The sequence below is a fragment of the Simochromis diagramma genome, unplaced genomic scaffold (assembly GCF_900408965.1).
Source record: "Simochromis diagramma unplaced genomic scaffold, fSimDia1.1 OVJJ01000463.1, whole genome shotgun sequence".
Taxonomy (NCBI): Eukaryota; Metazoa; Chordata; class Actinopteri; order Cichliformes; family Cichlidae; genus Simochromis; species Simochromis diagramma.
The window spans coordinates 1171896-1411988 of NW_024386941.1; the positions used below are offsets into that span (position 1 = coordinate 1171896).

The window sequence follows — 240093 nt, forward strand, 5'->3', positions numbered from 1 at the left end:
TTCTGCACTCAGCCATTTCTATCTAATGCCAGTATCTATTGCGCTGTTTGCTATACTGGTACAGACTGTAAAACCTGATCACATATAAAATGATTTGCTAATCCTGTCTAGTCCTCTAACTGGCAGCTGTGTAAGAACTCTGTTGATCAAAGGTATCAGCGTGGGACCCATCCAATCCGTGTTGCTAAAAGTGATCTTACTTCTTGTTGTACAAGTGACTAATTTTCACTGGCATCCAATCCTCTCTCGTCCTACGCTGGTGGATCCAGAAATCAGTTTGCCACAGACTTGCATTAAATTTCACATTTGTATTAATAATTAAATTAATAATTGCGAGTGAGCAGCAGGTGTCAAGTATTGCAGAAACAAGTTTGGACAAAACCAATCAACATTTTTTCAGTTTGAGATTTAAATGTAAATTTTGGTTAAATATTTGTTAAACAAATCTCGACTGTGTTATTTAAGCTTCTGGTTATCAAATTATGAGCGCAAGGTTTGATTACATAGGTCTGCAAAAAAATTGTTTTTTTCAGCTGTGTGGGATATTTGATTGGTAAATTTGATGCTTTTTAGGGTGCTGAATCCAAATTGATCTCCATTTTCCTCCATCACATACAGTTGTTGTTGTTTTTTTGCAAAACATGAGGAGTTTATATTTAAAAAAGCACAACAGTGATGAAAAAAACATTTTATTACAATTATTTATGCATAATGTTTCTGAGATTCCTTACCTTTCGCTATGAACAAAATAAAGCTGTTGGGACATGATCATCTGAGCTCCTCACACCGCCAAACCCACCGTACCCTCCCCCTCCTAATGACCCCCATCAATTCATCGCATTTTCTTTTTGTATTTCTCTTGAGTCTCACTCTTAGACATATTAAATTTATGTAAGAAATCGTTATTGGATATGGTTCTTTGACTCAAGTATAGTTTACCAGATTTCAGTTTAAAAATGGAAATTGCAAGAAAACCTGATGAGATGGAGTTTTTAAAATATTTTCCCGGTTTCAGTGAGTAAAAATCCCTAAGAAACAGTCAAAAGATCCTATGCAGTTTTTTGGTTGCAGACCTGTGTTATTAGCCTTTGCACATCAAAATAAACTATGGTAACTATACTTTATTTAATTTGCCTTACTGACAATTTAAACCTTACCATTCTTCCATTACAGGTAGATACTTAAAACAAAACTTTAGTTGAGGCTGTAGTGATGGCGAGGTGATGATTTCCTCATTGAGGATTCTTCTTCTTCTTGGGTCGTAACAGTTTACTGGGCAGTAAAGGTGCCATGTGTTTTTGCAGTCTGGGCCTTTACTCATTCATCTCTTCATGACTTACATCATCTTTCCAGAGAGCCTTGTGTGTGTAGGCCCTCATTTAAACTTAGGTCAGAGTTTAGGCTGCTGGATAAGAGATGAATTGGATGTCGGAGACGAGCTGCTGCTCGCTCCGAAGTCCTGCTGGGCAGCCATCTGCACGCGGGAGAAGGCAGACGAACCATTCTGATCAGACTCTGCAAGACTGGGAGTTTGGTAAAGTAGGACTGCCCATTTGAAACTGTTACGACAGCAAAAGTGGATTAACGTGTCATTCTCCTCATGTAGTCTTACTGTACCAATGAATTTCAGACAATTGAAAGTTAAGTCAGCCTTTTAGCTCTGGAGTGTTGAGGGGTCCACTTTGTTCTGTCTGTGTTTTCTTGTTGAATTGTTGTTTGTTTTTAGTTGATGTGCAGCAGTTTTGGTAAAGACTCGGTGATATTGTGCACTTTAAGATCTAAAACAATATTTCTTGTGATTTTCTTATTGTGGAAACCAAATATTATTCTGCCGGGGAGAGGAATTGCTCTCCTTTAAGTTGCTGATCTGCTTTATTCTCCATTAGTTAGCATCCTCCTTTATGTTATGATTAAATATTCATGATTGAGTACTCTAATCATTGAATTGGCCATTACTTAATCCACTGTACACACTTGTTTACTTTTGTTCAGGCTGCAACAATCAATATTTTAAAGTTAACAATGGCTCAAATGACTGTGTCATGTGAAAGGTGTTGTTTGTTGGCTCAAATACAAGCAATTATTGCCCGAGTGCCCTTAGATGTGGGTAAGCTAAGAGCGCATCAGTCTGACTGATGAGCTCCACTATGATGTGATGTCTGCAGTCCAACCCTGCAAGGTTTTGTGGTTCGGATTACATTAGATAGCTTAAAAGCGATGCTTTGCCTTGTAAAACAAAGCGTTTTTGTGGGCTGGATATGACAGATGAAATGCAAACCCTCATTTTCCTGCAAATCTGCAGTGTGACAATCAAACACTAAAACCTCACTGCTCGGCGCACACTGTTAAATGTACTGCAGCATTTTATTTTTACAATATGTCAGTATAACACTGTAACATACAGCATGTTAAAACATAGCTTTTTTTTATTGTACTCCAAAAGGTCTAGTCAGTTTTGCGGTGTAAAATACAGCAAGAGCTGGATAATAAGTTACTCGTAATTTGACAATAAACATTTTGCAGTGTAACATCAAGCATACTAAAAAAAACCATGACATTTAAAATTTTGCTCTAAAATTTCATAACTTCTTCATAAAAAGCCAGATTGTGGCGTTAGTAGCAAAGAAATGTTTTATCAGTCTGGTGGTCAGGATCCCCATAATGACCCCAGACATAAAGATAAAAAAATGAAATATACGAACGCATCTTAATCATCTATTAAAACTAAAAGCACTCAAGAATCAATAGTGAATATGAGTTTTTCCTGAAAAATAAACCCTTTCACTATAATTTATCTCACGGCAAATGATAAATCTATATTCCCAACATCCTGAGTACAATAGAAAGATACATGCATCAAGGGAAAACGTGCAATAAATTCCTCTAATGTGAGAAAAAAGGAGACTCAGTGAGACTTGCAGAACCATGACACTGTACAGTTACCAGCTCGCTTTTACTACATTACAAAATGAGCAATGTGAAATGAAAGTCTGAGGTATACCTACTTCACACACTTATAATATAAAAATCCTGCTGTTCACAGTCCTCCGAAAGGGGACTGTGCTCTATATGTTATATAACTCACAGAAATAGGTCAGTGTAATAGTAATGGAGTTGCTTCCATAGTGTTGTTCCCCCTCTCCCGTTGTGTTGAGTTTCAACATGACATAATGTGATACAATTTTAAAAAGTGTTTCCGTTAAAATTTAATATGGTTGACTTTAATAACAGATTCTGTTGTCAGACACGTGGCAGTGAATTATTGTACTGACAGTTTACTCCGGCTGAACCTTTCCTGTTTTCAGACAGTCTGTTGCTCCATAAGCTGACTTATGTAAAGGAGATTTAGCTGGCACTGAGTGTGTTGCATAAATAGTCCCTTTGTATTCCAAATGTCCATCCAGAAAACTGCCTCCACTTTCACAGAGCAAAGTACATCCACTTCACCCCTAACCTCAGCAACAAGTGACTCAGTCTGAATTTACATGATTTCATTTTCCTTGAGCCCAATGTCCATGTTCCAGGACTCTGCAAGGGGTATTTTTACCAGACAGAAGCTCAAAACGAGACAAAGGAGGCACTGGAAGTCTTAAGATTAAGATTAAAGAAGTGGGCTGTAATAAACATCGGACACAGAGGTAAAGACAGCATTGATTGCATGCAATCAAGAGCTGCCAAAAAGCAGTTTGTGTGTTTCATTTGGGGGCTCAAATGCAAAGGCTGTGGTAAAATAATAAAGGAGAGTTTGGAAAAAATAGAAAATAGTAAACTTGCTCATCTATTTCTGCTCTCCATTGTGATTCCTGCAGCAACAGGCTGTGCTGGCTAGTTAAACGTAGAAATGCACATTCAAGACAGTTTTTAATTGTGGTTAAGAATGAGGTGACTGAAACCATGACAACTGTACAAGAAACTCACTTAAAGCTATAACAATACAAGCATTATTTGCTGTCTTATAAATATTGACACTTACTGATATGTTTCTCCAGTTGCACTGACTTCTTACATCTTGGCATCCTATATAAGGTCACCTGCCTCTGTTTAGGATGTAACTAGGTGTGATCATAGAGTGTATATAAAGAATAAACCTACCCAACATGACATTTGTCCAACACTGTGTGGATTATTCTGGAGCCACCTGCAGCATATTTGGACAAGAAGATGGAGAGTGAATACTGGGTAGCTCGGTTAGGAATCTGCACCCAGACTATAAGCTTAGCTGCCACACAGAGATAGATACCCCCTAATTAGTGCTAAGTACAAATAGCACTGTTGGTTAGCACTGTTGCCTCACACCAAGAAGGTCCTGAGTTCAGTTCTTTCTGTGTGGAGCATGTTCTCCCTGTGTTTGCGTGGGTTCTCCCTGTGTTTGCGTGGGTTCTCCCTGTGTTTGCGTGGGTTCTCTCTGGGTACTCCAGCTTCCTCCCACAGTCCAAAGACATGCAGTTAGTGGGGATAGTTTAATTGAAAACTCTAAATGGCCAGTAGGTGTGAATGTGGGAGTGAATTTGAGGACAAATGGCTGTCTGTGTCTATGTGTTAGCCCTGTGACAGACTGGCGGCCCTGTCCAGGGTGAACCTGTCTCTCACCCCAAGACAGCTGGGATAGGCTTCAGCAGAAGTGAATGGATGAATGGGCAAATAAAAGGGAATTTCCCTCACCAAAACTGCAGCACAACCTTCTTGGATGGTCTGCTAGTACAATGAACCATGCAATGATTTCAGGCGTGCACTACCTACACCAAAACTAACTAACCCAAAATTTTTTGGGTGGCATTTTCTCTAAGCCTTGGGGAACATAGCACCTAAGTTGGCGTAGCATTTGACTTTGACCTTTCTTGTTTTTTTCAAGGTCAAGATCTTATTGTGTGATATGTCACATAAAAAGGCACAGATGTCCCATGATGACGCAAAGATGCCATAACAGGCTGACGTTCTCTGAGGGCTCGTGTTTAGCCACTGCGTTCTACAGTTTTTTCCTTAAGGTGGAAAGTTTAACACTGCTGAATAACTTTGATTTTTTTTTGCTGTTTAAATATATCCTATAGATAGATTTTTATTTCTTGTTCTAACATCAATGATTTTTCCAATGAAATCTGCTTCATTGCATTTTGGATTGAAACCCTGGGATCTCATCCGTCTGACTGGAGGAATAAAGAAAGCTTCATTTCATCCTCTTTATTTCCGAGCACTTAGCCTGATCAGATTATCATTCAGTTATTAAATGACCCGCAACAGTAATAACTTAAAAGCAGAGCAGAGGAATGCAAAGACTGAAGGTTAGTTCAAGTTCACCAATCCGCTAAGTCTGTCTTGAATCTCACTTAGTCCTGACATTTATTTTTTTCTGACTGCTGTCTTCCATTGTCTCTTGTTCAAATGAGGAAAGAGGAAGGGATGGAGAAAAGCAGGGATGGAAAGCCCGAGGCAAAGAAGACTGAAGGGAGGAAACAAGTAAAAGGGGTTAAAGGAGTGAGGCTACACCGAAACAGATAGAAAAGGCAAGGAAAGGCTGCAGTAGGAGTGTTTATGTATTTTTAAAGGCGGAGAAAAGCAAAAGCCTTTTATGGAGAGTAGTAGGCAGAACCCTGAAGTCGTGTCAGCGTTTGCCTCAGCTGCCTCAATCATCTTTAATTATCACTGACTCATTCATCAGCTTCTTGATTACCAGCTGACTAATAATAATCAAACAATGTCTCAAAGTAGAAATAATACATGTCTCAGATATTAATTCATATTTAAAACTGCCTTTCACCACAGCCCTGATCATATCGAGGTATTTGGCATCCCAATTTTAACGTCAAACTTCTCACCGTTGCTTTTCTGATACACTCTCAAGCCGTGTTATCAGTCTCCTCCCTGTGCGCTGTGCTCTCTGGCACACATACAGACTTTTCCCTAAGATAATGTTCATGTATTGTCATATAGAGGCTCAGATTCTTAGAAAGAATATCCAAACAGCAAATATTTTGCTGCTATATATAAACCTTATAAGTCATTGAGGACTTATGTTTGTCATTCCCTATTTTAATGCATTTTATTGGGACCGATGTGATGGGTTTTGACAGAATATTCACCAACGATTTACATTTTTACAAGATTACAAGAACATACAGCTCTCTTTGTTAAAATTTGATTTGGCGTGTGACTCAGTTATGCAGTAGTGACCACTGGGTCGGTAAAGAGATGTTACCTGTAACGGACAGACAGGTAAATGATCATGCGTGATACCTGCAGATCATAAAATAAAGCAAAAACAACCACGAGAGAACGAAGGAGCTTACATTGTGTGTTTTTGTTGCTCCGCTGTGACTGTAATGTGTAGCAGCCTCAGGCAGTCAGAGCAGCCTGATGTGGTTTCAGCGCTCTCTGGCTCACTTCCATACATCACGGAAAGTCTAATGTCTCCCGACAGGGTTCGCGTGATGGTTTGGGGGTCTCAAAGACAGGTGGATAGTCGAACCCGCTGGGCAGAGCCAAACGTGTCGAGAGGCTGCTACACTGTGATTAAAAATGACTCTGTAAGATACCTGCAGGCGGCTCTTCTGGTTTCCAGAGGAATACTTTGGCCAAAAAAACAGGAGTGTCTTTGTTTTTCACAGATTTGATCACAGTCTTGTAATTAATAAATGTCACATGTGGGTACACTAATGAAGTATGGCTTTATTGCTTATATTTTCATACATGATATTGGTAAGTCTAACCCTCCTAAAGTCTTTTCCTGCACCATCTAAGAGAAGGAATTTCCTGTTTGGCTTCCTTACAGATATTCCCACCCCCTGCGTGGCATGTATTTTAATACAAAGGTGGCGTATTAGTGACGTAATAGTGGGAATTAGGAGCCACCAACGTTAAACTGTTATGGTCTTGGTCACGACCAAAGCACCATTTTGGACCTTTGAAGAACTGTCTTGTTTTCAGAGTGCAGTCTGAGTGCAGAGGGCTGCTGGCTTCTCATAAACTGTGGAAAGACTAATGTGTCCTTGTGGGTTTGTGTGATTTGCAGGGCCGGGAGGCGAGGGAACGTTATTACAGTAAAAATAGAACAACAACGGCAGTAATAAGCTCTGTTTCTATGCATGTCTTCAAACTTGTGCCAAAAATAGAGTCAAATTTGGACTATGGCTGTATTATGTTGCAACACTAGATGTGTTAAATTTTTCTGATTGGAACAACCAAATGTGTAACACGTGTATTATGTCTGTGTTAAAACAACAGCACAATCCTGTAAATGTAGCCAACACTTGACAACACTCTGTATATCCAGTCAGGTCATTTTGCACGGTAGACACACATCAGATTAAAAAAAACTTCTTTTAATCCTGCTCCTTTAAAAAATAATGCAAATAAAATAATGCAATAGCCTTTATCAGTTAATTATACAATACGCTGCATTACATATACTTAATGTAATACACGCATGTTAAGCCATGCTTTTCTGTCTGTGCTGTAAGAGCTTTGTTGGCATGACTGCATGTTTCACACATCCTATTAGAGGAGAGCTTACACTGTCTAACCCTGCTCAAGATTTCACTATTTTTACTTCCAAGCATTGCTGCCGAATCTATTCTTGATCCCTCATAATGCAAAAAGATAAATTGTATAATTCTACCCAAAAAATTGCTAAAATCCAGTAAAAAAAATCACCTTTTGGCAATTAATTTCTCTAATCATGCCATTTTAATGGGGTAATGCAATAAAAATGAGCATAACTGTTAGCCGGGCGGTGGCTCTTTGACTACTTCTCTTGCACTTGCAGGCTCACAAATTTAGCCTTAATTACATATTTCTTTCATTGCATGTCTTGGTCTTTCTCTGAAATGAGCTAAATATAAATCTGAAAACATGCATTGCCTGAATAGCATTTAATGTTTAATAATTAGTTTGAGGTGAAAACCTTTAAGGTGACTATTTCCCAGCAACATATAATTTCTTATTCATTTCATAATAAAGTAATGAAGACATGTCGCCTTTAATAATCTATCCATTTGTTTATTCATTTTTATTTATTTCTTTGGTTTATTGTCATTTATAAAGTGTAAATCTGTATTATGGAACATAAACTGCGTAAAGGCCCATCACTCTAAAAATGCCGTCTCTCTCTCACACGCGTCGACGCCGTCTCTCGCTGCTGCCTTCTAAAGATGCTCACACAAATTTAGACTCCATTGCTGATTCCTCTTTGTCATCTTCCTCATGCATACTTGCAAACACACTGTTCACACTTTTTGTTATGTTTAGAAGATTACCCAAAGATTCTGCCTATATCCTCATTATGCTAATCTGTCCTCGTCAGCCCACGCAGCAGCTCTGGATGCTTCTGTGCTTCAGCCGCAGCTCAACACAATTTCTTAGTCTTATTCAAATCAGAGTTCACCCTGCACAGCTGCTCTGGAGGATTTGGTGAATTCAGGTCAAAGTAAAACAAAAATCTGCATGCTGGAAAGAGTGGGCTGAAAACATGCCCTGACACTTGCAGAGCTAATGGAATAAAGCATTAGCTCACTGTGTTGGAACATAATAACAAATATATATCATGCTGCACTTTCCTAAACGTTCCTCGTAATAGTCTCCTTAATTATACTGCAGGCCTATATAGTAGCAAAACGACTTTGGCACCATGGATAGCTTGAAATGCTGGGATATGATTCCTGCTGGCTGAGTTGTGGAGCTTTTTGATGAAAACAGCTGCCTGCTACAGCTGGAAATGAGCACTAAGACGTTCTGCAGAGCTGACGGGAAGTGCAGCATCAGGTGATAATTCTCTGCAAACCTTTTAGATGCCACATGCAATCCTTTATTATACTGCAAACGGAGATTAGAGCAATGTAGAGCATTAACAGCCGTCCAGATGTGTCTTACCTTCAACGCAACAAGTTCCATTTGCTTGCCTGAAAATGTTCCAAAGAGAAATAAATCCAAGAAGAAAAGAAGTAGAGCAGTAAAATAGTGCTTTATGTAGTGAAAGAAGAGGCAGAGAGCATTTGGGCAAATTGCATTTTTATGTTGTTCACAAATGAAAAAAATAAACACCAGGGAGAGAAGGGAGCAGGACTTCTTTGCGTTCTGGTTCTGCCGCCACCCACAGCAACATCGGCTAGACACATCAAGCACTGCGTAGGTTTCCCTTTTGTGCCGTAGAAAAATGTATTTATTAAAGCATCGACTCCAGAACAAAAACAAAAGAAAACGAACAACAGCTGCAGGATTGCAGAACATATTAGGTACCATAAAATTGATAAAGCAATCACTGTACATACTACAGTGTTCTTTTTTTTAAGTCACAGCTTTTGTAATGCAGTTATGGTTGATGTAAATATTTTTTACACATATTATACATTCAATAAAACTGAAATATGTTTGAGAAAGAAATGTACATCTGAATTATAGCACTTATGATGGTGCTGTAGGAAAAATAATATGGATTAAAGACGGTGACGAGCAATTTAAATTGATAAGCACTCTTTTTAACACAAAACTATAAATATATATTAATATCATTAGTGCAACAAGTTGAGTTACTTATGTTAGACATATGTTAGGTGTGTGTGTGTGAGGTCACTTGAAACACTTGATGAAGGCAGGAGAATGTGTTGTTCGGCTTACAGCTGCTGTAAGATTAGTTGCTTTTAGATGAAAGAGCAGACGGACTATCAGCTCATTTTCACTCCTAAATATTCTCCTTATGGTTCAGTGACTTTATGTGAGACAAATCTGCTGTATGTGGTTAAGATACTTTCATAATGCGAGATTTGAAGCTTTCCGTGTAAGTACAAAGCATTTTAGGTTCCAAAATTATTCAAGTTAATTTAAAATGAAGTCAGATCAGAAATCATATCTTTAATTATTAAACTTTTTATTACACTCTAAATTTCATATAAAATAGGTTGTATCAAAAACCTGCAAAGGGACTGCGCTGTTGTCTTCTTTATATCACTTAAAGGGTTTCCTTTCAAAAAGGTAAATGCTGATTTTTTAAAATCTGTTACCTGTGAATCTGCTGGTGGTTGATATATTTTCATTTCTTATCAAAAGAAGAAAAAATTCTATAGTGAAACACTTTAAATAATTCAGCAGTCCACATCCCAAGGAAGGAAAAGTGAGAAGATAAAATTTGAGAGCACTGACAGATGAATCATTTCATGTTTCTGCTCCATCTTTAAAATAACCTGCAAGGCCCAAATACAGCATTTCATTCGGGGCGAAGCACATACACTGCCTCAAAGCCGCAATTTAGATTTAAGGTGATATTATTAAAGATCCAATAATGCCCGCAATTTTACCTACTGAATTACATTTTTCAGATCTGTTTTTTAATTTGCTTCATCCCCTCGAATTAAATATAGCCCTATGGAATGAAACCCTTTGAGCCAACCTCCCTCCTCACTGTGGATCCAGTTAAACGGTGTTGCTCAGAATGTGAATTGCAAAGGATTAAGTGATTGTGTATCTTTTAGATTCAAAACATCTGCTGCTTAGTTTGGCAAAGGCTCGCATGCCCTCAGACTGGGATGGAAAGCAGGCAGCTGGAGGGAGTGGTGATTATTATTTGGTTGTTTGCTGTAATTTATTTTTAAGGTAGACAGTCATTGCTTCTCTGTAGGAACAGTGGTGCGGTCATCTCCATCTTCACCATGAAAAAGTAGAAGATTATAGGTTTAGTCCAAAAACCTTCTTTTCCCTAACCTGTGCTAATAAAAACAAAAATGCTGTATATTCACCCCCTTTAGGAACCATGGAAACTCTTTGGGATCGATTGCCTTACTTATTTATAACAGCTACTAAAAGTTAACAGTTTCAGTGGGGTGTGGATATGTCACAGCTTAATGCCTATGGTTGTATGTAAACATGGTCAGGTCAGGGAGAAAGAGCACAGAGAGGCATCCAGTACCGAATCCAACACTATAAATAATTTGCTGTAATACTCTAAATATTTGCATGTCCCTTTATGCCTTCCTGAATTGTGAAACTAAAGGATGCATCTGTGGGTTTTTTTTTTTATTAATGCTGTGAAGATGCACTGCCAGCACCGGGGCAGTGTAGTGTGATTCTGCTTGTTGCTTACTTTGGTTTAGTTCAGATATCTACATCTGCAGATGGACAACTTAGACATTTGGCACAGACCTACTTACAAAATGTGATCATATGAACCTCCATCTAATCCTCAGAGATAAGGCAAAAACAAAAAACAAGAGCTGCAACCCAAGGCTCGTAAAAGCTGAGCATTGTTGCAGAAATATTGCAGTAAGCGAGCATATGCGATTTATCTTCATCCCTACTTCCACCAAACCTCACTGGAACAAGTTGGACATTCCTGTGAAAACTCCTTTGGGGTTCAGTGGGATCTATTCTTAGAGTTCAGATGAATGAGGGAGCGTGTAAAGCAGTGAAAGGAACACATGAAGAAGGAGGAAAATCAATATGCAGCTTCTAAGAGGAAAGGTGAGCTAATAGCAATCGTAGGTGCTTTGTTAAAACTGACAAAGATGGATGGCAAGCTAGCACTGGCTACGATTAGATAAAGAGTTACAATTAAGAATCAGAGGAATTTCCTGGGAAAGATGCTTCATTTCATAGTTTATTAAATTACTTTTAAGGTCTGTGGTGGTATTTAAACTCTGGATTTTCAACTTATTTATAATTGCTTGACTGGTTGACAGAAAATCGCAGCTGCATGAACAACACCTGAGCAGCCTCATTTCAATGAAGTCGGTGATCTATGTGTTAGCACCAGGCTTAGTTTATTAACCTAGCTTCATCGCAAGGTCCTCTATAGAAAAGCAGGGCAGTGGTGACTGAAACACTGAAAAATGACATGACATATAAAAGCAACTACACTTCCAGTTTGGATTAGTTTAAAAATGTCTTTCATAATAATGTTGTTTATGTATTATGTGGCTAAAATAATCGTCAGAAGACATTTCTCAAGCTTTCAAATGAAATGCTTAACTGACAGCATGAAGTTTCAACAGAAACGAGTTTTTAACTGTATATTTTAATGCAGGTTGTAGCAGTGATGTGAGGGGATTTATTGCTTTCTTTGTCTTTATTCTTCTACAGAGCTGTGACTTTGAAAATGTACTGTCTCTGCAGAGGAAGAACCAAGCTTTAATCACTCCCTGCACAATGCAGCTTGGAAAAATGAAACTACTATATATATTTATAAACCATGTGTTCCTAGCTATACACAGGTAGAGAGTTTGCATTCATCTTCTTACACAAAATTATCCTTTAACCTCTCTCAAGCCACTAATCCACTTACCTTCTGTCTCCTCAAAGCACTCTGTGGTTCTGACACAACCTACAGCACCTTTGGGAGCTGATCTAAGGCACAGTGTAATTCATCTTAAAACTGGAGTACATCCCAGTGGTCAATTTTCAAGCCATTGTACAGATGAGGAGAAAGGACGAGAACACATTCAAAGTAACTGTCAGAAAGATGTTGTTTTGTTTCTAAAAGCATCTGAGTGAATATGTTTTGTCACAAAAATGTTTATTGGAGGAAGAAGTGCCCTGGAGCCAGAAATAATCCTTTCTGCTAAGTAAGAGAAGCCAAACAGTGGAGGCTATTTCGTGTTAACTATGAAGCCAAATGCCACCTTTTTATTGATATATTGTGAATATATTATAAATGACAACAGCATGGAAAGATATTGGGCGTGGTAACTATTTGAATCAACATTTAGCTCATTGAGCCATAATCAAACAAGTTTTGCTTTGAAGTAAAAGCAAAAACCTTACCTGATTAAAATTTGGCCTCTTCCACTAGTATGAGATTATTATCCTGAGAGCTGGCACCATTTGCATTGCTGCATTCAAAAGTCCCAACAGCAAGGCAAAGCATCCCTGTATATACTGTCTTGGGTTCATATGTTGGATTTTCATGCTGCTGTTCAGCACAAAAAATAGACTTGTGTGAGTATTTGTTCTTAATGGCTCAACAAGGTTTCGCTGCAAAATGCCAAAGGGTTGTTCAGTGACAGTGGTAATTCAATTCAAACCCCAATCACAGAGGCCTAGAGACCAGTTAACATGGGGAAAATGTATATCTGCTAATGGGTTGGCAAAGCGATGAAGGGCCCAAGACTGACAGGCACACTAGAAATCAGTGAAACCTGGTATTCTCCCCCAAGATCCTTGAAGTCTGCAGACCAAATGCGCTTGGTTGTCCCAAGGTCCAGATTAATACACAGAAGAGACCGGGCCATGACTGCTCCTAAATTATGGAACACATTGCCCCTGCATATGAGGACCTTCCCAACACTGGATACTTTTAAAACCCGTCTAAAGACCCACTTTTATTCTCTGGCCTTTAAATCAAAATGTGTCTGTTACTATTGTTCTTTCCATGATTCTATTTTCTCTTAATCTACATTCTATGTTATTTGGTAAGTCTTCTGATTTGACTATTTTATTGCAGAGTACTTTGGTCAACAGTTGTTGTTTTTAAAAGTGCTATATAAATAAATAAACTTGAAATAAACTTAAACTTGAAACAGTTAATTAGTCTTTTTAAAAAAAAAGAAATTAAACTCATAGTGAATTCAGAATTAAAGATGCTGCTTGCCTCTCCAAGTGTAACCAAGTGTTGGTTAGCGCACTTCATTTCTAAGAGACAATAATGTGTTTGTGGTTTTTGGTTTAGCCAACATGAAATCTCTGCAGGCAGACCATCTGTACATATACCGACCTGCTGACAGACCAAACACACCTGGATCAGGCCAACCCCACCTCCCCACACCCACACTCCTAACACTGAACCTGCCACCCTGATATCTGAAGAAGCAGGTCGGTTCTTGCATGTCTGATTACAGGATGCCTGCTGGGAAATGTATTTTTTTCCTACATACTATTTATCTTGTAATAATAATACATTATCATTATAACCCAAATAAAACCCAAATGAAAAGAGCATTTTGAAGAAGTGCGTATTGCTCTGGACAGAGAGCTATGTTAGTTGGCTATACTTTGAAAATTAATATGCAAAAGAGTATTTAAGTTATATTTGTCAATACTTTATATTATAAATCAAATGTTTAAGCACATTTACATACAAAAAGCATTTGCATGTGGTGTATCAATGTAAAATAAATAAAGAACACTATCATTAAAACTATTAATTTTTGAAACAATGGCTTCCACTTTGGGGGCACAAAGTGATATATTATTTTCCTGGGCCCTAAATCCCTGGATCCACCCCTGCTGGTAATCACTGTAAAATAAATTGCTCATGCCCCGTTCATTTAGGCTTTAAATCTGATCATTGACACCCCGTCACCTGCTGGTTGCTAGGGAAATTCATGTATTCCAAGACTGACTTGTAAGTGGTTGGTAATGTGAAAGATGCTAGTTGGAAACAGGTTGCAAATACAGATACGATACTGCACCAGAACCTCCTAGCAGTTGCTTTGGTTGCTGGCAGGTTGCTGCGGTCACCAGAGGTTCGCATGGAAGTTGTCTGCAAACAACAGCAAACTACTCATCAAGTGGTAGTGAAACATTGTAATGTGTGATGAAAACCAGAAATAGAGATTTTTCAAAGTAAAGGTTTCAGCCTTTGAAAACGGTTGGTTCCAGCAATAAGGCTTTTACTTTGAAAGCAAACCATCACCATACTGCAGGTATTTGCAGGCAAGTCAGCTTCTTTCATACAAACTACAAGCAAACGTGGCACTCAGTCTGCCCGCAACCAAAAGAATCCCATTACGGTTTTTCCTGCACGCTGTTTGTGACCAGTTATACCTGGTGACAGGGAGGTGGTGTCTAGGTCTCTGTGACTGATGCTTTTGTCAGTAAGTTCAGTTTGAACTGATTTGTCGGAGAGCCTGGCACGCATATTTGTGGTATTTGGTCATAATAGTCAGAAATAATGTTATAATATAGTGATCAATTTGGTTGAGTTGCATCATTTAGAATTAATTAAGTCAAATGTATTTTTTATATGTCACATCCTGCGCAGGAAATGCCGTTAAGAAGATGCTGTTAGCTGTACAGACAGTTAAGTCGTGTACTTCTAAAGGAGTTTTGACTTGTTTGTATCTACAGCTTCATTTTAGAGCCACATCAGGTCAGGTCGAGTTCTATAGTAGTGCAACAGTGTGATTGGACCCTAAAGTTAATAGTTTAAACCCTGAATATCGGTTGTAATTTTTTATATGACCGGTAAATCACTGTACTTGAGGTATAGTTTCTGAAATGTGCCCTATTATTTTGAGCCTGTGACTGAACTTTTTTGCCAACCCCACTGTTTTTCAGCGTTTCCACGTTTGAGGTTAAAGTCTACCAATAAAGTAGTTGCTGCTCCAACAGCACTTCTAGCTTCATAAACAACAAAAAAAGTAAAGTTTCACATAGCATTTATAGTGCAAAGTGTAGCGATGAACATCTCAGTGGTTAGATCTTAATACTGAATGTATTATGTAAGAATTGACTGTAAAAAGTCACTTTTACCCATTTTTTCCATATTGTATTTTTAGCTGCCCGGAAAGCCCGTATATGTTCTTGTTTGTGGCGACCTAGCCCATCAGGAACAAAATGGCATGACCTTCTCCCTGGAAGCCGGAGGAACTTCTTTAGTGGCGTATGGAGAAAGGTGTGTGGGAGGAGAGTGACAAGAGGTTGGTCAGACCATGCTGTGAATTGTTTGTGACTCCATTTCCCAGGAGGCTTTGCAACAACAGCTCAAAAAGCCACTAGCCACTTAGCCGATGGCATGGAGAGGGCTGAGACGATTTGGCCAGAGGTCACAGGAGCTGACATGGTGGATGCGGGGGTGCAGGTGTTTGTTGATCGGATGACTCTGGTGCACAGGAGGATTGTGGGTAGATGGATATGTCAGAGAGTTGAAGCTCACCCCTTCTTGATTGTGATGCCTGTCGTAGGGAGGATGGTGATGTGTGGAAGTGGATCGGACCCTGATTTTCTTTCGTTCTTGACCCTCTCTAACACTTTGACACAACTACATCGAGCCCTCCGAGTGTTTGAATGGAAGCACATCACCAGCTTTAACTGTTGAAACTTACCTCAACTGCATTATCCAAAGTACCTTTCTCGGCACTGACTTTACAAATAAACGTGCGAGGGCTTACTCCTTAAGACTAAAGATGTTAATTTGCTTCAATGGTTTATTTTACCCATAACCATGTACAAATAAACAAAACCTTTACAGCTTTGTATGGTCACACATTTAGCATTCATTGGTCCATAAGCACTCCTCACGGCGACATGAAAACACTTAGTAGACACCGGCTGACTTCTAGCGTCGGTGTCTGAACGTTGCACTGACGTCACAAATGTACCATCCATTCTAACAGTTTCATTGCAAATAAAAATAGTCACATGCAATGACTGAAAAAAATTACATTACCTCATGTCACATAGAAAGTAAGCGAAAAGTTCCATCATTTAGAAATAAGTACTCTTCAGAGATTTGTCTCTCTTTTTTTCTTTTTTTTCCCTTTTTTTTTAAGTCCTAGACATTCTTTCAACAGCGTTGTTGGTCTCATTTGGGTTGTAAACATTAGTTACAGTGCTGAGCTCCTTTCAGCTCAAGCTCTCAAGAGAATTGGTCAATCAATACTATCAATCAACTGATGGAGAGGAATTGGTCAGTAGTCAATCAAACAAGGACTTTATCAGAGGAGGACATGATCGTCTTTGGGCTCAGTTAGGGGCAACAGGACACCAGTGAGAGACTGGAGAACAGACTAAACAGTAGATCTATATAAGACACCCTGAGAATCACAACTACATCTCTTTCATCTGTCATCCCTTCTTCCTATCCTCTCTCTTCCTCTATCTCTTCTTCTACGGAGCGATCATAGTCAGGTGGGCGTGGCCTCATCAGTTGAGAAAGATGGCTGGTTGGTAGGTTGTTTTGTTGTGGCGGAAGCCGGTTGCCATGCAACTGGCTCCTCTGTGGTTGGCATGGAGACAGGTTAAGGTGGATTCTGACCTGGTAAGGTAGTATGCAGCACGTACAGTAGTATGAACAGTAGAAATGTAATATGCAGTTCTGGGGAAAACAAACTAAATTTCATTAAATGACGCTGAAGAAATTAAACGGAACAAGTCCACCTCAGGCTGATTAACGGGTCAGTTCATCCAAGCTATCCAAGAAATAGTTTCTTACTTAGAGGTACAGTTCTTCTCAAAATCAAATTGACATTTTGGGCCGTAGAGTTATTTATCCATCTCGATTTATTTGGTGTAAGCTGCCCAATTTTGGAGATACCAGCTTTTCGGTGTAATAAAACTATGCGGGACCCGGGCTGTGGTGATCAAGGAACCAAAAAATATGATTGGATGACACCACAGCAGTAACTACTGAAGCCTGTTTAAGTTGCTGATTTATTTATTTTTGCGAGGCTGGGTTATCATCTCAACATTTCAAGTTATGTACCTCAAAATTTCAATGTTATAAATCCAAATTTGTACTTGTCGAGTGCTATTTTCTTAGAGTTTGAAAAGATTACTAAAAAACAAACAAAAAATTATCTTTATTATCTTTGATGTAATTTTTATTTCGCTTCTATGGAACTATATCTGCCACTTAAAGAAACATGTAGCTAACCATCATCACAGCTCAGCTGTCTTGTCACAGGTAGATGCACGTTTCCTTCCACAGTTAGCAGGTGTAGTTTGGCAGAGAGAAAATACTTTCTACATAAAATTATTCACAAGGAGTTTCTTGTATAACAGAGAAGGACATTGCTGTTATTTGGTAAATGTAGCCTATCTCCTTCATTATTATTTAAGAGAAATCTGACTTCTGTACAGCTAAAATCTCCCAAACTGTTCAAGTCACATTCAAATTTTTTCAGATGGTTAGACAGCACCTGTCTTTTTGACTCACGTGGTGTTTTGACTTATCAGTCCCAGAAACTACAGCAAAGCTGTTTGCAGCGAGGGCTGTGGTTTCCTCAGAAATATATGCACACAAATGTGAATTAAATTTACATATGCATTTTTAATGCTGTGAGCACCACCACGGACTTAACTCCATTCACCTCCAGCGTTTTGGAGCATAAATTATTGACAGATATTGCACTTGTTGGGCAAACATTAAATATGGGTGAACTGATCCTTTAAAAGTCAAACAACCCGAGGGACACTTGCCTTGATTTAAGGAGCGCTTAGTAATAATCTCAAAGGTGAAAACACCTCGAATGAACGAAAGCAAGCGTATTTATCCCCAGATCTGTCAGCATGTAACAGTAGATTGTGACAGTAGTATGTTATCAATGGAGAACATCACATGGGGCTGACGTGGTGTGCAGCAAAGGATGGCGCAGGGGGAAGGCGGTAGTGGTGGACAGTGATTGGTTGATTTGGTTGGTCAGGTGACTGAAGGGGTTATGGACAGTCGAGTTGAGTCAGATCACATGATGAGGGTTTGCAGCTATAACGTCAGGAGGTTCCATCAGGAAGTATGGAAGCCTGACAAGTTTTAGCTTTTGGTGGACACTGGACACAACACCCACCCCGAACCCCCCCCTCACAGACCCAACAATCGCACACACACACACACATCCACGCAGACGCACGCAGATTCGCACGTGTGAGCAGACAGACACGCAAGATACAAGCACATGTGCACCATATTTTGCATAGACACACAAATAAACACAGGTTCGTTAACTTACACACATTCACGACACACGCTGCTCACACACACACCCTCGCGCGCGCACCTCGATTCGCCCAAACACACATTCGGTCCCCACCCTCAGACTTGCGATGTGTTACTGTGATGATGCAGAGTGTGGTGGAAGGTGAAGAATAAGACAACGGAAGACAGGTGATGCTAAAATGAACATTTATAATGACTGCTGTTGCTGTCGCAAAATAAGAATCCTTAAAAAAAGACCTCATATATATTAGCACTAGATTGCCCACTTCACTGGTAATCCACAAGTCAAGAAACACAACTCACTAGGTTTTTTTCTCTTTACAAACACAATGCTACAATTACATTAAATATTCAGTAATCTTTAAGTCAGTTAATGAATGTTGTTAAAAGCAACCACTAAATACTAAAAATAAAAACAAAACAATTATAATATTAATTCACCTTTTTCCAGTCGTTCCCTTTTTCTCGTTGTGTTGTTATTTATTAATAGTATAATAATAGTCTGAGAAATAAATAGCTCATGTGGTGTTCTCAGGGCAATGGGGCAGGCAGCATAAATCAAGAGTGGAGCTCAGAGCAATGCAATGAAATGGTGGAGTCTAATCTCACACAGTCACTTTAATAGTTTCAACATGTCTTTGATGTGGAGGCGAAATATGGAGATATGATACAAGTTTGGTTCTGCAGGCAGCGGAGTGGTTGAGCGGCACCTGCAGAGGTTAATCATCTCTAAACTATCCTTCTATGTTATGTAAACTAGGACTGTATTGCACAAAAGTTAGCAGCTCATCTTCCTCATTTTGTAGCCCGGGAGAAGCTTAATTTCTTCTTCTTTTGTTTTTCAATTTTCCGCCTCCGCCTCCCTGTTTTTGTTTTTCTTTCTCCGACTTGGAGGAGCTGAGTCGAGCCGTCTTCCACGATGATATGTCTCTAACATGACCAAGCGTTTTCAATCACTATGGCTTGATGATTAAAAAGATACTAGTGCCACTACAACTCACTGTTAAGAAACATCAACAAATGTACAAAAGCAAGCCTACGTTGAGAATGGCTCGGACTATTTCTCAAGATTAGTATTATTATTTGATGAGCACACTTATCTAAAAAGTTGGCTAGCCGACATGAACGCTAAACAGCGAATACAGTAGGTAAATCAACACTAATAACAACAGCACAGGTTAACACAGTAGAACTAGCATAGCCGATTATACAGGCAGACCTAAGTATCGGATACAGAGGATGAAAAGTGTTACGATCGTCTACCGCGTCCACTAGTTTCTCTTTATGCTGCCCGCCCCTTTCTGCTCAACACTTCTCTCTTTACACCTCGGCAAAAAATCTGACAAAAATATTTACAATGAGAGAGAAAAAAAATGAAATTGTGGAGAAACAATTGTTTAGTGTTTTATCCTTTTTTTGTTTGTCTGCATTTTTTAAAATATTTTTTTCTTCCTTTCATATGTTTTTTTTTTTGTTCTTTTTTGACTTATAGCTCAGAGAACTGTCCCCAATGGTGAGCAACAAACAAACAAACAAAAAAATCCAATCATATCAGCTAGCATTGCACAGTCTCAGAGAGGTTTTGGGGATGGAATGGAGAGTTATCGTCCAAACAGTTGGATGAACACAGAAGGGGGGTAGGAGGAGGAGGAAGAAGGTCAATAAAGTTCATGAGGGGGTGAAAGTTCAAAAAGTTCAAGAAGACAGAGGATGGCTGCGCAGCTGACGGTGCGTAAACACTCCCCACACCACTGCACTGGGGGCGGTGCATGTGTCGGCGTGCGTGGTTTGGATGTTAAACAACAACAAAAAAAATCATCATTAGAAAATGGAGGTTTTTTTTTAATCTTTCCCATCGAGAAAAATCAAATGGAGCGAGAGCGAGAGGGGTTATAGAGAGAGAGAGAGAGAAAGGTGGGGTGGGGGTATAGAAAGAAGGGAGAGGTGAGGAGAGTGAAAGGTGCCCCCAACACTATGGCACACAATCAATGAAGTCCCACAGGCTGAAGAAATGACAGAATTAGGAAAGCAGCTGGCATGAGCGGTAGGGCTTTTTTTTTAAGGTAGGTTGAGAGGCAGGACAGTAGGTAGGTAGCCAACCTGCAGAAGGGTTAATCCTTGTCGGGTTTAGCTCTGTGGGGGTGGTGAGGAGGAGGAGGAGGAGGAGGAGGTGGTGGTGGTGGGGGGCAAGGTGCTGTTCAGTTGAGGCGTCATGAGCGACATCATGTTATGAGGGCGGAGCATGCTGGCTTCATGGGTGCTTCCAGGATGGATGTCCGACACACAAGAACAACTCAAAGAAACGCTTGGAATGGTAGTAGTAGTAGTTGTTGTTGTTGTCTTTTTTTTTTGTTTTGTTTTGCTTTTTTTTCCTCTCTGTTCTATTTTGGCACTCGAGAGAAGAGACTCGTGGGAGGCGGAGGAGGAAAGTGTGTGTATGTTTGGGCGAGGAGGAGGAGTGGGCAGTGAAAGTGCAAAAAAAGAGGGCATGGAGGATATTGTGTTTGTGTGTGTGTGTGTGTGTGTGTGTGTGTGTGTGTGTGTGTGTGTAGGGGGGGGGGGGGGTGGAGTAGGGTAAACAGGCTACATACAGAAAATGGCATTTTGTTAAAACTGGTTTGGGTTAGAGCATACAGTACAAATCAAAACCAGGAAAAAAATAAACAGAGAAACGAGAGAAGGAACAGAAAAACAGTGATATGACAAATGCAGTCTACAGTTGCTGGTGCTTCGATGGGGCCCGAGTTGGGGGGAGGAAGAAGGGTGGAAAAGGGGGTGGGGAGCGGGGTCCCAAAAGATGTCTTAGATGTTGTTTTGAAAAGGTGGTGGGTGTGGGTGAGAGTGGGTTTGTGGAGGTAGGCGTGGCGGTGGAGGGTAGGCGGGGGGCAGAGAACAAGAGCTGGGGACTATGTCGGAGAGCCACACACCCACTGAGAAGCAATGAGGTCACCTGGCGAGCAGGTTAGAATTGAGTTTGCATTCCTCTACACGTTACAGTAAAAACAAAAGCCAACAAAAATAAGACATGAATAAAACATGGCTAGCCGGCTACGCCGCAACACAGACACCACGGAGCGGGCCTAAAGCAGACAAACTCAGAGGGCGGGAGAGAGAGAGGAGCATGCACATCTAAATACAATGCTGAATGAACACCTACAGTAAGGCTACCATCTACAGTAGTCTCGCACACTGACCCCCACCTCAGCTCGGCGTGCCGTGCACTGTAACAGCAGAAGGTTTAGTGCAAACGTGTCACTGAGGAGCAATAATGGAAATCCCGATCGTTTCCCCATCTCAGTTAGTTTTGTGAACAGCGGGCCACTTCCCATGACAACATCTGTCAGTATACGAAGCATGACCGCACTGCAAATCCGGAGAGAGACTTTGGCAAAAAAACAAAAAAATTTGACACCGAAGCCAATAGCATCTAATTAAACTGAACTGGGAAACTTAGGACAGAGAGAGACAGAGAGAGAGGGGAGGAGGGGGATCAGGATTCAAAACCCACACTGGCAATGATCAGTGCTGTTTTTTCTCTCTCTCCCCGAGATCAGAGCCTTGGATTGCATGTTAAGGGAGTGAAAACACAATCTGTCCCAAATTCTGCAGCGAGTCACCCGAGGGAGGCAGGCGGTGCAGCACACAGCATAGTGTGTCTGTGCGTTATTTTGGATTTAAAAGTAAGGGAGGGGATCTTTCACCTCTTTCTCACACACTGTCTCTCTTTACGAGTCACTCGCGACCACGAGGGGCGGGACCAGAGATGCTCCATGTCATATTTGAGGTCAATAAGGTGCAATTCAATGACAAGACAAGCCAGAGCTCAGAGCGTGGGGGCTCAAAGGACAGACAACATATTAATACTGAGAGCCTGACAGAGTGCGTCGAGGGGTTAGTAAGGTTAGATTACAGAGACACACTAAAACACATGTAAGCCTCTACTGCACGCCAGTGGTCAGAAGAGTGATATGCAAACTTATGGAGAGGTGAGTACATTCATGGACAATCTCAGTCTATTATTTGAAAATAAATCCAGATTTTTTTTTTCTTCAAAAAATTGTTCGAAAGTTAAGTAGGAACTGAGAAGCGTTTAGTCCAAGCTCGCTCAACAAGTAGCAAAATAGTCTTAGGTTTGTTCGAGAGTTTTGTTCGTATCCCTCTGAGGAAGGTTAGACAGCTTAGCGACAAAATACTCACTCGGTCGTGACATCGAAATCAAACATCGTCTTCACCTGCAGCAGGTGGACCGGGACTTGACGCGACTGCATCGAAAAACAACGAACACCTGAACGCGTGTAAAACAATACCAAAATGCTCTACCCTTATCGGCATGCAAAGATTTGTCTCCGAAAAATGAACAACACACACTTCCTAAATGGTTTTTCTTTTTTTTGTTTCTTTGATTTTTTTTTTTTTTTGTCCACGCTTCACTTTGATATCATGCAATATAGACGTGCAAAAAAGATAACATCTATTTCCACAAAATACATCTTCATCGTAACTATAAAAGGCTGTGTTTAAGAATGCTATCTAGTCACATTTTTTTTTTAGCATTATTATGCTAACCTATCACTATATTGATACTCTAGCCCCAGAGTCATAGTGCTGTTGCATCCTGGGAAGAGTAGTTCCCAGAGGACAGGCTAACACTTGGCTAACATGGCGGTCCCTCGTCTTGTGGCAGGAGTGAAGAGGGATTGAACAAACTGCTATACTGAAGCGCTTTGTCTGTTAGTGTACCTAGTTCTCAAAAACTGACCCCCTATGTATTGATTTATAAATATGGTTCATTTGGCACTTTTCACATTTTCTTAATATAAAAGTATGTCTCCTCTTACCTAATGTGATTTAAATCAACACATTTACAGTTCTGTTTTGGCACAGGTTTTACTTGTTCAGGTTAAAATTATGCTCTTATTAACTTATTGTCAGCTTATAACAGAGCGTGTATTACACTGCTTGCAACTAGCCTCTCCAGCTAAAGGACAGATTTCGATATGTTTTTACCTTGTATTTTTTTTTCTTGTTATTATTATTAAATAGCAGCATCTTCCACAAATTGAAAAAAAAATTACTCGTGTAAACCTATCCAACATCTACGGGTAAATCCAAAAGCTCCTACGGCACACAGAGGATAAGGGACGGGACGACACAACATGTATTGCTTCTAGTACTTGTCACATTTTATCTCAATCCCCTAACGTTATGATAACTAAAGAGATTAGCTGCTGTGTAAAAGACAGTCATCCTAAGGTTTAATTAATAAGATAAAAAAGAATTAAAGTATTAAATCAAATGGCACCTATATAAGAAATTTCAGTGCAGTTTTGCCACTGTAAACATACTGTGCTGCATGCACGCTTTCCAAAGCAGGGGGAGGAAACACGGCCACATGACTTTCAATTAATTAGCATTCAAAATCTTTAAATTACCTGAGTAATTATTGTTTCCGCTAAACAACTACATGTGACAAATTGCTTGTTTTGTCTGACCAACAAACCTAAAATTATTTTCCAAAATTGCTCAATAGATATTAAGTCCATAAATGAGTCTACCTGCAGAAAAAAGGCAAATCTTACTCTAAATGAAATGGAAATCAGCCTACTGAATGCATTCAGCACAGTATATTTCCATAGCAGAGCAAAAGCACACTGGCTTCCTGTGATCTTTTATGAGGTTTTGCAATAAAATCCAGTCAAACCCTATCAAAGAGAAATTATTCCCTCGAAATATGTGTGTGTTTGTGCAATTTTTTCCAAGCTAGTAATGTATCTCGTCACTGTTATGAAGTACAAACTACAAATAAGAGTGTTTATGCACTGTGCCCTGCCAGCTATGACTTCCTCTTCGGGCGTGGTTACTTTCTGATGGTGTCGCATTTGGTGGCCCGAGCCCCAGCTGCCCGAGGAGGCAAAGAGAGAAGAGGCTCAATCTGTGGCGTTTGTCGGGGCAAGCAGCAGACATGCATTGATCGTAACACCAGACATAGTCACCCATGGAGCGATGTGGTAGGAGGAGAGGGGGTGTCAGGATGGGAGTGCACTGGAAAACTGAGGACGGGTGGGAGGGTGAGGAGAGTGTGGATGGTGTTAGATGGGAGTAAAGAAGCCTCCTTACCAAGCTGTGGAGATAAACCCTCACTGGCGCTCCAACAGAGAGTGACACATTCAAAAGCACAGTGGAGGATTTTGGGTCGGATTGGTTTCAAAAGAATCAAAAGGTCTGTTTGTTTAGTCTTAGAGGTGTTCCCTCCCCTCACCAGGCTTTTAGGTCAATAAATCAAATGCACCCCCTCCTCATTTTTGGCCTTTTACATTCCGTCATACTTCAGCTACTGTTAGAATTAAATCTCTGTCCAGGGACTTGCCTGTTGGATGTGCAGTACGTGAGAAAGACACAGCTGCGATAGGATATTGAATTTAGAATTTGTTCCAGTCTCTTTAATCTACTACTGGACACCTAACACTCCCCAACATCCTGCCCCCTAATTACGAAACACTTTTCCAAGATAACAGGTAAGTAGGATCTAATTGACCTCAATTGATTGATCCTCTTCATCGACCTAGTCTCTTTCACCTCCGTCAATATTCAGATATGATGTGCATTTCCGGTGAAGTTCTTCATATGCATTCTACATATATTTCATATATGCGTGTTTTTTTTCCCTGCCATACAAAAAACCATCCAGTCAACGATGCCATCTATAGCACACATCCCTGACCTCATAGGTCGAGAGAAACTCTCCCTCGCTTCACAGTGCATTAAGACAAAAAAAATTCAGTGTACTCCGATTGTTAAAAAAAACAGACAAAAATAACACGACACAAACAAAAAAAAAACTCAACAACAGAAGAAACAACAGCATCTTCAGCAGCCTCCTGGGTCTACAGTGGGCAGTAAATCCGTTTCCGAGGGAGACCTACAGCTTGCCAGAGGCAGAAATGAGCTCAGCTCCCAGGACATATGTTAAAAATCTCTCATCTGCCCTTCATCTCATTGGCAGTTGGACGGATGCGTGATAAGAGCAAAGGTCAGTGAGCCTATTTATCTCCATTACTGATATGCACGCTGCCGTAAAAAAGCAAATCTACTAGCGAGGCTTGCAGATTCAGCAGTGGACCCCAGATAAACGACGTTCCTTTGTCACGTTTCAGTGTTACCTCCGACTAAATGTTTGCATTTCTCAGTAGTATCTTGTTAGTCTTAATTGCTCTCACTCTATCTAGTCTGTGGTTTGGGTTAATCCGAAGGGTTCGGGCGTCCACAGGCCGAGCAGCAGTTTATCCGAGAATTAGTTTCAGTTCAACTGGATTATTCATTTTAGTTACAACTTTACAATGCAGGCAAACTGCAACAGGGCATATAAACAGCAGTGATCTTTTGCAGCATGAGCTAGGAGCTAAGCATGATAACCAGGTAGGTTAATTCAGCTGCACTGCAGCCTGTGGTACGAGAGGTTTAGAGCTTTTCTTGCTAATCTAGAAGTCTTACTGCAGTCTGCATCATAGATATGGTGATTTCCCTTTTCTAGCACCAAATATGGCATCATAATGTTCTGTTTCAGTGTGAAAACGTGTGCGTGTCTGTGTGTGTTCCCTGTTCTTTTCTTTGACTGGATATATAAGGTGATCCTTCACTGTAATGATCCTAATGCCTGGGGTGGCTTTCTTACTGGACTTAAATAAGACATATATTACACTATGTGACATTACTATTCATCTTCAATCCACTTAAATTAAAACAAAAGAATCAAATCAAAAATAGTCTCATTTACATTCATGTCAACCTGAATTCACAGATTAAAAAAAAAACACAACTGAGCCTTATATGGGTGAACTCATTAATAAATAATGACGAAGGTAATGATTCCTATATCGACAATATAGTTAATAGAATTATCACAGCAGACTGCAAAAAATGCCATAGATCCTGTGTGTTTGCCGCAGCCTGCGCTGTATCGCGCTTGTCGTTTATGGGTTTTTCACTATGTGAGGTCATCGGCGTGCGCTTCGCCTTTCTATCTGAGACGTTAGAGCCACACGTGGGGGTGGGCGTCACATGCTGTAACACCCCTGCAGCGCTGCACTGCTTGTGGGATACATCACAGGTATGGGAAGGTGTGCAAAAGAAAAAAAAGTGCCCGGTTGATTCTCTTTCCCCGCACCTCTGCCCAATTTCACCTCACCCTTCATCTCCCAGACGAGGGCACGAGGAGGGAGGTACGATCATATGCGGGTGAAGTAATAGAAGGTGTCGGCGGTGGGGGAGGAGTCAAGGGCATTTCTTCTCTCGCACACCAGGCTGAGGTTTGCAGTCTTGTTTGTTATAAAACCCTTGTAAAAGGGAGAGGGGCGGGTCAGGGGAGCAAAAAGTGAGAGGGGCATTCAAGGGAGGTGGGGCGAGGGGTTTGGGGTAAATCTCCTAGAAGAAAAAACAAAAACCCTACTGGAGGGTGATGGGTGTGGCCTGCAGGGGGAGGGAGGGCTAAGGGTTGTTTCCGTATTGGGTTCGGGGGCGGTGGAGGGCTGAACCCTGTAAACCCCAACCCTCCGCCTTGCCGCACCCATGCCCTTCCCTCCATCCCCCCACTTCCTGTAGCCTCTCAGGCAGTCGGCCTGTCTACATGGCATTCAGCTCTGTCCACACAATACACAAACAAACAGACAGCTTAATTTACTAAACCAAACAAAACAATAAAACAATAAACAAAACAATAAAAAATCCCAAAAGGTCAAGACGTTAAGTAATAAAACCTTATTTACATTTTGCACATTTTTTTCTTGGTTTTTCAGCGTAATAACTCGCTCCTCTCCCTCCTCGTCTTCTCAGCACATTTTTGCTTTGCGTCAAAAAAATTTTTTTTAATAGAGAATACTGAAAACACGCAGAAGAAAACGGTGCGAACGATTCCTTCCGACATTCTTGCTCTCCTCTCCTTTTTCCATTCTCACTTTTTTTTATACTCCTCCCCCAAGCCCCCACTCTTTTTTTTTTTCCTCTTTTCCTCCTCGTTTCTCATCGGCTGTCAGGTTTAGCCCACCTTCTGTGGGTTGGTGGCGCGTACCCCCTGCTCGTAGGTGATTCGCTGGCTGATCAGGTACTGTGCAGCCTGTGTGGCGGCCTGGGAACCTGTGATGGTCACCTTCCTGTTCCGAGTTCCAGGAATGAACTCGCCCTTCTTGGAGATCTGGATCCTGGCGCCGGTCAGCTCCTGGTACTCCACTAGCGTCTTCCCTCCTTTCCCCAGAATGGCTCCCACTAGGTTTTCTGGCACAGCGATCTCAACCACTTCCTTTGCTCCTTCTGCTAGCTTCTCTGTGGCCAGTAGAGATGATGCCACAAGTGGTGAAGCAGCGCTTAAGTAACCATTGGTGGCCCCTGTAGCAGCAGCTAGGGATCCCAGAGAGAAGCCTCCAAGACTGGCTGCAGGGTGAGCAGCGCTGGTGGATGCATCGCTGGCATAGGATGCTAACAAATTAGCTGCAGCAGCTGCTGCTGGGTTTGCATTAGCCGCTACTGCGGCTAGAACCCCTGAAGCAGCAGCAGGGTTGAGCCCCAGGCCCAGAGAGTTGGTGTTGTAACCATAGCTGGCCAGAGTGTTGAGGGCAGAAGTGATGGCGAGCAAGTCGTTGCCAGATAGGCTGGACATAGTGGTTGGGAAGGCTCCAACCCCAGCCAGGCCTGCCTGGCCGAGCAGAGAAGAAGCTGTAGCCGCGGCAGCGGCTGCGGCAGCTGGCATGACCTCGGTTGAGTTGGCGTACGGTGAGCCGGTGGGGTTGGAGTTGGCGACTGGCCCTGTGATGTTGGAGTAGGAGATGTTGAGGCACGAGGAGCTCTGCGGGTCCTCCTGGATCTTCTGGACAATAATCTCCACTGCTTTCCGGTTCTGTTCGGGCTCGCCGCTGATGGTGACCACACGCTCCTGCAGGTTGATACCTTCTGGCTTCTGGGATAGCTGGACCCACGCCCCAGACTGTTCCATCACTGCCTTGACTGTAGCTCCGCCTTTACCAATGATCAATCCTGCTGTACTGTTGGGGACGATCAGCTTGGCCTGGTGGGAGGTTGGGCAAAAAAAGAGATAGGTTATTACTTAGTTATCGAAGTTTTAAAGTACATTTACCCAGCAGAAATATAAGTGATAGATTTGTTTCTTTATTAATCAGGCAATTAATTCCACTACAATCCCAAAGAGAAGTATAAAGTCAGTCTTTCTACACAAATGTGTTTATCAGTGTTACAGAGAGATGTTCCTGATGTTTTACACTGTTCATGTTCAGCAGAGAGGGAAACGAGGCGATGTCTCACCTGTGAAGTTACGATTACACATGCATGATAACATCCCATCTTGAATTCAGTGGAATTATAAAATGAAGACGACATTATACAACGGACGATGAAGGCTCCTGTTTGCGAGATGCAAAACAGTGGGAGCTGTCTTTAGAGGTGTCCTTATAAAGGACGGGAGACAAAGAGATCCAAAGAAGAGATGAACTGAGACTGAACGATGTCTGAATACAGAGAGGAAGAAGGAGAGTTTCTGATGCGCTGTGTTTGTGCGTGAATGTGTGTCAACAGTGTAAAGATGTCCTGAAAGGAGAAAGAGCTGACACAGCCACTGAATAAAATGGACTGTGCAGGAGCAGATAATGAGTAAAGAGTGTTTTTTTTTCTTTATTACTTTGGTACACAATAGCAAAAGAAGAGAGAGACGCAATGCGAGTTGGTGAGAGAGAACAGGAGATGAAGAGTGGGAGGGAAGGATGGATGAGAGAGAGGGAGAGAGAGAGAGGGATTGCAAAGAGGCTACTTGTGTGGAAAAAAAATAACATTGACTCCCAGGGGTCAGCGTTGCCATGGAAACACAGCTCCAGCATTCAAAGGGTAGTGAAAGGGAGTGAGACACACATATGTACACACTCTCCTCACACCCAAACACGGCGCAGCATATTTAACTTATATGCATACAGAAATGAACAGAACAGTAATGCTCGCCAGTCGATGAATGAACTTAACGCACTTCATTTAGCCTTTCACAGTTAAAAGAGAATTGATTCACAGTGCATTTCTTAACAGCTGGAGACCATTTCAGCCAGGACCACTATAGCCAAAAGATGATTGATTATTTTCATCTGCAGTACTTCATATCTGGCATTACGGCTTTGCTCTGGGACCTCCCTGTGTGTCCACAATCATAAAAAGAGAGCCAGAGGAGGAAAAAGCAGCAGCAAACCCCTTACTCACAGGCTGGAGCAGGAGTTAGTGATGACAGACACCACACTGAAGTGGGTTTCAAAGCAGCATGCAGGGTGCAATAACTGTAGGCTAACTAAAGTAATTTAATAGCCGCCTTGCATGTGAGAGTTGCAAACTGGAAGCAAGATATCAGCTGAAGCCACCAGCTGATGTGGGCCATCATTGAGATCTGTTGATCTGCTGGAATTGCAACTTCCCTCTTCTTCATGTTTTGCTGAATGAACAGATTAAAATAGTCGTAGGTGTTAATGTGAAATTTACGGGAGGCGCAGTAGTGGCAATTGCTCCACCCCTTCCACAAAAAACATTTAACTATGTGGCTGAAAGTTAGAACTGGTGGCAATTCTAACACCTATTCTTTATCTTTGTAAACATGTAGCTAATTGTATCTGATTTGGAATGAAACTTGTTCAAGCGCTCTGCTGGGAGGAGCCAGAGACGCTGAACATGTGGACAGTGCAGACTGAGCCACTAATGAAGCCGTTAATGCCTTATAGAGTTGAACAGCTGTAATAGGAGTCTAGCTTGCTGGGAGAATTCTGTTTTTAAATGTTATTTTGAGACAAAAGCAACACATTCTTTTTTTTAAGTTTCTATCCGCTGATTCGCTGCATAGTTTTTTTTTTCTAGCTTTTTTATGCCGCTCTCTTGATATTACAGGTATGACCTTTTAAGTTGGACATAGAGATTTAGTCTTGTAAACCTAAAATAACTCTCTTATGGTGTTACAGAGAAGCTTGCCAAGTAGTCAGACTAAAAGTGAACACATTTCACTGAATTTGCCCTCTGTGATTTCTCTGGGTTTGCTCTAAGGTTAAATTCTGTTTATGGCAAGGACATTATGCACTTAGCTATAAAGTTTGCCATTTCCACTTTTCAGGGACAGGTGATTGAAGTGATTCATGTTCATTTTGTAAAACAAGCTTACTTGTTCTGCTTTATATACACTGTTGGTTGTTCATATCGCTGGTAAGTGCAAAATGACATTAACGCTCAAAAAGATAAAATTATCTATTTGTTTTTGCCCTCAGTTTACTGGTGGATAATCTACAATAACCCTTTTGTATGAAAATGTTTACACAAGGGCTGTCTGCCACAAACAGATCTGATGTCTGCAGGGAGCTAAAGTCTGAATGAACTGCGTATATGAAGGGTTCACTGCTGCTCCACTGACGCAGGCAGTGAGTGACGCATCCCACTCTGCCGCAGCGCTGACCTCCGTGCACAATAAAAGCGTCACTTTGCTGACTGAGAACAGACCAGAGGAAAGTGTGAGACTCGTGTCAGCATTCAACAGCAATAATGGAAAAAGCCCTCTGCTGCAACTTGTTGCAATATGTGATCCTTTTCTTTTTTTGTGCACACAAGACAACAGAAATAGAAACAAACAACCTGCAGCAGATGTTGTGGACTTCTGCTGCACATCAGCCACCTAGCAAATAAATGAATGCCCTGCCTGGACTGCTATCTGTGGTCTGTCTGAGTGAGAAAAATGCTTATTAAGTGCAGAAAGAGAGATGTTAGGTCGGAGAAATGGGAGGACAGCGAGCGGAAAACATCACTGAGTTGGCATTGATGAAGACAGGGGAGTAAAATAGGAGAAAGAGATGGTGGAAGGGGATTATTGATTCAACAATCTGAGATAAAACATGAGCAGAGCCACAATTTTTTTGTTTTCTGGCTTTCCATGTAGAGCACGATGGGAAAAAAAGAGCAGGAAGACAAGGTAAAGAAGAATGTAAAGGCCATTTCATTATTTTCCCTGTCTGACACTTCTCCTTTAACCCCCAGCCCCCCTTTGCTGCAGTTTTAAGCCGTGCAACATTGTGTGGAGGCAGCCTCGATTACAGAGGCTTGCTGCCACGCCGAATCCCGTGTGCTCTGCACTGCAGCTTTCTGTCAGGCGGGAGATGAATTTACATAGAAATAGAAAATTAGTGAGAAGCATGAAGGAGGGAGCGGATAACAAGAGCAAATTCAAACCTGCAGACGGCGTCACATTTTTGCTTCTCACTGCTTCAACTTGAATATTAGCAAATTATCTTTTGCCTGGCCGTGTTTGTTTGTGAGACGTTTCTTTGGGATTAACAGGTTTTTTTTTTCTTTTGTCGGTTCGTCATTCCTCTCAGACAGAATGGAAATTTGTAGCTAGTTTCTATTGATTAGCAAGCTGTTACGGCGAGGCACAACACAGCGATGCTCCTTCAACATGTCTCTTAGCGTCCTGCTGCTAACGGAGGCTTCGCTACAATCTGCCGTCCTGTGTAGATTCAGGAGAAGAGCAAAGTGCTAACAAAGTGTGAACACTGCTGAGGCAGAGCGATTTTAAGGATTCCTTCCTAACACAATATAGTTTTAATACTATAAAGCACTGAAAGAGAATGGGGGTGAAATCATTCATGAAATATTTTCCTTTATTGATTTGAATAATATTACAGTGAAGTCACAATAAATGTGCTGTGCTAACATAGCGTTTTATGTGCTTTATGTTGTTGTTGCATCATCCACCCACTCACACCCACATCACTGGTGACTGAGCTGCAATATAAGGTGCTGGCCTGCCATTTGGAGCGTCAGCGTCTTCCCTGTGGACACTTCAACATGTGGCGCGTCTGGGGACAGAACTGCCACATTTAGTAGAAAACCTGCTCTACCACCTGAGCCACAGCAGCCCGTGATATATAATAATCAACCTGATCTGTAGTACAGCGCACCCAACTGTTCTGCATTTAATAACTCACGCACCTCATTCATTTGGAGAGAAGTTAAGTGCTTTGGTTATGTCACAACAGATAATCTACAAACTCTCAGAGGTCACACAAATGTGTGCAATTTTCAGTATTTGTTATTTTTTAATGACTGAAAGTGTTTTGAAATTATAATGTGTCATAATTCAGTCCAGATGTGCGTGTGATGGGAAATGATGAAAGTTTGAAAATCATTAGAAAGACTAAACATGCAGGGATACTGTGCACAACTCATGAAGACCTCACAAATCTTGACCATGAATTTGAATCTTTTTTTGTTTTGTTTTTGTTTACCAATAACTGATTGTAATTGACTATCAAGGCCTTTCTAAATGTCTCTTAAATGAGCCCTTGGGCAATCTTTTCACATGCGTTTAGACTTTATGTTTAACATTATTTACTTGGCTGCCGTTTGGTCAAACTGTTTATGGTAACCATGATTTAAAATGTTCCTTTAGTCTAATCCAGGGATGTCAAACTCATTTTAGTTCATTAACCACATCCAGCCCAATTTGATATAAAAGGGAGCTCGACAAAGTTTAAGGAATCACCCATTTACGAAACTGATGATTCACAGCCTGCAGAATCTTGAGAAAAACAAGCACAATTTTAACAATATGCCTAAGTTTTTCCACACTGACTCAGTTCACTGTCATTACACAGAAATGCTACTGTTGTAAATCAAAGAAGCACCCTGGCGCTGCGCCTTGGCTACGCCATCCTCCTTCGGTGTGGTATGGCAGGCCGTGGGTAATGTCTTTTTCAGTAAGACGGCTGTTAGAGATGATTCTGCAGCCTCTGGTTAGGGTGAGATTAACAAACGCACTCGTGATCTGATCCTTTCTTAACACGATGCAGGAAAAATCTTCATGGTGTAAAATACTGTCAAAACTCTGCAAACACTCATTCTAATCTGAACAGATGATTATGCTAATATCCACTGCTAATAAGTTAAGTAACAGTCAAATTTTGGATGTAAACATTTGTACAGATATCCTCTAAGCTGCCAAAGATTTGTGAAAAAATTGAAAAAATAAAATAAGATACCACTATTTGGCACTGCCTTAGATTTCATACAGCGGTCTAACCGTACATCCAAAATGTTCCGGGACGTGTCTGTTCAGGGGCAACGTTCTCCGGATGGTTGCTTTGCAGTGAGCAGATGAACCGGGTGGGGGTGAAAGTAAAGATGAGGGATAAAATAATGAAGCGACAACCAGCAGGAGAACTGCAGAGAGGAAGGAGCTGAAAAGATTTTACTCATGAGCCCTTTCATCCTCTGCACTCTGCACTGTAACATTCACACACACACATCCACAGAGTGTCGGTGTAGAAGTGGGAGGATAAACAGTGGTGTACAGTGATGTCTGCATCCCTCCTGGTGCTACCGATCACATCTACCATCTTTATAGCCGACTGATTCTCTGCTAATGAGGTTCTAGATTTGTCTCCACTCCTCCTCCGCTTGCTTCACTTTCTTTTCTCGCATTTATTTCTTTCCATATTGTTGATGCTTTTTCCTTTTTAAGGTTTCATAAACGTTAAAACTTCTGTCAGTCCCTTAAAGCTGTGTAGCTGTGTACTCTTTGCGTCTTTCCTTATGCTGTGCTGTACTGTTGTAATTTTCCACTGTTCATTTCTTTCAATTTTCTGTGTTCAGTAAAGCAAAGCTCTTCTTGCAAGGTCAAACACAACTCACTCCCACTCCCACACACACACAAACACACACAGTTTTAATATGAAATCATCAACTTCATCCTGCTTTTATTTAGCTGACGCTGTTGCTTTGACTCGCTCCAATGACCGACTCAGCCAGGCAGCTCCTACCTACCCACAATCCCATGCTCCCAGCACCTTTCTGCAGAGCTGCCACAAAGAAGATTATGTGACAGTTGGCAGCACGCAGGCAATCTCTCCTACAGTGACAACTCTTTCATTATTTCCCCCGTTAGCTGCTCAGGTTTAAAGCTTTTTGTTAAGGTTTCAGTTTTTTCTATGTTTTCTGATCTCAGGCGTCTCCTGTTTTCATTTGATTTTTTTCCCCTTCTCTTTGAAGAGTTTTATATCTGCTGGGAGAAACTTTCTTCCACAGAGCAGAGGAAGGTCTGGCTTCTATCCAGCTGCTGACAAGAACGCCCTACGGCTGCAGCTGCTGGGCTGAGGTCAAAGGTCAAAACCAATCTCCTGTTCGTGAATACACTCATGCAAATAGTTTGAAGGAGCAGGGATGCGAAGTGTTGACTTCAGCAGGGATGCCAGCTTAACAGATAAGTCCAAATCGATATTGGGATGATTGGATTCAGGAACAACTTGGAGCGTGTTCAGGGTCTGACTGTTGGGACTCTCAAATAAAAAGTTCAATTACCACAGTTCAAAACAACAACACGAGAGATGTTTGGGTATTTTTCTGGATGATTAGTTTGTCACACTGGGTCAAATCCTAACTCGACAAGTCATAGACATTAATTGCTCTCATTAATCTCCTTCCACCAGTTCATGCTTTTAAGCAATAAACTCCAATAAACCTTATACATTACTCACTGGATGTTCAATGGATATCTGTTACAGGAAATAAGTCTCCAACCTAATGTACAAATAACCAAATAACTGTACAATTAAAAATAAATTATAAAGTAGAAGACATAGAAGAAAACACTAAACTGAATCCTTCAGTATTTTGTATCTGCTGATGGTGCTGCAGAAAACATCAGCGGTGAATGACACTGAATGAAGAGCTCACAAACATTTGCCATTTAATATATGGACAAATAATTACTAAGATCTGTCATAAAACATATTATATTACTGTGATTATATCCAGAAGGAACCTTTGTAGGTACTAGGTGCTTTAATAAATCTGTTAAAATGCAGAAGATTAATGAAACGTTGACAGACTATAATTAAACGCCCTACAAAGATGTTCTTGCTTGCTGCGATATGGTCCACTTGTCTCCACGTCCTTGTGTTTAAGCAGGCAGGCTGAAGGAGACAAACGCTTTGCTCTGCTTCATCAATCAAAACGTGTCACTTCACTTTGCGTATCAACAAATGTGTGTACGTATTTGTTTTTTGTCTCGCATAGACAAGTCAAAGTGATAAGCTAACAGGGGTGCCGGGATCACCGAAGCGTAACGATCCGAGAGAGCGATGCTTCATTTCACGAGCAACCTTAACGACTAGCGCAGACACATGTACTGCAGTAGCTTGTTAGGGCTTGACCTTGATGTGCAGACATATTAACACGCAGCTTTTACGGCCAGCTGCCTTTCTCGAGTCATTCCCTCCTGTGTGTGTTCAAATTTCATGAAACACCAAATCTGCAAAATGGTTTCTCTGGAATCTCCTGAGATGTAAGAGGCTCCTGTTCCCATTCTGATTAGCCGAAAACAAAGTCTGTGCAAGTTTATTTAGAAAAATCAGGGTTGCATTGTTTATTTGAGACTTTTACTTGAGCACCAACACAACTCAGGGAACAAAAAAATCAACTGAGGATTAAGAAACATCTAATAGCACGCCTGCTTTTCACATGTACATTTATCCAAATCCCTGCAAGAATTCACTTGCATTTATCCTTTCTGTTGCATTTATGAATGCAACACAACCTCTACCTGATTTTAGCACCCTGTTCCTTATTAAAATGTAGGATTGTCATGATGTAATGATGACATTGTGTTACAAACGTTGTGTTGCAATCCATCCAGGTCACAAGGCCATTTGTCAGTGTCATCAGTGGATGCTAACATGAACACACACACACACACGGCTGCTCACACACATCATCATGCACCGATTCACAGTTTAATCCATATCCATGTGAGAAAAACAAGGACAGGCAAGCACACACAAACAAAACAAAACACGCATGTTCTCGGCGATCTCCCATGAGCGCACGCGCACAAACACGCAATGTGAGCGGACGGCGAACAACTGTTGAGGCTGCTGCAGTTTGAACTTTGAAGTCTTAAGCAGGGGACTTTAGTTTAATCTGCCTCCTACTGATCCACAGGCTTAGTCACCTCTCTCTCCCCGTGTCATCCCTCTTTTTCCACCGCTCTCACCGGCTTTCTTCTTTCATTCTCTGGCTCGCCCAGGAGCACAGAAACCCCCTTAGAGGTTAAAAATACCAGAATGACAGAAGAGCTGGGCTACAATGACCAACAGCAAGAGAACATGATGTTAACTTGGACGCATATACAGAACAGACTCCTATACATACCCACGCACATGAATTTATAGCTCGTATACCACATCATCTAACTTTCAAAGACCTCAGGTCTTGTTCTTGCTCCATGATGAGGGTTTCTCTCCCGAGAAACTGCCATCACAAGTGCAAGCGCAGAGGGAATATGTGCGCAACGTAAAATTACATTACATTTTCTTGCTTTTAGAAAAATAAAGCTGCTTCAAGGACATTAAGCGTTTTTGGGGGTTAGTTTTAAGCATCATTTTTTCTTTATTCGCCTAAACCCACTGCATGTTAGGTCACCAAATTGAAAATATTTCCATTTGCTTACATTTAAATGCAACACGTTAAAAAACGTAGATACAAAATGTACCGATGTGGTCTTTTTAATTTGTTTTTAAGCTATTCGGGTGGGTGTCATGACAAGGGAGCTTTTGACTTATTTCAGGGGATTTAAAGGGAGTGTCTGAGCAGCAGGAGGATTATTCCTGGCTGTCATCCTGTCCTTCAAAACAGGTATAATGCAGAATTACTGATGTGCAATTTTAGTCATAAAACAGATGCTGCAAAATCCAAAGCATCCACACTGTGTGCTGTTATTCTTCTGCATTAATAAAATAAAACCGTCTACTTAAGTTTTTCATATATTTCAAAATGTTTTATTTAATTCTAGCACATGAGTTTGCAATATGCTCTCCACCTGTGTTATTTTTTCTAAGAGTATGATATTTCTAAAGTTCATGTTGGAGAATTAAAGCCTCTTGTTTACATTTTGGATGCGTCTTGATCACAGATGAACAATAAAAACACCAACCTGATCAATAATAAAGATTTGGCAGCAATCATCTATCGCTGAACAGAAAGTGAGCTAAACCTAACTGAACAGAATCTGAATAAGATGGTGTTATGCATTCAGGAATCATTAGACATGAGGAATGGTAAGTTTGCAAATATTCATTAAATCCCCCTCAGAAGCATTACAAGACCATACCCAGAGATAGGTTTTTTCTTCCTCCACACCAGCTTCAGTCTGCTGTTATATGAACCGCTTCTTGGCTGGGGGAAGATTAACTTAGAAGCATATACACTCAGAGACGCCGTTAGCTTGCTTCACTGGAGATGAAGACGAAGGATTAGCTGCAACTACTTACAGATAATGTAGAAAATGAAAAACATTGTTTTAAATGGGGAGAAACCACAAGTCTGTTTGTGTGCGGACCAATCAGATGACAAAACATGAGACGGGGAGATCAAACTCATTACGAAGCCTCCTTCTCTTCTTTTCTCCATGTGTGAGATATTTCCTTTGCAAGCACATCACACCTATTAAAAAGCTTCATCTTTCTTTTTTTAATCAATTCACACACATATGTCTGAGGAATGAATGAGATCACACCCTAACTTGATAATTCTCTGCGTGTGTGTGGTCTACACCCTGAAGTACAATGTGAATTTCGGGCTGAGATAATAAAACGCAGACAATCATCTGTCTTTGGAGCAGATAAGCGAGACAGAAAAATAGAGAGTGCGCCTGTAATCGCGCTGACTCGGCAGCGAGGCAGACGTTGCAGATTACAGGACTGACGGGAGAAAAAAAAATGGATAAAATGTTATGTAAGAAAGCAAATCGCAGAGTGTAAAATCCTGCGTAAAACATCTGCACCTTGAATTTTGACTGAATTTAGCCCTAAACTAAAGCAATGACAGATATTTTTTATATATTAACAGCCTACATGAATACATCGACTGCCTCTTATCTGGGACACCTACATCGATCCCGATCTTACTGCAGTGGAGGGTTTTGGGAGCCTGGATTTAAACATCTCTGAAATGAAACCTAGGAACCAACTCACCTCGCCAAGTGGTTTGTTCCTGACATCTGAAATAACCGATGAAAAAGTCTGTTTAACACGAGCAACTTTTAACCATAAATCTTGAATTTGCTTCTCTTTGTTTTCTCTTTTTGTCTTTGTTTAAGCACAAAGTCATAGTTTGGTTAAAAATAGAACCTTTTACAATGTTAAACACATCTAAATGTAATGGAAGCAGCACATATTTATATGCACTTATTCACACAGCCACTACAGGCTGCTTAACTTTGAAATGCACCTATAAACAGGAACAGCAGCTTGCACAAATTATTTTCAGGGGTGGGGCAGTTACTGATTACCATGAGGAAAAGGCTGATGAGGTAAATCACGTCCTCCAAGGTACAAAATACTGGGTTGGGTTCCACCAACTGGTCGAGTTGAGCTAAACAATTCCTGCAGAAGTACACAAAAAGGAAACCATTTGGTTTGTTACCAGAGGAATTAACAATAGATTCAGGCAAAACCTTAAGGGCTAAAAATGAATCTTATAAAAAGTTAATTGACAAAATAAGAATGTGATCTTGTGGAGCAGGAGTCTGTTTACGCCACTTTATGATCACAATGCTTTTGTCATTCATGGTAGCCAACAGAGTGGTCAGCTTTTTGTGATGAAATGATCGGCCGATCCTATAATGCCAAAATCCCGGATGCATTCATTCACTGATCAGCAGCAACAACACAGAACTTTTCCTAACTGTTGGTGTGTTTGACTCATCGTTTGGCTGAAGCTGACTTATTCCTTTCTTGCCAACTAAGCTGCGAGTCTTACACTCCACCTCTATCATCTGACTCAAAGTGAGCCAGGGGCCTTCCATGTTTTCCTCGCATTCACGGCACACTTCCTGTGCAGGCCTGCAATAACAGGAAGTAGGAAACAGGTGTTTGCAAAGGAGGTGAGAGATCACAGGAAATGACCAAACAAAGTGGCTGCTTGGAAATACTGGAGCTGATGCGAGTAGAGGCATGTGCGTGTGTGTCTGTTCACTCTTTAGCGCTGCTGTTATTACAGCATAACAATGTTAAAAGGCTACTGCTGTTTTCAGTCTGAATAAAGGCCAGCTTGGTCTGAAAATAGCCCCAGAAAAATACCACAACAAAACCACAGACCATTTGCAGATGATCTCACAGGGGACACAGCTCCGACATGGCTGCTTATATCTAAACAGCATAATGCAACAGTAACAGGGGAGAGGGCATGCTTTACTGGCCATATGAAGTAGGTGGTGCTTTACTACATCGCCCACAAACGCAGTCTGGGGAGTCTCCAGGGTGCTTTGCCTTTAAACAATCACTGATGTTTACATTCGTCTGCATAGGAAGGCTTTTGTGTGAAGAGTGAATCAATAATGCACATAAAAAGAGGAGGTAACTGCTGGTAATCTAAAACGTCATCTCCCACAAGTTATAATTTTAGCAAAACGACAGAATGTGAGAGACTGTTAGAACCACATAGTGAGAGGAGCAAATAGCACAAAAACACCCGAGCTGTGTTGCCACCTTCACAAATCTACCTGCCTAAAAGTGACCAACATGTGTAAGTGGGGATGGCAACAGTGATTCTTTTAAATGGGTCATAAATAAAGTATTTATCATGGCTTGCTTCAACTCTTAACTGGATATGTGATTAAGAAAATGGATGGATGGGTGGGTGGATGGGTAAATTCTAATCCCTTGCAGACTCCACAGACCTGTAGTTGTTATGATATTACTTTCTACTCTGCTTGGAGGGCACATTACATAAATGCTCAGTGGATCTCAGCGTTTATATAATGCTTGGATCGTATTTTCCTTCTGGGCAATATCCCTCCACAGATTATCACACACTGTCCTTATGATCTTTTACAGATGAACTGCCCTTGTAGCAGCGAGAGGACACATGCATATGGCCTTTCATTTAGATCACTGTGATCTAAGCCCATCCATCTTACAGCTGTAAGTCTAACACTAAAGTTACAGTTGCATAAAACAGAAGATTATGCATTTCGATACAAAAGAATGATTAAATTAATCAAGTGGATAAATTAAGCTACCTAACCAGTACTGTGTCTCAGTTCAGATACTTCAATTAATACTCTTCCATGTGGTAGACTATATACAATATACCTACTTGGTAGTGTGGTGGGTGAATTTTGACAGAGTAATGATGTTTTAAATCTAAGACAGTAAACTGTGTTTACTAGTAATGGCCACTGCAGCATTCGATTGTAGCTGTGATGCTAGCTAGCAACTTTAGTTTCACAACATGACAACTTGTCAAGCGTCTGAGCAATTCATCTTCATTCAAAATATAAACATGAACACCAAACAGTCCTTCAACACTCTTACAGTAGATTTAATCCCTGATGTAATTCTGCCATCGTCACCAACGCGTGTCTAGCATCAGTGACAGAATGCTAGCTAAAACCATGGCTTCCTCCTACTAGCTTAAAAACTGATTGATGCTAACCCCCCTTCTGCACAGAAACCACACAGGGTGAGAAGTGTATAATTCCCAAACAGTTAAGTGTTTGGGAATTATATGCACACACATCTGGATGCACTTCATGTAGCTATACTTTTCACAGTTAGTGCACTTTATGCAATGAAAATAGCAAGTGGAAGTGTGGAAGTGTGATTGGAGATACAGCACATTAAGGCAGAGGAGCTAATCTCCTAACTGTGTTGTACTGGGAGGAAATAGTTGCTTATAACTTAAACTTTTGCTTTTAAAATAGGAGAAACTTCCTTTATTTTGCTTAATGGATCAACGTAATCTATGTAATCTATGAAACTCCAACTTTATCTAATGAGATACATTTTCTAATGTAGGTTAAAGTTAAAGAAAAAAAAACTTGTTTAATATTTGTGCATCAACATATATGAGTGATTGTTGAGAGCACTCACAATCTATGATTATTTAAAGATGGATCAACACTGTCCATCGTAACATTAGCACGTGCCACAGTGTGAAGAGGGGCATGGTGGTGTTTTACAAGAGTGCATTTGGAGGTGTAAACAAAGGCAAGCAATGAATAATAAAGGTAATGAAATCCTTCAATAAATTCTCTTCATCTGTACATCACTTCAGACCTCATTAAAAGAATTCACCCAGCTCATAAATCACTTCCTCCCCGGTCTGTCGTCCCGTTATGCGGCCTTGAAGTGCGGCGTGCTGTCTGTCGGTGTTCTTGTTGCTGTTTTTCTTTCTATCAGCAGCTGCTTATTCCACTGAAGCTCTCTGCCACTCTGCAGCTGTCGGCTAACAAGAGTTCAGATCTGCTTCCAGCTTTCAGTCACCCACTCGGCCAGTCAGGCTAGCACTTTTGGCTCTGTTTGTCTTCTCCCTTTCTCGATCTATCTTTATGTCATCTCCTTTCACACTTTTTGTTTTCCCTCTTTGACCCAGTCTTTTGTTCCGACATTTTTCCTCCTTTCCTCCCACAGACACCCTTCGGATATCTCAAATTCTCACGCTGCTCCCCTCTTTTTTCTGTGCCAGCTAGTCCTATGGGGTCAAACACTAAATGCCAACAGCAAATGCTACAACAGCCGTGGCCTCGACAAGAAGAAGGAGGAGAGGACATTTTATCCAAAACCAGAATAGTCGACACAATCGGCGGCCGCACTACACGGGGCGCCAAGTCATCCTTCAGAGGCACATGTGTATGAGTGTGTTTGTAAATGAGATCCATTCAGCAGGTCAAAGTGAGTTTGTCTACAATGGGTCGGACAAGCGTTTGCACAATGACAGCCACGCTTTTAAAATGCTGTGAGGATCTACCAAGAGTTCTCATCTTACTAAGGACAACATTGCATTTGTGTGTATTTATGTATGGCTGTGTATTGTAGTGTGTTTGGTTACTCATCGCTGACAAACTATCTTCCATGTTACATTTATGAGTATTTTTCTTTGATTTTTTCAGTTTTAAAGACAGAAACTAAGATACACTGTTCAACTTTTGTTTGATTTTTACACCACATGTAATCCTCCCAATTATCTGGACTTAAGTGATACTACACTAGCTTGTGATCGTACCTGGAAGTCACGAGGTAGAACAAGAAACCTTTTGCTTGTTAGACAAATGTTTTTACGCTTACATTATAGAAACACATAATGTTTTAGATGACCTTGTGTATCCTCTTCATTTTTATTATAGTGTTATAGGATAGCAACAAAAACATACCAGATATCCCTGAGGGGTTAATGTGAAAAATGTGCAAAATTACAATAGCGTAGGAGTTAGCGTGTTTGCCTAACACACAAAAGATCTCCAGTTTGCAGACAGGAGGAAACACAAACCCCAACATTGTGCCGTGGGATCACAAGCTAGTGTAATCCCACTGCTGCTGCCAATCCTGGGTAAATGGGAGATTTGTGTCAGGAAGGGAGTCTGGTGAAAAAGGACTGTGCCAAAACAAAAGTTTTATTAACCTCACAGAAATATCGTAATTAGTTGAACAAGAAAATTCTAATTACCAGAACTAAATCGTAGCACAAACAAAAGCAAAAGTTGAGAAAACTGAAACAGCCAATCAACCAAGTTGCTTACATGTTATGAGTTTTCTCAACTTTTTCTTTATTTACAGTGAGTATCCGGCATGGCCGAAGAGGCTATTTTAGTGAGGGTGTTCTCCTTCTATGTGTGAGAACATGTCTTTTATCTGTGCATTGTCAAATGCTGCCCAAGTCCATTTGATTGCCTCTCTAACATGGTATAAATAGCCTAAAGAGCAACAGGGGATTCACCCTCTATTATAAGTATCTAAATATCAACAGCTATTAGCCTGCCTGTCTCCCTTTGGCTGCTCGTATCATCCAAAATAGCATTACCCAGCTGTCGGTCAGCCTCCGGCTCAGGCTCATGATGCACAAGCGGCAAATTGGACATATACACTAACTGTATACGGAGGGAAAGAAGGACACTTGAGTTAAATAAATAATTCAGATTGGAAACTGGAAGCAGCTAACCTTGGTCAGTCCAATAGTAACAAAACCGCCTACAATCTGTGCAAAAACTGAAGTGGAGAAATTATAATTTGCCATTTCTCGCCCAATAACTTCCCTGGAGCCTGCAATGGTTGCCTGGCCACAGAAACCTGAGTTTGGTGTGGAAAAACTTAACAGGCCGTAAGACCATCTGTCAGTTTCCTGAACTGCTGCACCGACTACAAGCCAAGTCTTATCGGCCAGCTTCAGTGGCTCACTCACTTATGCTCTCCTAACTGAATGGGATGGAAGGAGATAGGTACCATGACCCATGGGTGTCGCATACTTTTCGACATATAATATGCCTTTCCAGTACTACATATATTAAAATGATGAAATTAACTTTTCAGACACAGGGAAACAAAACACCAGATGTGCTAATGCGCTTCAGCATCGTTATCTGCATGCAGCAGCTTTTAAAACGCAGCAGCCTTTTTGAACAATTTGCCCGTTTGAGTTCAACTCTGCTGGGTATGTGTGGGCTCGAGAATTCTCTGTATGAGTGTGTGTGCACCCAGAATTGATTAATTATGCATAAAACTCTCTTTATAACGGCACCTCAGAATTGTGCACTCTGCGAAAACACCGTCTGTGAGGGCTTTGTTGTGTGTCTGTGTGTATAAAAGTCTGATAACTGTAATTATTCAAAACTATAAAGGCGTAGCGCTCCTTCCCCTCCCCAGCCCCCAAATTCTGCTCATGACAGAGGATGAGAAATCGCAAACAACGAGGGAAAATGTACGCAACTCTAATGCAACACCCGGACTGAGAGCAGAAGAAGAAGAAAAATAGAAAGTTCTGGCATAAAAATAGTTTTTCACTCTGCAGCACACATAATACATTTAGATTAGTTTTTTAAATGTGTGGTTGCTTTAACAGCCTTTTAAATATAGTTTACACTTTTTAGTGTCTTGTGCATTGTGTGTGTGTGTGTGTGTGTGTGTGTGTGTGTGTGTGTGTGTGTGTGTGTGTGTGTGTGTGTGTGTGTGTGTGTGTGAGTGCCAACAGGCATGGCTGAATGCACTGTCTGGCAAGCCTGAAGAGTCAATAGATGGAAACAATGCCAGACTTGACTAATCAATGAGACCAATCATGAAGACAGAATGATGATAATCACTTAAACAGATTGGGATCATAATCAATGTGGCCACCCTAATTGTCCTCCATTACACAGCTGGTATTGGCACTCACATTTAGTTGTGCGATCAGCAGTGGACTGAGTCTGTGCGAAGCACTGAACTCAGAGTTTCTGGGCAAACAACAACTTAGTGAAATGGTGACACTTGTGCTGCTTCTGACTTTTGAGTGCTGCTCCAGACAATATAGTGTGGGGCGATAACAGCGGTGTATGTGCTAAAACCACAGTCCTGCTTTTAATGCACTAACCTAATAATCAGCCGCAATGTGTTTGATGAACACTGATGCACTGTGATCAAAAGTTATATTAGAAATGTCTTCTCATATCTGGATCTCGGTGGATGGACAGTTTCTTCCTAATGTCACAAATTAAGTTAAAGCCTTTGATGCATTCCTGTACCACCGAATGCAATATTTCTACCACTACCAAAGTCCAGGGGTTTAAAATCTGTATGGACAGAAGCACTGAGCTACCTACGCATTACACCTAGAGGAGCTGCTTGGTCATGGAAACCCACGAAGCTCCTGGCGCACAGTTTTTGTGCTGATGTTAATGCCAGAGGAGATTTGGAGCTCTGCAGTTGCAGATTCAGCAGAGCGCTGGTGACGTTTCTGCACTTGGTCAATCCACTCTGTAACCTTAAGTGGTTTACCACTTTGTGGCCGAGTTGCTGTGGCTCATATATGCTTCCACTTTGCAGTAACACCACATGCAATTAATCACAGAATATTTAGGTGGGAAGGAATTTCACACTGATTTCACACTGATTGCTGCAAGGTGGCTTCCTTTTAAATTGCCTGTTGTAAATTCAGTGAGCTCATTAGGATGACCCATTCTTTCACACATGTTCCTAAATGTAGAATGCATAGCTAGATGCTTGGTTGTATATACCTGTGTCAAACTGGGAACATCTAGATTTAAAGATTGCACCCACTACTTTTTTTTCTTTTGCCAATTAATATTATGAAAATATAACAACACACACAGTTAGAGATAAGAACCCGAAATAACTCAGTAAGATTAGCTATAAGTCATGCCCACACTGTGTGTGTGTGTGTGTGTGTGTGTGTGTGTGTGTGTGTGTGTGTGTGTGTGTGTGTGTGTGTGAGAGAGAGAGAGAGTGATCTGGACACTCGCTCACACTTCCTCCCTTAGTGGGAAGTCATTTCCTGTTGGGATGATTATTTAGGGATTTGGCATAGTCAGCATGTGTGTGTGTGTGTGTGCGTGTGTGTGTGCGTGGTGGGCAGGCCTGCAGTTGATGTCACGTGTTCGTGTTCATGTCCCATAAACTGCAGCCTGTTTTATGTTCGCATATTACAACGAATCTCATCTAATTCACTCTCTTTTTGATCTTTCCACCTTTTTATAAATATTTCCTTCCAATATTACTTTCTCTACTCCCTCGCTCTCTCTCGTCCTCCCTTGTGCGTGTACATATCTGTATTGCCATCATTGTTTTCCCTCATGTTGTGCCTCATTCAACTTTACTCAGGCAGAAAATCATAGCCCATACACAGAAACACGCACACACACAGTTCGCCATTCCAGAGAAAACCAAGGAAACCACTTCGTCTCCTCCCTACCTTACACACCCAGCCGCCTCTCACACAAACACAGCTAATAAACAGTTATTTAAAAGAAAACAAGAATTCATGAACATTAGTATTTTATTGGCTTTCCTTGCATCCTGTAATGAGACTGACCTGTTTGACTCGGTCCGGGTTGACGGTGGTCTGCGGCTGCAGGATGCTCACCGGCTCTGTCTTCTGGGTGCTCTGAGGCATCTCCCTCACCTTCTCAGCGATGAAGTCATGGACACCATTCAGTGCCTCCACAGTCCCCTGGATCAGACACACACGCTCTGTTGTGCCTACACAAACACACACAAACACACACACGGATGGGTCAGTGTGTGAGCTTAAACTGGTGGCTAGTGGTATCGTGACCATCATTTCAAGCAAAGAAAAATAATAATCATCACTTGTCACGATATGAAACCATTCAGATGAGTACTTTTAATCTCTTGAGTACTTTTATGAATCAGCGTGCTGTGCAAGCCTGTAAAGCAGGGTGGCAGCAGCACACCACAGCTGAGCGCTACTGCAAGAAACATGCAGAAGAAGACGGCAATCCTTATAATTTAGTCAGCAGTTATTTCTATCAATGTGATTCCTATATTTACAAGATCTTTTTGAAATTATGACTGACTGTATCCAAGCTTTTTTCTCAGCATTTCAGAGAGGTTTCTGCAGCTTGGTGGGAAAGCACAGAGAGCAGGTAGAGGTTTGATGTAACGCAGCTCTCTCAGTTTAACTTGAACGTTCAGAATTTTCTGTTTTCATCTTCTTTATGCTGCTGAATGGAAATAAAACCAGCCATGGCACATGCTTCTATTCAAAAAATAACAACTGTGAGATAAGAAAAGATCGCAGGAAACTGTAATGATCCCCACTGGGAAATAACACAGCAGCAGCGGGAAATAGCAACAAAGAGAGAGAGGGGGTGAAAACACCAACTATCAAGAAATAGAACAAAAGATCGAAGTGGAGAAAAATGAACTTTGTATAGGTGCTGTTAAAAAACACAACAGAAAACCTAATTACAAACTTGTAATTACACAAATAACAAATGAAAGTATTGATTTAATACATCGTGCGTTTGTATATTTGCCAGGAAGAGAGAAAGCTGTTCGGAGTCAAAGCTAATTAGCCGCAGTGTCCACGAAAGCTAGTAAAACATGATATTCTTCACCTCACAGAAAACATCAGGGTTCATATTTCCTCTCTCCTTCTTCTGAACATATCGGCATCGCTCAGTTTATGTCTGTTTCCAGGATTTTGTCCAATCAGGAAATTAATCCCCAGGGCACAAGAAAAAAATCAAACATGCTGTAATAATTTCCAAGCTTCTGCTTCAGTGTGTACACCACATGTGTGTGTGTGTGCATTAAAACTGTGCATCGGCTCCAAATAAGCTGGACAAAGTACATCACGCAGAGCTGTGGATGCACGGGGGATTCGCCCTCCACTACTTCAGCAGGAGAAGAAAATCAAAATGCAGCTTTTAGCTTCAGTTTAATGATGCTTGCATCTGCTAAAGATTAGCTGCAGAAATTGTAATAATATACAAAAAAACCCACTTATATATGGCTTTTGACAGAATCGCAAAGCACAAGTTCAGGATTAATGTCATGGACATTATTAGCGTAATGCAATTTTAAAGTGTAAATTAAATTGAAAAGCCTGTACTGAATTACCTCTTCACTGTATTGTTTCTTGATGTAATAAAAGAGGAGTCAATGCGTAAGATTATGATGATTAATAAGACCGGACAAAAAACACAAATTCTATATGACTTTTTCTTCTTTTTTGTAATGAAATCTGATAAAATAATGCAAGCAAAAACTTTTATTAAACTGGAACTCAAGCTCCACGGGGCACAAGATGACCTCATAGCAATGTGCTGGAGGAGCAGAACAATGAAAATCAGATAGGTTTCTGCCTAATGAAAATGCATACAATTGCTATAATACACGCTGTGTGCAGAGAGAAGGGCAGACAGACACAGAGGAGAATCTAGGCCAATGCAAAGCCTCTCAGACCGGCTGCACTTTAACAACGCACTGAAACTAAATCTCTTTCTTTCTATCATTTACTATCACTCTCTCCTCTTTTTTCTACTTTTTTTTGTCCTCACACACACTTTCTCCCTCACTCTCTTCCTCCATCCCTCACTATATCTCCCTTTCTTTATCCCTATTTCTTCACCCTCTCTCATCTCTCTCTTTCCCCCTCCCCCCTTGAGTCCAGTACTTAGTAGGATCTGCTCTTATCTCGGCCCAGCAGCGTGTCATTTAGCTCTTCCTGTCCCTTGCCTCTCCCTGCATTGTTGGACCGTCTCGGTTTGGCCCAGCTTGGCCCTGTGTGGCAGCACTGGAGAGGAGGGATTGTGGGTTTTAAACTGCTATATTTGTGCAAGGGTGTTGGGAACTGATGACATATTGCGGAAGCCGAACAAGAGCTTCTTTAGCCAAGAGAGACTGTTTCAGTGCTTTTAGGATTTTGTTTGTAAAATTCTGCACAAGGAAACATTTCTAAAGGGTGAATATGTTAATTAGTGGACAGCCCTCAGATGAAGAGCTGCACATGCAGGATGAAGAGGTTGTGACAACTGACACTAAAAATAAAACACACAGCACATCACGCATTTGCAGAATTTGGCTACCTGGCCTTGCCGAACCTTTGCAATGCCTGTTAGCTTTACAGCGGTATTACTTCCCATTCCTATTTTTACAGTTTGGTGACAGCAGTGACAAACAGCCTCTGATGACAGCAGCTGAACGCTTCAGTTTGAGCGTGACGACAGGCCAACAAATCAAGCTAAACATTGGCAGTTCTCAGTTGTAGCCTGGCGCTACCGTTGTGTTGGTGAACATTTCTTTCTGCTTTTTAGTGAGTATCAGTGAGCGGAGCGGCATGACCATCGGAGTGTGTGTCTGTGTGTGTACGTGTGTGACGATACTGAGGAAACTGGGCCTCGTCTCTCCCTGACAGCTGGTGCCCTCTGGGTAATCTGGACCCGTCCAATCAGAAGCAAGGATTAGCAGGCCATTGTCTTGGCATGAGTGTGCGAGTGTGGGTTTGTCTTTATGTGTAGATTGTAAATATGGGTACATGCATGTGTGTGTGTGTGAGACTGTAGCAGAAAAGGCCATTCTGTCACTGGAGATCATATTGAAGCTGCCGTACAGCTGTGCTGCACCAACAAAGACCTGCTTAGTCCCATTACAAAAATATTCACACAGAGATCAGTGAATATGCATTTAATACAAAACACATTGTGCTTTTCATTGCAGGCCAAGCGGATCCCAAAGCACTGCTATAATTTCTTGCACACCTTTTTTTCCCAGACTGGAATCAAGAAATAGTCCCTGAGTCAATTTTGTGTTAGCAAAATAAACTTTTTGGTTTTTGTGAGTAATTTCACATAATCAAGTGTGGCACTCTAATGTATAACAGCACTCTAATCACCATCTTTGCCTAAACATTTTCTTTCCTCACTTTCTAGCATATTGGATTTTAAGAAAAGGATATATGGATTTTTGACTTTTGAGGCAGTGAATCGAGCTGTGAAGCAAACAGGAAGTAGGCTCATATCTCAGCAACTGTTTCATGCATTGACATTAAACTTGGTGCATAATTTGAAGCAATGGGGTTCATTATCACTGTGACACATTACCACTCATGTAAAGTTATTAAATGTATGCATCCAACAGATGTGGAAAAATTAGAGCATCCATTTGGAGTTGTGTTATTTGAACAGTTTTTAGTTTTCTTTCTCTTTGGTCTTCAGCTCCTGAGATAAATTTATGTCTTTGTCTTCTGGTTGTTCCACGTTCTTCTCCCAGCCAGTTAATAAATTAGACTGTCAGCAGGTAGTTTGTCTGATGAAAGACTGAGGAGAAACCAAAAGCCGTTCCCACACACTGCTACAGCCCTGAACCACTCTAGACATCACCAGGCAGACGTGCATGAAGAAAGCGTACGTCCGACTCGATCAGATCAGAAATTAACCTGCCAGCTCCCTGCTACAAAGTCTGTATGCTATCCGATTAAGCGTGTGTGAGAATCAGCAGGTAATTGTCTGGTGAATTCACAGTGAGGGAACAGGCATCCTGCGTCCTGGCTCCAGCATGCGCTGCTCGGGCAGCTCCCTCGCCTAAACCAAATTGAGTATCTCCAATAGTGACAGTGTGTGAGAAGTGAACTGGCTCTCGCCTGCTGTGTGCTACACAGCATATGAACAAAGAACAAACATAAGAACAGAAAAGATGATAGAAAGATGATATCCTGACCTTATTTCTCCCAACATTATCCAAAGTTCATGTGCAGACTTTGTGTAATCTAAACTTATGGAGCTTTAAACTTTAAACTGTGCACACAGATTTTACCATCTTATCTGGAAGTTGTTATCTCACAAAGCAGGAAGACTGAAAAAAAAAAAATATATATATTTAAAAAAATTTAATTTAGCTGCTAAATGAAGAGACACACGAAAAGGCTGCTGATTATGTTCATGTTTTAAGGGGCCGTTTGCGTTTTAATTATCATGCTCATTCTCGTGTCTCAATGTCTTATTTCCCTGCAGGAAAAGCGCAGACAGTGAGCAACATACAAATGCCAAAACAGCACCAACATAATAGAATTTATGCATCCCTCAGAGAGCGAGCTCTGTTGGCAGTCAGTTCTACGCCGGTGCAAAAACATCACTATGTGTTTGTGTGTGTGTCTTTGTATATGACTTGAGCATTTCCCCTTGTAAAACGAACTTCATCATTTGACATTTTAACGGCTGGAAGCTTTTTCCAGACTTGACATGCTGCAGCTGCTGAAGTAATATCTGTTCAATGTTGTTAAACCTTCTGTGTTTACATAATGTTTTAAGGGCATTTCGTAGACACAGAACACAGGGCAGGAAGAAAGACAATAAAGTCCTTATTTATAGCATTGCTATTCACGAGTGTGGACATAGTGAAGTTGTGCTTTCTTACTATGGTTTAAAAACTGCAGGTGCTTTCATGCGGTGTTGTCAGGCCTTGCTGGTAACGTTTTTCACATTGCTGCACGGATAATTGAAACAAGAGCAGTAAAAAGAAACACCAGTTACACTTACAGCAACAACAGCTAGGCAGCACCACTGAAATGCATTTCATAATGAGATAATGTCCCCAAGTTTTGGAAAACGTGAGTGCAAAGATGACAAAAATCAAACATTTATGATTTATGAACAGAGCACAAATAAATAGACCGGAGCAAACCACAAAGGAGCAAGCGTTACAGCCTACGAAACACATCAGAGACACAAAGAACTAAGCTCCAAAGTTTCAGGTCAGGAGGTTGGTCAGTTCCTATCATGAAACACATGCAACAGTGCCAGCAACAGCTGAATGATGCCGTTCGAAATAGCAATGAAATCTATCCACTCGTGCTGCTGTGGGGCATTTCTATTAACTAACTGGCAATTGTTTTTCTGGATGCAATTTACTGCACAGGTTGCAGCTACTAGTCTGGTGTCGCACAGCACAAACCGGCAGCCATAAAACACAAAACCCCGACAAGGGTCATCCCCCGGAGCATTAACTTCTGGAAGAGGGTGACGGTGATTGGAAATGAAAAGTAAGAGGCTGTGAAATTCATAACAGACGTGAACTTCAGCTCGCAATTTCCACAGTGACCAAGTGACCCAACAGCATTTCGTTCAACACCAGAACACTCATCATCATCATCATCATCATCATCATGATCCAGGCTGTGGACTCTGGCAGTTGTTTTTATTAAAGTCTAACTAACATGACTCACTCCTTCCTCCACTGCTCTCTTCCTCCTCCTCCACCTCCTCCTCCTCCTCTCCCTGATGACCAGAGCGGCACCGTAGGAAGCAGACTGAAAGCACAGAGAGCTGCTTCTCCTCTGATTTCTGACTCACAGCAACATATGTATGCTCAGTATGGTGATGCATACTAAACTGTAAGATGACTGACACAAGAATGTCCCTCTGTGCTAAAAAAAAGAGAACAATAACAGCCACATTAACACGACAGAGATCAAAGAAACTATCCTGCAGTGGGAGGGGACACGCATGTCCTCTGCTACTGGAATACTGAAAACGGAAGAAGGAAGACGCTTAACGTTTGCTTTGTTTACAGTGAGAACACTTTGAACGAGGGTAATGAATATGAGATGAGGATAACCGTGCAGTAAGTATTGTGGGCTTGCACTGAGTACACTGATGTATTTGCAGTGCGTCCACTTAACAAAGATGTCTCTCTGTCTGTTAATTGAAACAGAGCGGTCAACCTACAACCGGCAGCCATGATTCATTCTGTCCAGTCTTGTCCAGCTGGGGGTGGAGACTCGGCCACTTTGGCGCTACTGTAGCTGAAGGCACTTTGCACGGTGACTGAAATGTCACACTTGCTCCTGTGGCTTTAAAAGTCAAAGATGTTGAAAATGTGCTACCTCGGTAACATTAAAGCGAGAAAGATGACAGTATCCTCTCTCCGATCCTATTAACTTGCATTCTCAGAAATGAGCTAATTTGATCTTAACGATGTAGTAAAGGCTGGGGTAGTTTTGCTATTTTTATTGTTTTGTAAAATGCCTCCTGCAAACTTCCAAATGTACAAAAACAGTAAAAATCTGGAGGCCAGGCAATTCATTTGCTCATTTTGGTGAATTTTCATATACAAATGTGTGGCTTTGTCTGCAACATTTTAATGTGGAGATGGTTTTATATAAACCAAAGTGCTAAAGTCAGGCACCCACTGGCAATTTAAACTATAATGGAACATAATGCAAGTCTTTCAAGCAATCTGCATTACGTTTGAATATTTGTTCCTCTAGTAGATCGATTTTTGTCATTTAACATTCCTCCTGCGTCGGCACGAAAACCGATATCCTTTCCTCTTTGTTTGGTAAAGTAAGCTCTTTAAATGTGCAGCTGTTCACTTCATCAATAAATATGTTCAGTTTCTAACAGTGGCCTTCAATTTATTTTTCAGTTAATTTATGACTCTTGACTGTATCAGTTCATTTCATTTTCAGCAAATAACAAAAGTAGGCATTAAGTTAGCCAATTTGTAAACAAGTACAAGTCTTATGAGCGGGACCTATGCCCTGCATTTCCCTCAAAATCTAGGCCTATACAATTTAATTCTGTTCTGAATCTCTAATGAATAAAACAACAAATTAATAAATGATAAATGATCAGCAAAGCCTTAGTAAATCCGTATGAACTCAGTCAGTCCTCAGTGGATAAAATGTCCTGATCTAGTGAATCAAATGTTAAATTAAGGCAGAGATTGGAGGAAGGTTTGACAAGATGAAGCTGCAAACTGTGTCTCCCAGGAATACTTTCTGTTAATAAATGTACAGATCATAATGTGAAAATTCTCCTTAAAAAGTGAGACAGCTGCCATGACCTGAAAAAACGTATTTCTTCTTGGTTTATTAATGTTGTTTTTCAGCTCTAGCAACCACTAAAGGCGTAAACAGTCTGGTTTCCACCACAGCTCGGCTGAAAACCGGCAGCAAGTGCGGTGAACGTGCGAAACAACTTGTCAAATATATTCTGGTAATTTCCTGCAAAGTGACCCATTTGAAAAAAAAACATCCCCCGAGAGCTCTCTAGATCCCTGAAGTTCCCTGTTTGGAGAAAGTTTTCAAACTTAAAAAAAAAATTTAAAAAAAATATTTGGGAAACATCAGAAAGGAATAACAGAGACAAGATGTGACAGAAACGCCAGAGGTCCTGTGTTCACAGGTACACGATGTTCATCGCCTGCTGTGCCAAGATGTACAGCTTCTTTACTTCCAGCACCCCTCTGATGGAAAAAACATCAGTGGCAGAGAGAACGACAAATGATAGAAAGAGATACAGAGGTTCACACGACTTCTGTCACATCTGAAAAACATCAAGCGAAGAGGAGGGAGACGCAAAGGCAGAGAAATGGACAGAAACGCAGAGAGGGGGAGGCAGATCAGCACAGAGTCACGATGCCGATGTCAAAATGGAGTGACAACAGAGAAAGAGGGGGACAAACAGAGACGAGGAGGGAGAGAGACAGCCTGGGATGCAGAGAGGGAAACCTTTGTGAGACCTGTCATAACAAAGTAATGTCAGAAAAACAGAGACTAGGAGAGACCAAAGAAGCAGAGATTCTGCAAGATGTGCAGAGAAATGTTGGCTTTTGCTTTGAGCGTGACCTACATACGATTTATAATTTACCTGAACATCACTCGTTAAGTTTGTATTATCAGTTGATTAATAAAAAAACAAATATCTCTTGTGGTTACTTATTTGCCTTTTCTCTCCTTTTGTCTTTTCTTATTTTGTTGCTGATTTCTTTCATTCCTCTACAAAGACAAATTCACGCCACAAGCTAAAACTGAGAGGGAGACAGTTAGAGAGACACAGACAGGTGCAAAATGACCGAAAGCAGGTATAAAGAGACAAAAACTGAGGCGAAGACGGAAAAACTAGATCCGAGAAGACGGCCGCAGTCTGAGCGGGAGAGAGAAAGTGAGTCTCCATCTCTTAATATAAATAACCTCTAAGGCTTCATTGGAGCCGATTGGAAGCACAGTGAGACGTGGCGCTGGTTTAATGTAAGCTCATTAAACGGATCTCCTTAGGCTGCGGATAAGCTCAGGTTAACTGGCTACCTTTGATCAGATCTGCTGGATTAGCCGTCTGTTAGGGGTGCAGTTTAACACCTTGTTGTTTTAGGGGTTTAAAGAGTATATAAAGTAGCTTAGGAAACTACGGTAGCCAATATAGAACAGCAGACAGGGAGAAGTTTGATGGGAAAAAGAATAAAGTTAAAGACATGAAGGTCACAGACGACAAATTTAAAATTGAAGTTTGGTGCAGGAGGTGGTATCTGACCTCTAACTGGCCTCCTGGATTCAATCTTTCATCGAAGCTACTCTGACATTACAAGTGAATATCTGACCAAGTCTCATTCAAATGCGGTTATTACATTTCTTTAGCACACCTTATTATGTGCCTGCTATTATTAAATCAATATCAGTCCATTATTAAAATCCAAAGATTCAAAGCAGCAGGAGTTTGGTGAGATACGTTTGAACTCTGTGAGCTTTGTTAACGTTTCAGTGCTCAGTGCTCATGTTTAGTCGTGCATATTGTCACATGTGTCTTAAAAGTATAGCTATAAACTTTTAAACTTTGCAAACATACAGCTGAAGAGGCAGGCACTGGATTTTTCAGTAATTTACAACATTTTTCAGTTTTGATTAGTACAAATTCGGCATTTCTTCTAGCAATACAATTAAACTCCTTATCTTTATGATTTATTCAACATTTAACCCATTGATTTGTTTTTTAATAGTCAATCTTTCCAGCATTATAAAGCAATAGAGTAACAGAGTAGCCTTCTTAATGTTGCCCAACAAGCCTGTTAACTGACTCTAATAGTTTTTCTTAAAATTAATGAACTGATAATTTATGTATGTATGTCTAATTTCCTCCTGTCCCACAGTAAGACCAGCACTTTGAAGGGATAAAAGGGCTGAAGCTGACCAGTAGGCCTCTGTCACAAGAGATGGATGGATTCATTGACTGAAACCTTAATAAGCCAATAGAAACGACTGCACTGACTTCCATATTGAGTTACAAAAGGTGTATGGGCCAAACAGCTGTTCCAGCTGTGGGGGCAAAAGCAGAGGCGTGGGACCATGCAGAGGAATAGAGGAATGGAGCGAGATAGAAGACTAGAAACTGTTGCAAAGTGTTGCATAACTCCTCGAAGTTTTGTTCGAGTTGGTCTTCACTGTTTGACTGATCCTGCTCTGTTACCTAGGCAACTAACAGTATCACCCCTCTGACCGTGCACACACAGTAACGCACACTGTTGTGCACATACACCAAACACACACTCTTTCATGCAGCTGGGCAGCTGCTGGTGATGTCATGAGTTGTTTTTCCAAAAAGAGTGTGTGTGTGTGTGTGTGTGTGTGTGTGTGTGTGAGAGAGAGAGAGAGAGAGAGAGAGAGCATGACTGCATGTGCTGATGTAATCAGGGGCAGTAAGGAAACTTGGACCTGTTCTCTGCTGCAGCCAACCAAGTCTTCATTAAAATGAAGAGAGGACAGAAAGACAAGAAGAAGAGAGAGAAGAAAAGGGAAGGAAGGAAGAAATTATGTAAAGAAGGAAAAAAGGAAAGAAGAGCTGACATATGGAATAAGAAAAGACAAGGAGAAGAAACCAAAGAGAAGGAAAAAGGTTCAAGGGGGAGTCGCAGAAAGAAAGCAAAAGAAATCAAAGATGAAAGGAAACCAGAAAGTTCTAGAGAAACATTAAAGAAAAGACAAAAATGAAAAGTGCGTCCCAGCACTGTAGCTTACGTGGATGAAAATGTGATGGTTGCTTTGTAACAAGCTGGCACAGAATCATCTGGTCTCCCCGAGTGCCCACGGGCCTGTAACACACACTCTCCCACCAGCCCCCGCGTTATTTACACCAGACAAAATCATGGTCAATTAGGAAAAACATATTAAATCCCGGAGTTACCGTGGACAACTAGCCTGGGGGCAAAGCTTCACTGGTCTTTATTGAGTTTTACTGGCTTTAAAACAGCAAAACAGGAAAAACTAAAGTTTTCATCAGGCTGAGGTGTGAATAGTCTCGACATAAAATGTTCTCTTTCCAGATTACGGCGTCCACTCGACCTGAATGCTAGTTTTTAATAATAAAATCCTTTTGTTCTCAGGCGTGCTCGCTGTGAATACTACCAATCAGCACTAACAAGCACCCAGCAGAACAAAGCACGACTAGAGGTACCACCTTAAGTACAATATCCAAAAACACACACAATAAGAGCAATCCAACAAGAATCTGCAGAGGTATTGTACAAAATGATTTAGAACCGAGAAAGACAGGATCATAAAAAACTATAAAAGCATCAGATGCTGCAGAGGAAAGAATGCAAGCAAATTAATCCATAAAAGGCCAACTTACACAATGATCTCAGTTTTATAAGTAGTTACTCAAATTATTGCACCTAATAATTATTCGGCATTACTATTTTTTTCATAATAAACTCTGGCTTGTGCAGCTCTCTTCTTTGTTGGAGGACCTACTCAGAGAGTTGTGCCGATCCTTTCATCCACGTTCTTTGTTTTTAAAGCAGCCCAAGGTACTGTAAAAACATGGTTTCCTGTCATCCTCTCTCCCCTTCTCTCCCTCACTGTTTCTGCTCACTCATTCTCCCCCATCTCCTTCCTCCCCCATCACCTCCGCCCTTCCCCCATCTTTTATCTGTCTAGAGGTCCGGCAGTGACAGAGCACTCGGCGAGAAGACTAAGGCAACTCTTTCTAAAGAGTAACAAAAGAAGCTGGAAGAAAAGGCAGGAATTCCTCTGCTCTGATGTAAGGCTTTTCACTTGGAGAGACCTGCTGCTCTCCGTCCAATCTCCACCTCCGTGTCCTTCACGCCTCCAGTCCACAAAGTCCCTTTCCCGGTTATCTGCTGACTTCACGAACACTTCTTCCATCCATATTTTCAAGCAGCACGGCTCAGAGCTCTTTGAAAACATGGCTTTTAAAGTATTTCTAAAAATCCGTGATAAATGGGCAGCGGTACATTACTAACAGTAAGATAAATGAGGTTGCCACTGCTTGTTAAAAAATCCTTTAATAATAGAAAACCTTCAAAAGTTGTGATAACAGGAGCAGCCAGATGTTCGCTGCAGCAGGAATTTGAACTTTTGTGACCTTTATTTTTGCAGGAAACACTGTCACATTACTCCAGCCTTTCTGTGCATATGCAGGCACCATTTACAACATAACTATAGGTTTAACTTAATTACAGGTAAAAACATGTTTTGTAGATTTTCAAATGGTTAATACTTACATTAACTAAATAAGTCTGTACATTTCTCAAGTTTCTTTTACTTATATTCACTTCTCTTTCATTTCTTTACTGTATTCTTATCACTCTCTTTTAAACCACAAAGTTTACACTGTTCTTGAATGAACCTTCATTAGCTCAAATCAAGACTTTTATTTTGAAGGCATCCTCCTCTCAGATCTGTCTGATATACTTCTGGCCTGTGAACCTTCCTCTTTATTTATTCTCAAGTTGATCAAATTCTAGCTCCTAAATTCTAAAACATCTGAATCATTGATGCTGTGCAGGATTCTTTTTTCCCCCAACTCATTAAATCAAAGCGGGAACGTTCAGTTTGTTCTCACAAAAACAGAAACAGCTTTTGCTCACAGTTTGTTTTCAGCATCCACCCTTTCTACCTCTCCTCCCATTTCCAGTCATCCTGCCCTCCTTTCCTCTCTCCCTCTCTTCTCTTGTCTTCCTTTCTTTGGCAGCGGTATCGGTGTTGCCCAAGTGACCCAGGCCAGGCCAAGCAAACAGCTGAAAACATGCCATGACTGCCTCCCTTCCCAAATTTTTCTCTCTTTTCTTTTTCCTCCTTTCGACCCGCTTTGCTTTTCTTTAGCGTTCGGCTATTCGCCCTTTTCTTTTTCCTCTCCTCCTTTTCATTGCTGCCTCTTTCTATCCCCACTTTTGCTCCTCTCTCTCTGTCTCTCCATCACTTTGTTGTACCTGCTGTCACATTCATCTAAGAGCTGCCAGCGTGCTCTGAGCAACAAGTAGAAAACAGAGAGGAAAACACTGTTCGAATTAAACTGTGGTCTTCCAGGGAGGAGAGGTCTCTCTTCATGTACCAGTGTATGGGTTGGGCATAGCAAACATACAAAGTACAAACAGCAAATGTGTCCTTTTATTAAAATTTCTTTCACCTGTCTGAGAGAGAAGAGAAGAGACAGTGTCTCTTTTAGTTGTCACCAAATATTACAAGGAAAAATAAATAAGATCACCTTGAGATTTACGCTCGTTTCTTGTTTTGTTGCAAAAAGTGTTTTGCAACTACTTTCACTGGACAAAAATCAATCTCTGTGTCACTGTGTTTCCTTCACACATCCTTCACCCTATTACAAAAACATGTACTGTATCTGAAATAACGGGGAAACCTGCTTCACTACATGATAACACAGAAAAGCAGGGTTTCATTAATGACAGAAATTAGAAGACAGAGAGTATGAACTCAATTGGATCAGCAGGAGGTGCAATCGTGCAGTTAACACTACATGGACCAGTTGATGAAAATGTGATTACACCCAGGTGAACAGGTCTGAAAAGTGAAGCCTGTGTGCAAGTGCATTGGCACAGAAATGTAATGGCCAGCAGAGGGCGACTCCTCTGGCTGCAGAAAGAGCTGCAGCTGACTCTTGGTTTCCATGATGTCTTACCTTGGGACTTCATTTTTCAGGTTAAGGTCACCATCAGAGTCGAAAAGTAGCACACGAGCACTGTTTCTCGGCCAGATCAGCTCCTTGCTTGTCACATCTGGATACATTAATCTAAGATTTTGATGGTCAAAACTTCCAGGCAAGACTTCACTAACTAACGTGTGATTTCATGAAATGAACACCACCATTATTACACCTTTGTCACTTAATAATTTAACGTGACATTTTCGCAGCAGGGACATGTCAGCATGAAAGTCCAGCGGCTGTTCACTGACATAAAGACGATCCTGAAGAAAGATTAAAAAAGGGAATGCATTACATGATAAACTTTACGGAGGATACAGGGATACTTGATCTGAGGACACAAAAATAATGTGGACTGATGTTGTAAAGTAGGGAGAAAAGGTAGTCAGGCACGCCCACTAAGGTTCATGTGACTCAGGAAAATTCCTTTGCTGTTTGGTGGAGATGTAAGAAAATAAAACTGCATCACGTAGCTGTTTTCTGGCTGTATGGTCAGCGATTTGCCTCCATGTAGAAATTCTATTAATGTCTTTCGATGAGCAGGTGAAACTAAATATCAAACAGGATACAGATCACACAGGAAGTGATGGCATTGGCATCGACGCAAGCAGCGGGACAGCTGTAGAAATGTGTTCCACTGGGTCTTCCCCATAGACCAAACAGACTCACGTATTCTTGTCCCTTGTCATTAAATAGTGACATTGCAGGAACCCTTCCGCACACTTACACACTTGTGGAAAGAACGCAGATACACACACACACTATATACAGTTAGCTCAGCTATCCAGCTCTCTAGAAAGTCACACCTCTCACTATGTAACCACAGACAACTATATATACACACCTAATCACTCGCATACTCATCTGTCTTTCACACACACACAGCTCGTTTGTGTCCTCGGAGGGCCTGCGCGGTAACTGGACCTCGTGTGAATTCTTGGTCCACCCAAATGAGTTCAACACTGTTCTGATTTTACTCACACCTCACACACACATGCACACACACACACACACACACACACACACAGATGCAGACGCATAAGCAGAAATGCAGACATCTTTCTCAAACACACACACACTAAGTGACCGTTGTTATAATGAAGTGTCATAACGAGAGAGCGAGAGGAGATTTTCCTTTCTCTCATTCTGAGCCTTTCGCTCTGAATCAGTACGTTTTCTTTCTCTTGTCCTCTTCTTCTTTCATTCTTTGAGTCTGCTTTCGTCCTCTGTGTTGACCACATCAGGAGCTTAAACCTTTTGTTTTTGTTTTACCACATTTGCACCGCAGATCCATTTTTGACATGTGAAAACACGTCACTCGCTGTGTTGATGATCTTATCTGATCTGCTGTAACTAAATGACTTACCAAATCAAGTTGCTGAGAATGGAACAGTAGACATAAATGCAAAGTTCACGAGTTCCTAAAGATTTTTGATTTTTGATGACAATTCTCAGTAAAAAGAATATATGAATTTTTAAAAATCAACCTGCAATCAAGCTGATGCCTTGCTCGTCAGCATGGATTTGTGTCGGCGTGAGTGGAGACGAAATCATTGCTCACCAGTTAACACACTGACCCTATGCGCAGCTTGATGTTCATGTTTTCCCCTTTTTCTGGCATCACATTCATGATCTCTCTCTGCCTCTCTTTCCTCTCAAGCACACACAGAGTTACACAGATGCACACTTCGCCTCTCTTTCTCCAACTTGTTGAGTGTTATCTCCACTGTTGGTATCTGGTGTCGCACAACTGCCTTGATAGAGCCACACCTGTCTCCCTTCCCAAAACACACACCCACACCCTCCTTCCACTCTTTTACCCATGCTGCCTTGTGTCCCAAGACCTCAAAGTTAACTAAACAGTCGACTGTAGCCTCTGCTCAAGTGTGCACGTGCTGGTGTGGCTGTTTGTTGTGTGTATGTGCACAGTGCATGTGTGTTTTCTTAATGTTTGGAGCCAGGCGGCATGCTCATTTTTTACTGTCATTATTTTGAGTGTGCGTGTGCATCTATCTGTGATGTGGACAGTGTCAGCTGGCCTAAGCCTCCTTGTCCCCACCCTTTTATAGCCTCAAATCCCCCCAAATCCATCTCTACTCCCCATGTGACTACAACTGCCCCGTTACCCCGTCAGCTGCCCCAACTCTGCTGTCAACCTCTTTTTCTCCCTCTCTTTCTCACACACCCACCCACACACACACACACACACAAAACACTATCTCTCTCTCTGAGACCTCTCGCACACTAGAAGGATGATTTACAGATTCAACTATAGATCCTAAAAGCATTCCTCAGAGGCAAAATGAAACATGCTGGCAACGTTCTTAGTGCATACTGTACTAATTTCAAAAGTACTTTGAGCATTACCTTTGAAAAAAACCTGGAAGATCTTAAAGTCACAGCTTAAAAACAGAAGTAGACTGGTGACCCCATATCACCCCTTATCTCCTCTACACTGCACTATATTTACTGTCTCTTTTACTTGAGTGTCCCAATCCTTGGAGGGTAAACTTAAGCATAATGTGGTCAGAAAAGCTCTTATTGGAAGAAAAAAAACAGAAGTCTCTGACGTGTAATAATCTCACGATGCACTAACATAATATTTTATGAAATATCTAAAAATATTTTTCTCATCATGCCTTCATTCAGTCATTTGTTATCTTTAAAGACACAGCAGTAACTCAAAGTGAAACACAACCACTTTTTGATGTATATTTTTTTACAGCTCTTGCTATATGAATCCAGCATATATACACTGTATTCCTCTCTCCTTTTCCCCCACATTCCTAATACTTCCTCTCATTTCCTTCCACTCTCTCTCAGTTGAACACACCCTTTGTCTTCTGACTCATGCTCCTTGGAAACACACACACATGCACACACATATGCACAGATAAAGTAGATGTCACTCAGAGTATCTTTGGAGCCGAGCTGAGACAAGCATTATGAGAATACTTGTCTCACTTTATCAGCATTTTCACAACTTTGCAGAGAATCAGGTGTTTGAATTCGAGCCTTCATACAATCCGCTCTCTCTTTAGCACCAAAGACCGATGTCTTGACATCACATTTGCCACGCAGTCAGCTAATGTAGCTCTGTAATGTTAGTGCCCTGCTCTGCTTATTAAGTTTTACCAAACGTTATAGTAATACTGAAAGAAAACGTTTTACTCTGGTGGCTAGACCTAAGACACAAAATGATGAGTGGCACAATTTCCATACTTTATAAACACTGTAATGCAGTTTTAGTCTTTAAGATATACCAAAAAGGTTTTAAGTATCTAAAAGGATCAATAAGTGAAAGACAGTGGATTTAACAAAAGAACATTGTTTTGTAGCAACAGCGCAAATTTGTAACAGTCTGATATGTTTAACCTTACATGACACGATGGCCACAAAAACATATTCGTCAAAAGATGGAATTTGGTTTGTGGACTCACATTTTTAGACTCACACAGATCCCTGATAATTAGTGCCATATAACTTAATGTAGAATTTCAATGACCAAAACAGAACCGGAGCCTTTTTGACCTCTGTTTAGTACAATTAACCTCATAGCAAACCATTATTCTTCAGGTAACAGCATTAAAAATTCTTTAAAAAAGCACAAACATGGTTGAGAAGTTCATATAAGTGACTCAAGTTAGCTGAGATTGTGGTAGTACAGTCCTAGAGCTACTCCCTGCCCGACTTCTCTAAATGCAAACTTTGGTATTTAAAAAAACTCAGTTGCCTTATAAACAAAATGAATCTTTGTACAGTTACTGTGAAGGAGTACAAACAAAATTAACAAGACCAAAGCTGTTTTTTAACAAGGTTGTAAAATTTTTTATTTTTTGTGTAAAGGCCCATGAGTTTTACTAAAGGTTGCCTCAAGTGGCCATTTGAGGAACTGCAGTTTTTGGCACTCAGGTATTGGCTTCATTTCTCAGCCCTGGAGGCTGCTGCTCGAGCCCATCATGAAAAGAGCAGAGGAAAGTTTTTTTGTTCAGAAGTGAAAAACACAAATCAAACGAGCTTCATTACGTAATCATCTTTGTGAAACATAAACAAGCATTAGCAAACACGAAATGAACAAATAGGTACAGTGAAGTAAACCTATTCTGTCAACCCACACATGCATGTTTCTGATTGACTGCAGCACCACATGATGAATCCTACAGGGAAACGACGAGAGCCGTTTAATAGCTCATGGCACGTGGACCAGGGTTTGACCCCACACACACACACACACACACACACACTGAACATTTACTCAACAAAGCTCGTCAACCATGGAGACCAGCATGCCTGGTCTTTTACATCATCATCGTCATACACAATCTGGTCCCCATTTGTTACAGCTGGGACTTCAGTGTGTGAGAGCATGTGTGCATGCTTCTAAGTATGTCTTTGTGCGTCTGACATCATGTATGCCCGTGCATGAGTGTTTGTGAATGTGCGAGCTGGGACTTGGCTCTACACTGTGGACACGTAGCCTGAGAAAGTGAAAACTGTGCAAAAGTCTCACACACTAAAACATCCTCAACTATGCTTGAACTCTCTGCTCCAGCTCGTCCCTGCATGCACTGCTACTCAAACTGCCCGAGATTTTGCACTCAAATGCACGCTCCCCTTCCAACATGACATAAATCCACATTGGAAAAACAAATAAAACTCTCTGGCTCGGGAGGAGGGCTCGTACTGTAACTCTAACCCAGCTTTTACGCTTTGAGAAATTTGATCAACGTCTGAGCAGAAGTCAGGTTGCTTCCTTTGAGTGAGCAGAAGAAACGGAGCCAAAGTGTGGACCATCAGTGAGAGCGCTGGCCAAGAAAAATTGTTTCTTGACTTCTATCCCATGTCATTTCATATCACCAAGAATAGTGTTGATTGGCAAAAACACAATGGACTCCAGCCACTGAAAGCTCCTGCTAATTTAAGCTCCTTTCAATTTCAGTTTCTTCTGGTTTAATGAGGAGAAATAGAGAATAATAAGCGCTGTCACCTTTTCACGATGTCTGTCCAAAACACTTATTGAGAACAGTTGGGAATAAGATTTTATTATGTCAGTAAGAGGAATTTTGCCTCATGTAGGCTGATGCAGATATGTAACACACGTAATGTGTGATTACATGAACACTGGTTCAAATCTCCACTGGTCTGTACTGGTGCTTATTCATGTAGATGGCTTAAGAGAGATCTTCTGTAAAAATGTCACCATTCTCTTAATTAAACTACACATTACCCATGATCCATAAGCCAAATCTATTATGTGAATACATACCAAACTTAGCGCCACATGCTGTAAAGACAGATGTGTCATGAGTGGTTAGTATGACAAATGACATCTGGAGTCCTGACGCGTGTCAAGCTAATGTATTATTAGCATCTTAGTTGATTGTTGGAAGAAAAAGATGGAATAAGACTGGAACTGGTATCGGCAGACACACAGTATCAGTATCAGACATGGAAAAAGTGCTACAGAGCCATCCCTGTTGGACAGAGTTACAGTTAACCATAAACTTTTATGGGAATTAATGAGGTGAATAATTCTGAAACCTTGTTTCAGCTAAAAGTTTCAACTTAAAAGAAGAGGAGAGAAACGAGGGCGTACTTGATGAAGATAGGATGGACACGAGCAATTAGAAGTAAATGAACAAGTTTCTGATAGTAGCAGAAGTAAAAAAAAAACATCCCTCTGCTTCCTCTCTCTTCTTCTCCTTCACCGCGTTGTTCGTAAGTAGGCGGAAGAAAGTGGCAATTAGCAATCAGCTAAAACACTAATTAGCTCCCTCTCTCCAGCTTTCTATAGGCCACCCTCTCTGCAGAGTATCGATGTGGCTGCGAGTGGCTGCGCACCCGTGAGCGTGCGCGCGAGTGTAACGAAATGTTGTTTGAGCTTCAGTGTGCGTGTGAGCGTGGAGGGTGAGGTCTGACTGGAAGTGTGACCTCATCTTTATTAATGACAACCATATGGAACACGGTTGTATGATTTACAACAACAGACGGCTAGAGGCTGGAGGCAGATGAAAGTAGGAGTTTTATAGAACGCAGCTCAAGTTTATTGATGAGAGGACACACGTGAAAGATTTGATAATTGCTGGGAAACACCGAGGCTGCGAATAAATACAATGATTGAAGGTAACAATTGTGCAGAAAAGAGGTCAAATTATTCTCTTTTGTTGCGCTCTTGTCATCAGTTGTGTTAAAATAATAAGCAACTGCTTGCCAAAGTACAGTTTGTTGTGCAATTGTTTTATCTTTTTTTCATTAACTGTCGAAAGAAACAAAGGTTGCATTCGAAGCAGCTTATTAGTTGACATTCATGTCAAAAAAGATGGCGAATTAAAAGGCAGAAGCAAAAAAACAAAACAGAAAATATGTGAGAGACCATCAGATGGTGGACGGGGTAATCATCAACCTGTCGTCACTGCTGGGTCAAAGTTCATCAACCCCATCAACCAGTCACGTGCACACCACTGAACCCTGGTTGGTACACGCTGGTTACTGGAGAGGCCTCATGTACCCGCACCATAATCAGGCTCAGGGGTTCGTAATTAAAGTGAGAGTCCAGCCAGCGTGTCAGAGAGACGATATGACAGCTGACGACTTTGTGAGACCTCAGAATGGGAGAGAGGGGTGTGGGGCTGTCGTGCGGGGCGAAGAGGGTGACGGTGGTGATGGGGGGTGTATGTGTGTCGTGTGAAAGCGAGGGGGTGGGGCTCGGGCGTTGGGAAAGGGGAAGAAATTGGGGGAGCTTTCACTGGGGGATTAAAAATAATGGAAGTGGGGAGGGATGGGGGACTCGAGGCAGCTGTGGAGCCAGCTCTTTTGTGAGGGAGAGATGTGTGTGTGTGTGTGTGTGTGTGTGTGTGTGTGTGTGCATGTGTGTGTGTGAGGGGTTAAGGGGTCCCAGAGGGCTACCTTTGTCCCTCTGCCAGAGATTGTAGGTCTGTAAAGAAAAAAAAAAGCGATTTCACAACTGGTTCACTCTCTTACTCTCTCTGTCATCAATGAGGCTCTTTGTTTGCCACGCTCACCTTCCTCCTCCTTAAAGAAAATGCCACTCCCACACAAAACAACACTCTATAGTGAAGGAACCTGCTCCTTTAAGTGCACACACACACACACATCTATGCACAGACACACACACATCTGTGTTGGTGAGAGTGCATGCGAGAGGTACTCAGAGACATTAGCAGATTTAGACCTTTTAGATCTGACCCCTTTGTGCAACTAGAGGGATGTTGCTATGGCTACCACCAACGCTAAGTGTCATTGTTGTGAAGAGCCAATCAGGAGAGAGAGAATTTGTCGCTGCGTGTTTTGTGAATGTGTTTGATCTGCACGGCCTTTGAAATATTTCACTTACCGAATCAAAATGACATTTTTGGCGACTTTTTTTGTTTTCACCGTACGATCTCCGGATTGTCTCGTAGTTCTCTTAAATAAAAACATCTCACGAGGCCCCGTGAGGAGCTCGTCCAGAAAAGCTTTAGTCAATGTTCCGCCGCATACACAATTTATGATGTTATTAAAAGCTGACACACAAATTACACCCTGAACTTCCTAACGGCGAGCGCTGCTTATTTCAGCGACTCTCAAGGACAGAAGGCGAGAGGATCTGGAAGGCGACCAAGACGGGAAGAAAGACATCTCTCTGTCTCTCTCACTCTTACACCTGCTGGAGGAGCAGAGAGGGAGCGCGTGAAGGAGGGGTGCAGGAGGAGGAGGGGGTACTCCTCCTCTAGGAGAGCTGTCACTTTGATTCTCATCACCAAGGCAACGGGTGTGCAGACCCACAATCCTCTGCTTTGTCCAATGGGGGTGGGGGTGGGAGTGTGCGTGTGTGTGTGTGTGTGTGTGGTAGCTGGTGTGCTGCACCTCTGCAAACCTGCATCAAACAGACACACACCGAGGCCTGGTGCTATGCGCACAAACAGCGAAACACCATGGTGACACAGAGACAAATCTAGCTATGTCTGCTATTTATGGGGACAGAGAGAGTGAAAGAGGAGGCAATATTCTGCAGCCAAACGAGCTGAAATTGCAACGCGTTTGTGTGCATGCTGTCTCCCCACATGATAAAGATGTTTTATGAAGAGGCCCAAGTCATGTTGCTGAGCCAAGCTCCTCACACAGAAGGGTTTTTTCATAAGAACTGACAGACATGAGAAGCTGGGTGACAGGAAAGAGAAACACAGAGACATCCATCAGTTGAAGTCTGCTGACTTAAACTCAGCCGGAGGCTTTGTTTTTCAAAGTCTGGGTCACAAACCCACCAGAGGGTCATGGAATATTCTGAAGGGTTGTTATGGGTCACGTTAAAACCACTTAAACAACATCTGCCTGTCTTCCTTTCGGTTAAAAGAAAACAATTTCCCTCATGTAGCTTGAAAAGATAAGCGCAGCTGCTATTTTATTACAAGTCGTCATGGTATAATGCAGTAAAATAGTAACGACACTGTACTGTTAATCACAGTTAAAAACATATTTATGGAGTTATGCTGCAAATATGATGAGAAAAAGTCACAGTTTCTTACTGGAAAAATATACAACTAGTTTCCATCGTACTGTCATTTTAGTGTTCCTACAGTAATGTCCGTAAACAGTTTACTACTGTTAATTATAACAGCATGGGCTCACCCTGAATACAAGTTCCTCTTTTTTTTTTTTTTTAACTATGACAAGACATCAACTTCTTTCATATTTTCCCTGCTCATTGCACCACAGAGTTCTGGGAATGCTGCTGTATTCATCATTTTACCCTGAAGACGAATGCTCTGCACTGGTTACACAAGCTCCAGAAACCACATCACAGATTCACAAGAATCAACGTCTAAATTTGAACTGTTTATCCAGTGTGGGGTCGCACAAAGGCTGGAGTATATCTCGACTGAGCATGTGCAAGCAGCTTTCATTAAATAAATAACTTAAAATTCAATATTTACATTCCTATGTTTATATGTCCATGCTAAAAAGAAAACGAACAAAATACTGCATTAATCTGTAAAAACGTATAGCACAACAAAACTCAAGCTGACACTTCGTCTGTAACGTAGATGCATTCGCTTTCTGAAACACTGAAATGCAGAGAAGTGCCCAAAGACATGAAGAGAAATATGTAAATGCGCTACTCAAGCATACGCAGTTTTGTCCACACAGCGCAGAGTACAGATGTACACACTCTCTCCTCTGAGACAGATGGGGACACCCTCCCTCCTCCTCCTCACACTGTCGTCCACCCCCCCTGCGAGCTTGACCGGGGTCAAAGAGCCTATTGTCATACAGAGCGCCTTGCCTCCAACTATTGTCTGCGACAGTTGGAAACCCTCAGAGCTCATACAAACCTCTGCACACTGAACTGTTCCTCCTCCTTCTGCCCTCTCCTTTCTCTTTTTTAATTTCACTCTCTCTTTTGCCTCCACACCCCCTCTCACAGCCCCTTTCTCTTTGTGCGCTGACTGGGCTCTACAGTGTGTTGCACACACTGACACAGCTGGACCAGTGCAGACACACACGGGAAGGAAAGGAAAAATAAAAAAAACTACATAAGAAGTAGTGCTTCACATTCTTTCCCAAACAGATGCACATTTCTTACTGACGCCGCGTTCATTTAGTCTGATCATTAGATCGGATCACATCAATCATTGTTGTGAAATAAGAATTAGCCATTAAAGATAAGCTAGAAAAAGCTGCTCATGTTAAACCAAGTATGAAGATATTTATAAACAGGCTGAACTTAAATTTTTCACAAATATTTATTGTTTTCATTTAAACTATAGTCTGTCTATAATCAAATAAAATAGCAGTGATAATCTACAACAACAAGGAAATCCCTGTAAGAAACTTTTTATGACCTAAATATTTAGCTGTAATCAGATTATAGTTATTCTGATTATTAAACAACTGTAAGTAACTGCTATTTTACTGGTAAAAGTCCCTGCTAAACCAGATTAAGATTGACCTGCTGAAACAATATGTATGGAAAAATCTCTTTGAACTAGCTGTCAGGAGCCACTTTCTCCACATCTTAAACATACCTGGATGCGGATCAAGTGCATCACTGTAAATTGAATTTAACAGCTTCGACCAGAAGTCCTGCTGTCTACGGCCTCAGTGGAGCCTCAGAGCGGCGGTGGCTCCCTCACCCGGAGAGATGCACCTCAGCTGGGCACGACAGAAGCAGGAAGAGCCTTGAACAATGACGCTGCAGTTTGAGCGGCTGCAGGGCGCCATGATGCCGTGAGTAGCAGGTGGAATCGCTTTAACTCGTGCACATGCGCACAATGCTCAAGTCTCACTTCAGCCCTGCACAGGATATCTTCACATCCCCTCCCATTCCTCATCCTCCTCCTCCTCCTCTCCATTTCATAAGCAAAAAAAAGTCATTTCACACTCCAAATTGCTCCACATCAGATCGTCGTCATATCACTTCAAGATGTCTCCAGAACGCAATCCCTGATGTTTCAGGCATTAGCATTCATGCCAAGCATTCTGAACAACACAAATCTAACAAACATTGTAATAATAATATCAGAAAAACTGATATTGTTTTGCTTGCAAAACGGGTGATTTGGGAATTCTTCATTTATTGTAAGTGAGGCCGTGAACAGCTGCCAAATATGAAAACAAACAAACAAACCCTTTAGTCCAGTGAAGTGTGAGCTTTTTTTTTTGGCACATGAGGACAAAATAAAATTAGTTCCCCATTTTATTCAGGATTGTCTAGAAGAAAATAAATGATTGTTACTGTTTGGTTGCGAGCATGTGCCCTGAAGGTAGCCCAGAGCCCGTCTCTGTGTATCTAATATTAAAGTATGAGGCTTATAAATGTGAATCCAAGCGAATCCCATTCATCACAATGGCTCTCAAATGGGTGGGGGGTGGGCTATGATTTATGGAGCGAGATGAAGAAATAGAGCCAATAAATTTGCTGGGTTTAATACAGTTAGAAGGAAAATACAATAAAAACATTTTAGAGTATAATTTGGAAGAAAAATTAACTATTTAGTAGCAGGACAAGTGCAACTTTTTTTCTAATAGTGCTCTGTTTGCCTGAAGAAGCTTTTGTAGCACGTGCCAGCACGCCAAATATCTTTAGCTTTTCAGATGCTTAAATCTGATTTCCTGCAGGTGGAAACTTGTCAATAACCATCTCAGCCCAACCTCCGCTTCTCATGAATTTCATCTCTTTATTCCAAATAAAATGGAGCTACAAAACTGTTACATCTAACTATGGATTAAACGTTTAAAAGTTATCATGGCTGAGAAGGTAACTTTGCAAACCCTTTAAGTAGGGCTGTTCGATATAACGATATATATCGGATGACGATATAAAAACGTCTATGTTTCATTTTCGTGGTGTCGCAAAATAAACTGTTTACGACAATATTTTTTCATCGTTCTGATGGTCACTGTAGTGGCTATATTAATGTCTTAAAGTTCTCTCTTTCTCTTATATTTAATATAACCACACTACAGACAGACAAGCACCTGTTTTTATGCGTTGTCGTTAGCAACACAACACAACAACGACGGTAACAGCATCGCGTGTCCGCTTGTTTATGTTCCACATAAACCTTTCACAATAAAGCTCAAGATTCTGTTGAGACTTTTCAAAATAAACTGAATCACGTGAAAGAGCAGATTATTTACGGATGAGAAGTAAAAAAAGAGCCGCCAGGTGCTAAAAAATAAACCTTAGACTCAAACGTTAGAACAGGCTTTTCCCGGCAGCACGCCGTGTAATAAACACTCACAAAGAAAACAGCGGCCTGTTACAACTTATGTCTAAAAATGTATCGTTTCATGCATCGGTTAAAACACTCGACTCCAGCTACATGACGCGCAGCTGGAAACACTTCACGCAAGTCGAGCTGCCCGAGATTCACAGAATTTACAGAAAATGTTGCATTTTTGTGATTTATATCGTTATCGGGACGATAAAATTCTTATATCGGGATATGAGATTTTGTTCATATCGCACCTTTAAGAGAATTTTGGTTAGCTGATACTCAAGGCATGTCTCTGCACTGACCGTGTAAAGATAAATGAAATGAGATTCAGGCAAGTAAACACACACACACACACACAGATCTGCAGTGGTGATCAATGGTGATTATCCCAAAGGCGGGTGTGTGCTTGTGAGTGTGTGTCCACTGTGCAGTGAAGTGAGGCATTGAAAGTGTTTGAGGGGGTTTACGACAGTCATATTTCACTGACAGAATGCATTATCCCATCGCTTCCCAAGGACGCACGCTCTCTCACTCCACACGCACCGGTTGAAGTGCAGTCCCCACACTTACAGACAGTGTTGAGAGCTGAGAATCTTGCACATACACATGCAAACACATGCACTCCCACTGCAGCATTGATCTGCGGGTAAAGCCGGCCATATTCCTGCTGTTCTATTTACAGTTGGCCTCGCTGGGACCCTCAACACTCCCTTATTAAAAGTCTAAACACAAAGACAGCAAATGGAGAGACGGAGAAAGCGCCGAGGTGAGGAAAAACCAATATCGATCAGCAGCTTCTTCATTTCTAATGATCAGTCACACTGATTTGAATCCTGCGAGCTATCACAGGCGGAGACCGAAATACAGAAAAGATAGGAAAGGAAAGGGAAAACAAATGGTCGGGAAGGAAAACAAATCTGAGAACAAAACAGGTCCACTGCAGGTGAGTTTACTCCGACACCCTGCCTCAGCCCTGTATGTGGCTGATGTGGTGCGCAGATTGATTAGCCATGCCTGTCTGCAGGCAGCAGTGTACTGACTGATGTGACTGCAGAGCTGCAGAGGTGCAGAGTCATTGGGTGAAGGAGGAGGGCTGTCAGTATGATTCAGGGTAACCGTACTCCATGTGACAATCACTCTACATGCTACAGTACGCCTGTCCTGTCTCATCTGTGTGTTACTGGGTCACATGTAAACATTTCAGGTCTCCTATCCATGACATTAGATTTACTCCCCGAAAGTCAAAGTCACGGGAAACGGGAAGAGAAACCTTCACCTTGAAAAATTATTATTAATGCTTCCTTCCTTTCTGGTTAATCAACAAGCCGCGTTGGACATAGCATACGAAACAAGCGACATATGGAGGCGAAAATGTGGCCGCTGGCTTGATGTGGCTGACAGAGTGAGGTATTAGCGCCGCTCAGGTTTGACGGGTCTCATTCTGCATGACTTCATGTTCATTCTGCCAGAGTTCAGGGTTCAGCTCCCAGTAGAGCCTCCGAACACAGAAACACACTCAGAAAGGCACTTTGGAGGAGAGCAACAAGCTCCCACCACTTTTAATTTGACCTTTTCAACTGCGCAGCGTCTCAACTCCAAAGTATAGTAGAGAAATGGAATTCATCGAAATTCATTCATATTTCTAAAATGTAGCAGATAATCAAAAAATATACATAAATAGTTACTTAAAGGTTTTAGTGACATGCAGCAAGGTCAAAATTGACTCTACAAATCATTTCTCATTCATAAAAGTAAAAAATTAAATTAAGTTGCATGACGTGCAAAAAAGGAACAGACTGTAACTGTAAAAGATCATAAGACTAACATTATAGTAAGCTGATGGTTCAGTCACTGCATTTAAAGCAGATTATTATCTTGTTTTTTTACCTTCAAACATGCCTAAATAAGAAGTTAGTACCTACACTAAACTTAAATATCTCTGCCACTTATGGAAGTCAAACTTTCTGCGAGTTCTCCGATATGATCACGTGTCCGTCTGCCTGCACGGCACTGACTGGTACAGAAGCGTTACTCAGCCTGTGTGCCAGCTGACTGACGTCACGCACAAACAAACATGAAAAAAAAAAAAAAACGGTGCCGTCAGCTTTTTTTCTTCATTCAATTCTTTATCACTATCCTCAGCTACAACTGAGCAGGATTCTTAATTATTTTTATTGCTTTGTCATGTTCTGCACCAACAAATTACTGTAAATATGTATTTATTCATATCTATTTATTGACATTTACAGATTAATACAATATGCAATACAATTCTGCAGGACTCATATTTTTTGAGTACTTGCTACTTTTCTACTTTGCACTTTTTTGAAAAGAAGTGGAAACTTTCAGCATGTGGCATCGGGGAGCTCTTCAAACTAAACCATAATTAAATTAAACAGAATACTGAACCAATACAAGCAGCCTGTAGCAATAACTCATTTAGCTAATGGTGAGATTATCTCCAATAACTGGTGTGATTATGATGTAAAAGTGCCAGTTCTTTTCTCCCAAATGGGTAGTTTTTGTCTGCAGTCGCTAGGTCTAGGATGTAAGTCCAGAAAGTAAAAAGCTGCTGTTATTTCTGAATGACGACAGAACACAGACAGGTTTAAATTTAGGGCTGATTGGCTGCGAAGCTCGAGCTCAGACAGCCTGCAGACGCTTTAACTGGCGTCAATTTTCCTCAGTAATTTGACAAATTCTGATGGAACCAAAGTAGGAATCTAATTTGGTGGAAATCATCTCGTTATAACTGATAAGCAGAAGACATTTCTAATGAATAAGTCGCTTAATTAAGAAGGGAAATAGCCGACAAACAGGAAAATCAGTCATGTGCGTGTGTGTTTGTGTGTGTGATTTGTAATATTGCAGTTTTCCATCTCTCAGTCTGAGAGCTTAGAGCTGCATAAGAGGCTTTGAGTGCTGAAATCAGTAATGTTGATAAAGGCTGGATGCACCGTGTGTGTCAGTGTGTGTCTGTGTTAGGTGTTGTGTTAGCTCGTGTGGCCTTTTGCGACAGATGTGCGCCGGTTTTGTGTGAGTGTGCATGTTTGAGAGGGATATTAAATACTGAAAATCACAATCTTACTGTGGGATTAAAGACGGCACTCTAAAATGGTGGCACGCTGAGGCAGAGGACAGACAGAGGAGACAGACAGTGGCAGAGACAGACTGCAGGGGGCAAAGGACCGAGAGAAAATGAGCAAGAAGGGCCACCGAGTTCGATGGATTGACAGTGACTGAAGACAAGTTTGAGATAAATCCAATTATTTGTTATGCTTTCCATTCTCACTCTGACAGAATATTCTGGAGTGTCAACATACTTGTGGCCGTAGCGTATAATCAGCTGGGGATCAGGGTCTATTCATTTTTACATGTGACATAATGTCGCTGCAGTGTTGTCTCAGCGCCTAATGACAAACTAATCGGCTCGGTCGTCTCCTCTGCAGTTGTGTGAACGTGAGTCAAATCTAAACATGTGGTCCCCGTCCTTCGGGGCGTCTCATTAACAATCAGATTCGGTTTAGATCAGGCTCATTGAAGTGGGTTATACGTGGTAATGAAGTCACCACAGCAGGAATGTGTTCTGCTGTGGGAGGGGTACCACGCAAACAGATACGCAGTCAACAAACACACACAAACAGAAAAAAGGTCCACTTCCCTCTCGACGTGGAAGTGTGTTTACACTCTCGAAGTCGCATTTCTCTGGTATAAATCAAAACTTTTGAAGCGTTTCTGTATCTGTTCTGATTAAATAGGTTCATGTTTCACAGTAAGACGTGAAATCTGAAAAGACAAATGAGCTCAGAACGGACACGTTTACTGGATGCTTTGGTGGTTTGTCATACACTGAGGTCAGCGACTTTGGCAGTCGAATCGTAAAACAAATGTGGTTCCAGTTCCCTTTAGCTCGGAAAGAACTGCATTAATAAGACTCAGTCCTCTGTAGAAAAATCAAATCAAATTTGTTTAAAGTTAGTTTCATGTGCATGCAAAAAATATATTATCAATATTACTGAATCTTTTAAAACAAGCCTTGACGAACGGTTTGGCTCGCTTGAAAAAGGTTATTTATTGGTTAACTGTTCCAGATCATGTTCTCATTTTTTAACCTTCCAGCTCAGGCCAGTTCTGCAAGACACACAAACGTTGCAAAATATGATGCTCCAAAAATCATTAAAAAAAAAACCCTGGTTAATGTTCACATCGTGACTTCATCCTGCTGTAACACTGCGAGATGCTCAGACTGAAGGCTGTAAAACTGAACTACAGCACTAACACCGCAAAAGGACACAGAGATGCTTTGGATGCATCAATACTAACTCATTTCAACCTTTAAGTTTGTCTTCATAGCTTTGTCTCTGCGTCTGACCAGTCAATAGCTCAGTGCAGAGCAGAGAAGAAGGAACGAAGCGGGTCGATTCTAATTATAAAACAGGTGTTGTGAATGAATATTTTATGTAAAGCGGCCGCAGCTTTGTTTGTTCTCTGGACAAACCGATCCACCAACGGATGCTGCTGATGAACAAGTTTTATCTAAGGACCGACAGCACTTAGCAGTAGCAATGAAAGTTCCTCCTGCATCCACAACGCTGATATGTAACTAAACGATTATTAATGGGCTCGGTAACCCATCGTACAGTCTGCCAACATAACCACTGGTGTAGAAGACAGGGACCAAGATTCCCATTCCTATCTGCCAGTAACTGTTAACTAACACAGGAAAAAGTTCCTGCTCTACGACTGCTCCAGCTCTGGTATCAAAAGTCTTGTCTCTTTCCTACAGAATCTGCAGCATATGAATCCACTTTTTTCTAAATGTTGAAAGCTGCTGCATATCATCTCTGTGAAATAAATTTCATCCTAGTTTCATGAAAGTCATTTTGAGTCCTCGTATAGGTTTAAAGGTCTAGTAGAAGGACAAAGTCTTACTAAAACATATGTAAATGGAAAGAGCTGTTTTAAATCGCTCTCTTGCCGATTGCACTTGTGCAGATGCACAGTTAAATATTAAACAGTGTTGTGTCCTTCCGTTTTCAGTTAACTCAGGAAATAGAAAGAGAGAGAGGGTAACAAATAAAAAGAGCGAGCAAGACTGAGAGGAGCTATATTTGGAAGCGGCACTGCCTTGTACTGTATGGGTATGTAATAAATCTGTTGTGCCATCATAGTGAATGGTGTGTCGCATAGAGCTGTGTGTGTGTGTGTGTGTGTGCGGGCGTGTGTGCGAGGATGAATGGTGGCCTGTCTCGTCCTCCGGTACTGCTACTCCTCGCTAATTGGTCGTCGGCTTAAGTGCTGCTGCTGCATTATTCTCCAGATGGGATGAAGGGAGGGACGGAGGGAAGGAAGGGAAGAGGAAGGAGGGAGAGGAAGCAAAGAAAGCGAGATAGAGGGGAAGGGAGAAATGACTGATGGGTGAGATAAAGCTGGATCGAAGGATGCATGAATCAAAAGGGGGAATGGAGGGAGAGAAGGAGCTGGAGGACAGAGGGTGTAGGAATGTAGGCTGAGGAAAGGAGAGCAGAGTAAGATAAGGTCATGTGTTTGAGAACAGTTTTCTAATCTGAATGTTCTTAAGAAAATATATTTGAAGGAAGCTACATGTGCTTCAGTGCTTCCCCTAATTTGACCCACCTTTAAGTTCTCATTGAACGCTCGCTTGTTTACTTCCTGTTAGGTTGATTTTTATTGTCACTGCTGTTCGTGAGGTTTTCTATTTTTAGCCCAGTGCTGTTTTTTTCTTTTGAGTCTCAGTGCTGCATCTTCTCTTGTCACATTAGCTTTGGTGCCACAAATTCTGAATTTACCCCAAGGGGCAAATACGGCGTTTATTTAAAAAAATGTACCCATTTACTGTGAAAATCTAATTTAGTTTTAAAGTTTTTATCTTAACTGCATCTTTCAGCAGTTCTAATCTGCACGGCCCTGCTTCAGATGTCTCCCAGTGCTCTCTGTAGTGCACAGGCTGCCAAACACTGTTATGGCTTTGCGATAAAAAAAAAAAAGAGCCTGAGGTAATTTATTTTAGTTCAAATTGATGATTTCATTTGGGAAAGAAACTCACATTTGTTTGTGTCTGCAGTTTTCTCGTTTCTGGATCAAATCTTGTTCTGCAGCTTTTACTCCTATAGGGACCCGGGCAGAATTCTTAACATTACTTTAACTGTGCTGTTATTATTTTCTTTTACTGTCGCTGCACATGGATACACCAAGGAATAGCTTTTATTTTGAAAATATTACAAATGTTAAAATTTGGGTGGCACAAGAAAGTTTAAACTTGTCTGTGTGGCTCTTTCATTGTTTTTCCAGGACAATGAGATGAAGTTCCCCAGTGACCCCTAACAGGTTTTCCATGTGGGACGTACTATATGAGTGTGCATATGTGGGGGGGGAGGAGAGCTGCTAATGTCTTCTGAAGAGTGAGAAGAGAGGAATGAGATGCTTTGGCCAAGACACAGCAGTAACTCTCAACTCTGTTCATTAGACAGGCTGCGTTATTCCCAACACACACACACACACACACAGACGGGCCCTTGCAGCAGGTGGGCCTTTTGATTTGTCACCCAGGAAGAACCGTGTCTCATTTGCATACAGATGCCCCCTTCAGAGCAGAGGAAGGGTGTGTGCGCGTGCACACATCCACACATGTCCTCCTCTCCTCCCCTTCTGACCAAAGCTCATACAACCCTCTCTTTCTTTCTTTTTCTGTCTTTCACTTGTCTCCCTTCCTCCCCTCTTTCTATCCCGTTCTTGTTGGCTCTCTCCCAGGAGATTAGAAGGCATGTCTGTGTGTATATCTGGGAGTGTGTGCATGGCTATAAATATTTTTCTCGATTTTTCATGCACATCCTGTGTACAAGGGTGCAAATATTCTTAGGATTTATCTACTCATTTTTTTTTACAGCATGCCAAACGCATGCATTGTGTATTAGTGCATGTGAATTCACGCGTGTGCATCTGCGTGTGTGCATAAATCTCGGAGACTCCTGCACCTTGCATCTGTTCGAGCTGGCAGAGCTTTCAGGAGTCTCGTGTGCCGATGTCAAACAACGGTGGCTTGTTTGCAGACCCCTGAAACACTGAACTGATACACACATTCAAACACTCCTAAACGCACACATCAAGATAACAAGAATGAGAGCTGAATTTCAAACCAAATAAATACTTGGAGACCACAGTGGAGCTTAAAGCGTGGGGGGAAAAAAACGAGCGTTAATGCAGCTGGGCTGGACAGAGCACAGGATGATGTGAAATTAAGCTTTACAAGGACAACTATTCACGGCGTAGATGACTGTTATTTCCATAATGCATCACACTGAAAGCCACAGTCAAAAACCTTTTCATTTATTTCAAAGTAAAAAAACAAGGCTCCACAGCTTCATTTAAGCTTTTATTTGTTTTCTTCTGTTGTTAATCAGCGTTTTCAAGAATGAAAAACCAATGAAAGCTTAGAACATGAAATTTTTGTTTGGGAATTTATATTTTTATTTTAAGCTTTATTGATTTGAAAACGTTCTTTTCTCTAAATTAAAGAGAGTCCTGGTCAAAACCGCTGCGCAGAACACACACCACTAAAAAAAGTAAAGAAAGTTGTGCATCTGGTGCCTTCTTTGTACAAATGTTTACTTCATATTCTTTCTTAAATGGTTATTTTCTTTGCAGCAGACAGTTTAAATACCACTTCCCATTGAAACCAACAGGAATATTACAGTGGAGCTCTGAAAAGCACTCAAATGCAACATATTGTGCGCCCGACAAGTCTGAAGAGAAACTTCATGCTGTGATTGGCTTTCGGTTAGAGATTACATCAGAAACTCCACGGGTGCAACCACAACACTGGGAGGTTGCTGGGAGTGTTTAGTGTCACTGCTAATGCCTTGCTTGACTGTACGGTCATTTTATCATTAGTTGTAATTTTACTTCTTCCAGGATCCCAGACTGTTAATATTATTTTAGGCAGAAAAATATACATTGTCGTAATAAATTTGGGTCATAAAAATATATTTCATCCGTTCTTATACCTGCGAACCTGCCACTGGGTACTCAAAGCTCAAACGGACACATATGAAAGCACTTCAATTTTGACCCAGCACTGTTTTTCCACGTGCTCTGAGGTTATGCAAAGCGGAGGCAGCAAAGGAGTGAAACCACAGAAAGACACATGCATGTTATATTTCACTGAATATTCATCATCATCAGCTAAATGTACGTTGAAAATGCGCAACTTGTAAACCTCTAACTGTCACTTAATGTCATTTAATGTTTTTCACCAATGCAATCTTGCAAAGAAAGCACAAGTAATGTTTTATGATTGGGTTTCTTGTTTGGGGTTATAGAACGTTTGTGGCCTTGGCTGAGTAATTTAGAGCATTAGATGGGACGCCCTGGATTTTTCTGTGTTTAACTGAGCCAACATTTTCCCCGAAAACGCAGCCAAAGTTCTAGTAGCATAACTCTTAATCATCTCGTACATTCTTCTTATTACTTCTGTGTAATACAATAATTTTGTGTCCCAGTTCAAGTATTTAGTATGGAGAACATGAATGCTGCAATCCACTTTATGATTTCACCAGCTCAAAACAACAACAACACCTCACAGCGGGCAGACACACAAACATATAGACACGCACACGTGCGCACACAGATCGCAGCGTCCTCCCCCTCCTCCTCACTGCTCGGGCCACATGTCACGTCAGGGCAGCATTAAGAGTTTAGACAAATACAATTTCACCCCTGATCCTGTAATCCTGATCTCTGGTGGGTTGTGTGCGCGTTTGCGTGCGTTTGTGCGTGTGCATGTATGTGTGTTGTTGATGGGGGATGCAAAGTAAACCCAGTCAAGGCCCCACTGTCCCTGAGGACTTAAAAACACAGACAAGATCTGTTAACACATGAGGGAGAATGACATTTTTTATGAATTATCTATTTCACAACATTGAGACTGTCAGTTTCAATGGCTCAGATGCCACAAAGCGAAAAGACTCAGCTTTAAATATCGTGTATGTGTTTAAACATGATGAAAACATTAAAGATATAAAGATAATAAAATGGTTTCTTAATGGTTTACAACACTTTCTACTGATGCATCTAAATAGATACAAATTTCTTTGGTCACATACACAGCATAGTGAAACGCGTGTGTCTGCGCTGCAGGCGTAGCCACGCCATTCCAGGGCTTGGTTTTAGAACAGCCCTTACTGGATAACGGGAGGGAATCAAACCTGCAACTCCCCCTCCAAAGGTGTGTAGCCTTACCACTACACTATCCAGCTATTCTGTCAGATGCACTTCATTTCTAAATGGATGAGTAAATAGATCCATCCATTCATCCATGTTTCATTTTCTGGTTTACATGCCTCCATTTCTGTATCATTAATCAATCGCTTCTCAAGCATAACAGCACACACTTGTAATGCTTAACCAACCAGTAGAATTCAAGAAAAAATAGCTACGAAACATACTAAACATAAACATTTGAATACATTTTAACCATGATCTTTTCTTTTTATTGCTGGCTTGAATTCATTAATCATATCTATATCTATATATATGTATCTTTATCTTTATCTATCTACCTTTAAAAAAATATATATATATATATATATATATGTACTAGGGTTGCAACGATACACAAAATTCACGGTTCGGTTCGGTTCAATACTTTGGTGTCACGGTTCGATATTTTTTCCATACAAAAAAATGTTCATGCCTTTTTAATTTGTCATTTATTAAAATTATAAATATATATTTTAACTCAAATGTACAGTTTTTAAATTTAATGTTCCTGAAACAACAAAATAATAACAAATAAATAAATCTATCTGATCGAGGAATCACTCATCTTTGGAAAAGAGAGTTTATTACAGAGAAATGGTTCTTACCAAAATAAAAGCTATACTATACGCTTCTTCTGGAGTATATTCTCAGCAGCATATTAAACATATCAGGTCCCCATAAGGAGAATCATGTGCTAACGGCTGTCTAAATGACTCGGCTAAAGTTTGTAGCATGCCTGCTTGTTGTTTTTGTCTGCTTCCACTTGTCTTTGCACTAGGATGATGTCGGAGTAAATGTGCAGTCATATTCGTTGTGTTCCCACTAGTGCTGTCAGCGTTAATCTGAAATGACGTTAACACCACAACACGGCAAATCTCCGTTAACGAGCTACCGCGGATCGCCCCGTGCGTGGGGCTGGACGGCGTCAACACCTTAACGAGCAAACTGCGCTAACGCAGTAGTTCCCACCCATGTAATTGAGCATTGCGTGGCACATCCAACATACTGTTTTACTTTTGTCCATGACGCGCTTACCTTCAGGGTCATACTTCACATGAAGACCAAAATAGTTCCAAAGGCCAGATCTGAATGAGGGTGGGGGAGGTTCAATTTGCCATGTTGCAACAAGCTTAGCTTCTGTCTTGCTAGCTTGTGCTGCACTCAGTGGATCTGCGCTCGACAGTGCAGCCTAGGCGGAGTAGTCGAACGCAGATCCACTGAGCTCTCAACACAGACAGCACCGTCAGAAGGAAAGTTGATAAAATAAGTTAAAAATTTTGTATTGTTCGATACATATGCGTACCGAACCGAAAGCACTGTATCAAACGGTTCAATATCCATACGAGTATCGTTGCACCCCTAATATATATATATATATATATATTTATTCATTGACCAGCATATTAACAAAGGGTTTTTTTTCTCTGAGTTATATCTCAGTGAACTGCACTGAAAATAAATACGATACTTTAAACAGAAAAATAAAATGTAAGCTGTAAACGAATGCTTGTCTGCCGGTTTAAAAATAAACTTAAGGTAAGTCCCCTCAAAAGTTCATTTCAGACAATCCTGCAAACAGTGGTATATTTTGTGTCATTATTTCAGATGATTTACTTTGAAGTTTTCCCATCATGTAAATTCTTATTGATGACATTTTCCTTTATTTTCCTCCATCATTCATCCGTATATAGCAGAGGTCGTGGTGTCTTACCGGGGTAGAAGTCTTTGGATTTGGACAGTTTGATGGTGGCGCCAGTTTCTTTCTGGAGCTGGACGATGGTCTGACCTCCCTTCCCGATGATTGAACCCGCCGCATAGCTGGGAATCAAAACCTTCAGGAAGTACTCGCCTTCCTCTGCAGCAGGAAACAGGAAACAGGAAAGAAAAGTCAGAGACAGCTACTGCAGCTCATGTTGTTTTAATACAAAGCTGTAAAAGAAGAACATTACAAAAAGCTACAGTATGCATTTAGCCTTTTTAAACCTTTGCCCTCATGCGTGCCTTTTGATTGTATATTTTTCTTGCAGGCCAAATCGTTACTTCAGACATCGTTATGTGCCCAGGATTTCACAATCAGTGCATCACTTGTGTAAACTGTGAAGTGGAAGGAAAGTGTTTGTCAGTAATCACAGTCTGACAGAACAGATGCGAGCTGGTGCCGCATCGCTACGCCAAAGCAGAATTCTTTGTCTTTCATCTTTCCTCCTCAGCTCCTTCCTAAGCGACCATCCAAGGCTCCCAAAGCTGCATAAATCCACCCAATCACATCAAATGATGACTGTTATCCATGACAACTAATTATTTCTATAATCTGATGAGTCCGTGCCAGTGTTATCTCTCCCCATTCTCTGTTTGTCCGATTGCACGAGCCTCTAAACACTCTCCCCAGATTGGTCTGATCTAATTTCAGCGTTGGGCCCGAGGAATCTGGTCCTCGTCACCCTCTTGGCACGAGGAGAGGGCAGAGCCGTGGAATACGCTGCACGTCGGTTTTGTTATTCAAGCTAAACAGATTCAAACGATGGGCAGCCCTGTGGATGCATAGCACCACATGGCTGCCATGACAGTCACACAAATGCGCTGATTAACATGTGCAAATAAGCTCACGTAAACAAACACAAAGCGGGCCAGCGCAGATCCAGATATTTTATTATTTATAAATTTTCCCCTGCTTACACTGAGCTGCACCTGCTTCAAGGGATACAGTGTAAACCGTGGATATGAAAAGAAGATGTCGTCTCTTTCATCTTTATTTTCTTCACTGATTAATGGAAATAATCATTCATAAACTGTTAGAGTTCTACACATAGTTATTCCTAGTTTTAATATCTTTGCCTTGGCTCCTCCCCCTGTGTTTTTATATTTGACATGTAATTTATTTAAAAACATCGGCATGTTGATCTAACCTTCTGTAAGCCGAATGGCTGCCTCTAACACTTAACATCTGGCTAAATGTGCCAATAATGATGATAAATGATTGTTTCTTGAGAGGCACTGTTTCCTTTTAACAGATCAAATCTGCAGAGCAACTCTGAGAAACAGCATCCACTAATAATTTCTGGCTCTTTAATAAATATTTGATAAGCACCATCATTAGTCAAGAGTGCAACTGGATTTTAACATCTAGGTGAGCATACACGAACACGTTCGGCTCTGTGCAATTTATTGAAAGAAAGCGAGGCACGAAACCAAAATGTACTTCACCCAAAGCCTCCACAGTGGCGGTCTGTTGTCACAGAAATGTTATATTTGCATGTGAATCGAAAACAACCTCAGCTCCAGGTGTGTTGAATTGACTTAATAAGGTCTGACATTTTCAAGTTAATGTTTTGGGTTTGTGAAAAATCACAAAGTAAAGGAGAAAGGGAATAAACCAAAAGGTCAAAGCACACCTTAATCGATTTGTGTTCATTCAGAGCAGGGATACGTTCACTGACACGTTGACCTGAACCTTCAACCTTTTCCATGCAGCCTGCAGCTTCTTTGACAATGAAATGAGAGAGAAAAAGCAAGAGCAAGCCATTGCTCCTCTGCGAAACACGGGCCCTTGCTTTTCAGTAGTATCTACATGCTGTAGGTCAACTAAAGAGTAGCACTACCTCACACTTGATTCTTTATTGCTTTGTGTAGAGACATGAGATTTGTGTTAAATAGCAGAAAATATTAGCCCTCAAAAGAATTAAGATCCAGCAAAATTCTTAAATCACAATTTGTCTTTTTAAATATATTTTTCAACATTTTGGGCAGCAAAAACAGATTTATATATATAAAAAATAATACTGTCATATAAATTATCTTTAATAGCTACTTAATGAAGATACGTCATATTAAAGAGCTGCAGATCACAGCATATTCTCATACTTGTTTCCTTATTCTTTCCTGTTAGGACATTAATGTCATTTTTGTACAGTAACACTGAACATGCTTCCAAAAACATATATAAACAAATATAATTAAACGCATCTTTCTGAGTCATGTCTCAGAGTGTGAGAACTTGCTCAGGGACATCAGTTGGCTTAGAGGTTAGGAAACATACCACATGGGTATGAATAGCATCAGCAGGGAGTCCCTGGCTTCTTTTTTAACTGGATACAAACCAAATGTCATTCCCCAGCTTTCTTTTTGGTCTCTCCGTACTATCTGCACTGTGCCTATTTAATAAAAGCTGAATGCAACACAGTTATTCTGTGAAGAGAACCTCTTTGTTCCCTTTGGTTTTGTACATTTTTACACAGTAATGTTTCCGAGTTCTAAAATATAAAAGTGCTAATCTAAACTGTTCAGAGAGTTTTTGGAAGCTTTTAGAAAACAAATAAATTTATATTCGCATGTTTGTTATTGGAGTACCATCAATCATCTCAAAGCTCGTCCCAGCTGCCTCCAGTAGGAATAAAGGTATTTTTGGTTTCATGTGACATGTCAAACCAACTCAATAAAACAATGACTCTTGGGAATAACTGTCAGTAATTATAAACTGATTGTATCACCAAAATAAATAAAATTGCCGATGATTTAAGCCAAGAGTTCTAGATTTAGGAGCAATACACTCACCAGATTATATAATCCTATTTTTTCAGTCTTTAATATCGACTTTATGAGACTGCGAATCCATAGCAACTGTTCTATCATCTCTCTCTTTAAATTACCTCATTCAGTGTGTCTGTGCTCCCTCCCTAGCAGCATTCTTCATATTTGGTAATCCAGGACAGATATCCTCCAGAGACAGATTAAAATAGGATTACTGTTAGGGGCGCACTTTCTCACAAGGGCACGGCACCTTGTAACTGCACTTTACTTTGTCTTTCACCCACAAGTGGTGACGCCGAAGTACAAACACGGACGTGCATATAAAACATTACAATGCCTGCTCTGACTATGAGGCATAAAGATGAGAGCTATCTGGACGGAAGATTTATTCCATGCAGTCACGCTGACTCAAATGAAGTGCCTTTTAATAGTTCTAATTCCTACGAAATCCCTGTAACACAAAACAGCAGTGGAAAGGAGGCGTTTGCGACACCTAACTATAAATAAATGTAATTAGTAAAGTGCCCTGCAGACCCCCACAGGTGTTTGAAGTTTATATGGCTGATCAGGTCCCTGCTCAGTTTGATTAAGTGCGGTCGTTGAGGAGAAACACACTGCAAGTTTGCTGAGGTTTCAAGAGTCCGCACAGCAAAAACAGCAAAGAAGTTTCCGTTCTCTAAACAGGTGCAATAAAAATCACATCAAGAAAGCGATAGGAATACTAATCGCACCAGATGGATTCTGGTTTTGACTCAAACTTTCCTTTAAGATTTCAGGTGAGGTTATATAATCTCAAACTAATGATTTTAACACCCATGTTTCATCCACACGTGTTTTCACTTACTTTGGACAATTACATTAGACTTCTCCTCTCAACTGTGCTGGATGCACAAGCTGGACACACTTACGTCAAACAGCAGGGATGGAAATATTCACAACTCTGAGCGGCTGGGCCCGGCTCAGTGACATTTAAAAAGACAGACAAATTGGTCTAATTATAACAAACGACTGACTTTTTCAGGCACTCTGTGTTAGTAAGTCTCAAGTCAGAAATAATTCAGAAAAGAATTATGATTTATATGTTGGCTTTGGCATAATAGTAATTACTATAACTCGATACTACATAAATGTGGAATAAATGCAGCTCTGATCCATTTGCAGACTACTCTGTAATTTTATTCTTCACTGTAAAGACAGCAAATTTGTCTATGTGTTAACACTGATGCAGTCAAAAAACATACACTGTGAATGAGGTGAAGCTGAGATCAGGAGTGAGAAAATTCCCTGTCAAGTTAATTAATAAAAGTGTGCTTACTCTAACAACGAAGAATGGCTTCTTACTATAAGAAAATACAGTACAGCGCTGTATAGAATACAAGCTGACAGCATACTGTTATTTTAGTGTTTAGTAATCTCTGAGTGATATATTATTCTAGACTGTATCTGCATATCGTCTCCATGAACGCAGTTTCTCATTTTTCTTGAGTTATGATGAAACATCAGCTTTGCTGCCGTCCTTCTTCCACACACGGTTATGGAAACACAGCATTCAACATACTTTAAGATGCTTTCCTGAATTTTTATGTAAATCTGTCACATCATACACTCGTTAATTTTAATTACCAGAAATTTCTAAGAGCCTGATTTACAATTAATCCTTTGCTGTTTTTGTTAAACAGTGAGAAACGATTACTTGACACCCTAAAGTTGCCCTAAAGTTTTGCAGCTACTATTTTTTCCAGAGTGGGTGTTCTTTCTTTGATACTAAAAATGTTATCTCTTTGTTTGGTTTTGGTTTTTTCAATCATTTGTCCTGTGCTTCAACCCATGTGAGTTTGCAAAATGATTGTAGTGTTACTGGGTGGGCTCTGTTCTCATCTCTGACTGTTCAGCCAAGTCAAAGCATGAGCACACAGACAGGAAACCTGAAACTCCCCTGCCCTTCCTCAGCTCTGCTGGTGATGAAATACAAACTGCAGACAGCTCACACATGGATCCAGAGGAGAGCAAAACCAACCTTACCTCAGTTTACCCACTTTTGGGTTTGGTTACTAACAACCAAATAAATAAGATGAATGAGGTTTCACCTCTTCTTTTGAAATCCTGTGCCATCTGAATTCCATGTTGTGCATTAGCAAGGCAACATTTTTGGTGTTTATTAAAGGATCTTCTACTCAGAACCACTGGTTACTAAAGTCCAACACGAAGACACCTGCTAGTAATGGTCTACCTATCTCTCACTAATCATCCTCACTTCTATATCAGTCTCTTTAGCTTGTACTGTCCTACTTTACATTTATCTGTATATAATCTGCTTGTACCATCTCTCCTTTACGTTCTTGCATCTCCTAAGCTCTTAAAGTTTTAGAAATATTTATTAGAAGCAGAGCTACCTCACACAAAATTACCTGATCAGTTATAAATCTAAATAGGTCAGGTTTAACACGGCAAACAAACCAAAAAAAGTGGGTCTGGCTATAGTTTAGTACTGTTTGGTTGAAAGGTCAGACCCGAACCAGCTAATGAAACAGCAATAATTAATCTCCGTAACACTAACTTCTTCTGCAACCTTCTGATTTCTGCACATTAACTGAACAGAGTCATACTGTAGTTGTACATTTAAGGAGTTTTAGAAAAACATGCTTGCGGTAATTTATGTTCAGCATCTTCTGCCAGTGAAAGTGGCTTTATTACTGCAGCACTCATTGCACTGTCTGCAGCACATGTGGAACAGAAGCATTTTCGCTGATCAGAGTCAAATGTTGCATTCATGGTGGCATATGTAGATTATATGTTCATATATCCATAAAAAAATATTTATTTTTTAAATATTAATACATTAAAATAATCTACATATCAGCCCAAATGTTTCCTTTTAAACTTACATTCCCTATTTTTATTCAGACTACGTGCTTCACCACAGGATTCTTACAACAGAAAGATGTTTCATAACACAAATTTCAAACATGAGCTTGTTGCATAACTTTGTCTTGTCTGTCTTAATATTTTCCTTTTAGTAACAACCGTATCTTGAGAATCTCATGCAAGCTGCGTATCAGTAATTAGCTGCAAATAGCAACAACAATGATGTAACATTTATTCTCGCCATCTTCAGCTCGAGAAAATGTCACATGGTCGCGTCCTAAAACTGTCTTTCGGTTCCTCCTCTTCGCTTTTTTGTTTATCCCTCCTCCCCTCCAGTGATCTTTTCTTTTCCTTCTTCCCCTCATCATTTCCTTCCTCCTGTATCTTCTCAGCTTGCCTCTTTCACAATCTCAGTCCTCCCCTCTCCTCTCCGTGCTGCAGTGACCCACTTTGAGTACGAAGCCTTGAACTGACCTGCTTTAGATAGAGCCTGGCTAATTATAACCAGCTCGTATTAATAAGGCAGGGGAATTGGTAAATACACACACACACACACACGCACACACAACGCCTTACACACACAAACAACAAAGGATCACAAAGCAGACAGAAGCACACACTCAGAATCACCTCCTCCGCAAACAGATCGTTTCCGACGTCCCATAAACAAGCCTACACACCTTGGCAACGTGACTCATCACGTATAAGAGGACGTAATAAGAGTGACTCACGTTCATCATTTGTATCTGTTGCAGGTAACACTTGTACCTGTTACCATGGCAAGAGTTAGAAAAAAATTATTTATATATGCATAGAACAAGATCGCCAACAAAAAAATTAAAAATGAGACTGTCATCATCATTTATTATCACACAGATATGTTTTATATCTACTAAATGGCAGCTTTCCACACTAGCAATCTGTTTTTAAAAAATATAAACCCAATGCACATGTTTACAAAACCTGCCCACTAAGTTGATGACATATTGTTGAACTCAGCTGTATCATTAAAAGAACTGCAGAGCTGGTGTTGATTGGTAAACAGGGTTGTATAACACGGATTGGATCGCACTTCTGTAAAAATCTTTTATCAGGTTTGACAACTGCTGTTACTCAATTTTCAAAAATATGAACTTCTAGACATGAAAAAAGAAGCTTGAAATCTGTGCAGAGCTACCTGCCTCCTCCTCCCACGCTGCACCACAGTTTACAGGAAAAGTTTTAGGAACATTCCTCAAGTTTTACCTGCTTTTTTAAAGCACATAAACATCGACAAAAACTTGAGAAGCTGTGCATCTTTCGCTGTCTTTCTTTCAGCCTTTCAAAGCCGTAGCTCTTAATGCACGGCATAAAGAGATCCTTCCACATCCGAGACACATTAGTCTCTAAACTCTGCTCTGTACTTAAGGATGTGATGTTTTGACTCAGTACGCACTTACGAAGCTCTTTCATACGAGACTTCACAAAATCGTTTTGACAGTTTAAATATAATTCCCTGGTAAAAACTAAAAGCAAACCACAAATGCACGATAACCCTGATTCAAAACAAATCACACTATTTATTTAGTTATCTCATGGTACTGGTGTTTTCCCACCATTGCGTGACCCTGCCCACAGAGATCAGTTTGGTTATAGTCTTAGTACAGTACAACAGTACAACACTGGCTTCAGTGTCACTCTGCATCCCAAAGATACAGGTGAAAATCCTGTGTACTCATCTACTCAACCATAACAAGCAGCTGGAGGCACTCCTGGCCATATCTGACCTACCGGTGTCAACCTCAAACTCCAGCAGAGGTCACGCAATGCTCACCCACGCGTTACAACCTCTCAAAGCTCAGCGAATTAAAAAGCGGTGGTAAAACACTACTAGTGGGTGTTTTGTTTATTCGCTGGAAAAAAAGGTAACAGAAATGCTAAAAGAAAAATGTTTGGTTTTCTAGAAATGACTAAAAGCTCACTGGGTTTGCTGATAATGCTAAAGGAGCGTTACATGGCAGAGTCAGGCCAAAAAACACGCCAATCAAACCAGAGTCACCTGCTGAGGTTAATGGCGACTCGCGGCAGCGTCGGGATGCTTTAAAAACCCGATGTCTCGGCATGATGTCAGACTCATTGTTCTCTGCTACTATTTTGTGCAATTTTTGAAATAAAGAATCATCAGAGATACAGAGTCCCGGCCCCCTTCATGTGCAGCGCCTCTTTCATGCTGACAACATAATGAGCATGTAAACTTTCAGTCCAAATAAGAACAAGATAAACACCGTAATTACAGCAGTGGTGATTGTTACTGATTAGTTCTTACTGTTTTATCTATCAGAAAGTACGGCGGGGGGTGTTCTGTGGCGTTCCTAAAAGGCTGCACTTCAGGATACCGTAACGACCTTAATGTCATCGAGGGAGAGCTGCAAGCGATTAAACAAGACGTTTATAAGGTTAAACTTTATTTGAACAAAGCTTGAGTTTGGCAGTCAAACAGCAGTGTTATGCGGCAGCTGCCCAGGTGTGCAGAGGTCTGAATTTGGGGAAGGTGAACATTTCACTCAGTGCTCCTGTTTCTCATTTGTCAACAACAATCATGAGCAAGACAGTGAATAGGAGCGCGAGTCAAGAACTTGTTCTGGTTGAGAATCAGCTCCAGGTCGCAAAACTCCATCAAAACCGTATGTCTCAGTACTCGTCTATTCAATTCATCAACTTACTCTGTTACACATTGTGCAACAATGACTTCAAAGTCATGGCAGTGACGCTTCGGCACCAGAACCACATGCAAGTATTTTTATTACACTTTTTCTTTACCTGCAGTTCAGTTAATAATACAGCTTTAAATCTGAAAATAAATTCTATCAATCTTTCTTTTTTTTTTTCATAACAAAAATGTTCAGTGGTCACAAAGGGAATTAGTAACAAATTGGGACTTTGAGCAGAATCCTTTTCGGTATAGGTATCAATAAAATCCCTCGTAATGTATGCCTTAATTTCCATTTCTACAATTTAGTGAGTCATTATTTAATGCTTACTCTTACAGGATATCTTGTATGCTTTTCTTATGATAAAAGTATGTTGGTGGTTCACATAAAACATGACCAAATGCTCAGTTTCACACAGTTCATTTCACTCTTGGATTTGCATGACGTAAATAAGACACAATCCCTGATATTTCAATTGAATTTAATTCAATTTCATTTATATAGCACCAAATCACAACATCAGTCACCTCAAGGAGCTTCATAGTGTAAGATCAAGACCATAAAATAATGCACAGAGAATCCCAACATTAGACGCCGCTCTGTGAGCAAGCACTTGGCGACAGTGGGAAGGAAAAACTGCCTTTTGACAAGAAGAAATCTCCAGGTGAACCAGGGAGGGGCAATCATCTGCCATGATGTGGGGTTGTGGGTGAGAAATAGTCATCTCAGGCTACGTCTACACTAATCTAGATAAATTTGAAAACAGCATTTTCGTCTAAAAACGCTCCGTGTCCACACTATCTTTTTCAATCATTTTCTTCACCACTGAAAACGCTACGTTCCTGTGCTGCGCATGCGTGAAACGTAAGATGATTTGACTTGCATCATTTCCGTTTGCCGTTTATTTACTTTCCGGCTCCTTGAAATGTCGCGGCAAAATGTCGAGTTTTATCTGGAGCTATCTGGAGCATTTACACACTAATATTAATCTTTAATAGGGCTGTCAAAATTGAGAGCAAAGAAAACAACTGCTGTACAATGCCCGTCGGCCATATTAGTTGAATTGGTCACATGACTGCATCATATGACTAAAATTCGTCATCGTTTTCAAAGCCTCCGTTTTCGCATTCCACACTGCGACGTTAAAAGATCCATCTTCCTTGACCAAAAACTAGCGACACAGCTATGTTAGCATAACTTTAGCACAGTGAAGCTGGAGGATGAACGTCAACTTTTTTTCCACTCGATAAAAGTGAACGTGAGGGATTCTGGTGGTCAGGGACAAATGCAATCGCATAGCAGGATGCGGGCCAACTTCAGTCAGGAGAACAACTGAGATTATTCATCCACAATACGAGGTTAGTCATTAATATACTGCAACAACATGGGAATAGAGCAGCTGCCAGAGAATTCAACATTAATGAATCAATGTTACGGAAGCGCAGTTTTTGGCTTTCCCCATATTTCAAAAGTGCTTCATCTCTTTGCTATGACTGTCGGCATAATTTGCAGATGATGATCGGTTGTAGCCGCTGCGATGCTTTCGACCAAAACAGGCGCAGCTTGATGACATCATCAACATGCGCTATCGCCGTAGAGCGGTATAGTCAAAATCTCTATCGTTGGCCAAATTTATATCGTTTCTATCGCCCACCCCTAGTCTCCACCATTTTTATGGTGTTCTAAGTGGGCTGTCATTAAGTCACATGACATTTTAGTTAGAGTTGACTTATTAACTGATACAAGTAGCCACAGTTTGACTGAACAGAGCAGTTTGTATAAATGAGCACATGCTCAGTTGGTGCTCAGTTGCACTCAGTTTGCTTACTTACAATCCAGCATTTCTATAATGGGCTGATATGGCAAATACTGGCCGCGGAAGATTAAATATCTACCAGTCATGCTTCCTTTACAGAGATATACAATCAAAACAGGAGAGCGTCATTTCAGCTTTAGACAGAGTAAGCCATTTAAAACAATTTCTTTTTTCCCCCACAGATACCTCTAACCCCACAGCCGCAGAGATCCACTTAGTTTATGTAAGGCTACGAAGACCTTAAAGTTATTTTTACAAAAGTGTAAACTTGCATGTGCGTATTTTTCCTCCGATGCCCTGATTCACACTGATAACTCATTCCCGTTCAGCTGTTGTGTTATGCAAACTGTACATAACACAACAGCTGAATAGGAAGGAGTTAAAAACACGCCTTAAAATGGCAGCTAATAATCCGTTTAATCTTTTGTATTATTAGTTTAGTATTTCTGCTTTACTATGTAGTACTTAGTTTTTTTTCCCCAGATGATGTAAACTTGCAAGCTTCCAGTGCTCATGAACCCACAGGATTCCCTCAACACAAACCACAAACCACAAACACACACAATTTTAAAAAGGAAATTAAATCATTTGGGCTAGAAAATGGAGGGATTAAAACTTTAAACCACTGGCTACTAAAGAACAAAGTAGGTAATGGTGAGTGTGTGTCTGTGTGTTTGTGTAGATGTGCAGCTGAGTAACTACAGGGTTCCCTACTGGTTGCTGTGATGAGGGTCTTTGTTTTCACTCTGCAGTTTAGTTACAACACACACAGGAAGTACACACACTTTCTTTTACGAGCCAAAAGGATTTTTTGATGAAAGACTTGCATCTTTTTTCTGTGGGACTGTGTGATATAATAAAAATGTGGATAACCCACGACACCCCTAAAGTTTGTCATCATTAAAGGAACCAGCAGGCCTGACACTAAGGTTACATGTGGCCGAACTACACGGCTGTACTCCAGTGTCCATTTCTATAATAGTACCATGTTTTTTGTTTTTTAAAAAGATATGTTTAGGCACGAGCGGCCACAGAAAAACTAGGGCTGATTAAATTGTGGAAAATCTCTGCATATGCTCTGCAGGTCAAGAAAGGCCAATCTCAACATGTATAAATAATAAATCCTTCATCACCATGGCATATCTGGATGAGTAAACAGTCCAATCTGTTGCTAAGGCCCCTGCAGACCCGCCAGGCCTAGAATAGGCTCCCCATGCTGGGGGATTGGGGGCTCAAATCCCAGGATCTGGTGTCCACAGGCCTGCACAGGCAGGGTAGGAAGGTTGAAGATCACAAAGCCTTTCTCGTATTCTGTTACTTTTCCTCAAACGCTTCACTCAAACAAGCACACTTAAAGTCACCACTTAACTGAAGTTTTAGTTTGTAAATTACATGTCCAGTCATTTCATTATTTTGTAAGTGTTAGGTAGCTCTTTTCTTCTGGCACTTGTGCTCTACTCCCCTGATACTTGGTCATATTCTGCTATGAATATTATGCAAAAACCTGATTTTTTGGAAGTATGTAGAGAGCTCCTGACCGAAGGCTTTGGAAATTCAGAAAATGCACACTAGTGCCTGTTATGATTCAGAATTAAGAGGTTTGTTGTTACAGAAATGACATGATTGGAGTATACTCTATCTGAAGAATCACAGTTATGAATGTTACACTGCTGAATGACATTTGTCAGTAAATCCCTCAAACAAAATGTCTCTTAATCGAGGTTTTCTGATATAACCAACACGAAAACAATAGAAAGATTTCAAGTATATAGATATATCTGTTATAGTCTTCAATTGTAGGATCGATGTTCATTTATTTAAAAGAAAAATATTTTCTCTCCATCTTTTTCAACACGTTTTGATGTTTTTGCTTTGCTGTAATTCAGTTTCAGAAACCTGAATCTCTATTCATCAGTATTAGTAGATTTTAAAAAGTAAATTGAAAATGTTAATTCCTTAACCAATTCTTGGATTTAAACATTAAAAAGATCAAATGTAAATTAGATTATTTAAGTGTGTCATATTTCATACATTAGTTTTTGTGAGTTTTTGACATTTCTGCGTCATCAGTTTGATTTTTCCTCCCTAAAAATAAATAAATAAATCACACAACATTTGTAATGGAATAAACTGAATGTTGCAAATTTGATACAAATTAAAAGTCAAATTTATTTTGTTTTTAATTTCATCTGGAGGTTCACTAAACACTCACTTTAAAAAAAAATGCATTTTCTGGCACTTATTTCAATGGTTAAAATATGTCTATAATTTAGGAGCCACAACTTTTTGATATACCTTTATGTGAAGGGTTTAATCAGAATTAAGTCAAGCATAAAAATAGGGGTTAATCTGGATTCCAGCAACTAATTTTCCAGTACAACAATGGCCTCAATCCCCCTTTAGATATTTTTTCCACTCTGACGAGATTAAATATCTAGGGGAACTTCTGAAAATCCAACGATAATGACAGATATCAGTACCAAATACCCCAATCTGTCTTTAGAAAATAATATGGGTCAAATGTAAATATGAAACCCACATGAGGGGGAAACATCTTAAGTGTAGCAGTGTGAACACAGCCTTGGATGAGGGAAAGGGGGGCTCTGGTATGGAGGTTCACAGCTCTGGGGACTTGGAAAATATTCATCTCCTCTAAGCAGGGACAGTTAAGGGGGGCAGGCTTTGTCTAACACAACCCCTCCAGTCCTCTTCTCTTTTGTTGGAAAGAAGCATTCACACACACACACACACAGACACACACACAGACGTAAAGCACTCCAGCAGTGAGGCTCTGACCAGCTGTCTTCATTCTGAGAGATAGCCATCGTCGCTCATAAACACAGAGAACTCACAGAGGAAGGCGAGCAGGAGGAAATGTCTCTGTTTCACCTTTTCTTTAATTTCACTCCAGCATCTGCGTCCTTCATTTTAGCTGACACCTCCGCAGCACAGAAGGAGCGTTCATTTTTTTAATTGCTTGCTTTAGAACATATTAATGTCTCATAAAGTTTTTACATCTAAAGTTTGAAGTCAATATCCAAAAAAAATCGCACACGAACATCCCTAAAGGCATCGAGACGATTCAAACGCCAGCAGCATGCAGATACTCTCATTTGTTTTTGTGCCAGCAACCGCGTAGAAGTTTGCAGAGAAGCAACATCTCAATTTAAAAATGATGCCGGAGGGGCTCGGGTTACATGCAAACAATTTCGCAACAAAAATGAGAATAAATTACAAAATTATAAAACTTAAAAGACGCCTGCGTTAGAGCAACACCTGCAGGAGGCAAATAATTATAGAAAGAGAATGGGTTCCTCCACCGATTTATCACGTGCCAGAAAGAGCTTATCTGAGATAAGACAAACATCGTGCGGCAGAATTTCAGTTTGAATAGCGATTTGGGGAGAACCAATCAAATGCCTGCATACTGCCTCCATATGTGCTGTGATCAGGGCGTCTGCGTAGAAATCGAAGCAGACACGGCGGCGGCGCTAACAAAGATAGCCGAAGCCGCCTGCTTTCTCTCTCTTCAGAGTGTGTGTGAAAAGTGGTGTGTATTGTTCATAGACCGAGGCTATTTCAGAGCAGGGGGGCCCTTCCAGTTGTCCTCCTTACATCGGCCCTTTCATCGCTCCCTCATCCATATTTATCGCCGCTCAGCTCTCCTCACCTATCAGCGACCAGCTAGCTGTGACCGATGTCTCGCTAAACCAATCACATGCTTCCCTTTGTGGGAACATTAGCACCTCTCAGTGCCTTCACCCCACCCTGTACAATGGCTTCTTTGCTTTTTTTTTTTTTTTTTTGACGCAGTGGCTTAAAAAAAAGAAGAAGAAGAAGAAGAAGAAGAGGAGAGAATAGAGGAGAAGGAGAACTGCAGCTACCGGTGGCAGATTCAAGTCGATGGCGGCTCCAAATCGATTGACAGCCTCGGAAACAGTTGCCGAGTGAGCGTCGTCAATAGCAGCCAGCAATTGATGATGGGGGGAGTGGGTGGGGGATGAAATGATGGGGGGACGAGGGTGAAGGAGGACAGGAGGAGGAGGAGGAGGAGAGTGGAGTCATGATGGTCTGAATAGAGCATGATTAGTATGGATGAAGAGGAGAGGAAGATGGAACGAATGAACCCAGGAGAGAGGAAAGGGAGCGGGCGAGGAACGCTTACGAGTGAACAAAACAGGCGTGTCGCAGAGGAGAACGCTGTGTTCTGATTCTCGCGCTAAAGGACGAGCGGGAGCGCTATCAGTCGTTATATTTACCAAAAATATCAGCTTGAGTTTAACGGCAGGAAAAAATACAACCGTGCATATTTTGTAAGATAGCATCAACAGTTGTAACGTGTTGATATTTAATTTAAGATATGAGCTTATTTTCTTCAATCTGGCTCAGAGTGAAGCAGTTTTAGCTGAATTTAAGAGTGAAACTCGGTCCGGGTGGTGTCGGGGTTTCTTCCTCCTCGACCAGACGGACGATCAATGTGAGGAAGACTGTCCTCCTTTGTATGGATGGCCCAAAAAAGGATGCACAGCTCAGCTCCAGGAGCAACAGAAAACACTCAGATCAATACCATCAAAGGCCTTGTCTCACATAGTCAAGGCTCGAGTCACAGTCTGACTCTGGGTCTGCTACTGTAAGTGTGCGCATGCAGCGCCACATATCATTTACACACCACCTCATCTTTTTCGTTAAACTTCATCTTTGCTTTTTGTACCCGAAGTCGAACATATAACACACAGACACACACACACACACGGAAAGCTTTGAGTGTACTGCTAGTCTAGTCCCCTAATGTCACTTGGCAAGGGCATTTCAAGCCCCTCCTTCTTCTTCCCAGCACTTGCTTGCCAGTCCATCCATTTACTAAATGAATGTATTATATCTTAAAGGCAGCAGAGAAGACAAGGAGGGAAAAAAAGAGGGGAAAGAAGAAAAAAAAACATTAAAGGCTTATAATTAAAGACCTGAGAATCTCTGTACACCAAGGTCAGCAAACTTATCCAAGCTGATAAACCTGCACACCTCCCACACAGTCACATGTTGGTTTCCTGATCACCTACATGAAAATCAAAAAAACAAAACAAAAAAACCCACTCCAGTTTATTTGGTTTGTGCTTACGTAAGGCTTCTTAATGGCTTATACAAGCAGGTTTTTCCCCTGAAAGCTGCATTTGTTTTCAGTGGACTGAATCACAGTAATTTCTTTTAGACTGAAAGGCTGTTTCTGGGTATTTGTATGTACTGGTTCTTTGCATTAGCCCAAACAAATCAATCCGGTGCTTTAACCTATGGTGCTGGATGCTACATCTTACTTGGATTAAAATGAATGAAAAACATGGAACTTCCAGGATGCTTTGATAAAATATTATAATGCAAAAAACATTCTCTACATGAAGCACTGGAAAATATTTCATGTTATAAAAAGCTTTTTAGTGAGTTATGGATCTATTTTCAAGTGGCTACAGTTCACTGCACATAACACAAATACTTCAAATTAATAACAGTATAGTTCTTTTACAGCTAAGCTGAAAAAATGAAATGTAAAGCTGTACATCACACATAGCTATGTAAACAATATTAGTGAATAACAATTGCTGACAATTACAATGATTTAGTAAGATGTTTAACATGATTTAATAATTCTGGCTGCATTATAGGTGTTTGACTCCAGACCTATTTTGTTGGTTTTAGGATTTTTCATTCAAATTATATATATATATATATACAATTAAATGATAGGAAAAGACCAAAACACATTAACACATTAAAATATTGAACCCTGAGTGGCACCAAATGTATAAATCATGAAACTACTGGAAGATATTTATCCTTTGAATTCATCATGATCAAGCCCGTCTTTGTAAATAATCTATTTAAACATAGGAAACCGGATTAAGCATGAATGAGCTCATTAAACGTCTCTGATCATATATGTACACGATAAAAGGGAACTCTGAGATTCTTTAATATCTAGAAGAACCCTGCTGGACGCGGTGAGGGGAGCGCGAGGCGCAGAGATAAGAATGGGCTCGGGCTGGTGGATTAAAGCCGTGGTGGGGGTGGGAGCTTGTGAACAGCAGCGACTGCAGCTCCTCATTGATCTTTCCGTCTTTAAGACCTTCAGCTTTTTTATAAGGCGTAGCTGTGATTTATGACCTGCAGGGCTATAGCTGTCCCATGTTGTCCTATCTACAGTCTGACAGCAGACCAGCTCCTTCTTCCTGTCGCTTGCCTTTTTCTTCACTCCCTCTCACACACAAACACGCACACACAGATATTTGGATAAACCCTGGACACTGGAAAAATCCAGGTCCATCTTTTCTCATCATTTTTGACCCGAACGCATTCTCTCGCTTCTAATGAACGCAGCAGATCTGATTGATACGAATGGAAATGCCCTGGCATTAAAACCTGCATCTGGACATATTTATAAGTTGCAGCTGTTGGAGGGAAAAAAAAGACTTCAAAATATTTTAAAACTCTGATAAAGATAAATTTCTTTGATTTAAAAAGTTTTTTTCCTTCTTTTTTAGGTCTACTCAATAAAGCTTCAGTCTTCCTGTTATGCATCTCTTACCCAGCAGCAGCTGCACGGTGCACGCTGTAGCACACTTTAACCACAGTGAACAGTGAATGAACATTTCAACAATACATCAGCGGTCGTAAACCCAAATGCTTCGATGGCATGGCTAGCATGAGGTCAAAGGTCATCATCTGAGCAGCAATGTTGAGTATCATGACAAAAGAAACACTGGATTTGTATAAAAAGCATGACAATGAATGTTATGGAACTGGTAACATACAATATAAAAAACATCAGCATGCATTATCCTGAATCATGAGCAGGATATGAGGGTGTTAAATGTTGCTTTAAATCCTATTTAAATATCAGGCCCTGCAGCAGTCAGATCACCTCATTAAAGGCCCTATATCTTTTCTTTACTCCAGGATTTTGCACATTAAGTCTGTGTTGTGAATCAGAATTTCACAGTAAAGATTATAAAACAGGTAGAAGATCAAAATCAAAGTCTCTCTTACCATGAGTCTCAGTTTCTTGGTGAGGGAATACAATGCCTTCAGTTTCAAATAGGGGCTGCAGGAAGGCCACTACAGAGAGAGGAAGCACAGGGGTGGGGAGTGTGTGGTGTAAACTAATCATACATAAAAACAACCATTATTATGATCTCTTAGCACCACTTTGATTTCTAAATTTACAACTGCAGCGTGGGTGCAGCTTAAAAATATCAAATACAAAAGCATGTTCTCTGTGAAAAAATATAGCTTCTGCTTGGCTAAAGTCAGCCGTTACATGGTGAATGTTTTCTCTCCATCAAGAGTCAGGCATACAAACACTTTGAGTATCTCAATCCAAGTAAAAATCTAGGTTAGGCTCAACGCTGTTATCCAGAGAATTCTAGCTTTAAATCACCAAGACCAAATACTCTGATTAAAATTCAAACAAAAATGCATTTTCAGAACAGAGTAGAGTTTACTGTCAGTGCAAAATTTGTCACAATAGACCCACAACCAAGCTCTGATTCCTCTTTGTTGCTGTAGTTTTGCATGTGTGTGTGTGTGTGTGTGTGTGTGTGTGTGTGTGTGTGTGTGTGTGTGGGAGCTACTTGTTCATTTTCAACCAAATGCTATCGGATCATCGGCCTGATGTTGCTGGCTGACCTGGCAGCACTGCAGCCGTCCCCTCTGCCTGAGTCTGTTTAGCTGTCTCATCATCATCATCATCATCATCGTTCCAACCTTTTCATTTGTCTAAATAGACAAGCGGCCTGAGTGTTACGCAGGCAGGAAGAAAGTCCCCAGAGGGGCCGCCTGGGCTTTTTACATACAGTGAGGAGGAGCCTTTAGTGCTCTGAGTGCTGCATCGATCTGGAGTTAAACACTGCTGGCCAACCTGCAGCTCACACCTCCTCAGTCGGACTCTCCTCGCTCGCTGTCTAATTATTACTCCTGAGGATGGCTGTCATGTTTCCTGGTGGGACCTGAAGAATCTGTTATAAATGGCCGTCCTGATTTTTTTTCCACCGGGGCCAAGTCATGCAAAAATCTACCAGAACAAGAATTTCAGTAATCCAGAGGAGTCTGTCGCTTAGCTCGCACTAAACACAAGTTTGTTTTCAAATTTCACATTATGCCACCTGTCATTGTCATCCAAAAGGAACAGGGCACTTAAGCCCTATGGATCTGCGAGAGTTTATGTTTAGATCGTATTACAGCAGCCATAACAGTTGCACTAACTGAGCGGAGCCAAATCTTTTGACCATTTCAAATCAAGACTGAGAAATTAGGCCAACAATCACAGCTCAGTCATGCTCACCCTCTCTAATACGATGGAGGTTCCTCTTTAATATACGGGCAGAATTACCTGCAATGAAAATTACATTCCCTGGGGCGTTTTTTTGTTTTGTTCTGTTTGTTCAGGGAATTCAGTTTAACACTGAAGACATTTCAGAGTTTAAAGCTAAAATTTTAAATGCTGTTTTGCAATCTTTAAGGCCCTGGTGAGAATTACAGTTGGGACTAAACTCTAACAAACTCCACATTAGAGAACACGTTAGGTATCTTAACCTTAAGCATATAACTAGTCTTCAAATCAGTTTAACTGTCATTACAAATATTCAGTCTTCACAATCATAGTCAGATTGAACTCTCTGCACTAAAAGATCAGGTCCCATTAAAACCTATAGAATCTAACTATTTAAGCATACTCCCAGAAACTCCAGCAGCATTTTAAAAAGTCTCCTAAACCTTTATCATCTTTTTGCTGAGTATAAATAGCACATTTAAAGGTGTATTGTATGTCCAAATGTCCATGATAGGGTGCATGGCCAGGATAGGCTACTGATGGTTGTAATGATGGGAATGCTTGGCGCATGACAGCATGTAAACAAAAACCAAATATGGTGATTACCATGGTGACATATCCATATTTCATCAAACCAGAGAATAATGAAGAAATCATTCATCGAAGAAATTAGTGGAAAAGAAATCAGCTTTCCCTTCCAGCCGCAGAATATTAAAATCAGGACAACAATGAATGATAAAAATATCCTCTCCCTGACACACTGCATTAACACAGACTGTCGCATTCTAAACTGCTCTGGATTCCCCCTGTTTTCCCTAGCTCGCCACAGGGCTGCTGATAATATGAGTCCGCTTGTTTATCCGCTTGTGTAATTGTACACAAAGCGGCGATGGTGGCTGATGTGTGAGATTATCACAAGGTCATCCGTCGACGGGATGAGACCCTGCGATCACGCACTAGCCTGATCTGGCTTTCACTTGTTTACATCCTCATTTTGGCTCCAGCATGGCCGCTGTGGCTGCGCGTAAATCTTAAGACGCAATAAAAAACACCCAATTCGGCTGATGTAAAGCGGCTAAATCATCCAGGATGTGCAAGAGGGGAAGCGACGGCTTCCCTCCAAATAACACCCCCCCACCCCCAAGTCCCTCTCATTGTTTCCTTTCCATCAAATGCGGCGACCCGTGATTATTTTAATACTGATGGAAAATGACTGTCGCTTATGACGAAGCGAATAATAATAAAAAAAAAGACGGTCTCCCTAAAATTTGCCCTGTATCATTTTATTTTATTTCCCTAAATGTGTGAATTTGCCCTTCCACCACGCCACGGTGCACATCAAGAATCAGATCAACCTGCTCTCCTTTCTCTCTGCCTGCCTCAAGACGAAGCAACATTCACCGAAACCCGAACAGCTCCCGCATCCCCGCTCTTACCTCCCGTGTTTGTACGTTTGGTGCTGCTGGCTTCCGTTGGGGTCTCCAGGGGTCTTTTACGTGAGTCCGGGGGATCGGACTCCATGTGTGGTTGTTGATTGTGATGGTGAGGATTTGAGAAAATGCCGTTTTGTTGTACTGCTCCGCCGGCCATCATTTTCGAGCTTGCTCTTGGATGCTTAGGCTGCGTTTGCGTTTAAATCCCCCCTTTCCGTTTTTTTTACGCAGCGTAGCCGTACAGATGAGTCCTTGGAGAGGGTAAAAGCGATTTAGGAATTGCAAAATACGCCTGTTTCCTACGAACTGGGTAGGTTAGCTGCGCGTTTCTCCGTGGTGCGCCGTGCGTACAGAGAGATGCTGCGCAGGGGCAGAAAGAAAGAAACGCTGGAGCGGCTCAGAGAGGGAGAAAACGGGAGACCTCTGCAGATGGAGCGACTTCTAGGCTACTAAAAACGTGCCAGTGGAGCGTCACAGTTCCATCAACCTTCAGATAAGCGGGCTAGGATATGTGTATCATTCCGCTGCAACCAGTACTCATGTCAGGCGGTACAGGATGGTGGCGCTCCTCTGCAATAACCAGCGAAACGGAACAATAACCAAAACAAAACAAAAACACAACGCAAAGCGCAAAGAGGCGAAATCAGCCGAAGAGAGAAGAAAGGAAAGGGTGATCGGTGAAGCAATTATAACAATAATAGAAAAAAAATCCGATTCTTAGGCTATTAGAATTTCGTTCTTCTTATCCTTTCCTGGCTCCAGTCGCGAAGACACCCAGGGGTGACGGGTGGGTGAGAAGGGTCCGGAGATTCGGAGCTGGAGGAAGACAGAGAAAGAGACGTTTTGTCCTGCTCGTTCTCTCGGTGAAGATGCTGCAGTCTTGCGTTCAGAGCATCCCTTCGCTGACTGGCTGCTGGAGGAAGCGCAGGGGAGCGGCTGACGTCACAGGGCCTCGTGATACCTTTCTCGTTTTCTGCACCCTCGGATTTCCGACGTTTTACCAAAAATAATTGTTGCTTTTTACTTTGTTCCGTTCCCCATTTCACGGGACAAATGTACCACTTTGCAAAATCTGCACGTTATTTTAAAAAAAAAACCTTTTTTGCACCGAATGAGGTTAAATGAAATACAGCAAGCAAAAGCTTTAGCCGAAGCTAAACAAGCCAAAGAGAAACGATGCGTAATGCGCTCAAGCAAACAGACAAAATTGAGTGCGCGCGAAGCTCAGAATCACTGATTTTCGACAGAAAGTGAAAGCATCACGAGAGAAAGCGAAAAACTGAGAGAGGGAGTGAGAGAGGGGGAGAGAGAGACGCCTCCGCCGAGACGCGATTGGCCGAAGCTGGAAGCTGCGTTAGTCCAGAAAAACGGAAAGGACTCGGATATGTTCTGCCGGCGGAGTCACGTGACGGAGAGCGAAGGATGCGGCGGCGGCGGGTTTTTACTCCGTTACAGCGGCAAATGCAATTATGGCTGAACGGGAGCTTGAAGGTCCCGCTGCGGCTGTTTGAAGGTCTGTAAAGGCCGAGGCAGGCAGCCTCGGACACACGTGGAAACATGCAGCTGATTTCTGCCTTAAATTTCAATCAGCGAGTGGAATTCAACTGGCAAGAGCATGAAGGGTGTTTTTTTCTGCTTAAGAAGGAATGACATGAATAAGAAGGGTTTTTATAAAATCTGTTTTGTTCATATTTGTTATTGTTTGCCAGATTTTTGTGTCCAGAGAGCTTGGACCAATCCAGATGACCCTGGCCAGACTGTAGGCCTGTTCAGCCTACTTGTATTAAAAAAAAAGAAGAAGTCTCCTCCCCCCTTATTTTCACATTTTTGTCAGTCTTGCAACAATTTTATGCAATAATAATAATTAAAAACACGGCTGACAGCATAGGAATTACATAACCTGAGCTAGGCCCACCTGTCCCCTCAGCTGCTCTGTATGACCCACCTGTGTGTGCTGCGCCTGACATCTCTGCGTCGCTGTGCCTGGGTCTGAAGAGGGATCCTCCAGCACTGTGAGCTGTGTGAGAGAGCTATACCCGCCTCACTGTTTCTCCCTCTCTCACGCACACACACACTCACACGTTTGGCAAATTCTCACACACACACTCAGAGAGACACGTAAATATCTTCAACCCCCGCTCTCCTTCTCCGTCCAGAGCTCTACAGATGCCGATCGTCCTCGGTGCCTCCTGTAGATTGTAGTCAAGGTGACATTGTCCTGCTTGTTCACACGCACGAGCATACGCGCACAGAGCAGCCACTCACACTACTTCACATCAACGTGAGAAGCACACCGGTGAGCCAGACTCCTGCTCTGGAAATACGTGGCAAATCCAAGGCAGATGGATCCCAAGCTGCAGTCTGAAACAGATTCCGCACCACAAATAGCAGGAACTGCTCAGAGGTACAAAAGGCCTGGATGCTGCAGGCACCTAACTGTATGAGCTGCAGCAAGCATCTGAACTGTAGCACAGTTTCAGCTCAACACGGACATTTATATATTTGGAGCAGAGGCAACATTCGCTGGAAGCAGAATTTTGAGGGTCCTGCACAGCCAGATCGCCCATGCTGCTGCTGCTGCATATGGAAAAAGTGAAGCAACCCCATAAGCAATAAAGCACACAGACTAACGGCATTCTTGAGTTTTTATTAGGTTAGGTCTATGAGCAGATGTTAAGGAAACGGTTTTTAGAGATTTGGTTCTGCAAACTCCTCTACAGCTTTGGGTACTGACCAAACACTTCAAGCAGTTGCCACAAACTTTCTCGAGCAACACATGCAATGTGACAAGATTCCTGCAATATCCCAGATTTCCCTCTGCGTCCTAATCTAAATGCAAAAGCTTCATTTTAGCCAACAGCAAATCTTATTTGGACTCCCACATGCAGTTTTCTTATGGAAAAAGTTACCACTAAGATTTTTTTCTTCATTTTGGAACCAAAGCCTGGAATTCCCTGTTGTCCAAGATGTTATGTAGTCACTTAAGGACAAGAGGCAAGAACAGCTCAGACACAAGTCAGCTGAATAGTCCACTAAGAATGTTTAAAAGGTCTTAAATTTGATATAAATATTTAATCCTGTAATTCTATAATCAGTCTCCTAATTTAAAAAGCCTGTTTTTCCTCTGTCACTTGAAATAGACACAGTTTTCTTTTCTTTTTTTTTAAAGAGTAAATCATTCAAAGCAGGTGTTGCTGGCGCACACCTGCTTTCCATGCAGGGTCTGGTAGTGTACATACAGTAGGCTGTTCTGGCTCTTACTCTAACACTGGTTAAAAGGTTGACTGCAGCTAAATGGATCATCAGGCTGTAAAAAGCCGCTCTGGTGCCTCAAGTGGCGGAACATTGGTGCCACCTTATGGTAGCATGACGAAGAGCAGGAGTGTTGCCGCTCCTCAGTAAACATATTCTCGTGGATTTCATGGATTCCACAGACTATTTCTTATGCGTGCGTTTTTGGCCCTGTTAGTCGTACATGGGTTAATAAAACACCGAGTGGCAAAGTGTCCTAACTAGTGGTTTATTTTAGCATGTACATAATGATAATAATCATAATTTAACATGTGCTTGCCATGGCTCATAAACACAGTAAACTATGTATTTGTACAATGGATTTTTGCACTTTTTTTTGAAAGTTTAAAATATAGTGTACATTCAAAAATTCATAATAATGAATTTTAAAGAGCATAGTTCATTTAATGTTGACAGTTTCTTTCTTTCTTTCTTTCTGCGATTAAGGAAAATAAGTTTAACATCACTTGGGATGAAATGGCCTGTATGAAGAGGAAAGCCAGCCAATTAACTCTTGACAACACTATGTATATATGTCATTTTATATTTAGTTTTATGGTGAACTAAAAGTATAACGTGAATCATAACTGTTAAGAACAAACCTAATATTTATTCATCTTAAATCTCATTGTCAGGCTTCAGCTTCAAAAATTAAAGCAGGAATTTAACCATCACCATCCGATTGAAGTGTTAACTTCTAAAATCTTTAAAAAGACCTCCTAGAAGAAGTCGTCCTATGCAGAGTTCTGCAAACCCAGTAGCACTAAGAGTGTATGTGAAAGACTTCTTCCGAAAGCTCAGTCAGTCTCCTCCCACTCCCACTTATGCATAATTGTCCTCCCACCCGGTATTCATTCAATTTCATCGCAAAAATCAATAGGACAGTCGATGCAGAGCAGGAGGCTCAACCACTCTGTGAGATTGAAAGGAGACAGATGTGATGTGTTCCTCTTTATTTTTCTAGTGGCTGCCCTGACTCATGCCATCATACTGAAGATTTATGAGTGAAACTAACACGACCTGAGTGCATCAGAGGAAAGTGAATTGTAGTGATATGTTTAAAGACTTAATTACTCTTTCAAATCAGTGCCTGTTTATTTTTAGAAGCTGCAGCATGGAAGCACAGTGCCAGCGTTACTCATTTTTTTACTTCAGATATTTTCAAATGAGGGTGGAAACTCATGATTGTTCATGATTCAACTTCTCAATAGGAGAAATTGCTCATTTTATAATGGCCAGTTTATCTAAAATACAATGCAATAAAAATGAGTAAAGTGGTTAATAAAAAATCTTTTTTTTTTTACTGATCCCTGGACTGAACTGCATACAAAAAAAAGAAATAAAGAGAAAAACATCCAAACAGGGAGCCTGGAAGGAGAGATTGCAGTTTAAATCTGAAGGTGCGTGCTTTTTGGTAATTCCTGACAGATGGTGGGGGGTCGGCTGGGTGAACACCCATCATTTCGCCACGTCTGGAGGAGGTTTATGAGCTTCTACATAAATCTACATTATTCTCTGCACGCTGTGCTTAAACTGCTGCTGTGTGTGTGTGTGTGTGGCTGCACATATTTGAGAGGGGCGTTCTCCACTTTGTGTTTTTCTGCCACGATCATTCTTGAGATTCCAGATTTGTACATTATCCTCTGACCTTCAAACTGCTAATGTGTTCATAATCACTCATGTGATGCTCACTGCTGCTGTTTTGTTGCACTTGCGTTGCATTTCCACGTGCTGCCACTTTGGATAATTTTCTGCTAGTTCACTGAAACAATGTTGCACCGCTTAAGTTTGTGCTAGAAAATAAGAAAGAGTCAGTAAAAGAGGGAGAACGAGAATAAATCATCGTCGCCTTCTTTGAGATTTGAACCTCCGAAAATGAATTACCTTCTCATTGTGTCCAGTTATTACAAATGAAAATATAGAGAGCAGTGAACTGTGACAACTAAGTATTTGGGCTGTTTCACATGATTAATTATTATAGGAAGTCAAGAGGCAAGCAAAACAGCCATTATTTCACAATGAGACTGGAAAAATAGAACACATTTCCATATTGAAAAAATATGTCTTTTCACCTCCTCGGTGATGGAAAAGGGAGAATTCAATGGCAAGCCGCCATTACGGTTATTGTTCTGCTGCAGACTGATGAGCGCGCACACATCTGGTCAAATGGGAATTTTTTCCCCCTCTTTCTAATATTATTTTCCTTTGTGTGGTGAAACTAACATCAGGTCTGCTCCATTAGACATCAATATCAGGGCTGATTTCAGCAATTTTGATAGAAGCCTCTTTATAGTTACATCACAAATCTCTCAGATCATACAGCTGTCTATTATCTTGGAAAATCCATTTGGGGATCGGCTATGGACAATTCAGAGTCAATCCCATATATATGTGGCTGAAATGGCAAAAAGATGTTTGATTGACATGGAAAATGACAGATTTACAGTATGGAGCTTTTGTTTTTGTTTTTTTTTTTGCATTAGCAGCAGTAACTACTGCCAAGAATATACAGCATGTCCTGCATGTGCTTCATACTGATAATAGCTGTGAAAGTACTATAATACAAAAACTGTAATCTTTCATTGTTATTAGCTAATCCCATCTACTGTACTGTGTTATAAAATATTTCTAATTAAGATTTAACTAGAAACCTCGAATGGGATTTAAAGAGGCAACACTTTAAATCAGTAATATCTCTAGATTTGTATGTTATTAATTTTTTTTATTTAAATTTAGCTGGTCAGCTTCAAGGGGAACCGCAGCATTTTGAAGCACTATACCCTTTAAAATCTAAAGCGCACATGATTACAGAATTTTAATTATTGTTACATAAACCATTACTACTGTCACTACTTCCACTGTGGTACCACCGCAAAACAACTGCTGATACTTCTGCCACAACCACAGTCTCAAATACATCTGGAGTGACTGTTCTGTGGAAGTTTTAATTAAAGTCAAGTGGTCATTTTGCTTTGCACACACTAGATGGCGTATTTGTATTGGTATAAAAATACTAAACAGAACAGAGTTCAGCATGCATGAATTAAAATTGAGTGATTATTGATTTAGCAGGCAATCATCAAGCTCCTAATAAACGTCCTTTTGGTGTAATGTAAATTTAGCAAATGTAAAAGCATGATGATGATGATTATTATTGAATAGAAAGTCTTCCTTCGGCCAGATCCACTGTATTACAAGCATATTTTCCATATTCTCTGTCAATAGAGTTTATATTTCATTCCGACAGTGTTATATTTATAGATACTTTGATGGGGATACTATTATGTTAAGCAGTATAGAAAACAAAAACTGTTAAAGAAAATAAATAAATGGAAAATTATCCACAAAATACAATAAGCATAATCAATATAATCGGTCAATTTGTCGGAATTTAAAATAATGCACACACTTGTTTATTTGTTTTGGCAATTTTGGGGTTCATTTTTAAACAGTTTAAAATTAAATAAATATAATTGTATTAACCCTGCAGGCCTTGAATAAAGTCTTGCTAATTGTCAGGTGACTCGTCTCACGTCTGAGGATAAAGGGTGCAACTTGCCCATTGCTCGGGGCGAGATCCCTGAGGTAGTTTAACAAGTCCTTGGTGGCAGGGGCGCTGGGGTGGATGACAATCCCTGGAGCTCCTAAAGGCTGTGAATGGCTCTGGGGCTGTTTTGGTTGACACACCCCTGAAACATTGCTTGGATGCCTGTGAATTGGCAGATTAGGGTGATGGGGACAGGAGTAGCGTGTTTCAGGTTGAGAGGCGGGTCCATCTGCTGGTTAAACATCCGATTCAGGAGGAACTAAAGCGTGTGCAGGAGTCTCCCCGACAGGTCAATATGTGTTTTGTGGACTGGTATGCCTTAAGATGTCGTGTTGGGGGTGCTTTGAGAGGGTATTGGGCCCATTGTTACAAGCTATTTGGTTTCCATTCATGTTTCATATGACACATAAATTAATAACAATGATGATTAATTTCAATCTTAACTTAAAGGCCACAAAAGAGTCAGGAAATGCAATGATCTGAGGATTTCCTGGACATCCTGCATGTTCATATCCTTACATTGTAAACAACAAAAATAACTATAGCTTCTTAATTTGCATCAACTTAACAAAAGCTCTACTGCAATGCCATTTTCATCTTATAAATAACAGTAAATAATTTTAGAAAGGGAAAAAGGCTGAATCACTAATGCCCATTCTCACTCAGGCTAACAGGAAGTGTGGGACAAATGTACCCCTGTAAATATCCCATTGCCAGAAACAGCCTTCCCATTCAGAAACATCAGACTTTAAAGCATCAGAAGCCAAATAAATATAATTATCTCACTTGCTGAAAAAACGGCTGGTTATTGATTTAGCGATTAGATCATTCTGCACTGAAAACAAACCAAAGCTAATTCAACGGTCTGCAAATAGCTGGAGCCAGGCTGAACAGAAATAGGAGGAGAAAAGGGAAATTTTGTTTGTAAATAGTGAACTGGAGAAGCTTTTTGCCCAGCTCACTTACAGATGATATAAGCTATTTGTTTTCTGAAGCTGAGGCTGTTTACTTTGGACGTTCTCCTCTGTGCCTACTGCTTTACATTGTTTCAGTCTGAGGATATCCCTGATGAACCCTGTGCTCCCAGGCAAAGATTGGAGTTCTGCAGAGGTAATAAAATTAAGACTCTTAAGCCCTGAAAATAGAAAGTGCTGCACAGATCAAGGTATAATTCTCCAAAGATTTGCTTTTTCCCCCCAACACTCGCTCTTTAAGCTTATCACTTTAAATGCCCATTGTCTCCTGATTGGCTGGCTCTAGCCTTGTTTGAGAACCAGAGACACATTCAATCACAGAACAGCATGCATTGTTTTTTTGTATTGAACAGCGTGTTTCCTGGTTGCTCTGCAGGGCTCTGTAGCACCTCTCATTTGCTGGGTGTGTCAGAAGTGTTACCCATTCAACAGCAACAAGTACATAAACATCAGTGCATTAAAAAAGTAGAGCACACAATGACAGAGTGACCTTAGGGCCAATACCTAACATACCAGGGAGTTCAATGCACCACTGTTTCAATTTAAAGAAAAAAGCTTTTTAAAAAGGGAGAATTTTAAAGCAATTCTTAAACACTGTCATCTTGTAGTACAGGCTTAGCCGGAAACCTAGCTTCAGCTGCATTCTGTTAACAGTTCCTCTGGCATGAACCAATACTTGGCCTTAAAGTCCGTTGTTTCGAAAGAATAAAAAGCATCTAATGCTGTCTCGTGTTGCCTTTCCTGGAAAATCTAAACATAACCCTTGTTCCATTTGTATAGACACAATTTTTATGATTAACCTCTGAAAATTTCAAGAGAACTGCTAAGTAGAAGTTGGAAACCCTTTCTGAGAGGGTTGGGGAGGGTGGGATGGTGTGCTCAGTGTCCATGTAAGGCCATGTAAGAAATCCCTGCACAGTGATTTTAACCAGGCCAAAAGCACAACAAATATTTGAAATTCAGAGATATTCAGATTTGGTTGAAGCTTAAGCCTGTACCTCATGTACGTTGTTTCAATAAGCACTAGCTGTATCGCTGTGACAGATTTTATATGATAACATAAAATATGAAAACACATTATATTGTAACTTTAAATAAATAAATAAATCTTCTTATAGAAAAATACCAAAAACAGTCTGAGTGGTCTGAAACTCTGGCAAGGTAACTGCATTTAACCCCCCCGATTTAAATCTTCTGTTCTGGATGAATCACATCCAGAATCCAGCTCCACAATTAATGCAAAGAAGTGATTTACAGGACAAGTTTTTTTTTTTCCAACTCTGACACAGAACAGTGCACAAGTTGGCTGTCCTGTTTGAGTGGTGCTAGCCAAATAAGGTGGAACCACTTGGTGCTAGTGGACAGTATATCCTTGGTTTTAACATGAAACTCTGTCTTGCAGCCAGGAGCAGCACAAACATGATCCTCTTAAACCGATTTTTAGTTTTAGCGCCATTATGTTCTATGTCGCTAGTTAGCTAACCAACTAATGTAAGTCTTTAATGTAAGTCTTTAAGTCATTAGCAGTTTCTGGGTCCAAACACGTCTTCTGGTCCCAAGGTCAAACGAACACTGCGGCATCACTGAGAGTTACAAACTGTCTAAATTCTTTAATGTTTAATAAAATAATCGGTGTTGCTGCTCTGGTGTAACAATTACGTTTAACATCCAGGTATCCACCAAAACAGTATTTATGAAGTTTAACGGAGTTCAAAGTTAGCAGGGAGTTAGCTCGCTAGTTTCCATCTAAAGATGACAGACGATGTTCTGACGGAGGGATTCCTGAAATATTAAAACACTAACACACAAATTAGTTTTCTGTCTTCATTTCCGACACAAATGAAGACAGAAAACTAAACAGTAGTGACGTTTGTAGGGTTACTGAAGTTAGCATGTATATAATGATGTGCTACGTGGTGGCTAGCTACACAGCTATGGTTAGCATGATATAAACATATTAGCACAGTGAAGCTGGATGATGAACGTTAACTTTTTTCCACTCAAAAGTTAATGCGAGGGTTCCCGACAAATGCAATTGCATGGCAGGATGCTGTAAACGGACCAAACTTCAGTCAGGAGAACAACTGAGATAATCCATCCACAAGACGAGGTTAATCAGGCTGGGCTGAAGTTACATTGTAAGGTTTTAAAAACTGAGCTTTGAAATGTGCTGCTGAGGAATACCGGTAATAAAAGCTCCACTTTTTTGGATTAAATAGAACAAGATACAAAACATTTAAACATGTAACAGCCTTAATAAACACGGTTTGGACCCGGGAGCAGGTTTTATACGTCATCACTTAACAATCGGATTAGCCGCCGCAACCAACCAACCAACCACAAGACGCCACGCTCCGTAATGACAGAAGACAGCACTAAACATGTTTTTAAAACTTTAAGCAATTCTTTCTTAAATCCAGCTTCACAGACAGTTACATCAATGTCAGATTTTGAGAGCAGGGCCCAATGGTGTCAATTAGCCTTTATATTTGTAGTGTTTCATGTCCCCTTCAATTAGTTATCATATATTTTAAAAAGCAGTACTTGATTTTTCAATTTTAGCATTCGGCTTTGGAAAGATGACCAGACTGCTCTGCCACGTTCGGAGGGAATTCCAGCGTCTGAGTTTAGGAGCCTGAAACAAAGCTGATCCTTAATTTCCAGGATTTTAAAACTGTCTTAAAAAATCAGGAAAGCTGTCATAAACAGCTGCCAGAATTGTAAAAGCCATCAGTCACTTTTTGCCTGTCGTTGAGTCTCTGCTGTAGCTGCTGCACCAACAGCCATGGCCTCTCACCCAAGAATGAACTCTAAGCTCTCAGAGTAGGCTGTAATACCTGATATTGATGTCAAAAATCAGATGTGTTGAAACAATGATGAGAGTCTAATGTTATCACTGGAAAAGTGTACCTTTGAATAGTGACACATTCATTTATTGTTTGTGTTTATTAATCTCACACTAGACTTCTGTTCCCTCTTTGCTCGTTTCTGATCCTGTGCTGAAATCTTCAGTCCCAAATCTACGTCCAATCTCAGTTCACTTGCCTCAGAGCGGGTCCCCAGTGTATAGTCCTTCATGTCCCAGTCTTTAATCTTATCCTTGCTTTCCCAAAATTCACAGACCCTACGGTAACACAGCTGGACTGAAACTCTGTCATCACCTTGGGGACTCTCTGTCAACAGGAAGTACAGAGACTTTATACTTCAGGTCTCATTTTCGTATTTCCTCCTCAGAGCAGGATTCACATGCAGAAGCAGACTGCCAGCTCATCAGACCTTCAGGAAACATCTGCAAGGGTTAGTAAGGATGTGGGACACATTTTAAAACCCAGATAAGTGAAGCTGCTGGGTCAACATCATGACCACACCCAGTGATACCAGCGAACCTTTAAAAATTGCATACTACAATGAACTGTATAACATAATTAAAGCTTTTGATAAAATGTCAATATAACCAAAAAAATATATATATTACTGCTTTATATAACATAGGGCATTGATAATTATTTGTTGCAATTGTGGCAGATCACACAGTGTATAAAAAAAGGATGTGGATTTTGGTAGGTGTGGGAAACAAACGTAGCTATCAAAATATATGACATATTTTGATATAAAAATATATCAAAATACGTCAAGCATAATCTCGGTCACCAAAAAAAAGCTTCATTGTACATTAATCAACTCAGAGTTGGTTGAGTTGTACAGAAGCTTGGCAGAATGCATCCTTGCAATTTCAAACAAAAGGATATAGATGGACAGCCCAAGTTTTATTTGCTAATCCACCCCTCCACAAAGTTCAGCCTGGTAATGTGAGAGGCAAGGTACACCCTCAGCAGGTCAGGGCTAGCACAGCCGTAAAACCAAACACCTACAGCCAGTTTAGAAACATCAAGTAACCTAACAAGCACATCTTTGGACTGTGGGAAGAAACCGGATTACCCAGAGGAAATTCACAGGCACAGAGGGAACATGCAACATCCACACAGAAAGACGCACCCAGTCAGTCAATGAGGCACTGTCCCTTCATCCTACACTAAGAGGAGTTGGTGAAGCGAAGTAAGAATAAAAACACGCTGCTTAAAGTTCTTTATCTTTGCTCTGTTGTTTCTTTTAATTAAGACTGATCCATTGCAGCATAATAAGCCCTTGTGTTAAACTAACATCGTCTAAGTCAGTTATCCTCCTTCTCATATGAAACAAAGAGAAGGTGGTGTGTAAAATCATGTGATGTTAAAATATGCTGTGTAGGTCACAAGATGATCACACTGGTTTGATTTCCATGAGAATGAAAACAAATATTTCCAACATGAAGCAGCATGATGTGAAAACCTTACATAAAGTGCTTCCAAGCGCCTTTATTTGGTTTATTTGCACGCAATTAGTAGATATTGGATTTAAAACATGATTTAAATAGTTTTAGGTAAAAAATATATATACTTGGGTATATACTGTATACCTAAATATGTATATGTATATGTATGTGTATAAAGTATATACAGCCACCATTGAAGAGGTTACACTGTAGTTTCAACCCCCCTGTCTGAGGTTTGAGTAATCGTCTGTCAGTATTAATTTTAAGTACAAAATGGCCTGTATTTGTGTAGCGCTTTACTAGTCCCTAAGGACCCCAAAGCGCTTTACACATCCAGTCATCCACACATTCACACACTGGTGATGGCAAGCTATATTGTAGCCACAGCCACCCTGGGGCGCACTGACAGAGGCGAGTATAGCGGTAAAAAAAAAGAGAACAATCATGTAAAAAAACAAAACAAAGTAGAATATATATATATATATATATATATATATATATATATATATATATATATATATATATATATATATATATGCGTGGGGCTGGATGGCGCTAACACATTAAAGAGCTAACCGCGCTAATGCGTTGATGCCGTGCAGCCCCATGCACCGGGCGATACGTGTTAACTCACTAACGGAGATTTTCTGTGTTAATGCAGTTATGGTGTTAACGTCATTTTAACAAGATTAACGATGACAGCGCAAATTTATTTTGTTATATAGCAAAATAAATCATGCCTGTACCAGATGTACCGGTATAAAGAACAGTAGCTTTGCATTATTAAACAGAGCAATGGCTGTCTTGTCTGTCACACCCTCCTCAACTTTTTTGTGACAGTTTCATCAGATATAGTTTCCACTTTTAGAGTTAAATGAGAAACAGAAAAAACTTTCCATCTTATGATTCAAACACAGTTCAGCGTAGGTGCTGTGCATCATGTTTCTGGCCCAGATTGTGTAACTGTGCACTGAAGTTGGGGTGAGGCGGTGGACTAGATGATGATTGAGCTTCAATGCCCCATGTGAGTCAGAGTTATGAGCATTATGACTCCATGAAGCTGAAGCACAAGCAGCCATTGTTTCATTTCCCATTCCCTCTTTCCTTATCAAATGACACATCACACACAATAAACTGCCCAGACACGTAAGCATGCACAAGGGTGTATGCAATCTGTGTAGTGGCAGGATTTCAAACAGACACAGATGCGTTTGAAGTCCTGGGCCCTCAGTCCAGTCAGAAAATGGTATTTTCAAACCCTAACCTTAACTTTACGATTACAATTTGCCATGGGCGTAACTTTGTGCTGAACATTGGGGGAGTCAAGATCTCTGTCTAAATAAAGAAATAAATCTGGGTAATTCCCAGATGATTAAACATGCAACTATTTTGCTGGTAATATCTGAAATGAGTAAAGAAAATCAACAGCCTATTTATGCAAGATAATTTTATTGGTTGGGTCATTTTCAGTCCTTGTAAAAACAATAGCACCCAGAGAACTGATGCCAGCGCGTACGATTCTTTAGAATTGGGCTCAATACTCAGAGGGCAAACTATAAATCACTGGATCTATCAAGGCTTTAGACTAAAGCTGCTAAAGTGTCTCATTAAATATAGCGCTGCCTTTTCTGCAGATACAGGACTGTTCTGATGCTTGCATTGTCTGATGCTGCAGATATTTGCTCTTTGGTCCTTGCTTGTTTGCGATGTTGCTCTAATGGACCGCATTAAATGCAAAACTAATGCATCCTAAAAATAACAGCTGTTGTTAACACACGAATACTGGCTTAATAAATTATTTTGTCCCGACGTATGGATACAAATCTGGCAGTCTGGCAGCCAAACAATTGTGTTTGTTTTTCTAACTCAAATCTAAAATCTTGCCCACATTGATTAAAAAGGCGGCCAGTAGCTAATCTACATCTACTGAGGGGTCTTGCCTTTTTTGGTACGTGGTCAGTGAGCCGTGGAGGGCGCCAGCTGTTTCCTGGGTTTTGTTTTGGTTCAATTGCTTTAGTCTTTCCTTAAAAACAACTGTGTTTTACAGCTGAGACTTAAGAAATCATTAAAATACAGTAAAACAGGCTGACTGAGAAAAAGGTTGCTCACAATAAAGACTTAAGAGGGTAACTGTAACAGGATGGAGAATCTATAAGCTGCTAAACTTTAACCAAGGGGACCAGTCCCCTTCGAGGCCTTCCTCGAAGGGGACTGGCAGTGGCTCCCTGGCCTGGCAGATCCCCACGTACTAAATAGAAGTAAAGAAGGTAAAGAATTGAAAAGGAGAGGAAGGGTGGGGCACGTAAATGAGAATGAACAGCTTGTAGAACTGGCAGAACATATACAGATGAGAACCGGAAAGAGTGTGTTTGGAGGCGTGGTCCCGCTCCTGAAATTCAGATACTTTATCTTCAATCATCATTACTTTTTTGCCCTCACAATGACAATATTCATCATCAAGGACAGGTTTTTACATCACTTTTCTGTTGTTTCAGATAGAAGAGTACAAAAAAACAAACAAAAACAATTAGCGATACAGGAATCAGATAAATAGTATATCAGTATAACAATTATAAGTTACTTGACTTTTTAAAATCATCAGTATCTGTTTCAAACAATATTTAACAATTTAACATTTTTACATTTATATTTTCATCTTCATCTCTATTTCTCATCTCCTTCATCTGCCTCCCGCAGCACTACTCTTGCCTTCTCATCTCCATCTCATCCTCTTCCTCCCTAATTAGTTATTGTTAGCAGATCAAACATGCGACCCTCCCGTGTCTGGACATCTGACCAAAGATGGCTAAGCAACAACATAACATTACAAGCTAACTGTTTTGATGCATGCTCAATCATCCAGGTAAGGAAGTTCCAAAACGTTTCGTCACTCATCCAAGTGACTTCTTCAGTCTCAGCTGACTGCAGCTTTCTCCAACCTTATAAACAGTACAACACGTTCGTACCGTCACACAACCACTCTCTAGGACTGTGGCTGAGGCTTTGCCCCTTTGTTTTTTAAATTTCTTTTCTTTGCAAATGAGCATGTTTTTACTTGTTTTGGAAGTTTATGCTGCTCGTGAACATAGTGGCTTTCCAGGAGCTTCAGCCACGGTTAGCTGTCCCGCTAGAAATCCTTTTATTTCACATTGGCATTGGTGCTTCCTCATCCTCTCCATTGGTATGATATCCTCTGCTGCTTGACTCTGAGCAGACAAGACACTACACTGATTCATCGTGGAATAAAGTATTATTACACAAAACTTTAGCTGGCACGTCTTCAACACAATATAGAGCCACAGCTGTTACTACAAAAAGAATTTATAATAAAACCTTTAAATTCTACTGGAAAAGGGTCGTAGCTCAGCTAGCTAATTTCTAAATAAACACACAAACACAAATGTTAATGTAGCCTATTTAGGGCACTTGCCTGTAGATTCCCACATTCATGGAAATGTCTTGACCTTAAAAGTTGAGACGAACAACCAGGTCTGGGAGCACATGAATTATGGATGGTCATTTGCAATTCTCTCTTTGACCTCTTTCAACTTACCATGAATCCAAATCCCAAAGCTAAAGGCTGTGCGTGATTCACTCTCCATGAATTTGTGTTTCGAATGAGAAATAGTTCTGGATATGAATAATAAGGCTTTGGATTATTTGAATAAATAGAGTCTCAGTTATTGAGGGGCTGGGGGATAACTTTTAAGAGTCTAGATGGCCTCACCTTATTCAAATTAGATAAACCAATATGTGTGCTAATATACACTGTTATGAGCTATGGATAAAATTGGAAATGCCATTCACACTGCAACAATAACCTTAACAATGACAAGCCTTTACCTGCTCACAAATTTCAGATTTTTTTTAAATGAGTGCATTTGGCATAGATCCCTTTTTTATATCCATTTTAACAATATCAATTTTACATGCTAAAAAATGAAAGTAAACTAAAGCATCATGTAAAATGTTACAGTATATTATATTTTTAAATGCAAAGCAGTTCGATCGTCTTTGCTTCAGCAAAGCAGCAAAAAAATATGAAAATTACAAACATCATTGGCTACAGTGTAGACAGAACACAAACATAAGTAAATACATAAATACCTACAACAATAAGAAGAGGATGATCATGTGATCACAAGCACGGGCGTCTTTATTTAAAAATGTAAGTATAAGTACTGGAGGTTAACATGGTCTTTTATAGATAAAAGGATTTTCATAAGCCCACGAGACCCTGAATGCATCACCAAACATGCAATAACCTTTGAAAAATAAATTTTTTTGTCAGTCTGAAATTGGGGTCATTGTATTAGACTCACAATACATGGTCAGCATCTATGTGCAGTGGGAGTTTTAGCTGGTTTTTTTTTTTTTTTTTAACTGTTCTGTATATTTGTCCAGGCTGTTTGGAATACAACTGAATGGGTTAATGAGATTATAACAAGGATCTTAAAAGGATGCTGGATCACATTAGATACAGTTGTAAGAGGATTATATGTGTGCAGCACAATTTTATTATTGCTTAAGGTCAAGGTACCTAAATGCATACTTTTTTGTGAGTGTTGTGATTTTACCTTTTATTATAGGCAGGATCTATTGCACTGACCCTCTGCTGCACTGACCTTTATTATTGTTTTACCATGTAAAGTTTGAATATGTCACATTCACTCCCCTTTGTTTTGAGGGATTTTTTTTAAGTGTTGTTAGATGCTAAAGAACAGAAGAGTACAAGTTTGCTGTCTTTTGGGCATCTGTGGATATATCTGTATAATCCTGTGAACTACTGAAGCTGGAAAAACTTTTTTCAATAATATAAAACAATAAATAAATAATTTAAAAGCTCAATATCTATAGTAAGCTTCAAGAGGCAATATACACCTGCCAGGCAGTTTTAGTTACAGCTTGCTAGTTTGGGGTTGGAGCCCTTTTGCTTTCAGCACTACCTTAGTCCTTAGATTTGATTAGACGCTGGATACATTTTGGTCTGTATTGACATGATATCATCACACAGGTGCTGCAGATGTGTTGGCTGCACATCCATGACGCAAATCATTTCAACATATCCTAAAGGTGCGCTGCTGGACTGAGATCTAGTGAACGTGGAGGCTGTTTGAGCACAATGAACTTATTGCTACGACTTCACTGAGATGTTGAAGAAACCAGTTTGACATGATTTGAGCTTTGTGACGTGGTTTGTGAGAAGATGGCTGGATGGACATGGTCAGCAACAATACCTGGGTAGTCTCTGGAGTTTAAACAATGTTCAAATGGTACTAAGAGGGCAAAAAGTGTGCCAAGATTGTATCCCCCACATCATGACATCACCCATGCCAAATTCCAACCCTTCCATCTGAGTGCCACACCAGAAATCGAGACTCTTGAGATCAGGTAATGTTTTTACAGTTGAACTGGAGCCTCACTTTCCTGTTCTGAGCTGGCAGGAGTGGCACCTGGTCAGATGTTCTGCTGCTGTAGCCCATCTGCTGCAAAGTTGTTACTCAGAATTGCTCTATATTAGTATATATCAATATCTATATCAGCTTAAAAGAGAATATCTTAATGTTGTGTTCTACTGCTCATCCTGTCCTTGTGTGCCTAAAACTTCCACAGAATTGTTTGTTTAACAAAAAGTTTCATCTCTCCAGCTGTTTTGAAGCTCTTTTACATATTATCTGCCTATAGAAATAGATATAAATATTGAATGCAAAAAGCCTGCACAACTGTTCTTTATGTCCCAGCGGAGTTTCTTATCGGATAATAAATCACTCTCATCATCAGGTGAGCTGCTGGTAATGACAGCGTGACCTCTGGTGAGCTTCTATATATAAATCTTTAGTAGAGGAACTTAGTGACGCATAGAGGACAAGAGACAATGTTCCCTCAGAGAGAGAGTCTGTCCTTTCTCTCCTCTTAAGAACATAAAGGCATGTGCGACCGCTCGGTTTCCTTTTGCTTAATGCTGTAAAACACCAATGAAAAGTAAACACACACACACACACACGCGGAAGCATGCATAGATAGACAGATAGATATATGTATGTGCATTTTGTATGTCACACAAATACATCTGCCTTTTTTCCCCACTTCTCATACTTCCTTGTTTAGACTGGCCTGTTTTGTATAGGACATTATGAATGTGTCCATCCTTATGAGGACAGGCTGTAAGTATAGGGTTGCATCTAAAGCATCACAGTAGGAAGGACGCATCTCACAGTGTCAGAAATTTAAAAAAAAAAAGCAAGCACACGCAGGACACTCATTGAAATACATGCAGATACACACACACACACACACACACACACACACACACACACACACACACACACACACACACACACACACACACACAGAGGTTGTACAGCATGACCTTGATGTTGTTCATTAGCTTTACAGGAAGGTTGGAACAAGACAATGTGAAGAGTGAAGAAGGTGACTTTGTGTTGGCAGGATCCCAGACTTGCTCTGTCTGCTGCTCTGTGATCTGTTACCTGCATTTGCAGGGTTCTGTGTACTGCAGACGTTTTGCTTATCTCGGCAAATAATTTTGACCTGGATTTTTTAAAGGTCTGCTGGGTAGAGCTGTCTCCTTTAACGCTGCCAAGTTATGGTCGAAATCTCATTAAAAAAAAATCCCTAAAACACACAGGAATGACTTGCCAGAACTTCGCATTTATTTTGAGGGTTCAGTAGGACTGTATAACAATTTCACACTATTAAGCATTAGTAGCGTATTTGGAATTATTTATTTATATATCATTACTCCTCCTTTTTATGCCATTTATAAATGCAGATATGTTTATCCCACTGTTACTGTTACACATGTACAGCTATCACCCTGAGTCATGTAGAGTGACTCTCACAGACCCTCAGGTATCCTCGAAGAGTTAAAGAGTTGTGTGTTCGCTGGACAAAAACACATTGTTACTCCTGAAACTGAGGTTTGACTCTCTTCTCCAGCACCTTAGCAATTCACAGAGCACAGCAGAAGCAGTTGTGTGAAGTCTTTCTAAATTAAATACAATAGTCAGACTATACACTTTATTTGTATCTCATGACATCAATCCTTCTGTGTAGGTTTGTCTACAGTAAATAGTGTTAAAAGAAAAGTGAAGTGAGACGTTGTAGTGTCTCAACTGGGTATTTACTTTTGAGTAGTAATTTTACCTTTTACCCACTTCCTTTGGGCCTCAACGCTTGACCTTTCTTTACCAATTGTATCACAATGTCAACAGTTTAATTCTTGTGATAAAACAGGAGGAAAAAAAGACATTAAAAAAGAAGAAAGAAGAGAAAGAGAAGAAAGAAAAGATTAGAATATGCTGATAAGCATAGACTTGTTTCCCTTAAATAATTTCCATTTCAAAAGCCACCAGCACGAGAAAGCTGCTTCAGCTTTAGCTTGCAAGTGCAAAACAAATGCACGCTGGAAGATGCAGTTTTTTATATGCATAATTTATTTCTCACTGACACTGTTATTGAACAAATACACATTTTGAAGCCTGGCACCTCCTGCTTTGGACTGACACACAGATACATTAAAACCAGTGGCACATAGGACAACACTTAGGGCAACATTAACAAGCTGAACTTGTCCAGATACTTTACATTATTCCACTGAATTTAGCAATGATTTCATGCCAGCACAACATAAACATGTTTTCCGAAATATGTCCCATACTGCATGTGGAACAGCAACATGATACCTGAATCCACAAAATAATTTGATTGCACTGGAATAATCTGAGCCGCAATACCGCACGTCAGAAAATTCACATTGCTTTGTCTCTAAACAGCCAGCAGGGCATCGTATGATGTAAACAAATCCAAACTGAAATAAAATTTATAGATCAGTCTGACAACTGAAGTGAACTTTTTTCCTAAACACGTAGATTGGCGTGATCTTTTAAAGTCGGGATTGAACCAACATCCATCCTAATACGGGGCTTGTGCATCACTGGTTTCAGTAGCAATTACTTTATATGACCAAGCTTATCATTAAAAAATTTTAAGAAATCGTCAGTCATATTTACATTTAAAACAATCAGCATCAAGTATATATATTTTTAATATTTTAATTTTAAATAAATCATCAATAACAGTCAATTTCCTATTTAAATTCCGCCTTAACCTGCTACTGGTTCTTCTGAAAGTGGTTTATTAATAGTTATAGCTACTGAAGGATTTCCTTATCAAGCCTTTCAAAATAAAAAAAATAAAAAATCTATGAATCTGTTTCACTAATATAACAAAGGTTATTAGCAGCCAGGGATGTCACTTCAATCAAGGTCGAATGCACATTTTCTTTCCATTTTAGGGAAGCCGAGGATTAATTATGAGTGCTGTGCAGTGGTGCACATGCAAATGGGGGAAAATATAAATTAGATTAGTCTGGATAGTTTAAGCCAGAAGGCCTGTCTGTAACTGCAATGTAAACGTTATCACTGTTGGTCAACTGTGTGCACTCTTTAGCCCAAGCGTGCAGCTTGAATTCATTGATTATTTTTTAAGCAATACATTTTTCATTTAGCGGTATGTATGCTCACATATTCCAGTAGCTACTGTTAATTGCATACACATACATTTGTCTGAAGTATGACACTGATCTTCAGCTCCACAACATAAAATAATGGAAAATAATAAACTTTCAAACTTATCTGAAGGCTTTTAAGATTTCTTTTTGATATCCCGCTGGAGGGAGGTTTATTTGCTGTGTGTTGTAAAAAATAAAATAGAAAACATGGCTCATGGTATACAACAACTCTACTGTAAGCCTTCTTGCCATCACAGTTTACAAGCTGAGGTACTTCATAAGGCTTTTTAAAAATTCCTTTAAAAATTGAACACCATAATAAAGACATTTTCAAGAGACCATTAATCCTCTGTCCTTTTAATCGCCATCCTGCTTCTTCTATATATCCCAAAGTGGGGATATATTCTTAAGTGCATTTGAGTTTCGACCACTAATAGCACTCAGCCATGCAGAGCGTGGTCTGTTCGAGGATTTCTCAAAAATATTCAACGGTATCTTTGTGAATGATTCCTGGCACGCTGGAAAAATTGTCCAAAAATCCAAGTCATCAAATTTTGTTGATAAAATCCTTATTAGCCACACCGCCCACAGACATCAGATTTGTCAGTTTGTGTTTCTTGCACTTTGGTTCAGACTGAAGACAAAAACGATTTGCTGGCCAGATTGGCCAATGCAAAAGTCTGCTGTGGCTGAATCCTGCAGATGCTTGAGATCCCCTGACTCAGCAGCCCAAAGTTTCTTCTGATCAGACACTTCGCATTATCATGATGATACTTCATGATGATCATAGTCAGATTGCTAGGACAGAATAGGACATTAGCATGCTAACATCTGCATGCACTGTAGCTGTGTGGAGGCTGTTAAACTGCAGCTCTAAATACAAAACATTCAATCCACGAGACAGAACTGAGCTTCACGACCTTTCTGTCTGAGCCTGATGTGTTAACGGGTTTTTTATGTAATGTCCAAAGTTTTTTGTTAGCAGACAAAATTGACAGCATGAGCTGTCCTCAGGTTTCACTCTCAGACTACACTTTACTTTTTGCATCACCAGTGGTGAGAATCTAACCAGTGGTTTGATTATCTTTCATTCACCTAACAATTTTGTGTTTTGCTGCGTAAGCATTTCATCCTCCCACATGTCTGTTCACATGACCACAGACCCTGTGTTTTGTTATTTCATTTATCCCATCCTTATTCTGCCTTTTTAATATGTCACCTACTGACTGAACCCTGTGCATCCGCAGCCACTGGTTGCATCTGATTTCAGCCCGTTAGGCCGTCAGAAATGAGACCCTGGAACTGTTAGGAGCTGCCGGCCTCTCACTGAGCTGATCAGTTTGGACCTGCTACTACTTGTTCCAACTAGTTAAGTTATTTCCTGAGGATGGTCATCTGTAGACACTCCTCCTTCAGAGCCACCAGTTCCGTCTTGTAGTTGTTGGTCTTTCCTGGATCCGCATACACACAAGGCTGCTTCTTTGTTGACAGCGGTGTGTCCATGGTTACTGAACCAGCATTGAGAATGTCAGCATGTGAAGGCGAAGAAGAGGGCCGCCTGTTGCAGGCCACTGACAGTAAAGCCGACAGGGCTCGGCCGACATCATTCCTAGCTCCCTCGTTAACGAAACAGTACAAAATAGGGTCAGCTACGCAGTTCAGGCTGGTCAATGCCAACGATACATGGTATGCTGCAAACAAGGTTTCCTCTGAGCTGCAGTCACATGGCTTCTGTAAAAACATGACACTCCGCACCAGGAGGAGGACATGATATGGTCCAAAGCAGAACAAAACAATGAGAATCAAACTCAAAGCTAACCGCTGAATTTTGGCCTTTTCCTGGCGCTCTGTTGAGACATTGCAACGCACTGCTGCAAGGATCCCTCGGTAGGCGACCAGCATTGCCGTCCACGGAGCAAGGAAGCCAAGAAATGACCTGTAGAGGTTCATGCCTGCTACCCAGTCCTGCATTGGATATTTCTCAAAGCAGAAGGTGTGATTGAACCGGTCCTGGAAGAGCTCATCATGGAAGAGAGGAGCAGAGTTTGCTACAATCTCAATGATCCACACAATGGTGCTGACGAGGATAGCTGCAGGAAGCAGAGGAGAGGAAAGACAAAGAGAGCAAACATTAAATACCGGGGTAACTTCCATTTCTATATCTCATGTACATTTTGGTCACTCTGTGGACGTCCAATTCCCTTATTTATTGAATTTGAGCATTGCAATATGTGCTGGATCTTGTCCATTTCTTGAATGTAATTCTTGTAACACAGACAAATTATAGGAAAGCATAAAACCTCAGTGTGTATAGTGTATGAACCACTGATTGTTCTCCCTCAAACACCACAAGCCATTACAGTAAGTCTGAGCCATCCATCCATCCATCTATCCATCCATCCATCCATCCATCCATCCATCCATCCATCCATCCATCCATCCATCCATCCATCCATCCATCCATCCATCCATCCATCCATCCATCCATCCATCCATCCATCCATCCATCCACCCACCCACCCATCCATCCATCCATCCATCCATCCATCCATCCATCCATCCATCCATCCATCCATCCATCCATCCATCCATCCATCCATCCATCCATCCATCCATCCATCCATCCATCCATCCATCCATCCATCCATCTATCCATCCATCCATCCATCCATCCATCCATCCATCCATCCATCCATCCATCCATCCACCCATCCATTTAGTCTATCCCCACTCTCACAGGGCGAGAAGCACACCACACCCTGGACATTTCAGCAGTTTACCGCAGGGCTGACAGAAAAGCAGACAACCATTCACACTCATATATACATGCCTACAGCCAGTTTGGATCATGGGGACAAATTAATTGTCACAAACACATGAGAGAGGCATCCTTGGAGTGATCTAAAAACAGCTGGAAGTGGTCCAGAGGTGAATGGGAAGATGACTTGATTGGACTTAAAATGGAAAACTCGCAGAACGCGTGTAAAGAGGTCCAAGTTTTCTTAGTGCAACATGTTTTTAGATTCTTCCCTTCACAGGGATCAAGTTTATGTTGCATACAAACCTGTTTTGATTCGTCGAACTTTCACAAAGCGCAGAGGGTATGCCACAGCCAGGTACCTGTCCAGTGATATGCAGCACAGGAACGCGATGCTGACATAGATATTAGTATAGAAGATGAAGCCAAATAGCTTGCAGCTCTCCTGACCGTGGATCCAGTTATCGTGATGAAGGAAATAGTCGATCCACAGAGGAAGAGTGGCAATGTAGAGGAGGTCAGCCACCGACAGGTTAATCAGGTAGATGCCGAGCTCATTGCGTTGGCGTACCTGGTGCAAAGGGGAGAAGGTGAAGATTCAAATCTGAACAAGACTAACATGTTTGCTTAAAAATTGGTGAGCCAGCTATCCTTTGCATGCAATCTCTCCAACAGATCAGAGAATGCAAACAAGGTGCGATGCATATTTGCCTCAGCTACAAATGATTTGGTTTCCTGGAAGTCAAAACACAGGAGAATTTGAAAGGCTGATTGTGTTTGGTCTGAATATTTGCCCTTTGTTACCTTTAGTGTTGTGCAATGAACGTCTGGCTCACACATGCCTTAGAAAATGTTTTTGGCTGAACACTGAATTACTGCATATACAAAGTATTTAGGTATAACTGGTATTCAGTTTGAGTACTATCATTATTGAAGCCGGTGATCTGGTTAATGCTGCAAAGCGTGGTAGCAACAATGACCATAATGCACCTGACCCAGCACTCCTATGGTCATCTGAACCGTAAAAATGTGCCCTGATGCTGACATGAAAGACAAATAATGTAACATGAAATGTTGCTTACTTTAATGATGGCTCTTTCTGAAAAACACGAGTTGCTGAGCTTTATGAATAAAAGTCATTAACAATCCTTCCTCTTGCTGCCAAAGCAAACTGACAGTCTGTGGGAAACGCAGTACAAGTTTGATGCTGTGTGAGAAAATATCCTAAAGGCTCTTTTGACCGTATCTGGCAGGCAACGTTGAACATGCGACGTAATTGACAAGCGTCATTAACCACAATTGTGTGTTACCCTTAGTTACACTCAGTGCTGTGTTGCTTTTTGTGAACTGTTTTGTTTTTAGTGCAGTCATAGGAATGTTTCTGGATTTCTACAAAGGGAACCCCAGAAACCACCAGAGTTTGATTTTGTGATGATTCTTCTTACTGGATTTGTCATAATCCAAGAACTATGGCTAGAAAAAAAAAGATATTTGAATGACTTATACGTATGCCAGACATCTAAAGTGGATGAACACTTGGATTGTTTTTACTATGCACTTTGGGAATAAGCAGAAAGATTAGCAGGGAGATTTCCTTGGAAGACAAAAAAGACCCAAAATAAGACCTATTTGTTCCCAAAATGGCTCGTGAAACCAAAGTGGCAGGTTCTAACCCCAATTTGGAAACCACTGTCTGATAGTCTGATACATTTGAGGCCATTGGAGGTGGAAAACTGTGGGTATGTGTCTCTCACCTGCATGTAGGCGGCCCACAGGGCCATGCAGTTAGTCGGCAGCCCAAGAACGATGACTATGATGTAGAGTGTGGGCTGAAAGAACTGGTCCACCTTACTGTCCACATTACAGAAGGTGATGTTGCACATTGTCATGTATCAGACTATCTGCAGGTGTGCGAAGTGTGTTCAGCTACTCTCAGCTTTGCGTTTTTCCCTTCTGTAGTTTCACTATGTTCCAGCTCCAGCAGTTTGACAGTGACATGATGACTCTGACGTCCTGCTCAGCAGTCCCACACGAGGCAATGGAGGAAAACATACGTGTTATTTCCAGGGAATGTCATATCTCCTATTCTTTAAACCACTGTCCTCTTGACTTGACATGTTATAATCCTCTTTCACGCTTCCAGGCCGGCCTTTGTCCTCCAGTATAAGAGGTGAAGAAGGGAAGGAGTGAGCTATATAATGTGGTGAAATGAAAGCTGCCTTATCAGTGCCATGCCAGGCTTCCTGAGCCTGGAGAAGACCTCATCAATCTTTTAGAGATTAGAGGTCTGCCAGGTCTACCGTGAGAGCGATGAGCCTGAGCATCACTTTGTGTGTGCCGTTGTGTCTCAAGGTCCTGATGACACACAAAACCCCTCAGAGATGCTGCCGGTGAGGCAGGAATGACTTTACACAGCTTCGGTGGACTGGACCTGTTTATTCGCAAGTCCTGAAAATCTGCAAGAAAGAGAAAGAGAGAGCAATAAGTTAAGATAATCTGTAATTAGAAAATGTATGTTTTTATTTGTTTTTGCATAATAATATAAATACTGAAACAGAACTATATAAAAAAAAAACTTATGGGGGTCTATTTATCCAACATTTATCCAAGGCCATTTAAACAAGTGGTACATCTTACAGTACTGTCTTATCTTTTGGACCATTTATGTCTTATTATGATGACAGTTTTGGGATTTTGGGGATTTTGGGAAAGCATGAATTTGGAATAACTGTGACTAAAACTTAAAATATTTAACTTTTTTTGCAGAAATTTACATTCCCCAGAGCTTTTACTGGTCAAAAGACAGTTTATTATGCCTTGTCTTACATAGATTTTTAATGTGCAATAACTGAAAACTCCAACAAGCATTTTCAGGTATTTGCTTTGGATATTTGAACTGAATGGGATCCTTCTCCTGGTGAAAACAGACCACTCAAAACTGCGTGGAATGAACACACCCTTCATATAACACAACAAGCACTTGTCTACTAATATATTGAATTTTGCTGCTCCAAACATTCAGAAAAGTGTGTGCAAGAAAAGACAAAGCATGTGAAACAGTCAATCTCTACTACCCAGCACAATAACACAGCACATGCTGACAAACCGTACAATCACAAAGCTTTTGCATAACATGCAAACATAAAGTCAGAGAGAGACAGAATTTTCACCCAAACACATACAATGACAGAAGGAGCAGGACGAGAAGCTGATTACCTCTTTAATTTCTATATTTCATGTATTGGATAACTTTGATGTATTTTTTTAATCAAATATATTTTTGAACATTATGAACCACACTGCTCCAAAGGATCCAAAGGATGCAAATTCAGTGTTTGGTGCAAAACTCTTTTGAAAATTTTATGGAAATCTACTAGTCAGTACTGAAAGAGACCAGACCGCAGAACTTCAGCTGAAAAATCCCTCAACATTACTGAGGTAGCAGTGTTGAAAAATGATGCCATACTTCATAATTAGGGGAGACTGCAACTGGCAGACATGCTGAACAAGTGAGCTTACTTCCCGGTTGCAAATCCAGGAAGAGGCCTCAGAGATGCCAGTTCAGTGATCAATGATTTTGGACTGAGCTGACAGCTACTGTCATATATACAAACACAGGAGAGTGCTATGCTAGGACATTTCCTCAGTGACACGATTAAAAAAAAGCTATGTTTAGGAAACATTGATTTTGATAAGATGACCACAACCGGGCCACAGCTCTGCCCTAATCTGTTGTCAAACACACACGTTCGTTGCAGAGATAATTACTCATCACTCTTGTGGTAAATTGTCATTTTTTATGTTCTAAAATGTCAAAGGTGTGTCAGCTGATAGATGAATGTTTCATGTTTCTGCTCGTTTTTAATATTTTCTGCTAATTTTGTTAATTCCATAAAAGAGAAACTAACCCCCGTAACCCCGGTGAAAGACAAAGCTTGGCAGTTTAAGGAAATGAGCAATAGGTGATACAGGAAGAGGAGATGATGTGCCAGTTATGCAACACATTTTTTGGTTCATTCCTCAGTAGCTGTGAGCACACCCACTGTACTTTGAGCATTTGCATTAGCTAAATTTGTGACCTTTTGTGGCCTCCGTAGGTAATTCCGTTTTTCCGTTCTTTGGCAAATTGCACCATTTGGTCAGAAGCTGCTGGTGTCACGGAAATATGTACAAGGTGATGTGATGGTACTATTCCAGAAAGCAAACACTCGAGTGACATACAGAGGCAGGAAAGGTGGAAGTGGCATAAATTACCAGACTGTCAACTAGAAGAACATCCTGTTTGAGAGCCTCCCTTTGTTCTGTTAGTTTGACTTTTAATTGCTGTTTCCTTTCACCTACTAGTGATAGGAAAATATTTTGCACTTTATCAACTGTTGAGATTTCCCAGTGTGTTAAAATCTAACCTCAAAGGGTCTCGATGAAACACTATGACACTTCTCCCACAGCAACAGTGCCAAAGGGCATCTTGTGCATATCTGTGAGATATAGTATCTGTGACAAAATGGCAATATTTGACACCCTGGGAATAGGAATGGACACCTGTATTGGATAATTATTAAAATTCTATTGTGTCAGGCTTACAATAGAAGAGCAAAGCCCTGCAGTGATTATATTAGATGTCTAATTATAAATAAAGAATCTCTAAGACTCTCCTGTCCAGCTGGGAGGGTTTTTTTTTTAATTTTCAATAAATGGAAAGAAACATGAGGAGGAAAGAAGCAAGACGAGAAAGGAAGGAAATACAAACGAAGAGGTTTGGGAGGTGCAAAAAAGAAAAGAAAAAAGTCAAGAAGAAATGCAAAAGTGTGAATGAAGAAGAAAGAAAACATCAACACTAAAAGACTTTTTACCTTGCATTCCTGAAGATGAATATTTATAATATGAAAGACAGTTTAGATGCGATCCCACTGAGCCGTTGTCTTGAAGACTCTCTTTCACAGCTGAGTTCACAGCACTCGACAATCAAAGGACTGTGATCACATCTGTCCCCACTGAGCACAGATGCAAGACTTCACTTCCTCATTAGATAACAGCAGAGCCACATGTCAGTGACAAAACCTTCACGTCTTAAACTCCCATCACAGAGCGCAGGGTTAGTACTCAAATCAAACTATGGAATCAAAGGGTAAGAAACTAAGTTAATGTAACATAAAGACTGTCCAGCAGCCACAGTGGAGTAACTGGAGGATCAAGTCTTGCTCATGGACATGCTGTCAGTCCTTATTTACAGAAGTAAAATAAACCAGAGTGACATGGGCTCATTTTCCAGCACGTCTCCGTTCTGTTATCTTTCTCCACTCAGTCACCACAACTATGGTTCGTAATATCAGCTGCAGATATTTATCATGCTTCATTTCCATGTGAGTGATGCACATGCATGTGCTTTCTGAGAAATGTATGCACACATTTAAGCCACCTGTCAGCAGTCAGAAGTTCTTCTTTCGGATGCAAAGTCAACACTCATCTCCAGTCACTGTGAACATGTTGCATTAACCAACAGAGCGTATTGACAAACACTGTTTTATTCTTTTAGATTTAAGATTTTGAACTAGTTAATTGTCCTATTGCTGCTGCTCATGTCATAATTTACAGTGTCAACATAAATGTTCGAATAGGTCCTGAACGTTAATAGTGCGTGGATGGTTTTAATGAGCGAGTCCCTCTTTGTTTGCAATGTTCACAAAGATGTGGGATGCATGATTCAACTTTCACAGTGTTTCACTAATACACATTTGGTGATAACATTTAAAAACCTTGCACAATCAGCGACCAATGTGATTAAAAAACTGATAGCATGCAAGCGTGGAGGCAACACAGTGGTGCAATGGTTGCCCAGCAAACGCAGTTGAAACAGTGGCGTTATCTCCTTGCTCAAAGCTGATTGCAGTATGAGGGCAGAAGCCGGACTATGTAAAAGGGCAACGCTGACGTTGTTCCCAAGTACAATAGAGGTCCGATGAGATGGTCTCTTACAACACAAGAAATATATTCCATGTTGTTGCAATGAAGAAAGGGGATGCGTACATCTGACATCTTCTTTCACAGTACCCCTAGCAACTTCTACATGTCCTCCTTCATTACATCCATGAACCTCTGTGAGGTCTTCCTGTTTTCCACCTTCTCAGTTCCATCTTCAACATCCTTCCTTCAGTATATCCACTATCCCTCCTCTGCAGATGTCCACACCATTTCAACCTCGAATCTCTAACTTTGTCTCCAAGCCACTCAACCTGAGCACTCCTGATCCTTCTGTCACAAATCACCCCTGACACTCATCTCCACCCTGCCTACACTCTTTTCTTCACTCGTCTTGTGCAATGGACGCAACAAAATGCTGATCTACTGGGATTTGCCACTGGGATCATCTGTAGGATTTACAGAGATTGGCCTGAAAAGGGGAAAATATTCAGTGAGCGGCGGTTTTCTGAGCAAGAATGCTGTGTTGATGCCAGAGGTCAGAAAATAATGGTCAGAAAATAACTGCTCTGAGCTGATAGGAAAGCAACAATAACTCGAATAGGAGTTAAGTGTAAAGGCTGAGCTCCCAGGTTACATGGGCTTGTTTAACTTAAACAAAAGCCTTCCAAGTGTGGCGCTGTCGCTTTTATAAACATCCAAACTTGGATTCCTATTAAAATGTAAATCTGCAGATTAGGAAGAAGCTTCACCTCACTGTGTCTGTTTATCTGTTCAGTGCACATTTAAATAGATATAAGTGCTGGCAAATATAGAAACTGAAAAAAATACCTCTCTGACAAATTCTTTGATGTCATTACCAGAGGGAGGGTGAGTTGTTTGTAGCTTCTGTTAATGTAGAGATGAATAAATAATAAAACAAACAAAAGTTTTTTGTAGTTTTAATAAATTCTCATTTCAGTTTTACACATGGTCTAGAAATACAGCTTTCTTTCATCCAGATAGCATCTTTATTTTCCCTTTCTTTCTTTTTCTTCCCTGCTGTTAGGCTCTCTGTGCAGTCCCAGTTGTATTAAAAAAAACTTATTTTTAAAAACGCCTAACATTGCTATGAAAAAATATTGCATAAGGTACAGTAATGCAGAGATGTTATGTGAAAGAAGATTTGAGGCCACAGGCTCAACAGGTTTATTCGTAATAAGGAATTAGAAATGTGTGTGCATGTATGAACAATGACGGCCTCTTTCGACCTGTTCGGGGCAGTAGAGTAAAACACAGCAGTGTCTGATCTGCTGCCAGCGGAGATTAGGTCAAGGCAGCACTGGCAGCAGCACAATTACAATGTCGTGTTCCCAAGACTTACAAGGACATTACTGTGATTTTCAATCATTTCAAGGATACTAACTCCAAACCTTCGCCTTAATTAGTCATTGCCTAAACTAATTTTCCCTCCAAATGTAACCTCAGTCTAACCTCAGCATGTCTACAGCTTAAATATTATTGTTTCTCTTTATGAGGATTTGCTTTTTATCCCCATAAAGGAGAAAAGTCCCCATAATGTGCCTTAGTAAACAGATTTAAGTCCCCACGACACATCCCCACATGCTGCAACGAATCAAAGTGCCTCTCATTGTGCACCTGTGTTGTAGCCACCTCTGGCGTTTGTGGTTTTTCTCTAGGTAACCAACTCTTAATATGTCACAAAGCAACATTAAGCAGGATAACATGAAATGTAACATACTTTATTTTCATACTTTAGCGCACCCATACAAGTCAAAGCTTTTTACATCATTATAAAGTCAGGAGCAGCGAGTTGAAGTCATGTGATCAGTGTACTTTGTCACCACTTAATAAGATAATATAGGCTGTGTTCCTACTGCTTATGTAGGATGTTCTGTTTTTTAGAAGACTACATAGTGAGCTCATCAGCAAAACCTGTAGTACGCTACTTTTGTTATAAGATATTCTGAGTGCATTAGATATGATACAGTAATATTGATTATACATTCAGATGTACAAAATAGCAAATTCTCTTTATAATCCTCAATATCTGTTTCAGTCTAATTTCATTTTCTATGATGTTTATACAGTTGTTCAGTGTTTATAATCTCATATTACAGTAGTTATTTTGCTGGTAAGGTGTATGTATGTATTTCTTAACACTGATATTTATGTGACCATTGGTTGTTCTGTATTTTGGTTTGTAAACATATTAAAGAAAGAATATGGCCACAAAGTCATTTTTTCAGAAAATCTTTAAAACACTTTCATCTTTGCATAACAGAACCCCCCCCCCCCCCCCCCCCCCAATTAATCTCAGCCTAAACAGGAAACTTAAAAAAGTTGGTTATAAATCTGTATTTGTGCTCCAAAGCATGAAGTGTGGTGAGCAAAACATGCCTTTAAGATAAGTCTAGGTTAGTTAATAGTTCATCTATCCATCCATTCTCTTCCAATTCAGGGATGCGTGGGGGTTGGAGCGTATCCCAGCTACCACAGGGCGAGAGGCAGTGTACAGCCTGGACAGGTCGCCAGTCTGTCACAGGGACAACACATAGAGACAGACATCTATTCACACTCACATTCGCACCTCCGGGCAGCTTAGATTCCAATTAACCTAACCCCACTAACTGCATGTCTTTCGACTGTGGGAGGAAGCCAGAGTACTCGGAGAGAATCGACCCAAACACGGGGAGAACAGTGGATTATAAATAAGTCAGATAGAAGAATTGAACTCGGGTCCTTCTTGCTGTGAGGCAATCGTCCTAACCACTGTTCCACCGTGGTTAGCAACAGTAATATAACCCTTTATTTATTCTTTCTTTAGTCTAGTGTCTGCGCCGTAATACGAGACAGTGGAGCATCTAGACACAAGATCCTGACCTGTGTCTGAGAAAAGGTCGGAGTCACGTGTGTGTGACTTTGTCTGAACTGTAAATCTAACCTTGAGAACAAAGATGGTTTTGGAATGTGAGCTCCGCTTCTCACTTGTTAAAAGTGCTGCTAAGAATAGATCTGAGATCTGGAAACAAGTTGAAAATGTTAAAACAAAGCCCAGCCGGCACCTCATTGCCAAGTGTATCATAACCGGTGGTAACAAAATATCATTATCCTGCTATGCAAAAGAAATCTGGATGCATACAATTGTTTCCACAATGAACTGCAATTATACAGGTTTTTGCTTTAAGCATGCAAAGTAGATCTGAGTTTTGGATAGTGTTAGATTAGGAGGAATGTAAAAGATGAATGTAAAGTATGTGTGTGTGGGTCAGTACTGAGGCACTAACTGGGAGGCTGTTTGCCAAACATTCCTGTTGACAGTCAAACAGCGGAAACAGGAAGACAGTAACGCAACACTATCAGCCGTGCTGAAACACCTTGCAGACTTCACAAAACAACTTGGCCTCTTCCAGGACACAAGCATGCACGCATATGCATACACAAACGCTCATAAAAAATCATCTAAACCGCACAATGGCAATCTTCCGCAGGTACAAGCAGTTTTCCTGTGAGGCCTGTTCATTTTGTTAAAAACCGAGCACCCTGAGTTCACAGGGGAGGCTAAATTTGTGTTACACCAGCTTATTAGCACAGTTCACATGAATAATACTTTAAAGCTGTGTTTTATTTTCAGCTTCTTCACAAACCCTCATCAGTATCGGTGATATGTGAAGGTCAGCATCAGCGTGCTGTCACACCTTCTTTGTTTTCTTGTTCTTAAACCAGAGTGAAAAATGCCGTCTTTACTGTACACACTGTCGGGTTATAAATACATCCGATTACGATACGAGTTGCCAGGAGTCACAGCTAACTTGTTCAGTGGAAGTGCAGCCTTGTTATGTGCCAAATTGCAGTTTTGGCAATAAAATGAAATAAAACAAAGTCAGATGGTTCATCATCATTACTGGACACGCTGAACGTGTCAGTGATGATCTCAACAGTCTAGTTTAGCTGAGGAAAGAAGGAAGCCGTGATAAAGTCTTTAAATATAAAAACAAACTTAAAGAATACTGAATAACATTTAGGTGAACACTTACACTCAGTTTACTGGTTATTAAAAACAAAACAAGTAGAATCCACAGCTCCCTTTGTATTATTTTGGGGACATGTTATGTAGTGGAAATGGAGAGAGAAGCAGGAAATTAACCACTAGACATCCCAGAACATCTTAGTGAACAGCAGAGTCAGAACTGCTGAGAAACGCGTGCACTCAGGATAATCACAGTCAATATTTCTAATGGCTTACTGCTTAATTATTTCTCAAGCGAACTTTACATGAAAGACTCGGACATAAGCTGCAGTTGTTACTGTTAACAAACTGACAGCACAGCTACAATCTATGATAATGAAGTTAACTGTTTGGTGAAATTGGATTTACCACCCTCTAAAATTCTTATTTCACGGTGCGTTTGCCAAATACTTTCACTCACCCTGGCTTTTCAAAAACTCGAGCTCAATGACAAATAATAAGGACAAGAAAAGAACTTGGGCTGCAGCCAAGTGGTGACAGAGAACCGGACACCTGATGACAGCAGAGTCACCGTGGCCCCTTGTTCTCGGTTTAGGCCCACCCATGTTCCCATGTTTCTGACATCAACTTCCCAACATTTATAACATTTTTGATAGTTTTAGAAGAGCTAGAGTTCAGCAAGTTCAATATCGTCACTCTTATTTTAGACATTCTTACACTGTTGTGTGGGCAGCTTGTTGATGGTGTGTCTGCACGCTGCTCTGTGGGACACAGATGATGTTAAACTGTATTTATTAGTATTTCCCATTAACTGCGAGTAAAATGCTCACTGTATTATCACTTCAACGTGATAACGCCACGAAAGATGAGCTCAACTGTTTATGGAACTGGTAGAATTTAACAAAAACAATGAGATAATTCTGTAAATATTAGAGTCGACTCTCAATCCTTGTAGATTTTTAGCGTCCAGGATTATGAAATTTCAAGAAATTACAGTTCCTGAATCAAACGAGAGGACACAGACCCCAACCTCACCACCAACTATTATAACATGTACATTACAGACATTTTTTATATTTATTTTTTACATTTTATATTTATAATTATCTATTATGTTTAAATTATCATTTGAAAAAAAATGAAGGTTGTCACTTGTCACATACACGTGTCACCGGACCATCTAAATCACATCATAAGTAGGCACAATGCCCATTCTCCTTCTGGCTTCCTCACTCATCCCTTGTAATATATTTTAAATATGTTGAATTGTATTATTCTCACTTACATCATTTGGGGTTCTCTTCCATTTTTTTGTCAGGTCCTGTCAATTCAAACAACCGCTAAGCTTACCTGACATTTATCTCGTACAAAGATACTGAAACGGCTTACCTGCTATGGCAGTATTCCTACACGAGCAGGGAAGACTTATCATTGAAAATGTTATTCCACTGGTACTCAGACAGGAAGTTCATTCCTCTCAGGCATTTTTTTAAAGGATAAAAGAACAAGATCTTGGGAACATTTGAGGGGGACTTTAAAGGTCTAGTGGGAACTGCAAGAAGCTTTGTACAAAAACAAAGACTAGATTGTATGAGCCACTCCTAAAGCATCACATTTCCATCCTACGCAGAAACCTTTACTCTATATAGTATTGTAACGCAGTGACAGCAGTGGTACGTAAGATTTTGACAAAGTTTGTGTTTTCCATTCTTTAAGCACCCCCATATGGAAAAGAAATAGTAAAAACGTATATGTGATTACTCATGAAAGTGGCCACTTTCTCATTACTTTCATACATTGTTTTAGTAAGTATCCAAAACATACAAGTTTCATTATATAATTTTTCAAGGGATCTTATATCTGTTTTCACTCTTATATGCTTTTCATACAAGTTTCACACAAGACAGATACAAACTTTATAAGATTTATATATATCTTTTCCATATGGGCCGATTCGAGCACCGTTTCAAAAGTACCGGTTTGGCACTGGAATCAAACCTAAACGATACCCATCCCTAGTCCTGAGCAGACACATTTTGCACATTTTTTACATTTTGGAGTGAATATTGACAGTCTGGCTGGCCCACATCCTTTTTTCTTTATGCTTATTCCAAATATGTCTACACACATTATTAACAATCATATTAGTGATATTAATAAAGCTTTTCTATGTGTTTTTTCCCCTCATCCCCCTCATCATCCCCCTCCTCGTGTGCTAAGCTCACCCTTGGGATAAAGTAACAAAGCACAATAGGAGACTAGCAGAACAAGTTCTAAGGACCTGATCCTCACTTAATTCGCTCTCATGTACACTTGTTTTAACTTGTGTTAAACTAGAGGAAGGCTGGTACCCATTTGAATTCCCAAATACATTAAAACCCATATTTTTATTCTGAACTGTGAAGATTGAAATAAAGCCCCTCCTTCCCAAACTTTAAACCACCTCTTAACCGAGTGACAGTTTTGTAATGACTATTAGCAGGGCAACATTAACTTATCTTACTTAGCTTACCATGAACTGAAAGGCTGGGTGTAATTAGGCTCATGTAAGGAAAGAAAACTGAGTTTATATTTTTTCCACAAAACATATTTAAACATCCTGTCTATCATGTAGTGACATATATCCTACAGCGTCTACTTCTAATACTAAATTATGTGTGTCTTACACTTGTAGCTTTATTGATTTTAATTTGCATTAATTAAAACACGTACACACCAAAAAACCAAACAAAACACCAAACCACATCCGAGAGCATAGCAGTGACCCGCTCTGGTGTAAACAATGCTGGCGTCCTGCAGCTGCTGCTATTGTATTGGCTACACAGCCAGTGTTTATAGACACGGAGTAAGTCCGGACAATATCTATTACATTACTGGCAGGATGCCTCACTGATTGTATCAGTCCGTCCAATGAAATTTGAGCAGAGTCTATCACCAGTAATTGGAGTTTTATCTGCTGCTATTTTTATTCAGTTAATCATATGAGTTAAATAAGTAATGATTGATGTTAAATTGCACTTACAACATAAACAGACCGAGTCAGGGTGTTTCAGCCAGTATAGCTCCAGGTATGTCCAGGTATGTCACATGGTGACACACAAGCACACAAAGACATACACGGCCACACAATTCAATTCCATTTTTTTATATTTTTAAATTTTTAAATTACGCTTACAGTCACCTCGAGGCACTTTCTATTTTAAGATAAAGACCCGACAGTGACAGAGACAATCTAATGGCCCCCTTTGAGCGAGCACTTAGTAACAGTAGGAAGGAAAAACTCCCTTTTAACAGGAAGAAACCTCTTGTAGAACCAGGGAGGGGCACCAATCTACTGCAACTGGTTGGTGGTGAGGGGGCGGAAGATGGGACAAAAGACACAATGTGGAAGAGAGCCAGAGATCCTCGCACACACGCACTCACATACCTACACACACACACACACACACACACCCTCCTGGAATTGCCACATCTATCACAACTGCTGTCTTCGGCTCCTTGTCAACAACCAGTTTATCTGGTTGGTAGACCAACAACCGCCTGTCTGTCTGGAATTTAAAGTCCCACAAGACCTTTGTCCTGTTTTTCTTAATGGTGAGAGAGACAGACAGACAGACAGACAGACAGACAGACAGACAGACAGATGGGCCTTCCTCGCTTACAGCCTTGACTGTGTGGCTGCAGTGAACATATCATTGAGATCCTTTACATACAAAGCCAAAGGTTTAAAACACTGCCTGAAGCATTGTAGTAAATGGGCACTCTGCACTCAGCTGCAACTGGGAGTCAGAATTGTGTTGCAATGGATCCAACAATCCTTGTTGATTGTTACGTCTCCGTTCAGGGAGATATTCATGCTTCATTGAAACTGTTTAAAGAAGGAGATTTGTCCAGTTCTACGGTTAATCTAAGATTCTGTTGAATTGCATTGTGTTACACTAATGGTGTTCACACAACACAAATATAGTCATAGTTTATGTAGAAGAACATTACTTTGAATATTTTCCACAATTTGTATAATTGTAGAATTCCAGGTGAACCTCTGCACTTCTTTTTAAGCCCAATCATGTTGCTGATCCGCCAAATTAGTTGCAAATGTTTTTGAATCTTTCTTTTTGGGACAGCTTACTTTTCCAGTCTTTTGCTTCCTCCATGCCAACTTTTTTGTAAAGTGCTGCTTTTATTAAATTCAAAATGAGCTAATATTTTTCTTATAATGGTGCAATTTCTCAGTTCAGACATGTGAAAAAAGGTCTATATTCTATTATATATAACATATGGATTCACAATATTTGCAAATCATTGCATTCTATTTTAATTTACAGAAACTTTGCTTTTACAGGATTATTACCAAAAATGATGCAAATAAACCTGCTAAGAGCTGATTGGATATAGTCTGAAGATTATAACTCCAGAAACATTTGGTAGTAAATAAAATAACTCTATTACTTGTTCCATCGCATTTCAGCTTGCTGCCTTCATGGCAGTTTTCATAAATCACATTACCTATATTTTAAACAGCAGAGACAAATAGAAGGAACAAAAATACAAAAACAACCAGCTTGATGCATCTATATACATACTCGTCAATGGAGCCCCCAATAAAGGTGGTCATTTAGCTTAAAGCCTGGCGTTCTTTACCAGGGATCAAGGACATGTAGGTTTACGTCTAGCTCTGCTGAAAACGCTGCGAGGGCAGCATAAAAATCAATAGCATTATTTTTTTCAAGCTTTGCATTTCTTCCAATTTATTAAAAGCTATTTACTGAGTAGTTCCTATCTTAGAAAATAGCCTGTCATCTTCTGCCTCTGTCCTTTTTGATATGTGTGATTATCTCTGTGGCTTTTGATGGAAGTAGCTCCAGGCGACAGAACACAATAAACTGGCTTGACATTAAAATGTATGGAGCTGCCAATCAAATTTGTTTACTTGCAGGAACGCTTTTCTGTATATTTCCTCTTTGATCTTGCAAACCTACCTGACTTCCATGTTGGCATTTTGTTCATGAGATTCGAGGCTATAGCACTCAGGACTACCAACCGCATCAGACAAGACACTTGGGCTGCATCTCCAAGCTCATGGGTCTGAGTTTGAGACGGGTGTCCCAGAGGGGTCTTACTGTCATAATGAATTGTAAACACAAGGGAGGACAGTTCAGTGTCAGCTCCCATAAGTGTGGTGGGAAAGTCCCGGCATCACTCTCATGAACCCCGCAACAATAAGCACAGCAGGACGAGAGGAGAGAGAGCAGAGGAGGTTTGTTGTGAAGATCTTGACTTATCAGCGCCATGACAGCTAGTGCAGACACAGCGACTGGGTCAAGATGAACTGCCTGTGTTTCTTTTTGTGTATTTGTTGTCCTTTTGTAGGACACTGGAGTTCAGCCTTCAAGAGAAGAGATATTTTTGAGAAGTGCAGACATCTTGTCAAGCAGTAAAGGGATGATGAGTTAGAGTTTCTGATTTGAGCAAATTATTTGCTACATGAAAAGATGGATACAGTCTTTTCTCTGTTTCCTCTAATCTCTTTATATCTTTATTTTTATTTTATTCGACTACTGTGTAACAGACAGTTGGACTACAGGCTTTTTAAACATGGTCCCGTTTTTATTATGATTTTCTTGTTTTTTTCTGTGTATATTTTTGTTCAGCATGTGTCATGTATCAACTGTGTGACAATAAAGGAATCTGAATCTTAAAAAAAGACTCAGTCATATTAAATTGATGGAATTTTTATATGGCAAGTACCTTGGCATTAACATAAGCTTAGAAATTGAGAAATGGATTTTGTTCGTGAAACACAGCAATAGTGTAACTGCTTTGATTGCTTTGAAGATCTATGACTACTCACAATTAGTTGCCATCTTCAAAAGGACTTTGTTGCATGACGGTGGCAACAAAGTGGTCTTTAAAAAAAAGGGGTCGAGTGTGGGGTCAGCCAATCTGTGATAATTAACTGTAAATAACTGGTAACCCACATAATAGAAATTGTAAATAATTGAAAACCCACAGTTGACAACCACTTGTTGAGTCCCCTGTTATATCGTCACAGAACAGTTGTTCACATTTGCACAGACTGGCAATAGACATGGGAACTAACTAATAACAAAGTTATTAAATTACTTTCACATTTCTTTGTAAAATGACCTGAAATGCATTGTTTCATAGTTACCAGTTAACAAAATATAAACGTGAGGCTACAATCCCACACACCAACACAAATTCCTATCCTAATATGATTGTTCCTAATATTTAGGTATGGACATAAAGCTGACAGCTTTAACATCACTCTGCGTTCTTGGCTAGCTTAGTGATAGCATGCTATCTGTGCATATGTTTAAAAAGAGCCAACGTTGTGTTGGCAACATGCAGTTGTTTTTGTCCTGGATGCAGTTTGCACTTTACCACCAATAAAAATAAATAAAATGTCCCTAAAATGTCCATATGTCCATATCCATGCTGTAGATTTTGCCATTGTTGTCCTGCTCTGGCACAGGAACCGAAATCAGCTGACTGTAGAGCAGGTTTCACCGATAAGCAGAATCGATAGGCAGGCAGACTAACAATTCCAAGGAACTAAATAACTGGGAACCAGTTCTCTTCTCAATTCCCAGCCCTACCGGGCAACCATTGATTTTTCCTAATTGCAAGGAGGCTGCCATCCTATTTTTACTCTAATGTGACTGAGCCATAAATGATAATGCTTTTTATATTACCAGGAAAAAGCAACGCAACTCAAGGCTGGTTGTGGGGCTTTTACACAGTGTGGCATATGGTGCACTCACTGCTGGGACTAGAAAGAGAGAGCATATTTCTCCTGTTTTGGCTTCCCTTCATTGGCTTCCTGTTAAATCCAGAATTGAATTCAAAATCCTGCTCCTCACATACAAGGTCTTAAATAATCAGGCCCCATCTTATCTTAATGACCTTGTAGTACCATATCACCCTATTAGAGCACTTTGCTCTTGCACTGCAGGCTTACTTGTTGTTCCTAGAGTATTTAAAAGTAGAATGGGAGGGAGAGCCTTCAGTTTTCAGGCCCCTCTTTCAGGGTGCAACAATACATGTATCGATATTGAACCGTTCGATACAGTGCTTTCGGTTCGGTACGCATATGTATCGAACAATACAATATTTTTAATTTATTTTATCAACTTTTCTCCTGACTGTTAATGGAAAATTGTATTTAGTAGTCAGTATAATCTTTTAGTGATATAAGTTTGCATATGGTAGAATACTGCATGTAGTTATTTGTATTAGGAAATATTCAACCATGTATACTTAGAGGCATATAATTAATTGTGTGTGATCTCTAACAGGCTGAAAAGGCTTGGTGTGTATTCCACACTAGAATGCACACCCACATCCTGGGAGCACGAGAGCGGTCATACGTTTTCTTATTGTTTTACTACAGGATTTCTGGGTTTATATGTGAATGACATTCTTTCTACAGCTAGGGATGGCTAACTTTATGGTGTTTTTATGGCACCTCTGGAATGTGGATGGCCGACGCCTGCCCACCAGGATAATCAATGTGTGTTGCTAAGGTTTGTTTTTTGAGACTGCATGTACAAGATTCAGCAGAAGCGGACAAGTGACATGAGACAAACAAATAAGAGATGCGGTGTTATGGAATAGTTAATATGGGCTCATTTGCTGGCCACTCTTGAGCTCATAAATAATATATGAGTGGAGTGACTTTGCTTACGAGAAGTCACTGATTACATTACTGTTGACTGAGTACATGGGATGATCCATGTCTGAGGCAAATTATGGTATTGATTGTAGTTTACTGATTTGAGAAAACCTGCACATGACACTTGTCTTGCTAGTGCTGAATGTTTTATTACTTTTATGATATAATTGTTTATAGGTGTGAAGTTTGATTTCACTTCCAGATTTTGCTTTCCAGGCCATGATGGTGTGTATGCAGGCTCCTGGCAGAGCCAGGTGTTATGCAAAACACACTAACATTTTTATTGCAGGATTATAGGTCCAGGGTGGTGCTTCTCCAGGGGAGGAGGTGCCCTGATGTTACCTGGGATATGATCTAGCTAATCTTTTTCTTTGAGACAGGAATCTGATTTTGATGAGTTGACTCATGGCAGTGTCCATGTGTCAAGATGAGGGATCCAGGATTAATATGAAACAATGAATTAACATTACATTTTGGAATTAACATTAAATTTTGTTTTATATAATTTTTGCAGCGATTTGTGTGATTAACCGTTTATTTACAGGTATTAAACCTATGCAAGTGGTGCATCCATGTTCAGATGAGGCTTTGATGGCCTATAAGTGAAGTTCACTGAACAAAAGAATGTGGTTTGATGATTGTTGACATGCTCTCCAAATAGAAGTTTTTCCTCCTAGCAAGGAAATACAGGTGCAGCCGTAATCTCCTGAGAAATCTTCAGAGGCCCAGTGAGAAGCGAGAACCATTCCAGGCATAACTGACAGCCCAGGCAGTGGTTGAGGTCAAAGGTCAAGCTGGTTGGGGCCCATCATGAGATCAGACCTTGGAGCCACAGCAAGGACCATGAAACTGCGTTGGAATGAGAGCTGTGCCAAAAGGGCTTTCCAGAGGCTAACAGAGGAGATTGTGGACAACAGACGGGCACCTGAAGGATGAGGGGAGCGTGCCAAGCTCCATCGACAACGCAGAGGGAGTCTAAGGATGACATCATGATTCTGTGAAAGCACAGGAACCAGAAGCTATGGTGGTGATGACAGCAGTTTCCTATGAACATCACCTAATGCTGTGTCACTATACTGTGCATACGCTGGCACATTGAAGACTGCTGGGATCATAACGCCAGTAAGATAACTGGACCCAGCACCCTTTCTACAAAGAGGTTTTTCCGCAGAGGATGGACAGTAGAAAAGTCATAAGTATTCCTACCGCAGGATGAAGGCCTGAAGTGAGGTGATGGGGGTTGATAGAGGCCAATTCAAGTGTTTCTGACCATTTCAACTGCCTGCAAAATACCGGAGAGACCCTCCTGGATTTATCAGAGCCACTGCAAAGAGGTCGAGGTCCCAGGAAACCCCGGCACCCTCAAGACAGCACAATAGAGAAATCTCACACTTGGTTGTTTCAGTGGTGAGGGGGGAGTGCTGATTGAGCCCCCGTAGGGTAAGCTCGCACTTCAACCTCCAGCTTCTGATCAACTCTAGGGCAACCAAGTGCGAGGCGTGACGGACCTGTGTGCGACCATGGGAAGGTGGACCCTCTTGGTTACCTTGACTACGACGCTCACTTTTACAGGACCCCAGCTGGTGCCGGAAACAGCTGAACCAGGAGGAAGGCAGAGAAGATGGACACACGACAACTCTCACCTAAGGGATATGACGCAAGACCACATCCCTCCGTGGATGAACAATGCCAGGTACCGTTATATCCACGACAGAACAAAAGCAGAATCGGCAAATACAGACTATTATGTCTGTTCCCATCTACCCAGCACGGCAACATACCCCACACTATATATGTTCCTGGACTAACTCTCAGGGAAGAATTACTCTATGATACTAGCAGAGAAAGGGGACTTTGTGTCCTCTTCAACAACACATGCTGCACTTACATATCAGACGATGTACATTCATCAAACATGACTGACGCCCTGAATGCTGTGAGACAGATCCAGCAGGCCCAAAAATCAGGACTATGTAAGTGATACAAGTGACTGGTTTTCTTGGCTTTACACTGGCTCCTGGTTACAGGTGCTTAAAAAGACTACTCATCGGAGTTGGGATATTTTTACTTTTATTTTGTGTCTTTGTAACGTGTATATTGCCATGCATAAAACTTATGATTAACCGCATAATATTTTCTACTGTTGCTGCATATGCAGCTGTGACAAATGACGATGATAACTTTGGCCTGTTGGAACATGAAGACTTTGTGTGATTAATGACGGTGTGACAGAAAATGTACAACAAGATGTTACAAACTGATATCTCACTTTAAAAGTTTTCTCTGACAACAGGAGGGAATGTTAATGGAAAATTGTATTTAGTAGTCAGTATAATCTTTTAGTGATATAAGTTTGCATATGGTAGAATACTCCATGTAGTTATTTGTATTAGGAAATATTCAACCATGTATACTTAGAGGCATATAATTAATTGTGTGTGATCTTTAACAGGCTGCAAAGGCTTGGTGTGTATTCCACACTAGAATGCACACCCACATCCTGGGAGCACGAGAGAGGTCATACCTTCTCTTATTGTTTTATGGCAGGATTAACGTAGCTATGTCTGTTTTAGTTTAAGTGCTTCTTTACATATAGATGAACTGCTGGACTTCCTCACCATGTTATTTAGGGTGAGGGGGAGACTACCCTTTCCTGACCAAGGATGTACCTTTTGTGCTTTTATGACCCTTTGATCAGCAGGCCACACACACACACACACACACACACACACACACACACACACACACACCACTGAAGTATAAATAAAGACCAGGGCAAAGCTCAGGGCGAGTCTCTGAGACTGCCCTTGCTAGCAAGAAGTTCTGTGTGTTTCTCTTCTCTGAGTCTTTACTGAAGAAGTGTTTTAGAATATTTTCCCTAACACTGACGATGCTGTCTGTGTTGACAGCTCAGTGGATCTGCGTTCGACTACTCCGCCTAGGCTGCACTGTCGAGCGTAGATCCACTGAGCGCAGCGCAAGCTAGCAAGACAGAAGCTAAGCTCGTTGCAACATGGCAAATTGAACCTCCCCCACCCTCATTCAGATCTGGCCTTTGGAACTATCTTGGTTTTCATGTGAAGCATGACCCTGAAGGTAAGCGCGTCATGGACAAAAGTAAAACAGTATGTCGGATGTGCCGTCCAGCCCCACGCACTGGGCAATCCGCGGTAACTTGTTAACGGAGATTTGCCGCGTTATGGCGTTAATGTCATTTTAACGAGATTAACACTGACAGCACTAGTGGGAACAAAATGAATATGACTGCACATTTACGCCGACAAAGACAAGTGGAAGCAGACAAAAACAACAAGCATGCATGCTACAAACTTTACCCGAGTCATTTAGACAGTCGTTAGCACATGATTCTCCTTATGGGGACCTGATATGTTTAATATGCTGCTGAGAATATAGCCCAGAAGAAGCGTATAGTATAGCTTTTATTTTGGAAAGAGCCATTTCTCTGTAATAAACTCTCTTTTCCAAAGATGAGGGATTCCTCAATCAGATAGATTTATTTATTTTATTATTTTGTTGTTTCAGCAACATTAAATTTAAAAACTGTACTTTTGAGTTAAAATATATATTTATAATTTTAATAAATGACAAATTAAAAAAGCCATGAACATTTCTTTGTATCGAAAAAATATCAAACACCAAAGTATCGAACCGAACTGTGAATTTTGTGTATCATTGCACCCCTAATATATAGTTAAATAATGAACACATATTAGCTTTTGCTCCTTGTTGCTGTCAGTGGCTGCTTTGGGCTGGATGTTTCATTTCTACTGGCCATCCGGACAGTCATTGCAGCACATAGCAGTCAAACTTTCAATCTGTCCAACTTTGCCTGCAGTGACCACTCTCTGCACTCTCTGCACTATAAAACGTACACAATATACAGCACAAACAACAGTGCAGGACGTGTGCATCACTGTTTTGGCTCATTGGAAAGTGGCTCCAAGCACAAGGCACTCTGAATTGCTGGCTAAGAGATGCAGGTTATGTAGTACCAGTTTTCTGGATAGAAAACATTTAACGTGTGGTCGCTTGGGAATGGATCTGCTCTCCTCCATCTTAATACGTCCTAGCTATTAGACAAATGTTTTCATATGGTGCAAACAAGGCTAGTACGGAATTACCACAGCAGGTTTCTTAATCATCATTTACTTCCTTCCATATTTAGTGACAGATAATGTGAATGAACTGAGACAGATTACACTTTATCCAGCAAAAGGAAACTAACAGGATATTTTTTTACAATAATCTTTAGACCCTCTGAAGCAACTGATCTTTTCAGATGAACCAAACAATTCTGAATAAAGCGTGTTATTCAATTAAAAACAATGCAAAGATAAAAATGCAGAAAACGGATATTTGCTCCAAATAGAAAGAGGAAGGCAAACAGGAAGTCACTGCTTAAAAATGATTAATCAAAGCAGAAGACGCAAATGCAGGATGTAATAAGAAAATGGGAGAATGAAAAAAGGAGAAAAGACGAGTGAGGAGAAGAGAGATGAAGGAGAGGGAAGCATAAAATGGAAAAAGATCAAGCGGCAAGAGGAAAAATGACGACTGAGAGGCAAAATGGAGAAGTTTTTTTCTTTTAAGCCTCTGTTATAGACAGAAAACAATAAAGCATCCGAGTTTTATTTACAAGTGACAAGAAAGAGGAAAAGGAAACAAAATGTTATGCGCAAAAACAGGAAATACTGAGTTTCACATCGTGTGCCTATGTTTGGCACATAGATTACATGTAAATGAATGCTCAGTGAGCCAAGAAATGTGCCCCTCCCTGTGGAATGTGATCATTCAAAAAATGAATGCACATCTCAGTGTGATGTTTCAGCTGCGAGAAAAGAAACCAAGTGAGGAAAAAGAATACCCAGACAATCACAGACACTGAAAATAACCTTTCTGGTGAAAGAGAATGAGAGCAAACTGAGACATCTTACAAATGACTCGAGTTTCATTGTAACTGTAAATGCACAACGAATTTCCTGAGATTTAAAGGGTATTTTCACACCTGTAGTTCATTTCGTCTGGGCTGCATCAGTTGATGACTTTGTAAATTTGTAGCTTTTTGTCTGTGGCAGTGGCTTCTCTCACACACAGTGAACTTCAGGTTAACCACATAGTGTCACTACAAACCACGAGAGAAAATTCTGCTTGCTTGTTGGCCAGATGTGTCTGAGGCGGAGGCAACAACAAAAAGTAGAAGAAGTAGAAGAAGTTTCCGTGTTGTGGTCTGCTGGACAACGTCTGGGCAATTTTATTAATTTTACTCTGTACTCTGCACGTCTATGCTATGCCACATCTGAGAATGCAAAGCATACCTGTTTACAGGAAGGTGTTTAATTCAGACTTGCTGCGTATGGTAGTCGTGTCAGATCAAGGTTGGGTCGCATTCTCACCAGAAACAAAGTGATCTGTTTGTTTGAAACTAGTCTGAGACCACCTCATGCTGAGTTCAAAGATCTCTGGATTTTTCTATTCTTAGTCATTTGTGAAATGGACACAACTTTTGATCTGCTGTTTTGTGTTTCTGAGTTATTTGTTTGTTTGTTTTTCATATTCCTTGATATGAATGCTCCACCCATGTTATTTGTGACTCTTTAGCTGGCCACTCTAGAGAGACCACAAGTCCTTTAGTTACACATCCTGCTTTAGTGTCTTCACAACATACGTGCTGCAGGAATGTGCTTCCTATGTTTCAAACTCGTGCTAAATGTCACAAAAAAAGGAAAAAAATGTCCATGGACACTAACAAATAAATTGTGTTTTCGTGATTATTTACAAACTGATCATTTGGCTCATCATTTTTCTCGCTGCTTCTTCTTTCAAGTGAAATTTAGTAATATCTTTATCTGACGGTCACAGCAAAAACAGGTGAGAAATTACGCCCAAAACCACAGAAAGAGACAAAGAAAAGCTCATAGAAAATAGTGTCAGTGGTTGAGTTCTGCTCCAGTTGGTGAAACCACAGTGTAACTGTTCATTCAGGCTCAGCAGCCTCCAGATGGCTGAAATATTTTATTGTCTTCCTGCAGGGCTTATGGGACTTTACACTGCCTGGATGGCTTCCTATTGTAATTCCCTTAAGCGCCATTACTGCAAAAGAAAACTTTACCCACTAATAAACACATACAACAGCAATCCATTGTGGAACTGTTACTGTCTTTTGTTGTCGCATTAAATCATGCTTTGAAAGAGGTGCCATTTGGCTCTGTTCCAGTGATGCTTCTACAAATGGGCTGCGACTCAGTTTCTGTGAAGCACAGTTACACAATGCATGATAGTAGGAGTCAAACGCACATTTTGATCCAGCACGGCACCTGACAGGTAGTGAAAACTAAAAGTTTTGCCTGAAAAACTGAATTCTATGTCTTCTCCTTAATTTTTCAAATTGTAAAACAGGCAAAATCTGTGCACAAAGTGATTAAGCATGAATCTAAAAAGCACGGTGCTTATCTCTCCAAAAACAAGGGCATGAGTAGAAAAACAGTCTTTGGGGGGCATGAAGGGAGTTGTGGAAGCGGCTGACTGAGAACATGCTTGGAAGAAAAGCTGCCAGAAAACAGGAGGAACTGCAGAAAACTAACTTAAGTTTAAGACAGTCCTTAAATATCTCCCATCAGTTTGTGTGGGTTCTGTTTGCTTCCTTTCACAGGCAGCTTGGCTCGGGGCTGATAGAAAGATGTTCCTGTGATAGTCACACGGTTGGCTTGCAGCATGCACACATACATCTGCTCGGCCACGTGGAACCAGTTCAGAATGGTTGGAAAACTTGAAAATGTTGCAGTTACATAGAGTTTTCTACTAAAAAAAAAAACATTAAAAAAACAAACACCCATCAGAGGCTATTAGAGTGAACATGAGTGAACCCATAATTAGTTTTATCATCCTGGAGTTCAGTTTCTTTTTTATTAAATTTAGTTTGAATCTTGCCTTTTGTTCAGTTTTCACCTTTATGTTGACTGATTTATATTTGGTTAACAGTTTATTGTTTATCTTTTTTCATCTTGTATCTCTCCAGTATTTTGGCTGCTGGATTATGGTGCTTTGCGTTTTCTTTATTTCGTATTTTGTTAATTTCGTCTTGATTATACTCTCAGTTTAATGTTTAAATTTTCTAGATGTAGTTTTCTGCTTCCCTCGTGTTCCTTGTATTTTGTATTAGGGGTCCTGGTTTTGTTACCTGTTTAATTTTGTTAGTTTTGTGTCTTGTTTCTGTATTTAGTTTGACTTTTCCTTTAGTCTTGTTTCCTCGACTGTTCTGCACCTGTGCGTTCACCTTCCCCGATTAGCTCTGTGCGTGTTTATACGTTTAGTTTGTTCTGTTGGTTGTCACATCACACTGTTGCCCACTGATGTTTCCTATGCTCGTGTTGTTATCTGCGGTGTGGCTTCTGTTTTCACGGTTTTCTTCTGCTTTCTGAATTATTCCTACCTCACCTAGAATAACGGTCTATTCTTATTTGATGCTTGCTTGTGAGTTTTGTATTTGGGTCCTTGTGTACCATAAACTTGACAATTAATTCCATTGTAATTAAGACACAAGTGAAGAGGGAACACAGTTGATGTTACACAGCCACAGTCCACATAGGTTGACAAATTGACAGAACTGTGGACTTAAACTCAAGAGACCACTCTTCGTTTCCGGTTTCAACTGAGAAAAAATGTAAGTATTGTCCAGCTCTGATTATAATTACAACAAGAAGGACCAAAGTTCAAGTCAATATTTCTGTTAAACACTGTTAAGTAGAGTTAAATATCCTTATAAACATAAAGGCCAAAAGTCTTCAGTTTTAACCCAAAGTTACATCTTTCCTTCAGCGTCTTATTGTCTGACCGTAAACACACATGAAAAATATCTGTGCTATCTTCGCTGCTGCTCGTATCAATCATTAGATAGAAAGAGACAAATGAGCAATATTGTTGATCACATTGGATGACTTCTTGTATTTATGTTAGGATAAGTATCTGCAACTGTACAGTGACGCATGCTCTCAGCATCGTTAGTACTAAAATCACGCTGGTCCAAACAAAACTTTAAGTACCACTTTCACTGAAGATGTAAACACTGTAATAACAACACCAGCACAGCCTCTCTTCCTTCCTCATTTCCTCTACTGAATGCATATATGTGCCTAAACACAAAAGAGCAGCTAACAATGATCTACATCTGCTCTTAGACGTGTTCTGTAGTATGCAACTGAAGGCACAGTTTTAAAGCTCAGGGGACCCGGCCTGTAAATTCTCTGCTTCTGTATACAGTGAGTCTGGTTTAACGATGAGCAGGTTACAGCTCTAAGGGTTCTCTTTTTGAAAATGTTTACCCATCAAGTGTTATATTACATGTTGATATATTACATTAGCATTTACTACAAGTTAACACTGTGGTAGTCCACTAATGTGACTGGACAGTGGTGTAAGTAACTTGAAACATTTAGTCGTTTGCTTGTCTATATTTTGTATTTTGTAAGTGCCGTGTATCATTCATTTATTTGTAATGGTTTAATTTATTTTGCAGTTTCTATCGACATACTGTGTTGTCTATTAGAGATAAGCTATTCAGCAGCATGTAGTATTTAAGATCATGTTCAGCTGCAAAAGTCGTGTACACATTAATGCATCAATCCGGTCTTTAAGGCTACGTCCACACGTACACGGGTATTTTTGAAAACGGAGATTTTCCGTTTTCGTTTTAAAAAATAATCCCGTCCACACATAAAGGCAGAAATGAAGGAAAATGCTGCTATGAACATGCCAAAGCAACAGGTGGCGCTAGATTCCTAACCGTGCAGAAATGTTGGCCAATCAGAAGTCTAGAAGCCTCGGTGGGAAATAGTAAACAAAGATGGGGCATAGCAGCAGAACCGAGTCGTATGTGTGGAGGGACAGTAACTGTGTGTATATATGTAAGCATTTAAACACTGCAGAGAGTAGAATTAACAGTAACAGTATTGTAGAAATTCATTTCACCGAAACAATAACGTGGCGCACAGTTTGACGTCAAAAATGGCGCACACCTTTGACGCTGCGTTTTCTCCGTTTTTCTCGTCCACACGTAAATGCAAAAACTGAGAAGAACGAAGAAAAATCTGCGTTTTCAAAAATACCCAGGTACGTGTGGACGTAGCCTAAGTCTGACGTCATTAACTGTTTCCAAACTCCGCTTCAGGTCCCAAAGCCAAACGAACACTGAGACATCACTAAGTTACAAACACAACAGCCTTTATAAACACAGAGTATTTTGGAAGCAGGGTTCATATGTCATCACTTAAAGACCGGTTAATTATTCATTGATCCAATAATTGTATCTATTTGATTCTGAAGATGGCCATTCTAGAAGGAGTGGACATTTTATTAATATTTATTATTATGTATTTAGCGTGATTGTTATATGTTATATGTTAATATACATTATTACATTACACAATCTTTTGTATATTTTCTAAATGTTTATATTTTGTTTTTTGTAGTGAAGCTTTTCATCGCTGGGGTAATAAGAATTTTAAAACATAATAACTGGATCAGGTGTTGAAGAGACAAACTTCCAACGTACACATTATTTTATTTGTGTTCCTATTAGTATAGTGTTCGGGTGATAATATGCACAACAATCTCCATGATCTACCTATCAACTTGTTTAAATCTTCTCTTACAGGAAGTGCTGGCAGACTGTTGTCACCAGCATTGCAGCCGCCTACGGTCATAGTTATTACAACAATCCATCAAAGGCCTAATCCGTTTACAGGTGAGTCACAACAGACAGTGACTTCAGATGAGATTACAGCAAAGATGATTGGGTATATCTGGACCAACAAACCAGACTGTGTTATTAGAAAGGCTTAGTCTTCAGCAAGGTAATCAGTTTTTGTTATATCTTTGGAGTAAAATGCACTACTATGGCATCTGACCCTGCAAGGCGTGAGTCAGCACAGTGCAGCAGTCATCCTATGTCATCAACACAAACCAGAACATGTCTGCTGTACAGTCTCGCATGTGCTAAATTTGTAAAGCTCAGCAAGAAGTTGTTGCACATTGTGCGTCACATCGGCCTGCACTGGTCCCACCAAGAAGAGTGTAATGTGTCAGGATCAGATGTGTGTGTGTGCATGCATGTGTGTGTAATGCTGTTGGCTCACGTCTTTTGTGATTGTCCTCTCATTTTGATGCATGAAATGAACTGTCCGAATATTTGAATCCGGTTTTTAAAACTAAAACTGCACAAACTTCAAAACTTCTAATCTAAATTTCAACTTTGTAAATGCTACCTACCCATGAGTCGTTGGACCCTCGAATACATTTAAATATATAGTTTTGTCTATAAACAGTAACTGTAAAATACAGACTTTTTTAATGTTTGAAAATCAGTATGGCATATTGTGTCACCAAAGCCAAATAGGTGTTGGAAAGTGACTATGAGCAGCATGTTTCTGGAAAAACTGCAAATCAAATCAGAGACGTTTTTTCGATATTTACCACGAAGATTTATTGACTGTCCTTTCTGACTAATTTAGTGCTTATAGCCAGAGGCAAGGACACAACTGAGCTGAAAGTAAACTCAATGCACTTCCATACAGCAACTGTGCCTTGGATAAATGAACGATGAGGGAACAAAGTCTGGATTTTGTAATCATGTTACCGTGACGGCCACTCCAAATTGGTCTATTAATTCAGCTGCTAAGGACGTGATCAGAGCAGAGCCATACTGTGATGGAAATAAAGAGGGACATTAAGTTTAATAGACTGTTAAAATGTCTTTAAGAAACAATGTGGTCAGTGCCATAAATAGCAGGTAGCCAAAGGAACGTGTCGGTCAGAAACTGAGCAGGAGAACATTAGCATACTAAAGGTGATCACAGAAGCTGGTGATACTCTGCCGGGCATAAAACGTATATTAGAGGAGTTTGCTATGACACTGGATAGCAAACTTTTAACGGTTTACTAAGACATATAGTAACTCTTGGCTTTGCAAACCTTGATAATGATACACATCGTCACACACTTTGCGTTAGATTTATCGAACAACATCCAATTTGCATTACAGTTATTTGGTTTATGTGATCAATTGATCAGTCCCAGGGGGAGACAGAAACTCCTTTGGGTTTGCACCATGAAGGGCATCCTGCAAAATCTGCAAAATCAAATATGCAGAGTTTTCTGCGAAAACTGTGAATAAGGGAGCTTTATTTATGTACTTAATTTATTTTAGTTGTTTTTGCACTATATTTCAAGCAAAATCACTTTGATTAAAGCATAACAGCCTAACAAGCTCATTAAAGTTGCCACATTAATCATACTGGGCACAAAAAACAGCCCTGTCACCATTTATACCAGCACTGAGGGCATGGGTATTCAGTGCAGTCCAGTATTCTCCAAATTGTCAGTGAAGGTAAAGGAGTAGAAAGCATAGATTTTTTTAATAGATTTCCCCAGGAAGTCTTATATTTTTATGCTGTTGCAGTATCATCCATATAATTTGGGAGTCTGAGTCTGCTCTAGTACATCTTTGTAGTAAAAATCGAAACAGTGGCACACTTGTGTCTTCAGCTAGGGCGTACGAGGTGTGGAACCTACACAAGGTTCCAAGAATTGGGAGGTGCACAACGTATCAAAATGACACCAAGGTATACCTTGCACCATCAGATATAATGTCACTTTGGCATGCGCTGCCATTCTGAGGCCGACAATTGCGGGTGTAATGGGCCCTTAAATGTGGGACAGCAGAGTCGTGGGATGGTTAGCAATTGCTTCGCTGTGAAAAGAATGTGGTTGGACACCAGCCCGGGCCCTGCTGAATGAATTTTGCATGTCCTTTGGGTGCTCTGGGTTTTTCTTACAGTGACACATGTAAGGTTAATTAGTGATAGTACACTGGTACTAGGTCTTAATGGTTGTTTCTCACTGTGTTAGCCCTATGATGAAATGGCAACATATCCAGGCCTCCTGCCTAACCTCAACTGGTGTAACTTTTAGTCCTCCTCCAAAAATAGTTAAACAGTTAAGAAAATTTAAGTTAAAATATTCCTCATACTGCTGTGTATCTATGTATATAATTGATAAAACAAGTCTGGATTACTTTCACCTAAGTAGAAGATCAAGAATTTGATTGTGTGTATGGTTCTTGAAGGAGGCCCAGTGATCAGGAAGCCACGCAGACAGTAATTATTATGTGAAAAAGTTGTTTTCTGGGAAAAAAATAAAACATTTATTACAACAGGAAGCGATGCATCAAATTGGGATAAACAGAAGGAGGACTGCATTGGTAGGAATTAGTGGTGAGAGCCACACAAGTATCCTCCATCTACATAAATCAATAGTGCTAATAATTCTACCTGCATTGTGCAACTAATAAGTAGTTTATAAAGTATGTAAAATAAAATCAATTCATAGTGCCAATGCTGAGGAAGAAATCCTAATAATCCTACATGTTACTATCCTGACTCTTGTTGATAGAAACCGGAACAACAAAAAAACAAATGAAACTCTCAATGAGTCAGTTTTTTCCACAACAGATCATCAATGAGACTCATAACGACTACATATGAGCAAACACAACTACATTATGAGAGAAAACAATAATCAGAACAGGATGTGCTGCTGTTATGGCACGTTCTGAACATGGCGTCTGTCACCACAATACATGTTAGATAAGATGACAGCACTACTGAGAGCAGCAAAGAACAACAACCAGGAACAACCACATGATAACAGCTTCTAGCCCGTCATCAGTTGCCGTGCTGAGTCATTAGACTGAAGCCTGAGGGCCCACGCTCCTCGTCATGTGGCCGTCTCACCTGGTTAACTATGCTCATATGTAATGTGTTTGAGAGAGCAAGAAACAGAAGGGCAGTGAGTTTTGTCAATTTCTCTCACAGGCATTGTCAAGTAAAACAAGAATACCTCTCTATGTATGCAGAAAAAACAACAACACTTACACACAGATGTTAAAAGAACAACAAAGATTAAATGAATGAAAGAAAAACAGAGCAAAGTATTCACAGCAGAGAAAGAAACATTCCATGTGTCTGAAGCACAAGTCTGTGATGTTTCAAACTGCAGTGTTTGAACTGACTCTAATTAAAAAGACATGAACAAGCTGCGTGTTTTGTTCTTACCAAAGACACAAAAATACAGGCCAGTACATAAATGGTTTTGATAGCTATGAATTGTTTACTCCATTGTAACAACCCTGTATGGGCTTTATCACTGACATGTGTGCTGGAGGTACAGAGGGGGTGTAGCTGGTAGCTGTCCGCTAGGCCTCGGTCTCAACTTCGATAATTTGAGTCAAACACTGTATAAGAAGTTTGTGCTTAAAATTTGGTGAATTCAATGATATTATTTAAGTCTTATATAGTACTACAGTTTTGTATTTAACACTAATTACAAGGTAGATATGTGCTGTATGTCTGTCTGTGTACTGCACCTGTATAGTTAGCTAAGCATGTTAGCATAAGCTAGCACAATATCGCGCCACCCTTAGCTCTAAATTTACTCAATTTTGGCTGCAAAATAACCAACATGGACAAAACGCTAATGTTGACACAATAGCTACATCCATCTTTTACAGTGCTATGACAAAGTATTTGCCAATTTCCTGATTTAGGTTCCACTTATGTGTTTTAAAAGATTTAATAAATGTTAATATTAGATAACCCAAATATAAGATAGCCCAAGTAAATACAAGTGTGTGACAAAGTAATTGCTCCCTAAACCTAATAACTGCTTGTGCCACCCTTAGCAGTAGGAACTACCGTCAAGTAGTGGTAACTGGCAATGAGCCTCTTACATCTCTGTGAAGGAATGTGGATCCACTTTTCAGTGCAGAATTTGGGTTTTTTAGCCACATTAGAAGGTTTTTGAGTATGAATGGCCTGTTTAAGGTCGGGCCAAAGCATTTCAACTGGCTTTACAACATACTTGTTGGTATGGTATTTCTTTCCATTAAATGCTGTGGGTTTTTTTATGCTAGATTAATGGGATCCAATCCTTCCAAAAAGTTCCGCTTTTGTCTTGTCATTTCACCCAAAATTTTCCCAGAAGTCTTGGTGATGATTGAGATGCTTTTTGTCAAATATAAGACGAACCTTGGTTTACTTCTTGGTCTTTGAACTCTTCTTTTTGTTTAGGCCAGCCTCTTTCTTATTGTTCAGTCACATTGACATTAACTCAGGCAAGTGAAGCCTGCATTTTATTAGATGTTGTTCTGGATTCTTTTGTGACCTCCTTGATGAGTCGTTAATGCACTCCTGGGAGTAATTTTGGTATGCCGGCCACTCCTGGGATGCATCACCACTGTTGCAATTTTTCTCCATTTGTGGATATTGACTCTTATTGTGGTTTGCTGGAGTCCCAAGCCTTAGCAATGACTTTATAATCCTTTTAAGATAGATTCCATTAACTCTGTTCATCTGTTGTTTGAGGTTTTTTTGGATCAATTGTTTATGATATGTTGCTTTGCTTGAGTTTATGATTTACCAAGAGGTGGAATTACTTTTTCACGTAGGGCAAGGTACTGTTCGTTTGAATAGTTTTCTTTCCCTAAATAAAGCTAATCATCATTTAAAAATTACATTTTATGTTTACTTGTGTTGTGTTTGAATAATATTAAAATTTGTTTAATAATATAAAACATTTAAATGAGACAAGTACACAAAAAAGAGAAAAAATGAGGAGGGGGCAAATTCTTCTTCAAAGCACTATATATGCAGTCTATGGGGAACCAGCCCTTTGGCTTCATGAACCATACTGAAATATGGATCCAGCCTTTCCTGGTGACTCCACAGTCTCCATCGCTAGTTTAAAGTCTTATTAAGTACAGTGTGATGTTCATTTTGTAAATTATGGTTTAAGAGTCAAACTCATTACCATAACAGCATGCATTATCTCTCGGTTTTGGTCAAAGGATTCTACACTATGCGATTACTGTTATTGTATGTACAGTATGTTTATATCACACTTATTCAATAACTAAGAATTAAGGGGCGTAGCTACTGACACAAACTTGTTTTTTTCTTTAATGTAGAGCTCAGAACTTGTTCTGCACCCACAGGTTTCACTTCCTGTTTCTATGTGAGGCTCCAGGAAGCCTAAAAACTCAATCCACAGCCTTCTGCTGACCAGCAGCCTGTTTACAGCAACACCGAGCTATAAAATCAAACAAAGAGATATTCATCGAAGGTGAACTGGATACAAAAACAGAACAATCCTCTAGAAACCTTTTCCATATTTTCTCTTAGTGCTTTCACTGACTCATTTATTTGACCCTTCATAAACTTTTCCTGTAATGGAAGTAGGAGTTAGTAGTGAAGTGAGGCTTCTTCGTTGATTCTGTTAAAGTGGAACAACAACTAGAAACCAAAAAATGTTTGAGATTCTGCTGAAAAACACAAACTTTTAGACAGGACATCTATCCTGCCTAATGTACGATGCTACTTGACAAACATGGTAGAGAATGCTCTCTGGTTCACACCATGAGAAAGTGAACTTGTAAACTTTGTTGTATTACAAATGCAAAACTGCCCTGGTGTATCTGGATGATTTATTGACTCATGGAGGAAACCAAATGTCTCTCTCTTGATAAAAGTGGGTTTGTATTTGTCCATACACAAACACAACACACTGAGTGGGGAATTTAAGTTTTGCATTTATGAATTACATCATGCCAACATAGATAACTCAAGAGAAATCAACACATCTAGTAGAGCAAGTGTTTAATTTGTGCATCTAGAGGAGAAATATTCATTTTTGACAACAATGACAACAAACTTTCACCCTATGATAGCTAGGACATGCTCCAAAGTTCCTTAACATGGTTGAGATGGATGGATCGGCAATAACCAAGATTAACCCATCGAAAATGGTTAGGCTAAATAGTTTATGATATTTTTTCTTTATTACATCACATATTCCCACATTCCTCTTTTTCAACTAAACAGAACACAAAGCTTCCAACTTTTTGATGCACAAACCTGATCACCCAAAATTGCTTTAAGGGGAAATACTTCTCAAAACCATTAAGTTACTAATGTTTTAATATAGACAATACAACTAGCACATGTGGCACATTTGCTCAATATCCTCACCTTGCAGGAGGAAAAGAACTGAATGTGCACATTCAGGAGGAAAAGAAGGAGACAGGAATGCAGAAAAGCAGAAACTAGTAAAAAGAAATGCAGTCCAGACCCTGAAGCAGTCAGAGAGAAAGTTGAAGGCTGCAGGTAGTTAATCTTGGCTATTCATTTCATGCTTGAGTGCTCATGTAGCTATCAATGTGTCAGAGCCTTCGTAGGCTTGACTTGACACCCTGCAGGGAAAATTAATGACTTCATTAAAAGTGCCATGTTTTCCCGTGATCCCTCCCGCATCGAGCCTTATTGGACAAATTTGGCTTTGATCAGATGACCAGAGCTTGTTAATTTGTTTTCAGACATGCAGTAAGTGTTTTGTGTGTCTGCATGAATACACAAATAATTAACATGAGACTACATCCAATACATGAGGTAAGATGAATTACGTGTGTCTCTAAGGCTGAACACTTGTAGTCTATCGGCTTATCAATCAGGATCAGAAGGCTTTTAATGATACCCATGCTTATTGATATCGAAACTCCTCAGTAATGCTATTTGCACCATTCACACTATTTTGGTGTTGAGACAAAACAGTGTCAATGGTTACTTCTGACACACTGGCACACATACACTTAGATGCATCGGGGATAATTGTAGAGACATTTCCATTGATTAACTGCCATCTGAATTAGCAGATGTGCTTTTATACTGGTAAAAAAACATTTCTGCCACAACAGTATGGAAACAGGCACCTAATAATGAGATTCACATTGTTTTCTACACAGCAGTATGTTGCAGTATGCTGGGAGTGTTTTGCACTGTGCTGGTGTGACATGATGATTTGTAAACTAAGTCCTTCACTGCTCAGTGCACCTCAGACAAATGATATTGCAGTGGAGGTCTGGATGTGGAGGTGTCAGCAGTTTTAATAACAGGCTGCAGAAAACCTGCACTCATTTCTGAGGCAGCCTGTCAGACTAATCCCACTGAGGCCTGGTGTGTGTGAGTGTGTGTGTATGTACTGGGTTGAAGGCATTTTTCACGCTCAAAATGTAGTTTTAGTGTCAGAGTTACAATTAGGTTATGGTTAGATTTAGGGTAAGGGTTAGGGTTAGGCATTTATTTTTGATGGTTAGGGTTAGGGTAAGCGACTAGGGAAAGCATTATGTCAATGGGATGTCCCCACGAGGATAGCAAGGCAGACATGTGTGTGTGTGTGTGTGTGTTTGTCAAGTACACACTCACAAATGTAAGACTGTCTGAATTTCTGTTGAGTCGAGAGTATGTGTGGGTGTGTAAATGAGTGAGTATGTGAGTGATGACAGATATGGCTGGCTTACAATACACAGACACACACACACACACACACACAAAGGGGCCTTAGTTTGGAAGCCATGCCTCTCTATGTAAACAAAACTTTTAAAATAAAGTCATATAGAGGACATAAACTAATAAATATATGCATATAGAAATAAATTATTTGCAATAAGCATTATCAACCAGACACTTTGTAAATCCCAAACTTTACCCGACAGATTCAGCCAACTTTAAATCTTTAAACTATATCAAGATTTTGTTTCATTTGCATATTACGAGGACCAAGGTTTTAGACATAGAGAATGAAGACACATCGGCCTGTGTCACAGTGGTAAACTGATATTCAAATAGGTTAATAGAAGTTGGCTAAAAGTTGTTTAGCGAGTGTTTGGGGAAAGCGTAATGTCAGTGAAGGTCTACACTAGTTTCGATATCTATGTGTTTGCCAACATTGGTGGGCTGCGAGGATGCGGTTATTTCCTGAGGCACTTCCTGTTGTGCCTCATCTCATCTGATTGGTTAATTCTATTGAAGGTCATGGTGTTGAGTGATATGTAGAAGTCTTAAAAAGCTTTTTTTCCCCTCAGATCTAAGTACATGACATAAAATTAGACATCCTGCTGCCAAAGACGTAAGGTTTATGTCATGTATGGTTATTTACTAAATAATATATAAGTGCAGTTTAAAAATAAACTTGTTTTACAGTTACAACAAGTCGTGAGTTACTTGTTGATGCTCTAGCTGACTCAGATCAGCTAACTGTTGTTATTGTACTGTTCTAAACACGTAGTTTTTAATGATGGACAAACAACGCAGGATCAACTCTCATAACATGGTTGAAACGTGTTTCTCTAATCTCTTTCTTACTTTTTAAATTTTCACTTACTGGCCGTTATAAATGTCATATCTAAATATCTAGAAAGCTAATGACGGCCAATATGTTGGTTGGAGTCAATTAAAAAATGAACTGAAACGCTGGGAAAGATGTCTATACCAAGTCAATAATGAAGCATAGGGACATAAGGGTAAAAAGTAACTTACTATTATATAAATTTACAACCACCTTTAAGTTATTAATATAACTGAAGATCCCTTCATGAAGATTACCCAGATTTGGTTCTTACTACAATAAAAGCCTGAGCTTAAAAGCTCCATCCACTGACAATATAAAAGATATACATATAGAAATAGCTAGTATGACTTCACTCACTGGTTTATAAAGTCTTTGTATCATAACCTTGGTGTTTTAAACCAGATATAATGAAAAGGGGTGCATTTACTATGGCATCACATGTTCTTGTTGTGATTTGACAAATCATTAGCCAGCAGACATATCATCGATAATCCTCCTTTATGATGCTTAGAATGGATGGTATTCCGAAAGGGCAAGCAAGGCAAGCCCTGCTTGTTGTGTTACATCCGGTGAAATCTAACACAAGCATCTGCCATGTTGTTGCTGGAGTTGCTAAGGTAAACTCTCAGGATTTCTGACTGGCCAAAGCATTGCCCTGATGCCCCAATGGTCATTGTTTGGCCAGACAAACATGAAATTGTATTTGGCCTTGAAAATGTATTTATTTACCCATGCTGGCCCTTTGTTTACCCAATGCAGGGTTAGAGTTAGGGGTTAGGGTTACAGCTAAGTTATCATTTCTCAAACATTGGCCTTTCTGAACAGGTTTTTCAAACTAGCTATGTCAAAGTGCTGTGTTCTGTTAATCATTCTATAAGAACCACACGTTCTTGTGATTGACAAATCATTTGCCAGCAGACATATCATCGATAATCCTCCTTTATGATGCTTAGAATGGATGGTATTCCAACAGGGCAAGCAAGGCAAGCCTTGTTTGTAGTGTTATATCCAGTGAAATCTAACACAAGCATCTGCCATCTTGTTGCTGGAGTAGCCTGTTGTTTCTCTGCTTGCCTTCATGCACATTGTGAATGAATCCCTGGTCTTTGTCAGGAACTGTTTGGAGACCAGAATGCTGGAACAGCTACTCCTAGCTATTGCTTTCATTGCTCTGAGATCAGTTGTGATCTGAGCGTTTCTGGAAATAGAGCTAGTGATAGCAAGTAAGTGAGCACTCTGTAATTGATCATTATTGTTCTGTCCTCAAGACTAAAGCTACGGGATGAGAGGAGGAACAATGGTATGATCAGGAAAAGACGAAGCCAAACAGAGCAAATTGTTTAATTAAGATTTTTATTAAAAAGAATAACGATACGGGAACACCACTAAACAAAAGCCATCTACAAACTAAAATATCCTAACGATAGGCAAAAGAGATGGTTAACCAAATTAAAAGGTATGCTTCTGCTGCCAGCAAATACCTGCTACTCACTAGCAGCCCAAAGAAACCTCCAAGCTTAGTAAAAATAAGCAGAATATGCCACTAAACATCACCAGCCAAGACTAGTCCGAACACTGACTGAGAAGCTCTTCACAAGGTTATATACTGCTGTGTGGCTGATTGCTGCATGAAGCCAGCTGTCCACTGGCTCCTCGGGACACACCTACACAACGCGAAACCTCCTAGAGTTGTAACAATTAGGGTTGCCAAAAATCAATTCTCAGATACTAATCAATGCAAAATTTTGTTCAATTTATATATTAAAAAATACACTATTAACTAAACATTTAAAATCAAAGTATTGAATGCACCTGCATTCAGCATTCATATTGTATAACAAAATGAGAGCATGCTCATGCACGAGCCTTCCTCCCACAAAATATAAACCTAAACCTAAACCTGTCCATATAGGCACATCATTCATCCATTATGTCTTCTATTTTGATCTCTGGGCCTCTTTCTGTTTTTGTAAACTGGCTACAGTCTACTTTCTTTCCTCAGGTATCATTAGAGTTTCATCTGATCATCTTTGGTAATCTATTATTAAAACAATCAATAGCCACAGACCTGATGAGGAACCTTGGAGAGACAGGGGAAAATGAGAAAGAAACAAAGTGACTCAGAGAGGGATAGCTTCTCCTTTCCTGCACTTTAATTTTTCTGACATCATCAGATTGTCTAAGTCAGGATCATATGAGTTACTGAAATTAAGAAACATGAAGACAAAGTAGAAGAATGGGTAAGAAGAAAACTATTGATGAACAGAAAATGAAAGACAAATAGATGAATAAACTGGAAGAGGAGACAGGAGAAGTGGAAAAAGATAAAGAGATACTATGAGAGATAGAAAGTGTGTACGGCTAAATGGTTAGAAAAGGAGTTTTTGGTAATGTTATCCGGACAAACGATAGAGATAGAGCGATAGAAGAGATGCAGGAGACTGAAGATGAACAAGAAGAAAGAGCGGAAAAAGTTAACCTGAGAGGAAAAAAGGAGATAAACACAATGGAGGAGAAATAGAGGTGGCATTGATATTGTAGAAGTGGATAGAGAGCTCAACATTTAATGGGGGAAAAAACGGAGTGATGGTTAGATGGTTATCGACCATCTGAAACTGCTCTAATGGTTGCCACAGGTGCTGCTGTCTCCTCAGTGGAAACATTAGTATGTGTGTGAAGGTGTGTGTGTGTCTGCCTAACAGGGCTAACAGTGTTTACTGACAGACAGCAGTGACCTCAGCACAACCTGGTTCCTTTACAAGTGTCGTCAGACACAAACACACATTTAAACTCTGTGTCTGTGTGTCCCTCCTTCGTTTCCCTTCGTCCTCTCCTGTTTAAATTTCCCTCTCGGTCGACACACAGAGATACGCTCCATTGCATTACGTTACTAAACTCACACAGCAATGTTCCAGGAAGGCCTTCAAAATATGTACATGCCAGGGTGTCTTTTTTTCCATTTAAAAAAAAAAGGAGCCACAAACTTGAACTGCCACTCAGTAACACGTGATCAGGAACAACCTCACTTAGTGGAAGTGGCTGGAGACACAACACAACACCACAAAACACAACACAATTTTAAACAGGACAGTGGTTTGTGTGTGGTGGTCTTTTGTTTGAGGTGCTGGCAGATAAAATTATTATCATTTGCACAACAGTCAAGACACTGCCATTCTGCTAAAACCCTTTGCATGTCAGAGATATCCACAGTGTGTCCTTTAACATCAGTGCTGTAACACAGGTCTAATCCCATTCTTATCACTTATGTACACTATGTATCCCTTAGTTCCTTTTGGTCTGTAATGTAGAAGCTAGCATCACTTTTAAACATGCAGAATAAAAAAAAGCCAAACCCTGATCTTTCCCAAACCCTAACCAAGCAGCTAAAGCGAAAGCAAACAGCATTTATTCACAAAGCAAATCAGGAGAGATACTAAAGACAGCTTGAGGTTATCTGAGATGCCAGTAGCTTCTGATGAAATGTAACAGGAACCAGGAAATCCAGTCTAAATAGTAATAATGCATTTTAAGGCCTAAAAATTATTTTCATCTTTGAAAAGTTTAAATAACAGCATGTTCTTCTATAACTGCAACAGCACTCTCTGGACTTTTGACTGGCCAAAGCATTGCCCTGATGGCCTGCTGGTCATTGTTTGGCCAGACAAACATGAAATTGTATGAGGCCTTGAAAATGTATTTATTTATCCAATTTGTTTACCCAATGCACGGTTAGCGTTAGGGGTTAGGGTTATGGGTAAGTTATCATTACTCAAACATTGGCCTTCCCGAACAGGTTTTTCAAACTAGCTATGTCAGAGTGTTGTGTTGTTATTCTTGCCTTTTTGTTTGTTTGTTTTTTTGTTTGCTCTATGTGTTCAAATTTTTGTAACCTGCACAAGGGATGGGTTTGCAAGCTGGTCTGTCTCTGCAATTTATAAATGCAGGGACCCAAAATGATTGCCAAATGGCACAAATGGAAATTATTGCAACACATGGAAAAGATTAGGTACTCTACAGAGTACTAAAAACGCTATGAAACACTTCTTGTTTCCAAAAAGACTGTACTTGTGAGTTGTGACACTGTGTTGATTTCACAAGTCATACAAGCAGTGACCATTGCATCAACCATAACCAGAGTTTAGTGTGGAAAAAGTGGGGATCTGAATTTATAATGTAAAAAATACGAACACTATAGGGCCTATAATAAGTCTCATTTGTGCGGATTTCAACTGCGGTGCATGGGAAAACTGCATTTTTATTCATACAACATGGATTCCTCACTTAACCACCTTCTAACAACAAATGTTTTGTTATGCAGATGCAAGTCATGCAATATTCCCTGGTACTGTTCTTAAAGCAACTGAAAACACACCAGGCCAGTCACACAAGGTTTAACTTCAGTGGTTATTCGAGTTATTCATATTTTCCCAGGGCAAGACCAGTCTCACCACAAACAGGGTTTAAAGGAACAAGACAGCACGAATAAGAACGGCAAATAAAGTTTTATCTCGTTTTCCTTTGTCTTTTTGTTGTTGTTGTTGTTGTTGCTGCATAGATTTCCAAAACAATGAAATTCTGTAACTAACACAAAACTTTATAACCATATTAATTCTTGTCCAACATCTAATTATGTTAAGGGTTATTACATTTTTTGCCCTTATCTTCATAATTAGAAAATAATAGGCTGCATCTAATTCATCTCACTCAGTTGATGAAGTAATGAGGCAGTAAAATGGCAAACCACTAATGTTGGACCAGCTAATATTTAAAATATTGTTCAATAAATGACTAACGCAAGTTACAAACCCTCTATTGCTTAAAGATATATTGATATTTCCGATACGCTGTGCAAAAAACAGACAAATAATTATCTTGACAACCAACAAAGCATAAATTAGTCATAGATGTTGTTGCTCCTGCAAATGAGCTCTTGACTACAGGAAAGCAAAAGCAAGCACAGCAAATTGCACTGGCCAAAAACAAAACTCTGCACAGGGACTTCCAATTAAACAAGTAGCTACACGTGGCACCGGACCAGTCTCAGCGTGGGTGAGAGTGGGTGGATTTATAGGTGTGACACAAAGCACTACTACGCACACTCGTGTATGAGTCACCCCCCTAATTAAAAACCAGGACTGTGGCACATGCCATCTCCAGAACAATCGTCCAATTAGGCACGCTGTGAACCCACAGGTTGCTATCTATCTACCGAAAATGTTCAGTCTGTACATCGTGGCCAGTAAACAAACTCACATGTTATTGTCTGTATTCTAAAAAGTTGTTGATTGTCTGTATAATAATGTTGGTTTAAGTGTTGATCAAACAGCACAAAATGCATCACTTATACTTTAGTTGTAGTTTTATTCTTTGTCAGGGAACAGGCACAAAAATTGATCTCATGGGAGAAAAGATGCTGTGTAACCAACTTGGCTACTTCCTGAATTGCATCTGCACACCATGGGCAGATACACGGAGCATTAAAACAGCTAACAAAGGCATAAAATACAAACATATCCAAGTATTAGCGTAAGAGAGAGTGCAAGAGAGCTCACTCTCTGGGCAGTATTTACTTTAGCCTAGCATGACACATTTATTTTGATTACACAAACATTATGTAGAGTAGGTAATAGATCATCTGTATTGATTGTGTTTATTATATAATATATTCAGAACATTTTTAACTAACAGGCAGCTCAGTCATTTTCTCTTGGCAAGACTTTCTTTAAAGATATTGGCCTTGAAGGAGAGGTCAGAGGTCACATGTGACACATTTTAAATCTTTATACAGTCCTTTCAATGTGTTGACAATGCACACCACACTTGTAAGAAACATAGTCTCTAAGTTATAAGGCTTTTTGTCAATTTTCAACCAATAAATCAGAATATCTTGGTGGACGTCAGCCGAATTTTAATGGACTGTTAACATTGATTTATTCAAAGCTATCGTGTTTACAAACATGACGACAAGCATATACACAAACGCTACCAGAAACATCGCCTCCTTGGTTGATGTAAACATAGTATAAAAGCCATCCTGCCCAACTCTCACTCACAAAGCACATAAACACTGTAAAACTTTGCATGCACACATTCCCCCGATTCAATAACTAGATCATCAGCATCAATATATAAGCCTACATAAAAAATCAGGTTAATTGTCAGGGTTTGCTGTGTCGAGGACCTCAACACAGGACTCGGAGAGAGAATAATTAACTAAAAGCAGCAGCTTTCTTGCAGGAGAACATTCAAAGCTAAACTAGAAACACAAAACTTAAACTGGAAAACTGAGAAACTAGAAAACAAAACCAGGAAACAGAGAATCAGAACGTTACCAGAAGCACAGAGGAAAAACACAACATGATGAGGGCAACGAGAGGATGAGGAACAGGTGGTAACACAACTGGGACAAATCAGACCCAACGAGACAAGGGAAGCAAAACCAGGCACACTGCACACAGGACAGGGACTATCAAAATAAAACAGGAAACACACGACAGGCATGAACCTGACACTCAACAGATTGAACACGGAGCACAGAGACATGAGTGACAAACTCCGACATGACACACGACTGACCGGGGAGCAAGAAAATAAACACGAAGACAGAACTAAACCTGCACTAAACATGAGGGCCACAGGAACAAAACCCAGGAACTAGAAATCACAAAACAAAGAAGAACTCTAGAGCTAGAAATACTGAACCATAAATAAAAATGATGAACCATGATGAAATCTAAGATTAACAATAACACAAAACACTGGGTCACCGACACAGGACCGTGACATTAGTAGAGGGTAAAAAATCTTGACCTTTCTGATTTCTAAATAGCAAGACACATCTTTTACCTCGTTTTAGTATGTCAGCTGCACACTGACTCTATTAACAGTTTTCATGTGATGTTGTATCATTAAAGGAAACGCCCACCATTAGAGGAATAAAGTAAGGCTTTATTCCACTGCCTGCCAGTTAATTTTACCCTATTTGTAAAAACAACCAACACATAACTGGCCCATAATGGTGGGTAGTTGTTCAGTTGGATGCGCTAAAAGCTATTCACAGGATAATGGCACTGCATGGAAACACACTTCTAATCTGCCACACAAGCACTGCAGACAAATGTTGTCAAATGCTGGTGGAGCAGAACAAACTTCCTCCTCTGTGCATGTGTGAAAAAGCAGTAAGCGTGGGGCCAAAGGAACCAGAGAAGATGTTGTACCAAGATAGTTAACACATAATATGCAAATATAAAATGAAGTGTGAAGCAATGACCAAGCAATTCTGTGACGATCCACAAACTCAGATAAATAGGAGTTCTGATGTAAAGCTGCATTTAAATCCTCACTTCAGATCCACGCAGGATCTGAAGTGAGGATCTGAAGTCTAAGTCTTTTCAGAAAATTGCAAAAAACTGGAGAGGAAACCACACCACAACACTGTTATGTTTCAATATAATGTGATAATGTACCACGGTGGGTGGCGATCCTACAGTCAGGCTACTTGTTAGTGTCGTTCTCCAGCGCTGTAGCCGTTAATCACAGTGATTACTTAACCACAAAGGCTCTTAAGTGCTGCTTATCAGAGCTCCTCTGGAGACCAATTACACCTTCACTGCTATCTCGTTCACATTAACCCACCTCTGAAGTTCTTTTTTTATCCTCCAGTCCTCATCCTAACATCCATCTTCCACTTTCCACTCCCTTTGACCTCACCTACTTTAATCTCAGTTTTGTTTCTCCTGTCCTTTAAAAACTCTGTCCTGTCTACTCATTTCTCAGCTCTTCGTCCCACATCACCTTTACTTGAATCACATTTCTTAATCCAATTTTCTTAATCCTCTTTTGACATTTTACACAGGATGAGTGAAAGCTGTGACTTGCTAGAGTTGTTGGAAAAGTGAAGAATAGCCCATACTCTAAACCCTAAAAGCACCAAACACTGTGTTTGTGCCAATCTTAATCCATCCAGTGAACTAAATATTGTTGGCAATCATAAAAACTATGGCACACGTGCACTGACAGGTGTGCCATATATGCTTTTTTTTTTAAATTTGTAAAAGATATTCACAAGATGAGTTAGACGGTTGTTTTTCAGCTGTGTTTTAACCTCACAAAAAAAACTGAAAATAAGATCAGTAAACTCTACTGAGCCACATAGAGTCCACTGATAGTGTTACTGTGGTTACGTTTTTGGTGTTTTTTTACTTTAGTCTCTTCAGCTTCAGCGCTGACTAAACAATGTTAGTTTGCTGCTTTAATGGAGACTGATGGAATTTGGGGCTGAGATGACAGAGTTGGATAAGTTAAGACAGAATGACAACACAAACGCCCATCACAGCGTGAAAAGGGGGTCAAAACCTGGGTGTCATGTTTCTATCATTGCTGATCTGAGCTGGAACCGCTAATAACTGTGACAGCTGCAGAGTCATTTGACCCGGACTGAATCCCTATTATACAATTTCACACTGAAGACAAAAGTCAGATGTAAGTGGGTTTTTGTTCAGTGTTCAGGGTTTTTTAAAGGTCACATCAAAATCTGACTTCTAAGGGAAACCTTGAAGAAGGAAGGAGAGGAGAGATTCATCTGGACTAAGGGTGAAAGGAGAGGGCGTGAAGTGGTGGAAAAAGGAACTTCAGGTAAGTAAAGCTGGCGCTCGGCTAACCACAGTCATCCATCTGCCTTGAAGGTCGGAGCTAAACCTGCACAGATTATCTTTCCGGTGAGGTGACAGGGGTCAAGAATGAGGAGGGGATGTTTACTTGCAATGTTTTAAATCATGCACCAATACAGAAATGAGGGAGAATTGCATTTAAATTTAATGGATCATTTAAAAATAAATGTAATTTCCCCCTCACTGCTTTGTAATACACTTTAGGTTAATGAGCCAGTGAAGCAGGAAATCAGGAAAGGAAAAAGAGGGAAAGATGAAATACGTGAAAGAGAGGGACAGACTGACTGTATCCATCTTCACCGAGGAAAGAGAAAACAGGGGAGGGGGGGGGCGGTGCAGACACAGGGGAGAAGAAGATGAGATCCTATTGATTTTAACATTACAACTGTAGAAGTAGAAAACGGGAATTCTTCAGGAGGAAGAGAGGATTCATGGTTTCGATTTTCGACTAAAAAAGACCATTAAGGTCCATCGAAACATCTCCCCGCATCCTAGTGAAGCATGACATTTTCTCCGAGATCGCTGTCCCTGTGTCTCTCTCTCCCTCTCCCTGCCTGAGGTGGCTCAGCTGCTCGAGTGTCTAATGAAAGTGCAGAAGTCATTGTAGATTTTCATACACAGATATTTTTGTAAATGTATATAATCGATCTCGAAATGTTCAATTAAAAACAAAGTATTGATACCTTTCAGGAACTGAGAGCGAGAAAATCACATCCGCATGTGAAGCTCATTCATCACGCTTAGCATAAATCAATAATTCATCATTGGTCATTCATCCTCATAGTTTTCATAGCTTCTTGTTCCTCAAATTCTTCTTTTAAATGATAAGAATTACAAGCAGTGAATTTCAGACTGACACACACAACACTCAAAGGTGAACCTACAGCACGCTGTACTCAGATCACCTCTGACTCTGACACTTGTGTTTTATTTTCTTTTGTTATCATCTGCATGTGACAGATTCAATTGGGTTTAATTCAAGTTTATTTATATAACACAGTAGTCGCCTCAACACACTTTTTTCCTTTAAAGTAAAGATCCTAAGTAGGCCGAAGAATGCATGAATTAAGGACCAATCTACTGTTTTCTCTGCTAGAAGCAGTCTGTTTGCATTAGATGTAACCTCTGTGTGATATTTGTCATTTGAACAGCAGACTTTGGTACTGTAATACTAACTAATGCACACTCTCCATTGTCCTTTTTAAAGTGAAAAAGGACAATATTATTATTCATTTATGCACAACTGAGACATTTTCTGCTAGGGGTGATAAATGAGCTACGGGCTTTACTAGTACAGGCATCCCCCTTTAAAGTTCACAAACTCATTACAGAACGCTCCCAGTCTGCTTCAGCACACAATAAACTGCACTCAGAACGGGTCTTGACAGTGCCCAAGCTGGTTCTGCAACATCACAAACAGTGCATGGTCGCTCCCAGAGTAATATGGAGCTGGAGGGATTCAGTGACACAAGCAGCCGATTTAATCGTTCAATCTGATAATTTATTAATTGTCTGCACTCATTACCCCTGGAGCTGTGGCAGGGACACTAGTGCCTGCTGTACCGCAATGTCAGTGGTGCCAGCTCAGCTGATTTCCCGCTGCTACAGGTTAATGGGATCACAAAAAATAACACCCAGAGTGGATGGGATGTTGGGAAGTTGACAATAAAAAGGAAACGGCAAAAACCGTGAATATGAATAGTAAAATCTCCCCTTTTTTTATTTCTGTGCATCAAGAATTCTAGTTTTTTATATCAGTATTTAATGCAGACGCTAAACTTTGTCGCGATGTCTGTGTTACAGGATGTGAAAACGGTGATCTAATGATCTATCAGGAAAAATCCTCAACGACCGAGCTCAGTTCTAGTTTTCTGTTGCAGAAGACAGTTTCACTTGCATTTAAAGCAAAGCGCAAATACAGCGGTAAAGACGCTTGTCATTAAACGATGCGATGCTGTACTCACGTTTAGGTTCCTGGAGTCTTGGAGTCAGTTCCCAAAAAAGGAGACTATCCAGATAGGGGGACGAAAAGTCGTTTAATTTCATTCAACCTCCGCGAAAAATGCTCGGACAGATGGTACAGTGGCTGTGAAAGTACCAAACAGTGTGAGCACAGCGACAACAGCCGGCAGACTGAGACACACACACACAGCCAAACACACACATGCACACACAGACGGAGTGTGAGGGAGAGAGTGAGCCAGAGAGAGAGTAACCGTCACTAAGTGAGACTCTAAGTTCCGCCTCCCTGCCTCCCTCCCTCTCTTCTTGTACTCTGTTACGTCGCTTCAATGCGCCTTTATTACATGAAACATTTAAATAAGTAATATTATCGAGCAAAATATAATTTAGAAAATGCAGTGTGAATGCTGTGTAGTGGAATCTGAAGACAGCAGAAGGAGAACTCCGCTGAAAACACTGTGTAGAAGCTGAACTCTGCTGAAAACTTCTTTATTTGAAAGACTACACTGAAGAGAGTCAAGAAAGAAAGACGTGAATTAGCAGAATTTCTGCTGAAAAGAGGTGAAGAAGCTGAAGTTTGCAGTGAAAACAGCTAAAGAAGCAGGAATTTGTGCTGAAAAGTATTGAAAAATGGAAAATTCTGCTGAAAAGAGGTGAAAAAGCTGAAATTTGCAGTGAAAACAGCTAAAGAAGCAGGAATTTGTGCTGAAAAGTAATGAAAAATGGAAAATTCTGCTGAAAAGAGGTGAAGAAGCTGAAGTTTGCAGTGAAAACAGCTAAAGAAGCAGGAATTTGTGCTGAAAAGTATTGAAAAATGGAAAATTCTGCTGAAAAGAGGTGAAAAAGCTGAAATTTGTGTTGAAAAGAGTTTAAAAAGTTGAACTGTTTACTGAAATGTTTTTTGTCATAAGCGGGATTTGCCAAAAAATGGCATAAAAAGCTTAATATCTCAAAAAGTATGAAAGGTATGAGCACCAAAAGATATAGCTGGCATTAGCATGGAGCAGAACAGATTAAAGTTTAAATGGTGGAAATCGGCTGAAAACTGAGGGAGTAGTTAACCAGCAAAGGTCGGAGCAACTAGAATAAGGTAGAATAAAGTTTAAAGAGAAACAGGATCTCAATAGTGTGAATGCCTTGAGGACTGCAGATCCCCATGCACTAATGAGAGGTGAATGAATTGGAAAAGGGGGCTGGGATGGGGCATAAAACGAAAACAAACAGCTAGCAGTGCAGGGGGCTCATATATAGACAGAGAATGTGTGCGGTGTTGTCCCACTCATGAAATCCAGTTAAATGATCTTCAATTCAAAGGATCTTGGAGTAAAAAAAGAAAAAAAATCTCACTTGCCAGTTTGGCACACCTGTCTGCCACAGATCCTTCACATGATATGATGCAATGTGAAACAATATGAGATAATATAGTGCAATACTGTAAGATGCCTCACAATGAGACACATTACCATGTAACAGAATGAAATATGATGCGATGTCATGTGACAACATATCATACTATAGTATACAGTGCAATATGACCTAATGTGATAAAATATGATGTCATGTCATAGACTAGGATATGATGATATGATACCACACAATACCATACAATGCAATACAATTTGATACGATACATTCAAAATGTCAAACCATTGAGAATTGTCGTGAATGCGTCAGTTTGTCATTTTGGCTGAAACTCTTATATGTGTTTTACTGACAGCTCCATTAAATAGTCTCGATCAGGGCTCACAAATCTCAGCATATTCCTGGAAGGAGATTGATAAATCTACCGGAATGGATGTGAGAGAATGCACAAAAATGTCTGCGTCTGCAGCCCCCCAAAACAAACTGACCACAACAAAGAGTGGGCATCCACTCCACTCCAAGGGGAAAAAAAGTTTTATTTTTTTTCTCCTGTGTCTTGTGGGACACATAAAAACACCTGGACGTGACCACAAGGTAATTAAAACAAAATGCACCAACACAAGCATAAATGCTACGACGTCAGCTGTTTACGTGGGATAAAAAGCCGGGACTTTTTCCCCTCTCGATCCCGGCTCTTTGTTGTGGTCAGTTTTGGGGGGGTTTTCGGGGCCAATCACATTTGTGTATTCTGATAGTTTCTGCAGTAATATGCTGGCATTTGTGAGTCCTTACACTGATGCTATGATTAATATTCCTATAGTGAGATGATGATTGTTACCGTCACTGATAACTTCAAAAACTGCAGCACTAGAAACACACAGGACAAATTGACAACACTGAACAGACCAATCGCATTAGATGCAGACTGCATTAATATGACGTGTAATTAAATTTGTAGGGAGATGCACGTCAGGTTACGGCGTGGGGTTTCAGAGAAGCTACATGGTAGATTTCCTGCCGATCCATAAACTCCCAATTAGTGCTCTACAAAGATTCACTGCAGGAGTCTGTATCAGACAGCTTTTTGGAGTTCTGCTTAAAGAAAAGCTGCTTTTTTTATTGGCTCATTATAACAGAGAATCTTTTGTCTTCATGCCTCTTGAGTTACTTTCGGCAATCTCCAAGTGGGCTGTCATATGTCATTTACTCAAGAGTGGCTTTCATCTAGCCAAACCACCATGCAGGTCTGACGGAGTGCTGCTGTGATTGTTCTTGCATCTGTTTAAGGTTTGTGCTGAACAAGACTGAAGCACTGTTCTTGTTCTTGTTTACAAGTTTTTTACAAAGAGACGATTTTATGAAGAGCGCTGGTGATCCTCAGTTTATTTTATGTTACAGTCACAGAAGCTTTTATTTGTGTGTGTGTGGAGGTAGGAAATTTTTACTGCAGGCTCTGTCATTTTGTGCAATAACAGGACTGTTCTCTGGACACATAACAGGCACTTTCGTGTCGCTTCTACAGTCTGGAGATGGGGGACGATGGTGTTGTTTCTGTGGGAAATCACAAACTGATGTCTGTGCGTTGCTACGTGGGCTTCCATGTATTTTGTGTTTGATGATTAACATGTGTGAAAGATGTGGGAGGATGTCTCTGTGCACCCTCACTCCTTCTGCAGTGCCTGTCAAATGCTTATCAAGCGTGTCAACATCAAATCTACTTTTTGGGTGAAACACCACGAACACGGTGGAGGGCATTCTTGTTATTCTAACCCTGTAAAGGTGTAAACAGGAATAATCTGGTGCTTCAGTACTAAAATGATTTCCTGTGGGGAACTCTTTAGAGTATTTTGAATCTTTATGAGAAATGATGTACCGCATGGTGAGAAAATTAATGACATCTAACTGCTGTCAAAAAGTAAATCATTTGGGATTGAACTGTTTTCTGGAAACATGGCCTCATTTCTGGTTCAATTGACTTATCGGGCAAGAGTAAATAAAAGATAAAACATGCCACCCTTTGATTGGTGCAGCTGATTTAACTTTGCACAAATAAGCAATTAAAATTTTAAATAGACTCTAAAGCTCTTTGTGTGGGTTTCATATAAAAGATTACAGGTGCTAATAAGCATCATGCATCGGAATTATATTCATTAGGGAAAGGTGACTTAAAACACTAAAAGCACAACTTTGACTTTCGGTGTAAGACATACAATCTAATTTCTTGTGAAGATGTAAAACGTCTCCCACCAGTCAACTCTGTTTATTTACATGGTTGATCGCACTGTTTTTCCCGTTATCTGTTGCTATAAACATTGCAAGATGCTCCCAGACCTTTATAACATCTTTGTTTATCTACTTAAGTATAATGAAGCAGTGTACACGCTCGCTCCAAAGTCAGAAGACAACAAAATGCAATCACAGATTTTTAAAATATTGAATGCATCGAAAAGGCAAAAATTATATTTGGTTACAGGGAAAATTGGTGAAATGAAAAAACATTCTGTAAAGTTCAAGCACCAAAAAAAAAGAACTTATAGTTAAGCTGAGGGAAGATATTATTATTCACTGTTTGCCTTCAAACATCAACATCAAACCTCACAGTGTATCTGCTAGCTAAGAGAGCTAACTTCACTCAGAGAGGGAGAAAGATGTAAGAAAGACTGGACACGAGCAGTTATATTTAAAGGTAGGGACTGCTTAGAGGAAATTTAAAGCTTACATGTAATATCCCAGTTCTTTAAATCAAAGATTAGTGAAACATCCTGCAAAACAAACTAAGGTATATGAACTTTGTGTTATTCAAAGGTTGCATCAGAATACAGTTTAGTGCTGTACTGTGGCTAATTTAGAGAAATGCACTGCATTTGACTGGTAAATGGTAAATGGACTTGTTCTTATACATTGCTTTTCTACTCTGAGTACTCAAAGTACTTCATACAACTTGCCTCATTCACCCATTCACACTCTGATGGATTCATCGGAGAACAACCTGGAGGATTAGTATCTTGCCCAGCCTTCTGATTGGTAGATGGCCAGCTCTAACTCCTGAACCACAGCCATTCTGTTGAGCAGCTGTGGTGTTCATGGTCAGTGTTAGGGTAAATCCAGCAGCGATTAATTTGAATTTAAGGTGATGATGCTTAGCTTCATTCACTGAATTCAGCCTTTATACCAACTGAATACTGTCTTGTATAAATACAGTATAAACAGCATACTAAATAAGTCAGCTTTTGCACAAGCATTGTAATAGTCATAGTTTATTATATAAATAATAAACATTTCTAATAAACATTTACATAAACTGTTGACGGCAATATTATCTACCCAGGTGTAGAGGGTTATTTTCAACAACCTTCGTTCCAGTCTTCTTCCAGTTTGTAATGTTAAAAGTGTTATTAATCACATTAGCAGGGGCTGAAAATTGTAACAATTTTAGAAGTAACAATTTTAAATAATGTATTTTCCGCACTATAAGGCGCACCTAAAATCCTTTAATTTTCTCAAAAATCGACAGTGCGCCTTATAATCCGGTGCGCTTTATGTATGAATTCTGGTTGTGCTTACTGACCTCGAACCGATTTTATGTGGTACACAGCACTCAAAAATCGATCAAAAAATGTTTTAGTACGACTTTGGTAAGCTATGAAGCCGCACCGCTTCATGGATTGTCGGAGCATTACAGCTACGGTAGTCAAGAGCCTCGCGGACCCGGAGTAATCCGGGTCCAAAACTCCGTCCGCTTCAGGTCCCAAAGTCAAACAAGCACTGTGGCATCACTGAGAGTTAAAAACTGTCTAAATTCTTTCATCCTTAATAAAATCATCAGCATTGCTGCTTTACCAGGTGTAACAATTGTGTTTAACATCCAGGTATCCATGAAAACAGAATTTATTAAATTTAACGGAGTTAGAAGTAAGCTGGAAGTTAGCTCGCTAGTTTCCACCTAAACATGATATAGCATGTTCTGACTGAGAGATTTCTGAAAAAAATAAAACGTACATCTCTGCTATCTCTACTTCTAACATGAATGAAGACAGAAAACTAAACAGCAGTGACTTTTGTAGGGTTACTGAAGTTGTGCTAGCTGCTATATAACGTTATCCTACGTGATCGCTAGCAACACAGCTATGTTAGCATAACATAAACACAGTGAAGCTGGAGGATTAATGCTAACTTTTTCCACACAATAAAAGTTAACATGAGGGTTCCCGATGGTTAGGGACAAATGCAATCGCATGGCAGGATGCTGTAAAGAGACCAAACCTCAGTCAGGAGAACAACTGAGATAATCCATCCACGATACGAGGTTACTCATTAATATACTGCAACAACATGGGGATAGAGCAGCTGCTAGAGAATTCAACATTAATGAATCAATGGTACGGAAGTAGAAGAGGCAAGAAGAATGAGTTGAGTAAAGTTTGACTTATCTGACTGTTTTGCTTGATTTAATGCGCCTTATAATCCAGGGTACCCTATGTATGAAAACAGACCCATTCATCAAAAGTGCGTTTTATAATCTGGTGCCCCTTATGGTCCGAAAAATATGGCAGCTGACTGTGGATAAAAATGACTAAAAACTGAAGATTTCATGCAACAGTGTACTACTTCCTTCACAATCTAGCAGAATATGGCTCTTATGGATTGCATTTATATAATGAAGCTGGCAGCGGAGGAACTGTGAGATGTCTATTCCTCAAACTGAGAGTCTGATGGACTTTCCTTCTTGGTCAGAGGTACACTGCAGCTTTCCACCTCTGTGCTGTTCTGTGAATTTAGACAGTGTTAAAACTACTCTGGCAATTCCCCTGATATAACAGCATTTTGTTTTTGAAAAGAGGTTTTTTGTTTCCTTTTTTTTTTTGGCAACTTTAATCAAACTGATGCTCCAGATACTCAACTAGTCAAATGTATTATCTCAAATGTAATCCAACGATTTTCTTTAAAAAGCATGGCTCTTTTCTAGTGACCTCTGACTTTCGAGCAGTGGGGTGGATGTCACAGCTGGAAAAATACAGGTATGAGCAGCTAAATGAGAAATCTTGCTGTGCTTGAATGATGTGCATCTTTAGTGAAGTGACCAGCATTTCACTTAGTTGAGTCATCACTGGTGATGTTACGTGGCCACTGTTTTCTCAGTCTGACCCCAATAAGCAGCTGTTTCATCCACTGTAAAAATGTTAAATAATCACTATTGTTGAATCGTGTTTTCACATAAACTGCATCTTGAAACTGAGAAGGCCAAAAAATCTTTTGGACAATGTTTGCAGCTTTTATTTCGTTTTATTTATAACATCACAAGATTAGTGACGTTGCAGATTAATAAGAGGACTGAATCTTTTCTCCACAACTATCTTCCATTGTATGAGTAATGTTCCCTGCTAAACTGTGCCGGTTAAACATTCCCTTCCCAACTTTGTGTGCTTTTGTCGTGGCATTATGTTATCTAATGTGCTCACATCAGCATGTACTTTAGTTTCTCCACATGTGTCACACCCTTGAGCAGTACCAGCTCTGTTGAGACAGGTGGAGTCTCCCAAACACTGGAGTGGATCCAGATCACCATGAAACACAGACAAAATAAACACCCTGCAGAGATTAAAGCTTCCTCTTCATCTGGGGCCAGTCCACAGCATTTTTCAGGAGGTGGGTGAGCCTGGAACAAAACTCTTCTGTAATACAGCATTTTCATCTGCAGCCCTGGAATAGCCATATATTTGAGTGGGAAATTTGAGTCTACCACTTTGGCCCATGTTACATATAGAGGAAATGGAGTCAGTTGACTGATCATGGCAAACTTTGACCCGACTGAAAATATCTTAATGAGATGGAGTGGCATGAAATGTGACAGACATTTTTGAGGCTTCTATAGTCTGGAACCTTAACCAAAAGAAAGTGTGAGTGCCACATTCCGGTTTGACTGTGTCGTTGTGCTATCTACAGCACTTTTTGAACCTTAAACATCTGACCACTTATTATTCTAAATTCCTGCAGTGAAGATGCCAGCTTAAAATGCATTACCGCTAACAGCACAACAAAGATGATGTGTGGTTTTACCTGAAATGTCTTAAAATAATTTGTCTGTTAGCTACACAATGAATCACAATGAGGCCCTCTCCACATCATTGTCATCATGGTGACAATTGAGGGCATGAATGCATTTATGGAAGAACAGGACTTGAGAGACTGTATGTGAGCATATTAACATGCAATGTTTGTATTAATTATAATGCAAAACTCAGTACCAAAGCTGTACAGTAAGTCTGGATCTCTTTGAAGCTTTAACCTCCTAAGACCCGAACTCTTCCACGGCATGCATTTTTAATTTCTCTTTGATATTTGAGCATATTGGGGCCCAATGAATGTAAAAACAAAGAATTACCAGATTTTTTTTTTTACCTTATTTTTGTTTTTATGAAAAATCAGAGCCACATATGAGGATATTCGTTTAAAATTTTGATAGCAGTATAATGTCCTCGTAAGTGGATATCAGGCACTCGTAGAGCAAAATTGAGTATTTTGGTCTAAATATGTGATGTGATGTCCACATATGTGGACGCCAGGTCCTAGGAGGTTAAGGATTCGTGCAAAATAAATGTAAATGCATTGCTGGAAAATGCTAACTATGTTTTTTTGTGTGTGTTTAGTTCTTGTTTAGGTTCACACAGCTCAAGCTCAAGCAGACCTGACCTCCAAACTCCTGCTTTGACTAACATATTACATCCTATTGAAAAGTATTTTATGTTTTGGAGCTATTTTCATGTCAAAGCCGCCTGTGCTCTGTGCTCTGTTTGCCTTTCACAACAACAAAGTACCGAAAAAAATCTACTAATTCTACATGACAACAAAACGGTATCGATCGAGGATTACGTGCAATCTGTCCCTGCAGCCATAAAGCTGTACAGATGCTTACAGTACATAGTAGTTAGAATAGAAGACAAGTGCTGCGTGACTCTTTTATGCAGCCACTTGAATCCTACAGTACATAAAATGACTCCTGCCGGTTTTTTCCGCTCTGTGGGTTGACCAGCAGACAGACTGCTGTTATTAAGCAACACCCCATACATCAACACACTGCTCAACAGGCTGTCGGCAGCAGCTCAGACACCCCGGTGGTAAAGAATGGAGAGCTCGATATGCTCTGCATTATCGGCCTTCTCCACGAGCTCTTCCTCATCCCAGCTCCATTATGTCTTCTCCTCCTCGCTCCTTAGATTTATCCCTCTGCCTCTTTCAAACACAACTACCTGCTCTCGTCCTTGTGAAGAACAGTTTCTTGAGGTAAAGATGGGTAACGTTGCTCCTCCTAAACGATGCAGTAGACAAATTGAAAGAGCATGTCAGTATTTGAACACACACCAACATTTCATGCGCTAATTTTATGACATATTATGTCACTTTTATCATGTTTTGATTATCTGACACCCTCCTGCTCAGTCTGTGTCCGTTATTGTTTTGTGTCTGGAATATTAATTGATGTTTTGATAAGGCCAAACACAGCATCTTGGCAGACCCTCCAGTAACTAAACCGGAACAGATCCACGGATGGTAAACAGTCGAGCGGTGCAAGAGTTCAGCGTGTGAGTGGCTAAAAAGCTTCCAGTAAGTAATATGTGATTTAGTACTTACAGTTTCATGCAAAAAAATCAAAATATTTTTAGAATTCCTTGGAATGTTTTTAGTCAACTTCCACCCACATTGTCTTGACTCCCCCGATAATCACATGAAGTAAATGCAGATTTTACTCTGTAATGACTATAGGAAACGAATACTATGAGAATGCGTCTCTCCAAGCGTTTAATTCTCTGGTACAAATTGTGAAATCTCCCAGTAAAAACATGTGCAACTAAAACAGGAAGAGGACACGAAAGAAGAAATAACATGGAGGTGATGATCTATTTAGGGTTTGTGTAAGTGATCGGGAACTGTGAGTCAGTGTAGTTTTACTGAAATGGTCCGCATGTGTGTCTGTATGTGTGCAAGTGTTGTAGCCTCAGGGTTGTATCATTTGCGGACGAGACCCCAGACTGTCAGAATCTTCCATCCTGTGTCATTTTGTAGGGTCTCTGAGAACGGCTCCGTCTATTCTCTGTTCTCACGGCTTGTTTCCCATCAGAAAAGTGTCACATTTTTCATGTTTTTGCGTGACTTATTTCTTCTAAGTAACTCCTTCACAGTTGTTCCTCAGACCCAACAGTGTGGGTGTAAAGTGGTGCAAAACTTACATTTTGTTTGGATGAATTAGTTTTGTGATGTCAGATGATTAAGTGATTGTTGGTTTCTGCAGTTTTGTCTCGAGGTCAGTCTGCTCCACTTTTTTGTCCTAATTTAAGTATATTGTTGCTCTGTTGGTCCCAGCAGACAGACACCAGTGGTATAGTTGGATTAAACCCCACTCTCCAGTCAACCTCTCCGTTGTTCTGCTGTCAGAGTGAAGGAAAGGCCAACCAGACCAGACTGAAAATCAATAAATTGCAGCCCATGTCTTCCCTGATTTGCATTAAATCTGCTAATATAGTTGTGCTAGTCTCTCAGTGTTTGTCACGAGACACAGATGGCTCTGTCTCCTACGGCTAAACTGCAGCCATGCAATACGACCATTTTCCTAATTTCCTCAAATATTTTATCCAACTGCGGTCACAGAGGGTGTGTGCCTATCTGTTTGGGTGAGTTACACCCTCAACATGTTGTCATTCTGTGACTGGGCAACAGAGATAACCATTCACACTCACATCTTCTGCCACTTTAAGAAAACAGGAAGCAGCTGCCAACCAACTCCACTTTTCAGCCCTTACCTCAAAGGACACCAGAGGACACAAACCAAAGGTGACCTTAAGGAAGACATTGAGACCTAACCTTATTTTGTGCTCATGAACTGAATCGGCCTTTTAAGGAAATTAATGACTCAAGTTTCACTGAAGCAGAGAAGGCCCCTGGAGTTTATTTGTGTGCAGTCTGTCATTTTCTATTTTTGATGTTTGCTGTCAACAATTTCACTGCACATTTTCCAGTACAGGGCACCTACACAGGATCAATTCTGTTTCGCAAACCAAAATTTGGACCATTCAATATGCTCACCCCAGGTTTGAAACCCAAATGGTAAACAGGCTGGTTCTTATGCAGTGCTTTTCTATTCTACAAGAGCGTTATTCAGGCATTCACACTTGCTGATAACTCCATCTAAAGAAACTCAAGGCTCAGACTATTTTGGCCAGCCAGAGAACGAACCACCAACCTTGCAGTTAGTAGATGACCTGCTCTACCTCCTGTGTCACAGACGAGGTGTCAGTGGGAAACACAATCAGCACGAGTGTCTTGAAGTATGCGCATTGATTAAGAACGTACATACAGGGAGTGCAGAATTATTAGGCAAGTTGTATTTTTGAGGAATAATGTTATTATTGAACAACAACCATGTTCTCAATGAACCCAAAAAACTCATTAATATCAAAGCTGAATGTTTGTGGAAGTAGTTTTTAGTTTGTTTTTAGTTTTAGCTATTTTAGGGGGATATCTGTGTGTGCAGGTGACTATTACTGTGCATAATTATTAGGCAACTTAACAAAAAACAAATATATACCCATTTCAATTATTTATTTTTACCAGTGAAACCAATATAACATCTCCACATTCACAAATATACATTTCTGACATTCAAAAACAAAACAAAAACAAATCAGCGACCAATATAGCCACCTTTCTTTGCAAGGACACTCAAAAGCCTGCCATCCATGGATCCTGTCAGTGTTTTGATCTGTTCACCATCAACATTGCGTGCAGCAGCAACCACAGCCTCCCAGACACTGTTCAGAGAGGTGTACTGTTTTCCCTCCTTGTAAATCTCACATTTGATGATGGACCACAGGTTCTCAATGGGGTTCAGATCAGGTGAACAAGGTGGCCATGTCATTAGTTTTTCTTCTTTTATACCCTTTCTTGCCAGCCACGCTGTGGAGTACTTGGACGCGTGTGATGGAGCATTGTCCTGCATGAAAATCATGTTTTTCTTGAAGGATGCAGACTTCTTCCTGTACCACTGCTTGAAGAAGGTGTCTTCCAGAAACTGGCAGTAGGACTGGGAGTTGAGCTTGACTCCATCCTCAACCCGAAAAGGCCCCACAAGCTCATCTTTGATGATACCAGCCCAAACCAGTACTCCACCTCCACCTTGCTGGCGTCTGAGTCGGACTGGAGCTCTCTGCCCTTTACCAATCCAGCCACGGGCCCATCCATCTGGCCCATCAAGACTCACTCTCATGTCATCAGTCCATAAAACCTTAGAAAAACCAGTCTTGAGATATTTCTTGGCCCAGTCTTGACGTTTCAGCTTGTGTGTCTTGTTCAGTGGTGGTCGTCTTTCAGCCTTTCTTACCTTGGCCATGTCTCTGAGTATTGCACACCTTGTGCTTTTGGGCACTCCAGTGATGTTGCAGCTCTGAAATATGGCCAAACTGGTGGCAAGTGGCATCTTGGCAGCTGCACGCTTGACTTTTCTCAGTTCATGGGCAGTTATTTTGCGCCTTGGTTTTTCCACACGCTTCTTGCAACCCTGTTGACTATTTTGAATGAAACGCTTGATTGTTCGATGATCACACTTCAGAAGCTTTGCAATTTTGAGACATCTTGCATCCCTCTGCAAGATATCTCACTATTTTTGACTTTTCTGAGCCTGTCAAGTCCTTCTTTTGACCCATTTTGCCAAAGGAAAGGACGTTGCCTAATAATTATGCACACCTGATATAGGGTGTTGATGTCATTAGACCACACCCCTTCTCATTACAGAGATGCACATCACCTAATATGCTTAATTGGTAGTAGGCTTTCGAGCCTATACAGCTTGGAGTAAGACAACATGCATGAAGAGGATGATGTGGACAAAATACTCATTTGCCTAATAATTCTGCACTCCCTGTATAACCCTCATCTCTGTTTGTCTCTTTCATCCACAAGAGCTGAACATCTCCAGACCCTTACATCAGAGTGTGTCTAAGATGAAACTGATGTTGGTCACAGCCAGTCTCTGTATAGCACATCTGGGTCCAGCTTTCTCGCTCTCTAAACCTCTGGAGGACATGTGGTATGTATAAAATGACATTGGCTGTGTATCCCACACAAATGACTTTGGGATGAAATCCACATCCAGAGCACTTTGCAGCTTTGAGTCTGTCAGATGCTGCTGCTGCTGCTGCTGCACATAAAACACATGAACCCTCCACAGGTGGGCCAAGTGATAAGATTGATATATTACTAAAAATAATTATTTTAATCAGTAAGACACATTTGAAAGACAGTGCAGTTCATCTGTGAATTATTTACACTCACATACATCAGCCAGTTCATAGTAATGTGCTGTGAAAGCATAATGAATCAGGTAATGGGCAAACATTATGTCTTTACAGACAGATTTTCATGGTCTGAACACAGAATTAGCATTAGCACTGCACTGTGGGAAGGATTTAAGGAAAACAGGTATGCATATTCATGTAGCTCCAGTTTCTTCCTGTAGTATGCATGACCCTGTCCTTGAGTACAGACCCAAAGTCATAAGTCACAATAAGCTTACTAAAACACTTGGAATATTTTATCTTCCATCTTCGAATGTGTCTAATAAGCCCAAGCATTCCTGTCTCTTCCATGCCCCCTCCTCCTACACATCGATGTTTATTATGTTAACATTTAGGGTCTTGTATGTCTCGGTCTCATCCTTTCCACGTACGGGAAATGTGCGTCCCCCGTCGAGGGAGCTCAGCAAGAATAAAACACTTGCTGGTATCTTAATAAAACTGAATTAGCGATGAATCATCCCCAACCATGAATCATACATCAATAATACCTCCACCACCTACTGCTACAGCCCCTCCAGAAAATTGAATGTTTTCAGAGAAGCTAATGCCATTTTTAGAAGAACCCACCAGAATAGTAAATACTCACAGATTGATCATGAGAAAGCAGGCCTCGGTGATCCAGAGATAAAAAGATGATCTGTTATCAGTGACTGTAAGGATGCTAACCTGTTACGCTTTACTTTGTTTACAGAATTCAGTTTAGTTTTATTTATACAGCGCCAAATCACAACTACAGTTTCCTCAAGGCGCTTTATATTGTACCCTATCAATAATACAGAAGATCATGTGAAAGTGTTTTTCTATAGAAGGATATAAGAGAAAGAATAAGTCTAAAAAAGAAAAATAACAACATGAATAACTCTGTATCAGTATTTTCTATTCAATCATTTTACGATTTTGCTGAGTTAACCTCCTAAGACCCGAACTCTTCCATGACATGCATTTTTAATTTCTCGTTGATATTTGGGCATATTGGGGCCCGATGAATGTAAAAACAAAGAATTACCAGATTTTTTTTTCAACCTTATTTTTGTTTTTAAGAAAAATAAGAGCCACATATGAGGATATTCATTTAAAATTTTGATAGAACAGTAGCAGTATAATGTCCTCGTAAGTGGATATCAGGCTCATGTAGAGCAAAATTGAGTATTTTAGTCTAAATAACCCAAAATGTGATGTCCATATATGTGGACGCCAGGTCCTTTGGAGGTTCTGACAGGCTTTCTAAGTATTTGGTTTCAAACGGAACTATTTTCAGCTCACGGGTCTTTACACGAATCATGCTACAAGAAGCTAATTCTGTCATTAGTTTGTGTCTGCTTCTGACTTTCATTGATTTTTTCTGCAGCTTCTAAAGTTCACTTTGTAATCACTTTGTCCACACCAGTATTTCTCTACAGTAGCATTAAAGCTGGGGCAGGCAAAATGCTGTTTAGTGTAATTGGAAAAAAGAAATCTATAATACTCATTCAAGACTGCAATTCAAGTGGTTTTAACTAAAGTCCTGCTGGTGATAGGGATCTTTGACAATCAAAGGTCCTCAGACCAGATCGGAAGAGTAGTTTGTGTTGTATAAAGACTAAAGAGCACGCAGGAAATACAATGTAATAGTGAAATAGATTAATTAGAAGATTTTCACTTTTGCGAGTGACGTTCAGGTCCGATGCAAAGCCAAAAGCTGATTTAATAAATGTATGATGCAGGACTGAAAGGATGTATTCCTGCAGTTCTTGAGCTTATTTTAACCCTTCTAGTTAAAATCACAGTCATCACATGATCATTTGGCCTCATGATTTCATTATATTTGTTGTCATATCACAGTTGAGTTATGAAAACAAATATAAACTACAAATATAAATAGAAACATAAGTGTTATTGTATTTAATCGGGTAGAGCTGAGTATATGTTGCATATATCTTGTGAATGCCCTCAGTAATGCATAAGGTCAGCTGTTATGTTCATGTAGGACACATCAGATATACTTATACTATATCGTATACTGTAAGTTTACACCATGATTCTGTAGTCCAGCAGAAATAACTTAAATTAACAATTTCACGGATGAATTTATCAGACTCTCACATTATTCTGGATGTTTTCAAACACTTATTTATGCACTCGTGTCCTCAGGGGTCACAATAACATTTCAGCCAGAAAGACTCGTGTTTGATTCTAAAATACTAGGATACTGAGGAGTTCATGGTCCGCTGCTACAGTCTAATGCAACCGGCTAAGGTCCTGTAGCTGCATAACAAACTCAAATCATCACCCCTCCACCACCGTGCTGTCAGCTGGTATGAGATGTTTGTGCTGATATCTACTACCAGCATACTGATATGACCTGACAAACAGAGCTGATATGTTCTATTTTTTGTCTCACTGCATATTTTGGCTAAACATTTCTACCTTGTCCAAAGGACATTGTTCCAGAAATCTTGTGGTTTCTTCAGATGCACCTTTGCAGTCTTAGTCATGCTCTCATGCTTTCTTCAGAGAGAAGAGGCTTCCTCCTCACAAGCAAGTCAAATGACTTGCTCAGAGCATTTTCTAATTATTCTACTATCATAAAAAAATAATGCTCACTTTCAGCCGTTGCCTGAACACCAAAGGGATTTGTCTCTCCAAAACAGTAGCCTTTCACTTGCTTAGTGAATGTGTAAACCACTACATTCATGACCTTTAGCATGGTAACTGAGGCCTGGAGAGTCTCCAATGGAGCTCTTGGGCTTTTGCAATATTCTCTGAGAATTGCACGGTCTGACCTTGGGGTGAAATTGTTGGGATCATGGCATTGTGTTAACACACAGAGGTGGTGACACTTGCTGATCATCAGTGAATCTTGTGCATTTCATTAGTAGTACCTGGCTGCTACTTTCCCTCTATGGGCATATTTTTATTTATTTTTTTCAGTACAGAGTATAGACTTCTGCAAAAACGTTGTATATCAAAGGACTGTATACAAACTACTGTAATTTCTGTTGATTTTATCTAACTGCCCAAATTTAATTCTTTCACTGGTGCAATTAAACTCACTATCTTAACTCTGAAGTTTTATGACCCTATTTATATATTTATATGTCCCACATATCCAATAAAAGAAGGAATTTAAACAAGACTTGATAAAAATATAAATTTCTCAAGACCGGTTGCATTCTCACCTACTGGGCAATAGTTGGTAGGGAAAAGTGGGGCTCAAGTTAATAACATCTAAGACAAGAGAAAAACTAAAAACAATCAAATGCAAATACACAAAACAAACAAACAAACCCTTAAACACGTAAAAATAGTAAAATGAAAATGCATACCCACAAAAAAAAATAAAGATTAGGAACCTACCAGCACAGAAAAGAGTACCATGAGTTCTCTATGCTGACTGGGTTTTCTAATGAGATTAAACTATTTTTTTTATAATCCTTGTGAGAGAAGATTGCATTAGGCCACATGGAAATGGAAATGGAGGAAGGAGTCTGCACTTTTCATAAGAGGACAGTACATTTGTGCCAGCAGCAGTCAGGGCCTGTTTGATAAACCGCTCCCTGTTTCTTCTTACGAAGGGAACATTGGATATAGGTAAACTTGACCGTCATGACAACACCAGTGCAGTGTCACTATGCTTATTACATTCTGCTGTTCTTTGGATAAACACTGGAATCATCTTCTTTGGGTTTCCATTTCATGCTTTTTAAAGTAAAAAACTGCAGAATTGCTGCTGTACATCATAACAATGTTGGAAGTGTTGTTGCAAATAACCATCACTGATTACCATTGATACCACTGATTGCTGATTCCTAGAATTCCTCTCAACTATCCCAGTATTCATGTCAAATATTTTCCATCTGTTATTAATCATATGAAAATGATATCATGAGCTTGGTGAGTAATGTGTTGCATTTAGTTGCTTGTTTATGTGAACACTAAATGACACAGAGGCACAACCAAGTGACTGGGATAGTGCACATGAACATCTGTGCCACATATGGACTACTAAGTACCCTAGTCCCGATGGAAGACGCCCCCAAAGGTGGTTGAGAACAACAAGGACTTTCATTCCAGACAGACAAGCATCTGTTGGCCAACCAACCACACATAGTGGTGGCTGAAAAGGAACAGAAGACCACAGTTGTGACAGATGTGGCAATCTTAGCAGACAGCAGCATCAGGAAGAAGGAGCACAAGTAAATGGTTGTTCCAGTCGCTTCCATGGCCACACATGTATAAAATCAAGTACCGTAACTAGGCATGCAGACTGCCTCTGCAACATTTGTGAACGAATGGGTCCCTCTCGGGAGTTCATTTAATTCAGCGTGATACCGTGACAGGATGCCACCTGTGCAACAAGTCCAGTCGTGAACTTTCCTCACTGCTGAATATTCCACTGTTAGCGGTATTTTAACAAAGTGATTGAGAATTCCAGCGACTCAGCTGTGGTAGGCAATGTAAAATCACGGAGGTCTGCAACTTTCTGGAGAGTTAATCGCTATAGACTTCTAAACTTCATGTGGCCTCCAAATTAGCTCAAGTACAGTGGGTAGAGAGCTTCACGGAACGGCTCTGCATCCAAGCCTTACATCACCAAGTGCAATGCAAAGCGTAGGATGCAGCGGTGTAAAGCACACCACCACTGGAGCGGAGACATGTTTGATGTGTCCGCATCAATAGCCGTCTTCACAGAACTGCTTTTGTAGGAATAAAATGCACTTCTGGAGATTCACAGAAGAGTTGAAGCTGCTACATTAAACCCTGTGGATTCAAGATGGGATGTCACTCAAGTTCATATGCATTCAAAGGCAGATCAGTGAATACTTTTGGGACTATTGTGTTAGTTTTTATTCATTTACATCACTGACATCAATGCATCATGTTCGGCTTTTTGGCTGATGAAATAAAGGGGGGGAAAAAAAGCATCATGTGCATTTGGGTAAAAACTTTATTAACAAAACAAGAAGGCAAAGCACAGCCCAAGCTTCCATGGCACAGCAGCCTACATTACCTCGCTGTCAATCACTAAAAGTGCCACGAGTATAATAATTCTAACATCCATCGTTGTTACAGTTAAATATTAAAATAACACAGCCACTCGGATATACTGCATAATATATATTTACTCTAAAGACCTTTTAGACAACATCTACAGGAGGGGAGCCCAAGTCATGCTCATTCTCTTGCGCTGTAGCGCCATCTAGTGCCATCTCAGCACATTTACAGTAGTAGTACAATCAGAAACACAACAGCCCAGCAGTAGAAGGAGAAATCAAAAGGCTCGGGACAAAACAGACACTTTGTACCGTTTACAATCTCCAACAGCAATCTGTACTATACTTACAATCTGCACCTTAAGAGTATGGAAATGCTGAGTGATGTAACAGTGAAGAGAAGAAGGCAGAGGGGTTATTATAAGCATTTTAAAAGGAAGATTTCACCCATTTAATGCAATATTAATTTGCTCAAATGCAGGCCAATATTTATCACTCTTTATGGTTTTAGAGTATCACACCTTCATTGCGTTGCTGTATTTAATCTTTGCACAAGTTTGAAATTTTATCTGTGATTTTCCAGGTGTAGGAAAGATCACTGCATGTTCACAGGGATCTACTCCACACTCCTGGGGGAGGAAAAAAAAAAAATCTTGTACTCCTAAAAGGTTCATGTTTTAATTCTGTTATTACAAATCATGGATATTTTACAGCACTAAATAAAATTTGGTTTAAATTTGATATGAAAAAATTTATCTAAGTACCTCAGTTCAACGTGTCACGCCTCCTTTATTTTTGTATTGTGTTAGTTTATACACCCCAAACAAGTTTCAAGAAATGTACACTTTATGGAAACCAACGTCTGAAAAATACCATCATGTTAAACCCTAAAATCTTATTATATCTTTCACCCTCATTGTGTTGCATGCATTTAAAATGGTTAAACTGCAGTATACATGATCTCAACCTTGCTGACAGGCTTGTAATTTAGAACAGATGTACTTCCCTTTAAAGGGTTGAAAGAGTTCAGGCCCAGTTAGTATTAATGGAAAAATTGCAGATTTATTGTGTTGTCAGATGAGGTGGATTTGCAGTAGTTGATTTATTTATTTATTTTTTGTAATGGTAAAAGTTAGTAATTTCCTCCATTACAACAAGTAATTTCTCTACAGTCTATAAGAAACAGCAGTACACTTTAAACTATTCCAGTGATACTCATTTGGTGTCACATCTCTGGGTTTCTCAAGTTACGGTGGTGCATTTTTTCCTTTTCTTTACTTTTTTAAATTCCAGTAGGCACAGAGGAGCTGCTGCCCCGTGGTAGCCCGAGGATAAAGATGAGGTGAAGAAGATGTGACGAGGGTCAGACAGGATTCCAGTAGAAGTCAGAGATGCAGGTGTATAATTTTGCCTAGGCAACCACCCACTGCAGGATGCTGGTGTCCTTCCCACCAGTGGAGATCAGGTGACTGTCATCGTGCAGGAAGGCAACGTTGGTCACGTGACTGCTATGGCCACCGTATTCTTGACTTGGAGCCTGGATAACAAAGCAAAGCAGGACAAAAAAAAAGTTAAGGAGTAATTAATTAAAAGTGAACAACATGCTCTTTTGGGAATTTTAAATGAAAGTTTCACGGTTTTCTTTATTTGAAGGATGTATAAACTATATGCACTGTTAACCTGGTGGATACATTACTGCACTAAATGCTCGGTTTCATCCTACTCTGTGCTTTGTAAGATGTCATGGAGAGCAAATGATAATATAGTCATAATAATCATCATAATCCCCAATCACCTGCAGTTCAAACCTTCCCTTTTGTCAGGGGCAGCCAATCATAAGAAAGTTGACCTAAGGAAGGAGGAGCTAAAACTGATCCTTCCAGACTCAGGATGAACTGAGGTGCTTAACCAAGTACAAGATACAAAAGTTTTACTTTGAACTGTGACTCAAGCAAAGATACTCTAGTAGAGTCCAAGAGCAATAACAGAGTTTAAGTTCTCCATTGTTAATAGTAACCCTTTTCTTTTTCTTGTTTATGCATGCGTAAATTTGTGTGCATCATAGCCACAGTGACATCTTACTCAGATAAAGTTGAACAATCTCATATGGGAAGTTATTTCAGCTGCTGTAGTCTTGCTAGAACTGCTGCTGCCCCTGCAAGCCACTTTGCAACCCAACTCGACCTCAACTCCATTATTCAATAGGAGCCTGACTTATTTAATCTATGAATCCATGCTCTCCTCCTGACGGGGGCTCTTATTGCAGCTTTAGATTTATTTGCATGGAAGCTACAGGAACAGCGGTCCAATACCAATAATACCAAATATAAATTACTAGAGAAGAAAATTATCTTCTTTAAACAACGTTAACCTTCTTCATCACATAAATCACCTCATGAACCTTCTAAGTTTCAATAATCATGAAGGTTATTTGCAATGAAAAACAAATGTATAATGTGGGGTTTTTACATTCGTACCAGCTGTTCATGAAACACAACTGTCTGGTTTAAGCCACTAAACACTCATTTTCATTCCAAATCTGTTTAAAATATGTTGTAACTTTTTACAGCTTGTGATTTTCTGCGCTAATGGCAGCCAGTTTGTCTTAATGGACAATTTAGTTTACAGCCCCAGTTTAGAAGGCTTTAACTGAAAACTTGTAAAAAAGGTGTCTAACAGCCTGCAACGGTTTGTGAGCACAATATAAACACCTGGCAGACATTGTGCACATTACAGGCCTGATAATGATAAGGTATTCTGTTATTTCTGCTGAGCTTTCATTGGGTTTCCCACTGTTCATTAAAACTTAATCACAATGCAGTTGAGAGACAAACACCATAGCTACGTAGTTCTGGCAGTGCTGAAAGTCAGCGTTTCTGCGAAGTGGAACAAATTTCAACACGAGCATACAAACACGCAGACCCCGGCTCTGATGTGCTTTGTGTTTGTCACTGTGAGTTAACATGACTGACCCTTGGTTGAGAGCAGGGGAAGGAGAACAAGTGCACTTTGCCAAAGTCATCAGCAGAGGCCAGCAGGGATCCATCATGTGACCTGCACGCAGCATTGATGTCTGTGCCATCTGCTCCATCTGGCCAGATTCCTGCAAGACACAAAAAGACAAAAAAAAAACAAAAAGAAAGCGCCAGCGGCAGAGTTAGCACGAGGGCGACGAAGACAGTGGAACAGCATCTTCAGTCACTTCGTGTTTTTTTAGCTGCGGCCACATAAAAACACCGTGCTCTTCTCCATCAAAACAAATTCGCAAGAAGAAACGACTGTGTGAGAGCTACGCTTGCTTCAGGCAAACATTGCAAAATACTAGTGTGATAAAATAGATGAATTTAAAAAGTTTTATCAACCTACCAAACGTGCTGAAGCTCAGAGTGCAGGTGGAGGTGGCCCACTCCAGGTTGCGCACTGTGTCCATGTTGGTCACATGTTTACCACTGGATGCCTCCCCTAAAAGCCGAAGAAACCCCCCCAAAAGATTCCTTGACATATGAACATAACTTTGAGATGTCAGTGATATGAGTTTCATATTTTACCAGATTCCTATATTGACAGTAAAATCAGAGGATGGAGCTAAAAGTGCACATGAACAGACATGAAGTATGACTTACAGAAGAGGATCTCATAGTCTCCTGAGTTGGTGACAAGGTACTGGCTGTTTTTCGACCAGTCCACATGGGTAACAAAGCTGGAGTGTCCCTGGCGAAGAGGCAGATCATGCAGAGTGACGATTGAACATTTTTTGTTAAAACTCTCTTTTAATGTTATTGATGTTAATTTTGAGTGAAATTCTCATCCACAGAACAGCAATATATCAATTCACTTTTCAACCTCCATAAACTACTTAAGCCTTCAGACACTAGCGATCTGATTTTATGAAAAGAGATCACTGTAAGAATGGGAATTCATTTACAAACAGACATTTACAACTGGCGCTCCATGTGAGCATCTACTTACAGTGCATTTCCCCACACGGCTGTACTTTCGGCCGTTTTCAGTTACAGCATAGATGTAAACAAAGTTATCATGGGAAGCGACAGCCAGGAAGTTACCGTCTGCAGACACAAAGTGAAGTTAGCAGAAAATCAATGAACTGAAATATGAAATTTTGTCTGAACTTTAACGTTTTATGGATCTGTGTCAGTGAGGTGAGCAGATGATGTTTTACCCGGAGAGTACTTGACATTGGAAATGATCTCATTGCCATCTGTGTGCATAGAAACAAGATCCCGAGTGTCAGTGTCCAGCACCAACCACCTGCAACACACAAGGCAGAGATTTGGGAAAATGCACATGACAAGGATCCAAATAGGAAGGCTTTAATATCTCCAGCATTAAAGGAGATCAGTGTTAGTGAATGTTTTGTCAATGCTCAGTTTCTGAATTTTAACTTGTTTCAGCTGTAAGGCTCACTTTCCAGTCATGGTCCCCACAGCCAGAACAGCCCCGCTGGGATGGAAGCCTGCAGACCTCCCTGGATCCTAAAGCACAGAGAAGACGACATACTTGTTATTTAGTACTTGTGATTGAACGGGAAGCTCAGTCCCTAACGCTGTCTTCATTCACAAAAATCTTCCTCACCTCGATGGTCTTGCTCCACAGGGGCTGGTGGGAGTGGGCATCCCAGAGGTGAACTTGTTTGTCCTGTGAGCAGGTAACAAACTGCTCCATGGTGGGATGGATGTCCAGACCCCACAGCTCATCGGTGTGACCCTGTAGCACATCATATCATTTCTTATTTAAAATGCAGCATGCATAAAGTTAAAATATTTGTTAGTAGTCAGCCTGTGAATGTTATCAGCGTGTACCTGCACAATAGGCGTTAATGTATCAGGGAAGGCAGCTCTGATGATTGCATTCTTGGTGGTTCCAACAAAGAGTTCTCCGGGTTTACCTTCAGCCAGAGCACGAACAGGACCGAAGGACTCTCCCACCTGGACACACACATGCAGCACAGAGTCAAAGAAAGCACAATATTCAAAACATTAAGTAATAAAACTTTTTTTTGGAGTCATTTACTTGCAGCACAAGAGACACCCACTGACAGTTTAATCACTACACTGAGAAAAGTTTAAAATAATATTTAAGTGGGTTCCACAGAAGTTTCACGACCTCCGATTTCTGCTCAGAGGAGAATTCGCTCACCTCCATCGTTGCCTTTTTTCTGTAATCGTGGTCCCACAGCACCACCTTGCGGTCTTTCCCCCCTCCAGACACCATGGTGCCGTCCTTGAGAACACACACTGAGAAAATGCCGCCTTCGTGCGCCGCTGACACCACCTGGCTGATGCGGGTACCACCTGTCAGACGACACAGGAAATCAGCAGATATCCTGCCTCTTTACATTTGTGCTTCACAGTAATGATAAATGAAGGATTTCATTTAAAATCCAGACTGCCGTATCTATGTCAGATGACGTTTGGGATTCAGTGCTCACTCTGGTAAATTCCACGTCACTCTGTGACCGCCACGTCCTATTACAATTCATAGTAGTTCATAGGGCCCATTTATCTAAATCCAAATTAGCTAAGATTTATCCTAGCTTAGACCCTCGCTGTAACAGGTGCGGGTCTGATGATGCCAATCTTGCCCACATGTTTTGGACCTGCCCTGCCTTGGCAAATTTTTGGGAGGTTTTCTGCACTCTGAACAAGGCTACCGGCCTGAAACTGGCTCTCAACCCCCTACTTGCTGTCTTTGGTACAGTGGGTGAGGATGATAATTAATCACCGGGGCAAAACGTCGGGTGCTGTCCTTTGGTTCCCTCCTGGCTAGACGTGCCATTTTGATGAGGTAGAAGGCTGCTGCTCCACCCCCCATTATCAGTGGCTTGCTGATCTCATGTCATGTCTCAGTCTTGAAAAGATCCACCCAGAATTAAAAGGGCACATTTGGTAAAATCTAGGGTCTTTTTCTGACAAACTTCTCTAACTTTCAATTTAAGGATGTTCCTGTTGACTAACAGATTTGCTTATTCCATAGAGGTCCGATGACCTACAGCTTTACTGTGTTAATGGGAATGTGAAGCTCAGTTGTGTTGCTGCTAACTTAGTGTCGTTTGCAAGGAAAGGTTTTGTTAGTACCAATCGACCCTTCCGAGTTCTGGAGTTTTGTTAATTTTTTTAACCTATGTTCTAACGTGAGAAGTTCTGTTTTGTATTCAATGCAACCAGTTTTTGTGTTTCCCTTCGTTTTTTTTTTTCTTTTTTGTTAGCTGTATCCACAAATGCTTGATTTTATGTTCCGTTATTCCTGTTTTATTGAAACAATCATATATGAATAGAAACGTGTTCAAACCTTCGTTAATTCAAGCAGCCAGGATTTCTGTGATTGGCGACTGAATCTCTAAATTTTGTGCAAAAGCTGGATCCGAACTTTCACTTTGATCGTACCTTTGGCCCAGATGTAGAGGTTCCCACTGGAGTCTCCTGTGATGGCGTCTCCATTCTCAGCGAATGCCACACACAACACATACTTTGGTTTCTCGTGTTTCTACAAAGCCAGACAATAAGGATTTCAAGGACTACAGAAAAGACTGCTGTCATAGACTGCACCTTAAGGAATAAAACTAAATATACAGCAGGGTTTTAAGAACAAACAACTTGTGTATAGTTGCGATACCTCAAACAGGCCCTGTCTCTTGGTGAGAGTGTTCCCCTCCATGGTCCAGAAGTTGATGTGAGATTTTCCACAGGTAACAATCAGGTTGGTGTCCATGGGATGAAACACAGCGGCCAGCACAGAGTCATTGGAGCACTGCAGGGACAGAAGCCAGGAAGCTATTGTTTCATTCTATTTGCTACGTTCATGAAAACATACCATTAAAATCCTTCATCCATGCATGTTATCTAAAAAATTTAAAACCAGGAGATCAATAATGATACAGCTGTATGAATGAGATCAGACTCAGGTGGCCATACCTTGACTTCAGCCAGCTGCTTCTCCTTCTGCCAGTTCCAGACTGACAAGATGTGATCGTTGGCATCATCCACAGCGCAAAGGAAGGTGCCGCCATTCTGGTGAATGAATGAATAAATAAATAACTGATTAAATCTTAATAAAGCATGAAAACATAGAAAGGGGCCTGAATGACTTGTGTAAAAACTGGGTATTTGGATAAGTGCATAGTTATTGGGATTGTATTATATTTTGCAGGAAGCATTACACTTGCAGTGTTATATATAGATCACATCATGAGTCTGGCTGACTAAAGCATTGATTATATCTGAGCCAGAACTATGACTCATCAGTTTAACGGGCTTCTTACTGACAAAGACATTAACCATCGCCTGCCAAAACACACTCAAGTAACGTTGTTAAGCCTGTGATTTATGACACCGACTGACGTAGATGATGAATGTAGAAAAACTGAGACACATAAATAGTTGGCTGATTAAATGTGAAGTTTTAGGGGAATATATGTCTTTACACTAAAACAAAACACCTCCAAATTCATCCCCTTTTTCTTTAGAGGTCATTATTCATTGGTGTAATTCCCTGAACTAGAATGATGTTGACACCTCTAGTCTAAAAGGGTGAGACGCTCCTTACCGACTTTGAGAAAGCCACACAGGTGACCGCTCTATCGAACACTCCCGTTCCAAGCACATGGAGCGTGTTGAGGCTCACAGAATCCCAGACGCGAACATGGGGAGCCAGCAGCTGAACAACCACACACACAAAAAAAAAAAAAAGAGGAGACATAGTAAAGTTGTTTGATTCATATCAAACCTTCTTCTGGACGGCAGGATTGGAGATTCTCGCAGTACCTTTCCATCTTTAGAGTTTCCAGCCACTTGTCCTGTTGCTATGGTAACCATGTCAGGATGCACACTCAGGCTAAGAAGATATGAGAAAATATTAATTATATTTGTGGCTTTGTGATTATTAATTCTCATTCATTCTGCTTCTTTCACACGATGCCTTTAAAAATGTTTATCGTGACACACGCAGTTTTCTCTGGTCTCTGACTTTTACAGGAAATCTCAAGTATTTTTCAGAAGCACGCTATAGACACTTGACACGTATAAACAACAGCCATATAAACAAACAGATTGACTCACATTTTCCAAGTCAATAAAAACAAATATACAATATTTATGTCAATGTGAATCATATTTTGCATTTCTAAAACACAAAGAAATGACAACGTGAAGAGGCGGATTCCACGTGACGGCGTGGGAGAGGAGAGCACGATTGCTTCCCTGCAGAGCGGAGTAGCTTTCCCAGCATGCCCCAGGGGGCCTTAATGTTTACATCCCAGTGTCTCCAGGCACAGGATGTCAACTGGTGCTCATTAAGTACAGCACAAATTTCACTGATGGTAAACACGGAAGCTGTCGATGACGTGTTACGCAAAAACAAAAACAACTTCTGAGCAGCTCGGCGTTTCTCTCTTTGTCTCACGTGTCGGGTCGAATAGAGTTTTGCTTTTTTACATTTTCTTTTCATTTTAAATTCTTTTGGGAGGAGATTTGCTCATTTTAGCTTCATTTTTACTGTTTAAAGAGGTTTCCTCTAGTTTTTATTCATTTGAATGATGATTGTTATGTTAGTTCTAATGTATGAAAAGACATAACATCAAGTGAGTCTGTTTAAACAAAACCATCTATATCACGGTGTGTTAGTTAAACACAGCTTTTGATCAAACGGGATCTGTTTACAAGACTTCGAGTAAATGAGGAAAGCAGAGATGATGCAGGAAATTGCACAGTCTCTGTAAAGATTAGAAGACTTTAATGGCTGCTCTCATCAGCCTGCTGTTTTCTCACCATTTGACGTCATCGTTGTGGCCCAGGTAGTGTCTCTGCTGCTGCTCCTCTGTGTTGTACAGCACCACCACTGAAGCATTGAAGTAGACAATCTCTCCCGTGGGAAGCAGGTACAGGTTGGAGCGGCAGTCACGACCACGGTAGCCATAACTGGACCACGCTTAGATTAAGGAAGATGGGTGATGCTGGACAGGATTACCAGAATATATTCAGCATTTTTATTATATATATTTTGTTGATGCTTCTTACTAAGATAACTTAGAAACACCAAATCTTATTTTTATTTTTTGTAATTTCTTGGTTTTCAGGGATACAGTTTGTGCTTTCACCCCTATTATTTATCTTACAGACAAATATGTGTCAGAACAGCTGTGAAAACAGAAGATATGATCATTAGTTATTAGTTATATTAGAAAAATGTACTCCCACACCGGAGGTCACGTCCATTACGTTTATATGGTCTAACAGGTTGATTGGTGAGCCACAGACAGTTGCATGTTGTATGAATCACAGCAGAATAAATCTAAATAAACCTAAAAATAAAGTAACACTAGCCTGAGTCTACTAATCAGATATTTTAAATATCTAAACCATCCGAATCTTTAAGTAAACTGTTCGTGTACTTCTTAATTTCTCTCTGTCTGGATCAAGGATACACCCACTGCAGTTTGAGCTTATGGTCAGGCAGCGCCACCTTCTGGTCAAGGCTGTAAGTCCCCTTCTGCTGGTCTGGGACGTGCATGGTGACGGGACGGCCGCGGAGGAACATCCTCACGTAGCTGTCCTCTGCAGTTAAAGAGGGAGGGAGGAAAAGCAAGATCACCAGTTAAAGAAAGAGAGAAGGACAAAGTAACACTAGTTTTGACCTCTGTACCATCACCCTCTCTAGCTTTGACAGCATTTTTTACTAACTTTATAACCAAAATGATTTTGTGTCAGTAAGAACATAATTGATTGAAATACTTCTTTAAGTTTCACCCCAGTAATCCCAATTTGAAGACAGCGGACGCAGCAGGAAGTCTAGAAACCTCCCAACTCAACACCTGACATCAGAATAATTTTTCCTTCTTTGGTGCTTGGTATAAGTTTTCAGACACTTTGTGATTAAATATGCATACGAGGCCATCTCTCTCTAAATTTGTGCTACTTTGCATGCTTCAGAAGAGAAAATTAAACACTGAATAAAGCCAGCTTCATAATTATCATGTCTCTTTGGTGGCACATTAGACTTCAAAATGGGAACGAGGAAATATTGTTAACAGCCTCTCACAAAAAATCCTTTCAGAAAACAGACAGGACTAAAACTGGAAAATTTGTTGTATGCAAGTGTTGCTGAAGTTTTTCTAAAAGACTTTAAATCCATGTAATATAAAGTTTATACCTTTTTTTTTTTTTTTTAATTGAATAAAAAGCAATTTGCTGGTATAAAATGTAACAAGGATACAGTAACGCAGCATAAAACTTTCACAGCTGCTTCCTTGCATGTAGACGATTATCTTTTCATATAAAGTCTTGCATGCAATGAGGCATAAGTTTAATTAATTTGACCTAATTTGCATAAATGTCCAACAGAAAAAAAACAACGACGTAAAATAGCAAAACAGCACACCACCTCACAATTCACCAGTGCTTAAAAAGATGTCACATTTTTGCTTGTTAAATATATATTAATGGGAAAATGCATAAACAGACAAACAGCTTCACATTCTTAAACACTTTCCAGCAATTACAGATCTTTTGTTTTACAACGTATTCAAAATCTCCAGTAGTCTCATACTCATCTTAATGGGAGATCCTCTGCATTTCCAACATGCTCTAAAATAATTAAAATGGGACATCACTATCTCTAATGAGAAAATGCATTTCTTTGAAATGACAGTCAGAAGAATCCTTCAAGAGTTCTTCGAGGACTCCTGAAGGCTAATTGAGTTTCACACATGAGAGGCTGCTCATCCCCTTTACAGCAAATTAAAGTGTGACAGTAATTGGAGGCTGAGACATAACAGCTAACGCAATTATCACACACACACACACCCACACACACAGAGAGAACAGTACAGACAAAAGCAAAGCAATGGTGGGATTAAAATTTTATTTTACCTGCATTGAAAGTGCATTCTTTGGATTTGCTGGAACACAAAAAGAAAAATGGTGTTACGACTTCAATTAATATTATTTTGCACATTACACGATAAACAGCATGAATGTTACAATCATTTTCCGAAAGTGCTGAGAGGTGGTTATATTATGTCTTTATAAATTATTTACTCATGCTACATCTCTCACCCACAGTTAATTGAAAATAGAGGGCAGACACACACAGAGTGTACCACACATGTCCAAAGATGTGCACAACTTTTCGCCTTCAGAGGATCAGATGATGTAGTCTGAAGACAAAGTGAAAAGTATATTTTTAACAAAACGAGTCATACCTGACACGCAACATTTCCAGTATGACCTTTGAGAAAAGTGATTATTTACACTCCTTAGATTACTTTAGAAACTGCACCACTGATGGCAAGGACTATAAGCAGAGGCCTGAGGAGCTTTCAATCAGCCCAGACATGTCAACAACCAGCTGACAGTTGAGGCAGGAACTGGAAAGATCAGATCTGGTGCATACGATTATAGCTACGATGCAGTATGGCACACTTTAATGTAAATAACGTCTTCACCTGAGAAAAGAAATAGTGGTGCTGTAGAGATTTCTGCGGGTAGGTCATTCATAGGATGGATGGCTTTGACCAGTAGTCTGGTCAAACTCGTGCCGTGTCAGAAAACATATCAAAGAATATCTAACAGATTAATTTTCTTTGAACATTCATAGAAAAAACATAAAACAAAACAGGAATTGGGGTATAAATCGTGCGGCTTTGTTGTGGTTCACAGTTATCAAACACAGCGACTGGTCTTAAAGGTTTGATTAGGATTTAAAGGTTCATTTCTTATATTCTTAGAATATGAATATAAACTATCACCTGGGAATAGTAGGTAACAGGCCTGGATACACAGAGGACCAGAAGACCTGATACTGAAAGGCTGGTTTGATAAAAATTTGATGAATTTCTTTTATCCTCAACTTGGCGAAACAAATTAAGAAAACAACAAAGTAGCTTGTATTTGCCCCGGGCCGGGCAAGTTGATACACATTTCTTTAACATTATCTTTGATGCCTAAAACTTTCCAACTTGCTAGTTCTGCTGTGTAAACAGGTTTGTAAAGACGAGTCAGCAGACACAAAGCAAACAGAAGTCCACTTGTATTTGCAGACAGCGTCAGCGCCTATCAGTTAAACACACGGCAGATGTGAAACAGTGTGACAGAGAAGCATCGCAGTGGTCAGAATTAAAAGATGCCACACAGACAAGCTAAATGCATTTACAAGTAAAAATGACAACCGGCGAGTCAGCCACTCTGCCAGGATCCGTGATTAGACCTGCCAATCAAAACCTGCCACATCAGCGAGAGCTGCAGATGTCCCTGAATCAGCTGTCACCCAATCAGAACTGCCTGCCAAGCATTTCAGCGCATGCTGAGAACTCAACCTAACCTGTCTGGATGCTATCAACCAATCGGGATGTTGAAGCGCTGCCTCGGCTGACAGCTGGATGTCACCATGGCAACAGCAATAAAGGTAAGGCTTGATACGATAAGAGGGAAATGGAGGTTTGGTCCTCGCAAAGCAACAAGAGAATCAAGAAAGACGTGCTTGACTTTTCTGAGTATTTCTATGGAAACACAGGCAAACAAATAACAGCAGCGAACACACTTCTCCTTCTCATGTAGATTTATTGTACAACCACAGAGCAAGTCATATAATACAGAAGAGTACTATGAGGAAAACTGCAGTGACACAGGATATTTGTCTCAGGTTCACAGATAAACAAAGATAAACCACTCAAACTAGAATCAACATCTTACTATAGCAAAGTCAGTTTAGATTTAGGTTTAAATCCAATATCTGTTCAGGCTCATAAGGGAAGAATGTAATAAGCAGGCACTGAAGATCATCACCAACCACACATGGCTGGTCTGAAACCCTGAGTACTCACTAATAATTTCAATACAATATCCATTTATTTGCTGTACTTATTAAGTTATCCAGCCTTGATCTGTTATGCATGGATCTGTAGGAGGAGTACGACTAAGAAAAACAAACAAACAAAAACCTGGAATGTGTCTTTTTCAACCTTTTTCATTTTTCCAGTAGTTCCACATTAGGTGAATGATTTTGGACACAAGCTATCTTTTGGTTCCTGGTGATATGCGTTTTGTGAGGAGACATTTTGCCACTTATTCTAATCACTACCTCTTTGAACATTTATGTCAAATATGAGGAAACTCCCTGAAGGCTTTCAAAAGAATTGTTAACACCACAGAGGGAAAACCTGAAAGCATGAAACCTCCATACCTGGTGGGTCGGTTAAAAAAAAAACAAAAAAAACGGACTAGTTGACAAAAAGAAGCTTTACCAAGGCTGCATTATGAAAGTAACACATAAAGAAACTGAGTGAGTGGGAAAGACTGCGGCATACAAACATGAAAAGACCCCAGGCTGTGCCGTGTGTATCCTGATATTTGTTTAATGGGGAGTTTACTAAATAAAATCTTGACAGTATTGAGACATGTCAATAGCTCTCTAAGCTTACGGGTCAACTGAAACAATGATTTGAGATTTCTTTTATAGGTTTGTTACAATGTGAACAAGGGACCTATGCAAAAAGAAAACAGGAAAATGAGATGAGAGCCTGCGTGTGTGTTTGAAGAAGATTAAAGGACAGCAGAGCAAACAGACCAGTCATCTGAGGGCCTGTGCGGCGTCTGTTGTGTCTCTGGGCAGTTAGAGGCGACCAGGAGGGGTTTCGGCTCTTTAAAGCAACCACATAAAGCCCTGTTTGTTCCTTGAACTGCGAGCATGTGTTTCTGTTTGTGTGCATGTGTAAGTGTGGTCTGCCAGGAAGATGAGGCGTGGCATGGCTCTGGCCAATAACAGAACACGATTGATCCAGAACCTGTAATTATGGCGGTCCATGCTGCGCAACTGGCAGCCGGACAGGGCACATAACTCTGCCTCTACAACCCAACGGCAACGGCCGTCACTAGTCACCGGGTTTCCAGGCAGAGGGAACGCACAAACAGACCTCTCATTAACATGCAGCACCGAGGGTGTAGTTGGCCTTTTCTGTGGGCTCTCTGAAAACACAAAGGGTTCTTGTAAGAACCAGAGGGCACTAATGAGCACCGGTGCATCTGCAGAAAGATTAAAAGGACCGACATTTTTGTGCTGGGCCACTTGTCACTTTGAATATATTGAACTTTAACCACTTTTTGCAAGCAACAAAATCAGGATATTTTATCCTAAATTTAGTGGTTTGAAATGATAAACGGATATTTTTACTCCTGCAGCTCAAACTTGCAAAGAGCATTTGTTTGGTTATCATTTTTTGCTGTTTACAAGAGACACCTCTCTTTCTTATAGGAAATCTTAAGTACTAGTTCCATCCATCTGGGAGATTAGAGTGTTACACACAGGGAGGCAGAAGATGTTGTGGTCCGAGTAATGGGACTCATCCCCCTGAACTGTGGTGGGAGTGGTGGGAGCGGTCAAGAGTGCATGCATCCATTTCCTGCTCAATTAGGACTTAAGTACTGCAGCAGCTATAACACTAGACATGAACATAGTTGACTTTCTTCATATTTTCACTTGTGCGCAAAATACATTAGTTTATGACAAAAACAAAATACACTAATCAACTCTGATACTTATGAGGCATCAGACAGTTTCCAGATAGCAAAAGGGGAGGAAGAAAAATAAGAAAAATCTGCATTTTTAATCCAATGTTATGCTTTATTCTGATTCTAACGATCATTAGAGTTTCATCTAACCAACTTCAGAATTCCTGTAAAATTATAAACCTCAAAAAGCAAGAAGGAAGGCACAGTTTTTCCATGTAATGCATTCTAGATCCAAGTGATACAGACACAAAAAGGAGATGACAGACTGAACATGATATGAATCTTTTCCTTTTCCGTAGTGTATGCAAACCCTGTACAATACTCGTGCTACCCTAACTTTGAAATTACTTATTATATGAAAATAAAGACAGACACATTGATGTTAAACTGGTTCAATGTGGTGCAAAATAGTCCTCTCCAATCAGACACATGCTCAGTATGTTTGCTGCATGTAGAGCAGGATGTTCAATCAATGTTATCAATGTTTCTGCAAGCTGTGCAGAATTGATAATGGTAACATCAGTCCCACAGCTTCCCATCTCTGGTCATAATGCTACAGAGGATTACAAAACAAAAGTCTTAGTAGCATTTTGAATTGATGCTCAATTAGCTACTTTTAACTTGTTTCGGAAATCAATGAATTAATTTGGAAAACTTGAAAATTAATTAGTATATAAAAGTGCACCAAGCTCAGCAGCAAATTAAAGTAGAGCAGATGATGACGGGTACTTTGTAAAACCTGAACATGTGTAATATTCTTGTTGAAGTTCAGGGTGTCCAGTAAAGCAGGAGCTCTGTCTGATCTGCTGTCAGAGTCAGTCAGGTTTAACAGAATAATGAGTTAGCCGACAGATCTGCTGAGTACAGAGCGACTGGTCCGATGTCACATCACATTCACTGAGTCCCATCTGTCTGTGTGCGTTTCATAACCAGGCAGAAATGTTCATTAGCAGCCAAAACAGCAGCTTACGCCTAAAATGGTTTAGCATTTGCATAATGTAATGAGTTTGTAATAAAGAAATACACTTCAGGAAAAAAAATTATTTTCACAACAGCCAGATAGATGGTTTTTACTTTGAATGCGCTTGTTATGTGAATGTTAGCTAAATAAATAAGCATTTGTAACTCACCTTATTCATATTTGTTTGAACCAAACATTTAAAACTCAAAGTATCACACAGTTTAGCATTTTTTCATAAGACCTGCCCCTTGCTATTAGGCTCATGGTCGATGAACTCATCAAGCTTTGTTGTTTTATTCATGTAACCATGCAGCTGCCCCTCCCCACAGCCCTGCAGACAGAGAACCCGACTGCATCTAATGGTTTGCGTGACAACGGTTTCAAAAAGCAGCACCACTTCCCCTGAATGTCTTCAAACCTAAGCACTGACTGCTGACTTTGTTTGGAGTGAAAACAACCAAGCATTTCAGAGGGTAAAGCCTGAATGCATTTACCTACCAATAAAAACTGTATTTAATTTTCTTTTCATTTAAACTGCAGCTGAGGGACTAGTTGTAACAAAAACAAGTACCTCTCTTTATAAAAGCTGTGTATTCATTTTCCATAATGGAGATACCAACCAGCCATCCAAGGTTTAAAGCTACACAGTTTCCTTTATGACATGCAAACAACTTAGGTCGTAATTAGCATGTCTTTGCCTTTCAAATGATTCCCAAATATACCATCTCTGCTTAAAGTCTGCTTCTACTCAATTCTAGTTAATCATTGACTACTCATTGTAAAGCAGCAATTTACCTGGGTGATTTCTTCATGTCTGCAAGGTTTCCGTTACACTAAACGTCAACACTGGTGAGCAGTCAGAGCGATTCTTCTCCTGTCCAAAGCCACACCAACACACAGACTTCCTCCTTCACTCTGCAAACTTTTAGCTCAGCCTGAAAGGTCATATTATCCAATCAGAATGCACTTCCTTATTGTCCAGGCACACCCCTTTCTGCACAGCTACCACGCCTCCCTTTTACCAAGAACTGTTAGAAACATGATACATCAGCAGAATGAAAGGAGTAAAGGAGACAGTAGAGGAGAGGAGAGAAATCAGGTCATATCATCCAATCAGAATCCACTTCCTTACTGTACAGGCACGCCCCTTTCTGCACAACTACCACACCTCCCTTTTACCAAGAACTGTTAAACATGATACTTGAATGAAAGGAGTAAAGGAGACAGCAGAGTAGAGTAGAGCAGAGTAGAGCAGAGTAGAGTAGAGTAGAGCAGAGTAGAGCAGAGTAGAGATAAGGATCAGAATCAGGCCGCCAAAGACTATAATCGAGTCCACTGGATGCTTTGGAAAATGTTTATTTAGACATTTCTGGGTTTTTGTTTTTGTTTTGTTTTGTGGGGTTGTTTTTTTTAAACCATGGTTACACAGCAGTAAAATTCCAATTAAGGACAGTCAGTGAAGTAAAGTTTTACTTTACTTTTACAGTTTCTTCCAATTTGAACCAGAGAGTTCTGCTGACAGATTTCTTTAATTTACCACAGCAGCATTTCTTTATCATGTAAAAAAAACTGACACGCACTGCTGAAATGCATCTTCTTTTTCTTATATTAAGATATCGCAGCGATTAAATGTGTAAAAAACTTCCTTGAGCCGACAGGAAGCAGAGTTTCACTGGTCTGGCCCACCTAAGATTAAAGTAGTTTGTATGTGGCCCATTTTATGCGCTTTCTGCAGTTTTGTCAGTGGTGATCACTGTGGTCATTATACATAAAAAAATCAACAAACAAACACCGGTGTCTTGAAATTCCCCCCAAAATTGTGCTCTCTCTTTTAAATTGCCTTTTCAAAAATGTAACTATGCCCTTGTCAAAAAAAATAATCCTATTAAAGAGCAACATTTTTATTGTTTCCCAGTTTTAGATGGCATCAACACCTCTGAGAGGATGATTTAAAACAACACGAGTAAAACCGAAGACTGAACTGATGTATGATGAAAAATCCATCCATCCCTCCATCCATCTTCTACCGCTTATCAGGAGCCGGGTCGCGGGGGCAGCAGCCTAAGTAGAGAACCCCAGACCTCTCGCTCCATGGCCTCCTCCAGCCTTTCTGGAGGAACTCCAAGGTATTCCCTGGCCAGCCAAGAGATATAATCTCTCTAGCGAGTCCTGGGCCTGACCCGGGGCCTCCTCCCGGTGGGACATGCCCAAAACACCTCACCCAGGAGGCATCCTTGTCAGGTGCCTGAACCACCTCAACAGGCTCCTTTCAATGTGGAGGAGTAGCAGTTCTACTCTGAGCCCCTCCCGGACTGCCGAACTCCTCACCCTCTCTCTAAGGGGGAGGCCAGCCACCCCTCAGAGAAAGCTCATTTTCACTGTGTGTATCTGCGATCTCTTGACTATGATAACCAATGATAAATGTTTTCAATATTTGTTCGCTTATATGAGGGACCCACATGTTTCATTCATTTGCTGTGGTATGCTGCTTCATCAGTGTCCATTATAAAGTCAGCATTTTAAAGACAAACAGCTGAGTAACTCCAAACATCTGGAATCTATTGTACTGACTGTAGAAACTTAACAGTTGGTGAGAAAAATCAGTTAAACAGTCTGAATAACTGAAGCCTCACTTACACACGTCTATGTTGTCCTGTAGGTGTACCGCACACATGCTCATTTTATCCATGATAGGTATCTGACACTGAACCTACTGTTATACCTAAAATACTATGATCTTCTCTAGGTACTATATTAGGACTTAAATTTACACTGACACTGCTTTCTTTATAATAACAATTTTTTTGCACTTTTGTGGGATGACAATGGATGGAGAGTATCTCCGCATACATTGTAAAGGGTCAGGTTGCTTATTATTTTACTTGTTCTTCACCGTTTTTCCAGCATCTGACTGGGACAGACTGCCAGACTGGTTCAATTACTGCCACTTAAGTCTGCCTACAGACAGAAGACAGTGCAGCGGTAAGACAGCTCATTACGACTAACCCACTGAACTTCATCACAGTCCTTCTGACCCACAGTTTGTTAGAAAAAAAGTTTTCAGACTGGTTGTCATGGTAACACAGTCGAGCAGCAATCTCCAGGGATGAAAAATGAAGCCTGCTTGGAGGTGGTGAAAACTGCAATCCCCAAAATGACCACTTGAGACAGACTCCCATGCTGTAACGCCCAAACCTAATGACTTATAATGACTGTTTTTCCACTGCAAGGCTCAGCCTCACAGCAGAACCATACTTGCCAATCTTAAGACCTCAGAATTATGGAGGCATTCAAAAAGGGGCGTGTAGGTTATACATATACAAAAAAACTGGCATTCTACAGTATTTATTTATTTAACACTATTTATTTAAAGTTAAATGTCACCGTTATTACTATCCCCAGCCGGGGCTTTCCAAATTCAGAGGCTGCATCCACGTGAGGACCCCTGGCTTAAGTGGGCCAGGTCCTCTAAAAGCCGGGTAGGCCGGAACTGAGTGACTGTGACGGTCTAGCCTTCAGAATTACGTCACGGGCTCTCTCGGTGGAGTGAAACTCTGCCGTCTGCTCCTTGCTATCCAGATATAACCGGACGCTGGCGCAAATTTGGGACCATGTCACACTTCTGTTTTCCGTTTGACGTTTATTCAGCTGTGTGAAAACCCCTGGAGGAACCCACTGAGGGATTAATAAAGTTGTATTTAATCTAATGTAATAACTTTAATCCTAGCCAAACCGTTTTACTGAAGAACAAATAAAACACTGAAAAAAGTCAAACAATATCATTTTTAGGTTATCTAAGTGATTTATATATCATGTTTAACCTGAGTAGCGAAAGACCGCGGGGGTTTGAAAACGATGTGCCGGGAGTTCGCTGTTCTCGCCGGCTCAGATATTTGAAGTTCACACTGCTACATTTCCTCCTCAAAATGTGCTAAAAGTTTATTTTGCGATCCAGAAAGAGTAATAAAACTAAGTAGCTGCCGCCATTGTTGGAAACTGGAATTGGCTGGGCCGCGCTATGAATTCTGTGATATGGTTTTTCAATTTTGTTGTCCGGGTGGAAAAACAGGAGAAATTCGGGAGAATGGTGGCTCCGGGAGATTTTCGGGAGGGGCACTGAAATTCGGGATTCCCCCGGAAAAATCTGAAGGGGTGGCATGTATGAGCAGAACATGTGCAGCATTATTTTGGTAGATTTCCCCTAAAGGACAAATGTAGAGGTAGAACCTTTCTTATAACTCACCCATGTAAGCATTAAGGCTTTAAGTTATGCATTATTAGGGATATTTTTGATAAACCTGTGGGAAGCAGGAAGGCTTTTGGCTCTCTGCTGGATTTCAGCTTCACCACTTTGACTCGCTCTAAAATATTTGTGTTGTTGCCTTTTGGAGCACTTTTATTGCATTATCTGACAAACAACAGGGTTTACTCTGTGGTCAGTACTTTAGTGTCCCAAACATTAAGAGTTGTCCATAGATTTTGCATTAAACGTCTATATTTTCACACCAGCCCTCAGATAAAGGCTGTTACCTTTTGCCACCAGAGGAGCTGCTGGAGGATGTTGTTCGACTCCGACTCTCCGCCCCCATCTCTCTCCTCACCAGGGTGAGACGCTCTGTGGACATACTCTTTCTGAAGAAGGGAAGAGGAGGGAGAACTCTTGATGTTTTGATGAACAAACTGTAACATTACCATTTTTTACATGAAGTTACAATTGGGTTAAAAGAGGATTAAAAACAACAGTTGATTGCTAAGTTAATGCCTAGTCAATTAAACTTAAAGTATCAAACAAGAGAAAGTAAAGTGTACTTGATGATGCTATTTTACATAAAAGTAAATTAACTTTAACTGTCAATTAAAGAATACATCAAATTGCAGTTCCATTTTTATTAACGTGAATAGGGGATTAAAAAATAGGACACCCTTGCAAACGAAAAATGAAAAGTCTTGTTATGTTGTGTTCAGCATCTTTGCTTTCCATTCTTAATCCTACCTCTTTATAGACTGTAGCACCTCTTTCTTTGGAGATGAAGGCGAAGAAAGGAGACGTTTCTGTTGAATGTAGCCATTACTCAGAGGTCGGGAGGGAAGAGCCTGCAGGAGCTGTCGCACTGAAAGAAAAGAAAATGCCATGAGCACAAAGTGCGTACAGCTTCCCAGTTCCAGACCCCAGTTAAACTTTTAATTTACCACTTCCAGATAAATGTCATCAAGGGAAACAGAAGATTTCTATATTTGGCATATAAGCAAATGTGATTTGCATGCTCAGCTTGTTCAACTGACAACACAAAGCTTTCATTTTAGCGGTGGCTGGCCATTCTGACTTGTGACAAACGTAAATTAAAAGAAAGTATGATTTTATATCAGCATGTATTTTTTGTGACTAGTTTAGCAGTAGCAGGATTAAGTCAATTTAAGGTATTTATATCATTTCTAAATACTAACATAGTAAAAGTTAAGAACTGCAGCACAGATATAGTTGGGATCTGAAACCACCTGATTGGAGAGCAATGACATTTATCTTGGAATATGAAAAGCAGCAACATATTTCAGCTTTACAGAAGCACTGATGTTACCTACCCTTGGTAGGTGGTGCCGCAGCTGTAGTGGCCAGAGATCTCCTCCCCGCATGAACGCCTGCTGGTTGCTTCCCTTGGCTCTGCTCCTCACAATAGCCGAGCCGGCGCAGGGCATCAGCCAGAGCCGCCTTAAGCAGCTGGATCTCGTCCTCTTGCAACTGCAGCCTCTGCTCCAGGTGAGACACCCGGTCCTCCATGTCCATGTTGCTGCTCGCCGACACAGTGTCATCTGGAGAGTTTAAGTGTTTAACATTTTAGTTTTAATGAATTCTAGGGGTTATAATGTAGATTTTAAGAGTTAAACCATAGAGATAAAGGAGTCACATGCAGCTGCATATGGGATTGTGAGAAAAGAATACTTAATAAAAAACTTAAATAAAAAAGAACCTAAAAATGTTTACAAAACAAACAAACAAACAAATATCACAATGAGTTTTCAGAACTTGAAGTGCACATTTTTAAATTTATTTTGGATTTTCTCTAATCCACACAGGCTCAAAAGTATACATACACCTTCAAACACCCACTAATATTTGCTTAAATGTCCCTTAACAAGTTGCACCTCAACCAAACGCCTTTGGTAGCCATCAACAAGCTGCTGGCATAATTCTGGCTGCACATTTGACCAATCTTCTTGGCAGAATTGTTATAGTTCACTTAAAGTGATTGGTTTCTTGAATGGACTCCGCTTTTAGTGCACAAACTCAGTTGAGCTTAAAAGTATTAATTTTGGAGCAGGAGCTTCTTTCTTGGTCAGCACTTTCCCAGTCTATGGTGCTTCAAAGCTCACGTTAGACCTTCAGAAAATACTGATTTCCAATTCAATTAAGTTTTATTTATATAGCGGATTGGTCTCAACGCACTGTATATTGTAAGGTAAAGACCAACAATCAAATGACAACCTTTGAGCAAGCCCTTGGAGACAGTGGGAAGGAAAAAAACCCTTTTAACAGGAAGACACCTCAGGCAGAACCAGGCTCAGGGAGGGGGGCTTTCCCAGCTTTCAGAGGATTCGTGAATTCAGTGAGTGCTGTCAAACAAATCTTTTTTATGCTGACAAAGAGAAACTACCAACTGTAGTCAATTATGACCATTAATGAGACATTAATAGGTCTTGGTAAGTTACAGGACACTATAGAACCTTCAGCACTACTCATTAGTGAGTGCACGCATATATTTGAGCCTGGAGGTGGACTTTTGATCCTGTGTGGATAACAGAAAATCAAAAATAAATCCCAACATGTGCACCTAATTCTTCTTTTTCAAAGTCATTAAAGATGTGTGTCGTACAATCGTTCCACGCCGGAAAAAGAAGAGTTCAAAGAAATCATTAAAAGCCCAGGATTACCATGATAAGCGCATGTAAACTAATGACCGCAGCTATATACGGGAACTCTTGGGGTTATTCTTTAAAAGCAAGCATCTGTTTCGGTGTTATGGATATCCGCTGCTGTGGCTGCTGCTTTGTAAATCAGTGGTGTTAAATTTCTAGGTGGGGACAAGAGCTTAAAGGTATTGTGACCATTTTCAATAATTCAGACTGAGAATGAGTGTAAATGACAGAAGAAGAATAACAGCAGGAAGGAAAACCAATCAAGGACATGCAGACAGGGAAGAAAAAAACAAAGAGGGATAAGACAGAGAAACTAAGCTTTTTTATTATGTTTCTGTGTATTAAAGAGGAAATTATGAATATTTAAGTTCTAATATATTAGAACATTTAGAAAATGGGGTTTCAAACTGCAGGTCAGAGAAATCTGGAAGCAGAAAAACAAACTAGCTCCTCGTTTCCTCTTCGTAGATGCATTTTTTCCATGAATAATATTGGCAAGTTCTCAGCGCAGATAAACATATTACATTATCTGTGACCACAACATTGGATGCCAATTTTACTGAGCTAGTTAAATGCTTTTACTGCGGAGCTGCAGCATGAGGACAGTAAATTAAACTGCATTTATTTTTCCAGAAATGCCACCACAGGCACAGACTTTTTATTAATACATTACTGTAAGGCAGTGACTTAACAGCGCTCTTGGAGACTATCCTTTAAACTTAAAGGTACCCTGAGGATTTTTATCAACCACAGCTTGCTGTGTGGAAAAATCTTTTGATTGGCAGACCCGACATGTTTGTGCAGTCTGTGCATTTGTTTGCAGCATTTGTGCCTTTTTTGTTTATGCAACCACTGCTGACAACTGCAGAGGGCAGTAATCAGAGGAAAACGACTGCTGGCTGAAACAAACACGGACGTGAGCGATGAAAACGTGAATTCAACATGACTGTAAATTTGTTGCTCAGTCTTTTTGGTTTGGATATGCTGTATAACGCTTTTGTTTCCCAAATCATTTACAGTACAAACAGCCTGGTATAGTGACTAACTGGTTCCGTGTGAAACGTGATATTTCAAAATGAGTATTTCAGTAAATGTATGTATTAGTAAAAACATGCATTTTTTAAAGCAATGCTTTTTGCTAATAAATACACGTACAGGAATTCATATAAGCTCCTGTTGACCTCAACCCACACACATCCACCAAGCTGACTACCTCCGGTCCTCTCCAACTCTTTTCAGTCTAATCGCACATCATCTTTCCCCCCACCGTGATGACATCATCGTGGGCTGGCGAGCTTATCAAAGGTAAACTGCCCGGTGTGGATTATTTAAATCTGTGACCCACATTATCAGATTACAACCTGATAAAGTGAAAGACAAGTTTTCAGTTGGACACATCATCACAACTGTTCATGAGGTCTGAATTCTGATCTCACGGCCACCATCTCCAGATCAAAAATACATATTTCCATTCATACGTTAATGCTTTCAAAATCTTATAAGTATGGAAAACGAAGGAGGTCCTGCTTCAGCCTGTCAAATGGACAGGCTGAATAGATGAGGTGTACCCAACAAAGCAATGTGTGAGTGTAAGATGATAATTATCTTTTATCTTTGAGATCTAGTTTCATTAACTGGTTGCTGAAAGACTGAAAAGGGTTTAAATGAATGTTAATAGGTATAATAAAGATTTTTCTACTTCACTGGAACAAACAGTGAGATCACAAACAAAACAAGCAATATTTGTAAACATCAGGTATTGCTCCAACTTTACACAGTGGTAGCGGTGTGGAAAAGACAGCTGAAGCTATCGTTTATTTACAAATAATTCAAATATCACCATAAAACAACAACAAAAACAGCCAGGCTGCATTAAAGATGCATATGCATTTGAAAGAAAAAAAGACCGTGACATGTTCATATAACCCAGAAATATCATAAATGGAAAAAAATGAGATGATCTACCACAAACTTCCTCCCTGATCCGTGTTGTTTTTAAGTCATCATGTGATCGCAGCATTTGTGCAAAAATGTTTATTTATAAACTTGCAGTAAAAGAGCGCCACTCTTCAAAAAGGGATTTTATACTTTACACTGCTTCAGCACAAGGCAACACAATGCTCAGCATTGTAAACTGAGACACAGGCAGTACTGTTACCCTTACTGTATTACATTTCATAGTCAAATGACACAGGAAGAAGCCATGAGGAAATTAAGCTTCAGATTTACATACAAACATGAAGTTCAGGGGAGATTTGCATGGCGGAGCTGACCTACGCAGACCAGCATCTAAGGTAAGATTGTCTCATTGTTTCTCTTCTTCAATGAAAAAGCAGTTTGGGTCTCCCTGTTTAACACAGCTAGTCATCATAATGAACTAAACGTTGGTTCTGACAACTCAAAAATAAAAAGGCAAAGTAAAAGAACCATCACAGTTACTATAACTCACAATACTTACAAAAGTCCATCTACAAGAAAGAAGCAAGAAACTCTCCCGCTGGCTTAAAATGCAGTTATATTGACACATTGTATCAATTAAATAATGTCATTTCAGTGTCACCAGGACATAATTACTGCATGTACAGAGTCGCCAGTCAGCCCTGATAGAAACTGTTTACAATGTTTTCTGACTTTTCCCCCAAATAATGTTTTTTTTTGTTTGTTGTTCTTTTTAAAAGGAATGAGTACAAATAATTAAAACAAGCTGAAAATGGAGACACAAAACTAGGAATAGTTGTCAGCTGAAGAGGGAGAAGCCAGAATGTAGGTGGGAGGAGATCACGAGTTGAACTAACCGAGAAAGGATGAAGAGGTGGGAGAAGAATGATTCGTTTTTATCTGACTACTGCAGTAATCACGTTTATCTAAACTACTGCGACTACTGAGTGCACTTAATTGAGGAGACAAACAGAATGAGGTGGAAGGCAGGAGAGACAGCTGCAGAGACTAAATGAAAGAACCTAGAATGAACAGTTTTGCCTTAACAGAGCTTTGTCTGCAATCGTCCAATACTCAGACAGCTACAACATGAACTCCTTAGAATATAAAATACTTTCCTAGTTTGATTGTGGATCATTTTAAGGGTATGAATATTTGTAACTTAAATTCAGGTCCCTAAATCAGAGGATTTCATCTCCTTTACAGGGGCTATTTTAGCACCGCTCACACAAGCCTCTTCATGTCAGAGCTTTATCAACTGGCAACAGATTGAGCTGAGCTTCAGTCGTGTAATCTGATGCTAATGTGCTAACTTTATTATGTTGACATACATGGCAGCCATTCATGCGAGCATCTCGTAAAAGTGTTTATACGAAACTTGTAAAAAGCATTTAATATTAAAAGACACAAACTGCTGTAGGTTTATTTGTTGTTTTCATAATTGCACTGTGTGCTGTGCTGCTAACACTGGTCATAAAGCTGCTAACATCAGCTTTGTGACCATCCATCCATTTTCTTCCATTTATCCAGTTCTGGCTGGAGCCTTCCCAGCTGTCACAGGAGAGGCGGGGTACAGCCTGGACTGGTCAACTGGATTTGAACCCAGGACCTTCTGGCTCTAAGGAACAGTGGTAACCAAGGTACCAACATGGTGAATATTGTGATGAAAAACAAAATCCACTGGTTTTGGTCATATGGTCATGAAAGGAAACATATTACACTTGTTTCCAGCTTCAGATTTTATTGTAAAATGCATGATTGGCAACTTAAAATAATCCATATTTATCCCATAATACAGTGTAAACCTCCAGTTTAAGCTTTGCCTGAAACCACTGCTTTAACCCAACCTTTTCTGACTGTTTGCGCCTCGCAAACAAGACAGCCTCTGCCCCTACTGTACACTGATTTTATTTGAAACTTTGTCCACGTTTAATATGAGAATACACATTTGTAAGAGTCGATACTGTGCACCTATATGATGTGTACAGATCTAACTTTATTCCCCTTGAGGTGCGTTTGTGTTGCTGCCTGATGAGTTGCAGAGTTTGCACTAGACTTGTTAAATGTTACTTAAGAGACAAAGTAATCAAGGAGGCATATGGTGGCACAGGAAACTGTAAACAAAGAGAGATCAGCAGAGTTCACCTCTGCTGATTTTATCTCATCTACTGACAGGACACCTGTTTAAAGAGCGCTGCAGCACCGGCTACTTTTCAATTTGCCCTTGAATCATCACACACACGCACACACACACACACACACACACACACCTCAGTGGTATTCTCTTGCTGTCATATAAACCTAAGCCCGGATCTATTTGACATTCAGTAAGCATTACACACACAATACGAGCTAACTTCCATCTCCATCCCAGCACAGCACTGTACTTTAAGCAAAGCTGACGTGAGGATAATACAGACATGGCTGCTATCAGGGAACAGAAACATGCCGACAGATGGAAAAAGGTAGTAGACAAAAGAAAAGGATGGATGGAAAAGAGAAAGTAACAAAGAAGAAATCAGAGGGAATGGAGTAAAAAGAAAAACTGATGGAAGAAAAATGTGGATGATGAAATTCAGAGGAATGTGTAAGTGTGATCCTGTCAGAGGTAGGGAGGTCGGCACAGGACAATAAGAAGACTGTTGGCTGCTGGAATATTTATGCTGCAGTGAAGTGATGATGAAGGTGGAGCTCGACGTGCCTACCTGCCATACTGCCACGCTGAGTGCCTGGTCACTCCTCCTGTCAATCAACCAGTCACTCAATCCACAGAGCAGTCAGTCAGTCAGTCCACTTGCCCTCACTCTTCCTCCTTAGAGACTTCCTGGACTCCCACTCCCTCCCCTTCCCATCTGTGACTGGTGCTTGCTCACCCTCTCGCTCCCTCTCTATCTCACACACACACACAAAAATAAATTATCTCCCATCCTCTTTTGCTGACCCACTCCTTCCTCCACCTCCACTTCCTCCTTCCTGGGCCACTCCCTCTTCCTCCTCCCACCCCCTGCTCCTCCTCTCTCTCTCCTCTTTTTTTTCTACTCCTTCCCTTACATCCCTCCTCCTGTCTCATTAATTAGCTACAAGCAGAGAGAAAGCCGAGGCAGAAGGGGTGGAGCCTGGCTTAGGGCCACACAAACACACTGCATCAGCATCAGCACAGCCAGGCACCACCAGGAAGAGATGCTGCGACGTCCAGGATCAATGACATGCACTCACACACCCACATAAAGGATACACACCACATGAGAATAAATGCCACCACTGTAGTCTGTGTCCTTGCAGGTAAAAATGTAAAAACTGTCCAGTTACCATACAATATATTCTCATTCAAGATCTACATGCACTCATCTGGAAATGTTTCAAACTGGTAACAACAGTATGGCCGATTTTGGTGCTTTAAAAGATGAGTCTGTGATGTTCTACAGACAGGAAAAGGTCAAAACCAATGATAACAGATGGATTTCCAGTCTATGTAGCTAAAGTGTGACACAGCTTAATCTTCTGTGCTGCACTGTATGCTGTTGCAGCCTGCTTAAGGGACGATAGATTATAATGCCAACACCCCACAATATTATAGAGAACTCCACCCATTGCATGATCCCCAATGTGCAGCACCTGGTGAAAACTGGGAGGAAGAACCTTCAACAAGAAGAAACCTCATTTCACAACATAAAATATGTGTTTGTGAAGGGTTTTCCTCACCCTATACCAACATTTAAATAAATAATACAGTAAATCTTACATTTTAAACACTTGCCATTTGAATTGAAACCTCAGCGTACCATGAAGAAAGGAATTTTTCAGCAGACTGGTGCGTGACGCTTTTTTCTTTTCATTGCCACTAAACAGAGTTTGCAAATGGCAGCTGTGCAGCATACAGTATGCCACGATTGACGGGTTCGTCGCTGTAACGCTCAAACACTGCTTCAGCCGCTAGTCATTTCAGTCTTCAGCTGGAGGAACAGACTGTACTCTGCACTGGTAAAGTGGCACTCTGCAGGTTGCACAGCATCACTTTGCACTGTAAACGTGGTCCAGATGTCAGTATGGATTCATGCACTCATGTGCGTACTTTCGTAGAGATAACAGGTGCATGTTGTTAAATACACCACTGCAACAAAGATGAATCATAAAATATGGATGTGCAAAGGGAAATGGCCCATTTAGAGTCTTGTTTCTTCAGATAAAATAGTGAGATATGAGATTTAGTTAAAAATCTTTTTCATGCCCCACTGATGACCAAATTAAATTTGCATATGAAATGCAAACTATTATTAAAACCGGAACCCAAATAACAAAACAAACTAAATTGCGAGTTAGTAGCGTAAACCTCCCGTCGACTCTAAAACAACAGCACGGAGAGAAGTGAGGCACGCTGAAATTTATTGTGAGGCCATTAACGACGTCTGTGTGCAGACTTTAATAGCTGAGAATCACTTAATGCCTGTACAGTGTGTCCTCATATGTCTCTGTGCTAAAGTGTCACAATATGAACAAGTATATTCGATTCAAAGGACAACTGTGCAATTCTGAAGTGAGCTCAAGAGTAAAAGCTCTGAGGACTGAGAACGAATGTATAAAGAAGCCTGATGTGTTGTATTTACCTCAACAGCATCATTTAGATAAAAGCTATAAAACCTGTCAGTACTGGAAATGCTAAACTAACTCATTATACTGCCCTACAAATAGAACATCCAGCTTTATTGGAGCCAGACGTTCAACATGTTCAAAGAGACTATGTGTTTAATTTGACTAGAAAATTTTTTAAACACTGGAGAATCCAAACTGCATTTGGCTCAAGCGTTGACCAGGACATGACAACAGATCGGATCAGGATGGAGGATCTCTGGTTACAGCAGTGAGAGGACAGATGGCAGATACAAGAAGATTGACAGACAGGTCAAAGGAAAGGGAACGAAACAGGGTGCTTCAATAGACACGTAAAAGATTACACATTTTGGCTAAGTTAAACTCTCTAGAGCTTCCTGTTGCTAACAGAGTCTACTAACAGAATTATAACACACTGTTCTCCACTTAGCTCATTCCTGTCTACCTGCAGCCTGCTACCTGCAATAAGACACCTTCATGTTATTCTTATGACTGATTCACACTTCACACAGGCATATTTCAGCACCTAGTTTAAAACTAAACACTGTTTATTGTCTGACTGCAGTATCCAGACACAGATTAAATACTGTGCTTCACCCTGTTGACCAAGGAGGGTGCAAATTACTTCTGTTTTTGCTTTCAATAATTTTAGCAGTAGAGTCCCCACTCAAAGTCACAATCCAAACCAGCTAAAAACAACCCCATGGCATGTCCGTGCATGAAAATGCTGTGGTGAATAGCAGGTAAAAAAAATACAGTCTGAAAATAATACAGCAACCATAATGTAAGAAATCAGCCTGCATTTAATTGGATGAGAATCTACAGCCTTCATGGCACACTGTGACACCTCATTAACGTACCCACTTGTCCTTCAAATAAATAGTCCAAAAAGGAAACTTGTCAGTTTTATCAGATGGCAATAACCTACATATAAAAAAACAGCAATGTATTCATATTATTAACTGCTGATTTAAATCAAAGTGCTATTTTTGTTTTAACATTTAAAGTGAAGAAGCCAAAAAGCCAGTCATTATGCGTCCAAAGTGGTCCAAATAAAGCAGCTGACCCTCAGCTGCAGGACCAGCTGTCACTCAACAAGCCTCCACTGTAACTTACAAGCAAAATTTTCCTCTTTTTGTTTTAATTTGAGCTCAGCTACTGTGAAGATCAACGAGCCGAGGCTGTGCATTTGTCTTACAGTTTAACTGAAATCGTTATGATCCAGGAAGCTGCAGGAGGCTTTGGACCACCGCCTCCACCAAATGCTTTGATTGGCACATGCTCCTTCTTGGATAACACACATCACAGCTCTGATCAGACTCTCACGACCCCTCACTGTCTCCCCACCTGCTTCTCAATATGGCTGTCTGTGAAGTTTAGTTGACTGCAGGGTTAATGCAATCCACAGATACTTCCCTAAGATAACAACAGTTCAAACGCCTTAAACTGCTCCACTGATGGTATTCGCATCTCCACATGAATCTCTCCACAGAGACAATTTGTCTAAAACAGCCTTAGAAACTCATCACCACCTCGTACACCTGTCACAATCCTCCAGCGTGACCACAGATACGATCTATTCTAGCAGCATCAGGCGAGCATTTGCATCATATTTGTTAACCAGGATGTGACCGACACAGGCAGACGAGGGGGGGGGGAGAGAGAAGGAAACTGTCAAATGGCCATGAGTGTAAAAAATTAAGCTGCTGATATTGCGAACAAGACAAAGTTCCTATTCATGATGGCAACCACAATCCCTCCACCACTTTAGTGCTAAAGGCAACAGGTCAATTGTATTTCTAACAGCGGTTTGTAGCCCTAAAGTGTGGTTCTTCACTCATGTAAATGACTTAGTGATGATAACTCAATAAATTTTACTCTCTAACTATTAAAAACACAACACTGTCAGAAAGAGATCCTGAAAGTGTCAAACAGCTGGGAACTTTTGAAATGAATATAAGCCATATCTAAATTGTAATAAATAAAATAAATAAATAAATAAATAGATTAAAATAATAGAAACCTTTGTGCCTTCAAACGCAGTTCACTTAAAATGTGTTCATCTGTTTTTATTGTTGCAACTAAAAAACTGTACGTTGACAGCTATGTACATTATATATACACACATATACACATAGTGTGTGTGTGTGTGTGTGTGTGTGTGTGTGTGTGTGTGTGTGTGTAAGAGCCAGCAGTAATCTAATATGATAAAAGAGTAAAATCATACAAAGCTCATTACACAAACACAAACCACGTAAGCAAAATCAAAAGACACTAAATATTTTCAACATCTCTTCTGATATTTTTGAAATATATTTTAAAACGTCCTCCAGAAGAATGCAAAAACATGTTTGTTTGTTTTCTCGATTTTTCTGAATGAAATAGGAGAGCTGTGCAGCTGTCTGGACGGCGGTGTTTTTTATTTTCCCCCTGTTGTGTGTGATGGAGAGGAATGAGAGGCAGCTCACCGTTGTTGCAGTACTGTAGCAGCAGGTTGGTGCTGTCATACAGGCTCCCACACGAAGCTACCCGCTCCGACATCCTTTCCTCCTTTTGTTATCTCTTCTGTTTTTCCAACTCTCACTCGTCTGCTTTGTCCTCCTTTCACCTCTCTCCCTCTCTTCTTCACGCCGTTACCCCTTTCTGTCTCATCATACAAACACGCACACACACACACATACACACTTCTACCTGCCTCGGCTCTCCGGCTATTCCCGCTCCAGCCTTACTGTCACCGTCAAGTGCAACCTGTGGGACAAACTGCACTTCCTCTGCCTGCTTTCAAAGTAATATTCAACAATGCTTCTTAGCCACTTAATATGATTTGGAAGACTTATGCGATTGTGATGTAAATTTTGGACTAAATTAAATGTAGATTTTAATACAATATCAAAACAATACAGATTAAAAATGTTTCTATATAGTCACCTTAATTTATACAAATGACAAAGACTCTGCAGTGAAGTTATTTTGAAACACTATGTAACCTAAAAGACATTCAATTCTACTGGTCAGCAGGATATAAGCAGTTTAATCTGACTTTTCTTCTTTTAAGTAAATAAAAAGGTAATTATCTGTAATGTTTTAAATTCATATTTCTGGGGACATTTTTATTTATTTTATGTTATCTTTTTTACATTACTTTTATTTATTTATTTACTTTCTTTTGTTTTTCCTTAGTTTTGGGTCTCCTTTGCGATGGAACCCGCTTTTATTTTGAAGGGAGAACCATGTTTCTTCCGGCAATAATCTAAATGACATCTTCCTGTCTGTCTGTCTGCCTTGTGTGCCGCTGTTCCTATAGCAACAGCCTCTCCGGCAGCTGTGGTCCGGGTAGCGATCATTGGCGGCAGGAAAGCTATACAGTTTGTAGAGTGTAGAAAACACCGAACTTAATGAAACAGGTTTGTGTTTGTGAGACGGGAAAGGTGATCGCAGGCAGGCGTTGCGTTCCTGAATAATTGACGGAGAAACGGTGTGCTGCACCTGGCACACGTGTTTACAATCGATGCCAGAAACCATTGAGACAGAACTGGAGGTTGAACCTCTTCCGCTGCAGCCTCTGAACATGTTCGGCTGGCAGTACCTGCTTTTAGTTACGATTATTAACATTTCGACTTACGAATACCTTGGTTTTTTTTAAGCGCAAGTAATAAAATCATAATTTAATAAATTGCCCTGTGATGATGATGTTGATGATTATTATTATTATTATTAGGTAGATGTTTTGGGACAAATATTGAACAGAAAGATTGCTTTCAAAAACTGTATTAATGTTTTTATTGCTAACAAAGCAAAACACATTTCAGTTAGCTAAAGGACACGTTTTGAATAAATAAATATCATGACTGGTTTAAAATGCAGACTGTATGTGGCTGAATTTCATCACCAGGCCTCAAATGCAAGGCAAGTTTATTTGTATAGCACAATTCAACAACAAGGTGATTCAAAGTGCTTTACAGAGACATTAGAAACAAAAACAAATAAAAAGCATGATTTAAAATTGATTAAAACAAGCAAACAAACAAACTAATTAACAAACAAACAAAACGGTATATAAAATCAAAACAGATAAAATCAGAACAGTAGATAAAATCAGTAGTTAAATGTAAGTTTTGAAATTTAAGCTTAAAAGTGTGGATTTGGTGCTTTATTCAAATGCAGCTGAGAATAGGTGAGTCTTCAACCTGGATTTAAATAAACTGAGTGTTTCAGCTGATCTGAGGCTTTCTGGGGCTAAATGCATAATTAAATGAAACTAGATTCAATTTGATAGAGCACAAAGAAATGATCAGCAGAAGCTGACTTGTCTTGTGTCTGTTACAGACAACTTTGATCTAATACTGTTAAATCTTTCTTATGGTTGGTTAGTGCTACATAAATAAAGGTGTTTCAGTTTGTCACTGATAATTTATTTGCACAGTTTAGTCTGTTGAAATGAGTCAGTGGCAGTACAAATTTATTAAATTGATTTAATCTCAAGCTCCAAGGCTATCCATTTTTTTTTTCCCCTCTCAGGAGGGTTCGTTTCCAGTTTTCCTTTAAATGACATCAGAAGTCATACTGAGATGGTCTGTGGGCTGATCCTGACCTTCAGGTCTTATTTTAGTCATACAATCTACAATCAGAAGCCACCTTCCATTGTAACACTCTCGCTAAGAGTTTAGCTTTTCAGACAATAAATACCTCTGTTCTTTATATTGTAAAGCACTTTGGAGCTCTTGAGTAGATTTAGAAATTATGAAAATGATTCATCTCAATCGCTAGTCAAGTAGATATCAAGTTTGATTTTTAATCGCTCATGTACTCGTTGTTAAAGATCAGCAGCACCTGGAAGAAAAAACTGATGACGTTGAAGGAATAAAACTACAAAATGAAGTCGTCATGTCTCCATGTTACACTCTTATGTCAAATAAAAACAATGCATTTTAATTTTCATACGCATTTATTCACAGATGAAAAATATGCACTCTCCTCCACAGGAATGTGTAACAAGATTTGGTAGAATGTAACAGTGCTTCTGAGTGAACTTGCATAACTTTGATGATTTTATTGCAATGAACCTACTCCTCACCTTCCTCATCTCCCTCCCCATCAACAGAGTCAACTCCAACCTCTTCATAATCCTTCTCTAGAGCTGCCATGTCCTCTCTAGCCTCAGAAAACTCACCCTCCTCCATTCCCTCACCCACATACCAGTGAACAAATGCACGCTTGGCGTACATCAAGTCAAACTTGTGGTCAAGTCGTGCCCAAGCCTCAGCAATGGCAGTGGTGTTGCTCAGCATACACACAGCCCTCTGGACCTTGGCCAGGTCTCCACCAGGAACCACAGTGGGTGGCTGGTAGTTGATGCCGACCTTGAAACCGGTGGGGCACCAGTCCACGAACTGGATGGTGCGCTTGGTTTTAATGGCAGCAATGGCAGCATTGACATCTTTGGGCACCACATCGCCACGGTACAAAAGGCAGCAGGCCATGTACTTGCCGTGGCGAGGGTCACATTTCACCATCTGATTGGCTGGCTCGAAGCAAGCGTTTGTGATTTCTGATACAGTTAACTGCTCGTGATAAGCTTTCTCTGCAGAGATGACGGGGGCGTAGGTGGCCAGGGGGAAATGGATACGAGGGTAGGGCACCAAGTTGGTCTGGAACTCTGTCAGATCAACATTGAGGGCACCATCGAAGCGGAGCGAAGCAGTGATGGAGGACACAATCTGGCTGATCAACCTGTTCAGGTTGGTGTAGGAAGGACGCTCGATATCGAGGTTCCTACGGCAGATGTCATAGATTGCCTCGTTATCTACCATGAAGGCACAGTCAGAGTGCTCTAGGGTGGTGTGGGTGGTCAGGATGGAGTTGTATGGCTCAACCACAGCGGTGGACACTTGGGGAGCTGGGTAGATGGAAAACTCCAGCTTTGACTTCTTGCCGTAGTCTACAGAAAGGCGCTCCATCAGCAGGGAGGTGAAACCAGAGCCGGTCCCACCGCCAAAGCTGTGGAACACCAGGAAGCCCTGAAGACCAGTGCACTGGTCAGCCTGAGGATGGAGAGGGAAAGACAAAGTTCATGCGATACAGTTATCTAGTTTACTTTGCCGATAATGGCTCTGAATTTACCCACCAGTTTGCGAACCCTGTCCAGAACAAGATCAATGATCTCTTTTCCAATGGTATAGTGTCCACGGGCATAATTGTTAGCTGCATCCTCCTTGCCAGTGATCAACTGCTCAGGGTGGAACAGCTGGCGATACGTCCCAGTCCGCACCTCATCTAAGGAAACAGACAGACAGTTATTTAAACTGACTCACATACTGCACTGCTACATTTAGCCAATGGTAACAACGCTTACCGATCACAGTGGGTTCAAGGTCCACAAAAACAGCTCTAGGGACATGCTTTCCAGCTCCAGTCTCACTGAAAAATGTGTTGAAGGAATCATCTCCTCCGCCGATGGTCTTGTCACTGGGCATTTGACCGTCTGGCTGAATGCCATGTTCCAAGCAGTAAAGCTCCCAGCAGGCATTCCCAATCTGGACACCAGCCTGTCCAACGTGGATGGAGATGCATTCACGCTGTGGGAAGAAAGACAGGTCACTTAGATGTTCACACTTTTTTCACTACAAATGATATGGGTACCAAAAACCTTATCACTTTTTTCCTTTCCCGACCTGTTCACCATTTATCCAGGTCAAAAACCTAAAACCTAAACTAAAGAGCAAGTTAATTCAAACGCTGTCTTAGAGAAGATAGCTACCCAACAACTGAGCACTAAGAGCTTTTACAGTCCAGTGGGACGCTGGGCCAGATGTTGTCACTGACTGGATATAAACCACACCTCTCCGGTGCACAAAAGGCCGAACGGAAAGCGGGGAGGAATGGGTTGTCGCAACCACCAAAAATGCGCCAAGTCATCTCCCCACGCCCCAAATCACAGTTATACCCTCGAATCTTACTGATACCTAAAATTATGCGACCTGTCTGATTATCAAAGAGTAAAACGTAGTTCCGTATACTGCTATCCATGTTCCCGTTTCTAATTTTCGGTTAAAGGCAACGCTTCCTCCCTCGTTCCTTAGAACAGCAGATTAAAAATTGCGCACCGACATATCATCAATAACCAACTGCCAAAATTTAGCAGAGCTTTTTAAAATTTCTTACCATTTTGTTCGTTGGTCCTTAGAGTAAAGAATAGCAAGAAAATCTCGACAACAAATCCTCCAAACCAACCGTTAGGAGCCGATCTAAGAGGAAATAATGACGCAGACAGCGCTTTCGCGCCTAGCTTGCGGAGAGGAACGAACCATTTCTTATAAATTAGGAGGTGCGCGGATTACAATATGCTTAATTTGATCCAAAAACAAAAAAACTAATCACTAGATTAATCCAAAATAAAGCAAAATGCGTCTTCTATTAATTCTTTAATAAAAAAATTTAAATTTTAAACGTACAAATATCTTTAATGGCTCCCTAATTTCTAGACCCTTAGATTCGCCCTGACTTCCTCGGTCCGCATTTCTAGAATCATTTTACGTATCGCCTCCTGGCGGTTTGGGTGATAAATGTAACTCATGTATAACTTTTAACAATTTGAGTACAGCCAAGTAATTTAAATTTTAATACAGTACAAGTACAATAAAACTGAATTTAAAAATGTGTTTCTTTCTGTGTCTTCATAGCTCTGCCTTCAATTACATACGTGAAAAGATGAAACAGCCAAACAGGTCACACTGCGAAAAGAAATCGATCAAGACTATTGATCTATGCAAAAATACAAAGGTGTATCCCACCAAGCAATCCCTTTGTATAAATTGATGTGTTTTTGTTTTCTTTCTCTTTTTATATGTATTTATTTTCTTCATAAAAACACAGTATACTCGCTGCTTCACATTTACTCACATTTCCCTTTATATTATTATGTCTATATTATTGTGTTGTCGTTCAATGTTCACGTTGTTTACAGAAAGGTTTTTTTTAAGCCAACAATACGAAGTTCAAAATTATGAAAACAAAACAAAACAAAAACTTCCCATCTATATGCCGCTGTTCCTATAAGCAACAGATGCTCCGGCAGTCCGGGTAATGATCGTTGGCGGCAGGAAAGCTATACAGTTTGTAGAGTGTAGAAAACTGCGAGCTAAATGAAACAGGTTTGTGTTTGTGAGACGAGAAAGCTGATCCTAGGTAGGATTCCTGAATAATTGACGGAGAAACGGTGAGCTACACCTGGCGCACGTGTTTACAATCGATGCCAGAAACCGGTGAGACAGAGCGGGAGGTTAAACCTCTTCCGCTGAAGCCTCTGAACATGTTCGGCAGGCAGTGCCTGCTTGTAGTTACGCTTATTAAGTAATTTCTACTTACAACCACTTAAAGTATTTATTTGTTTACTCATCTTTTTAAAATAAATGTAATTTGATTGATCACTTGACCTATTTACTAGGTATATCTTTTTGGGGCAATATTGACCAGAAATATTACTTTTAAAAAGTAAATTGAATCAAAGAATCCGTCCATCATTACTAAAAGATGGTATAATGAAAACTTAAAATAATATTAATATCTCCGTTGGGTGGCGGTAACTATTTCCCAAATCATTGTCCTTTAATTTAATAATAAATTAGTGTACCAGTGACTGTATAAAGCACACAGCCTTAAATATATTTAATATTTAATACTGTAAGCATGTGATTAATTATGTTTTGTAGTTTCTAAGTGTGACCACTGTGGGGAATCAGCATGGGTGTTTGATAACAATATACAAACATGGAAGGAGGTAAAAATTTTGACTGGTATTTAAACTTCTGCCAACTTATTTTTAAACAAGATAACAGCGGCAGTATCGACAAAACACACTTCAGTTATCTAAAGTAAATATTTTTTAGATTAAATAATAAGATTGTTTTATATGCTGACTGTGCATGTATGTTTAAGATGTATTTTATTTTCCATTTTTCTGTGGTGGCTGTTCGGGATAGAACTAAAAAAACATTACAATACATCAGCATATACTGCCAGATGCACACCTTTGATTCCCAAATTAGTTTTTTCTGAAATATTATAGACTTTCCACACTAGGCCCCAAACACATAATTAGATGAAACCAGATTAAATTTTACAGCCCCAAGCAACTGCTGTTTTATGTATTTAAATATTTAAGGTGTAAAGCTTTAAAACTGTTCTTAACAGTTTTTGAGTATTAGTGTTTAAAAAAAATTAATGCACTGACACCTTCTCTTTAAACAGCTCATGTACTCTTTATTAAGCAGCACCTTAATAAAAGAAAGTGCTGATATTGAAAGAACAGAACTACAAAACAAAGTGGTCATGTCTCCATGTTACACTCTCACATAGCATTAAAACACCACATTTTCAAACACATTTATTTAAAGTTGAAAATTATACACAGGAATGTGTAACAAGATTTGGTAGAACAACGTAACAGTGCTTCTGAGCGAACTTGCATAACTTTGATGATTTTATTGCAATGAACCTACTCCTCACCTTCCTCATCTCCCTCCCCATCAACAGAGTCAACTCCAACCTCTTCATAATCCTTCTCTAGAGCTGCCATGTCCTCTCTAGCCTCAGAAAACTCACCCTCCTCCATTCCCTCACCCACATACCAGTGAACAAATGCACGCTTGGCGTACATCAAGTCAAACTTGTGGTCAAGTCGTGCCCAGGCCTCAGCGATGGCGGTGGTGTTGCTCAGCATACACACAGCCCTCTGGACCTTGGCCAGGTCTCCACCAGGAACCACAGTGGGTGGCTGGTAGTTGATGCCGACCTTGAAACCGGTGGGGCACCAGTCCACGAACTGGATGGTGCGCTTGGTTTTAATGGCAGCAATGGCAGCGTTGACATCTTTGGGCACCACATCGCCACGGTACAAAAGGCAGCAGGCCATGTACTTGCCGTGGCGAGGGTCACATTTCACCATCTGATTGGCTGGCTCGAAGCAAGCGTTTGTGATTTCTGATACAGTTAACTGCTCGTGATAAGCTTTCTCTGCAGAGATGACGGGGGCGTAGGTGGCCAGGGGGAAATGGATACGAGGGTAGGGCACCAAGTTGGTCTGGAACTCTGTCAGATCAACATTGAGGGCACCATCGAAGCGGAGCGAAGCAGTGATGGAGGACACAATCTGGCTGATCAACCTGTTCAGGTTGGTGTAGGAAGGACGCTCGATATCGAGGTTCCTACGGCAGATGTCATAGATTGCCTCGTTATCTACCATGAAGGCACAGTCAGAGTGCTCTAGGGTGGTGTGGGTGGTCAGGATGGCGTTGTAGGGCTCAACCACAGCGGTGGACACTTGGGGAGCTGGGTAGATGGAAAACTCCAGCTTTGACTTCTTGCCGTAGTCTACAGAAAGGCGCTCCATCAGCAGGGAGGTGAAACCAGAGCCGGTCCCACCGCCAAAGCTGTGGAACACCAGGAAGCCCTGAAGACCAGTGCACTGGTCAGCCTGGACAAATATAAAGCAGAGATGTGTTTCTGTTAGAGGAGTTAACCTGTGGAATAGTTATGACAGTGATTTAAAAAGGTGTAGTTCATTTTCCTTGTTTAAAAATATGTTTAAAAATAGAGTATTAGAAAAATATATATATCAAGAATGAAAAGAGCAAAAAAAACCAACTCTTGATTCTTTTGCTTTGATGTAGTTACTTGTGTGGTGGAAAGTTTTTTTTTTCTTGTTTGTTCGTTTTTGCTTTGTTTTATTATTTGCTTCGAGCCCTGTGTACAGGAGCTGCATGCAAAAAGATCTTTTGTTAAAAGGGTTGGCGTAATAAGGAAATGCTTCAGCCAATACCTTTTGATTAGCCTTGTCTCATGCTTTCTTGCTTTGTGGTAGATCTTTGTTCTGTCTTCACTGAGATATTTGAATGATAATCAATAAAATATCAAATCAAAAAAAAAAAAAAAAAAAAAAAAAAAAAAAAGGGATGGAGAGGGAAAGACAACGTTCATGCGATACAGTTATCTAGTTTACTTTGCCGGTAATGGCTCTGAATTTACCCACCAGTTTGCGAACCCTGTCCAGAACAAGATCAATGATCTCTTTTCCAATGGTATAGTGTCCACGGGCATAATTGTTAGCTGCATCCTCCTTGCCAGTGATCAACTGCTCAGGGTGGAACAGCTGGCGATACGTCCCAGTCCGCACCTCATCTAAGGAAACAGACAGACATTTTGTTATTTAAACTGACTCACATACTGCACTGCTACATTTAGCCAATGGTAACAACGCTTACCGATCACAGTGGGTTCAAGGTCCACAAAAACAGCTCTAGGGACATGCTTTCCAGCTCCAGTCTCACTGAAAAATGTGTTGAAGGAATCATCTCCTCCGCCGATGGTCTTGTCACTGGGCATTTGACCGTCTGGCTGAATGCCATGTTCCAAGCAGTAAAGCTCCCAGCAGGCATTCCCAATCTGGACACCAGCCTGTCCAACGTGGACGGAGATGCATTCACGCTGTGGGAGGGGGAGGAGGAATGTCAATTAGATGTACACCTTTTTCTTTTAGATCAGAGTAAAGGGACACAAATTGAAAAACTGCATACATGGGAACAATGCCAACTACTCCTTGCTTTTGGGCCAAACAGTCTTTAAAAAGTATCCCAATCACAAGCATACTAGTTTTCACTTGACTGTTTGCTCCATACATGGTGTTGCTATGCGACAAATCTTTCCTTCTTTAACTACCGTTGACGTACGTGCTGTTGAAATTTCAAGATGTGCGCCCTTTTCACTTGGAATCTATTACTGAAAAAATGCTTTAACGAAATCGAATATTCAAGTGATCGTGAACAAAACAAAACAATTCTCTCCGTTCACACTTCAACCACTATTTTTTTTCCCATATCTGATCTGCTCACCATTTACAAGACACTTACTAACCTAAAACACAATAACCCCCCCTAATCATTTATATATTTAAACCACACCTCTTGCATAACTATCACAGAGTAAAGTAAATGTCAGTGTAGAGACATCATTTTCCCATTTCTACTTTGCAGTTAAAGGCAACACTTCCCTCCTCGCTCCTTAGAACTGGGAGGAGGTCAAAAAATGCGGAAGAAACATATCGCCCGTAACTGACTACTAAAAGTTTGCTTTTACAAGGTTTCTTACCATTTTGCTCTTTGGTGTTTACGCTAAAAAATGGCAGAAAAATCTCAGTCCTACAAACCGACCGTTAAGCGTCGACGTAACAGGAAGTAATGAAGCAGATGACGCTTTCCCCGCTTAAAGAGGATTGAACCATTTCTTGAACAATAGGGTGGAGGTGGATCACTGGTATGCTTAATTTTAACCCCCCAAAATTTAGAAAATAAAGTTAACCGCCAGGTTAATTCTGAATAAAGTAAAATACCGTATATAAATTAAAATATAATAATTTAACATTATAATAACTAAAAGCGACATTTTTAGTGAATCTATATCTTTCTTAACCCCCCTAGTTCACAAAGCCTTAGAATCGCTCTGACCACATTTCTATAACGGTTTTTACGTACCGCCCGCTGGATGTTGAACGTAGTCTAACGAGCTTGGGAAAAAAGCGTCTGGACTTCTTTAAGTTTCTTGAAGACGTTTCACCTCTCATCCGATAAGCTTCTTCAGCTCTAAAGTTCTCTTAATTCCATGTATATACTAAGATCACTATCAAGTGGCAAAGTTTGTTTTTAGATTAATTTCAAAACTATAAAGTTTATTCAGTCTACAATATCTATTACGATCCATCTAAATACTGTTTTTCTAAATACCCAGCTTGTAGATTTACCCTACCCTAATAATGCTTACTGTTCTTATTGCGCCTTTCTCCCTTTTTCCCCTGGCCAGAGTGATTGTTGTTGTTATTATCATAGGTTCTTGTAGGTATTGTTTTTATTGCCTTTGTTAATAATAATAATAATAATAATAATAATAACAATAATAATAATAATAATAATAATAATAATAATAATAATAATAATAATAATAAGAAGAAGAAGAAGAAGAAGAAGAAGAAGAAGAAGAAGAAGAAGAAAAACTGACCTTTACCTCGCAAACCCCAATGCGGCTGCGCTAACTACGTAGCTTTGTTATTGGCACGTGACCTCTGACGTTTGCACAGCGCCAACTTGTCGAGTTGTTACTGGTAAATGCTAGAAATGATGAAATATCTAGTAATACGTTTTGCTGACGTTTGATTAAGAGTTATATAAGTGAAACTTTATGTTTTTTTTTATCAGCGTTAAATTGTGCTCACCTGGTTAAACACCGGGCTGACGTTAAAGTTTGCGGTAGCGAAAGTAACTGAACGAGGAAGCGTTTCCAACGATTGTCAGCGCTGACAGTAAGTTTACTTTTAGTTCCCCGTGAAGTGAATGTCATTGTATGTTGTGGGGCATTTTATTCTTTAGTAATGGAATATTGTTTTTTCCAAAGAACATCAGCATCAGTGTTGTTGTTAAGCTACTGAATGTTTTAAACTGACTTGCAGACTTTTTTCTAATTGCTAATTATTATTGACTGTATCTGTTCAACTACAATAACATTAACCAGAGGGATACCTTTCTTATACTACTTATATTACTACTTACTACTACTTACTACTACTTATACTCTGGATCGCGGTGTTGGGGTTGTATGATATCTAAGGCTGTAGTGTGTATGGTTTGACTGTACATATACACCGCCATGTGACTGACATTTCCTGAACATTTATAAGCTCATGGGGGAAGGAGGACTCAGTCTTTAATAATGAATATTAGTTAAATTTCTTATGTGTTAGATATCAGCAAAAGGCATTTTAACTCATCATATTAAAGCACGACAAGCAGTGGTATTCTTTTTCTTATTAAGGCTTCAGATCAAATCTACAGTCTGGACTTCTGCTAGTAATTGAATTAATGTGAACTGTAACCACTTGAGCTTTCTCTGACATTTCTTTCTAATTTCTAATGTTTGTGTTTTGTTTTAACAACAGCCCAACACTTCCTTATTAATACAACTCATAGTCAAGTAGAGGGAGTTTCCGTGCATCCGAGTCTTTCAAAGCTGATACTCAGAGATTGTGTGAGCATTACCATGATTTAATCTTCAGCCTTTCTCTAATAAATTATAAATGTGAATTTTATGGTAACCGAAAATGTCTGAAAAATAATCAGGCAGTTGTTTTTCCCTAGGTTATTTTCAGTATGCGAAACAGACAGAGGGGATCCCAGCTGGGCTTGCTGCTCCTTGCCTCCCAGGTGTTTCAATTGGGTCTGAACAATATCCCTCCCATCACTCTGGCTGTCCTGGCTCTCAATGTGTACCTTTACCTATTCCCTGCTGCCCCACTGTTTCAGGTAAATACACCAAATACACCTCTAATGATGGAGACAGAGTTTGTCCATTTTTAATGTCAACCAATATTTATACAGCACAAGGTTGGCTATTTTGTTTTATACAGTGCAGTAGCCCTGAAATAATTGTTTTAAACTGTGTTACTAAAATGTTAGAATATAATCAACAAGGAAGATATTATTACATTAATGGGAAAGTTGTTTATCAAGTAGAAAGATTATGTGCAGATCTCATAATAACTAAAGTATAATAATAATAACTTTTTATGATCGTATTCTAATTAGTATTTTAAAAAATGTAAAAAAATTTATTATCTCCTAATTTCCTAGGCCTGTGTTAGTGTGCAGCAGGCCTACTGGTTTAAAGACTGGCGCAGACTCCTGCTGTCCCCACTGCACCATGCAGACGACTGGCATCTTTACTTCAACATGGTGTCCTTCCTCTGGAAAGGTAGAAGGCTGGAGCAACGGCTGGGTGGGCCCTGGTTCCTTTACCTGCTCTCAGTGTTCTCTCTACTTACTGGACTGGTCTATCTAGTGTTGGAGGCGTTGCTAACAGAGCTCATGCAGGACCAGTCGTACAGCATGGCGTGTGCTGTTGGCTTCTCAGGTATAAATTATAGGGGAAAGTTCTATAATCCTTTATGTTGTAACTGATATAGAAGATTTGATCACTCTATATTTGTAAACATATATTGTATTATCTTCCTCCATATGTCATGACCAACTATTTGATCTTTTTTTCCGAAAATGGCAACATTTCCTTTTTCTTGTGTATTTATCTTTGCAACGTTTGTGCTTCTAGGTGTCCTGTTTGCTTTGAAGGTACTCAATAACCATTACTACCCCGGAAGTGTGACCTATGTGATGGGATTACCTGTGTCTAGTCGCTATGCTAGCTGGGTAGAGCTGGTGCTTATCCACATAACATCACCCGGGTGAGTTACCTGTCTGTAATTCGTATCTGTAAATTAATCAGGACTATGGATTTACTACACAGTTAAAATATAGAGATACCAGTGTGAACACTGATGCACCTAGCAGGGCAACAGCTCTTCTGCTTTAAAAATTGATTTTCCATTTCAAATTAATTTGAATTTGAATAATCCAACATCGATTCATTAAATCCTGAAATGCATTTTTAAATGGATTTTGCCAGAAACATCAGAATCTCAGCTAAAACATGGCGTTGGGTGTTGAAAGCAGACGTCTGACAGATTCCAAAGCTGCACGTCACTCTCTGACCAAAATTCACTGAACCAGCAGCAAAAGGAGACAAACCAGACTTTTGGAAAACATTGCAATGAATTCCCTCTTATTTTTGCTGTTTTGCTTCCACCACGATAAAATTGCACTTCCTGCACAGCTCTCTCTCAGTGTACTTCAAGACCAATTCAATACCAAAGAATTTTCAAAGTGTCACCTTTATTTTTATAGTTATATTGAGTTTGTAATTGCAGAGAAATAGTCGATTCACTTTGGGCATGCTATTTTTCAGCAGGAACCTTAGAAAAACTCCTGGGGCTTAATCTGTTAAACCCCAGGAATAAAATAAAAAGTGCAATATTGTAACTGCTTTAGGATGTGTTATTAATTTGGAAAAGAATATATTTAATTTACAAGTTTTAGAGGCTTCTTCCGACAGTACAAATCCAAGATAAATTATCATAATTACAATATTTCTGACTGAGTCAAAATTGAATCCCATTTAATCCAATTGAATCAGGATCTTGTGAATCAGAATTGAGTCAGTTGTAGAAATCAGTGACAATACCCAGCCCTACTTGCAAGTGGATATAAAAAGGGGATGGGGATGTTTAATATATTTTTTAAATGGTACCTGAAAGAAGCATTAAGAAGCACAAGTACTCCGGTACAGTCGCTGAACAGAATCAGGTATTTGTGTTACAGATAATAAAAATGCAAAACGGGTTCCTCCGAAAATGGCTCAACTGTTCTCTGTTTTTTTTTTTTTTTTTATTATATTTTAGTATCAGTCAGTATCCACAGAGGGTAAGGCTACACGATGTCATTTCATGATTGAATCAACATACACATCGACTTCTCTCTAATCTAATACTGCTCCAGATTCAGATGCAATTTCTTCTGCTCACTGATGTGTGATTAGTATGCAGTTAGGCTCAATGACAATTAGTAATGTTTTATTTTAGGAACCTGTTGTTTGAGGTGTTGAATTAAAATGTCCTGTAGATGGCAGTGTTTGATTAAATAGCAATAATCTATGCTTCTCTTCTTCAGGACCTCTTTTGTTGGTCACCTGTCAGGGATCCTGGTAGGTCTCCTCTACACCACCGGACCACTGAAGAAAATCATGAAGAAATGTGCAGGTCTGAATTCATGTTTTTTTTTTTTTTTTTTCTCACCTGTTTTCTTACATTTATATTAACGCAGCCACTCGTAAGATGGCAAAAACACAGTGGACCAAAGTCTAAAGATTCAAGTGTGATAGAAAATATGTGATACAACACTAGAGTCAGCTTTGAGAATTAATCTATGTACAAATATAAATATTTGTCAGTAACACTGTTTAAATGGAAACAATGTGGGAGCCCTTCAGTTGGTCTGCTGACAAGCCCCTGGGGGGAGCTACACCGGAGCTCCCTCAAATGAGAGCAAGACTTTCGTAAATGCAGCTAAACTTTGTGAGGCGAATTAAAAGCTAAATTGTCATCAGGTGATAGCCAGTGTCATTCTTCGGTTGCTCTAAACAGAGAGGTTGGTCAATAGGTTCAACCTAAAGCAAACTACAAATGGACTAGATCAAGCTTTCTTACAATACCTTTCCTACAAGTACCTGATATTTATATAGAATCTGCTTATTGAGAGGAAAACTGAAATAATCTGCATATATTTTCACCAGGGTTTGTGACATCGAATGGATATAACTCACAGCCCGGTGCCTACTACAGATCTTCGGGCTACTCGGGTATGATGGCAGAAAATGACTGTATACTGACTAATATATTGTAGGCTTTGCTGTCTTCACGGGATTTACAGACAATAACGAGAGTATACAATATGCCAGACTTAACCTTGTGTGTATGTGTGTCTCAGGCTACACTGGCACTGGTAGAGGACTCTCAGGAAACTATCAGTATGCACCAGGTTACACAGCAGATGCATCTTATACAGGTGGACTGACAGAGGAGGAGCAGTTAGAGGAAGCCATCAGAAACAGCCTGAATGACAGAGGTAAGGCAGGAGGGGGCAGTTTTGATAAGTGGAAAAGGGTTAGAGTGATTTATTTTTTATATCTATCTGATGTCACTGGTTTATCTTTCTTTTCTTTTCTTTTCTTTTTTTAGGTCAAACCCGGCAGAGAGGAGCCCCCCCTCCTTATGGTTTCCACCTCTCCGAAGATGCCAGAGCTGAGCAAATCAGGCAAATGAGACTGAGGAGGTTTGACAGATGAATGAAACAGCGGCAAGGAAGAAGAATTTTTTACTGAAAAGTTCCAAATATCGCAACCACAAGCTGAGGATGAGTGTCCTGAATAAGAAGATCCAAAATCACAGCCTGACATATTTAAGGGGTCTTTGTTGTGTGGCGCTTTTTGTTAAGGTGGCACTAAAATGAATTAATGTCACCTATGAAAAATGGCTGTGATGCTTTATAAGAGTTCAAAGGCTAATGAGCAGTTTTTGATCTGTCTGATGACGCTGAAGACAACTTTAGATGCACGTCGGTAGCAGAGATTAAAGGTAATATTAGTTTTGAAGTAGGTAGCAGACATGGTATTAAAAATGCTGTTTAATGCTGCTTTACGTCTATACTTGAGTTGGAGAACTGCAACAAGTCTTACTTAAACACCACTATATTTACTCCAGTCGGCTAGTGTTCTTTTTTTCACACAAGCAATAAAGACGAGACAAGGTTTTGTTTAAATGGCTACAAAATGTTTACTGTGATATTTCAGCATATGTTCATCAACTTAGAGATCCAACGACAAGACAGTAGAATCAGAGCTATTATCCGTGTGCTCCAAACTTCGGAAAGCCGTGATTGTAAATTCTAAGAGTCTGGATGATGAAATCCACTGACATCTGAAACATAATGTTGCAGGAGCTATCCTGGAGGTGAGCAAGACTTCTGATCTCAGTAAGCCTCTACTTATATTACTCAACTACAAAAGGCAAAAATGAAGCTGGTATTAAATTTTAAATTATGTCTTTTTTTTAATTTCCCCTAAGATCCCTTTAAATTTTTAACAGGCCAGTATTTTCAAGAAAGTTCAGCAAAGTTCAGCAAAAGATATGAACAATGTGCTCATGATGCATTCGCTCTTCAGTAAAGTTTACTGGTTCTGTCATGTTTAAGTTCAAGTCATTTATCATTAGATTGCAAAAATATGCCACATTGGGCCAAAAGTTTCTAAATTCTTCTTGATGTTTTTGCTTTCTTTTTTGTTTTCTTGAAGTTTATAAATGTTATAAATGTTGCTTTTTGGTGCACAAAACATCTGCTTTCATGAATGCTCAGTATGTCTTTACATTTATTTACACATACTGCTCATTCACTCTTTTGAGTTGAAATAATCCATGTATACCTACAGCCGAATTACATCATGTATATGCAATTAAATATTTTTATAGGAAATAAAATGGAGTTATGTGTAATTTTTTTAAACAAAACAAATCCAACACCATAATACTCTAACCTTTGTAAAAAGGCACCGAGCTAGACTGATGCTGTCTGTAAGTAAAGTTAGGAGGGAACGTTTAAGAAGTACATTGCTGGCTCAGATTTCCCCTTAAAACCCTGAGGCATGATGGGAAGTAGGACAGCTTAAAAATTAGAGCTAAGAAACCCAACGAACCATACCTCAGCCCACATGGGTCCAAAACCATAATATTACAGTAGATTTGATAAAGTCTTACCATTTCAAGTGGTGAGAGGTTCAAAAGGTTGGGCATTACACATCCGGGCTCACTATCACAGTAGGTGGATTTAAATATTTTTATATCAGATGTGTGCTGACAGTTTACATAGATTGATTTTTGCAACCTGCCAAGAGGAGCGTGGGAGCTGAACGGTGCAGAGGGGGCCTGGCAGAACATGAATGAGTGAGGCTGAAGAGTGACAGAGGGGATGACAGGATGGGGACGAGGAAGAGGTGCCTGAGTTGTCTGTCTGGACCGCGGGTGCACATTAAAGGCAGTTGTTGGCATGTTGGCGGTTCTGTTTCAGTTCGTCATCTCACATCGCACCTCCTCTGTTAACAGATCTGACTGATTAGTTCTGTGAAGAGCTCCACCTGCTGTGACACTGTCACTGAGCATTAGAGAGGAAACAGTAAGAAATGCTCATCTCCTGATTCACCCACGGAGGCTGAGTTCGGCTGAGGATTTAGAGAGGTTCAGCGATACATACACACAAAGCAGATGATCCTAAATCAAAGGTTTGGAGTGTTAGATATGTGATTTTTTTTTTATATAAAATCATTTTATGTGTTGCCTTGTGGGTCAATTTCAAACCACCGGTGACCAAACACACCATAAAATTTCTTTTGTAAGTGGCCAAAGAACCTGGTAGTGACTAGCCTAAAATACCCGTCAGCTCTCTGACTGTGCTTATTAGCCAAGCAGGGCCACCTGGCTAACACATTCTGCATACCCACTCTGATCCACTAGAAAAGAAACACCCACTCCAGTCGATCCGGCGTGAAGGTCAATTTGTCTTTGCATCTGCCAAAGCCAGCCGAGATCACGATAGAGTCCCACGGGACCAGCGCCACTGCATAAATGAAATAAGCCCATGCTAAAAGAGGAAGCTCTCATTTTTTTAATGACTCTTCCCCCTCCCCACTGCACTGTGATTAACTTCATCACACTCAAATCCTGCTCAGCAACTCGTAAAGTCTCGTGGAGAATGGTATTAACATGTGCAGAGGTATAAGCCCAGGGATAACTTTTAGAACAGTTATGTCACCCGTGTGCCAGAGTTACATACTGGGGTGAAATCTCCCTTATCACTCCAAGTCCACCCTTAACCTCACATAGTTTCCTGCTGATTTTGTTCTCTGCTTCTTCTTCCCTGCCCCGCAGTAGAACGATGTGGACCATCCTTTTTCACGGTCAACAGTCCTGCACGCCAACGCGGGTATTTTTTTAGTTATTTTGATTAAAGAAACAATAAGCAAAAGATTCCTGATGCAGGAAATGTTTTTCAAACACACAGTTTTGATATGTGGTCAATCAAATAATAGGAATGGTTTTGCACTGTCTGTAAATATAGGCACATGTAGTCTAAAATAAGTCTTTTTCATACAAAGATTACCCCTACTTTGAAAAAATGTATAAAAAGCTCTAGAGATGGAAGATTATAAATGTATACAGTGTGCAAATACTAATAACACTAGTATTTGCACAATCTTGTAATACTAGTGAACTATTCTTTCTTTTAGTCCTGCTTGTGTTCATTATGTAGCACACAGTATATAAACTCCAGTAACTGTGTATTTCAATATTCTGTGACGTATACAGTACGATACCTGTGTTCTGCAGTAGGCTAATGCATCAGTGCTCTTTATTATATGAATATGTGATGAGTGCGTTATGTCTGTGTGTACATTGGAGTGGTTTTCCAAATCTGAAACTGAACTTTGCAGAATGCACCTTGTATGTTTAAAAACTGCCTGCCTAGTGTTAGATTTCTTTTCAGCCTCTCTTTCTGGTGTATACGCTCAGCTCAGACTGCACTGCAAGACCAGCCAGGGAAATGTGTTTGCTCACAACAAAATGTAGTGCACGCTCTAAAGATAGCGAGGCAAATAAAGCAAACATAAACACTGACAGACACGTAAAAACATGGAATTGATTGGCTCCCTCGAGCACAGCCAGCTTAGAGTCTTTATTCTTTTTCGGTGGTGATATTTGCTTCAACTTGTCTGCTTCAGCCCTGAACTGTCCACCACTTGACT

General features: G+C 40.3%; 6 protein-coding genes and 1 long non-coding RNA gene across 13 annotated transcripts; 2 read left to right on the plus strand and 5 right to left on the minus strand.

Annotated features, from left to right (window-relative positions):
- Nucleotides 1–16446: 16446 nt before the first annotated feature.
- On the minus strand, nucleotides 16447–103537 carry nova2 (NOVA alternative splicing regulator 2). Of its 3 annotated transcripts, XM_040037764.1 has the most exons (5): nucleotides 102317–103537; nucleotides 99599–99667; nucleotides 82377–82520; nucleotides 46499–46665; nucleotides 16447–28685 (listed from the first exon to the last, which is right to left on the minus strand). In XM_040037764.1, the coding sequence occupies exons 1-5, from the start codon at nucleotides 102471–102473 to the stop codon at nucleotides 27663–27665; spliced, it is 1560 nt and encodes a 519-aa protein (XP_039893698.1). In that variant the 5' UTR covers nucleotides 102474–103537; the 3' UTR covers nucleotides 16447–27662. The 3 variants fall into 3 exon arrangements, with proteins under 3 accessions (XP_039893698.1, XP_039893699.1, XP_039893700.1); XM_040037765.1 differs by lacking the exon at nucleotides 99599–99667; XM_040037766.1 differs by lacking the exons at nucleotides 82377–82520; nucleotides 99599–99667; nucleotides 102317–103537 and adding exons at nucleotides 59020–59025; nucleotides 62224–62229.
- A 14003-nt stretch (nucleotides 103538–117540) lies between these two features.
- LOC120737052 lies at nucleotides 117541–138360 on the plus strand. Its single transcript, XR_005696661.1, has 3 exons — nucleotides 117541–117551; nucleotides 130220–130224; nucleotides 138232–138360. It is a non-coding gene; the product is annotated as an uncharacterized LOC120737052 (long non-coding RNA).
- Nucleotides 121002–172432, minus strand: gpr4 (G protein-coupled receptor 4). Of its 2 annotated transcripts, none has more exons than XM_040037495.1 (4): nucleotides 172199–172432; nucleotides 127483–128184; nucleotides 126035–126299; nucleotides 121002–125060 (listed from the first exon to the last, which is right to left on the minus strand). In XM_040037495.1, exons 2-4 carry the CDS (start codon nucleotides 127615–127617, stop codon nucleotides 124345–124347), a joined length of 1116 nt encoding a protein of 371 aa, XP_039893429.1. In that variant the 5' UTR covers nucleotides 127618–128184; nucleotides 172199–172432; the 3' UTR covers nucleotides 121002–124344. The 2 variants fall into 2 exon arrangements, with proteins under 2 accessions (XP_039893429.1, XP_039893430.1); XM_040037496.1 differs by lacking the exon at nucleotides 172199–172432 and adding an exon at nucleotides 130582–137400.
- Nucleotides 172433–189812: 17380 nt separating this feature from the next.
- Nucleotides 189813–221539, minus strand: eml2 (EMAP like 2). Of its 3 annotated transcripts, none has more exons than XM_040037465.1 (22): nucleotides 221283–221539; nucleotides 210937–211164; nucleotides 210350–210467; nucleotides 209887–209988; nucleotides 200760–200788; nucleotides 199316–199445; nucleotides 198660–198809; nucleotides 197658–197727; nucleotides 197440–197550; nucleotides 196809–196904; nucleotides 196510–196644; nucleotides 196281–196380; nucleotides 195034–195188; nucleotides 194697–194822; nucleotides 194470–194601; nucleotides 194302–194369; nucleotides 194057–194145; nucleotides 193846–193943; nucleotides 193500–193587; nucleotides 193243–193338; nucleotides 192849–192979; nucleotides 189813–191413 (listed from the first exon to the last, which is right to left on the minus strand). In XM_040037465.1, exons 1-22 carry the CDS (start codon nucleotides 221353–221355, stop codon nucleotides 191288–191290), a joined length of 2451 nt encoding a protein of 816 aa, XP_039893399.1. In that variant the 5' UTR covers nucleotides 221356–221539; the 3' UTR covers nucleotides 189813–191287. The 3 variants fall into 3 exon arrangements, with proteins under 3 accessions (XP_039893399.1, XP_039893400.1, XP_039893401.1); XM_040037466.1 differs by lacking the exon at nucleotides 221283–221539 and adding an exon at nucleotides 216912–217032; XM_040037467.1 differs by lacking the exons at nucleotides 209887–209988; nucleotides 210350–210467; nucleotides 210937–211164; nucleotides 221283–221539 and adding an exon at nucleotides 206152–206543.
- A 2047-nt stretch (nucleotides 221540–223586) lies between these two features.
- Nucleotides 223587–226109, minus strand: LOC120737029 (tubulin alpha chain-like). The gene is made up of 4 exons (XM_040037468.1): nucleotides 225976–226109; nucleotides 225167–225389; nucleotides 224939–225087; nucleotides 223587–224855 (listed from the first exon to the last, which is right to left on the minus strand). The coding sequence occupies exons 1-4, from the start codon at nucleotides 225976–225978 to the stop codon at nucleotides 223878–223880; spliced, it is 1353 nt and encodes a 450-aa protein (XP_039893402.1). The 5' UTR covers nucleotides 225979–226109; the 3' UTR covers nucleotides 223587–223877.
- A 1942-nt stretch (nucleotides 226110–228051) lies between these two features.
- LOC120737030 (tubulin alpha chain-like) lies at nucleotides 228052–231080 on the minus strand. Its single transcript, XM_040037470.1, has 4 exons — nucleotides 230956–231080; nucleotides 230073–230295; nucleotides 229841–229989; nucleotides 228052–229285 (listed from the first exon to the last, which is right to left on the minus strand). Exons 1-4 carry the CDS (start codon nucleotides 230956–230958, stop codon nucleotides 228308–228310), a joined length of 1353 nt encoding a protein of 450 aa, XP_039893404.1. The 5' UTR covers nucleotides 230959–231080; the 3' UTR covers nucleotides 228052–228307.
- Nucleotides 231081–231857: 777 nt separating this feature from the next.
- rhbdd1 (rhomboid domain containing 1) lies at nucleotides 231858–237775 on the plus strand. Of its 2 annotated transcripts, XM_040037471.1 has the most exons (10): nucleotides 231858–231961; nucleotides 232056–232159; nucleotides 232793–232881; nucleotides 232992–233156; nucleotides 233484–233763; nucleotides 233959–234091; nucleotides 235413–235501; nucleotides 236035–236100; nucleotides 236229–236366; nucleotides 236480–237775. In XM_040037471.1, the coding sequence occupies exons 4-10, from the start codon at nucleotides 233004–233006 to the stop codon at nucleotides 236584–236586; spliced, it is 966 nt and encodes a 321-aa protein (XP_039893405.1). In that variant the 5' UTR covers nucleotides 231858–231961; nucleotides 232056–232159; nucleotides 232793–232881; nucleotides 232992–233003; the 3' UTR covers nucleotides 236587–237775. The 2 variants fall into 2 exon arrangements, with proteins under 2 accessions (XP_039893405.1, XP_039893406.1); XM_040037472.1 differs by lacking the exon at nucleotides 232793–232881 and having other exon boundaries at nucleotides 231908–232159.
- Nucleotides 237776–240093: the final 2318 nt, after the last annotated feature.

Excerpts from the sequence above, each read along its gene's own strand:
- nova2 (XM_040037764.1), bottom strand. The coding sequence starts at position 102,473 with ATGATGGCCGGCGGAGCAGTACAACAAAACGGCATTTTCTCAAATCCT. Across the intron at positions 99,668-102,316 it reads CAAACGTACAAACACGGGAG|TGGCCTTCCTGCAGCCCCTA; the intron begins GTAAGAGCGGGG and ends CTCTCTCTGTAG. Across the intron at positions 46,666-82,376 it reads ATCCAAAGACTTCTACCCCG|GCACAACAGAGCGTGTGTGT; the intron begins GTAAGACACCAC and ends GTGTTTGTGTAG.
- gpr4 (XM_040037495.1), bottom strand. The coding sequence starts at position 127,617 with ATGACAATGTGCAACATCACCTTCTGTAATGTGGACAGTAAGGTGGAC. Across the intron at positions 126,300-127,482 it reads TGTGGGCCGCCTACATGCAG|GTACGCCAACGCAATGAGCT; the intron begins GTGAGAGACACA and ends CCTTTGCACCAG. Across the intron at positions 125,061-126,034 it reads AGTTCGACGAATCAAAACAG|CTATCCTCGTCAGCACCATT; the intron begins GTTTGTATGCAA and ends TGCTTCCTGCAG.
- eml2 (XM_040037465.1), bottom strand. The coding sequence starts at position 221,355 with ATGTCGGAGCGGGTAGCTTCGTGTGGGAGCCTGTATGACAGCACCAAC. Across the intron at positions 197,728-198,659 it reads CACAACGATGACGTCAAATG|CCTGAGTGTGCATCCTGACA; the intron begins GTGAGAAAACAG and ends ATATCTTCTTAG. Across the intron at positions 196,645-196,808 it reads AGCAGCTGGCTGAAGTCAAG|TGCTCCAATGACTCTGTGCT; the intron begins GTATGGCCACCT and ends CTGTCCCTGCAG.
- LOC120737029 (XM_040037468.1), bottom strand. Across the intron at positions 225,088-225,166 it reads CCTTGAACCCACTGTGATCG|ATGAGGTGCGGACTGGGACG; the intron begins GTAAGCGTTGTT and ends CTGTTTCCTTAG. Across the intron at positions 224,856-224,938 it reads TGGACAGGGTTCGCAAACTG|GCTGACCAGTGCACTGGTCT; the intron begins GTGGGTAAATTC and ends CTCCATCCTCAG.
- LOC120737030 (XM_040037470.1), bottom strand. Across the intron at positions 229,990-230,072 it reads CCTTGAACCCACTGTGATCG|ATGAGGTGCGGACTGGGACG; the intron begins GTAAGCGTTGTT and ends CTGTTTCCTTAG. Across the intron at positions 229,286-229,840 it reads TGGACAGGGTTCGCAAACTG|GCTGACCAGTGCACTGGTCT; the intron begins GTGGGTAAATTC and ends ATATTTGTCCAG.
- rhbdd1 (XM_040037471.1), top strand. The coding sequence starts at position 233,004 with ATGCGAAACAGACAGAGGGGATCCCAGCTGGGCTTGCTGCTCCTTGCC. Across the intron at positions 234,092-235,412 it reads ATCCACATAACATCACCCGG|GACCTCTTTTGTTGGTCACC; the intron begins GTGAGTTACCTG and ends TCTCTTCTTCAG. Across the intron at positions 236,367-236,479 it reads AAACAGCCTGAATGACAGAG|GTCAAACCCGGCAGAGAGGA; the intron begins GTAAGGCAGGAG and ends TTCTTTTTTTAG.